Here is a 288,358-nt window from a genome sequence, read left to right on the forward strand (position 1 = left end):
GCGTATCTCTTGCAATCTTCTCTCATCGTGGGCCAGTAATAGCCTGCACGGATAGTCCTTGTCGCCAGCGATCGACCTCCAATGTGGCTCCCGCAAATTCCCTCATGGAGCTCAGCCATAATCCTCGTGCACTTCTCTCCGTGTATACATACAAGAAGGGGGTGTGTGAATCCAAACCTGTACAGCTCGCCGTCAATAAGGGTAAACTTGCTGGAGCTCTTCTTTATTTTTCTGGCCTCAGTTGAGTCCACTAGAAGCACACCATTTGCTAAATAACGTTGGTAAGGCGTTATCCACGTGTCTGGCTCGTGGACAGCGCAAATCTGCATCGATCTTGCCCCTTCTTCTGCTGGGCGCTCTCTGACCCTCGGCGCCCTCAGAGTTTCCTGCGTTAGGGATCTATGACTTCTCGCCGGTCTTTTCGTTGATCTACAAACATGGAGAACTTGGTGGTCTGCCACGAATGCTCGAGGCGCTTTCAAAGTTTCTTGAATGACAGTCCTCTGTATACCCCCTTTGCCCGAACTGGCGAGCTTGGCTAGCAAGTCAGCTCGGGCATTCTGTTCTCTTGGCACGTGCACCACTTCAAATGAAGCGAAAGATCTTCTTAGCTCCTGCACGTACTCCAAGTAGGCTGCCATCTGCGGGTCCTTGGCTTGGAACTCGCCAGTTACTTGTCCCGTGACCAACAGCGAGTCGCTCTTGGCCATCAGCACTCTCGCCCCCATTTCCTTAGCCAGCAGGATTCCAGCGATCAAAGCCTCATACTCTTCTTGGTTGTTGCTTGCTTTGAAAGCGAACCTCAATGACTGCTCTATCAACACTCCGTTGGGCCCTTCCAAGATGACCCCAGCCCCGCTGCCCACCTGGTTGGACGACCCATCAACAGAGAGTACCCAGCAAAAGTCACCCTCGGCGTTTTATGCCACTTCGGAGGATAACTCGACCACGAAATCGGCGAAGACTTGCCCTTTGATCGATCCCCGGGGTTCATACTTGATGTCGAACTCCGATATTGTGTTCAGAAGAAGAGACCTCCGAGATGTGGTGCCCCACGACAACGATCCCGTTGTCATCTCAGTCGTCACAGCTGGAAGGAAGGTCCACAAAGTGCTTGTTGATCAAGGAAGCTCGGCAGACGTCATGTTTCTGTCGACCTTTAATAAGTTACGGTTGTCCCCCGATCTGCTGAGTCCCTATACGGGATGTTTGTATGGGTTCGGGGATAACCAGGTAGAGGTCCGGGGGTACTTGGAGTTGAGGACTACATTCACAGACGGAGAGGCCTCCCGTACAGAGAGCATCCGGTACCTCGTCGTGAACGCCAATTCTGCCTACAATATTTTGCTGGGCAGACCGGCGTTAAACCGTCTGATTGCAGTGTCCTCCACCCGTCACATGAAGATGAAGCTACCGGACCTCAGTGGCCGGGTGATAGTCATCAGGTCAGACCAAGAGGAGGCGAGGAAATGCTATGAAAACAGCCTGAAGACGAAGAGAGGCGTATTTATGGTGTACGAACGTCCGCCAAGAGCGGACACGACGATGGTTGAGGCGACGCCCGTTGGGCTGACGCCTAAAGCGGCCATAGAAGAGAGGGCGAGGCCCGAAGCAGATGTGCCAATGGAGGAAGGCCCTGACGACGCGGCGCCCGTAGAAGAGGCGGCGCCTGTCGAAGAGGCGGCGTCCGTCGAAGATGATAGCAGGGAGCAGCCTGCAGCTAACGCCATAGAAAGGGAGATTGGCGGCAAAGCTTTCAAGTTAGGAAGTTCGCTAAGCCCAGAAGAACAGGAAGGGGTGGTAGAAGTGATTTCGCGCCACCTGGATGCCTTCGCATGGTCCGCTTCGGATATGCCAGGCATCGACCCTGATTTCCTGTGTCACCACCTCAGCATGGACGCCACGGTCCGCCCCGTGCGTCAGAGAAGGAGGAAGTTCAATGAGGAACGACAACAGGTGGTGAGAGACGAAACGCAGAAGCTGCTGAGTGCTGGCCACATTAGGGAGATTCAGTACCCCGAGTGGCTCGCCAATGTCGTCTTGGTGAAAAAGGCGAACGGAAAGTGGAGAATGTGCGTTGACTTCACGGACCTGAACAAGGCGTGCCCAAAGGATTCCTATCCGCTGCCCAGCATCGACGCCTTGGTAGATAGCGCGTCCGGCAGGAAGGTGTTAAGTTTCCTGGACGCCTTCTCAAGGTACAACCAAATCAAGATGCACCCAAGAGACGAGAGCAAGACTGCATTCATGACGGAGACATGCAGTTACTGTTATAAGGTGATGCCCTTCGGGCTGAAAAATGCGGGCGCCACGTACCAGAGGCTAATGGATAAGGTCCTGGCGCTAATGCTTGGGAGGAATGTGTACGCTTATGTCGACGACATGGTGGGGGCGTCGCCGAGTAGGGTGCAGCACATGGCAGACCTCGAGGAGTTGTTCAACACAATATCCAAATACCGCCTCAAGTTGAACCCCGAAAAGTGTGTTTTCGGGGTAGAGGCCGGTAAGTTCTTGGGTTTTTTGCTTACCGAGAGGGGGATAGAGGCGAACCCCGACAAATGTGCGGCTATTATCGCCATGCGGAGTCTGACATCGGTAAAGGAGGTGCAACAGTTGACAGGGCGGATGGCGGCGCTCTCGAGGTTTGTTTCCGCCGGAGGAGAAAAGGGGCACCCGTATTTCCAGTGCCTCAAGAGAAACAGTCGCTTTGCCTGGACTGATGAGTGCGAAGCGGCTTTCATTAAGCTGAAGGAGTACCTGGCGACGCCACCGGTCCTCTGCAAGCCGGTAACGGGCGTGCCCCTTCGTTTGTATTTTACTGTAACGGAGCCAAGGTTTATTTTCGAACCTACACCAGGGAAAAAGACATGTTAGAGATGCCAAGGCAAGTCATGCACGTACAAAAAGCAACAAAGGCTGGAGTTGCCAAGGCAGCGGTTCTTACATATGTACTTCTCAAGAGTCCCAGCATTAGACTCCAAGCTGATCACCGTGGCAGAGTCAAAACCTCCCGCCCCAGCAAGAATCCGGCAAGCTATTTGATCACTTGGAGCTAGATTCTTGAGGGGTTTGGCTTTGAGGACCTTTTCCTCTCTCACCCAGTACAGCGGAAACCCATCCAGAGCGTCGGGAACAAGGTCAGTACGACAGATCTTGAAGAACCGGCCTTTCCACCCGGTGAACGAGCTCTGGAAGGGTGTGAAGAGAACCCTTCCGGGCACATTACTGAGAGTTACCCAGAGGTTGTGTCTCTGTCTCTTCAACTCAAAAAAGTGAAGAAAGAGGTCAACCGAGGGTGCACAACCCAGAGACCCGAAGAGGACATCGAAGGCTTTGACAAAGGCCCAGCTGTTGGGATATAACTGGGCCGGAGCCACGTTGATCTCTGTCAGCAGTTCCTTCTCGAACCAAGAAAAGGGTAAGCGCACTCCGATGGTCTTGAACACCACCTGGTAAAAGTAAAAGAAAGGGACCCCTTCGTTGGCCCGTTCGTCTCCACATACTGGCTCCCCTAGAGTGCAAGGGAGCACAGCGATGTCGTCGTCATGCCTCCTCGCAAAGGCTCGGTGGTCGTAGGAACATGACTCTCCTTTGTGCTCCCGTATTGCCCTGGTAGAGAGTAAGCATGAACACTCGTCAAGAAGTTCATTCGAAGCCCAAGGGTACAAGTCTTTGGGACGAACTCTGGAGGAAGCAGCGTGAGAGGACATTCTTTAACAAGCTCAGGACTGCCAGAAATGCAAGAGTTGAGTGAGGCGAGTGAAGGCTAGAACAACCCTTCGACAGAGAAGAAAGGGTGCCAGAAGGAAGGGTGCAAGAAGGAAGGATGCAAGAAGAAAGAACGCAAGTAGGTTATGAAGAGTGAGTAAATGATGAAGATAGTTCCAGAGCTCGAAGAGTTAAATAAAGCGGTTAGAGCGTCAAACGACGTGAATGGATGCACCGCACGATTGATACACGTGGCAGAAGATGAAAGGATGACGCTGGCACCACTGGTTTAAATCAGAAAACGTCGTATCAGCAGAATATCCAGTGGTACGATACGCCGTCGAAAGTGAGCCAGGGGTACAGTAGGAGTCAGAAAATGGAATGACTAGATACCTCATCAACCATACAAGCAGCGCCACGCGGATCAAGTCGAATGACAGAAGGTCCCATCAGCTATAGAAGGAGCGCCACGTGGATGGCACAGACCAAGCCTTGGGCTCTTCGCTGTTATCAGGCGTTGACCAAGGCAAGAATTAAGGTCAATGTCGAAGTAAAGGTAACGCCCGAGGCGTTGCCAGGAAGGACGTAAAGGGCGACGACAGCGCGAGATGTCGCGGGCGTCGCCAACCCAAATACCGACAGGCGTCACCTCCCCGATACCCGCAGGTAGGAAAGACTGTGGAGGGAGATGAGATCGCCAAACGCCAGCGAATCGCTGGCAGGGCGTTCCCCGATACCCACAGGTAGGAAAGACTGTGGAGGGAGAAGAAATCAAAGAAAGGCAAAGTTAGTCACAGGCGTCACCTCCCCGATACCCACAGGTAGGAAAGACTGTGGAGGGAGATGAGATCGCCAAACGCCAGCGAATCGCTGGCAGGGCGTTCCCCGATACCTATGGGAAGGAAAGACCATGGAGGGAACAGACCCTCTCCAGAGCGCTCAGCGTTTTAGACACCCGGGGACGAAACGGTGCTGCTGTTAGCAGGCCTCTCCTTAGGCGTGGGCGCCGGGCGTTAAGGATCAGAGAAAGGGCCTTTCGGTATCAGAGACGTCCCATGGACGATACGGCGTCACTAAGTGAGCCTCTCCATGGGCGTGAGGGTTGGCGCGCAACCTTTCCCGATCATACCAAACCGCCCAACGAAGTGAAAGAAATGGGCAGAACACAGATAAAATAATTAAAGCGTGTGGAGGGAAAAGAGAATGAGATCGCATAGGCAGAATCGTATGTGACAAAGAAATAAAGGCAACCATACGAACGTCCCAAATCAGTAACAAGAGTGCGGATAGTTCAAAGAATTACAAGTTTTGACAGATAAAATCAAGAAACGAAGGTAAAGAATAAAAGAGTGGAGCTTGAAGAGGAAGGCGGCGGATGAGAGGCAGCGGTTCAGTCATCCAGATCCATGGGCACGACCTTACCGTCAACGACGTGGTGTGTGGGATCGCAGCTCGAAAGGTTGACGCCCGGATTCTCGCAGGACGCCTGGGTCAGGGCCTCTTGGAACCCCTCCTCGAAGGTACCCGCCATCTCCTGGATAAGGGACTTTTTCTCCTTCTCCAGTTCCTCAATGGCGGCATCTCCAGAGGTCACCTGCTTCTCCAGAGCCTCTTTCTCCACGCGAAGCCGGCTAACCTCGACCTGCAGTTTGTCGTAGTCAACTCGGAGAAGGTCCATAGCTTTGGCCTGGGTGGCCATTTCCTCCTCCATCCGCTCCACCTGGGCAGCCTGTTCGCAGCAACGGTCCTTCAGGTCCTTTTGAGTTTCTGCATCCGCTTTGACCACTTCCTGAAGACCCGCTACCTGCACTTGAAGAGCAACTTCCCAAGTGTAGAAGCCTTCCTGGAGCTCCAATGCCTCCGCCAGTCGCCTTTCTGTTTCCGCTTTGGACTCTTGTATTTGTCTCAGGGAAGTTTGATAGGCTTCGTTCTGGCGTCCCAGGGTCCTCATTTCCTCTTCCAGAGTAGATGCTTTTGTTTCCAAGGCTTGGAGGGTATGAGCTTGCAGGACCGCGTTTCTGGCCTGGGAGCGCCATTCAAGGGCCACCGCCAAGAAGGCCCCCAAGTAGAAAGGCATGCCTTCCCTCCTGTCGGTACCTTCTGGCATAGTCCCGCCACTGAAACCCTTCATCAGATGCATGATTGGAGGAGGGATGGCGATGAAGTCGGGGGCAGCAGCGTCGGGAGCCGGGGAAGCAGTGGTTTCTGGCGGCGGCGGAGGCGGGGCAGATTCGGCGCCTTCGCCCCTTTCCTCTTGGAGTATCATAGGAGGGAGTGAGGTTGCGCTTGGAGGGTTGTCCATAAAGGGGTTCCCTCCCTGCGGCGACGTCCCTACCAGAAGAGGAACCCGTGCAGATTTTCTCCTTCTGAAGGGTGCCACCCCTTCCGAATCCTCGTCATCTGACAGAATCTCCAAAACCCTTTTCCCTTTGTCAAGGGGGGTTGGAGCCGGTGACGAGGCCGCAGCTAGGGGAACAGCGGCGATAGGCGGAGGAGAATTGGGAGTTGGAAGCACGGCGGAGCCAGGTGGAGACGTCGGAGATGGGCTAGAAGCAGCTTCAGCAATGACTGGAGGTGGCGGTGACGGAGCCGGTGGGAGAACCGGATTGGCAACAGGGCTGGAGGAGACGCCTGCCTTGGCGGCACGAGCCTCCTTCAGTGCTTTCGCCAACATTATTCTTTTGGAAACGCCCATCACCGATCCTACATCAAGACAGGCCAATCAACAAGGATTAGCACTAGAACAGTTCTGCAAATTCACAATACATGAAGAGGCGTGAAATGCAAGTAACATTGTACAGCGAAAATTGGTAGCATAAGTTTGATTCAGATAAATCAGAAGGAAGATTCTATGGCCAAATACATGCAGATAACCACAACAACTAATGCATCATAAATCACCAAGAGTAGATACCGAAGTAGGTAGAAAGCCCATGGGCATTGAATTCGTTCGCGATGAGTTTGGTGGTATCGAAGACTATTTCCAATCCCGCCAAGGTTTTGCATACATCCCGGTCAGGCGGGGCGAGCTCGTCCAGAGCCAAGGGCTTCATGGTTATGGGTTTGTCTGTCCAGTACAGGGGAAAGCCCTCTAGGATAGTAGGATCGCGCTTGGTCGCACGTACCTTGAAGAATTTCCCCTTCCATCCTTTGAACGAATTCTGGAATAGCGTAAGGATGATGCGCCCGGCGATGCCAGAAAAGCTCATCCAGAGGCTCTTCCCTTGCTTCTTTACCTCGAAGAAGTGAAGAAAAACGTCCACAGAGGAGGGAACGCCTAGATAGCCGCAGAGAATTTGAAACCCCCTCACGAAAGCCCAACTGTTGGGATGGAGTTGGGCGGGAGCAGTGTTTATCTCTGTCAGTAGCTCTTTTTCGAAGGGAGTGAGGGGTAGACGCAGGCCCACCCTCTTGAGCACCATCTGATAGAGGAAGAAGAAAGGGCATCCCCCAGTATCTCGTGATTTTTGTGGAACGCATTGAAGTTATAGAGAGCAGGGTCCCCCCTATGAGGCTCCACGTCCTCAACAGAGTTCAGGAGGGAACATTCGTCTAGAAGTTCGTCGGGGGCCCAGTCGTATTCGCCCTTATAATGAGACTTGGGGAGCGGGGGAGGCGCGGTGGTTTTAGTTTTCGCCATCAATGCCAATGCTGAAGATCAAAAGAGAAAGAAAGGGTTCAGAGAAAAGGGGTTTGGGAGAAGAAAAGGGAAAAATGGAAGAACCCTAGGAGCGCCCTACCCACAAGAGAACGAAGGGAAACGAGAGGAACAAAGAAACATACAAACGATATCCAGAGAAATGCGGTAATATGGACAGTCCCAGGCAGTTCATACAGTAAAGAGAATCATCAAGGAGGGAAAAACTGTACCTTTGGGGGCTGAAGGGTGTGGAGAGCGGAAACACGAACGAACAGGGGTCGCAAGAGAAGATGAACAGTGACTGAGGGCAGAGAAAGCGAATGTAACAGTAGTGGCAATTGCGGGGTTTGGTAACTTAAACGTTACGAGAAGCGCGAAGGGGTAACCGTGTGATGACGCCACGTGTTGCGAGATTAAGCGCTCAAGGGAAGCGCGAGGGTTTCCTGAAGACGACCGCACAATGAACCACGTGGCACGCGATTAAGCGAAACTTCAAAAGACATCATTTTTCCCATTTCAGAGATGTCCAATCAGCCATTAAGAATACCTCTGGTTCAGAAATTGTCACGTCAGTAATTCGAAAAAATTGCTGAGTCAGCAGAGAATGACACGTCATCAGGAAGGCACGTGGACGGCGTGGGCGAGGCTTTAGTCTTTGCGCTGAAGACAAGTCTGCGGCTTAAGACTGGGGGGCTTGTGTACCGTCCCGTATCCGGGCGCTGACTAAGTCAAGGTCAAGGTCAACGACTGGAAGGTCAAAAGTCAACGCAAGGCGTCGCCTAGGTGTAGAGATGCCAAGAGGAAGCGTCGCCAAGGCCAGGCGTCGCCAAGGCAAGGCGTCGCCAGGGGAAGGCGTCGCCAAGGCAAAGCGTAGCCCAGATGGAGGCATCGCCAGATCAAACAGTGCTAAAGTAAGGCAATCACGGTGTGGTTCCCCGATACCCATGGGTAGGAAAGACCATGGAGGGAGCGACGCCGTGAGAAGGCCTCAGGTCCCAATAGCACGGGGCAGCAGTAAAGAGAAAGAAAAGGTGGCTTCAAGGCCATAGTAACAGTACCAGTGAAGGGCAGCCTGACTCGTGACGTGCTCCTGCCGCCCCAGAGACGCCCGTAGGGCAGATACGACTCAAGAGGAAAGTCACGCCCAGGGCAACCGGGTGCAGAGTACAAAAGGAAGGCAGATACGCTCTCAAAGTAAGTGACTAGATACTTGGGGGCATGAGTTGGCACCCAAAAAGTCACCCCTAGCGCAGTAGCACTCTCAGCAGGAGGACTCACACGTACAAACGTCCCCAGGTGGGCAGAAGCGCCCCAGATGGGGTCATGGCGTCGTGAGGCCCTCCACGTGTAAGACAGCCAGGCCAGAATGGAAACACCCTTTAGTCAGGTGCCAGGTAATTAAAAGTCATTCAATACAGTTTCCCTTTCGAGCATTCTGGTACTATAATGACTCCCAAGCGTTTCAACGTCTTAAATGCGCTACGTTTTCTAATTAAACGCTTTAATGAGTGCGTTACGTTTGTAATTAAAAGCGCTTTAAGGCGCTTTAAATGCTTGGGTAGTTTAAATAGCGCAGAGAATGTTGGAAAAAGGGTTGGAACCTTCGGCAAATTTACCAGAGAACTCTCTAGTTGCTTGCTCGTGCTTCAAGGTTGCGTACAAGTGACTGGGGAATATTTTTGCCTGGAGGAGACAACACACACATATACACAGTTAATTCACCACCTTCAGAGTGCCACACGCGATGCTCAGACACGGAGGTGGACAGTTTTTGGTGTTTCTTGCTGGCTGACTTGAGCGTCGGAGTGCACACGGCCGCTAGGGCGCCTCTTTGTCCTCTTCTTTTTTTTTGCAGGAATCCACAGGCAACCAGTGGGAAGGTGTCCCTAGCTGACGGTTGAGGTCGCGCACGAAGACGTCCCGGTCAACCGGACGGAACAGCATCCAAGTGTCTACTTATTACTTCGGCGATCTGGTCTTGCGTCTTGCTATCCAGGGTTCTTCCCAATTTAAACACCTTACCGCTGATCTCCTTCTCGAGCCATTCCTCTACTGGCTGAGGTTTCCTCTCGTTGGCGATCAGCGCCCGCGCGATACCGGTTTCTCTGGCGATCTCCTAGCAGTTTCTCTCCGACCTCGCCTCTACATTCCCCATCGGCGCATCGCCCTCGGCGACCACCTCTAACGCCGCATCCAAAACTCGCCGAGGTTCGCGCTCCGGCTCCACGCCAGGGGGAGGCGTTGTGGTTACGTGGCACACAGGCCTCTTGTTCTTGAGGCTGTTTTCGTAACACTTCTTCGCCTCCTTCTGGTCGGAGCAAATAGTGATGATCATACCCTCCACAGACGGCACCTTCACCTTCATGTGCCTTGTCGAAGGCACAGCTCCTGTTCTGTTGAGCGTTGGCCTCCCCAGCAGTATGTTATACGCTGATGGGGCGTTTACGACAAGGTACCTGACCTTCTCCGTTCGTGAGGCGAAGCCGTCAGTGAAGGTCGTCCTCAGCTCGATATACCCCCTCACCTCCACTTGGCCGCCGGCAAAACCGTACAAGCAGCCCCCATATGGTCTTAGCTGATCAACGGACAGTTGTAACTTCTCAAAGGTCGGCCAAAACATCACATCTGCTGAGCTTCCTTGGTCGACCAGCACCCGGTGGATGGTCCTTCTTGCCATAACAAGCGAGATCATAATAGGGTCGTTGTCGTGAGGCACCATGTCCCTGCGGTCCTCCTTGGTGAACGTGATGTCCACGTCGGGCGAGTGATCCTCAAAGACTTCCACTGACATTATTGACCTCGCACACCTCTTTCGTTGCGACGCTTTGCACTTCCGTCGGAGAATCAGCCAGCTATGGTGTGGATCTCGCCGTGAATAGGCACCTCGTGCTGTTGCCCTCCGTTGCTCGCCGGTTGAGCCCCTGATGCTTGGTCCGCTTGCTTCTCTAGCAAGTAATCCTTCAGGAAACCACATTTGACCAGCTCGGCGAGCTGGTGCCCCAGAGCCAAACATGAATTGATAGAGTGGCCAAAACTCTTGTGGAACTCGCACCATGCGTCTGGCTTTGGCCCCAAAATCTTCTCCGCCGTTTTCTCAGGCACTTTGAGCCTGGCAGCTATGTTTGGGATGGCGATCTAATCAGCCAAACCCATCACAAACTTATACCTCGGGGGGCGATTACTCTCCCTGGGGAGCCCTGGTCCCTTGCTCTTATTTTTCTTAGGGTCGTAAGGATGACGCGTCCTTTGATCCCTCTTTCCCGCCGCCGCCTCCATTACCCTCTGAGGCTGTACCCTTGCTTGGGTGCGCGGTTTAGCTGGGGCCACATTTCCTCTCTTCTCGGTGACTTCGCTCTCGGCGGCGATGTGAGCCACAGCATGTCGCCAGATTTCGGCGAACGTGGCGGGGTGGCTCCTGATGAGTGACTCACTAAAAGGCCCAGGCAACACGCCCTTTTTTAAGGCGTGCACGAATCCGAGCTCCGAATCTGTTCAGGAAATCCTCAAGGACTCCCCTTGGTACTGCCTTATATCAAACAAGTCGTAAGACACCAAAGGTAGTGCCTTGTTCACTATGTACTGCTCAACAAACATCTTGGAAAACTTCAGGGTCTGAGCCCCCTGAGAGCATCATCTGAGTATGAAACGCCGTGAGATGGGCTTCAGGGTCCTCCACCCCAGTGAAAGACGCTTTCACTGCAACAGTGTTAGCCGGGACTACCGAGTCCATGATCTCTTGGGAAAATGGCATAGGAAAGCTGCGTGGTGGGGATGGGGGTGCAGATCTGTCACCTGCCGCACGCTTCTCCCGCTCCTGAAGGGCTTTGCGCAGCTCTTCGTTGAACCTGTTGAGCTCTTCGTTCCTTGCTTGCGAGGCCACCAGCGCCTCGTGCATCCTTTCCTGCTCAGAACGCGATGCAGCCACGTTCTCCTGCAGCGTCCTCATCATGTCCATCACTTGCGTCATGGACACAACATCTTCGTCGGTTGATGGCGCAACTGAACTGGAGCGTGTTGTCCTCATTTTCTCAGCAAAGACTTTGAGAAACTCTAGAAACTTTGGTGTGGATGGGACCTCGATTCAAACGGGCCCCACGGTGGGCGCCAAATGATCCTTCCGACAACTCGAGCGTGGAGGAATTGCCTTGTCGCTTGCTTGACCCGCCTATGGGAACTGTGCTATCTGCAAGAATACTCTTAGAACCTCCTCCTCTGGGAACTCCGAATGCAACCTGCAAGCACACAGACAGTGCCTCTAGCGGCCGTTTGCACTCCGACGCTCAAGTTAGATCACAGAATCACTAGAAAAATAATGTGTGTAAAAAAAGAGTGTGTCTGTATTTCTCTCTGATTCCCTTTTTATCTCCCTCTGTGTCTGTGCCTAACAGAATTCTGCTACGCTGTTCTCTGCGTGTGTCAGAATTCTGTTATGCTTTTGTACGAAAACGTACCACAATCAGGGTCGTGGGTGTCTGGGTTTTCTGTCTGTACCTTTCACGACACGGAGTGCACCTTTATCTGGGCCGCGCCCCTCCCGGACAGTGACACGTGGAGGCGTGCAACTCGCATCTAACCGTTCACGTGCCACCCCCTGAAGGGCTCTAGCGCATCTCTTTGTGCGCCTAAGTTATTCCCTTGCGGAGTAACTTAACGCGTTTCTTCCATCTGGGTGAAATCGCACATTCCCAGGAGAACGCCAGATGTGGCTGGACTAGGCACACTCACAAAGCATTGCTCTCTGCATACACGATTTCCCCTTCACGATGCCATGCACGTAACGGGTTGAGAGAGTAACCAATCACTGACCGGTTTACTGACTCCCTCAGGCCACTGTCGTGCACGACTATACCGACGAGGAGCTCTTCTTCTTCTGAGGTATGATCATGCGAGGTCCATGCGTAACGCTCTCGCTGGGAATCTCAGTCCCAGTTTAACTGCGTGTAACACGAAACCCCAATGACTATATTATTCTGAACTCTTTCTAGTTGTGTTATATCATTAAATCCAATTGCAGCGGTGCTGTTTTAAAATTTAATTGTTTCTTGCTTTTTTTTCTTGACTATTGTTGGTGGATAAATTTCAATTGGTGCTTGTTGAGTGCAAATTGACTTGAGGAGAGTCTAGATCTATTTAGTAGGTACTGTTTTGGAGAATTTAATTGCTTAAATCATAAGAGTTTCAAGGCAAGGGGCTGCAACAAATACAAATACCAAAATACACCATACACTTTGAAGGACAAACAAAGAAGAGCAACAACAAATCAAAGGAGTGCATAGCTTAGAAAGCTGAAATTTAATTTTTTGCAATTTAATTTCTTTGCGTTTCTTAAGTTGTTGTACCGTCCCGTACCCGGGCGTTGACTAAGTCAAGGTCAAAGTCAACACAAGGCGTTGCCTAGGTAAAGAGACGCTAAGTGCCAGCGTCGTCAAGAAGAGGCGTCGCCAAGGCAAGGCGTCGCCCAACCGGGGCGTCGCCAGATCAAACAATACTAAAGCAAGGCAATCACAGTGTGGTTCCCCGATACCCATGGTGCGACTTGAGCGTCGGAGTGCAAACGGCCGCTAGGGCGCCTCTTTGTCCTCTTTTTTGCAGGAATCCATAGGGAACCAGTGGGAACAGTTGTAATTACACTTCACTTTTGATAATTAGTGGATTAATCACGCATTAGACGGTTAGTGTGTCTTCAAAGGCTCAAAAGTGTCTAAGAAGCCTCACCTAGGAAACAACTAGTTTAAGCTTTGTAGATTAACTTAGTTACTTGCTTTAGCTAGATTTCCTTACGTCAATATTTGCTTAGGTTTGCTTAATTTGCTTATCTTTGTTTAAAGCTTTGATAAATTTCTTTAGTTGTTAGATAGCTTTGCATTGTTTTCTTGCATAAAATTTGATTTCTCCATCCTCATTGTGTTCTAAGTGATTTACCTAAAGAAAGAATTGTGTGAAGATTTTGAGGGATAGTTTTAGGCTAAGGCAAGACTTGGTATTTAAGTAGTCCTTAGTGACTCACCTCTCTTACTTGGAAAACTACCTTCATTAACTTTCCTCTTCTTTCGTAAAGTAAAGCATTTCTAAACACAAAGTTTTAGTCATGTTTTCTCACTCCTCTAAATCTCTTGAAAGTGATGCGAAGTCCTTAAAATCTCTTTTAAGAAAACTTTCCAAAGACGTTCAATTAATTTCATATAGACAATTGGAGAATGAGGCCAAAATTATTGAATTGACTAAAGCAAAGGATGAGAATTCTCAAAATTCAAAAAAATCACATAGTCATGCATCTAACTCCAAAGATCATGATTCTCTAGGGGAGGAAAGTCTTAGAATCAATGATTACTATCAACCACCCCCTAGGAGAAGTAGAAGAAGAGAGCAAGAAAGCCCAAGGGATTAGACCTACCTCATTTCTATGGTAAAGAAGATGTAGAAGTATACCTAGATTGGGAGATGAAGGTAGAGCAACTTTTTGCTTGCCATAGAGTGAGTGAAGAAAGGAAAGTGCCCTTAGCCACCCTTAGCTTTCAAGGAAATGCCATGTATTGGTGGACCTCTTTAGAGAGAGATAGACGTCTTCATAGGGAGCCTCCCATAGAATATTGTAGTGACCATAGGGGACCCCTAAGACGTCGCCACATACCCTCCTACTACAGTAGGGAGTTAATGGACAAGATCCAAAGACTCCAACAAAGAAATATGAGTGTAGAAGAGTATAGGCAGAAAATGGAGCTTTACATGATGAGAGCTTCTATTAGAGAGGAAGAGGTCACCACCATAGCAAGGTTCCTAAGTGGGCTCACTCTTGAGATAAGAGATAGAGTTGAACTTCTTCCTTATCAAGACTTGAATGATTTGGTTCAACATTGCATTAAAGTTGAACAACAAAATTTACCAAAAACTTTGAGTCAAAGGGTAGGTTCAAACTCTTCTCTAGAGAATTGATAAATCTTCAAGCATAGTATTGAAAAGAGCTCCAAACGTTGAAAACCATTTTTTGAGGATACTTTTAGAAAAACTTGGAACTAAGTTGTACTCTTAAAATTTTTATCATCCTCAAAAGAATAGTCAAAATGAAATTGAAAACATAGTTCTTTCTACTATGCCTAGAATAATCATAAAAGGCAAACACAACTGTACCGTCCCATCCTCGGGCGTTGACCAAAATCGAAGTCAAAGCCAAAGTCAAACATAAGGTGGGACCCATCCAGGGAGCCCCGGGAAGGAAAGTCAACAGGATGAGCCGTCGCCAGGTTAAGGCGTCCCCAAGTTAAGGCATCGACGGTGTCACCCTCTGATACCCGCGGGTAGGAAAGACCGTGGAGGGAGCGACACCACGAGAGGGCCACCGCGAACCATGTGCGTAGTACGAGAGGAAGGTAGGAATACTCCCAGGGCGAGTGACTAGAGGGCTGGGGCACATGAGTTGGCACCCAGAAAGTCACTTGATCCTGCCGGCAACTCGAACGTGGAGGAATCGCTATGTAGCGCTCTCTGTCCCGTCTACGCGACTGCGCCTCCTGCACAATCACCCTCAGAACCTTCTATTGGATCTCTGAACGTGACCTGCAAAACACACAGACAGCACCTCTAGCGGTCGTTTGCACTCCGACGATCAAGTTAGTCCACAGAACCACCAAAGATGAGAAAACTAGCAGTGTGTGTGAAAAACTCTTGCTCTCTTTTTTCTCGTATCCCCTCATCTCTCCCTGATTCTCTCTTTTATGTCTCTCTCCCTGTTTCTGGGCATAACAGAATTCTGTTATGCTTTTCTGGCATGTGTCAGAACCCTGTTATGCTTTTCAGAGACAGTGTACCTGCTGAATCAGTAGTGAGAGCGTGAGAGTCTGTGCATGTCTGCGCGTCTCTGCGCTTGGCTGCGCCTGTCTGTACCCTTAGTGGTACGGAGTGCACTTTTGTCTGGACCGCACCCCTCTCAGATGATGACACGTGGAGGCCTGCAACTCACATCTAACCACACACGTGTCACTTACTGGAAGGGCTCTAGCGCTTCTCTTTGTGTGCCTAAGTTACGCCCTTGCGGAGTAACTTAGGATATTTCTCTCATCTGGTAAATCGCATACTCTTAGGAGAACGTCAGATGTGGCTGGTCTAGGCACACTCACCAAACGTTGCTCTCTGCGTATACAGCTTACCCTTCACGGTGCCACGCACGTAATGGGTTGAGGGAATCACCAATCACTGACTGGTTTACTAGTTCCCTCATGCCACTCTCGTGCATGATTCCCTGAGATGTGCTCATGCGAGGTCCATGCGTAACGCTCTCGCTGGGAACCTCAGTCCCAGTTTAACTGCGTGTAACACGAGACACCGATGACAATGCACCCGATGACTGATCAGTGCTTATTGGCTTCTCGCGTTCTGCCCCAGGCGTTAGTCTGAGAACTGGTCTGTTGGTGGCCACTTGGCTACTGACCACCGATCACCATTTTGGATGATTTTTCCCCTGACCTCTCTGCCGCCTGATCCGTCGGTGGTCACCTGGTCACTGACCCCGGATCACCGCTCTTGGCGATCGCCTTCTTGATCCCTCTGCCACCTGGTCCACGTGTCAGCCTGCGAGTGGTCCACGTGGTTCTCTGCTGCTGACGTCATCGACTACCGATGACCGATCGGATCACAAGCCCCCCAGTCTCGAGTCGTGAACTCGTTCTCGGCGAAGGGACTAAGTGGTCGTGCCCTCAGTCCACGTGGCAAGTGGGACCGCATCACGTGCCACCTCACGTGCTGCTTCTTTAACGTTTGGACTTCCTTCCTTAATCTCGCGACACGTAGCCCCATCGACGGCCAGCGTGGTGTGTCTCTAGCGCTTCTCTTATTCAAAATGGCGCGCTCCTTCACTGTTCCTTCATCTTCTTCACTTCGACTCTCAGACTTCCTGCGAACTCTTTCTCTGCGCACCCATCTTTCTTCGAGTTTTCTGCTTCCAAACCTCTTGCGATCATCCAAAGGTATGGTTTTTCTTCCTCCTGGGTCTATTTAGGTCATCTTTACCGGTTTCATTTATCTTTCTCGCTATCATGCATTCATCTTCTCTATTTTCCCTCTCTCGACCTGCGCTAGGGTTTTTTCGCGTTTTCGCTCTGACTTCTGCTTCTTCTTCTTCCTCTTTTCACCTGGGCATCTCTTTCTCCTTTCCCCTCTCTGTTTTCACCGAAACATTCATCATTCCCTCTTCTTCCATTCATTCTGACTTTCGTTTTTCCTCCATTTGCAGCTATCTCGCGATGGCTCGCTTGAAACAAACCGCGCGTATTATTGCCCCATCTTCTGGTGCACAGCCTTCCGCGAGTGCGCCAGCTCCACCACCGCCTGTGGCTACCTCCTTCCACGACAACGCCAGGGTCTACGACTGGGCCCCCCTGGCGTTGCTGGCTGAAACATCCACCCTGCTACCACAGGGTCATCTCACCTCTCTCCTGAGCCATGACCCGGATGAACCCTCGTGCGCTATAGACAGGGAAAATGACTTCAATATCCACGTCCGCATCCCTCCTCGAGGGATGCCCATCTGTCCGGACGATAGGGCCACCAATGGGGTGCCCTTCATCTTCGTCTACTCCGCCATTTTCAAAAGGTTGAAGCTGCGCCTCCCCTTCACCTTTCTCAAAAAGGAGCTGCTGATGGAGTTGAACGTCGCGCCCTGCCAACTCCATCCCAATGCCTGGGCCTTCATCCGGGCATTTCAGATCCTCTGCAATTACTTTGGGCACAACGCCTCCGTGGATGTGTTCCTCTACTTCTTCGAGGCGAAGAATCCTGGGGACAGGTCCTGGGTTAGCCTGAACAGGGTTGCTGGACGGGTGCTCCTGGGCCTATACCAGCAATCCTTCAAAGACTGGAAGGGCAGATTCTACATGATATCTGCCACCCAACAAAGTCCAAATCTACTCGAGGGGTACCCCCTCTACTGGGTTCCTGGGGTTGAATTCAGGAAATCCAGGGACCTCGAAACCATGGCCCCCTACGAGCGCGAGCTATGTGGGCTGTTCCTCGGGGCCAAGTACAACTCCGCTCGCCTCATCAAGGATGAATTTGATGTGGTGGCTCTGAAAAAATATATAGGTAGCTCTTCTTGCACCTCTTAGGATATTTGCCTCTTCTCATGCATGCTTTTATGTGTTTTTGACTTACTTGCATAACTTGGCCAATTAACCCTTCCTTTTCTCGTCTATGTAGACTCAATGTCGGGGAAAGACAGGAGGCTAGCCTTGCTGGAGCTTGCCAAGCGTCGGGGAGCCAAGGGAACTGGCTCCTCTTCTTCTACTACAGAGCCCATTACAGCCCCTCCACTCTCGGTCGCGCCAGCTGAAGGCCTCGAGCAAGGAAAGAAAAGGAAAAGACTGGTGAAGGCTTCCACTTCACTTGCTGTTGCTGCCTCAACTGAAGAGGAGAGCTCTGGCTCTCCTCTTATACACCGCCAGAGGAAGAAGCCAGCGGTCGAGGGGGCTTCGTCTCTCCAGCCTGGGGAGATCGAGGTGGTGGAGGTAGAGGAAGGTTCACCCCCTCCTCCTTCTACTCAACCTGCCTCAGAGCCCACACGCCTTCCTTCTCCATGCCAGCAGTTGCCTCCAACTTCTCCACTGCCATCTTCCCCCCAGCAGGCCAATCACCTGGTCCACCTGCTCATCCTGCTGGGGGTGCTTCTGCTCAACCTGGGGGTCCCCCACCACCACTTCCAGTCTCCGCTGCCACTGCTGAATGTGGTGGATCCAGCTCGCGCCCAAGTGCCTCTGGAGCCAGCCACGAGAACTTTAGCAGGGTCATCACCCTGGTCCGACAACTCATTAGCAACCGGGAGCTCGTCGAATGGAATGGTGATGAGGTGGACATGCACCTGGCCAGGCAGATGGTGCTCTCCCTGGAGTTTTCCACCAGCATCGCAAGCAAATAGCCCTGGAGAAGAGGGTGAAAGAGCTTGAGCACGACAAGGAGTCACTGCGAAGTGACTTCGAAGCTGCTCAAGGGTCTGTGGAGATAATGCGAGGCATGGTGGAGAAAGCTAGGAGGGAGTACCTAGCGCAGGTCCAAGAGACCATCAAGATGGAGATCTTGATGGGGCAGACTGTGAGCTTTTTGGACTGCGCGGTGGTGGAGCTACGGGCCGAGACCTCCTCCCTACGCCAACTGAACACTCAGCTAGTGGGGGAGCTCGAGTCCACCAAAGAAGCGGCTGCTGTTGGAGAGAAAAAGCTTGAGGAGGTGGCGGGCAAACTTTCTGAAGCCAAGGGCCAACTAGCAGAAGCTGCCTCCTCCCTTGCTGCCCTCACCAATGAAAGAGATGCTGCGGAGGCCTCAAAGCAAAAACTGGAGGCGGAGAAGGCTGATTTGATGAACGTGGGTGCTGATGCCCTTACTGATGGATTCGAGCTAGCACTCGAGCAAATCAGATGCGTTCTCCCAGACCTGGACCTCTAGCAGTTCAGCATCTATCACGAAGTGGTAGACGGAAAGCTCATCCCTCCTGCCCCTTAATCTCTTCTCTTCTTTGTAAATTTAACTTCTGCACAACTTTTCTTAGTACTTCAAAATTTGTATAAGACTTGGTTGTGAATATAAACTCTCAAATTGTATGAGCTTCTTCTCTTGTATTTTTCTCGAGCTTCACTTTTCTTTATGCGCGCGATTAACTGTTAGCTGGCTTAGGTTCTGCGCGATCTTAAGCTTTGTCTTTCCCTTCGCACACGACTAAGTGTTAACCAGGCGCGATCTGCTTCTCTTGTTCTTTCGCTTCGCACACGACTAAGCGTTAACCAGCTTAGGCCTAGCGCGATCTGCTTCTCTTGTTCTTGGCCTCTACTTGATCACAACTAGCTATTCCCTTAGCTTGGTGTTTGACAGTCCTTGTGCGCTGCTTTGCACCACTAACCAATCACTGACGACTCATCGGTGATCGTTCTTTAGTCTTCACTTAGCTTCTCTGCCGCTTTAGCGCTAAGTGCGTAGAAGACTCTGACATCATTCGCTCGAAGTGATGCCTCGTTTTGGGGAAAGAAAAGTGTTTCTCGCTAACCCCTCTTCCTTTCCTCCAAGGTCATCACCCTTCGGCGGATTGAGTCGTTCCTTCCCTGCCTCACTCCTGGGGTGAAGAGGGTTTCGGACTAAGAGCCTTACTGGGCCAATATTGGTGTATGCCAAGTGGGTAAGGACATTTTCTCAAAATCTTTCCTTTCCCTCCCTTGGTCTTATTAGCACCCCTGGCTTTTCAAACCCTTAACTGCTTGCGCTCACACCAGGGGTGAGGAAGACTTAGATCGGTGCCAGTACTTGCGCCTAGGGCAAGTAGGGCCTAACCAATCACCTGCACTTGCACCTGGGGCAAGGAGGATTTTAACTTATATACCTGAGCACACTTGATATGCTAGAAATTTTTTCTTTACTTGGGTGGCCTCGTTAAAAACCCTCCTTAGGGAAAAGAGTGCCCCCTTGTCTGTTCAACTGTTTCCACCACATACAAAGCATGTATCTTTTAGCGCGAGAACGCAATTACTGTACAATTTTAACTGAAATAAAATTTTAAATGGGTGGCGTTCCACGTTCTGGGGATTGCTCCTCCCTCCAAAGTCTCTAGGCGATAGGCTCCGTTCTCCAGCATCTCAACCACTCTGTACGGTCCTGTCCACTTTGGAGACAATTTGTTCTGCATGTCATTCTGATGCGCCTTTCTCATCACCAGATCACCTTCTTGGAAGCGCCTGGGCCTCACTTTAGAGTTGTGCCTCCGCTCTACTCTTCTCTTTACGGCTTCAGCACTGACTCTGGCTTCTTCTCGCACTTCGTCCAGCAAGTCTAGATTCACCTTACGTTCTTCATTGGACTCTTCAGCAATGAAGTTCAAGAATCTGGGGAGCTCTCCTGTATCTCCACGGGAATCATGGCGTCTGTCCCATAGACAAGGTTGAAGGGCGTCTCATGGGTGCTGGACTGCGGGGTGGTATGATAAGACCATACAATTCTGGGGACCTCCTCTGCCCAGCCTCCTTTGGCCTTGTCTAGTCTTCGCTTCAGCCCCCTGAGCAGTACTCGATTTGCTGACTCCACCTGCCCATTGGTTTGTGGGTGTTCCACTAAAGCGAAAACCTGCTGTATTTTTAACTCCTCAGACATCTTCCTCAGCTGATGACTCGTGAACTGGGTGCCATTGTCGGAGACCAACCTCTTGGGTATTCCGAAACGGCAGACGATGTTCCTCCAGACGAAATGCTCGACTTTCTGTGCGGTGATGTGTGCGACCGGTTCTGCCTCCACCCACTTGGTGAAGTACTCGATGGCCACGATGAGAAACTTCATATGCCTTATCGCTAGGGGAAAAGGTCCTAGGATGTCGATCCCCCATGTGTGGAATGGCCACGGGCTATGGATGGACCTCAACTCCTCAGGGGGTGCCTTGTGCCAGTCTGCGTGCAGTTGACACTGTTTGCATCGCTGAGCAAACCTTATGCAGTCTTCCTTCAGCTTTGGCCAGTAGTACCCAGCGCGGAGTACTCTACTTGCCAAAGCACGACCACCTACGTGGCTTCCGCACACCCCTTCGTGCAGCTCAGACATGAGTCTGGTGCACTGCTCGGCGTGCACACAGATCTGCACAGGGTGAGAAAATCCAAATCTAAAGAGTTTTCCATCTATTAGAGTAAACTTACTTGAACTCCTCTTTATCCTTTTTGCCTCTGCCACGTCGAGCGGGAGTACACCATCTTCTAGGTACAACTGGTATGGCGTTATCCAGGTGTCGGGCTCCTTCTCCGCGTGGACTTCCATCGACTCATCAGTCTTCGATGGTCGCGATCTCACCCTCGGTGTTCTCAGCGTTTCTTGGGTCAACGACCGATGACCGATCGTCAGACGCTCCATTGATTTGCACACATGGAATACCTGGTTGTTCGACACGAATGCTCGCGGTACCTTCAAGGTCTCCTGAATGACGGTCCTCTGCTTCCCCCCTTTGCCTGAGCTGGCCAGCTTGGCAAGCAGGTCTGCTCTGGCATTTTGCTCTCTTGGCACATGTACCAATTCGAATTCGGTGAAGGACGTCGTCAGGAGCAGTACATACTCCAGGTAGGCTGCCATCTGGGGATCCTTTGCTTGGAACTCCCCTGTAACCTGCCCGGTGACCAGCAAAGAGTCGCTTTTGGCCAGCAGATTTCTTGATCCCATTTCTCTTGCCAGCAACATTCCTGCGATCAGGGCTTCGTACTCCGCCTGATTGTTGCTAGCTTTGAAGGCAAAGCGGAGGGACTGCTCGATTAGTACCCCGTTTGGGCCCTCCAGAATGACTCCAGCGCCGCTCCCCTGCTGATTAGAGGAGCCATCCACCGATAATACCCATCGGAAGTCTAATCCTTCTGCAGGCGTCACGATCGACGACAGCTCGACTACAAAGTCCGCGAACACCTGCCCCCTGATCGGTCCTCGGGGCTCATACTGAATGTCAAACTCTGACAATTCCACCGCCCACTTGACCATCCTGCCTGCTACATCAGGTTTCTTCAGCACGTTTTGGATAGGCAGATCAGTCATCACCACCACTGTGAAGCTGTGGAAGTAATGCCTAAGTCTTCTGGCTGAAAACACCACCGCCAGGGCAGCCTTCTCGAGGGCCTGGTACCTTGTTTCAGGGCCTTGCAGCACCTTACTCACGAAGTAAACAGGCCTCTGGGTCTGGTCTTGCTCTTGCACCAGGACTGAGCTGACTGCTCTCTCCGTCACAGCGAAATATAAACGCAGAGGGATGCCTACCTGAGGTTTTCGCAAGACTGGTGGGCTCGCCAGATACTCCTTCAGTTTGATGAAGGCCTCCTCACACTCCTGTGTCCAAAGGAATCTGTTGTTGCGTTTGAGACACTGGAAGTATGGATGACCTTTCTCCCCTCCAGCGGACATAAACCGGGACAAGGCTGCCAAGCGACCGGTGAGCTGCTGCACCTCCTTCACCGTCGTTGGGCTCCTCATTGCCACGATTGCTGCACACTTCTCTGGGTTAGCTTCGATTCCCCGTTCTGTTAAGAGGAAACCCAAAAACTTCCCAGCCTCCACACCAAAAATACACTTCTATGGGTTGAGCTTCAGCCTGTACTTGGCAATGGTGGTGAACAGTTCCTCCAGATCGGCTGCATGATGCTTCTTCTCTCGGGATGTAACCACCATGTCATCTACATACGCATGTACGTTCCTTCCCAGCATGGGCGAGAGTACCCTATCCATGAGCCGCTGGTAGGTGGCCCCCGCGTTCTTTAACCCGAATGGCATGACCTTGTAGCAATAGCAAGACCGTTCCGTCATAAACGCGGTCTTGCACTCATCCATGGGGTGCATCCTGATCTGGTTATACCCCGAGAAAGCGTCCAAGAAGCTGAGCATCTTTCCCCCTGATGCGCTATCAACTAGGGCGTCTATACTGGGTAGGGGGTAAGAATCTTTTGGGCACGCCTTGTTGAGATCAGTGAAATCCACGCACATTCTCCACTTGCCGCTCGCCTTCTGAACCAGCACCACATTCGCTAGCCACTCGGGGTACTGGATTTCTCTGATGTGCCCTGCAGCAAGGAGCTTCTGTGCTTCATCGTGGATCACCTTCCTCTTCTCGTCGTTGAATTTCCTTCGCGAACCACTCCATGGCGATTCCGCTCAATGTGCTCATGAACATTTTGCAGTACACAGCGTCTGAGCCCCCAAACAACATCATCTGGGTGTGGAACGCCGTCAGATGCGCCTCTGGGTCTTCTACCCCTTTGAACGACACCTTTACCCCCACCAGGTTGGGAGGCACCATGGTTCCCATGATTTCAGGGGAGAATGGCATGGGGAACGCTCTTGGTGGTGACGGCTGCCTAGCCATCCTTTCGTCAACCACGTGTTCCCTCTGCGCCTGCAACGTCCTTCTCAACTCTTCGTTGACGCGATTCAGCTCGTCGTTCCTACTTTGCGACGCAGCCAACTCCGTCTGCATCCTTTCTTGTTCAGCTTTTGACGCCGCGGCGTTATCCTGCAGCGTGCGCACCATCTCCAGGACCTGTGCCATTGTCACAGCTCCTTCGTCAGCAGATGGCGCAGGTGATGGTTGTCTGTTCCTTGGCATCTTTCCTTATCAAAGAAGTTGGTAAAACTCTGGTAAGCTTCAAAACTGTGGTGTATATCGGACCACGATTCACTCGGGCCCCACAGTGGGCGCCAAATTATCTTGCCGACAACTCGAACGTGGAGGAATCGCTGTGTAGCGCTCTCTGTCCTGTCTACGCGACTGCGCCTCCTGCACAATCACCCTCAGAACCTTCTATTGGATCTCCGAACGTGACCTGCAAAACACACAGACGGCGCCTCTAGCGGCCGTTTGCACTCCGACGATCAAGTTAGTCCACAGAACCACCAAAGATGAGAAAACTAGCAGTGTGTGTGAAAAACTCTTGCTCTCTTTTTTCTCGTATCCCCTCATCTCTCCCTGATTCTCTCTTTTATGTCTCTCTCCCTGTTTCTGGGCATAACAGAATTCTGTTATGCTTTTCTGGCATGTGTCAGAACCCTGTTATGCTTTTCAGAGACAATGTACCTGCAGAATCAGTAGTGAGAGCGTGAGAGTCTGTGCATGTCTGTGCGTCTCTGCGCTTGGCTGCGCCTGTCTGTACCCTTAGTGGTACGGAGTGCACTTTTGTCTGGACCGCACCCCTCTCAGATGATGACACGTGGAGGCCTGCAACTCACATCTAACCACACACGTGTCACTTACTGGAAGGGCTCTAGCGCTTCTCTTTGTGTGCCTAAGTTACGCCCTTGCGGAGTAACTTAGGATATTTCTCTCATCTGGTAAATCGCATACTCTTAGGAGAACGTCAGATGTGGCTGGTCTAGGCACACTCACCAAACGTTGCTCTCTGCGTATACAGCTTACCCTTCACGGTGCCACGCACGTAATGGGTTGAGGGAATCACCAATCACTGACTGGTTTACTAGTTCCCTCATGCCACTCTCGTGCATGATTCCCTGAGATGTGCTCATGCGAGGTCCATGCGTAACGCTCTCGCTGGGAACCTCAGTCCCAGTTTAACTGCGTGTAACACGAGACACCGATGACAATGCACCCGATGACTGATCAGTGCTTATTGGCTTCTCGCGTTCTGCCCCAGGCGTTAGTCTGAGAACTGGTCTGTTGGTGGCCACTTGGCTACTGACCACCGATCACCGTTTTGGATGATCTGTCCCCTGACCTCTCTGCCGCCTGATCCGTCGGTGGTCACCTGGTCACTGACCCCGGATCACCGCTCTTGGCGATCGCCTTCCTGATCCCTCTGCCACCTGGTCCACGTGTCAGCCTGCAAGTGGTCCACGTGGTTCTCTGCTGCTGACTTCATCGACTACCGATGACCGATCGGATCATCACTCCTTGCGCCAGATGCACTTCGAGGGAGGAGGACTTAAGGGATGGAATATCCCTAAGTTGGGTTACAGCGCTATAAGGCCCTCCACGTAGAATAGCGATCAAGTCAGAAGAACACATGGCAGTGAGTACTGAAACATCAAGGTGTATAAGTTTCCCTGAAAGTTTGCTAAGGTACGTTTTTATTCAGTTTACGTTTTGAGCGCTTTAAAGCACTTTAAACACTTTAAATGCTTTGAACGTTTTAAACGCTTTAAATGCGCTTTAAGACGCTTTAAATACTTTAGACGTTTAAAAAGAGGCTTTAGACGTTTGAAACGGGGAGGCAGACTCAGTGTTCACACACACTCTAGTTGCTTGTTCACGGACCCACTGTCCGCACAGGCAATTAGAAAGAACTTAGTTACTCAGTCATTCGACCACCTTCAAAGCATCCATTCACGGTGCTCCGATACGGAGGTGTGTTCTTTTGATGTTTCCCGCTGGCTGACTTGATCGTCGGAGTGTAAACGGCCGCGAGGGCGCCCCTTTGTTCACTTCTTTTCATGTGCTCACGGCGGGGGAAGGCGGAGATCCTAGTTGACGACGAAGGTACCCTAGCTTGCGAGTAGAAGCCACGCACGAGGACGTTCCCGGTCAACCGGCGGGAACATTTGGCGCCCACTGTATCGTCCTGTCCCCAGGCGTTGACCAAAAGTCAAAGTCAACGTATGGTGGGACCCCTCGAGGGGTCCAAGGAAGAATGTCAACAGATTGACCGCTTGAAACATCGCCAAGTTAAGGCATCGCCAGTAGGAGGCGTCGCCTAAGGAAGGCGTCGCCAGGTTAAGGCATCGCCAAGCTAAAACATCACAAGTAGGCTTCGGGCCTCGACAGTTCAGAACAGTAACAAAGGAAGGAGGAAGGTGGCTTCAAGGCCATAAGTTCTAGAACCAGTACGGAGCACCCTAACTTGTGAAGTACCCACGTCACCTCTGGGAGACCCCTGGGACAGATACGACCCATGAGAGGGCCACGCTCAGGGACAAACCATGTGCGTGGTACGAGAAGAAGGTAGATACACTCCCAGGGTGAGTGACTAGAAGTTGGGGCGCATGAGTTGGCACCCAGAAAGTCACCCCCTCGCGCCAAATGCACTTCGAGAAAGGAGGGTTTGGACGATGCATTAACCCTAAGTTGGGTTATGGCGCTGTAAGGCCCTCCACGAATAGTCGCGATCAAGTGAGAAGAACACGTGGCAATAAGCACTGAAAACATCAAGGCTTTCTTAAAATTTTACTAAGGTACGCGTTAATTCAGTTAAGATTTGAACGTTCCAAGGAATATTTTTATACGATTTCAATGCGCTTTAACGCGTTTTAAATGCGAGAGGTGTATAAAAAGGGACCTTGGGACGTTTGAAAGGGGATCCAAGTTTTGACCTAATTCTCACATTTTACATAGAGCACAAACCGTAGTTGTTTTCGCTGCGCACCCATTGTGTGCACAAGACGATTAGGGCAACACAGTTTTAGTCATTCAGTTATTTTTCTACCACCTTCAGAGCATTCTTTACGGTGTTCTGATACGGAGGTGCGTCACCTTTGATGTTTCTCGCTAGCTGACTTGATCGTCGGAGTGCAAACGGCCGCGAGGGCACACCTTTGTTCACTTCTTTTCAGGTACTCACAGACGGAGCGAAACGATGTTGCCCTAGCTCGCGAGGACAAGCCACGCATAAAGACGACCCTGGTCAACCGGCGGGAACATTTGGTGCCCACCGTGGGGCCGATATAAAACATTAGTCTCATTACACAGTTTTTCAGTTCCAGTTGCAGTCTCCAACCGAGTTTCAGTTCTCAAATCGCACGTTAGTCAAGAAGGCTTCCAGAAGCCACGAACATGAGACCTGCACGCGCTAGGAGTGAAGAGATGACCATGCAACAACTCATGGGCATGATGCAAGGGCTGCAGGAAGCAATGGCAACATCGAAAGCGGAGCAAGAGCGCATGCAGGCAGATCTCACAGCATCGCGAGAAACGATGAGCTCCACCGCGCCAATGAGGAGCTACGCCATGGATGGCGCGACGTAGATGAGCCTGAGACTGCCACCCCACCCAGAGAATTCTCAACACCATTCTCACAGGCGATCCTAGAGACGGCAATCCCCAACACATTCACGGGGCCCAAAGTAACCTTCACAGGGATGGAGGATCCTGAGGCGCACCTCACTGCATTCCACACACAGATGATGCTGGTAGAAGGTTCTGATGCTGTAAGATGCAAGCTCTTTATGAGCACTTTGACTGGGATGGACATGGATTGGTTCATCAGCCTCCCAGAGGGTCACATCACGTCTTTTGCACAGCTTTTGCGGCTATTCAGAGAGCAGTATTTAGCCAACAAGGCCCCAGCCCCAGTCTCATACGACCTATTCGACGTGAAGCAGTATCAAGGGGAGACCTTGAAAGAGTACATAAGCTGCTTCGGGGCACAAGTGGTGAAGGTGGGTACCATAGACGAACCCATGATCGTGTACGCATTCAGGAAGGGGCTGTGTTCTGGGTCTTTCAGCAAGTCGCTCAATCGCAGCCGCCCCAAAACTTTTGCTGAAGTAAGGCGTCGGGCGGTAGAACACATTGCCTCTGAGGGCGAAGCATACGAGAAGTGCACGACTGCTGCGCCCACACAACCGAGAGCGCAGATGCGCGCACAACTTGCTAGAGTCCACGAAGCCACTACAGAAAGAAAGAATCAAGATAGGAGGCACACCTACGAGACAAGGAGAACCCAACCTAGGGGTCGATTAGAAGGAAGGAGAGAAGGAAATAGACCCCTAAGGCACAACTTTGTGGTGGAACATAAAGACCTCATTATTGTGCCCAAAATAGCTGACAAGTTGAGGCCACCGGTGAAGTCTGACAAGATACTAGGACCTCACAAGGAATCATGGTGCGAATTTCACGAAGCATTCGGACGCTGTACCGTCCCGTATCCGGGCGTTGACAAAGTCAAGGTCAAAGTCAACGTCGGGGGTCAAAGTCAACGTAAGGTGTCGCCTAGGTGAAGGGACGCCAAGTGCCAGCGTCGCCAAGGTAAGGCGTCGCCTAGGAGAAGGTGTCGCCTAGGAGAAGGCGTCGCCCAAATAGGGCGTCACCAAGGTCAAATGTCACAGAAGCGAGGCGATCACAGTGTGGCTCCCTGATACCCATGGGTAGGAAAGACCATGGAACATATCGCCTAAGGACTTTTGCTGAAATTCGACGTCGGGCAGTGGAACATATCGCCTCCGAAGGAGAGGTGTTCGAGAAGCGAACCACCGTCGTGCCCTCACGCCCGAGGGCACACACGCGGGTTCAGCCCGTCAGGGTCAACGAGACAACGACGGGAAGAAAGAGGGGAGACGCCCCTATGAAGCCAAAAAACCCCAACCCCGGGGTCCAGCAGGAGGGAATCGCCCAGTCAGAGAGAGGGCGAGGCCGCGCGAGATACAACTTTGTAGTGGAGTTGAAGGACTTGATCGCCGTGCCTAATATAGCTGATGGTTGAGGTCGCGCACGAAGACGTCCCAGGTCAACCGAACGGAACATTTGGCGTCCCTCCGGCTGTACTTCACAGTAACAGAGCGGGCTATCAGCTCTGTGCTTGTCCAGGAGCAGGACCAGAGTCAAAAGCCCATCTATTTCGTGAGCAAGGCGTTCAAGGCGCGGAGGCGAGATACCAGGCGCTGGAGAAGGCAGCGTTGGCGGTAGTGTTTTCAGCCAGGAGGCTCCGTCATTACTTCCACAGCTTTACGGTGGTAGTAATGACAAACCTCCCTATACAGAAGGTGCTGCAGAAGCCAGATGTGGCCGGAAGGATGTTGCGCTGGGCGGTGGAGCTGTCCGAATTCGACATCCAGTATGAGCCTAGAGGATCCATCAAAGGGCAAGTGTATGCAGATTTTGTGGCAGAACTCTCGCCCGGAGGTGAACAAGAGGTGGAGGTGGGCTCACAGTGGTTGCTCTCTATCGATGGCTCTTCCAACCAACAAGGGAGTGGTGCGGGAATAGTCTTGGAGGGACCCAATGACGTACTGATTGAGCAAGCTCTGCGCTTCGCCTTTAAGGCAAGTAATAATCAAGTGGAATACGAAGCTCTGATCGCAGGAATGCTCCTGGCCAAGGAGATGGGCGCGCAGAACCTCTTGGTGAAAAGCGATTCCCAACTGATTACGGGGCAGGTGTCGGGTGAGTTTCAGGCGAAGGACCCACAAATGGCGGCGTATCTGAAATACGTCCAGTTATTGAAGGGAGCATTCAACGCTCTTGAGCTGATACATGTCCCAATGGAGCAGAATGCCAGAGCCGACTTGCTTGCCAAGCTGGCCAACTTCGGCAAGGGGGGTAGACAGAGGACAGTGATCCAAGAGACGCTCAAAGCTCCGCGTAAATTCGTGGAAGATAACAGGGTGGATGTCCTCCAGATTTGTACAACAAGAGGAAGGCCAAGGAGTCATCGCTCTTTGACCCAAGATACGCTAAAGATGCCCCGCATCAGCACATACGCGGACACGCCCGAAGAAGGAAGGCAGATGCAGATATATGCCCTAGCCGAGGGAGACACCTGGATGACGCCATACAGACGGTACCTGGCGGATGGGGCTCTCCCAGTGGAGCCTAAAGAGGGTAAGAAGGTCAAGAGAAATGCCGCAAGATACACTCTGGTGGACGGAGTGTTGTTCAGGCACGGGTTCACTCACCCTATCTTAACGTGTGTAAGTGGCGACGAGTGTACCAGAATAATGGCGGAGCTCCACGAAGGCATTTGCGGGAGCCACGTGGGGGAAGGTAATTAGCTTCTAAGGTGATACGCGCAGGGTTTTTCTGGCCAACGGTAAAAGAGGATTGCGCGCGACTCGCCCAGCGCTGCAAGCAATGTCAAAAGCACGCTGACTGGCACAAGGCGCCGCCAGAAGAGCTGCGATCCATATATAGCCCGTGGCCTTTTCATACCTGGCAGATGAAGTACTTGATCGTCGCCATCGAGTACTTCACCAAGTGGATAGAGGCAGAGCCCGTGGCACAGATCACTGCGCACAAGGTGCAACACTTTGTGTGGAGGAACATTGTGTGTCGCTTTGGCGTACCTAGGCGTCTGATATCCGATAATGGAACCTAGTTTGCCAGTCAGCAGTTGAGAAATCTTTGCGCTAAGGTAGGCATCAAGCAAGTGTTCGCGTCAGTCGAACACCCCCAGACCAACGGACAAGTAGAGTCAGCAAACAGAGTTTTGCTGAGGGGGCTAAAGAGAAGGTTAGAGAAGGCCAAATGGGCGTGGGCGGAAGAAGTACCAAGGATCGTATGGGCATACCACACCACGCCCCAATCCTCTACCATGGAGACGCCTTTCAGTTTGGTGTATGGGTCGGATGCGATGATCCCGGTAGAAATACACGAAAGCTCGCCACATTTTCAAAACTTTGTGGTTGAGGAATCCAACGAAGATAGGCGGGTGAACCTGGATCTACTTGACGAAGCGAGGGAGGAAGCCAGAATAAAAGCCCAAGCGGTAAAGAGAAGATGTACTGTCCCATATCCGGGCGTTGACTAAGTCAAGGTCAAAGTCAACGGCTGGAGAGTCAAAGTCAACGCAAGGCGTCGCCTTGGTGGAGAGACGCCAAGAGGAAGCGTCGCCAAGGCAAGGCGTCGCCTAGGTGAAGGCGTCGCCCAACTAGGGCGTCGCCAGATAAAATAGTGCTAAAGTAAGGCAATCACGGTGTGGTTCCCCGATACCCATGGGTAGGAAAGACCATGGAGGGAGCGACGCCGTGGGAAGGCCTCAGGTCCCAATAGCACGGGGCAGCGGTAAAGAGAAGGAAAAGGTGGCTTCAAGGCCATAGTAATAAGTACCAGTGAAGGGCAGCCTGACTCGTAAAGTGCTCCTGCCGCCCCAGAGACGCCTGTGGGGCAGATACGACTCAAGAGGAAAGTCACGCCCAGGGCAACCGGGTGCAGAGTACAAAAGGAAGGCAAATACGCTCTCAAAGTAAGTGACTAGATACTTGGGTGCATGAGTTGGCACCCAAAAAGTCACCCCTAGCGCAGTAGCACTCCCAAGCAGAGGACTCACACGTAGAGACGTCCCCAGATGGGCAGAAACGCCCCCAGATGGGGTCATGGCGTCGTGAGGCCCTCCACGTGTACGACAGCCATGCCAGAATAGAAACACCCTTCAGTCAGGTGCCAGGTAATTAAAATTCAATATAGTTTCCCTTTCGAGCATTCAGGTACTATAATGGCTCCCGAGCGTTTCAACGTCTTAAATGCGCTACGTTTTCTAATTAAGCGCTTTAATGAGTGCGTTACGTTTGTAATTAAAAGCGCTTTAAATGCTTGGGTAGTTTAAATAACGTGGAGAATGTTGGAAAAAGGGTTGGAACTTTCGGCAAATTTACTAGAGAACTCTCTAGTTGCTTGCTCGTGCTTCAAGGTTACGTACAAGTGACTGGGGAATATTTTTGCCTAAAGGAGACAACACGCACATATACACAGTTCTTTCACCACCTTCAGAGTACCATACGCGGTGCTCAGACACGTAGGTGGACAGTTTTTGGTGTTTCTTGTTGGCTGACTTGAGCGTCGGAGTGCACACGGCCGCTAGGGCGCCTTTTTGTCCTCTTTTTTGCAGGAATCCACAGGCAACCAGTGGGAAGGAGTCCCTAGCTGACGGTTGAGGTCGCGCACGAAGACGTCCCGGTCAACCGGACGGAACAGAAGAGTAGAGCGACAATATAGCTCTAAGGTAAAGCCACGACAGTTTCAATTTGGCAACCTAGTTATGAGGAAAGCCCATCCATACGAGCTGGAGAATAAGCTGTCTCCAAGTGGACCGGACCCTTTAGAATTACTGAGGCTAAGGGAAACGGTTCGTACAACCTAGAGACCTTGGAGGGGGGTCCCATCCCACGCAGTTGGAATGCAGCCAACTTGAAGTTTTATTTTAGTTGATTTATGTAAGCAGCAATGTAACAGTCTTGTTAAAGGGGACGCTCTTTTTCCCTTTCCGGGGTTTTTTAATGAGGTCACCCAAATAAAGAAAAACAAGTTTGAGAAAGAACCTTGCCTTGGTTTTTAATCTTTATCTTTTCCCCGTTTGAAGCGGCGATAGGCGTCACCAAGAAAGAAAGGCGTCGCCAAGAAGAAAGGTGTCGCCGAGAAGAAAGCGTTGCCAAGGTAGAAGGCGTCGCCCAAGCGCAGGCGCCGCTAAGAAACATGACGGAGGAAAAACGCACAGTATATGAGGTGTGTGCAAAAGTAAAGCGGCGTTACGGAACATTAGTAGAGTTAAATTTACAAGCAGTGTTCGATACAAATGGGAGTAATGCGAATAGGGCAAACATTATTACTAGCCATGTGCTCATACAAAAACACAAACTTCAATGGCCGCCGGAATCAGCACGGGAGGAAGACGAAGCCCCGCTCTCAGTCCGCAGAGCCCGGGTAAGTCGTGACCTCCGCTCTTGGTTTATCTTCGAACCTGCACCAAGGGAGATGAACGTGTCAGAGACACCATGAAGCAAAACACACACAGATAGAAAGCAACAAAGGCGGAAGTTTATAGGGCAGTGACTCATACATATATAGTTCTCAAGGGTTCCCGCGTTGAACTCCAAACTGATCAAGATGGCGGAGTCAAAACTTTCCGCCTCAGCAAGAATCCGGCAAACCACCTGGTCATTCGGGGCTAGCTTCTTGAAGGGTTTGGATTTGAGGGCCCTCGTCTCCCTCACCCAGTACAGTGGAAAACCATCTAGGGCGAAGGGAACGAGATCAGAGCAACAAATTTTGAAGAACCTGCCCTTCCACCCAGTGAATGAGTTTTGGAAAGGGGTCAGGAGAACCCTGCTAGGAACGTTACTAAGGGTCACCCAGAGGTTATTTCTTTGCCTCTTCACCTCAAAGAAGTGAAGAAAGATATCAACCGAGGGTGCACAACCTAGAAACCCGAAAAGGATGTCAAAGGCTTTAACGAAAGCCTAGCTATTGGGATATAACTGGGCCGGAGCAGCATTGATCTCCGTCAGCAGTTCCTTCTCAAACCTGGAGAAGGGCAGGCGCACGCCGATGGTCTTGAAAACCACCTGATAGTAATAAAAGAAGAGGTCCCTGTTGTTACCTTCCCCGCGTCAGAGGATGTCCAATCAACCATTAAGGGCACCCCCATGGTTCAGAGAGTATCACGTCAATAATGTCAGCAAGGAATGACACGTCACCAGGGTGACACGTGGACGGCGTGGGCGAGACCTTAGTCTTTGCGCTGAAGACAATTCTTTAGCTTAAGACTGGGGGGCTTGTGTACCGTCCCGTATCCGGGCGTTGACAAAGTCAAGGTCAAAGTCAACGTCGGGGGTCAAAGTCAACGTACGGCATCGCCTAGGTGAAGGGACGCCAAGTGCCAGCGTCGCCAAGGTAAGGCGTCGCCTAGGAGAAGTCGTCGCCCAGTTAAGGCGTCACCCAAATAGGGCGTCCCCAAGGTCAAATGTCACAGAGGCTAGGCGATCACAGTGTGGCTCCCCGATACCCATGGGTAGGAAAGACCGTGGAGGGAGCGACGCCGTGGGAGGGCCTAGTGATAGCACCAGTGTAGGGCAGCCTGACTCGTGAAGTACCCCTGCCGCCCTAGAGACGCCTTTGGGACAGATACGACTCAAGAGGAGGGTCACGCCTAGGGTAGCCAGGTGCAGGGTACGAGAGGAAGGCAAATACGCTCTCAAAGTGAGTGACTAGATGATTGGGGGCATGGGTTGGCACCCAAAAAGTCACCCCTTGCGTAGTAGCACTCCCAAGCAGGAGGACTCACACGAAGAAACGCCCCCAGATGGGGCCAGGCACCAGGTAATTAAAGTTTAATACAGTTTCCGTTTCGAGCGTTTAAGGTACTATAAAGGCTCCCAAGCGTTTTTAACGTCTTAAATGCGCTACGTTTTATAAATAAATGCGCTAATTAAATGCGCTACGTTTTATGATTAAAGGCGCTTTCAAATGCTAGGGTAGTTTAAATAGCGCCTAAAATGTTGGGAACGGGGTTCGAACTTTTGGCAAATTTTCCAGAAACTCTCTAGTTGCTTGCTTGAGCCTTGAGGTTACGTACAAGGGACTAGGTAAAGATCTTTGCCAGAGGGAGAAAATATACACCAGACATAGTTTTCCTTTTTGCCACCTTCAGAGTACCATACGCGGTGCCCCGATACGGAGGTGCTTAGTTTTTGGTGTTTCTTGTTGGCTGACTTGAGCGTCGGAGTGCAAACGGCCGCTAGGGCGCCCTTTTGTCCTTCTTTGCAGGAATCCATAGGTAACCAGTGGGAAGGAGTCCCTAGCTGACGGTTGAGGTCGCGCACGAAGACGTCCCAGGTCAACCGGACGGAACCTTTGGCGACCACCGTGGGACCGATATAAAACATTGGTCCAATCACAAGTTTGAAAAGATCTATCAGGTCACGATAACGATCGAGAAAACAGTGAAAAATGGCCAGCACTAGACGAGCTACCGCACGCGCTACGGGAGAAGAAATGTCCATGCAGCAGGTCCTAAAGATAATGAGGGGGCTGCAGGATGATATGGCAGAGTCAAAGATAGATCAAGAACGCATGCAGGCGGATCTCGACGCGTCCCATGTGAGGAACGAAGAGCTCCGGCGCGTTAATGAGGAGTTGCGCCGGGGTCTGAGGAACAACCAGGGGTAGCACGAGAACGAAGAGATGGAGCATCTCACCCTACCAAGGGAATTTTCCACTCCCTTCTCGCAGGAGATCCTAGACGCGGCGATCCCCAACACCTTCGCAGGGCCCAAGGCGATTTTTACCGGGATGGAGGACCCCGAGGCGCATCTCACGGTGTTCCACACGCAAATGGTGTTGGTAGGCGGCTCTGATGCCGCAAGATGCAAGCTCTTCATGAGCACTTTGACAGGAATGGCCATGGATTGGTTTATCAGCCTTCCTTGCGGCCATATCACCTTTTTTCAGCAGCTGTCCCAATTGTTCAGAGAGCAATACCTGGCGAACAGGGCCCTGCCGCCGGTCTCCTACGATCTGTTTGATGTGAAGCAATACCAAGGGGAGATATTGAAGGAGTATATCAACCGCTTCGGGTCCCAAGTGGTGAAAGTGGGCACGACGGAGGAACCCATGATTGTGTACGCCTTCTGGAAAGGCGTGTGTCCTGGCTGAAGAGAGCCTTCGTTGCGTTTAACCTGGTGCATGTCCCCAGAAAGCAAAATGCCAGAGCTGACCTGCTCGCCAAGTTGGCCAGCTCAGGCAAGGGGGGAAGACAGAGGACTGTAATCCAAGAGACCCTCAAAACGCCGCGAAAGTTTGTTGCAGACAACAGGGTGGATGTTTTCCACGTTAGTACAGCAAGAGGAAAACCAAGGAATCATCGCTCTTTGAGTCAAGATACGGCGAGGGCACCCTGCATCAGTACTTACGCGACCTCGGCAGAAGAAGAAAAGGGTGTACATGTGTGTGCTTTAGAGGAAGGCGACACATGGATGACCCCTTACAGGCGATACCTAGAGGACGGAATCCTCCCAGCGGAGCCGAAAGAAGGCAAGAAGATTAAGAGGAATGCCGCAAGGTACACATTAGTAGATGGGATATTATTAAGACACGGGTTTATGCACCCCATCTTGACGTGCGTGAGTGGCGACGAGTGCACCAGGATAATGCCTGAGCTCCACAAAGGTATTTGTGGGAGCCACGTGGGAGGAAGATCCTTGGAATCCAAGGTAATACGTGCAGGCTTTTTCTGGCCAACAGTAAGAGAGGATTGCGTGCGATACGCCCAGCACTGCAAGCAGTGTCAGATGCACGCTGACTGGCACAAGGCGCCGCCAGAGGAACTGAGATCCATATACAGCCCATGGCCTTTCCATACTTGGGGAATTTATATCTTAGGCTCGTTCCCATTGGCGATAAGGAAGATGAAGTACTTGATCGTTGCCATCGAATACTTCACCAAGTGGATAGAAGCCGAACCAGTGGCACAAATCCCCGCGCACAAGGTACAACACTTTGTTTGGAAGAACATTGTATGTCGTTTGGGGTACCAAGGCGTCTCATTTTAGACAATGGCACCCAGTTCGCAAGCCAACAATTGGGGAAGCTATGTACAGAAGTAGGAATCAAGCAGGTATTTGCCTCAGTCGAACATCCCCAGACAAATGGACAGGTCGAGTCAGCAAACAGAGTTTTGCTGAGGGGTTTGAAACGCAGATTAGAAAAGGCTAAAGGGGCGTGGGCACAAGGATTGTATGGGGTTACCACACCACGCCTCAATCCTCCACCATGGAGACGCCTTTCAACCTGGTGTATGGATCGGACGCCATAATCCCTGTGGAGATCCACGAGAGCTCACCTTGTTTCCTAGGTTTCGTGGCAGAAGAGTCGAACGAAGAAAGGAGGGTGAACCTGAACCTAATAGATGAAGCCAGAGAAGAGGCGAAAATTAAGGCTGAGGCTGTGAAGAGAAGAGTGGAGCGTTAGTACAGCTCTAAGGTGAAGCTACAACAGTTTCAGGTTGGTGATTTGGTCATGAGGAAGGCTCACCCTTACGAGTTGGAAAACAAGTTGTCTCCAATGTGGACTGGACCATTCAGAGTGACCAAAGCCAAAGGGAACGATTCGTATAAGTTAGAGACCCTAGAAGGGGGCCCCATCCCACGTAGTTGGAATGCGGTGAATTTAAACTTTTATTTCAGTTGAAAATTTTGTAAAGGGGACACTCTTTTTCCCTCCCGGGGCTTTTTTAACGAGGTCACCCAAATAAAGAAAAGAAAAGTTTAAGATATTCCTACCTTAGTTTTTCCTTTCATGTGAGATCAAAGATCAAAGAAACAAAGACGAAGATGAGGCGTCGCCAACATGAGGCGTCGCTAAGCAAAGGCGTCGCCAGGATAAGGTGTCACCAACATGAGGCGTCGCCAAGCAAAGGCGTCGCCAAGACGAGACGTCGCCAGAAGCAGGCATCGCTAAGAAAGGAGGCAGAGGCCAGATGCAATGCAAGATAACAGGTATGTCCAGTGAAAGCTAAAATCTAGGTGCCTAGTCCTTGAGAGGGGTTAAGGGATTCCTTCGGGACGCCCCCTCCTCAAGTATGAATAGCTAGCCCCAGTACCAAATGTCAGTATAAGTTAAAATCTGGGAGCTTAGTCCTTGAGCAGGGGTTAAGGGATTCCTTCGAGACACCCCCTCCTCAAGTATGAATAGCTAGCCCCGGTACCAGATGTCATTATAAGTTAAAAATCCGGGCGTCTAGTCCTTGAGCAGGGGTTAGGGGATTCCTTCGGGACGCCCCCTCCTCAGGTTTGTACAGCTATCCCCGATGTCTGGTGTTTTAGACACCTTAAGGACGATACGACACTGACGTAGTAGGCATCTACTCAGGTGTGGGCACCAAACGCAAAGAGATAAGGGCTAAGTTGCCTTGGTGTTTTAGACACTCCATGGACGATACGATGCTAATTGTATAGGCCTCTCCATGGGTGTGGGCACCAGAGCACGACTTTTGTCCCAAGTGTCTAGATACGCTGAGGACACCCAGAGCAGGTCCCTCCTCGAGCATGGGCACCCAGTACAGTTGAGATAAGCTGATGTGATTCCAATAGCCACATAGAACAAGATTCTTGACATTTTTAGGAATCACCTTGAGCTGGAAAATATAGAGGCACTTTTCTTAGAGTTGGATCATTGTTCTAAGACAAGAACTCACCAAAAACTAGTACCAAATCCCAAACTCATTTGGATGAACCAAATATTGTCAAATTGAATCAACAAAGGAATGAAAACTGGAATGACCGAACAGAATTAAACAACAATTCATATGAACCGGACAAAATTAAGAACAAAAACAGAACAAAGTGCTGGAAAATAGAAAAACCAAAACTAAAAAACTCAAGAACACAAAGCAACATGAACAATTGAAGAAGAAGAAAGGAAGGAGAAGAGAATGCTCATGAAGATGGAAGGAGGATGGATGATCTCGCCACTAGAAGTGTGGAATGCTCCTAGATGAGAGTGATGCCGCCACTTGAGGACTCCATTGATCCATCAAGATAAGACTAGAGAAGAAGGCTCCAAAAGCTCTCCAAAGGTCACTCAAAATTTGAGTAGAGTTTTCTTAGATTAATTCCAATCTGAATTTTACAAAGAGAGCACCTCTATTTATAGCCTAAGGTGCTGAAATGTAAGCTACACAAATTCAAAAAAACTCCCTCCCAAAAAGCTTCTAGAATTTGCGCCTAAAACAAGGCATGAGGAAGGTGTGATCCTTTCTCTCACTTTGGCACCTCCTTATTTACTCCTACACCTATCTACTAATACACCCCCCCTAAGACTCTTAACTAAAGACTAAAAGATGCTTTAACAATAGAGGTTTCTAATGTTTCCCTCTAAGCACCTTTCTAAACAATATTTATTTAAAACTTGGCCTTGCCCTTCATGGGATGGTCTTTGGTCTTTTGTGGGCTTTGGCCTTCTTGGGCTTGGGCTTTATGTTTTGCAAAGATTAACAAGAAAAACTTTAAATGTGAAGGCGAATGATCTTGTTCTTCATTATAAAAAGCCACCTTTAGTTGATTCTCATCATAAGCCCTCCTCGCCCTCGAGTGATGTCGAGGCCACAAGAGAACAGCTAAGCCCTCCTCGCCCTTGAGCGATGTCGAGGCCAAAAAGGAAAAGATGAGACACCTTTCACCCTAAGCGATGGTAAAGCCAGCGATGCCTTTGGTAGTAAGGGCTTGGGGGCTCAAGAAAAGTAAGCGAAGAGTAAGGAGGAGATGAAGGAGGGAAGCATGGGTTACCAAAGGTAGGAGAAATATGCGAAGCTAAATCCTCCTTTACCCTTGGGCAACGATGAAAGAGGTGATGCCTTCATGGGGAAGATTCCTCGCAGATACGAAAACCAAATAAGTTTCTTAGTGGAGAGACTAAGGGAAAAGTACACATCACGACTTAGAAAGGGAGAGTAAAAGAGGAAGACACGTAGAGAGTTAAAGACGAAGCAACAAAGAAATGCCACGAAGGCCAATATCAGTTAAGCCTTTGATGAAGAAAGGAAAACAGAAACAGATAAAGCGCGAGCAGAATTGAAAGCAGATAACATTTAGGCAAATTCAAAAGTTATAATTACAAGCAAGGTTCTTGATAATTACAAGTTAAGCAAAAGAGCAACTATCAAATAAATCTGTTAAGATACAAAATATAGGTTATTCGTCGGGGCCCTCCAAAGGCAAGAGCTTGCCATCAACCACTTCGTTCAAGGGGCTGCACACAGTGACGTCGATGCCCGGGTTCACACAGGCAGCTTGAACAAGAGCCTCAGCAAACCCTTCGGCGAAACTAGAGGCAGACTCCTCGACCAGTTTCTCCTCAGCAACCTTGAAGTTGGCAGCTTGAGCGGTCATCTCTTGGTCCTTGGAGGCCAAGGCAGCCATTAACTCTTGAACCTTGGTTTGGAGGGTGGCATTTTCAGTGGCTAACCAGGCGCATTTGTCAGTCTTCGACTCGAGCGCAACCTTAGTTTTCCCCAGTGTCTGCTCCCGATCCACACACTGGTCCTCAAGTTTCTTTTGTTGCGCCTTGGAGGTCTCCGCCGCTGCCTCAAGGTCAGCAATCTTTACTCGAAGGGGCACCACCTGAGTGAGGAGTTCGGCGTTGGCTTGCGACACCTTGTGCAGCCGTTTGTTGGCCTCCTCCTTCCCCGTTTGGGCTACCCTCAGCGAGGTCTTATACGCGTCCTCCTGACGCCCCCAGTGGGTGGCCAGCTTCTCCTTTTCTTCTTTTAAGGAAGCAACTTCCTTCTCCAGTGCTCGGAAGGCGGGAGCTTGGGCAGCCTTAGCCCTGGCCTGCATGTGCCAGGAGTGGGCGCAAGACATGAAGGGGCCCATATAGTAGTATAGACTTTCCCTCTGGGGCCCTTCAGCTTGACTGCCTGGAGACGCCCTACCCAAGAAGCCCCTCAATGAATCTTGCATGGGAAGAGGGAGTTCTGGTGCAGGTGGAGGAACGCCTGTGGGCTCAGTTTCAACTCCTCCCTCCAGATCCATTGGTTGGGGAGGAGAGGTGGCGCTCGGAGGATCCTCCCTCAAAGACTCAGCCCCATGGGAGGAAGAAGTAGCAGAAGTAACTGTCTGAGGGGCATGTTGAGTTCTTTGTCGCTTGAAGACCTGCCCCTCAGCAGAGTCTTCGTCATCAGAAACCACCTTCACTACCCTCTTTCCCTTGTCAAGGGGGGTTGATGAAGGGGCAGCCTCGACCAGCGCGAGAGGCATGGCCGCAATAGGTGGTGGCGAGCGGGGAGGTTGTGCAGGAGAAGGTTGAACTGAGGGAGTTGGTAGAGTCGTGGCTGATTGAGAATGAAGATTGGGGTGTACTGGAGGTTGGTAGGGGGGATGCCGAAGCCCCGTCTTTGAACTTCAGTACCTGAGCCAGTCGCAACCATCGTTGCTTATCCATCTTAGAATCTGCACCAAGAAGACAAACATGGTAGAGGTTAGGCACAAGCTAAAGTTGAAACATGAAAGGAGCAGATAAATCATGCATCAAGCAAGAATCCAACAGAAGTAGGGAATAGAAGGTTATGGGGGGAAGCTCTCATACTTATGTATTGTTTTAGAGCTTCAGCGTTGTACTCTAGACTTATCAGGGTGGCGTTGTGATGACGTGGACAAAAGAAAGGTTGGCGGTCAAGAAGTCAACATAGTCGCCGTATGCAGAACCGGCGTTCTGCAGTATACATAATCGGTTATCGCCGAGATGTGTCACCGCCAGGATGAGTCATCGCCCAAGAGAAGGACATCGCCTAAGCAAGACGTCGCCCAAGCGAGACGTTGCCCAAGTAAGACATCGCCCGAAGAGTCAACCCGCGTGACAGAAGCATTTCGCAGAGAAGAGGGCCCACACGATGGAATAACCCTAAGTTGGGTGGCGGCGCCGTGGGACCCTCCGCACAGAATAAACGATCAAGTCAAAGGGGCACGTGACAATGCCCACGTACTCATTAAAGATCTCCAAGGAAGGCTGCATGCATGACACGTGATTAATTAGGGCACCCACGAAGTATGATGGCGCGAGAGATACGGCGCTCAAGTTAGAACCCAAGCGGCCACAAGGTTATTCATTGCACTCCAGATAAGGGAAGTCCACGTGCCAGATACGCTCAGATCCTAGGAATAGTGGCGCAAGGACCTTCTTCAAGGAACCCTAGATAAGAGTAGCAACGCAAAGGTAAAACCTAGTTTCCACCTATATAAAGGGCACTAAGAGCCCTAGTAAGGGACAGTTTTACAAGCTTTAACCTAGTTCTCATAGTTACACAGAGCACTAAACCCTAGTTGTTCTTGATGGCGCACCCACTGTGAGCACAAGGCAATTGGGGCAACACCATTCTAGTTCACAGTTTTTAGTCACTCAGCACAGTTTCTTCGACCATCTCCCAAGGGTGTGTCACTTCGATGTTTCTCGCTAGCTGACTTGATCGTCGGAGTGCAAACGGCCGTGAGGGCGCCCCTTTGTTCACTTCTTTCAGGTACTCACAGACGGAGCAAGACGAAGGTGCCCTAGCTCGCGAGGACAGGCCACGCGCAAAGACGATCCCGGTTCGCCGGACGGAACACTAGTCAAGATTTGACAAGCCTCTCGATCGCTCGATGTCAATTCGTCCAGCGACTTGGGCTTATCGGTCTTTACCTCCTTCACCCAGTACAGAGGTTTGCCGTCAAGGGCGGAAGGGTCGTAGTCGGAGCAGCAAACCTTGAAGAACTTGCCTTTCCACCCCTTAAAGGATTGCTGAAATAGAGTCAGGAGGACCCTTCCAGGGATATTGCTGAGACTCACCCAGAGGCTCTTCCCCTGTTTCTTCACTTCGAAGAAATGTAGAAAGATGTCGACAGAGGGTGCGCACCCGAAGAACCCGCACAATACGCCAAAGGCCTTGACGAAGGCCCAACCATTGGGGTGCAGTTGGGCTGGGGTGATGTTGATCTCCGTTAGCAATTCCCTCTCGAACCTGGAGAGGGGCAAGCGCATCCCTATACGCTTGTAGACCACTTGATAGAAGTAGAAGAAGGGGACGCTGTTGTTGGCCCGCTCGTCCCCACACACAGGCTCCCCTAGAGTACAAGGGAGCACTGCAATGTCATCATCGTGCCTTTTCGCGAAGGCACAATGATCGTAGGTGCTTGGCTCTCCTACATGATCCCTCCAAGCTTTCGTGGAGACCAGGCTCGAGCACTCGTTGAGCAGCTCGTCCGTAGCCCATATGTAAAGGGCCCTATGGTTGACTCTGGGGGTGGACGGTTGGCCGTCATTTTGGTACGGGCCATTGACGAAGAAGCTGAAGAATGAAAAAGAGAAAAGGGTTCAGGAGGTAATGATGTGATTCCAATAGGTAGATATGAATGATTCTTGACATTCTTAGGAATCATCTTGAGTTGGTTATGAGATAGGAACTTTATCATAGAATTGGATCAAGGTTCTATGAACAAGAACTCACCAAAACTAATGCCAAAACACAAACTCATATGGAAGTTCCACATATTGTCAAATTGAACCGATTGAATGGAAAGAAAAGGCAAATGCACCGATTGAACAACACAAAAACTAGTTTGCACTGAACAAAAGATAAGAAAACTGAAATTGAAGTGTTGGAAATTAAAAGGCACCGAACCAAAAACAAAGAAGAAGAAGAACATCAACTGGAAAAAGAAAACGCCGAACCAAAATACAAGAACAAAAGCTTAAGACATGAATATCAAAAGAGAAGAAAAGAAGGAGAAGAGAAAGCTCATGAAGATGGAAGAATGGTTGAATGATCACGCCACTAGGAGGATGGAGACTCCAAGATAAGTGTGCAAGCCGCCACTTGAGGTAACCATGGAACCATCAAGATAAGACTAGTGAAGAAGGCACAAAGCTCTCCAATGCTCTCTCAAAAATTGAGTATAGTTTCTTTAGTCTAAATTCAAATCTGAAATGTACAAGGGCAGCACCTTTATTTATAGCCTAGAGGTGCTGAAAATCAACCTAAGAGAATTCAAAATTCCCTCCTAAAAACAAATGCAACCGACGCTTAAACAAGTCATGAGGAAGGTGTGATCTCTTCTCTCACTTTGGCACCTCCTTATTTACTCCTACACCTATCTACTAACGCACCCCCCCTCCTAAGACTCCTAACTAAAGACTAAAAGATGCTTTAACAATAGAGGTTTCTAATGTTTCCCTCTAAGCACCTTCAACCAAAGAAATTACAAAAAGAGAAAATAAACATCCCCTAGCTTCTAAAGCTTTGAACATGCTTCTTGTAAGCCTTTGGGGTGGGCTTTGATCTCCATGGGCGTCCTCCATTTGAGCCTCAACCTCTTCTTGCTCTTGATGATTGGCCTCCATGTCCACTTGAGCTTGATCTCCATCATACTCCCCGAGTTGGAGAGAATTCGAGCACGAATTCTGGAGACCTACAAAAAAAGGAGTTAGATCGCTGACATTAAAAGTATGACTACCTAAGAATGTATCAGGCATATCTAACTCATAAGCATTGTCATTAATCCTCTTGAGGATTTGGAAAGGTCCATCCCCTCGAGGCATTTGTTTGGACTTCCTTTGAGTAGGAAAACGGTCCTTCCTCAAGTGAAGCCAAACCCAATCTCCCTCATTAAACAACAATGATTTTCTCCTTTCATTGGCAAGTTCAGCATACTTGCCAACCTTCTTCTCAATTCTCTTCTTGATGTCTTTATGCAAAGTTTTCACAAAAGAAGCTTTTTCATCCCCATCTTTGCACAAGACATCTCCAAGAAGGGGAATAGGAAGAAGATCAAGAAGTGTTAAGGGGTTAAACCCATAGACAACCTCAAAAGGAGAATGTGAGGTGGTAGAATTTACTACACGATTATATGCAAACTCAACATGGGGTAGTAAATTCTCCCACACTCTAGGATTCCCCGAAATAAAGCATCTCAATAGTTGTCCCAAAGTTCTATTCACCACCTCGTTTTAACCATCAGTTTGTGGGTGCCAAGTGGTAGAAAATAAAAGCTTAGTCCCAAGCTTGCCCCACAAGGTCTTCCAAAAGTGACTCCAGAACTTGGGATCTCTATCGGACACTATAGATCTAGGGATCCCATGCAAGCGAACCACTTCTTGGAAGAAGAGGTTTGCAATGTGGCATGCATCATCCACTTTGTGGCAAGGAATAAAGTAAGCCATCTTTGAAAAACGATCCACTACCACAAAAATGGAGTCCTTTCCCTTTGATGTCATGGGTAATCCTAAGATGAAATCCATAGAGATATCAACCCAAGGCATTGAAGGGATAGGAAGAGGAGTATATAAACCATGGAGATGCATCTTAGACTTAGCTTTGCGGCAAGCTATGCATTTATCACACAAACTATGAACATGTTTATGCATATGAGGCCAAAAGAAATGTTCATGCAACACATCCAAAGTTTTAGCAACCCCAAAGTGACCCATTAAACCCCCCTCATGAGCTTCTCTAACAAGATATAATCTAATAGAGCATTGAGGAACACAAAGACGTTTTCCCTTAAAAAGAAAGCCATCTTGTACAAAAAAATCTTTGTGTCCTCCCTTAAGACACTCTTGATAGATGAGAGAAAAATCAAGGTCATCATGATAAATTTCCTTAATGTGATCAAAGCCAAGATATTGAGAGCTTAAAAGATTTAGCAAAGTATATCTTCTAAAAAGTGCATCCGCCACAATGTTTACTTTGCCTTGCTTGTGTTTGATCACATAAGGAAATTGCTCAATGAATTCCACCCACTTATCATGCCTCTTGTTAAGCTTGTTTTGGCTTTTCAAATATTTAATAGATTCATGATCACTATGTATCACAAACTCTTTGGGAAAAAGATAGTGTTGCCAAGTAAACAAAGCCCTAACAAGTGCATATAATTCTTTATCATAAGTAGAATAATTGAGATGACTTCCCTTCAATTTCTCACTAAAATAGGCTATGGGGTGGCCCTCTTGAAGGAGAACAGCCCCTATACCTATGCTTGAAGCATCACACTCAATCTCAAATGTCTTAGTGAATTTAGGAAGGGCCAAGATGGGAGCATTAGTCAATTTTTCTTTCAAAGTTTCAAAAGCTTTTTGTTGTGCTTCTCCCCATTGAAAGACCACATCCTTTTTCACTATGTCATTGAGTGGTGCGGCAATGGTACCAAAGTTTGGGACAAATCTTCTATAGAAAGAAGCAAGTCCATGAAAACTTCGGACCTCATTCAAAGTTTTCGGTGTAGGCCAATTTTGAATGGCCATCACCTTTGTTTTGTCCACATGGACCCCTTTGCAACTCACAACAAACCTTGGGAATTCTATATGATCAAGAGCAAACATACATTTGGCAAGATTAGCATACAAATGTTCCTTCCTAAGGGTTTCTAAAACTTGCCTAACATGCAACCTATGGTCATCCAAAGATAAGCTATAAATGAGAATGTCATCAAAGTAAACAACAACAAACTTACCAATGAATGGTTTAAGAACATGATGCATGAGGCGCATGAAGGTACTTGGTGCATTAGTTAGACCAAAGGGCATAACTAACCACTCATATAAACCAAAGTTGGTCTTAAAAGCCGTCTTCCATTCATCACCCGGTTTGATACGGATTTGATTGTAGCCGCTTTTAAGATCAATCTTTGAAAAGATTTTTGAACCATGTAATTCATCCAACAAATCATCTAGTCTAGGGATGGGATGTCTATATTTAATGGTAATGTTATTGATGGCCCTACAATACGAACACATTCGCCATGTGCCATCCTTTTTTGGCACTAAGATGATAGGCATACCACAAGGACTCATGCTATCTTGAACCCACACTTTCTCAATCAAAGGCTCAACTTGTTGGCGAATTTCCTTGGTTTCACTTGGATTGGTCCTATATGCTGGACGGTTTGGTAAAGAAGAGCCCGGTATCAAATGAATTTGGTGCTCAATCCCTCTCAAAGGTGGAAGTCCATTTGGAGGATCTTGAAACACATCTTGAAACTCTTCTACCAAATTTTCCAAGCAATGAGGACTGTACCGTCCCGTATCCGGGCGTTGACAAAGTCAAGGTCAAAGTCAACACCAAGAGTCAAGGTCAACACAAGGCGTCGCCCAGGTGAAGGGACGCCGCGCATCAGTGTCGCCAAGGCAAGGCGTCGCCTAGGTGAAGGCGTCGCCCAACCAGGGCGTCGCCAAGATCAAATATTACTAAGGCAAGGCAATCACAGTGTGGTTCCTCGATACCCATGGAGGGAGCGACGCCGTGGGACGGCCTCAGGTTCCAATGATTCGGGGGAGTGATAAAGAAAAGAGAAAGGTGAAATCAAGGCCAAAGCAACTATACAAAACCACAAAGCGCCTAGATGCGTGAGATGCAAGTCACATGGCATCATGGAAAACAGGTGGAAGAGGCTGTGGGAACAAACATTCGGTAGCAAGGTGCTCACAACAAAAGAGGATGAGGGAAGAGTCTCCTTACCGAAGTATGTGGTCAGGGCGTGAGCGTTGTATTCGCTCGCAACAAGCTTCAATGTATCAAAAACGATCCCAAGCCTAGCAAAAGCCTTGCTTACCTCCCTGTCAGCAGGAGATAGCTCTTCCAGGGCTTTGGCCCTAAGCAGCTTAGGGCGCTCCGTCCAATAAAGGGGGAAGCCGTCCAAGGCTGTGGGGTCATGCTTGGCGCTGAACACCCTAAAGAATTTTCCTTTCTAGTTTTTGTAAGAGTTTTGGAAGAGGGAGAGGAGGATCCTGCCCGCGATCCCGGAAAAGCTTACCTAGAAGCTTTTCCCCTACCTCTTCACTTCGAAGAAATGCAAGAAAACATCCATGGAGGGAAGGATGCCCAGGTGCCCGCAGAGAATTTGGAAACCCCTCACAGATGCCTAGCTGTTGGGGTGGAGCTGGGCGGGGGCTGTATTAATTTCAATGAGGAGTTCCCTCTCGAAGGGGGTAAATAGGACACGTACCCCTACGCGTTTAAACACTGTCTGATACATAAAGAAGAAAGGGTTCCCCTTTCTAGGTCTGTCCTCCACGCAGACAAGTTCCCCAGGCCTACCGGGACGGACGGATATGTGAGCGTCGTGAGTGCGGCAGAAAGCGTTAAAGTTGTACAGGTGGGGGTCCCCACGATGAGCATCCAGGTCTTGGAAAGTAGTCAGGCTGGTGCACTCGTTCAAGAGCTCGTCGGGGGCCCATGGGTAGTAGGCTTTGTAGTTGGACTTGGGGGTCTGGGGGGAGGAATCAGACTTCGCGTTCGTGCGCGTCATGGTGTGAATAAATAGCTGGAGAAAGAAGAAAGGAAAAAGGTTTTAACAAGTGTAGACAAGACAGGAAAGGGAGTGAACCCCAGGAAACACCACCCACGCGAGAAAACCCAGAAAGAAGGAGAAGGGAACAGAGAAGGAAGGAGAAGAGGAAGAACGCAGTGATGCATAAATGTAAACAGTCCCAGGAAGTTCAATAAATCATGCAATGCGACGAAAGAGAAAAGTCGTGGATATGCAAAAATCATACCTTTGCTGTCAAAGCGAGGGAGGAAGGAGAGCACGGGAGAGAGAGAGCATAAATTGCAGAGAAAAGGTGTGAAGGCGATGAACAGTGCAGAGACGCAGAGGGAATGAATGTAACAATGGGGTGAGCGCGGGGTTTGGGGTAACTTGAACCTTACATTTGCAACCCAAGAGGCGCTAACCAGGAGCCGTGAGATCGTGCCGCTTGTCAGAGGATCAAGTGCCCAGGGGGAACGCAAGGGACTCTAGAGGCTGGCCGCACAATGAGCCACGTGGCGCGCGATTAAGGGTAGCCCCAAAAGGTGTTATTTTCCCCGTTTCAGAGGATGTCCAATCAGTCATTAAGAGCGCTCCTATGGTTCAGAGAGTGTCACGTCAATAATTCGAGAATTGTTGAGTCAGCAGGGAATGACACGTCATTCGGGTGGCACGTGGACGGCGTGGGCGAGGCCTTAGTCTTTGCGCTGAAGACAAGTCTTCGGCTTAAGACTGGGGGCTTGTGTACCGTCCCGTATCCGGGCGTTGACAAAGTCAAGGTCAAAGTCAACACCAAGAGTCAAGGTCAACACAAGGCGTCGCCCAGGTGAAGGGACGCCGCGCATCAGTGTCGCCAAGAGGAAGCGTCGCCAAGGCAAGGCGTCGCCTAGGTGAAGGCGTCGCCCAACCAGGGCGTCGCCAAGATCAAATATTACTAAGGCAAGGCAATCACAGTGTGGTTCCCCGATACCCATGGGTAGGAAAGACCATGGAGGGAGCGACACCGTGGGAAGGCCTCAGGTCCCAATGATTCGGGGGAGTGATAAAGAGAAGAGAAAGGTGGCTTCAAGGCCATAGTAACAACACCAGTGTAGGGAAGCCTGACTGGTGAAGTACCCCTGCCGCCCCAGAGACGCCTTTGGGACAGATACGACTCAAGAGGAAGGTCACGCCCAGGGTAGCCGGGTGCAGGGTACGAGAGGAAGGCAGATACGCTCTCAAAGTGAGTGACTAGATGATTGGGGGCACGAGTTGGCACCCAAAAAGTCACCCCTGGAGTAGTAGCACTCCCAAGCAGGAGGACTCACGCATAGAAACGTCCCCAGATGGGGTCATGGCGCTGTGAGGCCCTCCACGTGTACGACAGCCAGGTCAGAATAGAAACACCATTTAGTCAGGTACCAGGTAATTAAAGTCATTTAATACAGTTTCTGTTTCGAGCGTTTAAGGTACTATAAAGGCTCCCAAGCGTTTCACCATCTTAAATGCGCTACGTTTTCTAATTAAACGCGTTAATTAAGTGCGTTACGTTTTATGATTAAAAGCGCTTTAAGGCGCTTTAAATGCTTGGGCAGTTTAAATAGCACTGGAAATGTTGGAAACAGGGTTCGAACTTTTGGCAAATTTTCCAGAAACTCTCTAGTTGCTTGCTCGAGCCTTGAGGTTATGCACAAGGGACTAGGGAAAGTTCTTTGCCAGAACAAGAAAATATACACTAGACACAGTTCCTTTTTACCACCTTCAGAGTGCCATACGCGGTGCTCCGATATGGAGGTGCATAGTTTTTGGTGTTTCTTGCTGGCTGACTTGAGCGTCAGAGTGCAAACGGCCGCTAGGGCGCCCTTTTGTCCTCTTTTGCAGGAATCCACAGGTAACCGGTGGGAAGGAGTCCCTAGCTGACGGTTGAGGTCGCGCACAAAGACGTCCCAGGTCAACCGGACGGAACAAGGACTATCAACAAGTGATTCTACTCTAAGAGTTCTAGGGATGGCTAAAAAAAGAGGATGATGAGCCACTATTTCCCTTTCAATTTCATGCCTAGACACAAGGAGTGTAGGCTTAAAACTCTTATCTTTTTTATCTTTTTCACTCTCCCTCTTTTTCTTCATTATAACTTGGTCCTCATGGATTTCTCTAGGAGAGAGAGCTTTTAAAGTAACCTTGTGACCATGGAATTCAAAAGAAAGTTTGTTGGTAAAGCCATCATGTAAAAATTTTCTATCAAATTGCCAAGGCCTTCCCAAAAGAACATGAGTGGCTTCCATGGGCACAACATCACATAATACCTCATCTTTGTATTTTCCAATTGAGAAATGGATGAGGACTTGTTTATTTACAACTATTTCTCCTACTTCACTAAGCCATTGTAATTTGTAGGGCTTTGTATGAGAGATAGTAGGCAATCCAAGCTTATCTACTACTCTTGTACTAGTCACATTTGCACAACTACCCCCATCCACTATCAAAGAGCAAATGTTGTTTTGAATAAGACATCTTGTATGGAAAATATTTTCCCTTTGACTTTCACCAAAAGGTTGTGAAACTTGTCCAAGAAGTCTTCTCACAACTAACAAATCCCCTTCAAGTGGACATTCACTCTCTTCCTCACTATATGCACTAGAATGCAATGAATGCTTAGGAGAATCCGAATCATGCTCACTCACTACAATGCCTTCATGCATGTACATACTTCGTTTAGAAGGACAATTAGCAGCTATGTGACCATAACCCATACATTTAAAACATTTAGTATTAGAGGTTCTAGTGGGTGATTTTGGCCTAAAAGTAGATGGCTTAGTTTCCTTGGGTTTGAAAGAAGAATCTTTGGAAGGAAATTTAGAAAAAGACTTTTTGTTCCTCCAAGACTTGTTGTAGTAACCATCATTGGGAGCATTTTTGAAAGAATTTTTCTTAGCAAGTTGGGCTTCCACCTTCATTGCAAGATGAACTAAAGAACCCAATGATGAATACTCTTGTAACTCAACAATGTCTTGAATATCCTTCCTAAGACCACTCACAAACCTAGCAATCATAGCTTCCTCACTTTCTTCTAATTCAATTTTAAGCACAAGCGTCTCTAGCTCCTTATAATATTCATCCACATTTAGCGTGTCTTGTTGAAACCGTTGGAGTCTCAACATGAGGTCTGTCCTAAAATGTGGGGGCACAAATCTAGCGCGCATGTGATCCTTTAAAGAGTTCCAAGAGTCCACGGGAGGACCCTTGTTATAGATAATGTCCTTTACAACACCATGCCACCATTTCATGGCATAATCACTAAACTCTAAGGTGGCTAGCTTAAGCTTATGCTCATCTTGGATCTCATTGATCTCAAATATTTGTTCACACTTAGCCTCCCAATCTTAATATACATTAGGATCACTAGAGCCATTAACACAAGGAAGCTTGATCGAAGGAGGCCTAGACTTTGCATCTTGGTAGAAGCCATTGCCGTAGTGATGTCTTTCCCCTTGGTTATGATGTCTTTGTCCATGAAATTGTGGTGGATTTCTCCTTCTCCTATGCTCTTCTTCACGGCCAAAATCATTTGAAGAGGCTCTTGTTGAAGGTCTATGTGAATGATGCTCATCATCGATAGAAGGAGATGGTCTAGCTTGTTGCACCTCCATCTTTTGCAATTTCTCTTCCAAGCGTCTAATGGTTCGTTGTGCTTCATGTAATTCACCAAGGATTGAAGCTTTGGAAGGAGAATGCTGCTTGTAGGATGCATCACTTGAAAATCCAGCCATGTGTAATTAAAAACGGCAAACACACAAAAACAGTAAACAAGTCAAAAAACAAAATTAGCAAAAAACAGTGAGCTTGGCAATGAAATTGCCGAAGTGAATTTGGGTAGAAAATAGGTCACTCTCAAAGAAATAATGTCCTTGCACCAATCTGAACTTGAGGTCTTGGAATCCTCAAATGAAAGATGTCAAAGCAAGCACACCAATCTCAAAGCCAACCACAACAAAACCAATGAAGCAAGAAAGACAAACAAGAAAAAGTATAAGCAAAGAAAGGCTAGAACAAAAGGAATACTAGATGTTTGACAAACTCAAAGATTAATGAACAAAAGACAAGCAAGAAAATTAAAGAACTCAATGAGAAAGTAGGCACACAAAAGAATACTTAAAGAAAAGCACTAGAGTAGATGAAGAAAACAAAAATTTAGCTACTGGAAAATATTTTTTTATGCAAACTGTGATTGATGTTCACTGATTTAACTGGAATGATATAGAGCGAACTGGATTATGAAATTTAAACCACAGAAACTTCAAGATGTTAACTCAATAATGGCACTAGAATCATTTAAAAACAGTTAGCCAATTAATTGAGATAAATTTTTCAAAATCGCTGCCAGATTACCGTATTTTTTTCGGCAGAATTGTACACTTTTTGTATTTTATTTATCATTTTTTGTGTACTTTGAATTTTTTAGTACTTCTTTTTTCTATGATTTTATAACACATTGAATAACACAAATCCAGAATTTCAGAATTATCCAGTGAGTAAATCAATTGCAATAAGGAAAAACAGTAAACACGTTTTCAGAAAATAGAGGAATCCTAATAGGAATGAAAAACAGAATTATGAACTAGCAAAGACATAATGGAAAATGATGTATAGGAACTTGTATAGGTCTAGAATACAAGCATGAACTCAATCTAAAACAGAAAATGCACAAAGGATCAAAATCAAACTTCAGCAAAATTATATGACACTAAAGCAAGAAACAATAAAAACAACAAAAGTACTACAAGAAGTGATGACAATTATGGAAAAACAAGACTAAGACAAAACTTGTATGGATTCAAAAAGGAAAATACTCAAACATATGATAGGCAAAAGAATTAAAACAGCAAGCAAACTCAAATAAGCCTAAAAACAGAATCATAAATTGCAAGAAATTAAAAGAGCTCTTGAAATAAAGTGCTACACAACTAAAAAATTAAACAAGAACACACCTAAACTCTTGATACCACATGATGTGATTCCAATAGGTAGATATGAATGATTCTTGACATTCTTAGGAATCATCTTGAGTTGGTTATGAGATAGGCACTTTATCATAGAATTGGATCAAGGTTCTATGAACAAGAACTCACCAAAACTAGTGCAAAACACAAACTCATATGGCAGTTCCACATATTGTCAAATTGAACCGATTGAATGGAAAGAAAAGGCAAATGCACCGATTGAACAACACAAAAACTAGTTTGCACCGAACAGAAGATAAGAAAAGTGAAATAGAAGTGCTGGAAATTAAAAGGCACCGAACCAAAAACAAAGAAGAAGAAGAACAACAGCTGGAAAAAAAAATGCCGAACCAAAATACAAGAACACAAGTTTAAGAAATGAATATCAAAAGAGAAGGAAGGAAGGAGAAGAGAAAGCTCATGAAGATGGAAGAATGGTTGAATGATCACGCAACTAGGAGGATGGAGACTCCAAGATAAGTGTGCAAGCCGCCACTTGAGGTAACCATGGAACCATCAAGATAAGACTAGTGAAGAAGGCACAAAGCTCTCCAATGCTCTCTCAAAAATTGAGTATAGTTTCTTTAGTCTAAATTCAAATCTGAAATGTACAAGGGCAACACCTTTATTTATAGCCTAGAGGTGCTGAAAATCAAGCTAAGAGAATTCAAAATTCCCTCCTAAAAACAAATGCAACCGGCGCCTAAACAAGTCATGAGGAAGGTGTGATCTCTTCTCTCACTTTGGCACCTCCTTATTTACTCCTACACCTATCTACTAACGCACCCCCCTCCTAAGACTCCTAACTAAAAACTAAAAGATTCTTTAACAATAGAGGTTTCTAATGTTTCCCTCTAAGCACCTTCAACCAAAGAAATTACAATAAGAGAAAATAAACGTCCCCTAGCTCCTAAAGCTTTGAACATGCTTCTTGTAAGCCTTTGAGGTGGGCTTTGACCTCCATGGGTGTCCTCCATTTGAGCCTCAACCTCTCCTTGCTCTTGATGATTGGCTTCCATGTTCACTTGAGCTTGATCTCCATCAGGTAAGGTCAGGAAAAAAGGGGGGGGGGGGAACCCTAAGAAAACCCCTACCCACGCAAGAAGTTCAGGGAGGAAGGAATAGGGAAATGGAAAACGGAATACAAGAGAAGCAGAAGCATAAACAGGCCCAGGCAGACATAAGAGTAATGCAGTAATACACGGGAATAAACAAGAAATAAAAATCATACCTTTGAGTGTTGAAGTTGGTGAAAGTCGAGAATGCGTAGAGAGAAAGCAGAGAACGCAGAGAGAGCTATTTGGAGAAGAAGATGAATAGTGAAGTAGAATGCGAAGAGAGCAAATGAAACAGTATCATAAGCGCGCGATTTCGAAGAGTTATAACGTTAACTTGGAAGCGCTAACGACACTTGTCCACAGCTGTAGGATCGAGCCACGTGTCGAGAGATTAACGCACAACTTAAGACGTCACATCTTCAGCGTAGAAAACGTTGCGTCAGACTCTCAGAAAGTGTCAAGTCAACTGCTCAAAGGGAATGTCACGTCAGCAAGAATGCCACGTGGATGATGGGGCGAGGCCTTAGTCTTTTTGCTGAAACAAGTGTCAGCTCAAGACTGGGGGGCTTGTGTACCGTGCCGTCCCCGGGCGTTGACCAAAAGTCAAAGTCAACGTATGGTGGGACCCCTCGAGGGGTCCAAGGAAGAAAGTCAACAGATTGACCGCTTGAAACATTGCCAAGTTAAGGCATCGCCAGTAGGAGGCGTCGCCTAAGGAAGGCATCGCCAGGTTAAGGCATCCCCAAGCTAAAACATCACAAAGAGGCTTCGGGCCTCGACAGTTCAGAACAGTAACAAATGAAGGAGGAAGGTGGCTTCAAGGACATAAGTTCTAGTACTAGTAGAGGGTCACATGACTCGTGAAGTACTCACGCCACCTCTTGGAGACCACTGGGATAGATACGACCCATGAGAGGGCCATGCCCAGGGGCGAACCATGTGCGTAGTGCGAGAGGAAGGTAGATACACTCCCAGGGCGACTGACTAGAGGTTGGGGCGCATGAGTTGGCACCCAGAAAGTCACCCCCTGCGCCAGATGTACTTCGAGGAAGGAGGACTTACACGATGGAATGTCCCTAAGTTGGGTTACGGCGCTGTAAGGCCCTCCATATAGAATAGCGGTCAAGTCAGAAGAACGCATGACAGTAAGCAGTGAAACATCAAGGTGTATAAGTTTCCCTGAAAGTTTACTAAGGTACATTTTTATTCATTTTACGTTTTGAACGTTTTAAAGCACTTTAAACGCTTTAAATGCTTTGAACGTTTTTAAACGCTCTAAATGGCCTTTAAGACGCTTTCAATGCTTTGGACGTTTAAAAGGGACTTTAGACGTTTAAGACGGGGATCGAGACTCAATTTTACACACACACAATCTAGTTGCTTGCTTACTGTCCGTACAGGCAATTACAGAGAAATTAGTTACTCAGTCATTCGACCAACTTTAGAGCATCCATTCATTCATGGTGCTCCGATACGGAGGTGTGTTCTTTTGATGTTTCTTGCTTGCTGACTTGATCGTCGGCGTACAAACGGTCGCGAGGGCGCGCTTTGTTCTCTCTGTTTCAGGTACTCACGGCGGCTAAGGGTGGGAATTTGGAGCAAAGATGAAGGGGTCCTTGATACGCGAGTCTTAGCTACGCACGAAGCACAATCTGGTCAGTCGGCGGGAACATCTACCAAGGCACAAAAAGCCAATCCACCCAACTTGGCTAAGCCAAAACCCAACCACGATTAATTCTTTTTGCAACCAAACTTTTCACACCTCATTTTGCATACATTTGTGACGCTTCCCCACCAAGATTGCTCAAAAACCATGACTTCACTTTTTCACCAATGTGATACCAAGGCACAAAAAGTCAATCCACCCAACTTTGCTAAGCCAAAACCCAACCAAGATAAATTCCTTTTGCAACCAAAATTTTCACACCTCATTTTGCATACATTTGTGACACTTCCCCACCAACATTGCTCGAAAACCATGACTTCACTTTTTCACCAATTTTGCTACCAATGCACAAAAACTAGGCCAAGCGACCAAACTTGGCTTAGCCAAAACCCAACAAAGATCAATTCCTTTTGCAGCCAAACTTTTCACACCTCATTTTGGATGCATTTGTGACAATTCCCCACCAAGATTGCTCCAAAACCACTACTTCACTTTTTCACCATTTTGCTTCCAAGGCACAAAAATTAGGCCAAGCCACCAAACTTCGCTTAGCCAAAACCCAATCAAGATCAATTCCTTTTGCAGCCAAACTTTTGACTCCTCATTTGGGATGTATTTGTGACAATTCCCCACCAAGATTGCTGCAAAACCACAACTTCACTTTTTCACCAATTTTGCTATTAAGGCACCAAAATTAGGCCAAGGGACCAAACTTCGCTAAGCCAAAAAGCCAACCAAGATCGATTCCTTTTGCAACCATACTTTTCACACCTCATTTTGGATGCATTTGTGACAATTCATCACCAAGATTGCTCTAAAACCACGGCTTCACTTTTTCACCAATTTTGCTACCAAGGCACAAAAACTAGGCCAAGCGACCAAACATTGCTAAACCAAAACCCAACAAAGATCAATTCCTTTTGCAACCAAACTTTTGACACCTCATTTTGGATGCATTTGTGAGAATTCCCCATCAAGATTGCTCAAAAACCATGACTTCACTATTTCACCAATTTTGCTACCAAGGCACAAAACGACAATCCAAACAACTTGGCTAAGCCAAAACTTTTGCAAGATCAATTCCTTTTGCAACCAAACTTTTGACACCTCAGTTTGGATGTATTTGTGACAATTCCCCACCAAGATTGCTCCAAAACCACGACTTTACTCTTTCACCAATTTTGCTACCAAGGCACAAAAACAAGGCCAAGCGACCAAACTTGGCTAAGCCAAAACCCAACCATGATCAATTCCTTTTGCAACAAAACTTTTGACACCTCATTTTGGTTGCATTTGTGAGAATTCCCCATCAAGATTGCTCCAAAACCACGATTTCACTTTTTCACCAATTTTGCTACGCAAGGAATAAAACTAAGCCAAGCGACCAAACTTGACTAAGCCAAAACCCAACCAAGATCAATTCCTTTTGCAACCAAACTTTTGACACCTCATTTTGGTTACATTTGTGAGAATTCTCCACCAGCATTGCTCAAAAACCATGACTTCACTTTTTCACCAATTTTGCTACCAAGGCACAAAAAGCCAATCCACTCAACTAGGCTAAGCCAAAACCCAACAAAGATCAAATCCTTTTGCAACCAATCTTTTCACACCTCATTTTGCATACATTTATGACACTTCGCCACCAACATTGCTAAAAAACCATGACTTCACTTTTTCACCAATTTTGCTACCAATGCACAAAAACTAGGCCAAGCGACCAAACTTGGCTTAGCCAAAACCCAACCAAGATCAATTCCTTTTGCAGCTAAAATTATGACACCTCATTTTGGATGCATTTGTGACAATTCCCCACCAAGATTGCTCCAAAACCACAACTTCACTTTTTCACCAATTTTCCTTTCAAGGCACAAAAATTCGACCAAGCCACCAAACTTGGCTTAGCCAAAACCCAACCAAGATCAATTCCTTTTGCAGCCAAACTTTTGACTCCTCATTTGGGATGTATTTGTGCCAATTCCCCACCAAGATTACTGCAAAACCACAACTTCACTTTTTCACCAATTTTGATACCAAGCCACAAAAATTAGGCCAAGCGACCAAACTTCGCTAAGCCAAAAGCCAACCAAGACCAATTCCTTTTGCATCCATACTTTTCACACTTCATTTTGGATGCATTTGTGACAATTCACCACCAAGATTGCTCTAAAACCACGACTTCACTTTTTTACCAATTTTGCTACCAAGGCACAAAAAGTCAATCCACCCAACTTTGCTAAGCCAAAACCCAACCAAGATCAATTCCTTTTGCAACCAAACTTTTCACACCTCATTTTTCATACATTTGTGACACTTCCCCACCAACATTGCTCGAAAACCATGACTTCACTTTTTCACCAATTTTGCTACCAATGCACAAAAACTAGGCCAACCGACCAAACTTGGCTTAGCCAAAACCCAACCAACATCAATTCCTTTTGCAGCCAAACTTTTGACTCCTCATTTGGGATGTATTTGTGACAATTCCCCACCAAGATTGCTGCAAAACCACAACTTCACTTTTTCACCAATTTTGCTATTAAGGCACCAAAATTAGGCTAAGCGACCAAACTTCGCTAAGCCAAAAAGCCAACCAAGATTGATTCCTTTTGCAACCATACTTTTCACACCTCATTTTGGATGCATTTGTGACAATTCACCACCAAGATTGCTCTAAAACCACGACTTCACTTTTTCACCAATTTTGCTATCAAGGCACAAAAGCTAGGCCAAGCGACCAAACATTGCTAAACCAAAACCCAACAAAGATCAATTCCTTTTGCAACCAAACTTTTGACACCTCATTTTGGATGCATTTGTGACAATTCACCACCAAGATTTCTCTAAAACCACGACTTCACTTTTTCACCAATTTTGCTAACAAGGCACAAAAACTAGGCCAAACGACCAAACATGGCTAAACCAAAACCCAACAAAGATCAATTCCTTTTGCAATCAAACTTTTGACACCTCATTTTGGATGCATTTGTGAGAATTCCCCATCAAGATTGCTCAAAAACCATGACTTCACTTTTTCACCAATTTTGCTACCAAAGCACAAAACGCCAATCCACCAAACTTGGCTAAGCCAAAAATTTTGCAAGATCAATTCCTTTTGCAACCAAACTTTTGACACCTCAGTTTGGATGTATTTGTGACAATTCCCCACCAAGATTGCTCCAAAACCACGACTTTACTCTTTCACCAATTTTGCTACCAAGGCACAAAAGCAAGGCCAAGCGACCAAACTTGGCTAAGCCAAAACCCAACCAAGATCAATTCCTTTTGCAACGAAACTTTTGACACCTCATTTTGGATGCATTTGTGAGAATTCCCCACCAAGATTGCTCCAAAACCACGATTTCACTTTTTCACCAATTTTGCTACGTAGGGAATAAAACTAAGCCAAGCGACCAAACTTGACTAAGCCAAAACCCAACCAAGATCAATTCCTTTTGCAACCAAACTTTTGACACCTCATTTTGGTTACATTTGTGAGAATTCCCCACCAACATTGCTAAAAAACCATGACTTCACTTTTTCACCAATTTTGCTACCAAGGCACAAAAAGCCAATCCACCCGACTAGGCTAAGCCAAAACCCAACAAAGATCAAATCCTTTTGTGATCCTGTCGTCAACTCAAGCGTGGAGGAATTGCTTTGTCGCTTCCTTACCCCGCCTTTGCAAATGTGCTATCCGCAAGAATGCTCTTAGAACCTTCTTCGGGAACTTCAAACGCAACCTGCAAAACACACAGACGGCGCCTCTAGCGGCCGTTTGCACTCGGACCCTTAAGTTAGGTCACAGAACGACCAACAAAAATGTCACTGAATCTCTCTCTGATTCTCTTTTTTCTCTCTCTGTATGTCTGTGCCTAACAGAATTCTGTTACGCTATCCTCTGCGTGTGTCAGAATTCTGTTACGCTATTGGGCGGAAACGTACCCAAATGAGTCAAAACGTGGGTGTGTACCTTTCACGACGCGGAGTGCACTTTTATCTTGGCCGCACCTCTCTCAGATGGTGACACGTGGAGGCATGCAACTCACATCTAACCGTACACGTGCCACTACCTGAAGGGCTCTAGCGCATCTCTTTGTGCACCTAAGTTATTCCCTTGCGGAGTAACTTAGCGCGTTTCTTCCATCTGGGTGAATCGCACACTCCCAGGAGAACGCCAGGTGTGGCTGGACTAGGCACACTCACCAAGCATTGCTCTCTGCATAAACGATTTCCCCTTCACGATGTCATGCACGTAATGGGTTAAGAGAGTCACCAATCATTGACCGGTTTACTAACTCCCTCAGGCCACTCTCGTGCACGATTCTACCGGCGAGCAGCTCCTCTTTCTCTGAGATATGATCATGCGAGGTCCCAGGTGTTTATCTTGGAACTGATCTGTCGGTGGCCACTCGGTTACTACCCACCGATCACCGTTCTGGGTAATCTCCTCCCTGATTTCTCTGCCACCTGATCCACGTGTCACCCTGCGAGTGGTCCACGTGGTTATATGCTGCTGACGTCATCGACTACCGATGACCGATCGGATCACAAGCCCCCCAGTCTCGAGCTGTGAACTCGTTCTCAGCGAAGAGACTAAGTGGTTGCGCCCTCGGTCCACGTGGCAAGTGGGGCCACATCACGTGCCACCTCACGTGTTGCCTTTTAACGTTATGATTTCCTACCTTAGTCTCGCGACACGTGGACGCATCAACGGCCAGCGTGGAGTGTCGCTAATGCTTCCCTTATTCAAATAGGCGCGCACCTTCACTGTTTCATTATCTTCTTCAATACTCCAACTCTCAGACTTACTTCAAATCTCCTCTCTGCGCGCCCAACTTTCTTCAAGCTTTCTACCTCAAGACCTTCCGCGATCATCTAAAGGTATGACTTTTCTTCTTCCTTGATCCATTTAGGTTCTTCTCACCGATTGCATTCACCCTTTTCACTACCATGCATTCATCTTCTCTGTTTTTCTTCCTCTCAACCCGCGCTAGGGTTTTTTGCATTTCTCACTTCGCTCTCTACTTCTCGCTCTTCCTCTTCTTCGCCTTGACCTTTCTTTCTTCTTCCCTTCCTCTGTTTTTCACCGAACCATTCATCATTCCCTCTTCTTCCGTTCATCTGACTTTTTGCTTCCTCCATTGCAGTTATCTCGCAATGGCTCGCTTGAAGCAAACTGCTCGCATCGTTGCCTCATCCTCTGGTGCACAACCTTCAGCAAGTGCACCAGCGTCACCTCCACCTGATGCAACTTCCTATCAGGACAACGCCAGGGTCCATGACTGGGCTCCCTTGGCATTACTGGCCGAAACTTCCACTCAACTACCGAAAGGCCACCTCAAAACCCTTTTGAGCAACGACCCTGATGAGCCCTCCTGCACCATCGACAGGGAGAATGATTTCAACGTTCGTATACACATTCCTCCTCGAGGGATGCCAATCTGCGCGGACGATAGAGCTTCCAATTGGGTGCCCTTCACCTTCATATACTCCGCCATCTTCAAAAAGGTTGAAGCTGCGCTTGCCCTTCACCTTCTTTGAGAAGGAGCTGATGATGGAGTTGAACGTCGCCCCTTGCCAACTCCATCCGAATGCCTGGGCTCTCATACGGGCATTCGAGATCCTCTGCAACTACTTTGGGCATAACGCCTCTGTAGACGTCTTCCTACATTTCTTCGAGGCGAAGAACCCTGGGGATAGGTCCTGGGTCAGCCTGAATGGAGTTGCTGGACGAGTGATCTTGGGCCTGTACCAACAATCGTTTAAAGATTGGAAGGGTAGGTTCTACATGATATCTGCAACCCAGCAAAGCCCAACGCTGCTCGAGGGGTTTCCCCTTTATTGGGTTCCTGGAGTCGAGTTTAAGAAGCCCCGGGGCCTTGAAACCATGGCTCCTCTATCGTCCCGTATCCGGGCGTTGACAAAGTCAAGGTCAAAGTCAACGCCAGGAGTCAAAGTCAACACAAGGGGTCGCCTAGGTGAAGAGACGCCAAGTACCAGCGCCGCCAAGAGGAAACGTCGCCAAGGTGAGGCGTCGCCTAGGTGGAGGCGTCGCCCAACCAGGGCGTCGCCAAGATCAAATATCATTAAGTCAAGGCAGTCACAGCGCGGTTCCCCGATACCCATGGGTAGGAAAGACCATGGAGGGAGCGATGTCGTGGGAAGGCCTCAGGTCCCGATAATCCGGGGTAGTGATAAAGAGAAGGAAAAGGTGGCTTCAAGGCCATAGTGATAGCACCAGTGTAGGGCAGCCTGACTCGTGAAGTACCCCTGCCGCCCCAGAGACGCCTTTGGGACAGATACGACTCAAGGGGAGGGTCACGCCCAGGGTAGCCAGGTGCAGGGTACGAGAGGAAGGCAGATACACTCTCAAAGTGAGTGACTAGATGATTGGGGGCATGAGTTGCCACCCAAAAAGTCACCCCTTGCGCAGTAGCACTCCCAAGCAGGAGGACTCACACGTAGAAACGTCCCCACATGGGGTCATGGCGCTGTGAGGTCCTCCACGTGTACGGCAGCCAGGTCAGAATAGAAACACCATTTAGTCAGGTACCAGGTAATTAAAGTCATTTAATACAGTTTCTGTTCCGAGCGTTTAATGTACTATAAAGGCTCCCAAGCATTTCAACGTCTTAAATGCGCTACGTTTTCTAATTAGACGCGTTAATTGAGTGCATTACGTTTTATGATTAAAAGCGCTTTAAGGCGCTTTAAATGCTTGGGTAGTTTAAATAGCGCCGGGAATGTTGGAAACAGGGGAGGAACTTTTGGCTAATTTTCCAGAAACACTCTATTTGCTTGCTCGAGCCTTGAGGTTACGCACAAGGGACTAGGGAAGGATTTTGGCCAGAACGATAAAATATACACTAGACACAGTTCCTTTTTACCACCTTCAGAGTGCCATACGCGGTGCTCTGATACGGAGGTGCATAGTTTTTGGTGTTTCTTGCTGGCTGACTTGATCGTCGGAGTGCAAACGGCCGCTAGGGCGCCCTTTTGTCCTTCTTTGCGGGAATCCCCAGGTAACCAGTGGGAAGGAGTCCCTAGCTGACGGTTGAGGTCGCACACGAAGACGTCCCAGGTCAACCGGAAGGAACATTTGGCGCCCACCGTGTGGCCGATATAAAACATCAGTCCCATCACAAGTTTGAGAAGATCTACCAAGTTATAGTAACGTTGGATGAGGTTTGAAGAAACCGTGACAATGACCACCACAAGACGGGGTACTGCACGCGCGGCCCTAGCAGAACTATCCATGCAACAGGTCCTGGAGATAATGCGGGGGCTGCAGGAGGATATGGCGGAGTCAAAACTGGAACAGGAACGCATGCAAGCAGATCTCGAAGCCGCGCATGAGAGGAATGAAGAGCTCCGTCTTGTAAATGAGGAGTTGCGCCGGGGTCTGTGATGAGAATCAAAAAGATGTTATCAATAGAAGAAATGGACAAGGGCCAAAGCATTTAAAGTTCTTCTTATTAGTCTTTGCAAAAGATTAGGCCCAAGCCCAAAGCCCAAGCCCAAGTCCAAACCATGAGGGGCAAGGCCAAGCATTAAATAAAAGAGCATCATTTGAATGACTCTTGTAGGAGGTGTGGATATTAAATAAATAGGTGTGAATGTATTAGAGAGAGTCACTTTGTCCATGTGACTTAGTAGGGGGGTGTAGGTGTAGTTTTTAGGAGGTGTCATAGTAGAAAAAGGTCACACCTCCCATGTGACTTGTTTTTGGTGGGAATTTCAAATGAGTTTTATTTGGAAATTCCCACCTATTTTTCAGCACCTCTAGGCTATAAATAAAGGTGCTTAGCTTGTACAATTCAGATTGGAATTTTATAGTAGAGAGACTATACTCAAATTTGGAGAGAAATTGTGAGTCTTGAGTCTTCTTCTTCCTTTGCCTTATCTTGTGAGCTATGGTGAGCTTCAAGTGGTGGCACTCCATCACTTATCTTGGTTCAAGGTTCCAAGTGGCGTGAATGCCTTCTTCCAATTCTCAAAATCCAGCAAACTCCTTCTATAAGTGTTCTTCCTCCCTTTTCTTCAATTTTCCATTCGGTAGTTTTGATTCCTAGAGTTATACTTCTTTTTCTACCGTTTAATTTTGTGTTTCCAGCATTGTGTTCTTAATTCTGTTTGGTTCAGTAGCTAGTTTTTAAATTCTGTCCAATTTTAATTCTTGTTCTTCTTTCCTTGTGTTTTGATTCAATTTGACAATACATGGACTTCCATATGAGTCTTGGTTGGTGCTAAGTTTTGGTGAGTTCTTGAATTTAGAACATTGATCCAATTTTAAAGTAAAGTGCCTTTCAAATCCAACTCAAGTTAGATGGAGAACCACTCCCCGCCAAGGGAGTTTTCCACTCCCTTCTCGCAGGAGATTCTGGATGCAGTGATCCCGAACCCAAGGTGATCTTTACCGGGACGGAGGACCCTGAGACGCACCTCGCTACATTTCCCACACAGATGGTCCTGGTAGGCGGCTCTGACGCTGCCAAGTGCAAGCTCTTTATGAGCACCTTGACTGGGATGGCTATGGACTGGTTCATCAGCCTCCCGGACGGTCATATCACCTCTTTCTGACAACTGTCACGATTGTTCAGGGAACAATACCTAGCAAACAAGGCCCCGCCGCCGGTCTCCTACGATTTGTTTGATGTGAAACAGTATCAAGGAGAGACCCTAAAGGAATACATCAATCGCTTCGGGGCCCAGGTGGTAAAGGTTGGTACGACAGAGGAACCTATGATTGTGTACGCGTTCGTGAAAGGCGTATGCCCCGACCCTTTTGGGGAATCCATCATTCGCAACCGCCCTAGGACTTTTGCTGAACTACGGCGTCGGGCGATAGAACATATCGCTTCTGAAGGAGAGGTGTGCGTGAAGCGCACCAGCGTCGTACCCTCGCGCCCGAGGGGACCGACGCGATCTCAACCCACCAGGGTCAATGAGACCACGACGGGAAGGAAGAATCCAGATGGGAGACGCCCTTACGAGGCCAGAAAGCCCCCGCCCCGGGGTCCAGCGGGAGGCGATCGCCCAGCCAGAGAAAGAACGAGGCCGGCGAGATACAATTTTGTGGTGGAATTGAAGGACCTGATCACCGTGCCTAATATAGCTGAGAGATTGAGGTGACCGGCGAAGTCCGATAAGGTGTTGGGGCCTCGGAAAGACTCTTGGTGTGAGTTCCACGAGGCTTTCGGTCACCACATTGATAACTGCCTGTCGTTGGGTTACCAGCTGGATGAACTGGTGAGAACCGGGTTTTTGAAGGATTATGTTGCAGAGCCCACAACGACCTCCACCTTGCCGCCGCCAGCGGAAGAACAAACACACGAGACGCCGGTTCTCGGCGAGGTCCATACCATAGCTGGAGGATTTTCCGGCGGAGGACCCACCGCCTCCCAACAAAAGAAATACGCGAGGGGGGTCAACTCGATCAAAGAAAGAATCTCGGGTGAGCCTTGGGAGTCGGACCTCGTAATCACGAGAGGGGATCTCCGAGACGTGGTGCCGCACGACACTGACCCCGTGGTCATTTCAGTTGTCACAGCTGGGAGAAAGGTGCACAGAGTTCTTGTCGACCAGGGAAGTTCAACAGACGTCATGTTCTGGTCGACATTCAATAAGTTGCGGTTATCCCCCGACCTTTTGAGGCCCTACACAGGGTGCCTGTATGGGTTTGCGGACAACCAGGTGGAAGTCCGAGGCTACCTGGAGTTGAGGACTACGTTCACGGACGGAGAGGCCTCACGTACCGAAAGCATCCGGTACTTGGTCGTGAACGCCAGCTCCGCTTACAACATCTTGTTGGGCAGGCCGGCGTTGAACCGGTTGAACGCAGTAGCCTCCACACGCCATATGAAGATGAAGCTGCCGGACCTCAGTGGCAAGTTGATAGTCATCAAATCAGATCAGGAGGTGGCAAGGAAATGCTATGAGAATAGCCTGAAAACGAAGAGAGTCGTGTTCATGGTGTATGAGCGTCTGCCGGCAGACACGACGATGATTGAGGCGACGCCCGCTGCGTCGACGCCTAACGAGGCCGTACCCGCGAGGGCGACGCCAGAAACAGATGCACCCATGGAGGAAGGCCCTGGCGACGCGGCGCCCGTCGAGAAGGATAGCAAGGAACAACCGGCGGCTAATGCCGTGGAGAGGGAGATTGGCGGCAAAACGTTCAAGTTAGGAAGTTTGCTGAGCCCGGAAGAACAGGAAGGGGTGGCAGAAGTGATTTCGCGCCACCTGGACGCTTTCGCATGGTCCGCCTCGGATATGCCCGGTATCGACCCTGATTTCCTGTGTCATCACCTCAGCATGGACGCCACGGTCTGCCCCGTACGCCAAAGAAGGAGAAAGTTTAACGAAGAGAGACAGCAGGTGGTAAAGGATGAAACGCAGAAGCTGTTGAGTGCCGGCCTTATCAGGGAGATTCAATACCCCGAGTGGCTGGCCAACGTCGTCTTGGTGAAAAAGGCGATTGGGAAGTGGAGGATGTGCGTGGACTTCACGGACTTGAATAATGCGTGCCCGAAGGACTCGTACCCACTGCCCAGCATCGACGCGTTGGTGGATAGTGCATCCGGCAGCAAGGTGCTGAGCTTCCTGGACGTATTCTCAGGGTACAACGAGATCAAGATGCACCTGAGAGATGAGAGTAAAACTGCATTCATGACCGAGACCTGCAGTTACTGTTATAAGGTGATGCCTTTTGGGCTGAAAAACGCGGGCGCCACATACCAAAGGTTAATGGACAAGGTCCTGGCACCCATGCTAGGAAGGAATGTGTACCCTTACGTAGATGACATGGTGGTGGCGTCGCAGGATAGGGCACAGCACACGGCAGACCTGGAGGAGTTTTTCGTCACAATATCCAAGTACCACCTCAAGTTAAACCCTGAGAAGTGTGTCTTCGAGGTGGAGGCTGGTAAGTTCTTGGGTTTTATGCTCAGAGAGAGGGGGATAGAAGCGAACCCCGACAAATGCGCAGCGATTATCGCCATGCGAAGCCCGACGTCGATAAAGGAAGTGCAGCAGCTGACAGGGCGGATGGCAGCACTTTCAAGGTTTGTTTCCGCCGGAGGAGAGAAGGGGCACCCATATTTACAGTGCCTCAAGAGAAATAGTCGCTTTGCATGGACTGACGAATGCGTAGCGGCTTTCATTAAGTTAAAGGAGTACCTGGCGACGCCAACGGTCCTCTGCAAACCGGTAACAGGTGTGCCCCTCCGGCTCTATTTTACGGTAACGGAGCGGGCTATCAGCTCTGTGTTAGTCCAGGAACAGGACCAGAGTCAAAAGCCCATCTATTTCGTGAGCAAGGTATTACAAGGCGTTGGAGAAGGCAGCGTTAGCAGTGGTGTTTTCAGCCAGGAGGCTCCGTCATTACTTCCACAGCTTTACGGTGGTAGTGATGACAAACCTCCCTATACAGAAGGTGCTGCAGAAGCCTGACGTGGCGGGAAGAATGGTGCGCTGGGCGGTGGAGCTGTCAGAATTCAACATTCAGTATAAGCGTAGAGGATCCATAAAAGGGCAAGTGTACGCAGATTTTATAGCGGAACTCTCGCCCGGAGGTGAGCAAGAGGTGGAAGTGGGCTCGCAGTGGCTGCTCTCGGTCGATGGCTCCTCCAACCAACAAGGGAGTGGTGCGGGAATAGTCTTGGAGGGACCCAACGGCGTGCTGATTGAGCAAACTTTGCGCTTCTTCTTCAAGGCAAGTAATAATCAGGCGGAATACGAAGTCCTGATAGCAGGAATGCTCCTGGCCAAGGAGATGGGCGCGCAGAACGTCCTTGTGAAAAGCGATTCCCAGCTAATTACGGGGCAGGTGTCGGGTGAGTTCCAGGCGAAGGACCCACAGATGGCGGCCTATCTAAGATACGTCCAACTATTGAAGCGAGCATTTAACGCTCTTGAGCTAATACATATCCCAAAGGAGCAGAATGCCAGAGCCGGCCTGCTTGCCAAGTTGGCCAGCTCAGGCAAGGGGGTAGGCAGAGGACAGTGATCCAAGAGACGCTCAAAGCTCCGCGTAAATTCGTGGAAGATAACAGGGTGGATGTCCTCCAGATCTGTACATCAAGAGAGAGTCCAAGGAATCATCGCTCTCTGACCCAAGATACGCTGAAGACGCCCCGCATCAGCACGTACGCGAATATGCCTGAAGAAGGAAGGCAAATGCAGGTATGTGTCCTAGCCGAGGGAGACACCTGGATGACGCCATACAAACGGTACCTGGCGGATGGGACTCTCCCAGTGGAGTCGGAAGAGGGTAAGAAGGTCAAAAGAAATGCCGCAAGATATACTATGGTGGATGTAGCGTTGTTCAGGCAAGGGTTCACTCACCCTATCCTAACGTGTGTAAGTGGCGACGAGTGTACCAGGATAATGGCGGAGCTCCACGAAGGCATTTGCGGGAGCCACGTAGGGGGAAGGTCCTTAGCCTCCAAGGTGATACGCGCAGGGTTCTTCTGGCCAACAGTAAAAGAGGACTGCGAGCAACACGCCCAGCGCTGCAGGCAATGCCAAAAGCACGCTGACTGGCACAAGGCGCCGCCAGAAGAACTGCGATCCATATATAGCCCGTGGCCTTTTCATACATGGGGAATCGACATCCTGGGCCCGTTCCCACTGGCGATAAGGCAGATGAAGTATTTGATCGTTGCCATCGAGTACTTCACCAAGTGGATAGAGGCAGAGCCCGTGGCACAGATTACTGCGCACAAGGTACAGCACTTTGTGTGGAAGAACATTGTGTGCCGCTTTGGCGTACCTAGGCGCTTGATATCCGATAACGGAACCCAGTTTGCCAGTTAGCAGTTGAGAAATCTGTGCGCTGAGATAGGTATCAAGCAAGTGTTCGCGTCAGTCGAACACCCCCAGACCAACGGGCAAGTGGAGTCAGCAAACAGAGTTTTGCTGAGGGGGTTAAAGAGAAGGTTAGAGAAGGCCAAAGGGGCGTGGGCGGAGGAAGTTCCAAGGATCGTATGGGCATACCACACCACGCCCCAATCTTCTACCATGGATACGCCTTTCAGTTTAGTGTACGGGTCGGACGCGATGATCTCGGTAGAAATACATGAAAGCTCACCACGTTTTCAAAACTTTGTGGTGGAGGAATCCAACGAAGAAAGGCGGGTAAACCTGGATCTACTAGACGAAGCTAGGGAAGAAGCCAGAATAAAAGCTGAAGCGGTGAAGAGAAGAGTAGAGCGGCAATATAGCTCTAAGGTAAAGCCGCGACAGTTTCAGATTGGCGACCTAGTTATGAGGAAAGCCCACCCATACGAGCTGGAGAATAAGCTGTCTCCCAAGTGGACCGGACCCTTCAGAGTTACCGAGGCTAAGGGCAACGGTTCGTACAGCCTAGAGACCTTGGAAGGAGGTCCCATCCCGCACAGTTTTTAGTTGACTTATGTAAAGCAGCTATGTAACAGTCTTGTTAAAGGGGACGCTCTTTTTCCCTTTCCGGGGTTTTTAATGAGGTCACCCAAATAAAAGAAAAAACAAGTTTGAGAAAAAACAGTGCCTTGGTTCTCAGTCTTTATCTTTCTCCATTTGAAGTAGCGTGAGGCGTCGCTAGTAAAAGGGGCGTCGCCAAGAAAAAAGGGGCGTCGCCAAGAAAAAAGGCGCCGCCAAGAAAGAAGGCGTCGCCAAGAAAGAAGGCGTCGCCAAGAAGAAAGGCGTCGCCAAGAAGAAAGGTGTCGCCTGAGTGCAGGCGCCGCTAAGAAACATGACGGAGGAAAAGCGTACAATATATGAGACGTATGCAAAGTAAAGTGGCGTTACAAACACCAAGTATGGTATAGTAAAGTTGATGTTACAAGCAGTGTTCGATACAAATGGGAGTAATGCGAATAGGGCAAACATTACAACTCATACAAAAACACGAAAATAACCACTCTTCAGTGGCCATCGGAGTCTGCACGGGAAGAAGACGAAGCCCCGCTCTCAGTCTGCAGAGATTGGGTAAGTCGCGTCCTCCGCTCTTGGTTTATTTTCGAACCTGCGCCAAGGAAGATGAACATGTCAGAGACATCATGAAGCAAAACACACCCGAATAGAGAACGATAAAGACGGAAGTTTCTAGGGGAGTGACTCATACCTATATACTTCTCGAGAGTTCCAGCGTTGAACTCCAAACTGATCAAGGTGGCGGAGTCAAAACCTCCCGCCTCAGCGAGAATCCGGCAAACCACCTGGTCATTCGGGGCGAGCTTCTTGAAGGGTTTGGATTTGAGGGCCCTCGTCTCCCTCACCCAGTACAGTTGAAAACCATCCAGGGCGGAGGGAACGAGATCAGAGCAGCAGACCTTGAAGAACCGGCCTTTCCACCCAGTAAATGAGTTTTGGAATGGGGTCAGGAGAACTCTGCCAGGAACGTTACTGAGAGTTACCCAAAGGTTGTTCCTTTGCCTCTTCACCTCAAAGAAGTGAAGAAAGATGTCAACCGAGGGTGCACAACCCAGAAACCCGAAAAGGATGTCAAAGGCCTTGACAAAAGCCCAACTGTTGGGATATAACTGGGCCGGAGCGGCATTGATCTCCGTCAGCAGTTCCTTCTCAAACCTAGAGAAGGGCAGGCGCACGCCGATGGTTTTGAAAACCACCTGATAGAAGTAAAAGAAGGGGACCCCGTTGTTGGCCCGTTCGTCTCCACATACCGGCTCCCCTAGAGTGCAAGGGAGCACAGCAATGTCGTCGTCGTGCCTCCTCGCGAAGGCACGATGATTATAGGAGCATGAATCCCCTTTGTGTTCCCTTATGGCCCTGGTGGAGAGTAAGCATGAGCATTCGTCAAGAAGCTCGCTCGAAGCCCAAGTATACAGGTCCTTGGGGTTGACCCTGGGGGAGTAGCACGAGAAGACATTCTTGAACAGAATCAGGGAGGTTTGAAGGCGTGTGGCCCATTGGTAACACAAGGGTAAAAGGCTGGGGGGAACGAACACTGGAAGAACTCTTCGCGAGAAGAGAAAGAGTGCAAGTAGGTTACGAAAAGCGCAGGAATGATGAGGACAGTTTTAAAGTTTTGAAGAATTAAATATTGCGGTTAGAGCGCCAAACGACGCAAATGGAAGTATTGCAGTTATAGCGCTAAACGACGCGAATGGATCCACCGCACGATCGAGCCACGTGGCGGAGGATGGAAGGATGGCCCTAGCACCACTGGTTACACTCAGAAAACGTCGTATCGACAGAATGCCCAAGGGTACGATGCGCCGTCGAGAGTGGGTCAGGGGCACAGTAGGAGTCAGGACCAAGTCGAGTGACTGAACGTCCCATCAGCCATGAGAGAAGCGCCACGTGGATGGCACGGGCGAAACCTTAAGCTCTTCGCTATCCTTAGGCGTCGACCAGGGCCAAGGTCAAAGTCAATGCCAAGGTAAAAATAACGCCCAAGGCGACGCCAGCATGAGACGTTGCCGGCGTCGCCAACCCAAGTATCAGCAGTGCCGCCTCCCCGATACCCACAGGTAGGAAAGACTGTGGAGGGAGACGAAATCGAAGAGGTCAAAGCTAGTTGAATGGCGTCGCCTCCCCGATACCCACAGGTAGGAAAGACTGTGGAGGGACACGAGATCGCCAAACGCCAGCGAATCACTGGCAGGGTTGTTCCCCGATACCCACAGGTAGGAAATACTGTGGAGGTAGACGAGATCGCCAAACGCCAGCGAATCACTGGCAGGGTTGTTCCCCGATACCCACAAGTAGGAAAGACTGTGGAGGGAGACGAGAAGTATCATGTGGTGTCTCTGAAAAAGTACATAGGTAGGCTCTGCTTCTTGCACCTCTTAGAATACTTGCACACTCTCATGCATACTTGCATAACATTTTATCCACTTGCATAATTATGCCATCTAACTCTTCTTTTTACCCTTGATGTAGACATGACTTCAGGGAAAGATAGGAGGAGGGCACTAGTGGAGCTTGCCCGGACCAGGGGTGCCAAGGAGACTAGTTCTTCCTCCTCTACCACCGAGCCCATCGCGGCTCCACCTCTCTCGGTCGCGCCAGCTGAAGGTCCCGAGCCAGAGAAGAAGAGAAGAAGGCTAGCAAAGGCCTTTCCCGCAACTGTTGCGGCCGCTGCTGCTCCTACCCCCTCAACCGAGGAGGAGAGTTCTGGCTCTCCTCTTATACATCGCAAGAGGAAACACCAAGAGGTTGGGGGGGCTTCATCCCTTAGGCCTGGGGAAATCGAAGTGGTGCAGATCGAGGAGGGCTCACCCCCACCTCCTCCTACTCAACCTGCCCCAGCACCAACTTCCTCCCCCTCCCCTCAGCGCCTACCATCTCCAACGCCCCAACTTCCGTCTCCGACATCACTTCCACCCCCACCCAGCGGGCCAAGCTATTGGTCAACCCACTCCACCTGCTGGGAGTGATTCTGCCCACTCGGGGGGTTTCCCAAGACTTCCTGCATCACCACCACCGCCAACCTCTGCTGCTACTACTGAAGGTGGTGAGGCCAGCTCGTAGCCAAGCAGCTTTGGTGCTAGCAATGAAAACTTTAGTCGAGTCATTGCCTTGGTTCGACATTTCATACGCGGCCTGGAACTTCTCGAATGGAGTGGGCAAGAGGTGGACATGCACTTGGCCAAGCAGATAGTGCTTTCCCTAGAGTTTTCCACCCACCACCGCAAGCAACTGGTCCTGGAGAAGAGGGTCAAGGAGCTTGAGCACGACAAGGAGTCACTGCAGAGTGACTTTGAGGCTGCCCAAGGGTCCATAGCCCTGATGTAGAATACGGTGGAAAAATCCAGGAAAGAGTACCTATCGCAGGTCCAGGAGACCATCAAGACTGAGATCTTGATGGGGCAAGTTGTCAATACTCTGGACAGCGAAGTGGTGGAGCTGAGGAGCAGGATAATCAACCTGGAGGCTGAGTCTTCCTCCCTACGCCAACTGAACTCACAACTAGCGGGGGATCTCAAGTCTACCAAGGAGGAGGCCACTAATGGGGGGAAAAAACTTGAGAAGGCACTGAGCGAGCTCTCTGCAGTGAAGGTCGAGCTTGCCGAAGCAAAGGGCAAATTGGAAGAAGTTGCCTCTTCCATTGCTTCCCTCACCACTGAGAAGAACGCCTATGAGACTTCAAAGCAAGAGCTCGAAGCCGAGAACGCCGAACTTATGAACGTGGGTGCTGACGCACTTGCTGATGGGTTCGAGCTGGCATTCGAGCTGATTCGTTGCGTTCTTCCAGATTTGGACCTTACGCAGTTCAGCATCTACCACAAAGTGGTAGATGGCAAGCTCATTCCTCCTTCTTGAGTTTTCTTCTCGTAATTTCATATTTCTGCACAATTCTTGTACTTGAAACTTGTATAGACCTTGGTGTGAATATATACTTGCTTCAGCTATATGTTTCTTCTCTCGTATCTTCTTAAGCTTCATCTTTCTTTTTGCACACAACTAACTGTTAACTAGCTTAGGTTTAGCGCGATCTGTACTCTTTGATCTTGGCCTCTACCTTGATCACGACTAACAACTCCCTTAGCTTTGTCTTTAACAGTTCTTATGCACAGCTTCGTACTAGATGACTGACTAGGCATAGTCTGTCTGCTTCGGCTTGTTGTGTAAGAACTTGTTTGGAAAAGCTTCCTCCAAGGCACTACCCACTAGCATATCCACCAACAACTCATCAGTCATCGTTCTTCGGTCTTCACCTTGCTTCTCTGTCGCTCTAGCGCTAAGTGCATAGAGGACTTTGACATCAATCGTCAGAAGTGATGCCTTGTTTTAGGGGAAGAAGAGTGTTTCTCGATAGCCCCTCTTACCTTCCCCAAGGTCATCAACCTTGGGCGGATCGGGTCATTTTTTCCCTGCCTCACTCCTGGGGTGAGAAGGGTTTAAACTAAGAGCTTTACTAGGCCAACATTGGTATATGCCAAGTGGGTAAGGACGGTTGTCGAAATCCTTCCTTTCCCTCTCTTGGTCTTACTAGCACCCCTGGCTTTTCAAACCCTAGTCGCCTGCACTCACGCCTGGGGTGAGGAGGACTTAGATTAGCGCCCATACTCGCGCCTAGGGCGAATAAGGCCTAACCGATCACCTGCACTCGCACCTGGGGCGAGGAGGATTTTAACTTGAAAACTCTCGCACACTTGATATGCTGATAATCTTTTCATTGGGTGGCCTCGTTAAAAACCCTCCTTAGGGAAAAAAGTGCCCCCTTATCTGTTCAACTGTTTTCAGTATATACACTGAGTGTGTCTTTAGCGCGAGAACGCAACTACTTTACCACTTAACTGAAATAAAATTTCAAGTGGGTGGCGTTCCACGTTCTGGGGATTGCTCCTCCATTTCGAGTTTCCAGCCGATAAGCTCCATTCTCCGATGCCTCAACCACTCTGTATGGACCTGTCCACTTTTGAGACAACTTGTTTTCCATCTCATTCTGATGCGCCTTTCTCATCACCAGATCACCTTCTTGGAAACGCTTGAGCCTCACCTTGGAGTTGTGCCTCTGTTCTACTCTTCTCTTGACGGCTTCAGCACTAACTCTGGCTTCTTCTCACACATCGTCCAGTAGGTCGAGATTCACCTTTCGTTCTTCGTTGGATTCTTCGGCAATGAAATTCCAAAACCTGGGGGAGCTCTCCTGTATCTCCACGGGAATCATGGCATCTGTCCCGTAGACAAGGCTAAAGGGTGTCTCATGGGTGCTGGACTGTGGAGTGGTATGGTAGGACCATACGATTCTGGGGACCTCCTCTGCCCAGTTTCCTTTAGCTTTCTCTAGTCTTCACTTCATCCCCCTGAGCAGTACTCGGTTGGCTGACTCCACCTGCCCATTGGTTTGTGGGTGTTCCACCGAGGCAAAAACCTGTTGTATCTTTAACTCCTCGCACATCTTCCTTAGCTGATGACTTGTGAACTGGGTGCCATTGTCGGAGACCAGCCTCTTGGGTACTCCGAAACGACAGACAATGTTCTTCCAGACAAAGTGCTCGACTTTCTGTGCGGTGATGTGCGCGACTGGTTCTGCCTCCACCCACTTGGTGAAATACTCGATGGCCACGATGAGGAACTTCATCTGCCTTATCGCCAGGGGAAAAGGTCCTAGGATGTCGATTCCCCATGTGTGAAATGGCCACGGGCTATGGATGGACTTCAACTCCTCGGGAGGTGCCTTATGCCAGTCTGCGTGAAGTTGACACTGTTTGCAACGCTGAGCATACCTCACGCAGTCTTCCTTTAGCGTTGGCCAGTAGTACCCCGCGCGGAGGATCCTACTTGCCAAAGCGCGACCACCTACATGACTTCCGCATACCCCCTCGTGTAGCTCTGACATAAGTCTAGTGCATTACTCGTCATACACGCAGATCTGCACAGGATGAGAAAACCCAAATCTAAACAGGTTCCCATCAATTAAAGTAAACGTACTCGAGCTCCTCTTTATTCTTTTTGCCTCTGTCGGGTCAAGTGGGAATACACCATCTTCTAAGTACAACTGGTATAGTGTTATCCACGTGTCGGGATCCCTAACAGCGCAGACTTCCATCGCCTCATCGGTCTTTGCCGGTCGCGCTCTAACCCTCGGCGCTTTCAACGTCTCTTGAGTCAGTGAACGATGACCGATCGTCAGACGCTCCATCGATTTGTACACTTGAAGTACCTGGTTGTCTGACACGAACGCTCGCGGTACCTTCAAGGTCTCTTGAATGACGGTTGTTCCGTCCGGTTGACCGGGACGTCTTCGTGCGCGACCTCAACCGTCAGCTAGGGACTCCTTCCCACTGATTGCCTGTGAATTCCTGCAAAAAAGAGGACAAAGAGGCACCCTAGCGGCCGTTTGCACTCCGACGCTCAAGTCAGCCAGCAAGAAACACCAAAACTAATCAACTCCGTCTCTGAGCACCGCGTATGGCACTCTGAAGGTGGTAAGATATAACTGTGTATATGTGTGTGTGTTGTCTCTTTCAGGCAAATATATTTCCCAGTCACTTGTACGTAACTTTGAATCACGAGCAAGCAACTAGAGAGTTCTCTGGTAAATTTGCCAAAAGTTCCAACCCTTTTTCCAACATTCTCCGCGCTATTTAAACTACCCAAGCATTTAAAGCGCCTTAAAGCGCTTTTAATCACAAACGTAACGCACTCATTAAAGCGCTTAATTAGAAAACGTAGCGCATTTAAGACGTTGAAACGCTCGGGAGCCATTATAGTACCTGAATGCTCGAAAGGGAAACTGTATTGAATAACTTTTAATTACCTGGCACCTGACGAGAGGGTGTTTCTATTCTGGCATGGCTGTCGTACACGTGGAGGGCCTCACGACGCCATGACCCCATCTAGGGGCGCTTCTGCCCACCTGGGGACGTTTCTACGTGTGAGTCCTCCTGCTGGGAGTGCTACTGCGCTAGGGGTGACTTTTTGGGTGCCAACTCATGCCCCCAAGTATCTAGTCACTTACTTTGAGAGCGTATCTGCCTTCCTTTTGTACTCTGCACCCGGTTGCCCTGGGCGTGACTTTCCTCTTGAGTCGTATCTGCCCCACAGGCGTCTCTGGGGCGGCAGGAGCACTTCACGAGTCAGGCTGCCCTTCACTGGTACTATTACTATGGCCTTGAAGCCACCATTTCCTTCTCTTTATCGCTGCCCCGTGCTTTTGGGACCTGAGGCCTTCCCACGGCGTCGCTCCCTCCATGGTCTTTCCTACCCATGGGTATCGGGGAACCACACCGTGATTACCTTACTTTAGTGCTGTTTGGTCGGGCGACGCCCTGGTTGGGCGACGCCTTCACCTAGGCGACGCCTTGCCTTGGCGACGCTTCCTCTTGGCGTCTCTCCAACTAGGCGACGCCTCGCGTTGAATTTGACTCCACCGCCGTTGACTTTGACTTTGACTTAGTCAACGCCCGGATACGGGACGGTACACAAGCGCCCCAGTCTTAAGCTGAAGACTTGTCTTCAGCGTAAAGACTAAAGCCTCGCCCACACCGTCCACGTGCCCTCCTGATGACGTGTCATTCTCTACTGACTCAGCAATTCTTCGAATTATTGACGTGACATTTTCTAAACCACAGGGGTATTCTTAATGACTGATTGGACATCCCCTGAAATGAGGATGATAACACCTTTTGGGCTACCCTTGATCGCGCGCCACGTGGCCCATCGCGCGGCCATCCTCCAGGGACCTTTGCGTTTCCCTTGGGCAATTGATCCTCTGACGCGTGGCACGATCCCACGGCTCTAGGTTAGCGCCTCTTGAGTTGCGAAATGTAACGTTTAAGTTACTCCAAACCCCGCGCTCACCCTACTGTTACATTCATTCACTCTGCAACTCCGCACTGTTCATCGCCTCCAAAACCCCTTTTCTCTGCAATCGCGATTCTCTCCTTGCTGCGCTCGTCTACTGCCTCCATTCCAATAACAAAGGTACGATCTCGAGTATTCACGACTCTTCCCTTTCGTCGCATTATAGGATTCATTGAACTGCCTGGGACTGTTGTTATTCTCGTATTACTGCATTTCTCCGCTTCTTCTTCCTCCTCTGATTTTTCTCGCGTGGGTGACGCTTCCTGGGGCTCTTTCCCCTTCTTGCCATGGCTAAACTTGCTAAACCCTTTTTCCTCTCTTTTTTCTCCAGCTATCTATTTTCACCATGACGCGCGCGAACGCGGAGCCTGATTCTTCTCCCACGACCCCCAAGTCCAACTACAAAGCCTTCTACCCCTGGGCCCCCGACGAGCTCCTGAGTGAATGCACCAGCCTGACTTCCTTCCAGGACCTGGAAGCTCACCGGGGGGATCCCCATTTGTACAACTTTAACGCCTTCTGCCGCACACACGACGCCCACATATCCGTCCGTCCCGGCAGGCCTGGGGAACCTGTTTGTTTGGACGACAGACCTAGAAAGGGGAAACCCTTCTTCTTCATGTACCAGACCGTGTTCAAGCACGTAGGAGTGCGTCTCCCGTTCACTCCCTTCGAACGGGAGCTTCTCACTGAAATGAACACTGCCCCCGCCCAGCTTCATCCCAACAGCTGGGCATTCGTGAGGGGCTTTCAAATTCTTTGTGGATACCTGGGCATTCCTCCTTCTGTAGATATCTTCCTGCATTTCTTTTAGGTGAAGAAACAGGGGAAAAGCTTCTGGGTAAGCTTTTTCGGGATCGCAGGCAGGATCCTCCTTTCCCTCTTCCAGAATTCTTATAAGAACTGGAAAGGGAAATTCTTCAGGGTGTGCAGCGCCAAGCACGATCCCACAGCTTTGGATGGCTTCCCCCTTTACTGGACGGAGCGCCCTAAATTGCTCAGGGCCAAGACCCTGGAAGAGCTATCTCCCGCCGATAGGGAGGTAAGCAAAGCCTTGGCTGGATTGGGGATCGTTTTTGATACCTTGAAGCTGGTCGCTAGCGAGTACAATGCTCACGCCCTGACCACCAACTTTGGTAAGGGGCTCTCCCCTCATCTTTTTGTTGTGAACAGCCTGCTATCGAACGTTGGTTCCCCTGGACTCTTATACTCATTTTATAGTGTGCTATGTTACTTGCATTTCACGCCTCCATGTGTGTTGTAGTTTTGCATAGCTGCTTTGGTCTTAATTCTTGCTGTTTGGTCTGTCTTGATGTAGGATCGGTGATGGGCGCTTCCAAGAGAATGATGCTGGCGAAGGCAATGAAGGAGGCACGTGCCGCCAAGGCGGGCGCCTCCTCCACCCTTGCTGCTGATCCGGTTCCCCCACCGATTCTGTCGCCGCCTCCTCCAATCACTGTCGAGGCTATCTCGAGTTCACCTCCGTCATCTCCTCGCAGCCTTGCAGCACTTCAGACTCCTCGCTCTCCTCTACCCATCGCCGCTGTTCCCCTAGCCGCGGCCTCGTCACCGGCTCCAACCCCCCTTGACAATGGGAAACGGGTTTTGGAGGTTCTAACAGATGATGAGGACTCAGAAGGCGTGGCTCCCTTCAGAAGAAGAAAATCTGCGCGGGTTCCTCTTTCGGTAGAGGCGTCGCCCCAGGGAGGGAACCCCTTCATGGATAACCCCCCGAGTGCGACCTCACTCCCCCCCATGACACTCCACGAGGAAAGGGGCGAAGGCGCCGAATCTGCCTCGCCTCCGCCGCCGGCAGAAACCATTGCTTCCCCTGCTTCCGTCGCTGCCGCCCCTGACTTCATCGCCATCCCTCCTCCGATTATGCATCTAATGAGGGGCTTCAGCGGCGGGTCTCTGCCAGAGGACACCGACAGGAAGGAAGGCATGCCCTTCTACTTGGGGGCCTTCTTGGTGGTGGCCCTTGAATGGCGCGCCCAGGCCAGAAACGCGGTTATGCAAGCTCAAACTCTCCAAGCCTTGGAAAGAAAGGCGACTACTCTGGAGGAGGAAATGAGGACCCTGGGGCGCCAGAACGAAACTTACCAAACCTCTCTGAAGCAAGCGCAAGAGTCCAAAGTAGAAACTGAGAGGCAACTGGCAGAGGCATTGGATCTCCAGGCTGGCTTTTTTACTCGTGAAGTCGCCCTCCAAGTCCAGGTAACGGGCCTTCAGGAATTGCTCAAAGCTGATGCAGAAATTCAAAAGGACCTGAAGGACCGTTGCCGTGAGCAGGCTGAGAAGACGGAGCGGATGGAGGGGGAAATGGCCATGCAGGCCAAAGCTATGAACCTTCTCCGGGCTGACTACGACAAACTACAGGTCGAGGTCAGTCGACTTCGCGTTGAGAAGGAGGCTCTAGAGAAACAGGTGGCCTCTGGGGATGCCGCCGTTGAGGAGCTGGAGAGGGAGAAAAAGTCCCTTATCCAGGAGATGGCGGGTACTTTCGAGGAGGGGTTCCAAGAGGCTCTGACCCAGGCGTCCTGTGAGAACCCTGGCATCAATATATCGAACTGCGACCCCATGCACCACGTTGTCGACGGGAAGGTCGTGCCTATGGACGTGGATGACTGAGCCGCTGCCCCTCAACCGCCAGCTTCACTTTCAAGCTTAACTGCTTTATACTTTACCTTCGTTTTTGATTTTATCTGTTAAAACTTGTAATTCTCTGAACTACTCGCACTCTTGTTACTGATTTGGGGCATTCGCATGATTCCCTTTATGTCTTTGCCATATACGATTCTGCTTGTGCGATCTCATTCTCATCTTTTACCTTCGCGCGCTTCGATTATTTTATCTGTGTTCTGCCCATTTCTTTCACTTCGTTGGGCGGCTTTGTATGACCGAGAAGGGCCGCGTGCTAACCCTCATGCTCGTGGAGAGGCTCACCTAGTGACGCCGTATCGTCCACGAGGTGTTTCTAACACCGAAACGGTTCTCTCCATGATTCTTAGCCCCCGGCGCCCACACCTAAGGAGAGGCCTGCTATAGTAGTGTCGTATCGTCCCCGGGTGTCTAAAACGTCGAGTGCTTTGGGGGGGTTCGTTCCCTCTACGGTCTCTCCTTCCCATAGGTATCGGGGAACGCCCTGCCAGCGATTCGCTGGCGTTTGGCGGTCTTATCTCCCTCCACAGTCTTTCCTACCTGTGGGTATCGGGGAGGCGACGCCAGTTACTAACTTTGCCTTCTTTGATTTCGTCTCCCTCCACAGTCTTTCCTACCTGTGGGTATCGGGGAGGCGACGCCAGTTGGTATTTGGGTTGGCGACGCCCGTGACGTCTCACGCTGGCGTTGCCCTTCACGTCCTTCCGGGCGACGCCTCGGGCGTTACCTTTACTTCGACTTTGACTTTGATTCTTGCCTTGGTCGACGCCTGACGACAGCGAAGAGCTCAAGGTTTTGTCTGTGCCATCCACGTGACGCTTCTTGTATAGCTGATGGGACGTTCCGTCATTCGACTTGATCCACGTGGCGCTGTTTGTATGGTTGATGGGGCATTCAGTCATTCCATTTTCTGACTCCTGCTGTACCCCTCACTCACTTTCGACGGCGCATCGTACCACTGGATATTCTGCTGATACGACGTTTTCTGATTTAAACCAGTGGTGCCAGCGTCATCCTTTCATCTTCTGCCACGTGTATCAATCGTGTGGTGCATCCATTCGCGTCGTTTGGCGCTCTAACCGCTTTATTTAACTCTTCAAACTCTGGAACTATCTTCATCATTTTCTCACTCTTCATAACCTACTTGCGTTCTTTCTTCTTGCACCCTTTCTTCTCTGTCGAAGGGTTGTTCTAGCCTTCGCTCCCCTCGCTCAACTCTTGCATTTCTGGCAGTCCTGATCTTGTTAAAGAATGTCATCTCACGCTGCTTCCTCCAGGGTCTGTCCCAAAGACTTGTACCCTTGGGCTTCGAGTGAACTTCTTGACGACTGTTCATGCTTACTCTCTACCAGGGCCATAAGGGAGCACAAAGGGGATTCGTGTTCCTATGACCACCGGGCCTTCGCGAGGAGGCATGACGACGACGTCGCTGTGCTCCCTTGCACTCTAGGGGAGCCAGTATGTGGAGACCAACGGGCCAACGAAGGGGTCCCTTTCTTTTACTTTTACCAGGTGGTGTTCAAGACCATCGGGGTGCGCTTACCCTTCTCCTGGTTCGAGAAGGAACTGCTGACGGAGATTAACTTGCTCCGGCCCAGTTATACCCCAACAGCTGGGCTTTTGTCAAAGCCTTCGATATTCTCTTCGGGTTTCTGGGTTGTGCACCCTCGGTTGACCTCTTTCTTCACTTCTTTGAGGTGAAGAGGCAGAGACACAACCTCTGGGTAACTCTCAGCAATGTGCCCGGAAGAGTTCTCTTCACACCCTTTCAAAGCTCGTTCACCGGGTGGAAAGGCCGGTTCTTCAAGATCTGCCGTACTGATCTTGTTCCCGACGCTCTGGATGGGTTTCCGCTGTACTGGGTGAGAGAGGAAAAGGTCCTCAAAGCCAAACCCCTCAAGAATCTGGCTCCAAGTGATCAAATAGCTTGCCGGATTCTTGCTGAGGCGGGAGGTTTTGACTCTGCTACGGTGATCAGCCTGGAGTTCAACGCTGGGACTCTTGAGAAGTACATATGTAAGAGCCACTGCCTTAGGAAACTCGGTCTTAGTTACTTTCTAACCGTGCCTGTCTTTCTTCATGGTTTCTCTAACACGTCTTTTCCCCTGGTGCAGGTTCGAAAATAAACCAAGAAAAGAGGACACGACTTACTCGAGCGCTGCGAGCTGGAAAAGGGGCTTCGCCTTCCTCCAGTGATGACTCTGATGAGCGCTGAGAAATGGCTTGTTCGTGTTTTTGCATGATTTGTAGCGTTTGCTCCGTTTGTACTGCTCCCATTGTATTGAACATTGCTTGTAACAACAACTTTTCAATGTCATACTTGATTTTTTTTTTTGTAACGCCACTTCACTTTGCATATGCTTCATGTACTGCGCGCTTTCCTTTCGTCCTGTTCTTCCAACGGTGCATGTCTTCACTTGGGCGACGCCAGCTCAGGGCGACGCCCTTATCTAGGTGGCGCCTTCTTTCTGGGCGACGCCATGACCTAGGCGACGCCATGGCCTAGGCGGCGCATCACATTACTTCAAACAAGGAAAGATAAAGGCTGAAAACCAAGGCACTTCTTTTTCTCAAACTGGTTTTTCCTTTTATTAGGGTGACCTCATTAAAAAACCCCCGAGAGGGAAAAAGAGCGTCCCCTTCAACTAAATTGTTACATACTGCTTACATAAGTCAACTGAAATAAAATTTTAAGTTGGCTGCATTCCAACTGCGCGGGATGGGGCCTCCATCTAAAGTCTCCAGGTTGTACGAATCGTTGCCCTTAGCCTCAGTAACTCTGAAGGGTCCGGTCCACTTGGGAGACAACTTATTCTCCAACTCGTATGGGTGGGCTTTCCTCATCACTAGGTCGCCAACCTGAAACTGTCGTGGCTTTACCTTAGAGTTATATTGCCGCTCTACTCTTCTCTTCGTCGCTTCAGCTTTTATTCTAGCTTCTTCCCTGGCTTCTTCTAGCAGATCCAGGTTTACCCGCCTCTCTTCATTGGACTCCTCCACCACAAAGTTTTGAAAACGTGGTGAGCTTTCATGTATTTCTACTGGAATCATCGCGTCCGACCCGTACACCAAACTGAAGGGCGTTTCCATAGTAGAGGATTGGGGCGTGGTGTGATATGCCCATACAATCCTTGGCACCTCTTCCGCCCACGCCCCTTTGGCTTTCTCTAACCTTCTTTTTAACCCCCTCAGCAGAACTCTGTTTGCCGACTCTACTTGTCCATTGGTCTGGGGGTGTTCGATCGACGCGAACACTTGTTTGATTCCTACTTCAGCACACAGATTTCTCAACTGCTGACTGGCAAACTGGGTCCCGTTGTCAGATATCAGGCGCCTAGGTACGCCAAAGCGGCACACAATGTTTCTCCACACGAAATGCTGTACCTTATGCGCAGTGATCTGTGCCACGGGCTCCGCCTCTATCCACTTAGTGAAGTATTCGATGGCGACGATCAGATACTTCATCTGCCTGATTGCCAGTGGGAAAGGGCCCAGGATGTCAATTCCCCATGTATGGAAAGGCCACGGACTGTATATAGACCGCAACTCTTCTGGCGGCGCCTTGTGCCAGTCGGCGTGCTTTGGCATTGCCTACACCGCTGGGCGTGCCGTGCGCAGTCCTCTTTCACTGTTGGCCAGAAGAAACCTGCGCGTATTACCTTGGAGGCTAAGGATCTTCCCCCTACGTGGCTCTCGCAGATGCCTTCGTGTAGTTCCGCCATTATCCTGGTGCACTCATCGCCACTGACGCATGTTAGGATAGGGTGGGTGAAACCGTGCCTGAAGAGCACCCCATCCACCAAAGTATATCTTGCGGCATTTCTCTTGACTTTTTTACCCTCTTCAGGGTCCACTGGAAGAGCCCCATCCGCCAGGTATCGCTTATAGGGCGTCATCCAAGTGTCTCCCTTGGACAAAACACATACATGCATCTGCTCTTCCTCAGGCACACCCGCGAACATGCTAATGCGGGGCGCCCTCTGCGTATCTTGGGTCAAAGAGGAATGACTCCTCGGCCTTCCCCTTGATGTATAAATCTAGAGGACATCCACCCTGTTGTCTTCCACGAATCGACGCGGAGCTTTGAGAGTCTCCTGGATCACTGTCCTCTGTCTACCCCCCTTGCCTGAGTTGGCCAGCTTTGCGAGCAGGTCAGCTCTGGCATTCTGCTCCCTCGGGACATGTATCAGCTCAAGAGCGTTGAACGCCCCCTTCAACAACTGGACGTATTTCAGATACGCCGCCATCTGTGGGTCCTTCGCCCGGAACTCACCCGACACCTGCCCCGTAATCAACTGAGAGTCGCTCTTCACCAGGAGGTTCTGTGCGCCCATTTCCTTGGCCAAGAGCATTCCTGCTATCAGGGCTTCATATTCTGCCTGATTATTGCTCGCCTTGAAAGCAAAGCGCAGGGCCTGCTCGATCAGTATGTCGTCGGGTCCCTCCAAGACTATTCCCGCACCGCTCCCTTGTTGGTTTGAAGAGCCATCAACCGAGAGCAGCCACTGCGAACTCGCTTCCACCTCTTGCTCACCTCCGGGCGAAAGCTCTGCTACAAAATCCGCGTACACCTGCCCTTTGATGGATCCTCTAGGCTCGTACTGGATGTCGAATTCTGACAGTTCCACCGCCCAGCGTACCATTCTTCCTGCTACATCAGGTTTCTGCAGCACTTTCTGTATGGGGAGGTTGGTCATCACCACCACCGTGAAGCTGTGGAAGTAATGACGGAGCCTCCTAGCAGAGAACACTACCGCTAGCGCCGCCTTCTCTAGCGCTTGGTACCTCGTCTCAGCCCCCTGTAAGGCCTTGCTTACGAAGTAGATGGGCTTCTGACTGTGGTCCTGCTCTTGGACCAACACGGAACTGATGGCCCGCTCCGTGACAGTAAAATATAACCGGAGGGGCACACCCGCTACCGGCTTGCAGAGGACCGGTGGCGTCGCCAGGTACTCCTTCAGCTTAATGAAAGCCGCTTCGCATTCATCAGTCCATGCAAAGCGACTGTTCCTCTTGAGGCACTGGAAGTACGGGTGCCCCTTCTCTCCTCCGGCGGAAACAAACCTCGAGAGCGCCGCCATCCGCCGTGTCAGCTGTTGCACCTCCTTCACCGACGTCGGACTCCGCATGGCGATAATAGCCGAACACTTGTCGGGGTTCGCCTCTATCCCCCTCTCGGTGAGCAGAAAACCCAAGAACTTACCGGCCTCTACCCCGAAAACACACTTCTCGGGATTCAACTTGAGGCGGTACTTGGATATTGTGTGGAACAACTCCTCCAGGTCTGCCATGTGCTGCACCCTATTTTGCGACGCCACCACCATGTCGTCTACATAGGCGTACACATTCCTCCCAAGCATTGGCGCCAGGACCTTGTCCATTAGCCTCTGGTACGTGGCGCTCGCATTTTTCAGCCCGAAGGGCATCACCTTATAGCAGTAACTGCATGTCTCAGTCATGAATGCAGTCTTGCTCTCGTCTCTTGGGTGCATCTTGATTTGGTTGTACCCTGAAAAGGCGTCCAGGAAACTTAGCACCTTGCTGCCGGACGCACTGTCTACCAAGGCGTCGATGCTAGGCAGCGGATACGAGTCCTTTGGGCGTGCCTTGTTCAGGTCCGTGAAGTCAACACACATCCTCCACTTTCCGTTCGCCTTTTTCACCAAGACGACGTTGGCGAGCCACTCAGGGTACTGAATATCCCTGATGTGGCCAGCACTCAGCAGCTTCTGCGTTTCGTCTTTCACCACTTGTTGTCGTTCCTCATTGAACTTTCTCCTTCTCTGACGCACGGGGCGGACCGTGAAGTCCATGCTGAGGTGGTGACACAGGAAATCGGGGTCGATGCCTGGCATATCCGAGGCGGACCATGCGAAGGCGTCCAGGTGGCGTGAAATCACTTCTGCCACCCCCTCCTGCTCTTCTGGGCTTAGCGAACTTCCTAACTTGAAAGTCTTGCCGCCAATCTCCTTTTATACGACGCTAGGCGCAGGCTGCTCCCTGCTATTGTCTTCGACAGGCGCCGCCTCTTCCACGGTGGGCGCCAAATGTTCCGTCCGGTTGACCGGGAAGTCTTCGTGCGCGACCTCAACCGTCAGCTAGGGACTCCTTCCCACTGATTGCCTGTGAATTCCTGCAAAAAAGAGGACAAAGAGGCGCCCTAGCGGCCGTTTGCACTCCGACGCTCAAGTCAGCCAGCAAGAAACACCAAAACTAATCACCTCCGTCTCTGAGCACCGCGTATGGCACTCTGAAGGTGGTAAGATATAACTGTGTATATGTGTGTGTGTTGTCTCTTTCAGGCAAAAATATTTCCCAGTCACTTGTACGTAACTTTGAATCACGAGCAAGCAACTAGAGAGTTCTCTGGTAAATTTGCCAAAAGTTCCAACCCTTTTTCCAACATTCTCCGCGCTATTTAAACTACCCAAGCATTTAAAGCGCTTTTAATCACAAACGTAACGCACTCATTAAAGCGCTTAATTAGAAAACGTAGCGCATTTAAGACGTTGAAACGCTCGGGAGCCATTATAGTACCTGAATGCTCGAAAGGAAAACTGTATTGAATAACTTTTAATTACCTGGCACCTGACTAGAGGGTGTTTCTATTCTGGCATGGCTATCGTACACGTGGAGGGCCTCACGACGCCATGACCCCATCTGGGGGCGCTTCTGCCAACCTGGGGACGTTTCTACGTATGAGTCCTCCTGCTGGGAGTGCTATTGCGCTAGGGGTGACTTTTTGGGTGCCAACTCATGCCCCCAAGTATCTAGTCACTTACTTTGAGAGCGTATCTGCCTTCCTTTTGTACTCTGCACCCGGTTGCCCTGGGCGTGACTTTCCTCTTGAGTCGTATCTGCCCCACAGGCGTCTCTGGGGCGGCAGGAGCACTTCACGAGTCAGGCTGCCCTTCACTGGTACTATTACTATGGCCTTGAAGCCACCTTTTCCTTCTCTTTATCGCTGCCCCGTGCTTTTGGGACCTGAGGCCTTCCCACGGCGTCGCTCCCTCCATGGTCTTTCCTACCCATGGGTATCGGGGAACCACACCGTGATTACCTTACTTTAGCGCTGTTTGATCTGGCGACGCCCTGGTTGGGCGACGCCTTCACCTAGGCGACGCCTTGCCTTGGCGACGCTTCCTCTTGGCGTCTCTCCAACTAGGCGACGCCTCGCGTTGACTTTGACTCCACCGCCGTTGACTTTGACTTAGTCAACGCCCGGATACGGGACGGTACAACGGTCCTCTGTTTTCCCCCCTTGCCTAAGCTGGCCAGCTTGGCAAGCAGGTCTGCTCTGGCATTTTGCTCTCTCGGCACATGAACTAGTTCAAACTCGGTGAAGGACGTCTTCAGGAGCTGTACGTATTCCAGGTAAGCTACCATCTGGGGATCTTTCGCCTGGAACTCCCCTGTAACTTGCCCGGTGACTAGCAAAGAGTCACTCTTAGCAACCAGACTTCTTGCTCCCATTTCTCTTGCTAGCAACATTCCTGCGATCAGGGCTTCATACTCCGCCTGATTGTTGCTAGCCTTGAAGGCAAAGCGGAGGGACTGCTCGATCAGCACTCCGTTCGGGCCTTCCAAAATGACCCCAGCGCCGCTCCCCTGCTGATTGGAGGAGCCATCCACTGATAATACCCATCGGAAGTCTAAACCTTCTGAAGGTGTCGCGACCGACGACAGCTCGACCACAAAGTCGGCGAACACCTGCCCCTTTTTTCGGTCCTCGGGGCTCGTACTGAATGTCGAACTCTGACAATTCCACCGCCCACTTGACCATCCTTCCCGCTACGTCTGGTTTCTTTAGCACCTTTTGGATGGGCAAATCTGTCATTACCACTACTGTGAAGCTGTGGAAATAATGTCTGAGTCTTCTCGCTGAAAATACCACCGCCAGGGAAGCTTTCTCGAGGGCTTGGTACCTTGTTTCAGAGCCTTGCAATACCTTACTCACAAAGTACACAGGCTTCTGAACCTGATCTTGCTCTTGCACCAGGACTGAACTGACTTGTGGTTTACGCAAGACCGGTGGGCTTGCCAGGTACTCCTTCAACTTGATGAAGGCCTCCTCGCACTCCTGTGTCCAAAGGAATCTGCTATTGCGCTTAAGAGACTGGAAGTACGGATGACCTTTCTCCCCTCCAGCGGACATAAACCGGGATAATGCTGCCAACCGACCTGTGAGTTGCTGCACCTCCTTCACCGTCGTTGGACTCCTCATCGCCACGATTGCTGCGCACTTCTCTGGATTAGCTTCGATTCCACGCTCTGTCAGGAGGAAACCCAAGAACTTCCCAGCCTCCACGCCAAAAATACATTTCTCAGGGTTGAGCTTCAACCTGTACTTGGCGATGGTGGTGAATAATTCCTCCAGATCGGCCACATGATGCTCCTTCTCTCGGGATGTGACCATCATGTCATCTACATATGCATGCACGTTCCTTCCAAGCATGGGCGAGAGCACCCTATCCATAAGTCGTTGGTAGGTAGCCCCCGCATTCTTCAGCCCGAACGGCATTACCTTGTACCTGTAGCAAGACCGTTCAGTCATGAATGCGGTCTTGCATTCATCCCTGAGGTGCATTCTGATCTAGTTGTATCCTGAGAATGCATCCAAGAAGCTGAGTAGCTTCCCCCTGATGCGCTATCCACTAGAGCGTCTATACTGGGTAGAGGGTAAGAATCTTTGGGGCATGCCTTGTTGAGGTTAGTGAAGTCCACGCACATCCTCCACTTGCCGTTTGGCTTCTGCACCAGTACCACGTTCGCTAGCCACTCAGGGTACTGGATCTCCCTGATGTGCCCTGCGGCAAGGAGCTTTTGTGCTTCGTCGTGGATCACTTTCCTCCTTTCTTCGTTGAATTTCCTTCACCTCTGACGCACAGGTCGAACTTTAGGATCCATCGACAGGCGATGGCAAAGGAAGTCAGGGTCGATTCCTGGCATGTCAGATGCTTACCATGTGAACGCACCCATGTGCTTCTCGATCACCCCGGCTATCAGCCTTCGCTCTTCTTTGCTGAGCGATCCTCCCAACTTGAACCTTTTCCCCCTTATATCTACTTCTACCCACCCCTCTGCTGGGTGGGGTCTTCTCTCGCTGGCGATGACCGCCCTCGCGATCCCTGACTCGCGAGGAGTGATGATGCCCTCCTCCTCCGCTTCCACCTGAGCTACCTGGGAGCCCCCCAGCGTAGCATCCTCCATCTCCTGATCGCCATGCGTTCCCCTAACCACCGATCGCTCTTCGAGCACACCTGGTGGTGGTGTTGAGGTGACATGGCATGTGCTCCTCTTCTGCCTGAGGCTGTTCTCATAACAACGTCTAGCCTCAGCCTGATCTGACTTGATGGTTATTACAGTCCCCTCCATCGACGGCAGCTTCAGCTTCATGTGCCTCGTCGATGGGACTCCACCCAACCTATTGAGTGTTGGCCTTCCCAGCAAGATGTTGTACGCAGAAGGGGCGTTCACCACCAAGTACTTTATCTTTTCGGTGCGGGCTGTTGTACCATCGGTGAACGTCGTCCTCAGCTCAATGTACCCCCCGCACCTCTACCTGATCCCCTGCAAAGCCGTAAAGACACCCGGTATACGGCCTTAGTTGATCGGGGGACAGCTGCAACTTGTTGAACGTCGGCCAGAACAGGACGTCTGCTGAGCTCCCTTGGTCTACGAGCACTCTGTGCACTCGCCTTCCTGCTGTGATGAGGGAGATGACCACAGGATCGTTGTCGTGCGGTACAACGTCCTGTAGATCACCTTTCTTGAAAGTGATGTCTACCTCGGGGAAATGGCCCTCGTCTACCGAGTCCACGGCCATAACCGATCGAGCATACCTTCTTCTTTGTGATGCGGTGCACCCCCGACCGGAGAAGCCTCCCGCAATCGTTCGCACCTCCCCGTGCACAGGGATTTCATGCTGCTGTTCTCCTGCCTGGGCCCCCGATGCGCGATCACCCTGCACCTCCCGCAGGTAATCTGCCAGGAACCCAGACTTTACCAACTCCGCCAGCTGGTGTCCCAACGCCAAGCAGGAGTGGAGTGCGTGGCCAAAGGCTTTGTGAAACTCACACCACTCGTTCTTCTTCCTCCCAAGTACCTTATCTGTCTTCTCTTGTACTCGGAGTCTTGCAGCTATGGCAGGAAGGGCGATCAAATCCGCCAACTCTACCATGAAATAGTATCTTGGGGGTGCATTATTCTCCCTTGCACTCCCCCTGCCCTGGTCCTTCCTGGGTGCATAAGGACGAGGTTTCCCCTGCACCTTCTTTCCCTTCTTTGCCTCATGCACCATCGCTTGCTGTTGTTGCTTCCCCTGTCCTCCACGCGGCTTCGGTGGTGCAACACTTCCTCTTTTCTTAGAAACCTCTGTCTCTGCCACTGTGTGCGCCACCGCGCGTCGCCGGATCTCCGCACAGGTGCTGGGATGGCTCCTGATGAGCGACTCACTAAAGGGACCAGGCAGCACTCCCTTCTTAAACGCATGCACCAGCATATACTCGTCCTTGCTGGGCAATCGAACCACTTGTGCTCCGAAGCAGTTGAGGTAGTCTTTCAGCGACTCACCTTGATATTGGCGTACATCGAACAGATCGTACGAGACCACTGAAGGTGCTCTGTTAACGATGTACTGCTCAGTGAAAAGCTTCGAAAACTGATGGAAGGACGTGATATAGCCCTCTGGTAGACTCACAAACCATTCCATGGCGATTCCACTCAGTGTACTCATGAACATCTTGCAGTACACGGCATCTGAGCCCCCAGACAGCATCATCTGAGTGTGGAACGCCGTCAGATGCGCTTCTGTATCTTCTACCCCCGTGAACGACGCCTTCACTCCCACCTGGTTGGGAGGCACAACGGTTTTCATGATTTCAGGGGAGAATGGCATAGGGAACGCTCTCGGAGGCGATGGTGGCATCGACATCCTTTCTTCAACTGCGCGTTCCTTCTGCGCCTGTAACGTCCTTCTCAGCTCCTCATTAACGCGATTCAGCTCATCATTCCTAGTCTGCGATGCAGCCAACTCCGCCTGCATCTTCTCTTGTTCAGCTCTCGGCGCTGCGACATTGTCCTGCAGCGCACGCATCATCTCCAGGACCTGCGCCATTGTCACAGCTCCTTCCTCAGCACATGGCGGAGGTGATGTTTGTCTGGTTCTCCTCATTTTCTCAGCAAAAACTCAGCAAAAACTTTGAGAAACTTCAAAAACTTTGGTGTGGATGGGACCACGATTCACAGGGCCCCACGGTGGGCGCCAAATGATCCTGTCGTCAACTCAAGCGTGGAGGAATTGCTTTGTCGCTTCCTTACACCGCCTATGCAACTGTGCTATCCGCAAGAATGCTCTTAGAACCTTCTCCGGGAACTTCAAACGCAACCTGCAAAACACACAGACGGCGCCTCTAGCGGCCGTTTGCACTCTGACGCTCAACTTAGGTCACAGAACCACCAACAAAAATGTCACTGAATCTCTCTCTGATTTTCTTTTTTCTCTCTCTATGTGTCTGTGCCTAACAGAATTCTATTACGCTATCCTCTGCGTGTGTCAGAATTCTGTTACGCTATTGTGCGAAAACGTACCGAAATGAGTAAAAACGTGGGTGTGTACCTTTCACGACGCGGAGTGCACTTTTATCTTGGCCGCGCCTCTCTCAGATGGTGGCACGTGGAGGCATGCAACTCACATCTAACCGTACACGTGCCACTACCTGAAGGGCTCTAGCGCATCTCTTTGTGCACCTAAGTTATTCCCTTGCGGAGTAACTTAGCGCGTTTCTTCCATTTGGGTGAATCGCACACTCCCAGGAGAACGCCAGGTGTGGCTGGACTAGGCACACTCACCAAGCATTGCTCTCTGCATAAACGATTTCCCCTTCACGATGTCATGCACGTAATGGGTTAAGAGAGTCACCAATCACTGACCGGTTTACTAACTCCCTCAGGCCACTCTCGTGCACGATTCTACTAGCGAGCAGCTCCTCTTTCTCTGAGATATGATCATGCAAGGTCCATGCGTAACGCTCTCGCTGGGAATCTTAGTCCCAGTTTAACTGCGTGTAACACGAAACCCTGATGACTATGCACCCGATGACTGATCGGTGCTCTATTGCTTCTCGCGTTCTCCCCCCATGTGTTTATCTTGGAACTGATCTGTCGGTGGCCACTCGGTTACTACCCACCGATCACCGTTCTGGGTGATCTCCTCCCTGATTTCTCTGCCACCTGATCCACGTGTCACCCTGCGAGTGGTCCACGTGGTTATCTGCTGCTGACGTCATCGACTACCGATGATCGCCAATCTTTTCACACCTCATTTTGCATACATTTGTGACACTTCGCCACCAACATTGCTCAAAAACCATGACTTCACTTTTTCACCAATTTTGCTACCAATGCACAAAAACTAGGCCAAGCGACCAAACTTGGCTTAGCCAAAACCCAACCAAGATCAATTCCTTTTGCAGCTAAAATTTTGACACCTCATTTTGGATGCATTTGTGACAATTCCCCACCAAGATTGCTCCAAAACCACAACTTCACTTTTTCACCAATTTTGCTTTCAAGGCACAAAAATTCGGCCAAGCCACCAAACTTGGCTTAGCCAAAACCCAACCAAGATCAATTCCTTTTGCAGCCAAACTTTTGACTCCTCATTTGGGATGTATTTGTGACAATTCCCCACCAAGATTACTGCAAAACCACAACTTCACTTTTTCACCAATTTTGATACCAAGGCACAAATATTGGGCCAAGCGACCAAACTTCGCTAAGCCAAAAGCCAACCATGACCAATTCCTTTTGCAACCATACTTTTCACACTTCATTTTGGATGCATTTGTGACAATTCACCACCAAGATTGCTCTAAAACCACGGCTTCACTTTTTTACCAATTTTGCTACCAAGGCAAAAAACTAGGCCAAGCGACCAAACATGGCTAAACCAAAACCCAACCAAGATCAATTCCTTTTGCAACCAAACTATTGACAACTCATTTTGGATGCATTTGTGAGAATTTCCATCCAAGATTGCCTAAAAACCATGACTTCACTTTTTCACCAATTTTGCTACCAAGGAACAAAAAGTCAATTCACCCAACTTGGCTAAGCCAAAACCCAACCAAGATCAATTCCTTTTGCAACCAAACTTTTCACACCTCATTTTGCATACATTTGTGAAACTTCCCCACCAACATTGCTCGAAAACCATGACTTCACTTTTTCACCAATTTTGCTACCAATGCACAAAAACTAGGCCAAGCGACCAAACTTGGCTTAGCCAAAACCCAACCAAGATCAATTCCTTTTGCAGCCAAACTTTTGACACCTCATTTTGGATGCATTTGTGACAGTTCCCCACCAAGATTGCTCCAAAACCACTACTTCACTTTTTCACCATTTTGCTTCCAAGGCACAAAAATTAGGCCAAGCCACCAAACTTCGCTTAGCCAAAACCCAATCAAGATCAATTCCTTTTGCAGCCAAACTTTTGACTCCTCATTTGGGATGTATTTGTGACAATTCCCCACCAAGATTGCTACAAAACCACAACTTCGCTTTTTCACCAATTTTGCTATTAAGGCACAAAAATTAGGCCAAGCGACCAAACTTCGCTAAGCCAAAAGCCAACCAAGATCGATTCCTTTTTCAACCATACTTTTCACACCTCATTTTGGATGCATTTGTGACAATTCACCACCAAGATTGCTCTAAAACCACGGCTTCACTTTTTCACCAATTTTGCTACCAAGGCACAAAAACTAGGCCAAGCGACCAAACATGGCTAAACCAAAACTCAACCAAGATTAATTCCTTTTGCAACCAAACTTTTGACACCTCATTTTGGATGCATTTGTAAAGAATTCCCCATCAAGATTGCTCAAAAACCATGACTTCACTTTTTCACCAATTTTGCTACCAAGGCACAAAACGCCAATCCACCCAACTTGGATAAGCCAAAACTTTTGCAACCAAACTTTTGACACCTCAGTTTGGATGTATTTGTGACAATTCCTGATGAGATTGAGCTCTTCTCTTTTATGTTTTTGTGGAGGTTTGTGGAAGCTTCAATGGTTTGTAGATGGACAAGGCCCTCCTAAGAGTTGTGGTGGCCTTGGAAGTGCATGAAGAGTAGGAGAGTGAGAGAGGTTCGGCCAGCTCTCATTGGTAGGTGAAAGGGTCGAAGATTAATGACCTAAATCTAGAGAGATTTTAGGCAAGGGAGTAAGAATAGCACTTTGGCAGCATTTCATTACTCAAATCAATCTTGTGAAAACATGAACCAAGCACCTCCTTATATAGGCTTGGAGGGCTGGAATTTGAAGAGCCAAATACACATGAAATGAGAGCCAAATTCAAGGTGTTGGTCACATGAATAGTTGCGCCTATTTTCAGCCCATGTGAGGTAAGTTTCTAGAATGCTTCCATGTGCTCCCATATGCTCATGCATCTAGTAGTTACGCTTATCTAGGGTCAAATTGGGTTGGTCCTAAGTTTAATTAGAAATGGATATTTCTAATTAAACTTAGGTTTAGCTTTTTAAGTACCACTTTCCATGTTTCAACACATTTACAAAACTATTTAAACTATGCTACTTTGACTAGAAAAGTAAGAAAAACTATGACACATTAGAGTCTATGACATGTAAAATTTGTCCTCTTGACCGCTCTTTAACTATGACTCTAGTGGTTGCCTCAATGTAGCATTTTGGTGGCCTCTCAAAGGGTTGGTGCTGGGGCTTCTTCCATCATCCCCTCCCTCTTGAAAAGGATTTGTCCTCAAATCCATTGCTTCTTCTTCTTCATGGCTAGGGGGATGGATGTGGCTGGATGGTGTCCATCATCTCCTCCTGCTTGAGAAAAATCTATCCTATCTACAGATTTGATCTCGAATAGCAGCCTCTTGCTTCTTCAACAATGCTTGGCCTCCCGGATCAAACGTCCATCTATGGGAATCTTCAAACAAAGCAATTGAGTTAGTTGAAGCAATTGTATAAAAATTAATTTTATGAAGTTGCCATTCTTTTTGTTTTCCTATTGTTTTGGGCAACCTTTTAGAATATTTCTCTTTTGATTGTTGTATTTGTTCTTTAATCCTCTTGTGTATTTTAACAAATTCGGTTTTTGTTACTTTTTCCTTAGGCACAAATCTTTGTGGATTAGGAAATGGTAACAAATCAAAAGGGAAAAGGGATTAAGTCCACATACAACTTCAAATGTAGAAATATTAGTAGTGTTGTGGACTACTCTATTATATGCAAGTTCAATATGAAAAAGATACTCATCTCTAGAGTTGTTGTTCCCGCCGGTTGACCAGGAACGTCCTCGTGCGTGGCTTCTACTCGCGAGCTAGGGCACCTTCGTCTTCAACTAGGATCTCCGTCTTCCCCCGCCGTGAGCACCTGAAAAGAAGTGAACAAAGGGGCACCCTCGCGGCCGTTTGCACTCCGACGATCAAGTCAGCCAGCAGGAAACATCAAAAGAACACACCTCCGTTTGCCTGTGCGTACAGTGGGTCCGCGAGCAAGCAACTAGAGTATGTGTGAAAACTGAGTCTGCCTCCCCGTTTTAAACGTCTAAAGCCCCTTTTTAAATGTCTAAAGCATTTAAAGCGTCTTAAAGCGCATATAAAGCATTTAAAAACGTTCAACGCATTTAAAATGTTCAAAGCATTTAAAGCGTTTAAAGTGCTTTAAAGCGCTCAAAACGTAAACTGAATAAAAACGTACCTTAGCAAACTTTCAGGGAAACTTATACACCTTGATGTTTCAGTACTCACTGCCATGTGTTCTTCTGACTTGATCGCTATTCTACGTGGAGGGCCTTAAAGCGCCATAACCCAACTTAGGGATATTCCATCGCGTAAGTCCTCCTCCCTCAAAGTGCATCTGGCGCAAGGGGTGACTTTTTGGGTGCCAACCCATGCGCCCCAACCTCTGGTCACTCGCCCTGAGAATATTCCTACCTTCCTCTCGTACTACGGACATGGTTCGCCCCTGGACGTGGCCCTCTCGTGGTGTTGCCCCCTCCATGGTCTTTCCTACCCACGGGTATCGGGGGGTGACACCGTCGATGCCTTAACTTGACCACGCCTTAACCTGGCGACACCTTGCACGGTCAACCTGTTGACTTTCCTTCCCGGGGCTCCCTGGATGGGTCCCACCATATGTTTGACTTTGGCTTTGACTTCGATTTTGGTCAACGCCCGAGGAAGGGACGATATACAAGCCCCCAGTCTTGAGCTGGCAACTTGTTTTCAGCGAAAAGACTAAGGCCTCGCCCTATTGTCCACGTGGCTTTCTGATGCTGACTAGACATTTCTGCGTGGTGACGTGACAACTTAAGTTGTGCGCTAATCTCTTGACATGTGGCACGATCCTACGGCTGGGGATGAGTGTCGCTAGCGCTTCTCAAGTTAATGTTATAACCTTTCAAAAATGCGCGCTCAAGGAACTATTTCATCACTTCTTATTTCTCTCTGCACTGTTCATCTTTTTTGCAACTTTGCGACTCTCGCGTTCTTCCTCCCTCCGAAAGTTCTCACCTTTCTACGTTCAAACCTCAAAGGTATGGTTTTTCTTTCTTGTTTACTCTTGCCCATTACTGCATTGATTTCATAACTGCCTGGGTTTGTTTACATTTCTGCATTTCCGTGTTTTTCTCATTTCTTCGTTTTTCCTCGTTCTTCTCTTTCTTGCGTGGGTAGGGTTCTCTCCCCCTTTGTTTCTTCGAGCCTCCGTTGCTAAACCTTTACCTTTTCTTCCTTCTTCAGCTTTTCATCCATTCATGGCGCGTACGAAAACAACAGCCAATTCGCCACCCCCAAGGATTAACTATAGGGCTCACTACCCCTAGGCCTCTGATGAACTTTTAGCCGAGTGTTCGACTCTGACCATCGGCAAAGACGTGGAGAACCATCTTGGTGACCCACGTGTATATAACTTCAATGCCTTCTCCAGCAGGCACGACTCCCACATCTTCGTTTGTCCCTGCACTCCTGGGGAGTCGGTCTGCGTGGACGACAGGTCCAGCGGTGGGAAGCCCTTCTTCTTCCTCTACCAGACGGTGTTCATGCGAAACGGTCTGCGCCTACCCTTCTCAGGCTTCGAGAGGGAGTTACTTACTGAAATCAACGTAGCCCCTGCCCAGCTACACCCTAACAGTTGGGCATTCATCAGGGCATTCAAAATCTTGAACGGGTACTGATCCGGTCGGTCATCGGTGGTTGATGACGTCAGCAGAAGACAATCACGTGGACCACTCGTAGGGTGACACGTGGACCGGGTGATAGAGAGATCAGGGAGCAGATCATCCAAAGAGGTGATTGGTTGTCAGTAGTCAAGTGGCCACCGACAGACCAGTTGGTAGAGAAGTCAGGGGACAGATCACCCAGTACGGTGATCGGTGGCCAGTAACCAAGCGGTCATCGACAGATCAGTTCCCAGATGAACACCTGGGGGCAGAACGCGAGAAGCAATAGAGCACCGATCAGTCATCGGATGCATGGTCATCGGGGGCTCGTGTTACACGCAGTTAAGCCGGGGCTGAGGTTCCCAGCAAGAGCATTACGCACGGACCTCGCATGAACATGTCTCAGAGAATCGTGCATGAGAGTGGCCTAAGGGGGGCTAGTAAACCGGTCAGTGATTGGAGACTCCCTCAACCCATTACGTGCATGACATTGCGAAGGGGGAATCGTTCGCACAGAGAGCAATGCCTGGTGAGTGTGCTTAGACCAGCCACACCTGGCGTTCTCCTGAGAGTATGCGATTTACCCAGATGAAGGGAATGCGCTAAGTTACTCCGCCAGGGGATAACTTAGACACGCAGTGAGAAGCGCTAGAGCCTTCAAGTAATGACACGTGTGTGGTTAGTTGCATGCCTCCACGTGTCATCATCTGAGAGGGACGCGGTCCAAACAAAGGTGCACTCCGTGCCGCCGAAGGTACAGACAATCGCAGACACGCGCAGACACTCACGTTCTACTGATTCTGGAGGTACGTTGCCACAGAAAAGCACAACAGGGTTCTGACTCATGCCACAGAGGCATAACAGAATTCTGTTAGGTGCAGGTACAGAGGGAGGCATAAAAGAGAATCATAGTGAGATTCAGTTTTAGTTTTTTACACGCTGTTTTTACACACATTGTTTTTCTAGTGATTCTGTGATCTGACTTGAGCGTCGGAGCGCCACCGGCCGTAGAGGCGCCACTGTGTGTTTTTCAGGTTCTTGGAGAGGCTATCTGTGGAGCGGACTTGGAGGGCACGTGGTGTCAAGTTGGTGAGGAAGATCGTGACGAGGCAACGCTCTTGCGCTAAGTCAACCGGCAGGATCATTTGGCGCCCACCGTGGGGCACGTATAAAACGTGATTCCCAACCATAGTTTGTGTTGGTGGTGCTTCGAGTGTTTTCTTTTCAGCTGCTCGCTATCTCAGTCGACTCCTGGGGTTTTCACCGTTTGTTTGGAGTTCTTTGAGCTGCTGAGTTTGCTGAGGAAGGATGAGGACAACGCGTTCCCGTTCAGTTGCGCCATCAACCGACGAAGATGCTGTGTCCATGACGCAAGTGATGGACATGATGAGGACGCTGCAGGAGAACGTGGCTGCATCGCGTTCTGAGCAGGAAAGGATGCACGAGGCGTTGGTGGCCTCGCAAGCAAGGAATGAAGAGCCCAACAGGATCAACGAAGAGCTGCGCAAAGCCCTTCAGGAGCGGGAGAAGCGTGCGACAGGGGACAGATCCGCACCCCCATCCCCACCACGCAGTTTCCCTATGCCATTTTCCCAAAAGATCATGGATTCAGTAGTCCCGGCTAGCACTGTGGCAGTGAAAGCATCTTTCACTGGGGTGGAGGACCCTGAAGGCCATCTCATGGCGTTTCATACTCAGATGATGCTCTCAGGGGGCTCAGACGCGGTGTATTGTAAGGTGTTCATGAGCACCTTGAGCGGAACGGCGTTGGACTGGTTCGTCAGTATACCCACTGGCCATATTACCACGTTCCAACAATTTTCCAAGATGTTTGTTGAGCAGTACATAGTGAATAAGGCGCCACCTCTGGTGTCTTACGACTTGTTTGATATAAGGCAGTACCAAGGGTAGTCCTTGAAGGATTTCCTGAACAGGTTCGGGGCTCGGATAGTTCGTTTTCCAGGAAAGGATGAGGAAATGTTCGTGCACTCCTTCAAAAAGGGTGTATTGCCAGGGCCCTTTAGTGAGTCGCTCATCAGGAACCACCCCGCCACGTTCGCCGAAATTCGGCGACGTGCTGTGGCTCACATCGCCGCTGAGAGCGAGGTCACAGAGAAGAGAGGAAATGTGGCCCCAGCTAAACCGCACACCCAAACGAGGGTACAACCTCAGAGGGTAATGGAGGCGGCAGCGGGAAAGAGGGATCAAAGGACGCGTCACCCTTACGACCCTAAGAAAAATAAGAGCAAGGGGACAGGGCGCCCCAGGGAGAGTAATCGCCCCAAGGAGGGGAATCGCCCGCCGAGGTATGAGTTTGTGATGGGTTTGGCTTATTTGATCGCCATCCCAAACATAGCTGCCAGGCTCAAAGTGCTTGAGAAAACGACGGAGAAGATTTTGGGGCCAAAGCCAGACGCATGGTGCGAGTTCCACAAGAGCTTTGGCAACTCTATCAATTCGTGTTTGGCCCTGAGGCACCAGCTCGCCGAGCTGGTCAAATGTGGTTTCCTGAAGGATTACTTGCAAGAGAAACAAGCGGACCAGGCATCAGGGTCTCAACCGGCGAGCAGCGGAGGGCAACAGCACGAGGTGCCTATCCACGGCGAGATCCACACCATAGCTGGCGGATTCTCCGGCATGGGGTGCACAGCGTCGCAACGAAAGAGGTATGCGAGGTCAATAATGTCGGTTGAAGCCTTCGAGGATCACTTGCCCGACGTGGACATCACGTTCACCAAGGAGGACCGCATGGGACGTGGTGCCTCATGACAACAACCCTATTGTGATCTCGTTGGTCACGGCAGGAAGGACCGTCCACCGGGTGCTGGTCGACCAAGGAAGCTCAGCAGACGTGATGTTTTGGCCAACCTTTGAGAAGTTACAGCTGTCCCCTGATCAGATAAGACCATATGGGGGCTGCTTGTACGGTTTTGCCGGCGACCAAGTGGAGGTGAGGGGGTATATCGAGCTGAGGACGACCTTCACCGACGGCTTGGCCTCACGAACGGAGAAGGTCAGGTACCTTGTTGTAAACGCCCCATCAGCGTACAACATACTGCTGGGGAGGCCAACGCTCAACAGAACAGGAGCTGTGCCTTCGACAAGGCACGTGGAGGTCAAGCTGCCGTCTATGGACGGTATGATCATCACTATTTGCTTCGACCAGAAGGAGGCAAAGAAGTGTTACGAAAACAGCCTCAAGAACAAGAGGTCTGTGTGCCACGTAACCACCACGCCTCCCCCTGGCGTGGAACCGGAACCCCGACGAGCATCGGATGCGGTGTTAGAAGTGGTCGCTAAGGTGTCAAATGTTTGGTTGCGAAAGGAAATGATCTTTGTTGGTTTTTGGCTTGCCAAGTTGGGTGGATTGTCTTTTTGTACCTTGGTAGAAAAATTGGTGAAAAATTGAAGTCATGGTGTTTGAACAATCTTGGAGGGAAAGTGTCACAATTGTATGCAAAATGAGGTGTGAAACTTTTGGCTGCAAAAGGAATTCATCTTGGTTGGGTTTTCGCTTAGCCAAGTTGGGTGGATTTGCTTTTTGTGCCTTAGTAGCAAAATTGGTGAAAAAGTGAAATCATGTTGTGTGAGCAGTCTTGGTGGAGGATAGTCACAAATGCATCCAAAATGAGGTGTCAAATGTTTGGTTGCAAAAGGAATTGATCTTGGTTGGGTTTTGGCTTATCCAAGTTGGATGGAATAGCTTTTTGTGCCTTGGTAGGAAATTTGGTGAAGAAGTGAAGTCATGGTTTTTAAGCAATCTTGGTCGGGATTTTGTCAAAAATGCAACCAAAATGTGGTGTGAAAATTTTGGTTACAAAAGGAATTGATATAGGTTGGGTTTTGGCTTAGCCAAGTTTGGTGGATTGGCTTTTTGTGCCTTGGTAGCAAAATTGGTGAAAAATTGAAGTCATGTTTTTTGTGCAATCTTGGTGGGAAAGTGTCACAAATGTATGCACAATGAGGTGTGAAATGTTTGGTTACAAAAGGAATTGATCTAGGTTGGGTTTTGGCTTAGCCAAGTTGGATGGATTGGCTTTTTGTGCCTTGGTAGCAAAATTGGTGAAAAAGTGAAGTCATGGTTTTTGAGCAATCTTGGTGGGGAAGTGTTACAAATGTATGCAAAATGAGGTGTGAAACATTTGGTTGCAAAAGGAATTGATCTTGGTTGGGTTTTGGCTTCGCCAAGTTGGGTGGATTTGCTTTTTGTGCCTTGCTAGCAAAATTGGTGAAAAAGTGAAATCATGGTTTGTGAGCAATCTTGGTGGAGAATTGTCACAAATGCATCCAAAATGAGGTGTCAAATGTTTGGTTCCGAAAGGAAATGATCTTGGTTGGGTTTTGGCATAGCCAAGTTGGGTGGATTGGCTTTTTGTGCCTCGGTAGCAAAATTGGTGAAAAATTGAAGTCATGGTGTTTGAGCAATCTTGGAGGGAAAGTGTCACAATTGTATGCAAAATGAGGTGTGAAACGTTTGGTTGCAAAAGGAATTCATCTTGGTTGGGTTTTCGCTTAGCCAAGTTGGGTGGATTTGCTTTTTGTGCCTAGGTTGCAAAATTGGTGAAAAAGTGAAATCATGGTGTGTGAGCAATCTTGGTGGAGAATTGTCACAAATGCATCCAAAATGAGGTGTCAAATGTTTGGTTGCAAAAGGAATTGATCTTGGTTGGGTTTTGGCTTATCCAAGTTGGATAGATTAGCTTTTTAAGCCTTGGTAGCAAAATTGGTGAAAAAGTGAAGTCATGGTTTTTGAGCAATCTTGGTGGGGAAGTGTTACAAATGTATGCAAAATGACGTGTGAAACATTTGGTCGCACAAAGAATTGATCTTGGTTCGGTTTTGGCTTCGCCAAGTTGGGTCGATTTGCTTTTTGTGCCTTGCTAGCAAAATTGCTGAAAAAGTGAAATCATGGTTTGTGAGCAATCTTGGTGGAGAATTGTCACAAATGCATCCAAAATAAGGTGTCAAATGTTTGGTTGCGAAAGGAAATGATCTTTGTTGGTTTTTGGCTTAGCCAAGTTGGGTGGATTGTCTTTTTGTACCTTGGTAGCAAAATTGGTGAAAAATTGAAGTCATGGTGTTTGAACAATCTTGGAGGGAAAGTGTCACAATTGTATGCAAAATGAGGTGTGAAACTTTTGGCTGCAAAAGGAATTCATCTTGGTTGGGTTTTCGCTTAGCCAAGTTGGGTGGATTTGCTTTTTGTGCCTTGATAGCAAAATTGGTGAAAAAGTGAAATCATGGTGTGTGAGCAATCTTGGTGGAGAATTGTCACAAATGCATCCAAAATGAGGTGTCAAATGTTTGGTTGCAAAAGGAATTAATCATGGTTGGGTTTTGGCTTATCCAAGTTGGATGGAATGGCTTTTTGTGCCTTGGTAGGAAAATTGGTGAAGAAGTGAAGTCATGGTTTTTAAGCAATCTTGGTCGGGAATTGTCAAAAATGCATCCAAAACGAGGTGTCAAAATTTTGGTTACAAAAGGAATGGATCTAGGTTTGGTTTTGGCTTATCCAAGTTGGATAGATTGGCTTTTTAAGCCTTGGTAGCAAAATTGGTGAAAAAGTGAAGTCATGCTTTTTGAGCAATCTTGGTCGGAAAGTGTCACAAAAGCATCCAAAATGAGGTGTGAAAAGTTTGGTTACAAAAGGAATTGATCTTGGTTGAGTTTTGGCTTAGCCAAGTTGGGTGGATTGGCTTTTTGTGCCTTGATAGCAAAATTGGTGAAAAATTGAAGTCATGGTGTTTGAGCAATCTTGGTGGGAAAGTGTCACAAATGTATGCACAATGAGGTGTGAAACGTTTGATTGCAAAAGGAATTGATCTTGGTTGGGTTTTGGCTTCGCCAATTGGGTGGATTTGCTTTTTGTGCCTTGCAAGCAAAATTGGTGAAAAAGTGAAATCATGGTTTGTGAGCAGTCTTGGTGGAGAATTGTCACAAATGCATCCAAAATGAGGTGTCAAATGTTTGGTTGCGAAAGGAAATGATCTTGGTCGGGTTTTGGCTTAGCCAAGTTTGATGGAATGGCATTTTGTGCCTTGGTAGGAAAATTGGTGAAAAAGTGAAGTCATAGTTTTTGAGCAATCTTAGTCGGGTATTGTCACAAATGCATCCAAAATGTGGTGTGAAAAGTTTGGTTACAAAAGGAATTGATGTTGGTTGAGTTTTGGCTTAGCCAAGTTGGGTGGATTGGCTTTTTGTGCCTTGGTAGCAAAATTGGTGAAAAATTGAAGTCATGGTGTTTGAGCAATCTTGGTGGGAAAGTGTCACAATTGTATGCAAAATGAGGTGTGAAACGTTTGGTTGCACAAGGATTTCATCTTGGTTTGGTTTTGGCTTAGCCAAGTTTGGTGGATTTGCTTTTCTGCTTGGTAGCAAAATTGGTGAAAAAGTGAAATCATGGTGTTTGAGCAATATTGGTCGGGAATTGTCAAAAATGCATCGAAAATGAGGTGTCAAAAGTTTGGTTACAAAAGGAATTGATCTTGGTTGGGTTTTGCCTTAGCAAGGTTGGGTGGATTGCTTTTTGTGGCTTGGTAGCAAAATTGGTGAAAAAGTGAAATCATGGTGTGTGAGCAATCTTGGTGGAGAATTGTCACAAATGCATCCAAAATGAGGTGTCAAATGTTTGGTTGCAAAAGGAATTGATCTTGGTTGGGTTTTGGCTTATCCAAGTTGGATGGAATGGCTTTTTGTGCCTTGGTAGGAAAATTGGTGAAGAAGTGAAGTCATGGTTTTTAAGCAATCTTGGTGGGGAATTGTCACAAATGTATCCAAAATGAGGTGTAAAAAGTTTGGTTGCAAAAGGAGTTGATCTTGGTTGGGTTTTGGCTTAGCCACGTTGAGTGGATTGGCCTTTTGTGCCTTGGTATCAAAATTGGTGAAAAAGTGAAGTCATTGTTTGTGAGCAATCTTGGTGGGGAATTGTAACAAATGCATAAAAAATGAGGTGTCAAATGTTTGGTTGCAAAAGGAATTGATCTTGGTTGGTTTTTGGCTTAGCCAAGTTGGATGGAATGGCTTTTTGTGCCTGGGTAGCAAAATTGGTGAAAAAGTGAAGTCATGGTTTTTCAGCAATCTAGGTCGGGAATTGTCACAAATGCATCCAAAATGAAGTGTCAAAAGTTCGGTTATAAAAGGAATTGATCTTGGTTGGGTTTTGGCTTAGCGAAGTTAGGTGGATTGGCTTTCTGTGAATTGGTAGCAAAATTGGTGAAAAAGTGAAGTCATGGTTTGTTAGCAATCTTTTTGGGTAATTGTCACAAATATATGCAAAATGAGGTGTTAAAAATTTGGTTGCAAAATGAGTTGATCTTGGTTGGGTTTTGGCTTAGCCACGTTGGGTGGATTGGCTTTTTATGCCTTGGTTACAAAATTGATGAAAAAGTGAAGTCATGGTTTTTGAGCAATATTGGTGGGGAATTGTCACAAATGTATGCAAAATGAGGTGTGAAAAGTTTGGTTGCAAAAGGAGTTGATCTTGGTTGGGTTTTAGCTTAGCCACGTTGGGTTGATTGGCTTTTTGTGCCTTGGTAGCAAAATTGGTGAAAAAGTGAAGTCATGGTTTTTTAGCAATATTGGTCGGGAATTATCACAAATGCATCCAAAATGAGGTGTCAAAAGTTTGGTTGCAAAAGGAATTTATCTTGGTAGGGTTTTGACTTAGCCAAGTTGGGTGGATTGGCTTTTTGCCTTGGTAGCAAAATTGGTGAAAAAGTGAAGTCATGGTTTTTGAGCAATCTTGGTGGGGAAGTGTCACAAATGAATGCAAAATGAGGTGTGAAAAGTTTGGTTGCAAAAGGAATTGATCTTGGTTAGGTTTTGGCTTAGCCAAGTTTGGTCGCTTGGCCTAGTTTTTGTGCCTTGGTATAAATTGGTGAAAAAGTGAAGTCGTGGTTTTGGAACAATCTTGGAGGGGAATTGTCATAAATACATCCAAAATGAGGTGTCAAAAGTTTGGTTGCAAAAGGAATTGATCTTGGTTGAGTTTTTGATGGAAGAGGGTCGAGCACCACTTCAAAGGCAGGTCATACACAAAGACATATAAGGCCAACTTCAAGGGCAATGACCAAAAGGCTTGATGAGGATTGGGACACTACCACTGATGGCAGACAAACCTATCTTTACATGTTCCAAGAAGTCCAAAATCAAGCGTAGCATAGTCTTTAAATTCTTGTGAAATTAATATAGAATTTCCTTTTGAAATTGTTTAAATTGTAATGAGGAACAAAATTGGTTTCTCAAAACCAACCTAAGTTAGCTTACGGTTTCTAGAAGCATAAGTGCGCCAAACGGCCATCTTGGGATCACGTTTCCCATCTGATCTCTTAAGTGCCACATTAACATGTCGTTTGGCTAGCATTTCCTTTTCATTACCCTCTCATTTCCGGTCCTCCAAGGTTATATAAGGAGGAACCTACCTCATGTAAATGACATATTATTTTGAGTATAGACATGCTGCCAAATTTGTGCCATTCATACTCCCTTGCCTAAAATCTCTTTAGATTTAGGTCGTTAATCTTCAATCCTTTCACCTCAAGAAGAATTGGCCATACCTCTCTCATCTTCATACTCTTCTTGCACCTCTAAGGCTTACACAACTCCTAGGAGAGCCTTATTCCACCTCAATCCGTGAATGCTTCCGCCAAAACCACCACAAAAACCGCAAGATCAAGAGCTCAAAGTCATCATTTGGTATCTAGAGCTATGGTCTTCAAGAGATAAGTGTCTCTTTGCATTTTTCTGTTTGAGTTCTTCTTATATTCATGTGTTTCATCTCTTGTTCATGTTGTCTTGCTGTTTTTACATTTTTAATTTGATTTAGATGCTATTCTAAGCATTTCAATCGGTAGAAATTGTTCAATTTGTTCTTGAGCACCTTATTTTCAATTTTTGTGTAGGAATTTATGGTGAATTGTGTTGTTGTTTTGATTTTAGGTTACTTAAGTCTTGCTTGAATTTCTGTTCGGTTCATATGATGTTCTTAAGTCATTTTATTTTCTGGATCTATATGTTTTGTCTTAGTCATGTAATTCCAAGAATGTCAACAAATCTTTGTAGTACTTTTCTTGATTCATTTGTTTCTTGTTTTGATTTGAGTGTTCAATTTGAATTATGAATTGATTTCTTCCTTTGGTGCATTTTTCCTTTCAGTTTGAGTTCATATTTGTATGCTAGATCCATACAAATTCCTATAACATTCATTCAATTATGTTTTAATAGTTTCTCATTGTGTTTTTAATTCCAGAAATAGGAATCCTCTGTTTTTTACAAATTCTGTTATGGCTGTTTTGTGTTATGAAAATTAAATGCGTTGAAGAAAAATTCTGAAACTCTGGATTTCAGTGGTTTGAAGTGTTAGAAAAAGAAGAAAAAAAAGAATTAGTTGAAAAGGAAACAGAAAAAAAAAGATAAATCACACAAAAAAAGTGTGCATTCTGGCACTAAGAACTGGCGGTAATTGGACATTGATTTTGAAAATTTTATCACAATTAATTGGTGCATATTTTTGGTGTGATTCCAGCGCCAAAATTTTGCTAAGAAACTAAATTGATTGTGTTTAAATTTTCATAAGCAAATTAAAAATAACAAGATCAGCATAAGTGTTTTAAGTCACGCTTTCTGAACCTTGATTTTCCAGTAGTGCTGTTTTGGTTTTCAAATCAATTCTAGTGCCTTTCTTTAGGTTCCTTTTGTGTGCCAACCTTTATTGAGTGCCTATTTTTTTATTTGCTTCTCCGATATTATTCTGAACTCTTTCTAGTTGTGTCATATCATTCAATCCAATTGCTGTGGTGCTGTTTAAAAATTTTATTGTTTCTTGCTTTCTTTTCTTGACCTCTATATTGTTGGTGGATGAATTTCAATTGGTGCTTGTTGAGTGGAAATTGACTTGAGGAGAGTCTAGCTCTACTTAGTAGGTACTGTTTTGGATAATTTAATTGCTTAAATCATAAGAGGTTCAAGGCAAGGGGCAGCAGCAAATACAAATACCAAAAACAAACCAAACACTTTGAAGGACACAACAAAGAAGAGCAAGAACAAGCCAAAGGAGTGCATAGTTTAGCAAGCTGAAATTAAATTTGTGCAATTCAGTTTCTTTGCATTTCTTGAGTTGTAATTACATTTTACTTTTGTTAATTAGTGGATTAATCAAGAATTAGCCGGTGAGTGTGTCTTCAAAGGCTCAAAGTGTCAAAGAAGCCTCACCTAGGAAACGACTAGTTTAAAGCTTTGTAGATTAGCCTTTGTTAATTGTGTTAATTAGATTTCTCTACGTTAACTTTTTGCTTAACCTTGCTTCAATTTGCTTACGCTTATCTTTGTTTAAAGCTTTGATAAATTGCTTTAGTTGTTAAATAGCTTTGCATTGTTTTCTTGCATAAAATTTGATTTCTCCATCCTCATTGTGTTCTAAGTGATTTACTTAGAAAAAGAATTGTGTGAAGATTTTGAGGGATAGTTTTTGGCTAAGGGAAGACTTGGTACTTAAGTAGTCCTTAGAGACTCACCTCTCTTACCTGGAAAGCTACCTTCATTAACTTTCCTCTTTTTTCTTGAAGTAAAGCAATTCTAAACACAAAGTTTTAGTCATGTCTTCTCACTCCTCTAAATCTCTTGAAAGTGATGTGAACTCCTTAAAATCTCTTTTAAAGCAACTTTCCAAGGATGTGCAATTAATTTCATATGGACAATTGGAGAATGAGGCCAAAATTAATTCATTGACTAAAGCAAAGGATGAGAATTCTCAAAATTCAAAAAAATTACATTCTCATGCATCTAGCTTTAAAGATCATGATTCTCTTGGGGAGGGACGTCTTAGAATAAATGACTATTATCAACCACCCCCTAGGAGAAATAGAAGAAAAGAGCAAGAAAGCCTAAGAGAAGTTAGGGTAGACCTACCTCATTTCCATGGCAAAGAAGATGTAGAAGTATACCTAGATTGGGAAATGAAGGTAGAGCAACTTTTTGCTTGCCATAGAGTGAGTGAAGAAAATAAAGTGCCCTTAGCTATTCTTAGTTTTCAAGGAAATGCTATGTATTGGTGGACATCTTTAGAAAGAGATAGGCGTCTTCATAGGGAGCCTCCCATAAAGTATTGGAATGACCTTAAGGGAGCCCTAAGACGCCGCCATATACCCTCCTACTACAATAGGGAGTTAATGGACAAGCTCCAAAGACTCCAACAAAGAAATATGAGTGTTGAGGAGTATAGGCAAAAGATGGAGCTTTATATGATGAGAGCCTCTATTAGAGAGGATGATATCACCACCATAGCTAGATTCCTAAGTGGGCTCAATCTTGAGATAAGGGATAGGGTTGAACTTATACCTTATCAAGACTTGAATGATTTGGTTCAACTTTGCATTAAATTTGAACAACAAAATTTAAGAAAAACTTCAAGTCAAAGAGTAGGATCCTATCCTAAGGCTTATCCCAAGAAAGATTACAAAAGGGAGGGTAGTTCATCTAAAGAGAAACCAAAAGAAACTACCAAACCCTTAACAAAGGATACCTCTATCCCACCCATTCGTGCTAGGGACACCAAATGCTTTAAATGCTTTGGTAGAGGACATGTGGAAGCACAATGTCCGAACCAAAGATCTTTGTTCTTAAAAGGTATAGATGAATACAGTAGTGGTGAGGATGAGCCTAGTGAAAAAGAAAAGGAAAGGGGAGATGATGAGAGGTTAAATCCTTTAGAGGGGGACTTATTAATGATTAGGAAAACCCTCAACAATCAACCTAGTGCATCCATTGAAACACAAAGAGAGAACATCTTTCACACAAGATGCAATGTTTTAGAAAATATATGATCTCTCGTTGTGGATAGTGGATCATGCTGCAATTGCTGTAGCACTAGCATGGTTGAGAAACTAAATGTACAAGTAGTTCCTCATCCTAAACCTTACAAATTACACTGGATCATTGAGAATGGGGAACTAAGTGTAGATAAACAAGTGGAAGTCAAGTTCTCTATAGGTAACTACAAAGACAAAGTTTTATGTGATGTAGTACCTATGGAAGCTTGTCATATCTTATTAGATAGACCATGGCAATTTGATAAGAAAACCTTGCACAATGGTCTACCTAACGAGATTACCTTCACCCATAAGCAAAAAAAGTTTGTACTTAATCCTTTACCACATTCTCAAGTGGTAAGAGATCAAATACAAATGAAACATAAGAGGGATGAGATGAAAAAAAAAGATACAAAAAGAGAAAATCCTTAGGGATAGGAAGGGGTGGGAGAAGAGTGTTCCTTCCCACAAGGTTATTCAACAAGATAAACCTTTTGAAAACACTTTTGAAAATATGCTTCTTGTTGAACAACCTAGCCTAATCTTTTGTAAAGGAACACTTGCATGCACTGCCACAAACCTTGAACCCGTGGTTCTACTTCCTCAAGTTAAAAATCTTTTTAGTGAATTTGATGATATATTCTCTAAAGAGGGACCCATAGGACTTCCTCCTTTTAGAGGTATAGAACATCAAATTGACTTGATTTCGGGGCAAGCCTGCCAAATAGGCCCGCGTATAGAACTAACCCCGAGGAAACGAAGGAGATAGAGTCTCAAGTTCAAGACTTGTTGGAGAAGGGTTGGGTTCAAAAGAGCCTAAGCCTTGTGTTGTACCTGTCTTGTTGGTGCCCAAAAAAGATGGAAAATGGAGAATGTGTTGTGATTGTCGAGCAATCAACAACATCACCATCAAGTATAGGCATCCAATCCCAAGGCTTGACGACACGCTTAATGAGTTACATGGGTCAATTATATTTTCCAAAATTGATCTTAAAAATGGATATCACCAAATTCGAATCAAGAAGGGTGATGAGTGGAAAAACGCTTTTAAGACTAAATTTGGACTATATGAGTGGTTGGTGATGACTTTTGGTCTCACTAACGCACCTAGTACATTCATGAGGCTAATGAATCATGCCTTGAGAGATTCCATAGGTAAATATGTAGTAGTATATTTTGATGATATCTTAGTATATAGTAAAAACCCAGAAGATCATCTAAGTCACCTTAGGGAAGTTCTTCTAGTTCTTAGGAATAATAGCTTGTTTGCCAATAGGGACAAATGTACTTTTTGTGTAGATAGTATAGTTTTTCTAGGCTTTATAGTAAACAAAAAGGGGGTACACGTAGACCCCGAGAAAATTAAAGCCATCTAATAGTGGCCAACTCCACAAAATGTAAGTGATGTGAGAAGCTTTCATGGTTTAGCTAGCTTCTATAGACGCTTTGTGCCAAATTTTTCAAGCATAGCTTCACCTCTTGATGAGCTTGTAAAGAAAGATATTACATTTTGTTGGAATGAAAAGCACGAAAAAGCCTTTCAAAGGCTTAAGGCTCAACTTACCAACGCACCCATTTTAGCTCTACCAAATTTTGCTAAAATTTTCGAGTAGAGTGTGATGCATCGGGGGTTGGCATAGGTGCGGTTTTGTTACAAGGTGGGCATGCAATTGCTTATTTTAGTGAAAAACTTCATGGAGCCACCCCTAACTATCCCACCTATGACAAAGAGCTCTATGCACTTGTGAGGCCTTAAAGACTTGGGAACACTATCTTGTTCCAAAACAATTTGTTATTCATAGTGATCATGAGTCTTTAAAATATTTGAAAGGCCAACACAAGCTCAATAAAAGGCATGCAAAATGGATGGAATTTCTTGAACAATTTCCTTATGTTATCAAATACTAGAAAGGAAGCACAAACATAGTGGCAGATGCTCTCTCAAGGAGACATGTGCTCTTTTCAAAACTTGGTGCTCAAATTCTAGGATTTGACAACATAAAAGAACTTTATCAAGAAGATCAAGACTTTGCATATATCTTTGCTAAATGTGAACATAGAGAACAAGAAGGTTACTATGTGACTAAGGGGTATCTTTTTAAAGAAAGCAAACTTTGTATTCCCCAAGGTACACATAGAGAACTTCTTGGAAAAGAATCACATGAAGGGGGTCTCATGGGTCATTTTGGAGTTGATAAAACTCTTGATCTTTTAAAAGGAAAATTTTATTGGCCACACATGAGAAAGGACGTCCAAAAACATTGTGCTAGATGTATTTCATGTTTAAAAGAAAAATCTAGGACAATGCCTCATGGAATATATACCCCTTTACCGATTGCAAATGCTCCTTGGGAAGATATTAGCATGGATTTCATCTTAGGACTTCCTAGGACTGCAAGAGGTCATGACTCCATCTTTGTGGTAGTGGATCGCTTTAGTAAAATGTCACATTTTATTCCTTGGCACAAAGTGGATGATGCTCAAAATATTTCTAGACTTTTTGTACCGTCCCGTATCCGGGCGTTGACAAAGTCAAGGTCAAAGTCAACACCAAGAGTCAAGGTCAACACAAGGCGTCGCCCAGGTGAAGGGACGCCGCGCATCAGTGTCGCCAAGAGGAAGCGTCGCCAAGGCAAGGCGTCGCCTAGGTGAAGGCGTCGCCCAACTAGGGGGACGCCAAGATCAAATATTACTAAGGCAAGGCAATCACAGTGTGGTTCCCCGATACCCATGGGTAGGAAAGACCATGGAGGGAGCGACGCCGTGGGAAGGCCTCAGATCCCGATGATTCGGGGGAGTGATAAAGAGAAGAGAAAGGTGGCTTCAAGGCCATAGTAACAACACCAGTGTAGGGCAGCCTGACTTGCGAAGTACCCCTGCCGCCCTAGAGACGCCTTTGAGACAGATACGACTCAAGAGGAAGGTCACGCCCAGGGTAGCCGGGTGCAGGGTACGAGAGAAAGGCAGATACGCTCTCAAAGTGAGTGACTAGATGATTGGGGGCACGAGTTGGCACCCAAAAAGTCACCCCTGGCGCAGTAGCACTCCCAAGCAGGAGGACTCACGCGTAGAAACGTCCCCAGATGGGGTCATGGCGCTGTGAGGCCCTCCACGTGTACGACAGCCAGGTCAGAATAGAAACACCATTTAGTCAGGTACCAGGTAATTAAAGTCATTTAATACAGTTTCTGTTTCGAGCGTTTAAGGTACTATAAAGGCTCCCAAGCGTTTCACCGTCTTAAATGCGCTACGTTTTCTAATTAAACGCGTTAATTAAGTGCGTTACGTTTTATGATTAAAAGCGCTTTAAGGCGCTTTAAATTCTTGGGCAGTTTAAATAGCGTTGGGAATGTTGGAAACAGGGTTCGAACTTTTGGCAAATTTTCCAGAAACTCTCTAGTTGCTTGCTCGAGCCTTGAGGTTACGCACAAGGGACTAGGGAAAGATCTTTGCCAGAACAAGAAAATATACACTAGACACAGTTCCTTTTTACCACCTTCAGAGTGCCATACGCGGTGCTCCGATACGGAGGTGCATAGTTTTTGGTGTTTCTTGCTGGCTGACTTGAGCGTCGGAGTGCAAACGGCCGCTAGGGCGCCCTTTTGTCCTCTTTTGCAGGAATCCACAGGTAACCAGTGGGAAGGAGTCCCTAGCTGAAGGTTGAGGTCGCGCACAAAGACGTCCCAGGTCAACCGGACGGAACACTTTTCTTTAGAGAGGTGGTAAGACTTCATGGTTTACCAAGAAGTATAGTATCCGATAGAGATCCTAAGTTTATAAGCCATTTTTGAAAAACCCTTTAGGGAAAGCTTGGCACAAGACTACAATTTTCAACATTTTGTCATCCTCAAACGGATGGCCAAACCGATGTGATGCTCAATAATAATGCTCAATACTAAGAGAAAGTCCAAACATAGTCCCCGTGGTGATGCTCAATAATAATGCTGTATAATAATGCTTACAAATTGGATTTACCTATTGAATATGGAGTACATGATACCTTTAATGTAATTGATTTATCTCTATTTGTAGGTACCAATGAAGAAGAGGACGATTTGGATTTAAGGATAAATCCTTTCCAAGGGGGAGGGAAGGATGGAAGAGGGTCAAGCACCACTTCAAAGGAAGGTCATAGACAAAGACATATAGGGCCAACTACAAGGGCAATGACAAAGAGGCTTGATGAGGATTGGGACACTGCCATTGATGGCAGAGAAACCTATCTTTACATGTTCCAAGAAGTCCAAAATAAAGCGTAGCATAGTCTTTAAATTCTTGTCAAATTAGTGTAGAATTTCCTTTTGAAATTGTTTAAATTGTAATCAGGAACAAAATTGGTTTCTTAAAACCAACCTAAGTTAGCTTACGGTGTCTAGAAGCTACTAAGCTAACTTCGGCCGGCCATGTGAAGCATAAGCGCGCCAAACGACCATCTTTGGATCACGTTTCGCATGTGATCACTTAGGTGCCACATTTACAAGTAATTTTGGCTAGCATTTCCTTCTCATTACCCTCTCATTTCCGGTCCTCCAAGGCTATATAAGGAGAATCCTACCTCATGTAAATGCAAGATTATTTTGAGTATAGAAAAATGTTGCCAAATTTGTGCTTTTCATACTCCCTTTCCAAAAATCCCTTTAGATTTAAGTCTTTAATCGTCAATCATTTCACCTCAAGGAGAGCTGGCCAAACCTCTCTGATCTTCATACTCTTCCTGCACCTCTAAGGCTTACACAACTCCTAGGAGAACCTTATTCCACCTCAATACGTGAACGCTTCTGCCAAAACCAGCACAAAAACCGCAAGATCAAGAGCTCAAACTCATCAGTTTTGGCTTAGCCAAGTTTGGTTGCTTGGCCTTGTTTTTGTGCCTTGGTAGCGAAATTGGTGAAAAAGTGAAGTCATTGTTTTTAAGCAATCTTGGTGGGGAAGTGTCACAAATGTATGCAAAATGAGGTGTGAAAAGTTTGGTTGCAAAATGAATTGATCTTGGTTGGGTTTTGGCTTAGCAAGTTGGGTGGACTAGCTTTTTGTGCTTTGGTAGCAAAATTGTTGAAAAAGTGAAGTCATGGTTTTTGAGCAATCTTGGTGGGGAATTGTCACAAATGTATGCAAAATGAGGTGTGAAAAGTTTGGTTGCAAAAAAGAATTGATCTTGGTTGGGTTTTGGCTTAGCCAAGTTGGGTGGATTGGGTTTTTGTGCCTTGGTAGCAAAATTTGTGAAAAAGTGAAGTCATGGTTTTTTAGCAATCTTGGTGGGGAATTCTCACAAATGCATCCAAAATGAGGTGTCAAAAGTTTGGTTGCAAAAGGAATTGATCTTGGTTGGGTTTTGGCTTAGCCAAGTTGGGTGGAATGACTTTTTGTGCCTTGGTAGGAAAATTGGTGAAAAAGTGAAGTCATGGTTTTTTAGCAATCTTGGTGGGGAATTCTCACAAATGCATCCAAAATGAGGTGTCAAAAGTTTGGTTGCAAAAGGAATTGATCTTGGTTGGGTTTTAGCTTAATCAAGTTGGTTGGATTGACTTTTTGTGCCTTGCTAGCAAAATTGGTAAAAAAGTGAAGTTGTGGTTTTGGAGCAATCTTGGTGGAGAATTGTCACAAATGCATCCAAAATGAGGTGTCAAATGTTTGGTTGCAAATGGAATTGATCTTGGTTGGGTTTTGGGTTAGCCAAGTTTGGTCGCTTCGCCTAGTTTTTGTGCCTTGGTAGCAAAATTGGTGAAAAAGTGAAGTCGTGGTTTGGGAGCAATCTTGGTGGGGAATTGTCATAAATGCATCCAAAATGAGGTTTCAAAAGTTTGGTTGCAAAAGGAATTGATCTTGGTTGGGTTTTGGGTTAGCCAAGTTTGGTCGCTTGGCCTAGGTTTTGTGCCTTGGTAGCAAATTGGTGAAAAAGTGAAGTCATGGTTTTTGAGCAATCTTGGTGGGGAAGTGTCACAAATGTGTGCAAAATGAGGTGTGATAAGTTTGGTTGCAAAAGGAATTGATCTTGGTTGGGTTTTGGCTTAGCCAAGTTGGGTGGAATGACTTTTTGTGCCTTGGTAGGAAAATTGGTGAAAAAGTGAAGTTATGGTTTTTGAGCAATCTTGGTGGGGAATGGTCACAAATGCATCCTGATAGCTTGAGCTCTTCAACTTGTGGTTTTTGTGGTGGAATTGGCGGAAGCATCCATGGATTGTGGTGGAATAAGGCTCTCCTAAGAGTTGTGTAAGCCATAGAGGTGCAGGAAGAATGTGAGAGTGAGAGAGATTCGGCCAACTCTCTTTGAGGTGCAGTTTTGAGAAGATTAAAGACCTAAATCCTAAGAGAGTTTGGGCAAAGGAGTAAGAATGGCACATTTTGGCAGCATTTCATTACTCAAATTAATCTTTTGAAAACATGAACCAAGCTGATGGAAGACGCCCCAAGCACCACCTTCCATGAAAGGCAAGCACAAGACCGTCTAGGAGAAGAGCGTCTAGGACAAGATCGTCTAGGACCACAAGAGCGTCTAGGACCACAAGAGCGTCTACGGCCACAAGAGCGTCTAGGACCAACCACAAGGTCCATGACCAAGAGAGTGAATGAAGAATGGGACAAGGCTACGGATGGAAGGAAAACATTTCTATACATGTTCACAGAAGCCCATCCAGCATAGCATAGCTTTATTTGTGGTGCAAATAGCATAGCATTGTGAACCTTGTTTAATTGTCAAATTAGGATTAAATTAGGATTACCTAGATTAGTTTACGGTTTCTAGAACCTACCACACCAATCTAGGCCGGCCATGTGAAGGCTAGGTGTCCCATGTACCCCCATGTGCCATGTGCTTCCATGTCCTCAAATTTACATGTAATTTAGCTTACATTTGCTCTTCATTTGCTTTACCATTTACGGTCCTCCTTGGGCTATTTAAAGAGGAGCCTACCTCATGTAAATCCAAGATTATATTGTTTTGCTGCCAAACTTGAGCCATACTTTACTCCATTGCCTAAGATTTAGGTCTTAATCTTCAATCCTTTCACCTACCAAAGGGGGCTGGCCGAACCTCCCTCAATTTCACTACTCTCATGCACTTCCAAGGCAGCCACACCTCCTAGGAGGGCCTTGATCCATCAACAAACCACTAAGCTTCCGCAAACCACCCAGAAACCACAAAGGAGAAGAGCTCAATGCCATCATTTGGTATCTAGAGCTATGGTCTTCAAGAGATAAGTGTCTCTTTTCATTTTTGTTTTTGAGTTCTTCTTATTTTCATGTTGTTCATCTTTTGTTCAAGTTGTCTTGCTGTTTTACGTTTTTAATTTGATTTGGATGCTATTCTAAGCATTTCAATCAGTAGAAATTGATCAATTTGTGCTTAAGCATCTTATTTTCAATTTTGTGTAGGATTCTATGGTGAATTGTGTTGTTGTTTTTATTTTTAGGATATTTGAGTCTTAATTGAATTTCTGTTCGGTTCATATGATGCTTGAGTCATTTTATTTTCTGGATCTATAAGTTTAGTCTAGTCATGTAATTCCAAAATTGTCAACAAATCTTAGTAGTACTTTTCTTGATTCATTTGTTTCTTGTTTTGATTTGAGTGTTTAATCTGAATTCTGTTTTGATTTGATCCTTTGGTGCATTTTTCCTTTTAGTTTGAGTTCATATTTATATGCTAGATCCATACAAATTCCATCACATTCATTCCATTGTGTTTTTGAAGTATATTATTTTGTTTTTTAATTCCAGATTTAGAATCCTCTATTTTAACAAATTCTGTTCTGGCTGTTTTGTTTTATGAAAATTAAATACGTCAAATGAAAATTATGAGATTTTGGATTTCAGTGGTTTGAAGTGTTAGCAAAAGAAGACAAAAATAATCAGTTGAAAAAGCAAAATAGAAAAAAAAAAGATAAATCACACAAAAAAGTGTGCATTCTGGCGCTACAACTGGCGGTAATTGGACACTGATTTTAGAAATATTATCACAATTAATTGGTGCATGTGCTTGGAGTGCAACCAATGCCAAAAGTTTGCTAAGAAACTGAATTGTTGGTGTGTAAATGTACCGTCCCGTACCCGAGCATTGACAAAGTCAAGTTCAAAGTCAGTGTCGAGGTCCAAGTCAACATAAGGCGCTGCCTAGGTGAGGCAACGCCAAGGGCAAGCGTCGCCAGGGCAAGGCGTCGCCAAGAGGAAGCGTCGCCAAGATAAGACTTCGTCTAGAGCAGGTGTCGCCAAGGTAAAATAGCAAGGCAACCACAGTGTTGCTCCCCGATACCCATGGGTAGGAAAGACCATGGAGGGAGTGACGCCATGGGGAGGCCTCAAACCCCGATAACCCGGGGCAGCAATAAAAGGAAGAGAAAGGTGGCTTCAAGGCCATAGTACTAGCGCCAGTGGAGAGCAATCTGACTCGTGAAGTGCCCATGTCGCCCCGGAGAAGCCCTTGGGATAGTTACGACTCATGAGAAGGGTCACACTCAGGGGTAGCCAGGTGCAGGGTACGAGAGGAAGGTAGATACACTCTCAAAGCGAGTGACTAGAGGTTTGGGGGCGTGAGTTGGCACCCAAAGAGTCACCCCTTGCGCAGATGCACTCCCAGGAAGGAGGGCTCACACGAGGAAATACCCCCCAAGTGGGGTCATGGTGCTGTGAGGCCCTCCACGTGTAACAGCAGCCAAGTCAGAATAGAAACATCAATTTGTCAGGTATAAGGTAATTAAAGCTATTTAATAAAGTTTACGTTTCGAGCGTTTAAGGTACTTTAAATGCTCCAAGCGATTTAAACGTCTTAAAGGCGCTGAACGTTTCATAACCTTAAATGCGCTTTAAGACGCTTTAAATGCTAGAGTAGTTTAAATAGAACCTTGGACGTGGGAAATAGGGTTCGAACTTTTGGCAGACTTTCCCATAATACACTTTAGTTGCTTGCTCGAGTCTTGAGGCTACGCACAAGGGGACTAGAGAGAGGTTGTTTGCCAGGGGGAGAAAATATACACAACACATAGTTCTTTTTACCACCTTCAGAGTGCCATTCACGGTGCTCCGATACGGAGGTGCAGAGTTTTTGGTTCTTGCTAGCTGACTTGAGCGTCGGAGTGCAAACGGCCGCTAGCGCGCCCTTTTGTCCTTCTTTGCAGGAATCCACAGGAAGCCAGAGGGAAGGTGTCCCTAGCTGACGGGCAGGGTTGCGCACAAAGACGTCCCAAGTCAACCGGCCGGAACATTTGGCGCCCACCGTGGGGACGATTTAAAACATCAGTCCCATCGCAAGCTTCAGAAGATCTATCGGAGCTACCATATCGTTAGCAAAGTTTGAGGAAACTGTGAAGAATGAGGGGCACGAGACAAGGTTCCGCACGCGCGGCGAGTGAGGAAATGTCCATGCAGCAGGTCATGGAAATGATGTGGGGGCTGCAGGATGAGATGGCGGAATCGAGGGTGGAACAAGAACGCATGCAGGCAGATCTTGCAGATTCGCGTGCGAGAAACGAAGAGCTCCATCGTATAAATGAAGAGTTGCGCCGGGGTTTGAGCAAAGACCAAGGGCAACGTGAACAAGATGAGACCGAGCGTCTCACCCCACCAAGGGAGTTTTCCACACCCTTCTTGCAGGAGATCCTGGATGCAGTAATCCCCAACACGTTCGCGAGACCCAAGGTGATCTTCACTGGGATGGAGGATCCTGAGGTGTATCTCACTGCATTCCACACACAGATGGTGTTGGTAGGCGGCTCTGATGCCGCGAGATCCAAGCTCTTTGTGAGCACCTTGATGGGGATGGCAATGGATTGGTTCATCAGCCTTCCAAGCGGCCATATCACCTCCTTTCAGCAGTTGTCGCAGTTGTTTAAAGAGTAGTACTTGGCGAACAGGGCTCCGCCGCCAGTTTCCTACGACCTGTTCGATGTAAAACAGTATCAAGGGGAGACCTTGAAGGAATACATCAACCGTTTTGCGGCCCAAGTAGTAAAAGTTGGTACTTCAGAAGAGCCTATGATCGTGTACGCATTTAGAAAAGGCGTATGTCCCGGCCCTTTTTGCGAATCCATTATTCGCAATCGCCCTAGGACCTTCGCTGAAATACGGCGTCGGGCGGTGGAGCATATCGCCTCCGAGGGAGAGGTGTGTGAGAAGCGCACCAGCGTCGTACCCTCACGCCCGAGAGCACAGACGCGTGCTCAACCCGTCAGGGTCAACGAGACCACGATGGGGAGAAAGAAGCCAGAGGGGAGACACCCCTATGAGACCAGAAAACCCCAGCCCAGGGGTCCAGCAGGAGGGGATCGCCCGGCCAGGGAAAGGGCAAGGCCAGCGAGGTACAACTTTGTGGTGGAATTGAAGGATCTGATTGCCGTGCCCAATATAGCTGAAAGGTTGAGGCGACCGGCGAAGACTGACAAGGTGTTAGGGCCTCGTAAGGACTCTTGGTGCGAGTTCCACGAAGCTTTCGGTCATCACATCGACAACTACCTGTCGCTGGGTTACCAACTAGATGAGTTGGTGAGAAGCGGGTTTCTGAAGGATTACGTCGCAGAGCCCGTCGCGACCGCGACCCTGCCAGCACCAGTGGAAGAACAAGCGCACGAGATGCCTGTCCTTGGCGAAGTCCACACCATCGCTGGTGGCTTCTCGGGGGGAGGACCCACTACCTCCCAACGGAAAAAATATGCGACGGGGGTCAATTCCATTGAAGAAAGAATCTCAGGTGACCCGTGGGAGTCAGACCTCGTGTTCAGGAGGGCAGATCTACTGGATGTTGTTCCGCACGACAATGACCCCATGGTCATTTCGGTCGTCACGGCTGGCAGAAAGGTGCACAGGGTTCTAGTCGACCAAGGAAGCTCTGCAGATGTTATTGTTCCGTCCGGTTGACTGGGACGTCTTCGTGCGCGTCCTCGACCGTCAGCTAGGGACTCCTTCCCACTGGTTACCTGTGGATTCCTGCAAAAAGAGGACAAAAGGGCGCCCTAGCGGCCGTTTGCACTCCGACGCTCAAGTCAGCCAGCAAGAAAAACCAAAACTATGCACCTCCGTGTCTGAGCACCGCATATGGCACTCTGAAGGTCTTAAAAATGGAAACTGTGTCTAGTGTGTATTTCTCCTTCTGGCAAAGCTCTTTCCCTAGTCCCTTGTGCGTAACCTCAAGGCTCGAGCAAGCAACTAGAGAGTTTCTGGTCAGTTTGCCAAAAATTCGAACCCTGTTTCCAACATTCTCAACGCTATTTAAACTGCCCAAGCATTTAAAGCGCCTTAAAGCGCTTTTAATCACAAAACGTAACGCACTTAATTAACGCGTCTAATTAGAAAATGTAGCGCATTTAAGACGTTGAAACGCTTGGGAGCCTTTATAGTACCTGAAATGCTCAAAACAGAAATTGTATTGAATGACTTTAATTACCTGGTACCTGACTGAAGGGTGTTTCTATTCTGACCTGGCTGTCGTACACGTGGATGGCCTCACAACGCCATGACCCCATCTGGGGACGTTTCTGCCCATCGGGGGACGTTTCTACGTGTGAGTGCTCCTGCTTGGGAGTGCTACTGCGCAAGGGGTGACTTTTTGGATGCCAACTCATGCCCCAATCATCTAGTCACTCACTTTGAGAGCGTATCTGCCTTCCTCTCGTACCCTGCACCGGGCTACCCTGGGCGTGACCCTCCCCTTGGGTCGTATCTGTCCCAAAGGCGTCTCTAGGGCGGCAGGGGTACTTCACGAGTCGGGCTGCCCTACACTGGTGCTGTCACTATGGCCTTGAAGCCACCTTTTCCTTCTCTTCATCACTATTCCCTGGTTATCAGGGGTCTGAGGCCTTCCCACGGCGTCGCCCCCTCCATGGTCTTTCCTACCCATGGGTGTCGGGAAATGGCGCTGTGGTCACCTTGCTTTTGTGTTATTCCACCTTGGCGACACCATGCTAGGCGACGCCTTATCCTGGCGACGCCCTGCTAGGCGACGCCTTATCTTGGCGATCCTTTCTGTTGGCGACGCCTGCGCTCGGCGTCACCCCACCCGGGCGACGCCTTACGTTGACTTTGACTTTGACCTTGACTTCGTCAACGCCCGGGTACGAGACGGTACAGTTATGTTCTGGTCGACATTCAACAAGTTGCGGTTGTCTCCCGACCTTTTGAGACCCTACACAGGGTGCTTATATGGGTTTGCTGACAACCAGGTGGAAGTACGAGGCTACTTGGAATTGAGGACAACGTTCACAGATGGAACGACCTCGCGTACCGAAAGCATCCGGTACTTGGTCGTAAACGCCAATTCCGCCTACAACATCTTGTTGGGCAGACCGGCGTTGAACAGGCTGAACGCAGTAGCCTCCACGCGCCATATGAAGATGAAGCTGCCGGATCTCAATGGCAAAGTGATTGTCATCAAGTCGGATCAGGAGGAAGCGCGGAAATGTTATGAGAATAGCCTGAAAACAAAGAGAGGCGTGTTCATGGTGTTCGAATGTCCGCCAAGTGCAGACACGACGATGCAGATAGAACCCTCGAATGGGGCGACGCTCACAGGGCCAACCCCTAGCGAGGCCATGCCCGTGAGGGCGATGCCCGAAGCGGACGCACACATGGAGGAGGGGCTCGACGACACATCGCCCGTAGAAGAGTCGACGCCTGGAAAGCACTACCGGGCGACGCCCATTAAGGAAGATAGCATGGATCAGCCGGCGGCTAACGTGGTGGAGAGGCAGATTGGCGGCAAAACGTTTAAGCTGGGGTGTTTGTTGAGCCAAGAAGAGTAGGATGAGGTGGTAGAGGTGATTTCACGCCATTTAGATGCTTTCGCATGGTCCGCCTAAGATATGCCGGGCATCGACCCTGACTTTCTATGCCATCACCTTAGCATGAACGCCACGGTCCGCCCCGTGCGACAAAGAAGGAGAAAGTTTAATGAAGAGAGGCAACTTGTGATAAGGGAAGAGACACAAAAGATGTTGAGTGCTGGTCACATCAAGGAGATCCAATACCCTGAGTAGTTGGCCAACGTCGTCCTGGTGAAAAAGGCGAATGGGAAGTGGAGGATGTGCGTGGACTTCACGGATTTGAACAAAGCGTGCCCGAAAGACTCGTACCCACTACCCAGCATTGATGCACTCGTGGACAGTGCCTCCGGTTGCAAGGTTCTTATCTTTTTGGATGCATTCTCGGGATACAACCAGATCAAAATGCACCCAAGAGACGAGAGTAAAACTGCGTTCATGACAGAGACTTGTCGTTACTGTTACAAGGTAAATGCCCTTTGGGCTAAAAAACGCAGGCGCCACCTACCAAAGGCTGATGGACAAGGTCCTAGCACCCATGTAAGGGAGGAATGTGTACGCCTACGTGGATGATATGGTAGTGGCGTCGAAGGGAAGGACGCAGCACGTGACAGGCCTAGAGGACTTGTTCGTCACCATATCAAAATACCGCCTCAAGCTGAACCTCGAGAAGTGTGTCTTCGAGGTGGAAGCCGGTAAGTTCCTAGGATTCATGCTCACGGAGCGGGGAATAGAGGCGAACCCTGATAAATGTGCAGCAATTATTGCCATGTGGAGTCCGACATCAGTAAAGGAAGTGCAGCAGCTGACGGGGCGAATGGCAGCTTTATCAAGGTTCATTTCTGCGGGAGGAGAAAAGGGGCACCCCTATTTCCAGTGCCTTAAAAGAAATAGTCGCTTTGCATGGACTGACGAATGCGAAGCGGCTTTCATCAAGTTGAAAGAGTATTTGGCGACGCCACCGGTCCTTTGCAAACCAGTAGCAGGCGTGCCCCTCCGGCTATACTTCGCAGTAAAAGAGCGATCTATCAGTTTTGTGCTGGTCCAGGAGCAGAACCAAATTCAAAATCCCATCTATTTCATGAGCAAGGCTTTACAAGGCCCAGAGACGAGATACCAGTCGCTGGAGAAGGCAACGTTGGCCGTGGTATTTTCGGCCAGGAGGCTCCTTACAGTAGTGGTGATGACGAACCTCCTTATACAGAAGCTATTGCAGAAACCTGATGTAGCGGGAAGGATGGTGCGCTGGGCGGTGGAGTTGTCAGAGTTTGACATCCAGTATGAGCCCAGAGGATCCATCAAAGGGCAGCTATATGCTGATTTTGTGGCAGAACTCTCGCCCGGAGGCGAACAAGAGGTGGAGGAGGGTTCGCAGTGGTTGCTTTCGGTCGACGGCTCTTCCAATCAGCAAGGAAGTGGTGCAGGGATAGTGTTGGAGGGACCCAATGGGGTGCTGATTGAGCAAGCTCTGCAAGTAACAATCAGGTTTAGTACGAAGCACTGATTGCAGGAATGCTCCTGGCTAAGGATATGGGCGCGCAGAACCTCTTGGTGAAAAGTGATTCCCAGCTGATTACAGGACAAGTATCGGGTGAGTTCCAATCAAAAGACCCAAAGATGGCGGCGTACTTAAGGTACGTCCAACTGCTGAAGGGAGCATTTAGCGCTATTGAGTTAATACATGTCCCACGAGAAAAAAATGCCAGAGCTGACCTGCTGGCTAAGCTGGCCAGCTCAGGCAAGGGGGGCAAGCAGAGCACAGTAATCCAAGAGACGCTCAAAGCTCCGAGAAAATTCATAGAAGACAACAGGGTGGATGTCCTCCATATTAGCACTGCGAGAGGGAGGCCAAGGAGTCATCGTTCCTTGACTCAAGATACGGTAAAGACGCCCCATATTAGCACATACGCGGACACGCCCGAAGGAGGAAGGCATGCGCAGATATGTGCTTTAGCTGAAGGAGACACCTGGATCACGTCATACAGACGGTATCTGGTGGATGGGGTTCTCCCAGCAGAACCAGAGGAGGACAAGAAGGTTAAGAGGAATGCCGCAAGATACAATCTAGTGGATGGAGTATTGTTTAGACACGGGTTCACCCACCCTATCCTAACATGCGTAAGCGGCGACGAGCGCACCAGAAAAATGGCGGAGCTACACGAAGGCATTTGCGGGAGTCACGTGGGGGGAAGGTCCTTAGCCTCTAAGGTGGTACACGCAGGTTTTTACTGGCCAACAGTAAAAGAGGATTGCGTGCGGCACGCCCAGCGTTGCAAGCCGTGTCAGAAACACGCTGATTGGCATAAGGCGCCGCCAGAGGAGTTGAGATCCATATACAGCCCGTGACCTTTCCATACGTGGGGGATTAACATCCTAGGTCCATTCCCATTGGCGATAAGGCAGATGAAGTATTTGATCGTTGCCATTGAATACTTCACCAAGTGGATAGAGGCGGAGCCCGTGGCCCAGATTACTGCGCACATGGTGAAACACTTTGTTTGGAAGAACATTGTGTGTTGCTTTGGCGTGCCTAGGCGGCTGGTATCTGACAATGGAACCCAGTTCGCCAGCCAACAGTTGAGAAACCTGTGCGCAGAGGTAGGCATCAAGCAAGTGTTCGCATCAGTCGAACACCCCCAGACTAACGGGCAAGTGGAGGCAGCGAATAAAGTTTTGCTGAGAGGACTAAAGAGAAGGCTAGAAAAGGCTAAAGGAGCGTGTGCGGAGGAAGTGCCAAGGATTGTATACACCACGCCCCAATCTTCCACCATGGAGACGCCTTTCAGCTTAGTATATGGGTCGGATGCGATGATCCCGATTGAGATTCACGAAAGCTCGCCACGTTACCAGAATTTCGCGGCTGAAGAATCCAACGAAGAAAGGCGGGTGAACCTGGACCTCCTGGACGAAGCAAGGGAATAAGCAAGAATAAGGGCCGAGGTAGTGAAGAGAAGAGTAGAGCGACAATATAGCTCTTAGGTGAAGCCACGACAGTTTCAGGTTGGCGACTTAGTTATGAGGAAGGCTCACCCATATGAGCTAGAAAATAAATTGTCTGCCAAGTGGACCGGACCCTTCAGAATTACCGAGGCTAAGGGGAATGGTTCGTACAACTTAGAGACTTTGGAGGGGGGTCCCATTCCGTGCAGCTGGAAGGCGGCCAATTTGAAGTTTTATTTTAGTTGAATTATGTAAGTGAACAACTATGTAACAATCTTATCGTAGGGGACACTTTTTTTCCCTCTCGGGGGTTTTTTAACGAGGTCACCCAAATAAAAAGAAAAAGAAGTTCAAGAAAAACCTTGCCTCAGTTTTTATCTTCTTCCCACTCGAAGTGCAAGACCAAGGGGTAAAGAGATAAAAGACAAAGACTCGAAGTGCCGACAGGCGTCGCCGAATGTACGCGTCGCAAGACGCGGGCGTCGCCAAGAAAAATAACGGAGGAAACGCGCACAGTATGTTAGAAGAAGCGAATGCAGACGAGAGTGCGCAAAAATAAAGGAGCGGCGTTACAGAAATCAAAACATGGCACCAGAGAGTTAAGATTACAAATAGAGTTTGAAGATAAAGGTGAATGAGACAAATGAGGCGAACAGGTACATGCCCTATGTTCGTACGAAAAGTGTAAACAGACCACTTTTCAGTGGCCTCCGGAGTCTGGATGGGAGGATGACGAAGCTCCGTTCTCAGCCCTCAGCGCCTGGGTAAGTTGTGACCTCTGTTGCCGGTTTATCTTCGAACCTACACCGAAGAAAACAAGCATGGTGAAGACACCACAAGACAGGACACGTAAAGAGCTAGTAAAGATGAAAAGCGGGAATTTCTAAGATAATCTCTCATACATATATACTTCTCCAAGGCTTCGGCGTTGTACTCCAAGCTAATCAAAGCGGCAGCGTCAAAGCCTCCCGCCTCAGCCAAGATCCGGCATGCCACCTGGTCGTTCAAGGGTAGCCTCTTGAAAGGCTTGGACTTCAAGGCTCTCGTCTCCCCAGTACAGTGGAAAACCATCAAGGGCGGAAGGCACGAGATCGGAACAGCAGACTTTGAAAAATCTACCCTTCCACCCTGTGAAGGAGTTTTGGAAGGGAGTTAGGAGAACCCTGCCGGGAACGTTGCTGAGGGTCACCCAGAGGTTGTTCCTTTGCCTCTTCACCTCAAAGAAGTGAAGAAAGATGTCAACCGAGGGTGGCACCCCAGAAAGCCAAAGAGTATGTCGAAGGCTTTGACGAAAGCCCAGCTATTAGGGTACAACTGGGCTGGAGCAGCGTTAATCTCTGTCAGTAGTTCCCTCTCAAACCTGGAGAAGGGCAGGCGCACGCCGATGCTTTTGAAGACCATCTGGTAGAAGTAGGAGAAGCGGACCCCGTCGTTGGCCCGTTCGTCTCTGCACACCTGCCCCCTAAGGTGCAAGGGAGCACAGTGATATCATCATCCTGCCTCTTCGCGAAGGCACGATGATCGTAAGAGCACGGATCCCCCATGTGTTCCCTTACGGCCCTGATGGAGAGTAAGCTGGAGCATTCGTCGAGGAGCTCGCGCGAGGCCCATGCATAAAGGTCCTTGGGGTTAACCCTAGGGGGAGGAGCATGGAAAGACATGTCGGCGCAAAGTATCAACAAAAGAGCTGGGAGACCGAAGGAGAATAACGCGCTAGGAGTGCGGGAGGAAAAACGCCAACTAGAAAGAACACAGAAGGAACTCTTTGTGTAGCGGTGCAAGGAGGGTGCGAAAACACAGAGATGATGGACGCAAGTACAAGATTTCGAAGATCTAAATATTGCAGTTGGAGCGCCAAGTGACGCAAATGGGAGCACCGTGCGATCAAGCCACGTGTCAGAGGATGGGAGGATGATCCTGGCGTCACTGGTTAACATTCAGAAAACGTCGCGTCAACAGAATGCCCAAGGGTACGATGCGCTGTCGAGAATGGGAGCATCTTGTCAGAAGCTCAGAAAATGTCAGGATCATCTCAGGTGAGGGCACATTCCATCAGCCATACGGGAAATGCCACGTGGATGGCACGGGCGAGACCTTATGCTCTCCGCTACCCCCAGGCGTCGACCAGAGTCGAAGTCAAAGTCAATGCCAAGGTCAAGTCAACAGGTTGATCGCACCAAGCATCTCCAAGACGCTGAAGGCGTCGCCAGTATAAGACGCTGAAGGCGTCGCCAGAATAAGACGCTGAAGGCGTTGCCAGAATAAGACGCTGAAGGTGTTGCCAGAATAAGACGCTGAAGGCGTCGCCCGTATAAGACGCTGGAGGCGTCGCCAGTATAAGGCATCAGCGGCATTCCCTCCCCGATACCCACAGGAAGGAAAGACTGTGGAGGGAGACGAGATCTCCAGAAGTAATGGCGTCGCCTCCCTGATACCCACAGGTAGGAAAGATTGTGGAGGGAGACGAGATCGCCAGAAGCTAAGCGAGCCACCGGCAGGGGTGCTCCCCGATACCCATGGGAGAGAAAGACCATGGAGGGAGCAACCCCACGGGGGGCTTCGATCCTTCCCAGTGCTTGGCGTTTCTAGACACCCTGAGGACGATACGGCACTGCTGTAGTAGGCCTCTCCTTAGGCGTGGGCGCCAAGCACCCAGAATGAAGGGACAGATCGCCTTGGTGTTTGAGACACTCCATGGACGATACGGTGTTTAGGACCTTGTCCCGAGTGTTTAGGACCCAGAGCAGGTCTCAACTTTTGCGTTTGCAGCAAGGGCGGAGTGGCCAGCGTCTTCACGAGGCAGAGGCCTCACAGATACGAAGGCTGAACAGGTTTGAGGTGCACGTTAGAAGTGAGGCGGGATCACCCGACACAGCGAAAGAAACAGGTAAAAGTACAGGTAAAGCAATTGAAGCATACAAAAATAAAGAACGAAGGTGAAAATATCTGCCAAATAGTGCTCAACGCCTCAAAAGTATGCAAGCGTTATACAAGTGCAAATGGTTCAAAAGATTTACAAGTTTATCAAAGGTTGGCAAGAACGAATATAAAGCACAAAAGGTAAAGATGGCGGCTGAAAGTTGGTGTTTCAGTCATCCAATTCGAGGGGCACAACACGGCCGTCGACGACATGGTGGGTCGGATCGCAAATAGAAACATTGATCCCCGAGTTCTCGCAGGCGGCCTGGGCCAAAGCCTCCTTGAATCCCTCCTCGAAGGTGTCGGCCATGTCATCGATGAGTCCCTTCTTGGCCTTCTCCAACTCCTCGATGGTAGAGTCCCCGGAGGCCACCTGCTTCTCCAGAGCCTCCTTCTCCACTCGGAGCCTGTTGACCTCAGTTTGCAGCTTGTCATGGTCAACCTGGAGAAGGCCCAATGCCTTGGCCTGGGTAGCCATTTCCTCTTCATCCACTCCAGTCTTTCCGCCTACCCATAGCACTTATCCTCCAAGTCCTTCTGAAGCTCTTTGGAGGCCTCAGCCATGTCTTGGAGATCCGTTATTTGAACTTGGAGAGACACTTCCCGGACGTAGAAATCAGCCTGAAATTCCATCGCCTCGCCCAGTTGCCTGTCAGCCTCCTCTTTGGCCTCTTGGGCCAACTTCAGAGAAGCTTGATAGACCACATTTTGGCATCCCAAAGCTTCCTTCTCCTCCTTCAGAGCGACCACTTCTTCTTTCAGGGCCTGGAGGGCTTGTGTGTTTGAAGCGGCATTTCAAGCTTGGGCACGCCAATCAAGGGCCACAACCAAGAAGGCTCCCAAATAGAAGGGCATTCCTTCTCTCCTATCGGAGCCTTCTGGCATCAATCCTCCGTTGAAGCCCCTCATCAGATGCATGATTGGAGGAGGAATGGCAATAAGATCGGGGGCAGCAGAAATGGAGGCAGGAACAACAAAAGCCTCTGCTGGTGGTAGAGGTGGAGCAGACTCGGCCCCTTCGCCTTTTTCCTCTTGGACTATTGTGGGTTGGAGAGAGGTAGCGCTAGGGGGATTGTCCCTGAAGGAATCCCCTCCCTGGGTGATGCTGCTGGTAGGATGGGAACCCTAGCAACCTTTCTCCTCTTGAAGACTACCCCACTGTCAAGGGGGGGTGGAGCAAGTGATGAGGCCACAGTCAGTGGGACTGCGGCGATGGGTGGAGGTGAATTGGGTGTTTGAAATGTTTGGGGGTACGTGGGGGTAGTGGAGATGGGCCTAGTGGAGTTTCGGTGGTGGTTGGTGTTGGTGAGGGCGAGGATAATGGGAGGTTTGGGTCAGCAGTGGGGGTGGTGGAGGCGCGAGCAGCCTTCAGTGCTCTCGCCAAGACTGTCCTCTTAGATGAATCCATCACTGATCCTGCATTCAGACAAACCAAAGAACGGGAGTTAAAGCCACACCAGACCAAGCACAAGGCGTCAGTTACACACAAAGCGCAGAATGCCAATCCCACCGCCAACGCAGTTATACGGATCCACAAGGCACGCAGGTAGATGAAACATAAAGAGTACAAATGAACACTTAGCAACGAGGGACACAGGTGGAGAAGGCCAACAATACAAGCATGATGTAATAAGCACTGATAAGAAAGGAAGGACAAAAGGCAACAAGGAATAAGCCTCCCTACCAAAATAGCTGGACAGGGTGTGCGCGTTGTACTCACACGCTATGAGCTTCAGCGTGTCAAAAACAATCCCCAGGCCAGCCAAGGCCTCACATACCCCTCTATCAGCGGAAGACAGTTCATCCAGGGCCTTAGGCTTGAGCAGCTTGGGGTGCTCTGTCCAGTATAGGGGGAAGCCATCCAAGGCTGTGGGGTTCTGTTTGGCGCAGCACACCCTGAAGAATTTTCCTTTCCAGCCTTTGTATGAGTTCTGGAAGAGGGAGAGGATGATCCTGTCGACGATCCCGGAAAAGCTCACCCAGAGGCTTTTCCCTTGCTTCTTCACCTCGAAGAAATGTAGAAAGACGTCCACAGAAGAAAGAATGCCTAGATATCCACAGAGAATTTGAAAGGCCCGAACGAAGGCCCAGCTATTACGATGTAGCTGGGCGGGGGCCGTGTTGATCTCCGTGAGGAGTTCCCTCTCGAAGGGTGTAAATGGAAGGCGCACACCAACGCGTTTGAATACAGTTTGGTACATGAAGAAAAAGGGGGTCCTACCCCTGGGTCTATCATCCACACAAACGGGTTCCCCCGGTGTGCCTGGGCGGACGGAGATGTGGGCATCGTGGGTGCGGCAAAAGGCGTTGAAGTTGTATAAATGAGGGTCACCCCGATGGTTCTCCACATCCTCGAAGGTTGTCAAGGTAGTGCATTCGTTTAAGAGATCGTAAGAGGCCCATTTATAGAAGGCCTTGTAGTTGATCTTGGGGGGAGAACTGGACTTCGGTTTCGAGCGCACCATGATGCGGATAATAGCTGAAGAAAGAAGAAAAGAAAAGGGTTTTAACAAGCGATGCCAAGGCAGAAAGGGGAAGAGAAACCCTCGAAAATGCCACCCACGCGAAGAAACCCAGAAAGGGGGAGAAAAGAGCGTAGAAGCACGAGGAGAGAAAGAAATGTGGAAATACAGAAGCACAGACAGTCCCAGGCAGTTCATACACAGCAATGCAACGCAATGAAGAAGAAGAGCCATGGAGGTAGAAAAATCATACCTTTGAACGGGTGGGTCGGTGGTTGTTGAGGAAGCGCAGAGGGAGCAGCGATCGCTAGAATTCCAGAGAAAGAGAGATGAACAGTAGCGCACAATGCGAAAGAGTGAATAGAACAGTGTTTGGGGCGTAGGATTTCGAAGTCTTAAACGTCACATTAGCAACCCAAGAGGTGCTAATTTGGGACCGTGCGATTGAGCCGCGTGTCAAAGGATTAGGCGCTCGCTGGGAGCGCAAGAGGCTTGTGAGGCTGACCGCGTGATGAACCACGTGGCAAGCGATAAAGTGTGGCCCCAAAAAGTGGTGCTTTCCCCGTCTCAGAGGATGTCCAATCAGCTATTAAGAGCACCCCCATGGTTCAGAGAATGTCACGTCAATGGTTTGAGGAGTGTCACGTCAGCAAGAGTGACACATCACCAGGATGCCACGTGGATGGCGTGGGCGAGGCCTTAGTCTTTTCGCTGAAAACAAGTCATCAGCTTAAGACTGGGGGGCTTGTGTATCGTCCCGTACCCGGGCGTTGACAAAGTCAAGGTCAAAGTCAGCGTCGAGGTCAAAGTCAACATAAGGCACCGCCTAGGTGAGGCGACGCCAAGGGCAAGTGTCGCCAAGGCAAGGCGTCGCCAAGAGGAAGCGTCGCCAAGATAAGACGTCGTCTAGAGCAGGTGTCGCCAACATAGGACGTCGCCAAGGTAAAATGTCACAAAAGCAAGGCAACCACAGTGTTGCTCCCCGATACCCATGGGTAGGAAAGACCATGGAGGCAGTGACGCCATGGGGAGGCCTCAAACCCCGATAACCCGGAGCAGCAATAAAGGGAAAAGAAAGGTGGCTTCAAGGCCATAGTACTAGCGCTAGTGGAGAGCAATCTGACTCGTGAAGTGCCCATGTCGCCCCGGAGAAGCCCTTGGGATAGTTACGACTCATGAGAAGGGTCACGCCCAGGGGTAGCCAGGTGCAGGGTACGAGAGGAAGGTAGATACGCTCTCAAAGCGAGTGACTAGAGGTTTGGGGGCGTGAGTTGGCACCCAAAGAGTCACCCCTTGCGCATATGCACTCCCAGGAAGGAGGGCTCACACGAGGAAATACCCCCCAAGTGGGGTCACGGTGCTGTGAGGCCCTCCACGTGTAACAACAGCCAAGTCAGAATAGAAACATCAATTTGTCAGGTATAAGTAATTAAAGCTATTTATTAAGTTTATGTTCCGTCCGGTTGACCGGGACGTCTTCGTGCGCAACCTCAACCGTCAGCTAGGGACTCCTTCCCACTGGTTACCTGTGGATTCCTACAAAAAAGAGGACAAAGAGGCGCCCTAGCGGCCGTTTGCACTCCGACGCTCAAGTCAGCCAGCAAGAAACACCAAAACTGTTCACCTCCGTCTCTGAGCCCCGCGAATGGCACTCTGAAGGTGGTAAAAAGAACTGTGTATTGTGTGTGTCTCTTTCTCCCTCAGGCAAAGATCTTTTCCCAGTCCCTTGTTCGTAACCTCAAAGCACGAGCAAGCAACTAGAGAGTTCTGGTAAATTTGCCAAAAGTTCGAACCCTGTTTCCAACATTCTCCGCGCTATTTAAACTACCCAAGCATTTAAAGCGCCTTAAAGCACCTTTAATTGCAAATGTAACGCACTCAATCAGCGTATCTAAAAACGTAGCGCATTTAAGACGTTGAAACGCTTGGGAGCCATTATAGTACCTGAATGCTCGAAACGGAAACTGTATTGAATGACTTTAATTACCTGGCCCCTGACTAAAGGGTGTTTCTATTCTGACATGGCTGTCGTACACGTGGAGGGCCTCACGACGCCGTGACCCCATCTTGGGGCGTCTCTGCCCATCTGGGGACGTTTCTACGTGTGAGTCCTCCTGCTTGGGAGTGCTACTGCGCTAGGGGTGACTTTTTGGGTGCCAACTCATGCCCCCAATCATCTAGTCACTTACTTTGAGAGCGTATCTGCCTTCCTCTCGTACCCTGCTCCCGGCTACCCTGGGCGTGACCTTCCTCTTGAGTCGTATCTGTCCCAAAGGCGTCTCTGGGGCGGCAGGGGTACTTCACGAGTCAGGCTGCCCTACACTGGTGTTGTTACTATGGCCTTGAAGCCACCTTTCTCTCCTCTTTATTATTGTTCCCTGGTCATACAGGGTCTGAGGCCTCCCCACGGCGTTGCTCCCTCCATGGTCTTTCCTACCCATGGGTATTGGGGAACCACACTGTGATCACCTTGCTTTAGTATTGTTTGAGCTGGCGACGCCCTGGTTGGGCGACGCTTCCTCTTGGCGATGCTGGCACTTGGCGTCTCTCCACCTAGGCGACGTCTTGCGTTGACTTTGACTCTCCAGTCGTTGACTTTGACCTTGACTTAGTCAACGTCCGGATACGGGACGGTACACAAGCCCCCCAGTCTTAAGCTGAAGACTTGTCTTCAGCGCAAAGACTAAAGCCTCGCCCACGCCGTCCACGTGCCATCCTGATGACGTGTCATTCCCTGCTGACTCAACAATTGTCGAATTGTTGACGTGACGCTCTCTGAACCCTAGGAGCGCTCTTACTGACTGATTGGACCTCCTCTGAAATCGTGATAATAACACCTTTTGGGGCTACCCTTGATCGCGCGCCACGTGGCCCATCGCACGGCCAGCCTCTAGAGACCCTTGCGTTTCCCTGGGGCGATTGATCCTTTGACACGCGGTACGATCTCACGGCCCTTAGTTAGCGCCTCTTGAGTTGCAAAATGTAATGTTTAAGTTACTCCAAACCCCGTGCTCACCCTACTGTTACATTCATCCCTCTGCGTCTCTGCACTGTTCGTCGTCTTCAACCCCTTTTCTCCGCGATTGCTGTTCTCCTATTCCTTTGCTCTTCTTCCATCTTCCCTTCGATAGCAAAGGTATGATTTTCGAACACTCATGACCCTTCGCTTTCGTCGCATTGTATGATTTATTCAACTGCCTGGGACTGTTGTTATTCATGCATTACTGCGTTCTTCCGCTTCTCCTTCCTTCTCTGGGTTTTCTCGCGTGGGTGATGTTTCCTGGGGTTCACTCCCCTTCCTGCCATGGCTACACTTGCTAAACCCTTTTTCCTCTCTTCTTTCTCCAGCTATTTATTTACACCATGACGCGCACGAACGCGGAGCCTGATTCCTCCCGCAAGACACCCAAGTCCAACTACAAAGCCTTCTACCCATGGGCCCCCGACGAGCTCCTGAGCGAATGTACCAGCCTGACTTCCTTCCAGGACCTGGAAGCTCATCGTGGGGATCCCCATTTGTACAACTTTAACGCTTTCTGCCGCACACACGACGCCCACATATCCGTCCGCCCCGGCAGGCCTGGGGAACCTGTTTGTTTGGATGACAGACCTAGAAAGGGGAAACCCTTCTTCTTCATGTACCAGACCGTGTTCAAACGCGTGGGAGTGCGTCTCCCATTCACCCCCTTTGAACGGGAACTCCTCACTGAAATCAATACCGCCCCCGCCCAGCTCCATCCCAACAGCTGGGCATTCGTGAGGGGTTTTCAAATTCTTTGCGGACACCTGGGTATCCTCCCTTCCATAGACGTCTTCCTGCATTTCTTTGAGGTGAAAAAGCAGGGGAAAAGCTTCTGGGTAAGCTTTTCCGGGATCGCGGGCAGGATCCTCCTCTCCCTCTTCCAAAACTCTTACAAGAACTGGAAAGGGAAGTTCTTTACGGTGTGCAGCGCCAAGCACGATCCCACAGCCTTGAATGGCTTCCCCCTTTACTGGACGGAGCGCCCTAAACTGCTCAGGGCCAAAACCTTGGAAGAGTTATCTCCCGTCGACAGGGAGTTAAGCAAAGCCTTGGCTGGGTTGGGGATCGTTTTTGATACCTTGAAGCTTGTTGCTAGCGAGTACAATGCTCACGCCCTGACCACCTACTTTGGTAAGGGGACTCTCCCCTCATCCTTCTTGTTGTGAACACCCCGCTACCGGATGTTGTCCCCCCAGACTATTCTACTCGTTTTATATTGTGCCATGTTACTTGCATCTCACGCCTCTGTGTGTATTGTAAATTTGCATATCTGCTTTGGTCCTAATTTCTGCTGCTTGGTCTGTTTTGATGTAGGATCGGTGATGGACGCTTCTAAAAGGATGATGCTGGCGAGAGCAATGAATGAGGCTCGTGCCGCCAAGGCGAGTGCCTCCTCCGTTCCTGTCGCTGCTCCGATCCCCCCACCAACTCTGTCACCGCCACCTCCGGTCACTGCCGAAGCTCCCTTAGGCTCATCTCCGTCATCTCCACATAGCCCCGAGACGCTTCCAACTCCCAGCTCTCCTCCGCCCATCGCCGCCGTTCCACTAGCCGCAGCCTCGTCACCGGCTCCAACCCCCCTTGACAAAGGGAAACAGGTCTTGGAGATTCTATTAGATGATGAGGATTCGGAAGGCGTGGCACCCTTCAAGAGGAGAAAATCTGCGCGGGTTCCTCTTCTGGTAGAGGCGTCGCCCCAGGGAGGGAACTCCTTCATGGACAACCCCCCAAGTGCGACCTCACTTCCCCCCACGTCACTCTAAGAGGAAGGGGGCGAAGGCGCCGAATCTGCCCCGCCTCCGCCGCCGGCAGAACTCATTGCTTCCCCTACTCCTGTCGCTACCGCCCCCGATTTCATCGCCATCCCTCCTCCAATCATGCATCTGATGAGGGGCTTCAGTGGCGGAACTATGCCAGAGGGTACCGACAGGAAGGAAGGCATGCCTTTCTACTTGGGGGCCTTCTTGGCGGTGGCCCTTGAATGGCGTGCCCAGGCCAGAAACGCGGTCCTGCAAGCTCAAACTCTCTAGGCCTTGGAAACAAAGACGACTACTCTGGAGGAGGAAATGAGGACCCTGGGACGCCAGAACGAAGCTTACCAAACCTCTCTGAAGCAAGCACAAGAGTCCAAAGCAGAAGCTGAGAGGCAACTAGCGGAGGCATTGGAGTTCCAGGCTAACTTTTATACTCGGGAAGTCGCCCTCCAAGTTCAGATAACGGGCCTTCAGGAATTGGTCAAAGCTGATGCAGAAGTTCAAAAGGACCTGAAGGACCGTTGCTGTGAGCAGGCTGACAAGATGGAGCGGATGGAGGGGGAAATGGCCACCCAAGCCAAGGCTATGGGCCTTCTCCAAGCTGACTACGACAAACTACAGGCCGAGGTCAATCGGCTTCGCGTGGAAAAGGAGGCTTTGGAGAAGCAGGTAGCCTCGGGGGACGCCGCCATCGAGGAGCTAGAGAAGGACAAAAAGGCCCTCATCCAGGAGATGGCGGGTACTTTCGAGGAGGGGTTCCAAGAAGCTTTGGCTCAAGCAATCTGCACGAATCCGGGGATTGACATTTCCAGTTGCGATCCCACTCACCACATTGTTGATGGAAAGGTCGTGCCCTTGGAGATAGACGACTGAGCCGCCGCCCCCCGATCATCAGCCCATTTCTTTACACTTGTTTTAAGCTTCTCTGAAAAATTTGTAATTCTTTGAATCATCTGCACTCTTGACACAACTCTGGAACTTTGTTATAATTACTTTCATATCCTCGCTACATAGAATTCTGCCTGTGCGATTTTATTCTCATCCTTTGCCTTCGCACGCTTCGATTATTTTATTTGTGTTTTGCCTGTTTCCTTCACTTCGTTGGGCGGCGTAGTATGCCCAGGAAAGGTCACGTGCCAATGCCCAAGCCGTATCGTCCACGGGGTGTCTCTAACACCGAAACGGTCCTTTCCTTGATCCTTAACGCCCGGCGCCCACGCCTAAGGAGAGGCCTGCTACAGTAGCACCGTATCGTCCCCGGGTGTCTAAAACGCCGAGTGCTCTGGGGGGGTTGTTCCCTCCATGGCCTTTCCTTCCCATAGGTATCAGGGAACACCCAGCCAGCGATTCGCTGGCGTTTGGCGGTCTTATCTCCCTCCACAGTCTTTCCTACCTGTGGGTATCGGGGAGGCGACGCCAGTAACTAACTTTGCCTTCTTTGATTTCGTCTCCCTCCACAGTCTTTCCTACCTGTAGGTATCGGGGAGGCGACCCTGCTGATATTTTGGTTGGCGACGCCCGCGACGTCTCACGCTGGCGTCGCCCTTTGCGTCCTTCCAGGCGACGCCTCGGGCGTCTCATGCTGGCGTCCCCTTGGGCGCCATCTTTACCTTGACATTGACTTCGACCTTGGCCTTGGTCGACGCCTGAGGACAGCGAAGAGCTCAAGGTTTTGCCCGCACCATCCACGTGGCGCTTCTTGTATGGCTGATGGGACATTCAGTCATTCGACTTGATCCACGTGGCGCTTCTTGTATGGCTGATGGGATGTTCAGTCATTCGACTTGATCCTGACTCCTACTGTGCCCCTGACCCACTTTGGACGGCGCATCGTACCACTGGGCATTTTGTTGATACGACGTTCTCTGAGTTTAACCAGCGGTGCCAGGGCCATCCTTTCATCCTCTGCCACGTGGCTCAATCGTGCGGTGCGTCCATTCGCGTCGTTTGGCGCTCTAACCGCTTTATTTAACTCTTCAAACTCTGAAACTATCCTCATCATTTTCTCACTCTTCGTAACCTACTTACGTTCTTTCTTCTTACACCCTTCCTTCTTGCACCCTTCCTTCTTGCACCCTTTCTTTTCTCACGAGGGGTTGTTCCAGCATTCGCTCCCCTCGCTCAACCCTTGCATTTCCGGCGGTCCCTACACCCTTGACAATCCCTGATCTTGTTAAAGAATGTCTTCTCATGCTGCTTCCTCCAGGGTCAATCCTAAGGACTTGTACCCTTGGGCTTCGAGTGAACTTCTTGACGAGTGTTCATGCTTACTCGCTACCAGGGCCATAAGGGAGCACAAAGGGGATTCGTGTTCCTATGACCACCGGGCCTTCGCGAGGAGGCATGACGACGACATCGCTGTGCTCCCTTGCACTCTAGGGGAGCCAGTATGTGGAGACGAACGGGCCAACGAAGGGGTCCCTTTCTTTTACTTTTACCAGGTGGTGTTCAAGACCATCGGAGTGCGCCTACCCTTCACCTGGTTCGAGAAGGAACTGCTGACGGAGATCAACGTTGCTCCGGCCCAGTTATATCCCAACAGCTGGGCCTTTGTCAAAGCCTTCGACATTCTCTTCGGGTTTCTGGGTTGTGCACCCTCGGTTGACCTCTTTCTTCACTTCTTTGAGGTGAAGAGGCAGAGACACAACCTCTGGGTAACTCTCAGTAATGTACCCGGGAGAGTTCTCTTCACACCCTTCCAAAGCTCGTTCACTGGGTGGAAAGGCCGGTTCTTCAAGATCTGCCGTACTGACCTTGTTCCCGACGCTCTGGATGGGTTTCCGCTGTACTGGGTGAGAGAGACGAGGGCCCTCAAAACCAAACCCTTCAAGAAGCTGGCTCCAAGTGATCAAATAGCTTGCCGGATTCTTGCTGAGGCGGGAGGTTTTGACTCTGCCACTTTGATCAGCCTGGAGTTCAACGCTGGGACTCTCGAAAAGTACATATGTAAGAGTCACTGCCCTAAAAACTTTGGCCCTTATCGCTTTCCAAGCGTGCATGTCTTGCTTCATGGTATTTCTGACACATTTATCTCCCTTGGTGCAGGCTCGAAAATAAACCAAGAGAGGAGGACACGACTTACTCGAGCTCTGCGGGCTAGGAATGGGGTTTCGCCTTCCTCCAGTGCTGATTCCGATGGCCACTGAGAAATGGCTTGTCGTGTTTTTGCATGATTTGTAGTGTTTGCTCCATTTGTGCTACTCCCATTGTATCGAACATTGCTTGTAACAACAACTTTTCTATATCATACTTGATTTTTTGCAACGCCACTTTACTTTGCATATGTTTCGCATACCGTGCGCTTTTCTTTCGTCCTGTTTTTCGAACGGTGCACGCCTCCATCCAGGCGACGCCTTCACCTGGGCGACGCCTTCACCAGGGCGACGCCTTTATCAGGGCGACGCCTTTATCTAGGTGACGCCCTCTTTCTTGGCGACGCCATGACCTAGGCGACGCCTTCTTTCTTGGCGACGCATCACATTACTTCAAACGGAGAAAGATAAAGGCTGAAAACCAAGGCACTTCTTTTTCTCAAACTGGTTTTACCTTTTATTTGGGTGACCTCATTAAAAAACCCCCGAGAGGGAAAAAGAGCGTCCCCTTCAACTAAATTGTTACATACTGCTTACACAAGTCAACTGAAATAAAATTTTAAGTTGGCTGCATTCCAACTTCGTGGGATAGGACCTCCATCCAAAGTCTCCAGGTTGTACGAACCGTTGCCCTTGGCCTCAGTAACTCTGAAGGGTCCGGTCCGCTTGGGAGACAGCTTATTCTCCAACTCGTATGGGTGAGCTTTCCTCATCACTAGGTCGCCGACCTGAAACTGTCGCGGCTTTACCTTAGAGCTATATTGCCGCTCTACTCTTTTCTTCATCGCTTCAGCTTTTATTCTCGCTTCTTCCCTGGCCTCATCTAGCAGATCCAGGTTTACCCGCCTCTCTTCATTGGATTCTGATCCTGCCTGTTGACCGGAACGCTGGAAACTGCCTCGTCAAAGGATCGACGTGCGCACCGCTTCTCACCTCCGTTCCTCTTCGGGATCTACCTCAAGAACCTGCAAAGAAACAGCACGGCGCCGCTGCGGCCGATCGCACTCCAACGCTCAAGTCAGTGACGGTATCACCAAAAGCTAAGAGAACTAGAACCGTGTAAATCCTCTCTCACAGTCAGCTCTAACTCGCAAGCGTAAAGTGTATGAACTGAACGTGCGTACCTCAGAAAGTTTGTTAAGAACTCTTATATACCTGGTGGCTTTCTCTCTCCTGGCAGTTACAGACTCGGACACGTGGCTCGCATCCAACTGTACACGTGCCATCATCTGGAGGCTCCCTGACTTGGCGCTGCTTCTACTCTCATTTTGGCTAAGTTACTTATGCATGGTACTGCCCAGTGCATAGCTAACTTAGGAGTGCGATCTCTACTGGAACTGGCGAGTTAGGGGCCTTCATACACCTTCCCTGTGGTCTCGCCTGCCGCCTTCATAATCTGCTTCTCCTTCATCTTCGGCGATGTGCTTGCTCTGGCGATCTCCAATAACTAGGTCGCCTGAATCTACATCGGGCGACTTCATCTTCAACCTGGCGATCGCCTATTCTGGTAAGCTGGAAGTCGGAACACGCCAACTTAACAACTGGCGACTACACGTGCCCCCCGACTTCCTTCCCTTATGCCAACCTGGCGCCTTGTCAACACGCCTACACTGTAGCAGGATGCCACGTCATCACACCCGACCACCAGGGCGGTACACAAGCCCCCTAGTCTTAAGCGAAGACTTGTCTAGCGAAAAGACTGAAAGAGCCTTCGTTAACACCGATCTACGTGGCCCTGACGCGGAATTCCAAGCGGTTGTACCTCCTGCTGCTCTGACGCCCCACCAAACCCCTCACTCATCGCTCGACACGTGGCTTCATCAACGGCTCTCTTCACTTGCCGTTTGCGCTTCCTAAAACCATTTCGAAAACCCTTAAACCCATTTCGCTCCACTGTTCCATCACTTTCTTCGTGCTTGCAAACGCTCCAACTTCCTTCTGCGAAAACTCTCAACGCTCTTCAACGCTCGAGATCACCATCTTCCTCCATCGTCTTCCTGACCATCGAAAGGTAACTACTTTCCTTCATCTGCTGGTTTTCCTTGCATTTTCACCGATTTGCATCATCCTGTAACTGCTTGGTGCATATGCTGTGGGTTGTTTTTCCATTTCTCCTTCTGCGTAACTTAGGGCTTTGTCGATCGTCGCAACGAACCTACATTCGTTCGTTTTTTCACCTTCCTTCTATGATCGAGTCAGCCTCTGTAACCCCCTGATCATTTTTCCTTTCTTCTTCCTTTGCAGTTGCTATCATGACTCGCACAAAGATTACCCCGAACCCCCCTCCATCAGCACGAAACCTTCCTTCACAAGCACACTACTCAACACAAGTTCGTGGCGCTTCCTCTTCGCAGGCTAAGAGGCCTGCGTCTTCCCAATCTGCCCTGGCCCAGGCGACTCCATCTAACGCTGGAGGAGCCCCCGTTCCTCCGCCAGACTTCAAAACTTTATACCCCTGGGCTAACTCAACCCTTCTGAAAGAAACGTCCTCTGTGAACACTGCGGGAGCAGTCTTGCGGCTGACTAAGGGGGACGAGATCTACCAATCGTTCCACAAGGAGCACGACGAAAAGATGATGGTGCTGCCTTGCCCCGCCGACCTGCCCGTGTGTGCTGATGACAAACTAAGCGCCGACGGGCCCTTCTGCTTTGTCTATACGACTCTGTTCAAGAAGGTTAGGCTCAGGTTCCCTTTCACCCGATTCGAGAGGGAACTTCTCACCGAGCTCAACATTGCAGCCGCCCAGCTTCATCCCAACAGCTGGGCGTTTGTTCGAGCCTTCCAAGTAACGTGTGCCCACCTGGGGTTGCCCGCGTCGGTGGACGTGTTTTTGTTCCTTTTCGAAGCCAAGCACCCAGGAGACCGCCTGTGGGTCAGCTTGAACGCGATTGCTGGAAGGTCCATCTTTACCATCTTCCAGCAATCGTACAAAGACTGGAAGGGGAAGTTTGTCCAAGTACGTGCAAACGACAAGGACACCTCCCTTCTCGATGGTTTTCCCTTGTACTGGGTGGACAAGGGGAAGAAGGAATCCAAGAGCTACTTCAGGAGGCCCAGAAGTCCTGATAGCATGGGAGCATTGGACAGAGACCTTTGTCTCTTCTGGAAGAAGGTGGCGGACGCCAATATAACTTTCCTCACCACCTCCCTGATCAGCTTTGAATTCTACGAAGATCAGCTAGAATTTCAAATAGGTTAGGTCATTTGAACTATTGCTTTAATACTGCTTCTGTTTAGCTGTTTCTGGGCGTCTTGTGCATTATGCGCAAGACTTTGGCTTTACTTTTTCTGCACATATCATCTGCTTTGCTGTTTATTACATTATGCACTTATCTGTTTTCCTTGAGTTAACCCATGCATCTCCGTCCCCTGCAGACAACATGTTGCCCAGGAACATGCTCGCCGAACTGAAGTCGCTCGCCCGAAACCACGGGTTGGCAACCGGTTCCCAAACGGTGCCCAACTCGGTGGTGGAGGCCGCCATTGTCCAAGGGCGATCACCACCCAAGGAGCCCGCTCAACGCAAAAAATTGGTCCTTAAGAGACCTAAAAGGAAAGCCCCTCAAGTCGTCCATGAGGAGGAAGAAGAGGACGACGAGGTCACCGAGGATGGCCTCGTTACGAAGAGGAAAAGGGTGGCACCATCTTCACCACCTGCCCCACCACCTCTTCCAAGCTCGACACCACCATCAACGCCTGCTCCTCCTCCACCCTCCCCAACACCACAGGCTCCTTCTTCGCCAGTCCAAGCGGTTCCACTGGCCACTGCGCCACTTGCAGCTGAGGCCCAAGAGCCAAATTTCCTGGAGGACCCCCCGAGCGCCTCTACACCATATGTGTCAGCCGGAGGGGGTCCCCCTTCAAACGCCTTCGCTGCAGGAGATGTTCCAATCGGGGATGAGGTTGCTCATACCTCTCCGATTCTAATTACCGAATCCCCGATCCCGTCGCCACGCTAGGAAGTAAACACTGAAGATCCTGCTAAGGAAGGTGGCGACGAGAACCCACCACAAGCCCACCTGACGCCTCTCCAAGCAGCAAACCTTCCTCTTGAGGTCACAAGGACGTGGGAACCTCTAACCGCCAAACTAAAAACCATAGCAGAGGACATCCCAGCGATTATAACCAGGGCTGTGGAAGGCTCAACCAGGACGCTCCAAGACGACCTCTTCAACCTCAAAACCGAAAACAACACTATGAAGATCGAGGTGGAGAAGTTGTCCTTCAGCCTGACGCTCGCAGAAATCGAACACTCCCGGATGGAGGATGCAATGAATACCGAGCTCAGGCTGGCGCGCAAGGAGGCTACTGACCTTCGCCGCAAAGTTCACGATCTTGCCCAAGAGAAGGTCGAGCTGGAAAGCAAAATCGTGCCTCTTCGCGCCAAGGCGATCGACCTGGAGGCTCTTATGAAAGCTGACGCCGCTAAGGTGCAAAAACTGGAGCAGAGGTCGATCGACCGAGAGAAACTACTTGGGCAAGTAGAAAAGGCGAGGGACGACGCCATGGCTGATCTCGTCGAGGCCAACAAAGAGAAGGGAAAGATGGCTGCTGAGTTGGCCCAAGCACAATCAGAATCCAAGAAGGTTACTGAAGACCTTCTCCAGGCTCAAGAGACCAACGAACAACTTAAAAAACAGGTTGAAGAGCTGGAACAGCAGAACAAAGAGCTGAAAGAGCAAACCGAAGACCTCAAGAAGCGGATTGAGGAACTTTAGGGGCAAATCGAAGCACTCAAGCTAAATTCTGCTCAGATTCTGGCTGCTGGATTCGAAGCTGCGCGGGAACATTTCGCTTGCCTATTTCCCGATCTGGATCTCAGCCTGGTGTCGTTGAACAACGAAGTAGTAGATGGAAAGGTCGTCCCTGCTGAAGACTAATCAACTCCACCTCATCTGCTACTTTTATGATTTCCTTTGTATTATTCTATAAAAACTCCTGTATGTATGCCTTTAACAAATACTTATCTCAATGACAAAGTTTGGGTATTCACTCTCTTGACTTCTTTAAGCGCTTTAACCTTCTTTGCATGTTTAACTTTGTCGGATTTAACTTAACGATTTTGCGAATACGACTTTTGACTTAACTGCTTCGAACCATTTCAAACTCAAGTAATAATCACTTTAACCAACTTGTACTCTTAAGGCAACTAACCTTATCACAAGAATACCCTTCAAGCAACGAACTGTAACTCAATTATTGGCTCAAACAACGTCCCACTCGACCTGCTTTATCAAACAAGTCTTTTAACCTTCTCGCTGTTGTTTGAGCTTTTCCGGATCGCCAAGAACTCTTGGTACCATTAGCTTTTCCTAGCCTCATGCTTTGGCAATCATTTCTTTGCATGGGGCAGAGACGCCTTTAGGGATCTCTCTTTACCCTCCTGGACTTCAGAACAAAGACCGGCTGACTAGGCGTTCTCTTCGAACCTACCTTAGCCACCTTCCATACTTCTTCCACCCTCTGCGCCATACCTGAACTCGTTCGAGACGAGAAAGATTTTATCTTGCCTAAGCTCGCAAGTAAGCGAGGAGGTCTTTTAACTCGCCTGAACTCGCTCAACGGCGAAAAGGACTTTATCTGGCGCCTCAACTTGCCCAGGGTGTACATCTCCTCCCCCCTGGATGCACTGAGGACCTTTTCTTTTTCTCGCCAGCACTCGCTCGACGGCGAGGAGGTCTTTAACTGGCCTTAGCTCGCACAACGGCGAGAAGGACTTTACCTGGTGCCTCAACTTGCCCAGGGTGTACATCTCCTCCCCCCTGGATGCACTGAGGACCTTTCTCTTTCTCGCCTGCACTCGCTCGACGGCGAGGAGGTCTTTTACTTGCCTTAGGACGCGCGAGGGCGTTGAGGTCTTTCATCTGGTGCCTCCGATCGCCGAAGACGATGAGGACTTTAAAACTTAACTGGTGCCTCCAATCGCCGAAAAACGATGAGAACTTAAAACTTAACTGGTGCCTCCAATCGCCGAAAAACGATGAGGACTTAAAACTTAACTGGTGCCTCCAATCGCCGAAAAACGATGAGGACTTAAAACTTTTTAGAAAGCACGCGATATATCTTTTCTTGCCTTAAATCACTTACAAGCGACAAGGTCTTTCTTCAAAAACTCTTGGAAAAAAGCAAACATGCAATCTGAAAACGCCTTATACTTCAAAACTCTTCTCTTATTGGGTGGCCTCATTAAAAACCCTCCTTAGGGAAAAAAGAGTGCCCCCTTGAAACTGTTTCATCAGAGACATTGTAATATAACATTGTGTTTGTCTTTACTTACAAAGCTCTTAACTATAGTACAACTTCAGGTGTGTGGCGTTCCAGGTGCGAGGGATCGCCCCTCCTTCCAGCGTCTCTAAGCGGTAGGCCCCGTTCCCGAGCGCCTCGGTTATTCTGAACGGTCCAGTCCACTTGGGTGACAATTTATTCTCACATCTCGTACTGGTGGGCCTTCCTCATCACCAAGTCGCCCTCTCTAAACTGCCTTGGCATCACCTTCGAGTTGTATCTTCGTTCAACCCTTCTCTTCACGGCCTCAGCCTTCAACCTCGCCTCTTCCCTGACCTCATCCAGCAGATCCAGGTTCAGCCTTCTCTCTTCATTCGAGTCTTCTTCTACGAAGTTTTGGAATCTCGGCGAGCTCTCCTGGATCTCCACTGGAATCATGGCATCACACCCATAGACCAAGCTGAACGGGGTCTCGTGGGTTCCTGACTGCTCGGTGGTGTGGTACGCCCAGACTATACGGGGCACCTCCTCAGCCCAACTCCCCTTGGCTTTCTCAAGCCTTCTCTTCAAACCTCTCAACAACACCCGATTAGCTGACTCCACCTGGCCATTTGTCTGAGGGTGCTCGACGGATGCAAACACTTGTTGAATTCCCACCCCTTCGCAAAGCTTCTTTAACAGGTGGCTTGCAAACTGCGTCCCATTATCTGACACCAGGCGCTTAGGCACTCCAAACCGGCACACGATGTTCTTCCATACAAAACCTTCGATCTCGTGTGCGGTGATCTGGGCCACTGGTTCTGCTTCAATCCACTTGGTGAAATACTCAATCGCCACCACCAAGTACTTCATTTGCCTGATCGCCAGCGGGAAAGGTCTGAGGATGTCGATTCCCCAAGTATGAAACGGCCAAAGGCTATAGATCGACTTCAACTCCTCGGGAGGTGCCTTATGCCAATCGGCGTGCTGCTGGCATTGTTTACAACATTGGGCATATTTCTTGCAATCTTCTCCCATAGATGGCCAGTAGTAGCCTGCACGGAGAGTCCTCGCGGCCAGAGCTCGACCCCCGACGTGGCTTCCGCATATACCTTCGTGGAGCTCCGCCATGATTCTCGTGCACTTCTCGCCGTGTATACATTCCAGGAGCGGGTGAGTGAACCCAAACTTGTAAAGGTCGCCATCGATCAACGTGTACTTGCTGGAATTTTTCTTTACCTTCCTAGCTTTTATCGGATCCAGCGGGAGGAGGCCATCTGCCAGGCACCGTTTGTATTGCGTTATCCAAATGTCTGGCTCATGGGCGGCGCAGACCTGCATCACATCCACCTTCTCTCCTTGACATGCTCTAACTCTCGGCGATCTCAGAGTTTCTTGAGTCAAGGACTTATGGCTTCTCGCTGCTCTCTCCGTCGACTTGCTTATCTGAAGGACCAGGTGATCTGCTACAAATGCCCTTGGCGTCTTCAGAGTTTCTTGAATCACCGTCCTCTGCCTACCCCCCTTGCCTGAGCTGGCGAGCTTAGCAAGCAAGTCAGCTCGGGCATTCTGCTCTCGGGGCACATGTACTACTTCAAAAGAGGCAAAGGAACTCTTCAATTCCTGCACATACGCCAAGTCAGCCGCCATTTGTGGATCTTTAGCCTGGAACTCGCCGGTTACTTGCCCTGTGACTAGCAGCGAGTCACTCTTAGCCATCAGCACCCTAGCTCCGATCTCCTTGGCCAGCATAATCCCGGCGATCAACGCCTCATACTCTGCTTAATTGTTGCTGGCTTTGAAGGCAAACCTCAAAGATTGTTCAATCAGCACGCCGTTGGGTCCTTCCAATATGACTCCAGCACCGCTGCCCTGCTGGTTCGACGATCCATCCACCGAAAGTACCCAACGGAAATCGTCTCCTTCAACCCGCGTCGCCTCTGATGAGAGCTCAACCATGAAATCTGCAAAGATTTGCCCCTTGATCGGGCCTCGGGGCTCGTACTTAATATCAAACTCTGACAACTCTACCGCCCACTTCACCATTCTTCCCGCAACGTCGGGTTTCTTCAAGACCTTCTGGATGGGCAGGTCAGTCATCACCAGTATTGTGAAACTGTGGAAGTAGTGGCGCAACCTCCTCGCCGAAAACACCACAGCCAGCGCAGCCTTCTCCAGGGCCTGATATCTCGTTTCTGGGCCCTGCAACACCTTGCTCACAAAATAAATAGGCTTTTGAGCCTGGTCTTGATCCTGGGCGAGCACCGCACTCACCGCCCTCTCAATCACAGCGAAATACAACCTGAGAGGGATCCCCGCCAGCGGTTTGCACAGAACCGGCGGGCTCGCCAGATACTCCTTCAGTTTGACGAAAGCTTCCTCGCACTCTTTCGTCCAAACAAACTTATTATTGCGCCGCAGACATTGAAAATAGGGATGCCCCTTTTCTCCGCTAGCTGACACGAAGCGAGATAGGGCTGCCATCCGACCCGTCAGCTGCTGGACTTCTTTCACCGTAGCCGGGCTTCTCATCGCCAAGATGGCGACACACTTGTCTGGGTTGGCTTCTATTCCTCTTTCAGTCAAGAGAAAACCCAAAAACTTTCCAGCCTCCACGCCGAAAATGCATTTCTCCGGGTTGAGCTTTAACTTGAACTTGGCGATCGTCGTGAACAATTCTTCCAAGTCTGCAACGTGCTTGCTCTTTTCCTGCGAGGTCACGACCATGTCATCGACGTAGGCTTGCACGTTCCTTCCCAGCATTGGTGCAAGTACTCGATCCATCAGCCTCTGGTATGTGGCCCCCGCGTTCTTCAGCCCAAACGGCATCACCTTATAGCAGTAGCACGATCTCTCCGTCATGAAGGCTGTTTTCTCTTCATCCATGGGATGCATCTTGATCTGATTATAGCCCGAGAAGGCATCCAGGAAACTCAGCAGCTTGCACCCTGCAGCACTATCAACCAGGGCATCAATGCTTGGTAAAGGATACGAATCCTTTGGGCAAGCTTTGTTCAGATCGGTGAAATCGACGCACATGCGCCATTTCCCGTTACTCTTCTTCACCAGTACGACATTTGCCAACCATTCAGGGTACTGGACTTCCCTGATGTGGCCTGCAGCGAGGAGTTTCTGTGTTTCGTCCCTGATCGCCTGCCTCCTCTCCTCGTTGAATTTTCTTCTCCTTTGTCGCACCGGTCTCACCATGTTGTCCATCGCCAGATGATGGCACAAGAAGTCGGGATCAATCCCGGGCATGTCCGAAGCGGACCAAGCAAACGCGTCCAGATGCCGCTCAATCACCTTGGCGATCTGGTCCTGGAGATCGACCTCCAGAGATCTTCCCAGCTTGAAGACCTTTCCTCCGATCTCCTTTTCGAGCCACTGCTCGACAGGTTTAGGCCTGGATTCTCTAGCGATCACCGCCCTGGCGATTCCCTGTTCCCTTGCTTCCTCGGGGAGATTCCGCGCCTCTTCCTCCTCCAGGCCAGCATTCCAATCCCCCAGCTCAGCATCCACCATTTCCACGTCTCTTCCGGCGGCCTCCTCTGTTACCGTCGATCTGGGCTTCACACCGGGAGGTGGGGTGGTTGTTACATAACTCACTGATCTTTTGTTTTTCAGGCTATTCTCATAGCACCTTTTCGCTTCCTTCTGATCAGACTTGATCGTGATCACCATCCCTTCCATGGACGACAACTTCACCTTCATGTGCCGAGTCGACGGAATGGCACCTATCCTGTTAAGAGTGGGCCTTCCCAACAGGATGTTATATGCTGAAGGGGCGTTTACGATGAGGTACTTGATTTTCTCCGTCCTTGACCCAGCCTCATCTGTAAACGTGGTTCTCAGCTCAATGTACCCCCTGACCTCCACCTGGTCACCAGCGAACCCATATAAGCACCCTCCATAGGGCCTTAGCTGGTCAAGGGGCAATTCCAGCTGCGTGAAAGTCGGCCAGAACATCACGTCTGCCGAGCTTCCTTGGTCCACCAGAACTCTGTGGACCTTCCTTCCCGCTGTAACCAATGAAATAACTATGGGATCGTTGTCATGAGGCACAACGTCCCGAAGATCCTGCTTGGTGAACGTAATGTCCACTTCCGGCGAGTGATCTTCAAACATGTCCACTGTCATCACCAATCGCGCATACTTTTTCCTCTGCGATGCGGTGCATCCACCACCCGAGAAACCCCCTGCAATGGTGTGGATCTCCCCGTGGATAGGCATCTCGTGTTGCTGGGCTTCTCCACCTGCTGGCTGGGAACTCGACACTCCCCCCGTCCTCCTATCCAGCAGATAGTCATTTAGGAACCCGCTCTTAACCAGATCGTCGAGCTGATATCCCAAAGACAAACACGAGTCCAAGGTGTGGCCAAAACATTGGTGGAACTCGCACCAGGCGTCCGGCTTTGACCCCAGCACCTTGTCGCCCACCTTCTCAGGCGCCTTCAACCTAGCAGATATGTTAGGGATGGCGATCAGGTCCGCTAGTCCCATGACAAATTTGTGCTTAGGCGGGCGATTGTATTCCCGGCGTGCTGGTTGTTGGCGCGCTTGGCTTCTTCCCTTGTTTCTCCTGTCGTAAGGATGGCGAGTCCTTTGGTCTTTTCTGGCCGCCGCCGCCGTTTCCAGCACCCTTTGCGGCTGGATCCTGGTCTGGGCGCGTGGCCTGGCGGGAGCCACGCTGCCTCTCTTCTCGGCGACTTCACTCTCGTCGGCGATGTGGGCCACCGCGAGTCGCCTGACTTCAGCAAACGTCGCTGGATGAGCCCTGATCAAGGCCTCGCAAAATGGCCCTGGCTGCACGCCCTTCTTGAAGGCATAGACCAGCATTTCTTCATCCTTGGCCGGCGATCTGACCATCTGCGCTCCGAAGCGATTGAGGTAGTCTCTGAGGGACTCCCCATGGTACTGCCTTATATCAAACAGATCATAGGACACCCTGGGCGGTGCCTTATTCACAATGTACTGCTCGACAAAGATTTTCGAGAACTGCTGAAAATTGGTTATGTGGCCGTTAGGCAGGCTCACAAACCACTCCATCGCCGTTCCCTGGAGCGTACTCACAAACATCTTGCAGTAGACGGCGTCTGACCCTCCCGACAGCATCATCTGCGTGTGGAACGTGGTCAGATGAGCCTCTGGATCCTTCACGCCGGTAAAGACAGCCTTAACCGGAACCACGCTCGTGGGAATAGGCGTGTCGGTAATCGCCTGAACAAAAGGCATTGGGAAAACACGAGGTGGCGTCGACGGCGCCACCACTTCAACAGAAGAACGTCCTTGCTGCTCCTGAAGAGCTCGATGCAGCTCCTCAATTACCTTGCTGAGCTCCTCGTTCCTGGCGCGAGAGGTGACCAGGTCCTCATGTATCCTCGCCTGCTCTACGCGCGAGGCTTCCACAGTTGCCTGCAACGAGCGCATCATCTCTGCCATCTGCGCCATGGTCATGGCGGTGTCGCCTTTAGCAGCGACAGGCGCCACTGGACTGGAACGATTGCTTCTCATTTTTCTCATTAACTTCAGCGAATCACAGGAATGCAGCAAACAACACTTCAGCCTCGATCGAATCAGCGATCAATCGGAGAAAACAGTGCGAAACAGTGCAGGAAAACTCAAGAACACCGTAAGCCTTCAAAGAAAACCACAACTTCGCCAGAAACCACCGCTTCCCCGCGAACAACCAAACAAACGAAAGAACTCGAACTTCCACCAGACAGATTACGCGCAAGCAGCAGAAAACCTTACTCCACCGATCGAAAAGCCAAACGAACGGTTCAAAACGCAAATTCACCGAACGAAACTCAAAGAAACCGCGAACGACGGTTGCACCAGCACGTAACCGCGCAGAAAACTTCGGAAACTTCCAAGAACTCACGCTGTGGATGGGAGCAAGTTTTACACGGCCCCACGGTGGGCGCCTGATGATCCTGCCTGTTGACCGGAACGCTGGAAACTGCCTCGTCAAAGGATCGACGTGCGCACCGCTTCTCACCTCCGTTCCTCTTCGGGATCTACCTCAAGAACCTGCAAAGAAACAGCACGGCGCCGCTGCGGCCGATCGCACTCCAACGCTCAAGTCAGTGACGGTATCACCAAAAGCTAAGAGAACTAGAACCGTGTAAATCCTCTCTCACAGTCAGCTCTAACTCGCAAGCGTAAAGTGTATGAACTGAACGTGCGTACCTCAGAAAGTTTGTTAAGAACTCTTAAATACCTGGTGGCTTTCTCTCTCCTGGCAGTTACAGACTCGGACACGTGGCTCGCATCCAACTGTACACGTGCCATCATCTGGAGGCTCCCTGACTTGGCGCTGCTTCTACTCTCATTTTGGCTAAGTTACTTATGCATGGTACTGCCCAGTGCATAGCTAACTTAGGAGTGCGATCTCTACTGGAACTGGCGAGTTAGGGGCCTTCATACACCTTCCCTGTGGTCTCGCCGGCCGCCTTCATAATCTGCTTCTCCTTCATCTTCGGCGATGTGCTTGCTCTGGCGATCTCCAATAACTAGGTCGCCTGAATCTACATCGGGCGACTTCATCTTCAACCTGGCGATCGCCTATTCTGGTAAGCTGGAAGTCGGAACACGCCAACTTAACAACTGGCGACTACACGTGCCCCCCGACTTCCTTCCCTTATGCCAACCTGGCACCTTGTCAACACGCCTACACTGTAGCAGGATGCCACGTCATCACACCCGACCACCAGGGCGGTACAGATTCCTCCACCACAAAGTTTTGAAAACGTGGTGAGCTTTCATGTATTTCTACTGGAATCATCGCGTCCAACCCGTACACCAAACTAAAAGGCGTCTCCATAGTAGAGGATTGGGGCGTGATGTGGTATGCCCATACGATTCTTGGAACCTCTTCCGCCCACGCCCCTTTGGCTTTTTCTAACCTTCTTTTTAACCCCCTCAGCATAACTCTGTTTGCTGACTCCACTTGTCCGTTGGTCTGGGGGTGTTCAACCGTTGCGAACACCTGTTTGGTTCCTACCTCAGCGCACAGATTTCTCAACTGCTGACTGGCAAACTGGGTCCCGTTTTCGGATATCAAGTGCCTAGGTACGCCAAAGCGGCATACAATGTTCTTCCACACAAAATGCTGTACCTTGTGCGCAGTGATCTGTGCTACGGGCTCTGCCTCTATCCTCTTAGTGAAGTATTCGATGGCGACGATCAGATACTTCATCTGCCTGATTGCCGGTGGGAACGGGCCCAGGATGTCGATTCCCCATGTATGGAAAGGCCACGGGCTGTATATGGACCGCAATTCTTCTGGCGGCGACGTATGCCAGTCGGCGTGCTTTTGGCATTGTCTGCACCGCCGGGCGTGTCGCGCGCAGTCTTCTTTCACTGTTGGCCAGAAGAAACCTGCGCGTATTACTTTGGAGGCTAGGGACCTTCCCCCTACGTGGCTCCCGCAGATGCTTTCGTGTAGCTCTGCCATTATCCTGGTGCACTCGTCGCCACTTACACATGTTAGGATAGGGTGAGTGAAACTGTGCCTGAACAACACCCCATCCACCAGGGTGTACCTTGCGGCGTTTCTTTTGACCTTTTTACCCTCTTCAGGCTCTACTGGGAGAGTCCCATCCGCCAGGTACCGCTTGTAGGGCGTCATCCAGGTGTTTCCCTGGGTCAAAACGCATACCTGCATCTGCTCTCCTTCGGGCACCTCTGCGTACATGCTGATGCGGGGCGCCCTCTGCGTATCTTGGGTCAAAGAGCAATGACTCCTCGACTTTCCCCTTGTTGCATAAATCTGGAGGACATCCACTCTGTTGTCTTCCACGAATCTACGCGGAGCTTTGAGGGTCTCTTGGATCACTGTCCTCTGTCTACCCCCCTTGCCTGAATTGGCCAGCTTTGCAAGCAGGTCAGCTCTGGCATTCTGCTCCCTCGGGACATGTATCAGCTCAAGAGCGTTAAATTCTCCCTTTAACAACTGGACGTATTTCAGGTACGCCGCCATCTGTGGGTCCTTCGCCTGGAACTCACCCGACACCTGCCTCGTAATTAGCTGGGAGTCGCTTTTTACCAGGAGGTTCTGCGCGCCCATCTCCTTGGCCAGGAGCATTCCTGCTATCAGGGCTTCATATTCTGCCTGATTGTTACTTGCCTTGAAGGCGAAGCGTAGGGCCTGCTCGATCAGTATGCCGTCGGGTCCCTCCAAGACTATTCCCGCACCGCTCCCTTGTTGGTTGGAAGAGCCATCAACCGAGAGCAGCCACCGCGAGCCCACTTCCACCTCTTGCTCACCTCCGGGCGAAAGTTCCGCTATAAAATCTGCGTACACCTGCCCTTTGATGGATCCTCTGGGCTCATACTGGATGTCGAATTCTGACAGTTCCACCGCCCAGCGCACCATTCTTCCCGCCACATCAGGCTTCTGCAACACCTTCTGTATAGGGAGGTTTGTAATCACCACCACCGTAAAGCTGTGGAAGTAATGACGGAGCCTCCTGGCGGAGAACACTACCGCTAGCGCCGCCTTCTCCAGCGCTTGATACCTCGTCTCAACCCCCTGTAATGCCTTGCTCACAAAATAGATGGGCTTCTGACTCTGGTCCTGCTCCTGGACTAACACAGAACTAATGGCTCGCTCCGTTACAGTAAAATATAACCGGAGGGGCACGCCCGCTACCGGTTTGCAGAGGACCGGTGGCGTCGCCAGGTACTCCTTCAGCTTAATGAAAGCCGCTTCGCACTCATCAGTCCATGCAAAGCGATTGTTTCTCTTGAGGCACTGGAAATATGGATGCCCCTTCTCTCCCCCGGCGGAAACAAACCTTGAGAGCGCCGCCATCCGCCCTGTCAGCTGTTGCACCTCCTTTACCGACGTCGGGCTTCGCATGGCAATAATCGCCGCGCATTTGTCGGGGTTCGCCTCTATCCCCCTTTCTGTGAGCATAAAACCCAAGAACTTACCGGCCTCTACCCCGAAAACACACTTTTCAGGGTTTAACTTGAGGCGGTACTTGGATATTGTGACGAACAACTCCTCCAGATCTGTCATATGCTGCGCCCTATCCTGCGACGCCACCACCATGTCGTCGACATAGGTGTACACGTTCCTCCCGAGCATGGGCGCCAGGACCTTGTCCATTAACCTCTGGTACGTGGCGCCCGCGTTTTTCAGCCCAAAGGGCATCACCTTATAGCAGTAACTGCAAGTCTCAGTCATGAATGCAGTTTTGTTCTCATCTCTGGGGTGCATCTTGATCTGGTTATACCCTGAGAAGGCGTCCAAGAAACTCAGCACCTTGCTGCCGGACGCACTGTCTACCAAGGCGTCGATGCTGGGCAACGGGTACGAGTCCTTCGGGCATGCCTTATTCAGGTCCGTGAAGTCAACACACATCCTCCACTTTCCGTTTGCCTTTTTCACCAAGACGACGTTGGCAAGCCACTCAGGGTATTGAATCTCCCTGATGTGGCCAGCACTCAACAGCTTCTGCGTTTCGTCTTTCACCACCTGCTGTCGTTCCTCATTGAACTTTCTCCTTCTCCGACGCACGGGACAGACCGTGGCGTCCATGCAGAGGTGGTGACACAGGAAATCGGGATCAATGCCTGGCATATCCGAGGCGGACCATGCGAAGGCATCCAGGTGGCGTGAAATCACTTCTGCCACCCCTTCCTGTTCTTCTGGGCTCAGCGAACTTCCTAACTTGAAAGTCTTGCCGCCAATCTCCCTTTCTACGGCGTTAGCCGCGGGGTGTTCCCTGCTATCATCCTCGACGGGCGCCGCCTCTTCCACGGGCGCCGCGTCGTCAGGGCCTTCCTCCATAGGCGCATCTGCTTCGGGCATCGCCCTCTCCGCTATGGCCTCTTTAGGCGTCAACCCGCGGGCGTCGCCTCAATCATCGTCGTGTCCGCGCTCGGCGGACGTTCATACACCATGAACACGCCTCTCCTCGTTTTCAGGCTGTTCTCATAGCATTTCCTTGCCTCCTCCTGGTCTGACCTGATGACTATCACCTGGCCATTGAGGTCCGGCAGCTTCATCTTCATGTGGCGTGTGGAGGACACCGCGTTCAGACGGTTTAACGCCGGTCTGCCCAGCAAAATATTGTAGGCAGAGTTGGCGTTCACGACAAGGTACCGGATGCTTTCAGTACGGGAGGCCTCTCCGTCTGTGAACGTAGTCCTCAACTCCAGGTACCCTCGGACTTCCACCTGGTTATCCCCGAACCCATACAGGCACCCCGTATAGGGACTCAACAGATCGGGGGACAGCCGTAACTTATTAAAGGTCGACAGAAACATGACGTCTGCCGAACTTCCTTGGTCGACAAGCACTCTGTGCACCTTCCTTCCGGCTGTGACGACTGAGATGACAACGGGGTCGTTGTCGTGGGGTACCACATCTCGGAGGTCTCTCCTCGTGAACACGAGATCCGACTCCCATGGCTCCCCCGAGAGCCTCTCTTCGATTGAATTTACCCCCCTCGCGTATTTCTTCCGCTGGGAGGTGGTGGGTCCCCCGCCGGAAAAACCTCCAGCAATGGTGTGGACCTCACCAAGCACAGGCATCTCGTGTGCTGGTTCTTCCGCCGGAGGCGGCGAGGTGGCGGTCGTTGTGGGCTCTGCGACATAGTCCTTCAAAAACCCAGTCCTCACCAGCTCATCTAGCTGGTAGCCCAACGACAGGCAATTATCAATGTGGTGCCCGAAAGCCTCGTGGAATTCGCACCAAGAGTCTTTACGAGGCCCTAACACCTTGTCGGTCTTCGCTGGTTGCCTCAGCCTCTCGGCTATATTAGGCACGGCGATCAGGTCTTTCAGTTCTACCACAAAATTGTACCTCGCCGGTCTCGCTCTTTCCCTGGCCGGGCGATCGCCTCCCGCTGGACCCCGGGGCTTTCTGGCCTCGTAGGGGCGTCTCGCCTCTGACTTCTTTCTCCCCGTCGTGGTCTCATTGACCCTGACGGGTTGAGCTCGCGCCGGTCCCCTCGGGCGTGAGGGTACGACGCTGGTGCGCTTCACACACACCTCCCCTTCAGAAGCAATATGTTCTACTGCCCTACGCCGTAGTTCAGCGAAAGTCCTGGGACGGTTGCGGATGATGGATTCTCCAAAAGGACCGGGGCATACGCCTTTCACAAATGCGTACACGATCATAGGCTCCTCTGTCGTACCAACCTTCACGACCTGGGCCCCGAAGCGATTGATATAATCCTTCAGGGTCTCCCCTTGATACTGCTTCACATCGAACAGGTCGTAAGAGACTGGTGGCGGGGCCTTGTTTGCTAAGTATTGTTCCCTGAACAATCGCGACAATTGGCGGAAAGATGTTATATGACCCTCTGGAAGGCTAATGAACCAGTCCATAGCCATCCCGGTCAGGGTGCTCATAAAGAGCTTGCACTTGGCAGCGTCAGAACCGCCTACCAGGACCATTTGTGTGTGAAATGCAGCAAGGTGCGTCTCTGGGTCCTCCATCCCGGTGAAGATCACCTTGGGCCCCGCGAACGTGTTCGGGATCACTGCATCTAGGATCTCCTGCGAGAAAGGAGTGGAAAACTCCCTTGGTGGGGAATGGTTCTCCATCTCGTCATGTCCAGGCCGCCTCCGATCATTTCTCAGGCCCTAGTGCAACTCCTCATTTACACGGTGGAGCTCTTCATTCCGCTCATGCGAGGCGTCGAGATCTGCCTGCATGCGTTCCTGTTCCATTTTCGACTCCGCCATGTCCTGCTGCAGCCCCCTCATTATCTCCAGGACCTGTTGCATGGATAGTTCCGCTGGGGCTGCGCGTGCTGTGCTTCGTCTGGTGGGGGCCATCGTCACTCCAACCTCCTCCAACGTTACTGCCACGTAGCAGGTCTTCTCGAACTTGCGATGGGACTGATGTTTTATATCGGCCCCACGGTGGGCGCCAAATGTTCCGTCCGGTTGACCGGGACGTCTTCGTGCGCGACCTCAGCTAGGGACTCCTTCCCACTGGTTACCTGTGGATTTTTGCAAAAAAGAGGACAAAGAGGCGCCCTAGCGGCAGTCAGCTAAGGTCTTTTTCTTAATTTCCTTCCAAAGATTATTCTTTCAAACTAAAGGAATCTAAGCCATCTACTTCTAGGCCTAAATCCCCAATTAAATCGTCTAGTAAGAAATGCATTAAGTGTATGGGTTATGGTCACATTGCTGCTAATTGTCCCTCTAAAAGGAATATGTTTTAGCTATGCCATAACCCAACCAAGATAAATTCCTTTTGCAACCAAACTTTTCACCCCTCATTTTGCATACATTTGTGACAATTCCCCACAAAGGTTGCTCAAAAACCATGACTTCACTTTTTCACGAATTTTGCTTCCAAGGCACAAAAATTAGGCCAAGCGACCAAACTTGGCTAAGCCAATCCCCAAACAAGATCAATTCCTTTTGCAACCAAACTTTTGACACCTCATTTTGGATGCATTTGTGACAATTTCCCACCAAGATTGCTTAAAAAGCATGACTTCACTTTTTCACCAATTTTGCTACCAACACACAAAAAGCGAATCTTCCCAACTTGGCTAAGCCAAAACCCAACCAAGATAAATTGCTTTTGCAATCAAACTTTTGACACCTCATTTTGGATGCATTTGTGACCATTCCCCACCAAGATTGCTCAAAAACCATGACTTCACTTTTTCACCAATTTTGCTACCAAGGCACAAAAAGTCAATCCACCCAACTTGGCTAAGCCAAAATCCAACCAAGATCAATTCCTTTTGCAACCAAACTTTTCACACCTAATTTTGCATACAATTGTGACACTTCCCTACCAAGATTGATCAAAAACCATAACTTTACTCTTTCACGAATTTTGCTTCCAAGGCACAAAAACTAGGCCAAGCGACCAAACTTGGCTAAGCCAAAACCCAACCAAGATCAATTCCTTTTGCAACCAAACTTTTGACACATCATTTGGGATGCATTTTTGACAATTCCCCACCAAGAATGCTAAAAAACCACGACTTCACTTTTTCACCAATTTTGCAACCAAGGCACAAAAACTAGGCCAAGAAACCAAACTTAGCTCAGCCTAAACCAAACCAAGATCATTTCTTTTTGCAATAAAACTTTTGACACCTCATTTTGGATGCATTTGTGACACTTCCCTAACAAGATTGCTAAAAAACCATGACTTCACTTTTTCACCAATTTGGCTACCAAGGCACAAAAAGCCAATCCACCCAACTTGGCTAAGCCAAAAGCCAACCAAGATCAATTCCTTTTGCAACCAAACTTTTCACATCTCATTTTGCATGCATTTGTGACAATTCCCCACCAAGATTGCTCAAAAACCATGACTTCACTTTTTCACCAATTTTTCTACCAAGGCATAAAAAGTCAATCCACCCAACTTGGCTAAGCCAAAACCCAACCAATATCAATTCCTTTTGCAACCAAACTTTTCACACCTCATTTTGCATGCATTTGTGACAATTCTGCACCAAGATTGCTCAAAAACCAAGACTTCACTTTTTCACCAATTTTTCTACCAAGGCACAAAATGACAATCCACCCAACTTGGCTAAGCCAAAACCCAACCAAGATCAATTCCTTTTGCAACCAAACTTTTCACACCTCATTTTGCTTGCATATGTCACAATTCCCCTATAAGATTTCTCAAAAACCATGACTTCACTTTTTCACCAATTTTACTACCAAGTCAGAAAAAGCTAATCCACCCAACTTGGCTAAGGCCAAACCAACCAAGATCAATACTTTTTGCAACCAAACTTTTAACACCTGATTTTACATACATTTGTGACATTTCCCCACGAAGATTGCAAAAAAACAATGACTTCACTTTTTCACGAATTTTGCAACCACGGGCACAAAAACTAGGCCAAGCGACCAAACTTAGCTAAGCCAAAACCCAGCCAAGATCAATTCCTTTTGCAACCAAACTTTTCACACCTCATTTTCCATGCACTTGTGACAATTCCCCACCAAGATTGCTCAAAAACCATGACCTCACTTTTTCACCAATTTTGCTACCAAGGCACAAAAAGCCAATCTAACAACATGGCTAAGCCAAAACCCAACCAAGAACAATTCCTTTTGCAACCAAACTTTTCACACCACATTTTGCATGCATCTGTGACAATTCCCCAACAAGATTGCTCAAAAACCATGACTTCACTTTTTCACCAATTTTGCTACCAAGGCAAAAAAAGCTAATCCACCCAACTTGGCTATGCCAAAACCCAACCCAGATCAATTTCCTTTGCAACCAAACTTTTGTCACCTCATTTTGGATGCATTTGTGACAATTCCCCACCAAGATTGCTCAAAAACCAAGACTTCACTTTTTCACCAATTGTGCTACAAAGGCACAAAAAGCCATTCCACCCAACTTGGCTAAGCCAAAACCCAACCAAGATCAATTGTTTTTGCAACCAATCTTTTCACACCTCATTTTGCATGCATTTGTGACCAATCCCCACCAAGATTGCCCAAAAACCATGACTTCACTTTTTCACCAATTTTGCTAAGAAGGCACAAAAAGTCAATCCACCCAACTTGGCTAAGCCAAAACCCAACCAAGATCAATTCCTTTTGCAACCAAACTTTTCACACCTCATTTTGCATGCATTTGTGACAATTCCCCACCAAGATTGGTCAAAAACCATGACTTCACTTTTTCACCAATTTTGCTACCAAGACACAAAAAGCCAATCAACCCAACTTGGCTAAGCCAAAACCCAACCAAGATCAATTCCTTTTGCAACCAAATTTTTCACACCTCATTTTGCATACATTTGTGACAATTCCCCACCAAGATTGCTCAAAAACCATGACTTCACTTTTTGACCAATTTTGCTACCAAACTCTTGACACCTCATTTTGGATGCAGTTGTGACAATTCCCCACCAAGATTGCTAAAAAACCATGACTTCACTTTTTCACCAGTTTTGCTAGCAAGGCACAAAAAGTCAATCCAACCAACTTGGCTAAGCTAAAACCCAACCAAGATCAATTCCTTTTGCAACAAAACTTTTCAAATATATCATAAGTGTTTCAATCAATTAATAGACCTTAGATTGTAAAAGAAGTATTAAACATAGCAAAACACAATTTTAACACATGAAATTGTTTTTCAGAGATAATAAGTGTTTCAATCAATTAATAGACCTTAGATTGTAAAAAATATATAAAAACATATGAAAACACAATTTTAACACATGAAATTATTTCTCAAAGTTATCTTAAGTGTTTCAATCAATTAATAGACCTTAGATTGTAAAAGAAGTATTCAAAATATGAAAACACAATTTTAACACATGAAATTGTTTTTCAAAGATATCTTAAGTGCTTCAATCAATTAATAGACCTTAAATTTTAAAAAATATATTAAACATATGAAAACACAATTTTAATACATGAAATTGTTTTTCAAAGATATCATTACTGTTTCAATCAATTAATAGCGAAAAGAACAAGTTACAAACATTTAGTTAAGTAATACCCCTGTTTTCAATAGTTCAGATACTTTTAAACTATTATTATACACAAAATTCTTTTTCTTATAGTTTCGTAGGTTCTAAAACCTTAGATTGTAAATGAAATCATTATTAAACATATGAAAACACAATTTTAACAAATGAAATTGGTTTTCAAAGATATCATAAGTGCTTCAATCAATTAATAGACCTTAGATTGTGAAATAAGTATTAAACATATCAAAACACAATTTTAACACATGAAATTATTTTTCAAAGATATCATAAGTGTTTCAATCAATTAATTGACGCTACATTGTAAAAAATATATTAAACATATAAAAACACAATGTTAACACAATTGTTTTTCAAAGATATCATAGGTGTTTCAATCAATTAATTAACGTTAGATTGTAAAAAATATATTAAACATATCAAAACAGAATTTTAACACATGAAATTGTTTTTCAAAGATATCATAAGTGTTTCAATCAATAAAGAGACCATATATTGTGAAAGAAGTATTAAACATATCAAAACACAATTTTAACACATGAAATTGTTTTTGAAAGATATCATAAGTGTTTCAATCAATAAATAGACCTTATATTGTGAAAGAAGTACTAAACATATAAAACACAATTTTAACACATGAAATTGTTTTTCAAAGATATCATAAGTGTTTCAATCAATTAATAGACCATAGATTGTAAAAAATATATTAAACATATCAAATATATACAATAAATTCATGCAACTACCACAAAAGAACTAGTTTAAAGTATTTTCATGCTAATTTCTTGAAAACCAATGTCTATCACTACTATAGAGACTCATATATCAAATATATACTATAAATTCAGGCTACTACCACAAAAAAACTAGATTCAAGTCTTTTCATGCTAATTTCTTGAAAACCAACGTTCATCACTACTATAGAGACTCATCTATAAAAAAAAAACAATAAAATCTTGCATCTACCACAAAAAAACTAGTTTCAAGTCTTTCCATGCTAATTTCTTTAAAACCAATGTCTATCACCACTATAGACAGTCATCTATCAAATATATACAATAAATTCATGCAACTACCACAAAAAATATAGTTTCAAGTCTTTTCATGATAGTTTCTTGAAAACCAATGTCTATCATTATTATAGAGACACATCTATCAAATATATACAATAAATTCATGCATCTACCACAAAAAAACTAGTTTCAAGTCTTTCCATGCTAATTTCTTTGAAACCAATGTCTATCACCACTATAGAGAGTCATCTATCAAATATATACAATAAATTCATGCAACTTAAAAAAAAAACTAGTTTCGAGTCTTTTCATGCTAATTTCATGTAAATCAGTGTTTATCACTATTATAAACTATCTAAAGACTCATCTATCAATTATATACAATAAATTCATGCAACTACCACAAAAAAAACTAGTTTCAAGTCTTTTCATGATAATTTCTTGAAAACCAAAGTTTATCCCTAATATAGAGACTCGTGTATCAAATATATACAATAAATTCATGCAACTACCACAAAAAAACTGATTTCAAATCTTTTCATCCTAATTTTTTGAAAACCAATGGTTATCACTACTATAGAGACTCATCTATCATATATACAATAAATTGATGCAACTACCATATAAAAACTAGTTTCCAGTCTTTCCATGATAATTTCTTTTAAATTAATGTCTATCACTATTATAAGCTATCTAAAGACTCATCTGTCAAATATATACAATAAATTCATGCAACTACCACAAAAAAAACTAGATTCAAGTTTTTTCATGCTAATTTCTTGAAAACCAATGTTTATCACTACTATAGAGATTCATATATAAAATATATACAATAAATTCATGCAACTACCAAAAAACAATAGTTTCAAGTCATTTCATGCTTATTTCTTGAAAACCAATGTTTATCACTACTATAAAGACTCATCTATCAAATATATCAATAAATTCATGCAACTACCACAAAAAAACTAGTTTCAAGTCTTTTCATCCTAATTTCTTGAAAACCAATATTTATCACTACTAGTGAGACTCATCTATCAAATTTATACAATAAATTCATCCAACTACAAAAAAAAAACTAGTTCGAGTCTTTTCTTGCTATTATCTTGTACATCAATGTCTATCACTATTATAAACTACCTAAAGACTCATCTATCAAATATATACAATAAATCCATTTAATTATCACAAAAAAACCAGTTTCAAGTCATTTCATGCTTATTTCTTGAAAACCAATGTTTATCACTACTATAAAGACTCATCCATCAAATATATCAATAAATTCATGCAACTACCAGAAAAAAACAAGTTTCAAGTCTTTTCATCCTAATTTCTTGAAAACCAATGTTTATCACTACTTGTGAGAATTGTACCGTCCCGTATCAGGGCGTTGACTAAGTCAGAGTCAACGACTGGAAAGTCAAAGTCAACTCAAGGTGTCGCCCAGGTGTAGAGACGCCAAGAGGAAGCGTCGCCAAGATAGGACAAGGCGTCGCCAAGGCAAGGCGTCGCCTGGGTGGAGGCGTCGCCCAACCAGGGCGTGGCCAGATCAAACAGTGTAAAAGTAAGGCAATCACAGTATGGTTCCCCGATACCCATGGGTAGGAAAGACCATGGAGGGAGCGACGCCGTGGGAAAGCCTCAGGACCCGATATCTCGGGAAAGTGATAAAGAGAAGGAAAAGGTGGCTTCAAGGCCATAGTGATAGTACCAGTTAAGGGCAGCCTAACTCGTGAAGTACCCCTGCCGCCCCAAAGACGCCTTCGGGACAGATACGACCCAAGAGGAAGGTCACGCCCAGGATAACCAGGTGCAGGGTGCGAGAGGAAGGCAGATACGCTCTTAGAGTAAGTGGCTAGATACTTGGGGGCATGAGTTGGCACCCAAAAAGCCACCCCTAGCGCAGTAGCACTCCCAAGCAGGAGGGCTCACACGTAGAGACGTCCCCAGGTGGGCAGAAACGCCCCCAGATGGGGTCATGGCGTCGTGAGGCCCTCCACGTGTACGACAGCCATGCCAGAATAGAAACACCCTCTAGTCAGGTGCCAGGTAATTAAAGATATTCAATACAGTTTCCCTTTCGAGCATTCAGGTACTATTAGGGCTCCCGAGCGTTTCAACGTCTTAAATGCGCTACGTTTCGTAATTAAGCGCTTTAATGAGTGCGTTACGTTTGAGATTAAAAGCGCTTTAAGGCGCTTTAAATGCTGGGGCAGTTTAAATAGCGCTGTGAATGTCGGAAAAAGGGTTGGAACCTTTGGCAAATTTACGAGAAACTCTCTGGTTGCTTGCCCGTGCTTTAAAGTTACGTACGAGTGACTGGAGAATATTTTTGCCTGAAGGAGACAACACACACACATATACACAGTTCTTTTACCACCTTCAAAGTGCCACACGCGGTGCTCAGATACGTGGGTGGACAGTTTTTTGGTGTTTCTTGCTGGCTGACTTGAGCGTCGGAGTGCACACGGCCACTAGGGCGCCTCTTTGTCCCCTTTTTTGCAGGAATCCGCGGGCAACCAGCGGGAAGGAGACCCCAGCTGACGGTTGAGGTCGTGCACGAATCTCGGTTGATGGCTCCTCAAACCAACAAGGGAGTGGTGCGGGAATAGTGCTGGAAGGACCCGACGGCATACTGATCGAGCAGGCCTTGCGTTTTGCCTTCAAGGCAAGTAACAACCAAGCAGAATATGAAGCCCTGATTGCAGGAATGCTCTTGGCCAAGGAGACGGGCGCACAGAACCTCCTAGTGAAGAGCGACTCCCAGTTGATTACGGGGCAGGTGTCGGGTGAGTTCCAGGCGAAGGACCCACAGATGGCGGCGTATCTAAAATACGTCCAGTTGTTGAGAGGGGCGTTCAACGCTCTTGAGTTAATACACGTCCCGAGGGAGCAGAACGCCAGAGCTGACCTGCTCGCAAAGCTGGCCAAGTCAGGCAAGGGGGGTAGACAGAGGACAGTGATCCAGGAGACTCTCAAAGCTCCGCGTCGATTCGTGGAAGACAACAGGGTGGATGTCCTCCAGATTTATGCATCAAGGGGAAGGCCGAGGAGTCATTCCTCATTGACCCAAGATACGCAGAGGGCGCCCCGCATCAGTATATACGCGGGTGTGTCTGAGGAAGAGCAGATGCAGGTCTGTGTCCTGTCCAAGGGAGACACCTGGATGACGCCCTATAAACGATACCTGGCGGATGGGGCCCTTCCAGTGGACCCTGAAGAGGGTAAGAAAATCCAAAGAAACGCCGCAAGATATACTTTGGTGGATGGGGTGCTGTTCAGGCACGGTTTCGCTCACCCTATCCTAACATGCGTCAGTGGCGATGAGTGCACCAGGAAAATGGCGGAGCTACATGAAGGCATCTGCGGAAGCCATGTAGGAGGAAGGTCCTTAGCCTCCAAGGTAATACGCGCAGGTTTCTTCTGGCCAACAGTGAAAGAGGATTGCGCACGGCACGCCCAGCGGTGTAAGCAATGCCAAAAGCACGCCGACTGGCACAAGGCGCCGCCAGAAGAGTTGCGGTCCATATACAGCCCGTGGCCTTTCCACACATGGGGAATTGACATCTTGGGCCCTTTCCCACTGGCAATCAGGCAGATGAAATATCTGATCGTCGCCATAGAATACTTCACTAAGTGGATAGAGGCAGAGCCCGTGGCACAAATCACTGCGCATAAGGTACAGCATTTTGTGTGGAGAAACATCGTGTGTCGCTTTGGCGTACCCAGGCGCCTGATATCTGACAACGGGACCCAGTTCGCCAGTCAGCAGTTGAGAAATCTGTGCGCTGAACTGGGAATCAAGCAAGTGTTCGCGTCGGTCGGACACCCCCAGACCAATGGACAAGTAGAGTCAGCAAACAGAGTTCTGCTGAGGGGGTTAAAAAGAAGGTTAGAGAAGGCCAAAGGGGCGTGGGCGGAAGAGGTGCCAAGGATTGTATGGGCATACCACACCACGCCCCAATCCTCTACTATGGAGACGCCTTTCAGTTTGGTGTACGGGTCGGACGCGATGATTCCAGTAGAAATACACGAAAGCTCACCGCGTTTTCAAAACTTTGTGGTGGAGGAATCTAATGAGGAGAGACGGGTAAACCTGGATCTGCTAGAAGAGGCCAGGGAAGAAGCTAGAATAAAAGCTGAAGCGATGAAGAGAAGAGTGGAGCGGCAATATAGCTCTAAAGTAAAGCTGCGACAGTTTCAGGTGGACGACCTAGTGATGAGGAAAGCTCACCCATACGAGTTGGAGAATAAGCTGTCTCCCAAGTGGACCGGGCCCTTCAGAGTTACCGAGGCTAAGGGCAACGGTTCGTACAACCTGGAGACTTTAGATGGAGGCCCTATCCCGCGCAGTTGGAATGCAGCCAACTTAAAATTTTATTTCAGTTGACTTATGTAAGCAGCATGTAACAATTTAGTTGAAGGGGACACTCTTTTTCCCTTTCGGGGGTTTTTTAATGAGGTCACCCTAATAAATGGAAAAACCAGTTGAGAAAAAGAAGTGCCTTGGTTTTCAGCCTTTATCTTTCCTTGTTAGAAGTAATGTGATGCGCCGCCTAGGCCATGGTGTCGCCAAGGAAGAAGGCGTCGCCTAGCGGTGTAAGCAATGCCAAAAGCACGCCGACTGGCACAAAAGACCGCCAGAAGAGTTGCGGTCCATATACAGCCCGTGGCCTTTCCAGACATGGGGAATTGACATCTTGGGCCCTTTCCCACTGGCAATCAGGCAGATGAAATATCTGATCGTCGCCATAGAATACTTCACTAAGTGGATAGAGGCAGAGCCCGTGGCACAAATCACTGCGCATAAGGTACAGCATTTTGTGTGGAGAAACATCGTGTGTCGCTTTGGCGTACCCAGGCGCCTGATATCTGACAACGGGACCCAGTTCGCCAGTCAGCAGTTGAGAAATCTGTGCGCTGAACTGGGAATCAAGCAAGTGTTCGCGTCGGTCGGACACCCCCAGACCAATGGACAAGTAGAGTCAGCAAACAGAGTTCTGCTGAGGGGGTTAAAAAGAAGGTTAGAGAAGGCCAAAGGGGCGTGGGCGGAAGAGGTGCCAAGGATTGTATGGGCATACCACACCACGCCCCAATCCTCTACTATGGAGACGCCTTTCAGTTTGGTGTACGGGTCGGACGCGATGATTCCAGTAGAAATACACGAAAGCTCACCGCGTTTTCAAAACTTTGTGGTGGAGGAATCTAATGAGGAGAGACGGGTAAACCTGGATCTGCTAGAAGAGGCCAGGGAAGAAGCTAGAATAAAAGCTGAAGCGATGAAGAGAAGAGTGGAGCGGCAATATAGCTCTAAAGTAAAGCTGCGACAGTTTCAGGTGGACGACCTAGTGATGAGGAAAGCTCACCCATACGAGTTGGAGAATAAGCTGTCTCCCAAGTGGACCGGGCCCTTCAGAGTTACCGAGGCTAAGGGCAACGGTTCGTACAACCTGGAGACTTTAGATGGAGGCCCTATCCCGCGCAGTTGGAATGCAGCCAACTTAAAATTTTATTTCAGTTGACTTATGTAAGCAGCATGTAACAATTTAGTTGAAGGGGACACTCTTTTTCCCTTTCGGGGGTTTTTTAATGAGGTCACCCTAATAAATGGAAAAAACAGTTGAGAAAAAGAAGTGCCTTGGTTTTCAGCCTTTATCTTTCCTTGTTAGAAGTAATGTGATGCGCCGCCTAGGCCATGGTGTCGCCAAGGAAGAAGGCGTCGCCTAGGTCTTGGCGTCGCCCAGAAAGAAGGCGTCGCCCAAGTAAAAGCATGCATCGTTGGCAGAACGAGACGAAAGGAAGTCACGCGGTATATGAAGCATATGCAAAGTAAAGTGGCGTTGTAAAGAATTATGATATTGAAAAGTTGTTGTTACAAGCAATGTTCAGTACAAAATGCAAAAACACAAACAAGCCACTTCTCAGCGCTCATCAGAGTCATCACTGGAGGAAGGCGAAGCCCCTTTCCCAGCCCGCAGCGCTCGAGTAAGTCGTGTCCTCTTTTCTTGGCTTATTTTCGAACCTGCACAAAGGGAACAGATGTATTAGCGACACCGTGAAGAAAGACAGACACAGTTAGAAAGTAACGAAGGCCGAAGTTGCCTAAGGCAGTGGTTCTCACATATGTACTTCTCAAGAGCCCTAGCGTTGAACTCCAAGCTGATCACCGTAGCAGAGTCAAAGCCTCCCGCCTCAGCAAGAATCCGGCAAGCTATTTGATCACTTGGAGCCAGATTCTTGAGGGGTTTGGCTTTGAGGGCCTTTTCCTCTCTCACCCAGTACAGTGGAAACCCATCCAGAGCGTCGGGAACAAGGTCAGTACGACAGATCTTGAAGAACCGGCCTTTCCACCCGGTGAACGAGCTCTGGAAGGGTGTGAAGAGAACCCTCCCGGGCACATTACTGAGAGTTACCCAGAGGTTGTGTCTCTGTCTCTTCACCTCAAAGAAGTGAAGAAAGAGGTCAACCGAGGGTGCACAACCCAGAAACCCGAAGAGAACGTCGAAGGCCTTGACAAAGGCCCAGCTGTTGGGATATAACTGGGCCGGAGCAACGTTGATCTCCGTCAGCAGTTCCTTCTCAAACCAGGAGAAGGGTAAGCGCACCCCGATGGTCTTGAACACCACCTGGTAAAAGTAAAAGAAAGGGACCCCGTCGTTGGCCCATTCGTCTCCACACACTGGCTCCCCCAGAGTGCAAGGGAGCACAGCGATGTCGTCATCGTGCCTCCTTGCGAAGGCCCGGTGGTCATAAGAACACAACCCCCCTTTGTGTTCCCGTAACGGCCCTGGTGGAGAGCAAGCATGAACACTCATTAAGAAGTTCACTCGAGGCCCAAGGGTACAAGTCTTGGGGACGGACCCTGGAGGAAGCATCGTGCGAAGACATTCTATAACAAGAGCAGGATGGCCAGAAATGCAAGAGTTGAGCGAGGGGAGCGAAGGTTAGAACAACCCTTCGACAGAGAAGAAAGGGTGCAAGAAGGAAGGGTGCAAGGAGAAAGAACGCGAGTAGGTTATGAAGAGTGAGAAAATGGTGAAGATAGTTCCAGAGTTTGAAGAGTTAAATAAAGCGGTTAGAGCGCCAAACGACGCGAACAGATGCACCGTGCGATTGATACACGTGGCAGAAGATGAAAGGATGGCGCTGGCACCACTGGTTTAAATCAGAAAACGTCGTATCAGCAGAATATCCAGTGGTACGATGCGCCGTCGAAAGTGAGCCAGGGGTACAGCAGGAGTCAGAAAATGGAATGACTAGATACCCCATCAACCATGCAAGCAGCGCCACATGGATCAAGTCGAATGACAGAAGGTCCCATCAGCTATACAAGGAGCGCCACGTGGATGGCACAGGCAAAGCCTTGGGCTCTTCGCTGTTATCAGGCGTTGACGAAGGCAAGAATTAAGGTCAATGTCGAAGTAAAGGTAACGCCCGAGGCGTTGCCAGGAAGGACGTAAAGGGCGACGACAGCGCGAGATGTCGCTGGCGTCGCCAACCCAAATACCGACTGGCGTCACCTCCCCGATACCCACAGGTAGGAAAGACTGAGGAGGGAGAAGAAATCAAAGAAAGGCAAAGTTAATCACAAGCGTTACCTCCCCGATACCCACAGGTAGGAAAGACTGTGGAGGGAGATGAGATCGCCAAACGCCAGCAAATCGCTGGCAGGGTGTTCCCCGATACCTATGGGAAGGAAAGACCATGGAGGGAACAGACCCCCACAGCACTCAGCGTTTTAAGACACCCGGGGACGATACGGTGCTGCTTTAGCAGGCCTCTCCTTAGGCGTGGGCGCCGAGCGTTAAAGATCAAGAAAAGGGCCTTTCGGTATCAGAGACGTCCCGTGGACGATACGACGCCATTTAGTGAGCCTCTCCATGGGCGTGAGGGTTGGCGGGCGACCTTACCCAATCATACCAAACCGCCCAACGAAGTGAAAGAAATGGGCAGAACCCAGATAAAGTAAGTGAAGCGCGTGAAGGGAAAAGATGAGAATGAGATCGCATAGGCAGAATCGTATGTGACAAAGAAATAAAGGCAACCATACGAACGTCCCAAATCAGTAACAAGAGTGCGGATAGTTTAAAGAATTACAAGTTTTGACAGATAAAATCAAAAAACGAAGGTAAAGAATGAAGAGTTAAGCTTGAAGAGGAAGGTGGCGGATGAGGGGCAGCGGTTCAGTCGTTCAAGTCCATGGGCACGACCTTCCCGTCGACTACGTGGTGTGTGGGGTCGCAGTTCGAAAGGTTGACGCCAGGATTCTCGCTGGACGCCTGGGTCAGGGCCTCTTGGAACCCCTCCTCGAAGGTACCCGCCATCTCCTGGATAAGGGACTTTTTCTCCTTCTCCAGTTCCTCAATGGCGGCGTCTCCAGAGGCCACCTGCTTCTCCAGAGCCTCTTTCTCCACGCGAAGCCGGCTAACCTCGACCTGCAGTTTGTCGTAGTCAACTCGGAGAAGGTCCATAGCTTTGGCCTGGGTGGCCATTTCCTCCTCCATCCGCTCCACCTTGGCAGCCTGTTCACAACAACGGTCCTTCAGGTCCTTGTGAGTTTCTGCATCCGCTTTGACCACTTCCTGAAGACCCGCTACCTGCACTTGAAGAGCAACTTCCCGAGTGTAGAAACCTGCCTGGAGCTCCAATGCCTCCGCCAGTCGCCTCTCTGTTTCCGCTTTGGACTCTTGCATTTGTCTCAGGGAAGTTTGATAGGCTTCGTTCTGGCGTCCCAGGGTCCTCATTTCCTCTTCCAGAGTAGATGCTTTCGTTTCCAAGGCTTGGAGGGTATGAGCTTGCAGGACCGCGTTTCTGGCCTGGGAGCGCCATTCAAGAGCCACCGCCAAGAAGGCCCCCAAGTAGAAAGGCATGCCTTCCCTCCTGTCGGTACCTTCTGGCATAGTCCCGCCACTGAAACCCCTCATCAGATGCATGATAGGAGGAGGGATGGCGATGAAGTCGGGGGCAGCAGCGTCGGGAGCCGAGGAAGCAGTGGTTTCTGGCGGCGGCGGAGGCGGGGCAGATTCGGCGCCTTCGCCCTTTTCCTCTTGGAGTATCATAGGAGGGAGTGAGGTTGCGCTTGGTGGGTTGTCCCTAAAGGGGTTCCCTCCCTGCGGCGACGTCTCTACCAGAAGAGGAACCCGCGCGGATTTTCTCCTTCTGAAGGGTGCCACCCCTTCCGAATCCTCGTCATCTGACAAAATCTCCAAAACCCTTTTCCCTTTGTCAAGGGGGGGTGGAGCCGGTGACAAGGCCGCAGCTAGGGGGACAGCGGCGATAGGCGAAGGAGAGTTGGGAGTTGGAAGCAAGTCGGAGCCAAGTGGAGACGTCGGAGATGGGCTAGAAGCAGCTTCAGCAGTGACTGGAGGCGGCGGTGACGGAGCCGATGGGAGAACCGGATTGGCAACAGGGCTGGAGGAGACGCCTGCCTTAGCGGCACGAGCCTCCTTCAGTGCTTTCGCCAACATTATTCTTTTGGAAACGCCCATCACTGATCCTATATCAAGACAGGCCAAACAACGAGGATTAGCACTAGAACAGTTATGCGAATTCACAATACATGAAGAGGCGTGAAAATGCAAGTAACATTGTACAGCGAAAAATGGTAGCATAAGTTTAATTCAGATGAATCAGAAGGAAGATTCTATGGCCAAATACATGCAGATAACCACAACAACTAATGCATCATAAATCACCAAGGGCAGATACCGAAGTAGGTAGAAAGCCCATGGGCATTGAATTCATTCGCGATGAGTTTGGCGGTGTCGAAGACTATTCCCAGTCCCGCCAAGGCTTTGCATACATCCCGGTCAGGCGGGGCGAGCTCGTCCAGAGCCAAGGGCTTCATGGTTATGGGTTTGTCTGTCCAGTACAGGGGAAAGCCCTCTAGGATGGAAGGATCGCGCTTGGTCGCGCGTACCTTGAAGAATTTCCCCTTCCATCCTTTGAACGAATTCTGGAAGAGCGTAAGGATGATGCGCCCGGCGATACCAGAAAAGCTCATCCAGAGACTCTTCCCTTGCTTCTTTACCTCGAAGAAGTGAAGAAAAACGTCCACGGAGGAAGGAACGCCTAGATAGCCGCAGAGAATTTGGAACCCCCTCACGAAAGCCCAACTGTTGGGATGGAGTTGGGCGGGAGCAGTGTTTATCTCTGTCAGTAGCTCTTTTTCGAAGGGAGTGAGGGGTAGACGCAGGCCCACCCTTTTGAGCACCATCTGATAGAGGAAGAAGAAAGGGCATCCCCCAGTATCCCGTGAGTCCGCACAAACGGGCATCCCAGGTCGCACCCGGCTTACCAGGACTTGGGAGTCGTGATTTTTGTGGAACGCATTGAAGTTATAGAGGGCAGGGTCCCCCCTATGAGCCTCCACGTCCTCAACAGAGTTCAGGAGGGAACATTCGTCCAGAAGTTCGTCGGGGGCCCAGTCATATTCGCCCTTATAATGAGACTTGGGGAGCGGGGGAGGCGCGGTGGTCTTGGTTTTCGCCATCAACGCCAATGCTGAAGATCAAAAGAGAAAGAAAGGGTTCAGAGAAAAGGGGTTTGGGGAGAAGAAAAGGGGAAAATGGAAGAACCCTAGGAGCGCCCTACCCACAAGAGAACGAAGGGAAGCGAGAGGAACAACGAAGCATACAAACAATATCCAGAGAAATACGAGAGTAACAACAGTCCCAGGCAGTTTCCTATAATGCGACGGAAGTAAAGAGTTGTGAGTGCTCGAGACCATACCTTTGCTGTTGAAATGGAGGCAGTAGGAGAGCGCAGGAAGGGGAGAATCGCAGTTGCAGAGAAAAAAGGTTTTGGAGGCGATGAACAGTGCGAAGCAGCAGAGTGAATGAATGTAACAGTAGGGTGAGCGCGGGGTTTAGAGTAACTTAAACATTACATTTCGCGACTCAAGAGGTGCTAACTAAGGGCCGTAGGATCGGGCCACGCGTCAGAGGGTCGATTGCCCAGGGGAAACGCAAAGGTCCCTAAAGGAGGACCACACGATGGGCCACGTGGCGCGCGATCAAGTGTAGCCCAAAAGGCGTTATCATCCCCATTTCAGGGAATGTCCAATCGGCCATTAAGAATACCCTGTGGTTCAGAAAGTGTCGCGTTAGTAATTCGAAAAATTGCTGAGTCAGCAGAGAATGACACGTCATCAGGAAGGCACGCGGATGGTGGGGGCAAGGCTTTAGTCTTTGCGCTGAAGACAAGTCTCCGGCTTAAGACTGGGGGGCTTGTGTACCGTCCCGTATCAGGGCGTTGACTAAGTCAAAGTCAACGACTGGAAAGTCAAAGTCAACTCAAGGTGTCGCCCAGGTGTAGAGACGCCAAGAGGAAGCGTCGCCAAGATAGGACAAGGCGTCGCCAAGGCAAGGCGTCGCCTGGGTGGAGGAGTCGCCCAACCAGGGCGTGGCCAGATCAAACAGTGTAAAAGTAAGGCAATCACAGTATGGTTCCCCGATACCCATGGGTAGGAAAGACCATGGAGGGAGCGACGCCGTGGGAAAGCCTCAGGACCCGATATCTCGGGAAAGTGAGAAAGAGAAGGAAAAGGTGGCTTCAAGGCCATAGTGATAGTACCAGTGAAGGGCAGCCTGACTCGTGAAGTACCCCTGCCGCCCCAGAGACGCCTTCGGGACAGATAGAACCCAAGAGGAAGGTCACGCCCAGGATAACCGGGTGCAGGGTGCGAGAGGAAGGCAGATACGCTCTCAGAGTAAGTGGCTAGATACTTGGGGGCATGAGTTGGCACCCAAAAAGCCACCCCTAGCGTAGTAGCACTCCCAAGCAGGAGGGCTCACACGTAGAGACGTCCCCAGGTGGGCATAAACGCCCCAGATGGGGTCATGGCGTCGTGAGGCCCTCCACGTGTACGACAGCCATGCCAGAATAGAAACACCCTCTAGTCAGGTGCCAGGTAATTAAAGATATTCAATACAGTTTCCCTTTCGAGCATTCAGGTACTATTAGGGCTCCCGAGCGTTTCAACGTCTTAAATGCGCTACGTTTCGTAATTAAGCGCTTTAATGAGTGCGTTACGTTTGAGATTAAAAGCGCTTTAAGGCGCTTTAAATGCTGGGGCAGTTTAAATAGCGCTGGGAATGTCGGAAAAAGGGTTGGAACCTTTGGCAAATTTACGAGAAACTCTCTGGTTGCTTGCCCGTGCTTTAAAGTTACGTACGAGTGACTGGATAATATTTTTGCCTGAAGGAGACAACACACACACATATACACAGTTCTTTTACCACCTTCAGAGTGCCACACGCGGTGCTCAGATACGTAGGTGGACAGTTTTTTGGTGTTTCTTGCTGGCTGACTTGAGCGTCGGAGTGCACACGGCCGCTAGGGCGCCTCTTTGTCCCCTTTTTTGCAGGAATCCGCGGGCAACCAGCGGGAAGGAGACCCCAGCTGACGGTTGAGGTCGTGCACGAAGACGTCCCGGTCAACCGGACGGAACAAGACTCATCTATCAAATTTATACAATAAATTCATGCAACTACAAAAAAAACTAGTTTGAGTCTATTTATGCTATTATCTTGTAAACCAATGTTTATCATTACTATTGAGACTCATCTATCAGATATATAGAATAAATTCATGCAACTACCACAAAAAAACTATTTTCAAGTTTGTCCATGCTAATTTCTTCAAAACCAATGTCTATCACTACTATAGAGACTCATCCTTCAAACATATACAATAAATTCATGCAACTACCACAAAAAAACTAGTTTCGAGTCTATTCATGCTAATTTTATTAAAATCAATGTTTATCACTAATAGAGAGGATCATGTATCAAATATATACAATAAATTCATGCAACTACCCAAAAAAATTAGTTTAGAGTCTGTCCATGCTAATTTCTTGTAAATCAATGTCTATCACTTTTATAGACTATCTAAAGACGCATCTATCAAATATATATAATAAATTCATGCAACGAGCACAAAAAAACTAGTTTCAATTATTTTCATGCTAGTTTCTTGAAAACCATTGTCTATCACTATTATAGAGACTCATCTATCAAATATATACAATAAATTCATGCAACTACAATAAAAAAAATTGGTTTGGAATCTTTTCATGCTAATTTCTTGTAAATCAATGTTTATCACTATTATAAACTATCTAAAGACTCATCTATCAAATATATCAAATAAATTCATTCAACTACCACAAAAAAACTAGTGTCATGTCCTTTCATGCTAGTTTCTTGAAAAGCAATGTCTATCACTACTATAGAGACTCATCTATCAAATATATACAATAAATTCATGCAACTACCACAAAAAAACTAGTTTCGAGTCTATTCATGCTAATTTCTTTAAAACCAATGTTTATCACTAATATAGAGACTCATGTATTAAATGTATACAATAAATTCATGCAACTACCCAAAAAAAACTAGTTTCAGGTGTGTCCATGCTAATTTCTTGAAAACCAATGTCTATCACTACTATTGAGACTTATCTATCAAATATATACAATAAATTCATGCAACTACCCCAAAAAACCTAGTTTCATGTCTTTTCATGCTAATTTGTTGAAAACAAATGTCTATCACTACTATAAAGACTCATCTATCAAATATATTCAATAAATTCATGCAATTACCGCAAAAAAACAAGTTTCAAGTCTTTTTATCCTAATTTCTTCCTAACCAATGTTTATCAATACTCTTGAGACTCATCTGTCAAATATGTACATTAAATTCATGCAATTACAATGAAAAACTAGTTTCGAGTCTTTTAATTTTAATTTGTTGTAAATCAATATCTATCACTATTATAACCTATCTAAGGACTCATCTATCAAATATATACAATAAATTCATGCCACTACCAGAAAAAAACTAGTTTCGAGTCTTTTCATCCTAATTTCTTTAAAACCAATGTTTATCACTAATATAGAGACTCATGTATCAAATATATACAATAAATTCATGCAACCACCCAAAAAAACTAGTCTCAAGTGTGTCCATGCTAATTTCTTGAAAACCAATGTCTATCACTACTATTGAGACTCATCTATCAAATATATACAATAAATTCATGCAACTACCACAAAAAACCTTGTTTCATGTCTTTTCATTCTAAATTCTTCAAACCAATGCCTATCACTGATATAGACACTCATCTATCAAATATATACAATAAATTTATTTAACTACCTCAAAAAAACTATTTTCAAGTTTGTCCATCGTAATTTCTTGAAAACCAGTGTCTATCACTATTATAGAGACTCGTCTATCAAATATATACAGTAAATTCATGCAACTACCACAAAAAAACTAGTTTCGAGTCTTTTGAAGCTAATTTATTGTAAATCAATGTTTATCACAATTATAAACTTGTAAACCAGGTCATCTGGTGTGATGACGTGTCTTGCACGTGCTCGGGTGGGGCGTGCTCAGTGGAACACGTAGGCTAGAAAAGATGAATGGTTCAGCAGTGGGCATAGTCGTCGATCGCTGAATTGGCGTTCTCCGATCTCTGGTGTGCGTAACCGGCGGTCACCAGAGTTACGACACAGTCGCCGTATGAGAGTGCTAGGAGATCAGATGATCAAAGATCGCCGGAGAATGCTAGGAGATCGGGTGGTTTACATGCCGCCACAAGGAGCACATCGCCGGATATTCCAGTAAACTTAGTTAAAGCTGTTGAAAGCTCAGAAGGGTAATTTCAAGCGTGTAAGTTAAATAAGACGATTGTTTCACCAGCATGGGGCATGAGGCCGAGGGGGTTGGGGGGAACACCTTGCTCATTAGCGACAGGATTCCCAGAGTGGACATTCGTTGGTGGCAAGGTTTCCCCAGCTGAAACATGCATGGCGTAGCAATAAGGAGGGTGCCACTTGCGACGAGCAATATCACAGAGATGATGCACTTTGTTGCATCTGATACTCGCCTCGTTAGGTGGTGTTTCACAGCGCATGGCGTGCTGGGTTACTCCTTGAGTTGAGGACTTAGTTGTGCGGCTGGTTACTACACAGAAATAACATTCAAGTTGCCCCAATCCAGATGTCGACACGTGTAGGGTTGGCTGTCACCAGTTACTCCAACCTAGATGATGACACGTGTAGGGTTGGGGGCAATAGAGAAATGACGCTCAAGTTGTCCAAGCTCAGATGACGACACGTGTAGGGTTGGGCGCTACCTGCTATCCCAGCCCAGATGACGACACGTGCAGGGCTGGATGCGAGCCACGCGTCCAAAAGCATAATGGCCTGGAGAGAGAATGATGAGAATCAAATAAAGGAGGCTTTTATTAATGGAGGAAGAGGACATCCACCCTCACATTTGAAGTTCTTCCTTCTAGTCTTCTCAAAATTAAAAGAAGACATAAAATAAAGATGAGGCCCAAGCCCAAAGCCCAAGCCCAAGAAGGCCAAAGCCCAAAGAGCCCAAGTCCATCCCATGAGGGGCAAGGCCAAGCTTTGAAATACTCTTGTATAGTTTTAGGAGATGTGGTTATTAAATAAAGGAGTGTGAAAATGTAAAATAAAGTCACATTACCCATGTGACTTAGGAGAGTGGTGTAGGTGTAGTTTTTGGGAGGTGTCATAGTAGAAAAAGGTCACACCTCCCATGTGACTTGTTTTTGGTGGGAATTTCAAATGAGCTTATTTGAAATTTCCCACCTATTTTTCAGCACCTTAGGCTATAAATAGAGGTGCTTCCTTTGTAAAATTCAGATTGGAATTAATCTAAGAAAACTCTACTCAAATTTTGAGTGATCATTGGAGAGCTTTTGAGCCTTCTTCTCTAGTCTTATCTTGATGGATCCATGGAGTCCTCAAGTGGCGGCAACACTTTCATCTAGGAGCATTCCACACTTCTAGTGGCGAGATCATCCATCATTCTTCCATCTTCATGAGCAATTCTTCTCTCCTTCCTTTCTTTTTTGTTAATTACTTGTTCTAGCTTGTTGTCTTGTTGTTTGGTTCGGCTATTCTTGTTTTCCAACACCTATTTTCTGTTCTTTGCCTTTTAATTTCACTTTGTTCGGTTCAAATGTGTTCTTACTCAATTCTATTCGGTGCTTTTTAGATTTGCCTCTTTTTGTTGATTCAATTTGACAATATGTGGAACATCCAAATGAGTTTGGGATTTGGTACTAGTTTTTGGTGAGTTCTTGTCTTAGAACAATGATCCAACTCTAAGAAAAGTGCCTCTATAATGTCCAACTCAAGGTGATTCCTAAAAATGTCAAGAATCATTCTCTATATGGCTAGTGGAATCACATCAGAGAAGAAACCTAGCTACAAAGGTAACCTTAACAGAATTTGCAGAGGTACGTTTTTCATACGGCTCATTCTGCTAGGGTTGTGTGCCTTTAGTACGGTCCTACAGAGCATATTTTCTCTTAGTTTCTTGGGTGTTCTTGTCACTGACTTTAGCGTCGGAGCGCCACCGGCCGCAGAGGCGCCACTGTGTGTTTTTCAGGTTCTCAGAGAGGTTAACTGCTGTGTGGACTTGGAGGGCACGTGGTGACAAGCTGGTGAGGAAGACTGTGACGAGGCAATGCTCTTGCGCTAAGTCAACCGGCAGGATCATCTGGCGCCCACTGTGGGGCCGTGTAAAAGGTGATTCCCAACCACAATTTGTGTTTGTGGTGTTTTTGGTGTTTTCTATTCGACTGCTCGCTATCGCAGTCGCTTCTTGGAGGTTTCACCGTTTGTTTGGAGTCTTTTGAGTTGTTGAGCTTGCTGAGGAAGGATGAGGACAACGCGCTCCAGCTCAGTCGCGCCATCAACAGACGAAGATGCTGTGTCCATGACACAAGTGATGGACATGATGAGGACGCTGCAGGAGAACGTGGCTACATCGCGTTCTGAACAGAAAAGGATGCACGAGGCGCTGGTGGCCTCGCAGGCAAGGAACGAAGAGCTCAACAGGATCAACGAAGAGCTGCGCAAAGCCCTTCAGGAGCGGGAGGAGCGTGCGGCTGGGGACAGATCTGCACCCCCATCCCCACCACACAGCTTTCCTATGCCATTTTCTCAAGAGATCATGGACTCGGTGGTCCCGGCTAACACTGTGGCAGTGAAAGCGTCTTTCACCGGGGTGGAGGACCCTGAAGCCCATCTCACGGCGTTTCATACTTAGATGATGCTCTCAGGGGGCTTAGACGCGGTGTATTGTAAGGTGTTCATGAGCACTTTGAGCGGAACGGTGTTGGACTGGTTCGTCAGTATACCCACTGGCCACATTACCACGTTCCAACAGTTTTCCAAGATGTTTGTTGAGCAGTACATAGTGAACAAGGCGCCACCTTCGGTGTCTTACGACTTGTTTGATATAAGGCAGTACCAAGGGGAGTCCCTGAAGGATTTCCTGAACAGATTTGGAGCTCGGATAGTTCGTTTGCCAGGAAAGGACGAAGAGATGTTCGTGCACGCTTTCAAAAAGGGCGTCTTACCCGGGCCTTTTAGTGAGTCGCTCATCAGGAGCCACCCCGCCACGTTTGCTGAAATCCGGCGACATGCTGTGGCTCACATCGTCGCCGATAGCGAGGTCACCGAGAAGAGGGGAAACGTGGCCCCAACTAAACCGCGTGCCCAAGCAAGGGTACAATCGCAGAGGGTAATGCAGGCGGCGGCGGGAAAGAGGGATCAAAGGACGCGTCATCCTTACGACCCTAAGAAAAATAAGAGCAAGGGACCAGGGCGCCCCGGGGAGAGTAATCGCCCCCCAAGGTATGAGTTTGTGATGGGTTTGGCTGATTTGATCACCATCCCAAACATAGCTGCCAGGCTCAAAGTGCCTGAGAAGATGACGGAGAAGGTTTTGGGGCCAAAGCCAGACGTATGGTGCGAGTTCCACAAGAGTTTTGGCCACTCTATCAACTCGTGTTTGGCTCTGGGACACCAGCTCGCCGAGCTGGTCAAATGTGGTTTCCTGAAGGATTACCTGCTAGAGAAGCAAGCGGACCAAGCGTTAGGGTCTCAACCGGCGAGCAGAGGAGGGTAACAGCACGAGGTGCCTGTTCACGGCGAGATCCACACCATAGCTGGCGGATTCTCCGGCGGGGGGTGCACTGCGTCGCAACGTAAGAGGTATGCGAGGTCGGTAATGTCAGTGGAAATTTTTGAGGATCACTCGCCCGACGTGGACATCACGTTCACCAAGGGGGACCTTATGGACGTGGTGCCTCACGACAACGACCCTATTGTGATCTCACTTGTCATGGCGGGAAGGACTGTCCACCGGGTGTTGGTCGACTGAGGAAGTTCAGCAGATGTGATGTTTTTGCCAACTTTTGAGAAGTTACAACTGTCCCTCGATCAACTGAGACTATATGGGGGCTGCTTGTACGGTTTTGTCGGTGACCAAGTGGAGGTGAGGGGGTATATCGAGCTGAGGACAACCTTCACTGACGGCTTGGCCTCACGAACGGAGAAGATCAGGTATCTTGTTGTAAACGCCCCATTAACATACAACATACTGTTGGGAAGGCCAACGCTCAACAGAACAGGAGTTGTGCCTTCGACAAGGCACATGAAGGTCAAGCTGCCGTCTATGGAGGGCATGATCATCATTATTTGCTCCGACCAGTAGGAGGCGAAGAAGTTACGAAAACAGCCTCAAGAACAAGAGTTCTGTGTGCCACGTAACCACAACGCCTCCCCCTGGCGTAGAGCCGGAGCGCGAACCCCGGCGAGTTTCGGATTCGGCGTTAGAGATGGTCGCCGAGGGCGATGTGCCGATGGGGAGTGTAGAGGCGAGGCCAGAGAGCGGGAAGGGAGAAAGAAACTGCTCGGAGATCGCCAGAGAAACCGGTATCGCGAGAGCACTGATCGCCAGCGAAAGGAAACCTCAGCCAGTAGAGGAATGGCTCGAGAAGGAGATCAGCAACAAGGTGTTTAAGTTGGGAAGGACCCTGGATAGGAAGACGCAAGACCAAATCGCCGAGGTAATAAGTAAACACTTGGATGCGTTTGCGTGGGCTGCTTCAGATATGCCGGGAATCGACCCCGATTTCTTGTGCCATCATTTGGCAATGGACCACCAAGTCAGGCGCATCCGCCAAAGAACAAGAAAGTTCAATGAGGAGAAGAGATAGACGATCAAAGAAGAGACACAGAAACTCCTTGCAGCAGGCCACATCAGGGAAATCCAATATCCAGAATGGCTCGCTAATGTTGTCCTGGTCAAGAAGAGCAGCAGAAAATGGCGGATGTGGTTGACTTTACAGACCTGAAGAAGGCCTGCCCGAAGGACTTTTACCCTTTGCCAAGCATAGACGCCCTAGTAGACAGTGCATCAGGGTGCAAGTTGCTCAGTTTTCTGGTTGCCTTCTCGGGGTACAACCAAATCAAAATGCACCCCATGGACGAAGAGAAGATCACCTTCATGACGGAAAGGTCGTGTTATTGCTACAGGGTAATGCCCTTCGGGTTGAAGAATGCAGGGGCCACATACCAAAGGCTGATGGACAAGGTTCTCGCACCCATGCTCGGAAGGAATGTGCAGGCATACGTCGACGGCATGGTCGTGACATCCCTGGAGAAAGACAAGCACGTCGCAGACTTGGAAGAGTTGTTCATCGCGATAGCCAGGTACAAGCTAAAACTGAATCCTGAAAAGTGCATTTTTGGTGTAGAAACAGGGAAATTTCCGGGGTTTCTTCTGTCAGAGAGGGGAATTGAGGCTAACCTCGAGAAGTGCACCGCCATTTTGGCAATGAGGACCCCCGCCAATGTGAAGGAGGTGCAGCAACTCACGGGGCAGATGGCCGCCCTGTCCCGATTCGTATCGGCAAGCGGAGAGAATGGCCCATACTTCCAATGTTTGAAAAGGAACAACAGGTTTGTTTGGACAAAGGAGTATGAGGAGGCCTTCGTAAAGCTCAAGGAATATTTGGCGAGCCCTCCAGTTCTGTGCAAGCCCCAACTCATAACACCGCTCAGGCTGTACTTTGCCATAACTGAGAGGGCGATCAGCGCAGTGCTAGTGCAAGATCAGGATAAGATCCAAAGGCCTATATATTTCGTTAGCAAGGTGCTGCAAGGCCCGGGGGTAAGGTACCAGGCCCTAGAAAAGGCAGCATTGGCGGTTGTATTCTCGGCGAGGAGATTGCGCCATTACTTCCAGAGCTTCACGGTACTGGAAATGACTGATCTGCCAATCCAGAAGGTTTTGAAGAAGCCCGATGTGGCTGGAAGGATGGTGAAGTGGGCAGTCGAGCTTTCGGAGTTCGACATCAGATATGAACCCCGGGGATCGATCAAAGGGAAAGTTTTCGCCGATTTCGTGGTCGAGTTGTCCTCTGAGGTGGCACAGAACGCCGAGGGTGACTTTCGCTGGGTACTCTCAGTTGATGGGTCGTCCAACCAGCTGGGCAGCGGGGCTAGGGTCATTTTGGAAGGGCCCAACGGAGTGTTGATAGAGCAATCATTGAGGTTTGCTTTCAAAGCAAGCAACAACCAAGCAGAGTATGAGGCTTTGATCGCCGGAATCCTACTGGCTAAGGAAATGGGGGCGAGAGTGCTGATGGCCAAGAGTGATTCGCTGTTGGTCACCGGACAAGTAACTGGCGAGTTCCAAGCCAAGGACCCACAAATGGCAGCCTACTTGGAGTACGTGCAAGAGATAAGAAGATCTTTCACTTCATTTGAAGTGGTGCACGTGCCAAGGGAATAGAATGCCCGAGCTGACTTGCTAGCCAAGCTCGCCAGTTCGGGCAAGGGGGGCAGGCAGAGGACTGTCATTCAAGAAACTTTGAAAGCGCCTCGAGCATTCGTGGTAGACCACCAAGTTCTCCATGTTTGTAGATCAATGGGAAGACCGGCGAGAAGTCACAGATCCCTAATGCAGGAAACTCTGAGGGTGTTGAGGGTTAGAGCGCGCCCAGCGGAAGGGGCAAGATCGATGCAAGTTTGCGCTGTCCACGAACCAGACACGTGGATAACGCCTTACCAACGTTATTTAGCGAATGGTGTGCTTCCAGTTGACTCAACTGAGGTCAGAAAAATAAAGAAGAGCTCCAGCAAGTTTACCCTTATTGACGGCGAGCTGTACAGGTTTGGATTTACACACCCTCTTCTTGTATGTATACACGGAGAGAAGTGCACGAGGATTATGGCTGAGCTCCATGAGGGAATTTGCGGGAGCCACATTGGAGGTCGATCGCTGGCGACAAGGACTATCCGTGCAGGCTATTACTGGCCCACAATGAGAGAAGATTGCAAGAGATACGCCTAGCACTGCAAGCAATGCCAGCAGCACGCCGATTGGCACAAGGCACCCCATAAGAGCTGAAATCAATTTACAGCCCCTGGCCGTTTCATACTTGGGGAATTGACATTCTGGGACCCTTCCCATTGGCGGTCAGGCAGATGAAGTACTTGGTAGTGGCGATTGAATACTTCACCAAGTGGATCAAAGCGGAGCCAGTGGCCCAGATCACCACACACAAGATCGAGAGCTTTGTATGAAAGAACATAGTGTGCCGGTTTGGTGTGCCTAAACGCCTGGTGTCAGACAATGGGACTCAGTTTGCAAGTCACCTGTTGAAAAAGTTGTGCGAAGAGGTGGGAATACAACAGGTGTTTGCATCCGTCGAGCACCCACAGACGAATGGCCAAGTGGAGTCTGCCAATCGGGTGTTGCTGAGAGGTTTAAAGAGAAGACTAGAGAAAGCTAAGGGATCATGGGCTGAAGAGGTACCCCGCATAGTTTGGGCGTACCATACCACTGAGCAGTCAGGAACCCATGAGACCCCGTTTAGTTTGGTTTATGGATGTGATGCGATGATTCTAGTCGAAATCCAGGAAAGCTCGCCGAGATTTCAGAACTTCGTGGCGGAAGACTCGAACGAAGAAAGAAGAATGAATCTGGATTTGCTGGAGAGAGAAGAAACCTGGCTATAAAGGTAACCTTAACAGAATTTGCAGAGGTACGTTCATACAGCTCATTCTGCTAGGGTTGTGTGCCTTTACTACGGTCCTACAGAGCATATTTTCTCTTAGTTTCTTGGGTGTTCTTGTCACTGACTTGAGCGTCGGAGCGCCACCGGCCGCAGAGGCGCCACTGTGTGTTTTTCAGGTTCTCAGAGAGGCTATCTGCTGTGTGGACTAGGAGGGCACGTGGTGACAAGCTGGTGAGGAAGACTGTGACGAGGCAACGCTCTTGCGCTAAGTCAACCGGAAGGATCATAAACTATCTAAAGACTCATCTATCAAATATATACAATAAATTCATGCGACTACCTCAAAAAAAACTAGTTTCGAGTCTTTTCATTCTAATTTCTATAAAACCAATGTTTATCACTAATATAGAGACTCATGTATCAAATATATACAATAAATTTATTCAACTACCACAAAAAAACTATTTTCAAGTTTGTCCATTCTAATTTCTTGAAAACCAATATCACTATTATAGAGACTCGTCTATCAAATATATACAGTAAATTCATGCAACTACCACAAAACAACTAGTTTCAAATCTTTTCAAACTAATTTCTTGTAAATCAATGTTTATCACAATTATAAACTATCTAAAGACTCATCTATCAAATATATCCAATAAAATCATGCAACTACCATAAAAAAACTTTGTTTCGAGTCTTTTCATGCTATTTCTTGAAAACCAATGTCTATCACTACTATAGAGACTCATGTATCAAATATATATCATAAATTCATGCAACTACCCAAAAAAACTAGTTTCAATTTGTCCATGCTAATTTCTTGAAAAACCAATGTCTAACACTACTATAGAGACTCATCTATCAAATATATAGAATAAATTCATGGAACTACCACAAAGAAACTAGTTTCGAGTCTTTTCATCCTAATTTCTTTAAAACCAATGTTTATCACTAATATAGAGACTCATGTATCAAATATATACAATAAATTCATGCAACCACCCAAAAAAACTAGTTTCAAGTCTGTCCATGCTAATTTCTTGAAAACCAATGTCTATCACTACTATTGAGACTCATCTATCAAATATATACAATAAATTCATGCAACTACAAAGAAAAATGAGTTTCGAGTCTTTTAATTCTAATTTCTTGTAATAAACTATCTAAAGACTCATCTATCAAATATATACAATAAATTCATGCGACTACCTAAAAAAAAACTAGTTTCGAGTCTTTTCATTCTAATTTCTATAAAACCAATGTTTATCACTAATATAGAGACTCATATATCAAATATATACAATAAATTTATTCAACTACCACAAAAAAACTATTTTCAAGTTTGTCCATCCTAATTTCTTGAAAACCAATGTCTATCACTATTATAGAGACTCGTCTATCAAATATATACAGTAAATTCATGCAACTACCACAAAAAAACTGGTTTTAGTCTTTTCATGCTATTTCTTGAAAACCAGTGTCTATCACTACTATAGAGACTCAAGTATCAAATATATATAATAAAATTCATGCAACTACCCAAAAAACTAGTTTCAATTTGTCCATGCTAATTTCTTGAAAAACCAATGTCTAACACTACTATAGAGACTCATCTATCAAATATATAGAATAAATTCATGGAACTACCAAAAAGAAACTAGTTTCGAGTCTTTTCATCCTAATTTCTTTAAAACCAATGTTTATCACTAATATAGAGACTCATGTATCAAATATATACAATAAATTCATGGAACCACCCAAAAAAACTAGTTTCAAGTCTGTCCATGCTAATTTCTTGAAAACCAATGTCTATCACTACTATTGAGACTCATCTATCAAATATATACAATAAATTCATGCAACTACAAAGAAAAATGAGTTTCGAGTCTTTTAATTCTAATTTCTTGTAATAAACTATCTAAAAACTCATCTATCAAATATATACAATAAATTCATGCGACTACCTAAAAAAAAACTAGTTTCGAGTCTTTTCATTCTAATTTCTATAAAACCAATGTTTATCACTAATATAGAGACTCATATATCAAATATGTACAATAAATTTATTCAACTACCACAAAAAAACTATTTTCAAGTTTGTCCATCCTAATTTCTTGAAAACCAATGTCTATCACTATTATAGAGACTCGTCTATCAAATATATACAGTAAATTCATGCAACTACCACAAAAAAACTGGTTTTGAGTCTTTTCATGCTATTTCTTGAAAACCAGTGTCTATCACTACTATAGAGACTCATGTATCAAATATATATAATAAAATTCATGCAACTACCCAAAAAAACTAGTTTCAAGTTTTTCCATGCTAATTTCTTGAAAACCAATGTCTAACACTACTATAGAGACTTATCTATCAAATATATACAATAAATTCATGGAACTACCACAAAGAAACTAGTGTCGAGTCTTTTCGTCCTAATTTCTTTAAAACCAATTGATCCTGCCGGTAACTCGAACGTGGAGGAATCGCTCTGTAGCACTCTCTGTCCTGTCTACGCGACTGCGCTCTTTGCAGGGTCACCCTCAGAACCTTCTCTTGAATCTCCAAACGTGACCTGCAAAATACACAGACGGCGCCTCTAGCGGCCGTTTGCACTCCGACGATCAAGTTAGTCCACAGAACCACCAAATGAGAAAACTAGCAGTGGGTGTGAAAAACTCTTGCTCTCTGTTTCTCGTATCCCCCCATCTCTCCCTGATTCCCTTTTTTATGTCTCTCTCTCTGTTTCAAGGCATAACAGAATTCTGTTATGCTTTTCTGGCATGTGTCAGAACCCTGTTATGCTTTTCAGAGACAGTGTACCTGCAGAATCAGTAGTGAGAGCGTGAGAGTCTGTGCATGTCTGCGCGTCTCTGCGCTTGGCTGCGCCTGTCTGTACCCTTAGTGGTACGGAGTGCACTTTTGTCTGGACCGCACCCCTCTCAGATGATGACACGTGGAGGCCTGCAACTCACATCTAACCACACACGTGTCACTTACTAGAAGGGCTCTAGCGCTTCTCTTTTTGTGCCTAAGTTACGCCCTTGCGGAGTAACTTAGGATATTTCTCTCATCTGGTAAATCGCATACTCTTAGGAGAACGTCAGGTGTGGCTGGTCTAGGCACACTCACCAAACGCTGCTCTCTGCATATACAACTTACCCTTCACGGTGCCACGCACGTAATGGGTTGAGGGAATCACCAATCACTGACTGGTTTACTAGTTCCCTCAGGCCACTCTCGTGCATGATTCCCTGAGATGTGCTCATGCGAGGTCCATGCGTAACGCTCTCGCTGGGAACCTCGGTCCCAGTTTAACTGCGTGTAACACGAGACCCCGATGACAATGCACCCGATGACTGATCAGTGCTTATTTGCTTCTCGCATTCTGCCCCCAGGCGTTAGTCTGAGAACTGGTCTGCTGGTGGCCACTTGGCTACTGACCACCGATCACCGTTCTGGATGATCTGTCCCCTGACCTCTCTGCCGCCTGATCTGTCGGTGGTCACTTGGTTACTGACCCCCGATCACCGCTCTTGGCGATCGCCTTCCTGATCCCTCTGTCACCTAGTCCACGTGTCACCCTGCGAGTGGTCCACGTCGTTCTCTGCTGCTGACGTCATCGACTACCGATGACCGATCGGATCACCAATGTTTATCACTAATATAGAGACTCATATATCAAATATATACAATAAATTTATTCAACTACCACAAAAAAACTATTTTCAAGTTTGTCCATCCTAATTTCTTGAAAACCAATGTCTATCACTATTATAGAGACTCGTCTATCAAATATATACAGTAAATTCATGCAACTACCACAAAAAAACTAGTTTTGAGTCTTTTCATGCTATTTCTTGAAAACCAGTGTCTATCACTACTATAGAGACTCATGTATCAAATATATATAATAAAATTCATGCAACTACCCAAAAAAACTAGTTTCAAGTTTTTCCATGCTAATTTCTTGAAAACCAATGTCTAACACTACTACAGAGACTCATCTATCAAATATATACAATAAATTCATGGAACTACCACAAAGAAACTAGTTTCGAGTCTTTTCATCCTAATTTCTTTAAAACCAATGTTTATCACTAATATAGAGACTCATGTATCAAATATATACAATTGTTCCGTCCGGTTGACCGGGACGTCTTCGTGCGCGACCTCAACCGTCAGCTAGGGATACCTTCCCACTGGTTGCCTGTGGATTCCTGCAAAAAAGGAAAAGAGGACAAAGAGGCGCCCTAGCGGCCATGTGCACTCCGACGCTCAAGTCAGCCAGCAAGAAACACCAAAAACTGTCCACCTCCGTGTCTGAGCACCGCGTGTGGCACTCTGAAGGTGGTGAATTAACTGTGTGTATGTGTGTGTTGTCTCCTTCAGGCAAAAATATTCCCCAGTCACTTGTACGCAACCTTGAAGCACGAGCAAGCAACTAGAGAGTTCTCTGGTAAATTTGCCGAAGGTTCCAACCCTTTTTCCAACATTCCCTGCGCTATTTAAACTACCCAAGCATTTAAAGCGCCTTAAAGCGCTTTTACTCACAAACGTAACGCACTCATTAAAGCGCTTAATTAGAAAACGTAGCGCATTTAAGACGTTTGAAACGCTCGGGAGCCATTATAGTACCTGAATGCTCGAAAGGGAAACTGTATTGAATAACTTTTAATTACCTGGCACCTGACTAAAGGGTGTTTCTATTATGGCATGGCTGTCGTACACGTGGAGGGCCTCACGACGCCATGACCCCATCTGGGGGCGCTTTGGCCCACCTGGGGACGTTTCTACGTGTGAGTCCTCCTGCTGGGAGTGCTACTGCGCTAGGATTGACTTTTTGGGGTGCCAACTCATGCCCCCAAGTATCTAGTCACTTACTTTGAGAGCGTATCTGCCTTCCTTTTGTACTCTGCACCCGGTTGCCCTGGGCGTGACTTTCCTCTTGAGTCGTATCTGCCCTACGGGCGTCTCTGGGGCGGCAGGAGCACGTCACGAGTCAGGCTGCCCTTCACTGGTACTGTTACTATGGCCTTGAAGCCACCTTTTCTTTCTCTTTACTGCTGCCCCGTGCTATTGGGACCTGAGGCCTTCTCACGGCGTCGCTCCCTCCATGGTCTTTCCTACCCATGGGTATCGGGGAATCACACCGTGATTGCCTTATTTTAGCACTGTTTGATCTGGCGACGCCCTAGCGAGGCGATGCCTCCATCTGGGCTACGCTTTGCCTTGGCGACGCCTTCCCCTGGCGACGCCTTGCCTTGGCGACGCCTGGCCTTGGCGACGCTTCCTCTTGGCATCTCTACACCTAGGCGACGCCTTGCGTTGACTTTGACCTTCCAGTCGTTGACTTTGACCTTGACTTAGTCAGCGCCCGGATACGGGACGGTACACAAGCCCCCCAGTCTTAAGCCGAAGACTTGTCTTCAGCGCAAAGACTAAAGCCTCGCCCACGCCGTCCACGTGCCTTCCTGATGACGTGTCATTCTCTGCTGACTGAGCAATTTTTTCGAATTACTGACGTGACAATTTCTGAACCAGAGGTATTCTTAATGGCTGATTGGACATCTCTGAAATGGGAAAAATGATGTCTTTTGAAGTTGCGCTTAATCGCGTGCCACGTGGTTCATCGTGCGGTCGTCTTCAAGAACCCTTGGCGCTTCCCTTGAGCACTTAATCTTGCAACACGTGGCGTCATCACACGGTTACCCCTTCGCGCTTCTCGTAACGTTTAAGTTACCAAACCCCGCGATTGCCACTACTGTTACATTCACTTTCTCTGCCCTCAGTCACTGCTCATCTTCTCTAAATCCCTTCTCTTGCGACCCCTGTTTGTTCGTGTTTCCGCTCTCCACACCCTTCAGCCCCCAAAGGTACGGTTTTTCCCTCCTTGATGATTATCTTTACTGTATGAACCGTCTGGGACTGTCCATATTACCGCATTTCTCTGGATATCGTTTGTATGTTTCTTTGTTCCTCTCGTTTCCCTTCGTTCTCTTGTGGGCAGGGCGCTCCTAGGGTTCTTCCATTTTTCCCTTTTCTTCTCCCAAACCCCTTTTCTCTGAACCCTTTCTTTCTCTTTTGATCTTCAGCATTGGCATTGATGGCGAAAACTAAAACCACCGCGCCTCCCCCGCTCCCCAAGTCTCATTATAAGGGCGAATACGACTGGGCCCCCGACGAACTTCTGGACGAATGTTCCCTCCTGAACTCTGTTGAGGACGTGGAGGCTCATAGGGGGGACCCTGCTCTCTATAACTTCAATGCGTTCCACAAAAATCACGACTCCCAAGTCCTGGTAAGCCGGGTGCGACCTGGGATGCCCGTTTGTGCGGACTCACGGGATACTGGGGGATGCCCTTTCTTCTTCCTCTATCAGATGGTGCTCAAGAGGGTGGGCCTGCGTCTACCCCTCACTCCCTTCGAAAAAGAGCTACTGACAGAGATAAACACTGCACCCGCCCAACTCCATCCCAACAGTTGGGCTTTCGTGAGGGGGTTTCAAATTCTCTGCGGCTATCTAGGCGTTCCCTCCTCTGTGGACGTTTTTCTTCACTTCTTCGAGGTAAAGAAGCAAGGGAAGAGTCTTTGGATGAGCTTTTCTGGCATCGCCGGGCGCATCATCCTTACGCTCTTCCAGAATTCGTTCAAAGGATGGAAGGGGAAATTCTTCAAGGTACGCGCGACCAAGTGCGATCCTACTATCCTAGAGGGCTTTCCCCTGTACTGGACAGACAAACCCATAACCATGAAGCCCTTGGCTCTGGACGAGCTCGCCCCGCCTGACCGGGATGTATGCAAAGCCTTGGCGGGATTGAAAATAGTCTTCGATACCGCCAAACTCATCGCGAACGAATTCAATGCCCATGGGCTTTCTACCTACTTCGGTATCTGCTCTTGGTGATTTATGATGCATTAGTTGTTGTGGTTATCTGCATGTATTTGGCCATAGAATCTTCCTTCTGATTCATCTGAATCAAACTTATGCTACCAATTTTCGCTGTACAATGTTACTTGCATTTCACGCCTCTTCATGTATTGTGAATTCGCAGAACTGTTCTAGTGTTAATCCTTGTTGATTGGCCTGTCTTGATGTAGGATCGGTGATGGGCGTTTCCAAAAGAATAATGTTGGCGAAAGCACTGAAGGAGGCTCGTGCCGCCAAGGCAGGCGTCTCCTCCAGCCCTGTTGCCAATCCGGTTCTCCTACCGGCTCCGTCACCGCCACCTCCAGTCATTGGTGAAGTTGCTTCTAGCCCATCTCCGACGTCTCCACCTGGCTCCGCCGTGCTTCCAACTCCCAATTCTCCTCCGCCTATCGCCGCCGTTCCCCTAGCTGCGGCCTCGTCACCGGCTCCAACCCCCCTTGACAAAGGGAAAAGGGTTTTGGAGATTCTGTCAGATGATAAGGATTCGGAAGGGGTGGCACCCTTCAGAAGGAGAAAATCCGCGCGGGTTCCTTTTCTGGTAGAGACGTCGCCGCAGGGAGGGAACCCCTTTATGGACAACCCTCCAAGTGCAACCTCACTCCCTCCTATGATACTCCAAGAGGAAAGGGGCGAAGGCGCCGAATCTGCCCCGCCTCCGCCGCCGCCAGAAACCACTGCTTCCCCGACTCCCGACGCTGCTGCCCCCGACTTCATCGCCATCCCTCCTCCAATCATGCATCTGATGAGGGGTTTCAGTGGCGGGACTATGCCAGAAGGTTCCGACAGGAGGGAAGGCATGCCTTTCTACTTGGGGGACTTCTTGGCGGTGGCCCTTGAATGGCGCTCCCAGGCCAGAAACGCGGTCCTGCAAGCTCATACCCTCCAAGCCTTGGAAACAAAAGCATCTACTCTGGAAGAGGATATGAGGACCCTGGGACGCCAGAACGAAGCCTATCAAACTTCTCTGAGACAAATGCAAGAGTCCAAAGCGGAAACAGACAGGCGACTGGCGGAGGCATTGGAGCTCCAGGCAGGCTTCTACACTCGGGAAGTTGCTCTTCAAGTGCAGGTAGCGGGTCTTCAGGAAGTGGTCAAAGCGGATGCAGAAACTCAAAAGGACCTGAAGGACCGTTGCTGCGAACAGGCTGTCAAGGTGGAGCGGATGGGGGAGGAAATGGCCACCCAGGCCAAAGCTATGGACGTTCTCCGAGTTGACTACGACAAACTGCAGGTCGAGGTTAGCCGGCTTCGCGTGGAGAAAGAGGCTCTGGAGAAGCAGGTGACCTCTGGAGACGCCGCCATTGAGGAACTGGAGAAGGAGAAAAAGTCCCTTATCCAGGAGATGGCGGGTACCTTCGAGGAGGGGTTCCAAGAGGCCCTGACCCAGGCGTCCTGCGAGAATCCGGGCGTCAACCTTTCGAGCTGCGATCCCACACACCACGTCGTTGACGGGAAGGTCGTGCCCATGGATCTGGATGACTGAACCGCTGCCTCTCATCCGCCGCCTTCCTCTTCAAGCTCCACTCTTTTATTCTTTACCTTCGTTTCTTGATTTTATCTGTCAAAACTTGTAATTCTTTGAACTATCCGCACTCTTGTTACTGATTTGGGACGTTCGTATGGTTGCCTTTATTTCTTTGTCACATACGATTCTGCCTATGCGATCTCATTCTCTTTTCCCTCCACACGCTTTAATTATTTTATCTGTGTTCTGCCCATTTCTTTCACTTCGTTGGGCGGTTTGGTATGATCGGGAAAGGTTGCGCGCCAACCCTCACGCCCACGGAGAGGCTCACTTAGTGACGCCGTATCGTCCACGGGACGTCTCTGATACCGAAAGGCCCTTTCTCTGATCCTTAACGCCCGGCGCCCACGCCTAAGGAGAGGCCTGCTAACAGCAGCACCGTTTCGTCCCCGGGTGTCTAAAACGCTGAGCGCTCTGGAGAGGGTCTGTTCCCTCCATGGTCTTTCCTTCCCATAGGTATCGGGGAACGCCCTGCCAGCGATTTGCTGGCGTTTGGCGATCTCATCTCCCTCCACAGTCTTTCCTACCTGTGGGTATCGGGGAGGTGACGCCAGTCGGTATTTGGGTTGGCGACGCCCGCGACATCTCGCGCTGTCGTCGCCCTTTACGTCCTTCCTGGCAACGCCTCGGGCGTTACCTTTACTTCGACATTGACCTTAATTCTTGCCTTTGTCAACGCCTGAGGACAGCGAAGAGCCCAAGGCTTTGTCTGTGCCATCCACGTGGCGCTCCTTGTATAGCTGATGGGACCATTTGTCATTCGACTTGATCCACGTGGCGCTGCTTGTATGGTTGATGGGGTATCTAGTCATTCCATTTTCTGACTCCTGCTGTACCCCTGGCTCACTTTCGACGGCGCGTCGTACCACTGGATATTCTGCTGATACGACGTTTTCTGATTTAAACCAGTGGTGCCAGCGTCATCCTTTCATCTTCTGCCACGTGTATCAATCGTGCGGTGCATCCATTCACGTCGTTTGGCGCTCTAACCGCTTTATTTAACTCTTCAAGCTCTGGAACTGTCTTCATCATTTACTCACTCTTCATAACCTACTTGCGTTCTTTCTTCTTGCATCCTTCCTTCTTGCACCCTTTCTTCTCTGTCGAAGGGTTGTTCTAGCCTTCGCTCGCCTCACTCAACTCTTGCTTTCTGGCAGTCCTGAGCTTGTTAAAGAATGTCCTCTCATGCTGCTTCCTCCAGAGTTCATCCCAAAGACTTGTACCCTTGGGCTTCGAATGAACTTCTTGACGAGTGTTCATGCTTACTCTCTACCAGGGCCATACGGGAGCACAAAGGAGAGTCATGTTCCTACGACCACCGGGCCTTTGCGAGGAGGCATGACGACGACATCGCTGTGCTCCCTTGCACTCTAGGGGAGCCAGTATGTGGAGACGAACGGGCCAACGAAGGGGTCCCTTTCTTTTACTTTTACCAGGTGGTATTCAAGACCATCGGAGTGCGCTTACCCTTTTCTTGGTTCGAGAAGGAACTGCTGACAGAGATCAACGTGGCTCCGGCCCAGTTGTATCCCAACAGCTGGGCCTTTGTCAAGGCCTTCGATGCCTCTTCGGGTCTCTGGGTTGTGCACCCTCGGTTGACCTCTTTCTTCACTTTTTTGAGGTGAAGAGACAGAGACACGACCTCTGGGTAACTCTCAGTAATGTGCCCGGGAGGGTTCTCTTCACACCCTTCCAGAGCTCGTTCACCGGGTGGAAAGGCCGGTTCTTCAAGATCTGTCGTACTGACCTTGTCCCCGACGCTCTGGATGGGTTTCCGCTGTACTGGGTGAGAGAGGAAAAGGTCCTCAAAGCCAAACCCCTCAAGAATCTAGCTCCAAGTGATCAAATAGCTTGCCGGATTCTTGCCGAGGTGGGAGGTTTTGACTCTGCCACGGTGATCAGCCTGGAGTCTAATGCTGGGACTCTTGAGAAGTACATATGTAAGAACCCCTGCCTTGGCAACTCCGGCCTTTGTTGCTTTTTGTACGTGCATGACTTGCCTTGGTATCTCTAACACGTCTCTTTCCCGGATGCAGGTTCGAAAATAAACCAAGAAAAGAGGGCACGACTTATCCGAGCTCTGCGGGCCGGAAAAGAGGCTTCGTCTTCCTCTAGCGATGACTCTGATGACCACTGAGGAATGGCTTGTTAGCCTTTTTGTATGATTTGTAGCGTTTGCTTCGTTTGTACCACTCCCATTGTATTGAACATTGCTTGTAACAACAACTTTCAATATCATACTTGATTTTTTGCAACGCCACTTTACTTTGCATGTGCCTCATATACCACGCGCTTTCCTTTCGTCTTGTTCCGCCCACGATGCATGCCTTCACTTCGGGCGACGCCCTCTTTCGGGGCGACGCCACGACCTAGGCGACGCCTTCTTCCTTGGAGACACCATGGCCTAGGCGGCGCATCACATTACTTCTAACAAGGGAAGATAAAGGCTGAAAACCAAGGCACTTCTTTTTCTCAACTGGTTTTTCCGTTTATTAGGGTGACCTCATTAAAAAACCCCCGAAAGGGAAAAAGAGCGTCCCCTTCGACTAAATTGTTACATACTGCTTACATAAGTCAACTGAAATAAAATTTTAAGTTGGCTGCATTCCAACTGCGCGGGATAGGGCCTCCATCTAAAGTCTCCAGGTTGTACGAACCATTGCCCTTAGCCTCAGTAACTCTGAAGGGCCCGGTCCACTTGGGAGACAGTTTATTCTCCAACTCGTATGGGTGGGCTTTCCTCATCACCAGGTCACCCACCTGAAACTGTCGCGGCTTTACCTTAGAGCTATATTGCCGCTCTACTCTTCTCTTCATCGCTTCAGCTCTTATTCTAGCTTCTTCCCTGGCCTCTTCTAGCAGATCCAGGTTCACCCGCCTCTCTTCATTAGATTCTTCCACCACAAAGTTTTGAAAACGCGGTGAGCTTTCGTGTATTTCTACTGGAATCATCGCGTCTGACCCGTATACCAAACTGAAAGGCGTCTCCATAGTAGAGGATTGGGGCGTGGTGTGATATGCCCATATAATCCTTGGCACCTCTTCTACCCACGCCCTTTTGGCCTTCTCTAACCTTCTTTTTAACCCCCTCAAAAGGACTCTGTTTGCTGACTCTACTTGTCCATTGGTCTGGGGGTGTTCCACCGATGCGAACACTTGTTTGATTCCCACTTCAGCGCACAGATTTCTCAGCTGCTGACCGGCAAACTGGGTCCCGTTGTCAGATATCAGGCGTCTGGGTACGCCAAAGCGACACACGATGTTTCTCCACACAAAATGTTGTACCTTATGCGCAGTGATTTGTGCCACAGGCTCCGCCTCTATCCACTTAGTGAAGTATTCTATGGCGACGATCAGATACTTCATCTGCCTGATAGCCAGTGGGAAAGGGCCCAGGATGTCAATTCCCCATGTGTGGAAAGGCCACGGGCTGTATATAGACCTTAACTCTTATGGCGGCGCCTTGTGCCAGTCGGCGTGCTTTTGGCATTGCATACACCGCTGGGCGTGCCGTGCGCAGTCCTCTTTCACTGTTGGCCAGAAAAAACCTGCGCGTATTACCTTGGAGGCTAAGGATCTTCCCCCTACATGGCTTCCGCAGATGCCTTCGTGTAGCTCCGCCATTATCCTGGTGCACTCATCGCCACTGACGCATGTTAGGATAGGGTGAGTGAAGCCGTGCCTGAACAGCACCCCATCCACCAAAGTATATCTGGCGGCATTTCTTTTGACTTTTTTGCCCTCTTCAGGGTCCACTGGAAGAGCCCCATCCGCCAGGTACCGTTTATAGGGTGTCATCCAGGTGTCTCCCCTGGACAAAACACAGACCTGCCTCTGCTCTTCCTCAGGCCCACCCGCGTATATGCTGATGCGGGGCGCCTTCTGCGTATCTTGGGTTAAAGAGGAATGGCTCCTCGGCCTTCCCCTTGATGTATAAACCTGGAGGACATCCACCCTATTGTCTTCCACGAATCGACGCGGAGCTTTGAGAGTCTCCTGGATCACTGTCCTCTGTCTACCCCCCTTGCCTGAGCTGGCCAGCTTTGCAAGCAGGTCAGCTCTGGCATTCTGCTCCCTCGAGACATGTATCAGCTCAAGAGCATTGAACGCCCCCTTCAATAACTGGACGTATCTAAGATACGCCGCCATCTGTGGGTCCTTCACCTGAAATTCACCCGACACCTGCCCCGTAATCAACTGAGAGTCGCTCTTCACCAGGAGGTGCTGGGCGCCCATCTCCTTCGCCAAGAGCATTCCTGCTATCAGGGCTTCATACTCTGCCTGATTGTTACTTGCCTTGAAGGCAAAACGCAAGGCCTGCTCGATGAGTATGCCGTCGGGTCCCTCCAACACTATTCCCGCACCGCTCCCTTGTTGGTTTGAAGAGCCATCAACCGAGAGTAGCCACTGCGAACTAAGTTCCACCTCTTGCTCACCTCCGGGCGAAAGTTCTGCTACAAAATCCGCGTACACCTGCCCTTTGATGGACCCTCTAGGCTCGTACTGGATGTCGAATTCTGACAGCTCCACTGCCCAGCGCACCATTCTTCCTGCCACATCGGGTTTCTGCAGCACTTTCTGTATGGGGAGATTGGTCATCACTACCACCGTAAAACTGTGGAAGTAATGACGGAGCCTCCTAGCAGAAAACACTACTGCCAGCGCCGCCTTTTCTAGTGCTTGGTACCTCGTCTCAGCCCCCTGTAAGGCCTTGCTCACGAAGTAGATGGGCTTCTGACTCTAGTCCTGCTCTTGGACCAACACAGAACTGATGGCCCGCTCCGTTACAGTAAAATACAAACGGAGGGGCACGTCCGTTACCGGCTTGCAGAGGACCGGTGGCGTCGCCAGGTACTCCTTCAGCTTAATGAAAGCCGCTTCGCACTCATCAGTCCAGGCAAAGCGACTGTTTCTCTTGAGGCACTGGAAGTACGGGTGCCCCTTTTCTCCTCCGGCGGAAACAAACCTCGAGAGCGCCGCCATCCGCCCTGTCAACTGTTGCACCTCCTTTACCGATGTCGGACTCCGCATGGCGATAATAGCCGCACATTTATCGGGGTTCGCCTCTATCCCCCTCTCCGTGAGCAAAAAACCCAAGAACTTACCGGCCTCTACCCCGAAAACACACTTTTTCGGGGTTCAACTTGAGGCAGTATTTGGATATTGTGTTGAACAACTCCTCGAGGTCTGCCATGTGCTGCACCCTACTCTGCGACGCCACCACCATGTCGTCAACATAAGCGTACACATTCCTCCCAAGCATTGGCGCCAGGACCTTATCCATTAGCCTCTGGTACGTGGCGCCCGCATTTTTCAGGGCATCACCTTATAACAGTAACTGCATGTCTCCGTCATGAATGCAATTTTGCTCTCGTCTCTTGGGTGCATCTTGATTTGGTTGTACCCTGAGAACGCGTCCAGGAAACTCAACACCTTGCTGCCGGACGCGCTGTCTACCAAGGCGTCGATGCTGGGCAGCGGATAGGAATCCTTTAGGCACGCCTTGTTCAGGTCCGTGAAGTCAACGCACATTCTCCACTTTCCGTTTGCCTTTTTCACCAAGACGACATTGGCGAGCCACTCAGGGTACTGAATCTCCCTAATGTGGCCAGCACTCAGCAGCTTCTGCGTTTCGTCTCTCACCACCTGTTGTCGTTCCTCATTGAACTTCCTCCTTCTCTGACGCACGGGGCGGACCGTGGCGTCCATGCTGAGGTGGTGACACAGGAAATCAGGGTCGATGCCTGGCATATCCGAGGCGGACCATGCGAAGGCATCCAGGTGGCGCGAAATCACTTCTACCACCCCTTCCTGTTCTTCTGGGCTTAGCGAACTTCCTAACTTGAAAGCTTTGCCGCCAATCTCCCTTTCTACGGCGTTAGCTGCAGGCTGCTCCCTGCTATCATCTTCGACGGACGCTGCCGCATCGTCAGGGCCTTCCTCCATTGGCACATCTGCTTCGGGCCTCGCCCTCTCTGCTATGGCCGCTTCAGGCGTCAGCCCAACGGGCGTCGCCTCAACCATCGTCGTGTCCGCTCTTGGCAGACGTTCATACACCATAAATACGCCTCTCTTCGTCTTCAGGCTGTTTTCATAGCATTTCCTCACCTCCTCCTGGTCTGACCTGATGACTATCACCCGGCCACTGAGGTCCGGTAGCTTCATCTTCATGTGACGGGTGGAGGACACTGCACTCAGACGGTTTAACGCCGGTCTGCCCAGCAGAATATTGTAGGCAGAATTGGCATTCACGACGAGGTACCGGATGCTCTCTGTGCGGGAGGCCTCTCCGTCTGTGAACGTAGTCCTCAACTCTAGGTACCCCCTGACCTCTACCTGGTTATCCCCGAACCCAGACAAACATCCCGTATAGGGACTCAGCAGATCGGGGGACAACCGTAACTTATTAAAGGTCGACAGAAACATGACGTCTGCCGAGCTTCCTTGATCAACAAGCACTCTGTGGACCTTCCTTCTAGCTGTGACGACTGAGATGACAACGGGATCGTTGTCGTGGGGCACCACATCTCGGAGGTCTCTTCTTGTGAACACAATATCTGACTCCCAGGGCTCCCCCGAGAGCCTCTCTTCGATTGAATTCACCCCCCTCGCGTATTTCTTCCGCTGGGAGGCGGTGGGTCCTCCGGCGGAAAAACCCCCAGCAATGGTGTGGACCTCGCCAAGCACAGGCATCTCGTGTGCTGGCTCATCTGCCGGCAGCGGCAAGGTGGCGGTCGTGGTGGAATCTGCGACATAATCTTTCAAAAACCCAGTCCTCACCAGCTCATCTAGCTGGTAGCCCAACGACAGGCAATTATCAATTTGGTGCCCGAAAGCCTCGTGAAATTCGCACCAAGAGTCTTTGCGGGGCCCTAACACCTTGTCGGTCTTCGCCGATCGCCTCAGCCTCTCGGCTATGTTGGGTACGGCGATCAAATCCTTCAACTCAACTACGAAGTTGTACCTCGCCGGTCTTGCTCTTTCTCTGGCGGGGCGTTCGCCTCCTACTGGCCCCCGGGACTGGGGCTTTCTGGCCTCGTAGGGGCGTCTCGCCTCTGGCTTCTTTCTCCCCGTCGTGGTCTCATTGACTCTGACGGGTTGAACTCACGCCGGTCCCCTCGGGCGTGAGGGCATGGCGTTGGTGCGCTTCACACATACCTCCCCTTCTGAAGCAATATGCTTTACTGCCCTGCGCCGTAATTCAGCGAAAGTCCTAGGGCGATTACAGATAATGGATTCTCCGAAGGGGCTGGGGCATACGCCTTTCACAAATGCGTACACGATCATAGGCTCTTTTGTTGTGCCAACCTTCACGACCTGGGCCTTGAAGCGATTGATATACTCCTTCAGGGTCTCCCCTTGATATTGCTTCACGTCGAACAGGTCGTAGGAGACCGGCGGCGGGGCCTTGTTGGCTAAGTACTGTTCTCGGAATAACCGCGACAATTGGCGGAAGGATGTGATATGACCTTCTGGGAGGCTAATGAACCAGTCCATAGCCATCCCGGTCAGGGTGCTCATGAAGAGCTTGCACTTGGCAGCATCAGAACCGCCTATCAGGACCATCTGCGTGTGAAATGCCGCCAGGTGCGTCTTTGGGTCCTCCATCCCGGTGAAGATCACCTTGGGTCCCGCGAACGTGTTCGGGATCGCTGCGTCTAGAATCTCCTGTGAGAAAGGAGTGGAAAATTCCCTCGATGGGGAATGGTTCTCTGTCTCGTCATGCCCAGGCCGCCTCCTATCGTTTCTCAGGCCCTGGCGCAACTCCTCTTTCACACGGTGGAGCTCTTCGTTCCGCTCATGCGAGGCGTCAAGGTCTGCCTGCATGCGTTCCTGCTCCATTTTCGAATCCGCCATGTCCTGCTGCAGCCCCCTCATTATTTCCAGGACCTACTGCATGGATAGGTCTGCTGGGGCTGCGCGCGCTGCTCTTCGTCTGGTGGGGGCCATTGTCGGTCCAAACTCCTTCAACGTTACTGTAACTTGATAAACCTTCTCGAACTTGTGATGGGACTGATGTTTTATATCGGCCCCACGGTGGGCGCCAAATGTTCCGTCCGGTTGACAAGGACGTCTTCGTGCGCGACCTCAACCGTCAGCTAGGGACACCTTCCCACTGGTTGCCTGTGGATTCCTGCAAAAAAGGAAAAGAGGACAAAGAGGCGCCCTAGCGGCCGTGTGCACTCCGACGCTCAAGTCAGCCAGCAAGAAACACCAAAAACTGTCCACCTCCGTGTCTGAGCACCGCGTGTGGCACTCTGAAGGTGGTGAATTAACTGTGTGTATGTGTGTGTTGTCTCCTTCAGGCAAAAATATTCCCCAGTCATTTGTACGCAACCTTGAAGCACGAGCAAGCAACTAGAGAGTTCTCTGGTAAATTTGCCGAAGGTTCCAACCCTTTTTCCAACATTCCCTGCGCTATTTAAACTACCCAAGCATTTAAAGCGCCTTAAAGCGCTTTTACTCACAAACGTAACGCACTCATTAAAGCGCTTAATTAGAAAACGTAGCGCATTTAAGACGTTTGAAACGCTCGGGAGCCATTATAGTACCTGAATGCTCGAAAGGGAAACTGTATTGAATAACTTTTAATTACCTGGCACCTGACTAAAGGGTGTTTCTATTCTGGCATGGCTGTCATACACGTGGAGGGCCTCACGACGCCATGACCCCATCTGGGGGCGCTTTGGCCCACCTGGGGACGTTTCTACGTGTGAGTCCTCCTGCTGGGAGTGCTACTGCGCTAGGGGTGACTTTTTGGGGTGCCAACTCATGCCCCCAAGTATCTAGTCACTTACTTTGAGAGCGTATCTGCCTTCCTTTTGTACTCTGCACCCGGTTGCCCTGGGCGTGACTTTCCTCTTGAGTCGTATCTGCCCTACGAGCGTCTCTGGGGTGGCAGGAGCACGTCACGAGTCAGGCTGCCCTTCACTGGTACTGTTACTATGGCCTTGAAGCCACCTTTTCTTTCTCTTTACTGCTGCCCCGTGCTATTGGGACCTGAGGCCTTCTCACGGCGTCGCTCCCTCCATGGTCTTTCCTACCCATGGGTATCGGGGAACCACACCGTGATTGCCTTATTTTAGCACTGTTTGATCTGGCGACGCACTAGCGAGGCGATGCCTCCATCTGGGCTACGCTTTGCCTTGGCGACGCCTTCCCCTGGCGACGCCTTGCCTTGGCGACGCCTTGCCTTGGCGACGCCTGGCCTTGGCGACGCTTCCTCTTGGCATCTCTACACCTAGCCGACGCCTTGCGTTGACTTTGACCTTTCAGTCGTTGACTTTGACCATGACTTAGTCAGCGCCCGGATACGGAACGGTACAACAATAAATTCATGCAACCACCCAAAAAAACTAGTTTCAAGTCTGTCCATGCTAATTTCTTAAAAACCAATGTCTATCATTACTATTGAGACTCATCTATCAAATATATACAATAAATTCATGCAACTACCACAAAAAACCTTGTTTCATGTCTTTGCATGCTAAATTTTTGAAAACCAATGCCTCTCACTACTATAGACACTCATCTAACAAATATATACAATAAATTCATGCAACTACCACCAAAAAACAAGTTTCATGTCTTTTCATCCTAATTTCTTGAAAACCAATGTTTATCACTACTATTGAGACTCATCTATCAAATATATACAATAAATTCATGCAACTACAAAGAAAAACGAGTTTCGAGTCTTTAAATTCTAATTTCTTGTAAATTAATGTGTATCGCTATTATAAACTATCTAAAGAGTCATCTATCAAATATATACAATAAATTCATACGACTACCTCAAAAAAACCTAGTTTCGAGTCTTTTCATTCTAATTTCAATAAAACCAATGTTTATCACTAATATAGAGACTCATGTATCAAATATATACAATAAATTTATTCAACTACCACAAAAAAACTATTTTCAAGTTTGTCAATGCTAATTTTTTGAAAACCAATGTCTATCAAATATATACAATAAATTCATGCAACTAGCATAAAAAAACTAGGTTCGAGTATTTTCAAGCTAATTTCTTGTAAATCAATGTCTATCACTATTATAAACTATCTAAAGACTCATCTATCAAATATATACTGTTCCGGCCGGTTGACCAGGGTCGTCTTTGCGTGTGGCTTGTCCTCGCGAGTTAGGGCACCTTTGTTTTGCTCCGTCTGTGAGTACCTGAAAAAAAGTGAACAAAGGGGCGCCCTCGCGGCCGTTTGCACTCCGACGATCAAGTTAGCTAGCGAGAAACATCAAAGGGAGACACACCCCGTATCGTAACACTTGTCTGAATGCTCTGAGGGTGGTCGAAACTATACTGAAGAGCTAGAACTGTGTTGCCCTAACTGCTTTGTGTTCACAGCTGGGTGCGCCGTCAAGAATAATTAGGGTTTATGCTCTGTGTAACTGTGTGAATTAGGTTAAGACCCCCTTTCAAACGCCCCAAGGTCCCCTTTTTATACGCCTCTCGTGCTTCAAATGCGTTAAAGCGTATCAAAGTATTCCCTGGAACATACGAATCTTAAGTTACTTAATGCGTACCTTGGCAAACCTTCCCTGAAACCTCTAATGAGCACATGGGCATTGCCACGAGCCCCTTTGACTTGATTGTTATTCTGTGCAGGGAGCCCCACAGCGCCGCCATCCAACTTAGGGTTTTTCCATCGTGTGGGCCCTCTTCTATGTGAAGTGCTTCTGTCGCGTTGGTTGACTTTTTGGGCGTCAACCCATGCGCCCCAATCACTAGTCACTTGCCCTGGGGGTGCATCTACCTTCCTCTCGTATCATGCACGTGGTTCTCCCCTGGTCATGGCCCTCTCATGGGTCGTATATGTCCCAGGGTCTCCCAGCGGTGGCGTGGATACTTCACGAGTCAGGTTTACCCCCTACTTGATGGAGATCAAGTTCAAGACCAAATGGAGGCCAATACTCAAGGACAAGAAGAGGAAAAGGCTCAAGTGCTACACGCTCAAGGAGTTGGTAGCCCACCTCAAAGGCTTACAAGAAGTCAATTCAAAGCATTAGGAAATAATGGAAGGTTGTTTTCTCTTTTTGTAATATCTTTGTTTGAAGGTGCTTAGAGGGAAACATAAGAAACCTCTTTTGTAAAGCATCTTTAGGTCTTTAGTTTAGGAAAATAGTAGGAAACTTGGGGGTTGTGCGCTTAGTAGAGAGGTGTAGACGTAATAGGGAGGTGCCAAACTAAGAGAGGAAGTCACACCTTCCTCATGCTCTAGGAGTGGCGCCACTTTTATGTCATTTGGGGGGAATTTTGAATTTAATTAGCTTTTCATTTCAGCACCTCTTAGGCTATAAATAAAGGTGTTTACCTTGTAAAATTCAGATTGGAAATTAGTAATAGAGAAACTCTACTCAATTTGAGAGAGAATTTGTGAGAGCTTGCTTCTCCTTCACCTTGTCTTATCTTGAGTGCATTTGGTTCTCTCAAGTGGCGACACCAGCTCACTCATCTTGGAGCCTTCATCCTCTAAGTGGCGTGATCATCAAACCAAAGCATCCATCTCCATAAGTTCTTCTTTCTTTCATCTCCACTATAATACAAAGCATAAACATGTCTTAACTTCTTTGTTCGGTTCATCTTCCTTTTCTTGCACTTATGTTCGGCTGTTTACTTTTGTTTCTGTTTTGATTCGGTTCTGTAGTTCCAATTCATATTCTGTTCGGTTCTTATGCTTTCTTAAGAGTTTGAATCGGCGCAATTGCATTTTTACACAATTTGTTCGGTTTAATTGATAATAGATGGCTCCTCCATATGAGTTTGGTGTTTGGTGCAAGTCTTGGTGAGTTCTTGAAACATAGAACCTTGATCCAATTCTATTATAAGTGCCTAAGCTATCTCCACCTCAAGTTGAGTCCATAGAATGTCAAAGAATCATCTCTTCTTTGCTATTGGATTCATGTCATGTGGTATCTAGAGTTTAGGTGTGTTCTTGTTTAATTTTGAGTTGTGTTGCACTTTTAATTCAAGAGCTCTATAATTCTTGCTGTTTACCTTTCTCCTTTTAGGCTTTGTACCGACCAGGTCATCGGGTGCGATGACGTGTCTTGCACGTGCTCGGGTGGGGCGTGCTCAGTGGAACACGTAGGCTAGAAAAGATGAATGGTTCAGAAGTGGGCATAGTCGCCGATCGCTGAGTTGGCGTTCTCCGATCTCTGGTGTGGGTAACCGGCGGTCTCCAGAGTTACGTCACAGTCGCCGTATGAGAGTGCTAGGAGATCAGATGATCAGAGATCCCCGGAGAATGCTAGGAGATCGGGTGGTTTACACGCCGCCACAAGGAGCACATCGCCGGATCTCCCAGTAAACTTAGTTAAAGCTGTTGAAAGCTCAAAAGGATAATTTAAAGCATGTAAGTTCAGTAAGACGATTGTTGCACCAGCATGGGGCATGAGGCCGAGGAGGTTGGGGGGAACACCTTGCTCATTAACGACAGGATTCCCAAAGTGGACATTTGTTGGTGGCAAGGTTTCCCCAGCTGGAACATGCATGCCGTAGCAATAAGGAGGGTGTCACTTGCGACGAGCGATATCACAAAGATGATGCACTTTGTTGCATCCGATACTCGCCTCGTCAGGTGGTGTTTCACAGCGCATGGCGTGTTGGGTTACTCCTTGAGTTGAGGACTTAGCTGTGCGGCTGGTTACTACAAAAAAATAACGTTCAAGTTGCCCCAATCCAGATGACGACACGTGTAGGGTTGGATGTCACCAGTTACTCCAACCTAGATGATGACGCATGTAGGGTTGGGAGCAATAGAGAAATGACGCTCAAGTTGTCCTAACTCAGATGTCGACACGTGCAGGGCTGGATGCGAGCCACGCGTCCAAAAGCATAACGGCCTGGAGAGAGAAGAAACCTAGCTATAAAGGTAACCTTAACAGAATTTGCAGAGGTACGTTTTCATACGGCTCATTCTGCTAGGGTTGTGTGCCTTTAGTACGGTCCTACAGAGCATATTTTCTCTGAGTTTCTTGGGTGTTCTTGCCACTGACTTGAGCGTCGGAGCGCCACCGGCCGCAGAGGCGCCACTGTGTGTTTTTTAGGTTCTCAGAGGGGCTATCTGCTGTGTGGACTTGGAGGGGACGTGGTGACAAGCTGGTGAGGAAGGCTGTGACGAGGCAACGCTCTTGCGCTAAGTCAACCGGCAGGATCAGGCTTAATTTGAGTTTTATTGCTGTTTTCTTAATTGTGCCTATCATATGTTTGTGTATTTTCCTTTTTGAATCCTGATCCTGTCGTCAACTCAAGCGTGGAGGAATTGCTTTGTCGCTTCCTTACCCCGCCTATGCAACTGTGCTATCCGCAAGAATGCTCTTAGAACCTTCTCAGGGAACTTCAAACGCAACCTGTAAAACACACAGATGGCGCCTCTAGCGGCCGTTTGCACTCCGACGCTCAAGTTAGGTCACAGAACCTCCAACAAAAAATGTCACTGAATCTCTCTCTGATTCTCTTTTTTCTCTCTTTCTCTGTGTCTGTGCCTAACAGAATTCTGTTACGCTATCCTCTGCGTGTGTCAGAATTCTGTTACGCTATTGTGCGAAAATGTACCCAAATGAGTAAAAATGTGGGTGTGTACCTTTCACGACGCGGAGTGCACTTTTATCTTGGTCGCGCCTCTCTCAGATGGTGACACGTGGAGGCATGCAACTCACATCTAACCGTACACGTGCCACTACTTGAAGGGCTCTAGCACATCTCTTTGTGCGCCTAAGTTATTCCCTTGCGGAGTAACTTAGCGCGTTTCTTCCATCTGGCTGAATCGCACACTTCCAGGAGAACGCCAGGTGTGGCTGGACTAGGAACACTCACCAAGCATTGCTCTCTGCATAAAGGATTTCCCTTTCATGATGTCATGCACGTAATGGGTTAAGAGAGTCACCAATCACTGACCGGTTTACTAACTCCCTCAGGCCACTCTCATGCACGATTCTACCGGCGAGCAGCTTCTCTTTCTCTGAGATATGATCATGCGAGGTCCATGCGTAACGCTCTCGCTGGGAATCTCAGTCCCAATTTAACTACGTGTAACACGAAACCCCGATGACCATGCACCCGATGAATGATCGGTGCTCTATTGCTTCTCGTGTTCTCCCCCAGGTGTTTATCTTGGAACAGAGGGTCATATCACGTCCTTCCATCAATTTTCGAAGCTTTTCATTGAGCAGTACATCGTTAACATGCACCTTCAGTGGTGTCGTACGATCTGTTCGATGTACGCCAATATCAAGGTGAGTCGCTGAAAGACTACCTCAACCGCTTCGGAGTACAAGTGGTTAGATTGCTTAGCAAGGACGAGGATATGCTGGTGCATGCGTTTAAGAAGGGAGTTATGCCTGGTCCCTTCAGTGAGTCGCTCATCAGGAGCCATCCCAGCACCTTTGCGGAGATCCGGCGATGCGCGGTGGCGCACATAGTGGCAGAGACAGAGGTTTCTAAGAAAAGAGGAAGTGTTGCACCATTGAAGCCGCGTGGAGGACAGGGGAAGCAACAACAGCAAGCGAGGGTGCATGAGGCAAAGGAAGGAAAGAAGGTGCAGGGGAAACCTCGTCCTTATCCACCCAGGAAGGACCAGGGCAGGGAGCGTGCAAGGGAGAATAATGCACCCCCAAGATACGATTTCATGGTAGAGTTGGCGGATCTGATCGCCCTTCCTGCCATAGCTGCAAGACTCCGGGTACCAGAGAAGATAGATAAGGTACTTGGGAGGAAGAAGAACGAGTGGTGTGAGTTTCACCAAGCCTTTGGCCACACACTCCACTCCTGCTTGTCGTTGGGACACCAGCTGGCGGAGTTGGTAAAGTCTGGGTTCCTGGCAGATTACCTGTGGGAGGCGCAGGGTGATCGCGCATCGGGGGCCCAGGCAGGAGAACAGCAGCATGAAATCCCTGTGCACGGAGAGGTGCAAACGATTGCGGGAGGCTTCTCCAGTGGGTGGTGCACCGCATCACAAAGAAGAAGGTATGCTCGATCGGTTATGGCCGTGGACTCGGTAGACGAGGGCCATTTCCCTTAGGTAGACATCACTTTCAAGAAAGCTGATCTACAGGACGTTGTACCGCACGACAACGATCCTGTGGTCATCTCCCTCATCACAGCAGGAAGGAGAGTGCACAGAGCGCTCGTAGACCAAGGGAGCTCGGCAGACGTCATGTTCTGGCCGACGTTCAACAAGTTGCAGCTGTCCCCCGATCAACTAAGGCCGTATACCGGGTGTCTTTACGGCTTTGCAGGGGATCAGGTAGAGGTGCAGGGGTACATTGAGCTGAGGACGACGTTCACCGATGGAACAACAGCCCGCACCGAAAAGATAAAGTACTTGGTGGTGAACGCCCCTTCTGCGTACAACATCTTGCTGGGAAGGCCAACACTCAATAGGTTGGGTGCAGTGCCATCGACGAGGCACATGAAGCTGAAGCTGCCGTCGATGGAGAGGACCGTAATAACCATCAAGTCAGATCAGGCTAAGGCTAGACGCTGTTATGAGAACATCCTCAGGCAGAAGAGGAGCATATGCCATGTCACCTCAACACCACCACCAGGTGTGCTTGAAGAGCGATCGGTGGTTAGGGGAACGCATGGCGATCAGGAGATGGAGGATGCTACGCTGGGGGGCTCCTAGGTAGCTCAGGTGGAAGCGGAGGAGGAGGGCATGATCATTCCTTGCAAGTCAGGGATCGCGAGGGCGGTCATCGCCAGCGAGAGAAGACCCCCCCCAGCTGAGGGGTGGGTAGAAGTAGATATAAGGGGGAAAAGGTTCAAGTTGGGAGGATCGCTCGGCGAAGAAGAACGAAGGCTGATCGCCGGGGTGATCGAGAAGCACATGGGCGCGTTCGCATGGTCAGCATCTGACATGCCAGGAATCGACCCTGACTTCCTTTGCCATCGCCTGTCGATGGATCCTAAAGTTCGACCTGTGCGTCAGAGGCGAAGGAAATTCAATGAAGAAAGGAGGAAAGTGATCCACGACGAAGCGCAAAAGCTCCTTGCCGCAGGGCACATTAGGGAGATCCAGTACCCTGAGTGGCTAGCGAACGTGGTACTGGTGCAGAAGCCAAACGGCAAGTGGAGGATGTGCGTGGACTTCACTGACCTCAACAAGGCATGCCCCAAAGATTCTTACCCTCTACCCAGTATAGACGCTCTAGTGGATAGCGCATTAGGGGGGAAGCTACTTGTTCCGTCCGGTTGACCGGGACATCTTCGTGCGCGACCTCAACCGTCAGCTAGGGACTCCTTCCCACTGATTGCCTGTGGATTCCTGCAAAAAAGAGGACAAAGAGGCGCCCTAGCGGCCGTTTGCACTCCGACGCTCAAGTCAGCCAGCAAGAAACACCAAAACTGTTCACCTCCGTCTCTGAGCACCGCGTATGGCACTCTGAAGGTGGTAAAGGATAACTGTGTACTCTCTTTCAGGCAAAAATATTCCCCAGTCCCTTGGTCGTAACTAATGAAGCACGAGCAAGCAAATAGAGAGCTCTGGTAAATTTGCAAAAAGTTCCAACCCTCTTTCCAACATTCTCTGCACTATTTAAACTACCCCAGCATTTAAAGCGCCTTAAAGCGCTTTTAATCACAAACGTAACGCACTCATTAAAGCGCTTAATTAGAAAACGTAGCGCATTTAAGAAGTTGAAACGCTCAGGAGCCATTATAGTACCTGAATGCTCGAAAGGGAAACTGTATTGAATGACTTTTAATTACCTGGCACCTGACTAAAGGGTGTTTCTATTCTGGTATGGTTGTCGTACACGTGGAGGGCCTCACGACGCCATGACCCCATCTGGGGGCGTTTCTGCCCATCTGGGGACGTCTCTACGTGTGAGTCCTCCTGCTTGGGAGTGCTACTGCGCTAGGGGTGACTTTTTGGGTGCCAACTCATGCACCCAAGTATCTAGTCACTTACTTTGAGAGCGTCTCTGCCTTCCTCTTGTACCCTGCACCCGGCTCCCCTGGGCGTGACCTTCCTCTTGAGTCGTATCTGCCCCACAGGCGTCTCTGGGGCGGCAGGAGCACTTCACGAGTCAGGCTGCCCTTCACTGGTACTATTACTATGGCCTTGAAGCCACCTTTTCCTTCTCTTTATCGCTGCCCCGTGCTATTGGGACCTGAGGCCTTCCCACGGCGTCGCTCCCTCCATGGTCTTTCCTACACATGGGTATCGGGGAAGCGCACCGTGATTGCCTTGCTTCAGCACTGTTTGATCTGGCGACGCCCTGGTTGGGCGACGCCTTTACCTAGGCGACGCCTTGCCTTGGCGACGCTTCCTCTTGGCGTCTCTCCACCTAGGCGACGCCTTGGGTTGACTTTGACTCTCCAGCCGTTGACTTTGACTTTGACTTAGTCAACGCCCCGGATACGGGACGGTACACAAGCCCCCCAATCTTAAGCTGAAGACTTGTCTTCAGCGTAAAGACTAAAGCCTCGCCCACGCCGTCCACGTGCCATCCTGATGACGTGTCATTCCCTGCTGACTCAACAATTCTCGAATTGTTGACGTGACGCTTTCTGTACCCTAGGAGCGCTCTTACTGATTGATTTGACCTCCTCTGAAACGAGGATGATAACACCTTTTGGGCTACCCTTGATCGCGCGCCACGTGGCCCATCGCGCGGCCATCCTTCAGAGACCTTTGCGTTTCCCTTGGGCAATTGATCCTCTGACGCGTGGCACGATCCCACGACCCTCAGTTAGCGCCTCTTGAGTTGCGAAATGTAACGTTTAAGTTACTCCAAACCCCGCGCTCACCCTACTGTTACATTCATTTGCTCTGCACTCCGCACTGTTCATCGTCTTCAAAACCCTTTTTCTCTGCAATCGCGATTCTCTCCTTCCTGCGCTCTTCTACTGCCTCCATTCCAATAGCAAAGGTACGATTTCGAGTGCTCATGACTCTTCCCTTTCGTCGCATTAGATGATTCATTGAACTGCCTGGGACTGTTGTTATTCGTGCATTACTGCGTTTCTCAACTTCTTCTTCCTCCTCTGGGTTTTCTCGCGTGGGTGATGTTTCCTGGGGCTCTTTCCCCTTCTTGCCATGGCTACACTTGCTAAACCCTTTTTCCTCTCTTCTTTCTCCAGCTATCTATTTTCACCATGACGCGCGCGAACGCGGAGCCTGATTCTTCCCCCACGACCCCCAAGTCCAACTACAAAGCCTTCTACCCCTGGGCCCCCGACGAGCTTCTGAGTGAATGCACCAGCCTGACTTCCTTCCAGGACCTGGAGGCTCACCGGGGGGATCCCCATTTGTACAACTTTAACGCCTTCTGCCGCACACACGACGCCCACATATTCGTCCGTCCCGGCAGGCCTGGGGAACCTGTTTGTTTGGACGACAGACCTAGAAAGGGGAAACCCTTCTTCTTCATGTACCAGACCGTGTTCAAGCGCGTAGGAGTGCGTCTCCCGTTCACTCCCTTCGAACGGGAGCTTCTCACTGAAATCAACACTGCCCCCGCCCAGCTTCATCCCAACAGCTGGGCATTCGTGAGGGGTTTTCAAATTCTTTGTGGACACCTGGGTATCCCCCCTTCTGTAGATGTCTTCCTGCATTTCTTTGAGGTGAAGAAGCAGAGGAAGAGCTTCTGGGTAAGCTTTTCCGGGATCGCGGGAAGGATCCTCCTCTCCCTCTTCCAGAATTCTTACAAGAACTGGAAAGGGAAGTTCTTCAGGGTGTGCAGCGCCAAGCACGATCCCACAGCTCTGGATGGCTTTCCTCTTTACTGGACGGAACGTCCTAAATTGCTCAGGGCCAAAACCCTGGAAGAGCTATCTCCCGCCGATAGGGAGGTAAGCAAAGCCTTGGCCGGGTTGGGGATCGTTTTTGATACCTTGAAGCTGGTCGCTAGCGAGTACAATGCTCACGCCCTGACCACCTACTTTGGTAAGGTGCCCTCCCCTCATCTTTTTTGTTGTGAACAGCCTGCTATCGAACGTTTGGTTCCCCAGACTCTTATACTCATTTTATATTGTGCTATGTTACTTGCATTTCACGCCTCCATGTGTCTTGTAGTTTTGCATAGCTGCTTTGGTCTTAATTCTTGCTGTTTGGTCTGTCTTGATGTAGGATCGGTGATGGGCGCTTCCAAGAGAATGATGCTGGCGAAGGCAATGAAGGAGGCACGTGCCGCCAAGGCGGGCGCCTCCTCCACCCTTGCTGCTGATCCGATTCCCCCACCGACTCTGTCGCCGCCTCCTACAATCACCGCCGAGGCTACCTTGAGTTCACCTCTGTCGTCTCCTCACGGCCTTGCAGCACTTCAGACTCCTCGCTCTCCTCTACCCATCGCCGCTGTTCCCCTAGCCGCGGCCTCGTCACCGGCTCCAACCCCCCTTGACAAAGGGAAACGGGTTTTGGAGATTCTATCAGATGATGAGGACTCAGAAGGCGTGGCCCCCTTCAGAAGAAGCAAATCTGCGCGGTTCCTCTTTCGGTAGAGGCGTCGCCCCAGGGAGGGAACCCCTTCATGGATAACCCCCCGAGCGCGACCTCACTTCCCCCCATGACACTCCAAGAGGAAAGGGGCGAAGGCGCCGAATCTGCCCCTTCTCCGCCGCCGGCAGAAACTATTGCTTCCCCTGCTTCCGTCGCTGCCGCCCCTGACTTCATCGCCATCCCTCCTCCGATTATGCATCTAATGAGGGGCTTCAGCGGCGGGACTCTGCAAGAGGGCACCGACAGGAAGGAAGGCATGCCCTTCTACTTGGGGGCCTTCTTGGCGGTGGCCCTTGAATGGCGCGCCCAGGCCAGAAACGCGGTTATGCAAGCTCAAACTCTCCAGGCCTTGGAAACAAAGGCGACTACTATGGAGGAGGAAATGAGGACCCTGGGGCGCCAGAACGAAACTTACCAAACCTCTCTGAAGCAAGCGCAAGAGTCCAAAGCAGAAACTGAGAGGCAACTGGCAGAGGCATTGGAGCTCCAGGCTGGCTTTTTTACTCGTGAAGTCGCCCTCCAAGTCCAGGTAACGGGCCTTCAGGAATTGCTCAAAGCTGATGCAGAAATTCAAAAGGACCTGAAGGACCGTTGCCGTGAGCAGGCTGACAAGATGGAGCGGATGGAGGGGGAAATGGCCACACAGGCCAAAGCTATGGACCTTTTCCGGGCTGACTACGACAAGCTACAGGTCGAGGTCAGTCGACTTCGCGTTGAGAAAGAGGCTCTGGAGAAGCAAGTGACCTCTGGGGATGCTGCCGTTGAGGAGCTGGAGAAGGAGAAAAAGTCCCTTATCCAGGAGATGGCGGGTACTTTCGAGGAGGGGTTCCAGGAGGCTCTGACCCAGGCGTCCTGTGAGAACCCTGGCATCAATATATCGAACTGCGACCCCATGCACCATGTCGACGGGAAGGTCGTGCCCATGGTCGTGGATGACTGAACCGCTGCCTCTCAACCGCCATCTTCACTTTCAAGCTTAATTCCTTTATTCTTTACGCTTGCCTTTGACTTTCTCTGTTCAAACTCGTAATTCTTTGCACTATCCGTACTCTTGCTGCAAATTTGGGTGTTCGTATGATTGCTTTTGTGTCTTTGCCATATACGATTCTGCTTGTGCGATCTTATTCTCATCTTTTGCCTTCTTACGCTTCGGTTGTTCTATTTGTATCATATTCGCTTCTTTGCTTCGTCGGGCGGCTTTGTATGACCGAGAAAGGTCGCGTGCCAACCCTCACGCCCGTGGAGAGGCTCACCTAGTGACGCCGTATCGTCCACGAGGTGTTTCTAACACCGAAACGGTTCTCTCCCTGGTTCTTAGCCCCCGACGCCCACGCCTAAGGAGAGGCCTGTTACAGCAGTGCCGTATCGTCCCTGGGTGTCTAAAACGTCGAGTGCTTTTTTTGGGGGGGGGGGGGTTCGTTCCCTCTATGGTCTTTCCTTCCCATAGGTATCGGGGAACACCCTGCCAGCGATTCGCTGGTGTTTGGCGATCTTATCTCCCTCCACAGTCTTTCCTACCCGTGGGTATCGGGGAGATAACGCCAGCAACTAACTCTGCCTCCTTCACTTTCGTCTCCCTCCACAATCTTTCCTACCTGTGGGTATCGGGGAGGCGACCCTGCTGATATTTGGGTTGGCGACGCCCGCGACGTCTCGTGCCGGCGTCGTCCTTTATGTCATTCCAGGCGACGTCTCGGGCGTCTCACGCTAGTGTCGCCTCGGGCGTCGTCCCTAACTTGACATTGACTTTGACCTTGGGCTTGGTCGATGCCTGGGGGCGGCGAAGAGCTCAAGGTCCTTCCCGTATCTTCCACGAGGAACTCCTTGTATAGCTGATGAGACGTCCAGTCACTCAACTTGATCCACGTAGCGCTTTCTGTATGGCTGATGGGACATTCAGTCATTTCACTGAGTTCTGACTTCTGTTGTGCCCCTGACCCACTTTCGACGGCGCGTAGTACCACTGGATACTCTATTGACATGACGCTTTCAGATCTTCACCAGTGGTGCCAGGATCATCTTTTCATCTTGTGCCACGTGGATCAATCGTGCGATGCATCCATACGCGTCGTTTGGCGCTCTAACCGCTTTATTTAACTCTTCAAACTCTGAAACTATCCTCATCATTTTCCCACTCTTCATAACCTACTTACGTTCTCTCTTCTTGCACCCTTCCTTCTTGCACCCTTTCTTTCTCACGAAGGGTTGTTCCAGCAATCTCTCCCCTCGCTCGACTCTTGCATTTCCGGCAGTCCCCACACCCTTGAAACCCCTGATCTTGTTAAAGAATGTCTTCTCATGCTGCTTCGTCCAGGGTCCATCCCAAGGATTTGTACCCCTGGGCTTCGAGTGAACTTCTTGATGAGTGTTCATGCTTACTCTCTACCAGGGCCATACGGGAGCACAAAGGGGAGTCGTGTTCTTATGACCACCGGGCCTTCGCAAGGAGGCACGATGACGATATCGCTGTGCTCCCTTGCACTCTAGGGGAGCCAGTATGTGGAGACGAACGGGCCAACGACGGGGTCCCTTTCTTTTACTTTTACCAGGTGGTGTTCAAGACCATCGGAGTGCCCCTACCCTTCTCCTGGTTTGAGAAGGAACTGCTGTCGGAAATCAATGTTGCTCCGGCCCAGTTATACCCCAACAGCTGGGCCTTTATCAAAGCCTTCGACATTCTCTTCGGGTTCCTGGGTTGTGCACCCTCAGTTGACCTCTTTCTTCACTTCTTTGAGGTGAAGAGGCAGAGACACAACCTCTGGGTAACTCTCAGTAACGTCCCCGGGAGAGTTCTCTTCACACCCTTCCAAAGATCGTTCTCCGGGTGGAAAGGCCGGTTCTTTAAGATCTGCCGTACTGACCTGGTTCCCGACGCCCTGGATGGGTTTCCGCTGTACTGCGTGAGAGAGACGAGGGCCCTCAAAACCAAACCCTTCAAGAAGCTGGCTCCAAGTGATCAAATAGCTTGCCAGATTCTTGCTGAGGCGGGAGGTTTTGACTCTGCCACTTTGATCAGCCTGGAGTCCAACGCTGGGACTCTCGAAAGGTACATAGGTAAGAGTCGCTGCCCTAGAAACTCCGGCCCTTGTTGTTTTCTGTACGTGCATGTCTTGCCTCATGGCATCTCTGACACCTTTATCTCTCTTAGTGCAGGTTCGAAAATAAACCGAGAAAGGAGGACACGACTTACCCGAGCTCTGTGGGCTGGGAAAGGGGCTTCGCCTTCCTCCAGTGCTGATTCTGATGACCACTGAAAAGTGGCTCTTTTGTGATTTGCACGAGTTGTAATATTCGCCCCATTTGGGCTACTTCAATTGTATTGATCATTGCTTGTAACACCAACTTTTTCTATATCAATTGGTTTTTACAACGTCACTTTACTCTGCATACATTTTGCATATTGCGCGCTTTCCTTCGCCCTGCTTATCAACGGTGCCCGCCTCCATCCAGGCGACGCCCTCTTTCTTGACGACGCCTTGACCTAGGCGGCACCTTCTTTCTTGGCGACGCCTTCTTTCTTGGCGACGCCTTTCCTTACTTCAAACGGAGAAAAATACAGGCTAAAAACCAAGGCACTTCTTTTTCTCAAATTGGTTTTACCTTTATTAGGGTGACCTCATTAAAAAACCCCCGAGAGGGAAAAAGAGCGTCCCCTTCAACTAAATTGTTACATAACTGGTTACATAAGTCAACTGAAATAAAATTTTAAGTTGGCTGCATTCCAACTGCGCGGAATAGGACCTCCATCTAAAGTCTCCAGGTTGTACGAACCGTTGCCCTTAGCCTCAGTAACTCTGAAGGGTCCGGTCCACTTGGGAGACAGCTTATTCTCCAACTCGTATGGGTGAGCTTTCCTCATCACTAGGTCGCCGACCTGAAACTGTCGCGGCTTCACCTTAGAACTATATTGCCGCTCTACTCTTCTCTTCGTTGCTTCCGCCTTTATTCTAGCTTCTTCCCTGGCCTCGTCTAGCAGATCCAGGTTTACCCGTCTCTCTTCATTGGATTGCTCCGCCACAAAGTTTTGAAAACGTGGCGTGCTCGACTGATGCAAACACTTGTTTAATACCTACCTCAGCACATAGGTTTCTCAACTGTTGACTGGCGAATTGAGTTCCGTTGTCGGATATCAACCGCCTAGGTACACCAAAACGGCACACAATGTTCTTCCACACAAAATGTTGTACTTTGTGCGCTGTGATTTGTGCCACGGGCTCTGCCTCTATCCATTTGGTGAAGTATTCGATGGCAACGATCAAATACTTCATCTGCCTGATCGCCAATGGGAAGGGGCCCAGGATGTCGATTCCCCATGTATGGAAAGGCCACGGGCTGTATATGGACCGCAACTCTTCTGGCGGCGCCTTATGCCAGTCGGCGTGCTTTTGGCATTGCTTACACCGCTGGGCGTGCCGTGCGCAGTCCTCTTTCACTGTTGGCCAGAAGAAACCTGCGCGTATTACCTTGGAGGCTAAGGATCTTCCCCCTACGTGGCTCCTGCAGATGCCTTCGTGTAGCTCCGCCATTATCCTGGTGCACTCATCGCCACTGACGCATGTTAGGATAGGGTGAGTGAAACCGTGTCTGAAGAGCAACCCATCCACCAAAGTATACCTTGCGGCATTTCTTTTGACTTTTTTACCTTCTTCAGGCTCCACTGGGAGAGCGCCATCCGCCAGGTATCGCTTGTAGGGCGTCATCCAGGTGTCTCCCCTGGTCAGAACGCATACCTGCATCTGCCCTTCTTCGGGCGCGTCCGCGTATGTGCTGATGTGGGGCGCCCTTTGTGTATCTTGGGTCAAAGAGCAATGACTCCTTGGTTTTCCCCTGGATGTATAAATCTGGAGGACGTCCACCCTGTTGTCTTCCACGAATCTACGCGGAGCTTTGAGAGTCTCCTGGATCACTGTCCTCTGTCTACCCCCCTTGCCTGAGCTGGCCAGCTTTGCAAGCAGGTCAGCTCTGGCATTCTGCTCTCTCGGGACATGTATCAGCTCAAGAGCGTTAAATGCTCCTTTCAGCAACTGGACGTATCTCAGGTACGCCGCCATCTGTGGGTCCTTCGCCTGGAACTCACCCGACACCTGCCCCGTAATCAGTTGGGAGTCACTCTTCACCAAGAGGTTCTGTGCGCCCATCTCCTTGGCCAGGAGCATTCCTGCTATCAGGGCTTCATATTCTGCCTGATTGTTGCTTGCCTTGAAAGCAAAGCGCAGGGCTTGCTCGATCAGGATGCCGTCTGGTCCCTCCAAGACTATTCCCGCACCGCTCCCTTGTTGGTTGGAAGAGCCATCAACCGAGAGCAGCCACTGCGAACTCACCTCCACCTCCTGCTCACCTCCGGGCGACAGTTCCGCTATAAAATCTGCGTACACCTGCCCCTTGATGGATCCTCTAGGCTCGTATTGGATGTCGAACTCTGACAGCTCCACCGCCCAGCGCACCATTCTTCCTGCCACATCGGGTTTCTGCAGCACTTTCTGTATAGGGAGTTTGGTCATCACCACCAACGTAAAGCTGTGGAAGTAATGACGGAGCCTCCTAGCAGAGAACACTACCGCCAGCGCCGCCTTCTCTAGCGCTTGGTACCTTGTCTCAGCTCCCTGTAAGGCCTTGCTTACGAAATAGATGGGCTTCTGACTCTGGTCCTGCTCTTGGACCAACACGGAACTGATGGCTCGCTCCGTTACAGTAAAATATAACCGGAGGGGCACGCCTGCTACCGGCTTACAGAGGATCGGTGGCGTCGCCAGGTACTCCTTCAGCTTAATGAAAGCCGCTTCGCATTCATCAGTCCATGCAAAGCGACTGTTTCTCTCGAGGCACTGGAAGTACGGGTGCCTCTTCTCTCCTCCGGCGGAAACAAACCTCGAGAGCGCTGCCATCCGCCCTGTCAGCTGTTGCACCTCCTTCACTGACGTCGGACTCCGCATGGCGATAATAGCCGCACATTTGTCGGGGTTCGCCTCTATCCCCCTCTCGGTGAGCAGAAAACCCAAGAACTTACCGGCCTCTACCCCGAAAACACACTTCTCGGGGTTCAACTTGAGGCGGTACTTGGATATTGTGTTGAACAACTCCTCCAGGTCTGTCATATGCTGCACCCTATTCTGCGACGCCACCACCATGTCGTCTACATAGGCGTACACATTCCTCCCAAGCATTGGCGCCAGGACCTTGTCCATTAGCCTGTGGTACGTGGCGCCCGCATTTTTCAGCCCGAAGGGCATCACCTTATAGCAGTAACTGCATGTCTCAGTCATGAATGCAGTCTTGCTCTCGTCTCTTGGGTGCATCTTAATTTGGTTGTACCCTGAAAAGGCGTCCAGGAAACTTAGCACCTTGCTGCCGGACGCACTGTCTACCAAGGCGTCGATGCTGGGCAGCGGGTACGAGTCCTTTGGGCATGCCTTGTTCAGGTCCGTGAAGTCAACACACATCCTCCACTTTCCGTTCACCTTTTTCACCAAGACGACGTTGGCGAGCCACTCAGGGTACTGAATCTCCCTGATGTGGCCAGCACTCAGCAGCTTCTGCGTTTCGTCTTTCACCACCTGTTGTCGTTCCTCATTGAACTCCTTCTCTGACGCACAGGGCAGACCGTGGCGTCCATGCTGAGGTGGTGACACAGGAAATCGGGGTCGATGCCTGGCATATCCGAGGCGGACCATGCGAAGGCATCCAGGTGGCGTGAAATCACTTCTGCCACCCCTTCCTGTTCTTCTGGGCTTAGCGAACTTCCTAACTTGAAAGTCTTGCCGCCAATCTCCATTTCTACGGCGTTAGCCGCAGGCTGCTCCCTGCTATCATCTTCAACGGGCGCTGCCTCTTCCACGGGCGCCGCCTCTTCCACGGGCGTCGCCTCTTCCACGGGCGCCGCGTCGTCAGGGCCTTCCTCCATTGGCACATCTGCTTCGGGCATCGCGCTCTCCACGATGGCCTCTTCAGGCGTCAGCCCAGCGGGCGTCGCCTCAATCATCGTCGCGTCCGCGCTCGGCGCACATTCATACACCATGAATACGCCTCTCTTCGTTTTCAGGCTGTTTTCATAGCATTTCCTCGCCTCCTCCTGGTCTGACCTGATGACTATCACCCGGCCACTTAGGTCCGGCAGCTTCATCTTCATGTGACGGGTGGAGGACGGTTTAACGCCGGTCTGCGCAGCAAAATATTGTAGGCGAAATTAGCGTTCACGACGAGGTACCGGACGCTCTCGGTGCGGGAGGCCTCTCCGTCTGTGAACGTAGTCCTCAACTCCAGGTACCCCCGAACTTCTACCTGGTTATCCCCGAACCCATACAGGCACCCCGTATAGGGACTCAACAGATCGGGGGACAGCCGTAACTTGTTAAAGGTCGATAGAAACATGACGTCTGCCGAACTCCCTTGGTCGACAAGCACTCTGTGCACCTTCCTTCCGGCTGTGACGACTGAGATGACAACGGGGTCGTTGTCGTGGGGTACCACATCTCAGAGGTCTCTTCTCGTGAACACGATATCCGACTCCCACGGCTCCCCTGAGAGCCTCTCCTCAATCGAATTCACCCCCTCGCGTATTTCTTCCGCTGGGAGGCGGTGGGTCCCCCGCCGGAAAAACCTCCAGCAATGGGGTGGACCTCGCCAAGCACAGGCATCTCGTGTGCTGGTTCTTCCGCCGGCGGCGGCAAGGTGGCGGTCGTTGTGGGATCTGCGACATAGTCTTTCAAAAACCCAGTCCTCAACAGCTCATCTAGCTGGTAGCCCAACGACAGGCAATTATCAATTTGGTGCCCGAAAGCCTCGTGGAATTCGCACCAAGAGTCTTTACGAGGCCCTAACACCTTGTCGGTCTTCGCCGGTCGCCTCAGCCTCTTAGCTATGTTAGGCACGGTGATTAAATCCTTCAACTCAACCACGAAGTTGTACCTCGCTGGTCTTGCTCTTTCTTTGGCGGGGCGTTCGCCTCTTGCTGGACCCCGGGGCTGGGGCTTTCTGGCCTCGTAGGGGCGTCTCGCCTCTGGCTTCTTTCTCCCTGTCGTGGTCTCATTGACTCTGACGGGTTGAACTCGCGCCGGTCCCCACGGGCGTGAGGGCACGGCGCTGGTGCGCTTCACACATACCTCCCCTTCAAAAGCAATATGCTCTACCGCCCTACGCCGTAGTTCAACGAAAGTCCTAGGGCGATTGTGGATAATAGATTCTCCAAAGGGGCCGGGGCATATGCCTTTCACAAATGCGTACACGATCATAGGCTCCTCTGTTGTACCAACCTTCACGACCTGGGCCCCGAAGCGATTGATATACTCCTTCAGAGTCTCCCCCTGATACTGCTTCACATCAAACAGATCGTAGGAGACCGGCGGCGGGGCCTTGTTGGCTAAGTACTATTCTCTGAACAATCGCGACAATTGGCGGAAAGATGTGATATGACCCTCTGGGAGGCTAATGAACCAATCCATAGCCATCCCGGTAAGGGTGCTCATGAAGAGCTTGCACTTGGCAGCATCAGAACCGCCTATCAGGACCATCTGCGTGTGAAATGCAGCAAGGTGCGTCTCTGGGTCCTCCATCCCGGTGAAGATCACCTTGGATCCCGCGAACGTGTTCGGGATCGCTGCGTCTAGGATCTCCTGTGAGAAAGGAGTGGAAAACTCCCTTGGTGGGGAATGGTTCTCCATCTCGTCATGCCCAGGCCGCCTCCGATCGTTTCTCAGGCCCTGGCGCAACTCCTCATTCACACGGTGGAGCTCTTCGTTCCGCTCATGCGAGGCATCAAGGTCTGCCTGCATGCGTTCCTGTTCCATTTTCGAATCCGCCATGTCCTGCTACAACCCCCACATTATCTCCAGGACCTGCTGCATGGATAATTCTACTGGGGCTGCGCGTGCTGTGCGACGTCTGGTGGGGGCCATTGTCACTCCAACCTCCTTCAACGTTACTGTCACTTAGTAGATTTCCTCGAACTTGTGATGGGACTGATGTTTTATATCGGCCCCACGGTGGGCGCCAAATGTTCCGTCCGGTTGACCGGGACGTCTTCGTGCGCGACCTCAACCGTCAGCTAGGGACTCCTTCCCACTGATTGCCTGTGGATTCCTGCAAAAAAGAGGACAAAGAGGCGCCCTGGCGGCCGTTTGCACTCCGATGCTCAAGTCAGCCAGCAAGAAACACCAAAACTGTTCACCTCCGTCTCTGAGCACCGCGTATGGCACTCTGAAGGTGGTAAAGGATAACTGTGTACTCTCTTTCAGGCAAAAATATTCCCCAGTCCCTTGTTCGTAACTAATGAAGCACGAGCAAGTAACTAGAGAGCTCTGGTAAATTGGCAGAAAGTTCCAACCCTCTTTCCAACATTCTCTGCGCTATTTAAACTACCCCAGCATTTAAAGCGCCTTAAAGCGCTTTTAATCACAAACGTAACGCACTCATTAAAGCGCTTAATTAGAAAATGTAGCGCATTTAAGACGTTGAAACGCTCGAGAGCCATTATAGTACCTGAATGCTCGAAAGGGAAACTGTATTGAATGACTTTTAATTACCTGGCACCTGACTAAAGGGTGTTTCTATTCTGGTATGGCTGTCGTACACGTGGAGGGCCTCACGACGCCATGACCCCATCTGGGGGCGTTTCTGCCCATCTGGGGACGTCTCTACGTGTGAGTCCTCCTGCTTGGGAGTGCTACTGCGCTAGGGGTGACTTTTTGGGTGCCAACTCATGCACCCAAGTATCTAGTCACTTACTTTGAGAGCGTCTCTGCCTTCCTCTTGTACCCTGCACCCGGCTCCCCTGGGCGTGACCTTCCTCTTGAGTCGTATCTGCCCCACAGGCGTCTCTGGGGCGGCAGGAGCACTTCACGAGTCAGGCTGCCCTTCACTGGTACTATTACTATGGCCTTGAAGCCACCTTTTCCTTCTCTTTATCGCTGCCCCGTGCTATTGGGACCTGAGGCCTTCCCACGGCGTCGCTCCCTCCATGGTCTTTCCTACCCATGGGTATCGGGGAAGCGCACCGTGATTGCCTTGCTTCAGCACTGTTTGATCTGGCGACGCCCTGGTTGGGCGACGCCTTTACCTAGGCGACGCCTTGCCTTGGCGACGCTTCCTCTTGGCGTCTCTCCACCTAGGCGACGCCTTGGGTTGACTTTGACTCTCCAGCCGTTGACTTTGACTTTGACTTAGTCAACGCACCGGATACGGGACGGTACACTACTCAACTTCTTGGATGCATTCTCAGGATACAACCAGATCAGAATGCACCCCAGGGATGAATGCAAGACCGCATTCATGACTGAACGGTCTTGCTACTGCTACAAGGTAATGCCGTTCGAGCTGAAGAATGCGGGGGCTACTGATGTGAATGTAACTACAAGAACACATGATTCTTGACATTCTTAGGAACAACTTGAGCTGGATTTAAAAGGCACTCTACTTTAGAATTGGATCAATGTTCTAAATTCAAGAACTCACCAAAACTAAGCACCAACCAAGACTCATATTGAAGTCCATGTATTGTCAAATTGAATCAAAACAAAAGGAAAGAAGAACAAGAATTAAAACTGGACAGAATTTAAATGATAGCTACTGAACCAAAACAGAATTAAGAACACAATGCTGGAAACACAAAATAAACGGTAGAAAAAGAAGTAAACTCTAGGAATCAAAACTACCGAATGGAAAATTGAAGAAAAGGGAAGAAGAACACTTATAGAATAAGATGCTTGCTGGATTTTGAGAATTGGAAGAAGCCATTCACGCCACTTGGAACCTTGAACCAAGATAAGTGATGGAGTGCCACCACTTGAAGCTCACCATAGCTCACAAGATAAGGCAAAGAAGAGGAAGACTCAAAACTCACAAATTCTCTCCCAAATTGAGTATAGTCTCTCTACTATAAAATTCCAATCTGAATTGTACAAGCTAAGCACCTTTATTTATAGCCTAGAGGTGCTGAAAATGCAAGCTAAATGGCACACAAATGCAATGAAATTCGGTTTGGCACCCCCTAGGCTCCTATCTACACTCCCCACTAGACTCCCTTACTACTTACACCTTTTTATTACATTCACACCCCTATTCTATAAAAGAAATAAGAAGAGCCATTTTATTATACTCTTGTCCCAAAGCTCTTGCCATGCTCCTAGTAATTCGTTGGGCTTGGGCCCCTTGTTGGGCTTGGACCCCTTGATGGGCTTGGGCCCCTTGTTGGGCTTGGTCTTCATGGCCTAGAGCATCCTCTACTTGGTTTCCATCATGCTCCCCGGGTTGGAGAGAATTCGTCCACGAATTTGGGAAACCTGCAGCAAAAGGAGTGAGATCAGTAACATTGAAAGAATTACTACCAAGATAAGTAGAGGGCATATCTAACTCATAGGCATTATCATTAATCCTCTTGATGACTTGGAAAGGGCCATCACCACGAGGCATAAGTTTGGACTTCCTTAGAGAAGGAAATCTATCCTTTCTCAAATGAAGCCAAACCCAATCACCGAGCTCAAAGATTAATGCCTTTCTCCTTTGGTTGGCAGTGTCAGCTACCTACCAGCGACTTATGGATAGGGTGCTCTCGCCCATGCTTGGAAGGAACGTGCATGCATATGTAGATGACATGGTGGTCACATCCCGAGAGAAGGAGCATCATGTGGCAGATTTGGAGGAATTATTCACCACCATCGCCAAGTACAGGTTGAAGCTCAACCCTGAGAAATGTATTTTTGGTGTGGAGGCTGGGAAGTTCTTGGGTTTCCTCTTGATAGAGCGCGAAATCGAAGCTAATCCAGAGAAGTGCGCAGCAATCGCGGAGATGAGGAGTCCAACGATGGTGAAGGAGGTGCAGCAACTCACCGGTCGGTTGGCAGCATTATCCCGGTTTATGTTCGCTGGAGCGGAGAAAGGTCATCCGTACTTCCAGTGTCTTAAGCACAACAGCAGATTCCTTTGGACACAGGAGTGCGAGGAGGCCTTCATCAAGTTGAAGGAGTACCTGGCAAGCCCACCGGTATTGCGTAAACCACAAGTGGGCACCCCTCTTCGTCTATACTTTTCTGTGACGGAGAGAGCAGTCAGTTCAGTCCTGGTGCAAGAGCAAGATCAGGTTCAGAAGCCTGTGTACTTTGTGAGTAAGGTACTGCAAGGCTCTGAAACAAGGTACCAAGCCCTCGAGAAGGCTGCCCTGGCGGTGGTATTTTCAGCGAGAAGACTCAGACATTATTTCCACAGCTTCACAGTAGTGGTAATGACAGATTTGCCCATCCAAAAGGTGCTAAAGAAACCAGACGTAGCGGGAAGGATGGTCAAGTGGGCGGTGGAATTGTCAGAGTTCGACATTCAGTACGAGCCTCGAGGACCGATAAAGGGGCAAGTGTTCGCCGACTTTGTGGTCGAGCTGTCGTCGGTCGCGGCACCTTCAGAAGGTTTAGACTTCCGATGGGTATTATTAGTGGATGGCTCCTCTAATCAGCAGGGGAGCGGCGTTGGGGTCATTTTGGAAGGCCCGAACGGAGTGCTGATCGAGCAGTCCCTCCGCTTTGCCTTCAAGGCTAGCAACAATCAGGTGGAGTATGAAGCCCTGATCGCAGGAATGTTGCTAGTAAGAGAAATGGGAGCAAGAAGTCTGGTTGCTAAGAGTGACTCTTTGCTAGTCACCGGGCAAGTTACAGGGGAGTTCCAGGCGAAAGATCCCCAGATGGCAGCTTACCTGGGATACGTACTGCTCCTGAAGACGTCCTTCACCGAGTTTGAACTAGTTCATGTGCCGAGAGAGCAAAATGCCAGAGCAGACCTGCTTGCCAAGCTGGCCAGCTCAGGCAAGGGGGGAAAACAGAGGACCGTCATTCAGGAGACCTTGAAGGTACCGCGAGTGTTGGTGTCAGACAATCAGGTACTTCAAGTGTACAAATCGATGGAGCGTCTGACGATCGGTCATCGTTCACTGACTCAGGAGACGTTGAAAGCGCCGAGGGTTAGATAGCGACCGACAAAGACCGATGAGGCGATGGAAGTCTGCGCTGTTAGGGAGCCCGACACGTGGATAACACCCTACCAGTTGTACTTAGAAGATGGTGTACTCCCACTTGACCCGACAGAGGCAAAAAGAATAAATAGGAGCTCGAGTAAATTTACTTTGATTGATGGGAACCTGTTTAGATTTGGGTTTTCTCATCCTGTGCAGATCTGCGTGTATGGCGAGCAATGCACTAGACTTATGTCAGAGCTACACGAGGGGGTATGCGGAAGTCATGTAGGTGGCCGCGCTTTGGCAAGTAGGATCCTCCGCGCGGGGTACTACTGGCCAACGCTGAAGGAAGACTGCGTGAGGTATGCTCAGCGTTGCAAACAATGTCAACTTCACGCAGACTGGCATAAGGCACCTCCCGAGGACTTGAAGTCCATCCATAGCCTGTGGTATGCTGTTCCAGCTTGGTGCCTTTTTCCCTGGACGACTTTCCTTTGTACTGGACAAAGGACGCCAGAGCCTTGAAATCTAAACCCCTTAAGAAACTGTCTTCAAGGGATCAGGAAGCTTGCAAGATCCTGGCGGGTGTAAGAGGATTTGATGCGGCTGCTTTAATAAGCTTGGAGTATAATGCCGAGCTTCTGGAAAGATATATATGTGCGTGAGGCTTTTCTCATGACCTTCCCACTTCTTGTTGGATCTCTTGTATGATTTCGCTTAGAAATACTTTGTTTCACGTATGTCTCTTACTATACTTTACTCCTTTCTTTCACGTAGGTTCAAAGATCAACGATCATCAGAGGACGCTTCTGACTCGGGCTTTGCGGTTCGGAGACGGGGCCTTTTCGTAGTATTGCTCGAAGCCTGGGGCCACTGATGAGTGATGTGTTCTTGCTTTTTGTGCAGATATTAGGATGTGTATAGGACTACAATTCCATTTCGCAAATGTTACAAACTTCGTCTGTAACCCTAACATTGGTTCTACACTTTTCTTTATGTCGAATGTTGTTCAAATTATCTTGCATGCTTGTGTTTTTTGCCATGCCGCGCACGTCACTCCGATATTGCCTTTACGCTCGGCGTGAATTTCTTAGATAGCATTTGTTTGTTTCCCATTCCTTAAACATCCTGTTTCTGGTTGCCTTGTTTATGGCTCTGCTCGGCCTTCGCTTTTGTGAGGGATGCCTTTCCGTTTGAGCTTTCCTATTTGAACCTTCAGCATTATCGCGCCCGAGCTCATTGGGATGGTTGGCGACATACTGCTTGTAGCGATGTCAGACCACCTAGTCTTTCATTTGACGACGACCCCGTCGGCGGTCATGTACATTTTGCAGACCGCCCCTTTGCACTACCTGATCACGTCATCGCCCTTGGTGACTCGGGGAGGATAAGTTTAAACTTCGGCGATCTACGTGGCTTCGCGCGCTAATGCGCACGCCAGTTACTGATTTGACACTTCACCAACCCCCTCCCATCAAATGACACGTGGATTCATCGATGGTTGTTATTTCGTGTCATTTGCGCTTCCCGTAACCTTCGAAACTCTAAACTTCTCGCGCCACTCCACTGTTACATTATCTTCTTGCTTTACTTTCAAACTTTCAATACGCTCTGGTGAACGCTTCGTTTCCCTAATAATCATTTCCTCGCACGCTCCCTCGATCATAAAAAAGGTAAGCCTTTTATCACTTTGTTGGTGCTCACTGCATTTTGATCGACTTGCATCATCCCTTAACTGCTTGACGCATACGTTGTGGGCTGTTTGTTCTCTGTTTTGCTTTTTTCCTGCGTTTTAGGTTTTTCTTTCCCTTCCTACGACCCTCATTGTTCATGCTGATTTCCCTTCCTATTTTTCGAATCGAATCATTCTTTTTAGCGACCCTCCGCTTTCCTTTTCTTACTTTCCTTTCGTCTTTCTTGCAGTTCTCGATGGCTCGTACAGGTGCCACCCCTGCCCCCTCTCGAAACCCTCCTTCAAAACCTCGCAAACAACCTTCGTCAGGAAACCCCTCCACGTCTCGTAACCCACCTAGAGATCCTGGCATCCTTTCAAACCGGGCTCAGAGGCCTGCGCCCTCTTGTCCCAACCAATCGCAATCAACTCCCCCACAAACTAGCGCCACCGCCCGCCCCATTCCTGATTACAAACTGTTGTACTCATGGGCTCCTCCAGCTCTGCTGAACGAGACATCCCTGATTAATTCTGAGGCCGATATTCTTCGCTTGAGAGATAAGACCCAGCTCACATTCCATAAGGAGCATGACGACAAGGTTGTTATTCGTCCTTGTCCTCCCGGGGAACCTGTTTGTACTGATAACAATGGCAACGATGGCCACCCTTTCTGCTTTGTTTATGCAACCGTGTTTATGAAGGTTAAGCTCAGGTTCCCCTTTACTCGCTTTGAGAGGGAGCTCCTGACCGACAATCTTATAAACAATCTTATATCTTCCAACAATCTTATAAAGATTGGAAGGGTAAGTTCGTTCGTGTTTGCTGTAATGATCAGAGTCCCACACTTCTCGATGGGTTCCCCTTGTACTGGGTTGACAAGCGAAAAAAGGATTCCCAGGATCATTTTCGGAAAGCTAGGAGTCCAGAGAAGATGGGGGAGCTCGATAGAGACTTGTGCAACTTCTGGAAGGAAGTTGCCTCCACCAATACTACCTTACCCACCTCCTCAATCATCAAGTTCGAATTCTGTGAGGATCAACTAGACTTTTACATAGGTCTCTACCTCCACTCCACCTGGATTTTTCTTCCTGTGCTAAGTCTGTTTTACTTCTTTATCAAATTTGTTCGCATTACACTGTCCTGCGCTTACCCTTGCACTGCTAGTTACCTGTATCTGTAATTGGATTGATTTGTGAATATTGATCACTTCGTGCAGACACAATGCTGGGAAAAGATCATATGGCTAGACTGCGTTCTATAGTTAAACGCCACAAACTCGCTACGGGTTCTCAAACCGTCCCGAATTTTGTAGCGGAAGCCGCTGTTGCCCGGGGCGAGCTTCCTCCCGTGGGCTCATCTTCCCTTATCGCCCCTCCCGTCCCTGCGAGAAAGAAGCTGCCGCCAAAGAGGGCCAAGAGGAAGAACCCCACAATGGTGTCGAATGAGGAGGATGACGAGAGCACTGAAGATGGACTTATCTGTAAAAGGAACAGGGCAACCGTCACCGAGCTACCTGCAAACGAGAGTACGGGCCCAGATTATGCAGAGAATCCCCCCAGCGTCTCTACACCCTTTGAGAGCGCTGGGGATGCTCTACCATCAAACACCTCAGCTGCTGGAGGCGTTCTGGAGCAGACTGCGGATATTCAGTGGTCTCCCCAGCCTGTAGTGGAGCCAGACGTGTCGCCGCCATGTCCTGATGTTCCCCTGACCACCGAGTGCATAGAGAAACGCCTTTACCAGATGATGGGCAAGGCTTTAAAGGACTCCTTAAGCCAGTATGAATCTGAAGCCAGTGTTGCGAAGGACCAAGTCCAACAACTTAAGCGTGATCTTACGATGCGGGGATTGGAGTTTTCGCGGTTAGAGAATGCTTTGAAGGAAGAGTTGCGGAGCGAACGTAAAAACAGCGCTGAACTAAACCAAAAGCTCAACGCCAAACTCTTAGAGGTCACCGAACTCGAGGGCAGACTCGTGCATCGGCAGGAGAAGATAGCGGACCTGGAGGAGACTCTCAAGGCCAAAGGGGCCTACGCGGATGAGCTCGAGGCCAAGTCAATTGAGAGGGAGGATCTGCTGGGTAAAATCAAAGCTGACATGGATCAAAAGGCCAAGGAACTGAGCGAGAAAGATAAGGAGCTGAACGAATCTGCAGCAAAGCTTGCCCAGGTGCTTGAGGAGAACGAAAAGCTGAAGAAACAAAGTGAAGAACTCGACCTCGGCGCCGCAAACGTTCTGACTTCCGGGTTCGGCGCGGCTTTGGAGCAGTTCGCTTGTGCTTACCCCGACTTGGACCTCTCCCAGTTCTCAATTTGCCATGAAGTGATAGACGGCAAAATCGTTCCCTCAGATTAACGTTTTCATTTGACGTTTTGTTTAGAAACATTCTGAAAGACTTACATATTCGACCTCTGTCTATGTGCAACGAATCTGTTTGTAATGACTTCTTTTATTCGGACCGTGTTAACATATGCACATGGTTTATCTTTTATCTGTTGTGTGATCGCTTGATTATTTGGTGGGCTCTCACTTAACCCAATTAACTTAGCGCAAACTGATGCTTAATTTTATGGCAATCAACTTATTTTAAACAAACGGTTAGTCTATAGCAATAACATTTGACACGAAATTACTTACTGAGCAGTAGGCGATAGTCATTTTTAGTATCTGAAATCTCGCTTGCCTGATCTGCCAAGTGACATGTGTATTTCCAGGTCATCGCCTAAATTGGGCTGGCCTGATTCTGTACTGAGGACTTTCGAACTTGCCTCAATTTGCTTAAGCAAAGAGGTCTTGTATTCTGTTCTTGCCTGAACTCACTCTGAGGTGAGAAGGACTTTATCTGGTGCCTCAACTTGCCCAGGGGCTACCCTTTCCCTAGATGCACTGAGGACTTTTAATCTCATCTTGCCTGAACTCACTCGAGGGTGAGGAGGACTTTCTCTGGTACCGGGGCTAGCTATTCATACTTGAGGAGGGGGCGTCCCGCAGGAATCCCTTAACCCCTGCTCAAAGACTAGGCGCCCGGATTTGAACTCATCTGGTACCGGGGCTAGCTATTCATACTTGAGGAGGGGGCGTCCCGAAGGAATCCTTTAACCCTTGCTCAAGGACTAGGCGCTCGGATTTGAACTCATCTGGTACCGGGGCTAGCTATTCATACTCGAGGAGGGGGCGTACCGAAGGAATCCTTTAACCCCTGCTCAAGGACTAGGCGCCCGGATTTGAACTCATCTGGTACCCGGGGCTACCTATTCATACTTGAGGAGGGGGCGTCCCGAAGGAATCCTTTAACCCCTGCTCAAGGACTAGGCGCCCGGGTTTTAACTGTTATCTGGTACCGGGGCTAGCTATTCATACTTGAGGAGGGGGCGTCCCGAAGGAATCCCTTAACCCCTGCTCAAGGACTAGGCGCCCGGATTTTAACTCATACTGTACATATCTGTCATCTTGCTCTGAACTCTCGCCTATACTCGTTCTTGGCGAGTATGACTTCTTAATCCGTTCTCGCCTATACTCGCTCTAGGCGAGTAGGACTTAAAACTTAACATTCACCTCCGATTGTCAGGCGGCGATAGGAACTTAAAAACTTTATACTTGTGCCTCCGATCGCTAGGTGGCGATGAGGACTTAAAAACTTAATTTGTGCCTCCAATCGCCGAGTGGCGATGAGGACTTAAAACTTGACTCGTGCCTCCAATCGCCAAGCGACGATGAGGACTTAAAACTTGACTTGTGCCTCCAATCGCCAAGCGGCGATGAGGACTTAAAACCTGACTTGTGCCTCCAATCGCCAAGCGGCGATGAGGACTTAAAACTTGACCTTTACCTCCGATTGCCAACTGGCGATGAGGGCTTAAAACTTTATACTAGCGCCTCCGATCGCCAAGCAGTGATGAGGAGTTTAAAAACTTTATGCATGCGATTTGAATCTGCCCTAAATTACACAAGGACGACTAAGTCTTTTTGTACCGCCCTGGTGGTCGGGTGTGATGACGTGGCACCCTGCTACAGTGTAGGCGTGTTGGCAAGGCGCCAGTTTGGCAGTTAGGAAGGAAGTCGGGAGGCACGTGTAGTCGCCGATTGTTGAGTTAGCGTGTTCCGATCTCCAGCTTACCAGAATAGGCGATCGCCAGATTGAGGATGAAGTCGCCAGATGCAGACTCAGGCGACCAAGCAGTCGGAGATCGCCAGAACAAACACATCGCCGAAGATAAAGGAGAAGCAGATTATTTGATTCTCATCAACAGGGAAGGTGTATGAAGACCCTAACTCGCCAGTTTCAGTAGGGATCGCACTCCTAAGTTGGCTATGCACTGGGCAGTACCATGCATAGGTAACTTAGCCAAAATGAGAGTAGAAGCAGCGCCAAGTCAGGGAGCCTCCAGATGATGGCACGTGTACAGTTGGATACGAGCCACGTGTCCAAGTCTGTAACTGCCAGGAGAGAGAAAATCACCAGGTATATAAGAGCTCTTAACGAACTTTCTGAGGTACGCACGTTCAGTTCATACACTTTACGCTTGCGAGTGACAGAGCTGTTTTGTGAGAGAGTTTTTGCACGGTTCTCGTTCTTAGTATTTGGTGATACCGTCACTGACTTGAGCGTCGGAGTGCGATCGGCCGCAGCGGCGCCGTATTGTTTCTTTGCAGGTTCTTGAGATAGATCCAGAGGAGGAACGGAGGTGAGAGGCGGCGCGCACGTCGATCCTTTGACGAGGCATTCTCCAGCGCTCCGGTCAACAGGCAGGATCATCAGGCGCCCACCGTGGGGCCGTGTAAAGCTTGCTCCCATCCACAGCGTGAGTTCGTGGAAGTTTTCGAGGTTTTCGGAGTGGTTGTGTGCTGGTGCAACCGTCGTTCTTGGTTTCTTTGAGTTTCGTTCGGTGAAGTTTGCGTTTTAAACCATTTGTTTGGCTTTTCGATCGGTGGATTCGAGTTCTTTCGTTTGGTTGTTTGGTTCGCGCGGAAACGGTGGTTTTTGGTGAAGCTGCGATCTTCTTCGAAGTGTTATTTGCTGTATTTCTGTGGTTCGCTGAAGTTAATGAGAAAGATGAGAAGCAATCGCTCAAGTCCCGTGGCTCCTGTCGCTGCTGAAGGCGACACCGCCATGACCATGGCGCAGATGGCAGAGATGATGTGCTCGTTGCAGGCCACTGTAGAAGCCTCGCGCGTCGAGCAGGCAAGGATACATGAGGACCTGGTCGCCTCTCGCGCCAGGAATGAGGAGCTCAGCAAGGTGGCTGAGGAGCTGCGTCGAGCTCTTCAGGAGCAGCAGGGTCGTTCTTCAGCTGAAGAGGTGGCACCGTCGACGCCGCCTCGTGTTTTCCCAATGCCCTTCATTCAGGCGATCACCGACACGCCAATTCCCACGAGCGTGGTTCCGGTTAAAGCTGTTTTTACCGGCGTGGAGGATCCAGAGGCTCATCTGACCACGTTCCACACACAGATGATGTTGTCGGGAGGGTCAGACGCCGTCTACTGCAAGATGTTCGTGAGCACGCTCCAGGGAACGGCGATGGAGTGGTTTGTGAGCCTGCCTAATGGCCACATAACTAATTTTCAACAATTCTCGAAAATCTTTGTCGAGCAGTATATCGTGAATAAGGCACCGCCGAGGGTGTCCTATGATCTGTTTGATATAAGGCAGTACCATGGGGAGTCCCTCAGAGACTACCTCAATCGCTTCGGCGCGCAAATGGTCAGGTCGCCAGCCAAGGATGAAGAAATGCTGGTCTATGCCTTCAAGAAGGGCGTGCAGCCAGGGCCATTCTGCGAGGCCTTGATCAGGGCTCATCCAGCGACGTTTGCTGAAGTCAGGCGACTTGCGGTGGCCAACATCGCCGACGAGAGCGAAGTCGCCGAGAAGAGAGGCAGCGTGGCTCCCGCCAGACCACGCGCCCAGACCAGGATCCAGCCGCAGAGGGTGCTGGAGACGGCGGCGGCAGCGAGGAAAGACCAAAGGACTCGCTATCCTTACGATAGGAGAAATAAGGGAAGAAGTCAAACACGCCAACCACCAGCACGCCAACAGCCAGCACGCCGAGAGTACAATCGCCCGCCTAAGCACCAATTCGTCATGGGACTAGCGGACCTGATCGCTATCCCTAACATATCTGCCAGATTGAAGGCGCCCGAGAAGGTGGGCGACAAGGTGCTGGGATCAAAGCCGGACGTTTGGTGCGAGTTCCACCAGTGCTTTGGCCACAACCTGGACTCGTGTTTGTCTTTAGGATACCAGCTCGACGATCTGGTTAAGAGCGGGTTCCTAAACGACTATCTGCTGGACAGAAGGACCGGAGGGGCGTCGAGTTCCCAGCCGGCAGGTGGAGAAGCCCAACAACACGAGATGCCCATCCATGGGGAAATCCACACCATTGCTGGGGGTTTCTCAGGTGGTGGATGCACCGCATCGCAGAGGAAAAAGTATGCGCGATCGGTGATGTCGGTGGACATGTTTGAAGATCACTCGCCGGAAGTGGACATTACGTTCACCAAGCAGGATCTTCAAGACGTTGTGCCTCATGACAACGATCCCATCGTCATTTCGTTGATCACGGCGGGAAGGAAGGTCCACAGAGTTCTGGTGGACCAAGGAAGCTCGGCAGACGTGATGTTCTGGCCGACTTTCACGCAGCTGGAATTGCCCCTTGACCAGCTAAGGCCCTATGGAGGGTGCTTGTATGGGTTCGCTGGCGACCGGGTGGAGGTCAGGGGGTACATTGAGCTAAGAACTACGTTTACCGATGAGGCTGGGTCGAGGACGGAGAAAATCAAGTACCTCATCGTAAACGCCCCTTCAGCATATAACATCCTGTTGGGAAGGCCCACTCTTAACAGGATAGGCGCGATTCCATCAACTCGGCATATGAAGGTGAAGCTGCCGTCCATGGAAGGGGTGGTGATCACGATCAAGTCGGACCAGAAGGAAGCAAAAAGGTGCTATGAGAATAGCCTGAAAAACAAAAGGTCCGTGAGCTATGTAACGACCACCCCGCCTCCCGGTGTGAAGCCCAGACCACCGGTAACAGAGGAGGCCGCCGGAAGGGATGTCGAGATGGTAGATGCTGAGCTGGGGGAGAGGAATGCTGGCCTGGAGGAAGAAGAGGCGCGGAATCGCCCTGAGGAAGCAAGGGAACAGGGAATCGCCAGGGCGGTGATCGCCAGAGAATCCAGGCCCAAACCTGTCGAGCAGTGGCTCGAAAAGGAGATCGGAGGGAAAATCTTCAAACTGGGAAGATCTCTGGAAGTCGGTCTCCAGGACCAGATCGCCAAGGTGATTGAGCGGCATCTGGACGCGTTTGCATGGTCCGCCTCGGACATGCCCGGGATTGATCCCGACTTCCTGTGCCATCATCTGGCGATGGACAACATGGTGACTTGTGCCTCCAATCGCCAAGCGGCGATGAGGACTTAAAACCTGACTTGTGCCTCCAATCGCCAAGCGGCGATGAGGACTTAAAACTTGACCTTTACCTCCGATTGCCAAATGGCGATGAGGGCTTAAAACTTTATACTAGCGCCTCCGATCGCCAAGCAGTGATGAGGAGTTTAAAAACTTTATGCATGCGATTTGAATCTGCCCTAAATTACACAAGGACGACTAAGTCTTTTGTTTTTAAAATTTAAAATGATAACCATGCAAACTCAATAACTGGGAAAACTTGATAAACTCGAACTTTTCTTTATTGGGTGGCCTCATTAAAAAACCCTTCTTAGGGAAAAAGAGCGCCACCTTGAAAAACTGTTTTCACTTAACTGTTCGAGTTAACTACTACTTACAATGCTTCAACTGTAATAAAACTTGAGATGAGTAGCATTCCAAGTGCGAGGAATCGCCCCTCCCTCCAATGTTTCCAAACGGTAGGCGCCGTTCCCGAGTGCTTCAGTTATTCTAAACGGTCCTGTCCATTTGGGTGACAATTTATTCTGCATCTCGTACGGGTGGGCCTTCCTCATTACCAGGTCGCCATCTCTGAACTGTCTTGGCCTTGCCCTAGAATTGTACTTGCGCTCGACTCTTCTCTTTATTGCTTCAGCCTTTACCCTTGCCTCCTCCCTGACCTCATCCAACAAATCTAAGTTCATCCTCCTTTCTGCATTCGAGTCTTCTGCCACGAAGTTCTGGAATCTCGGCGAGCTTTCCTGGATTTCAATTGGGATCATCACATCGCACCCGTACACCAAGCTAAACGGGGTTTCGTGGGTTCCTGACTGTTCAGTGGTATGATATGCCCATATTATACGGGGAACTTCCTCAGCCCAAGATCCTTTGGCCTTCTCCAATCTCCTCTTCAAACCTCTTAAGAAAACTCGATTAGCCGACTCCACCTGCCCATTCGTTTGTGGGTGTTCCACATAAGCGAAAACCTGTTGAGTTCCAACATCCTCGCACAGCTTTTTCAGCAGGTGACTTGCGAACTGAGTCCCGTGAAGTATTCGACTGCCACAACCAAATACTTCATCTGCCTAATCGCCAATGGGAAGGGTCCCAGGATATCGATTCCCCACGTGTGGAAAGGCCAGGGACTGTAGATTGATTTTAACTCTTCCGGAGGCGCCTTGTGCCAATCGGCGTGCTCCTGGCACTGCTTGCAACGTTGGGCATGTCTCTTGCAGTCTTCCCTCATAGTCGGCCAATAATAACCTGCACGGATGGTTCTTGTCGCCAAGGCTTGACCTCCGACGTGACTCCCGCAAATCCCCTCATGGAGCTCGGCCATAATTCTCGTGCACCTCTCTCCATGTACACATACTAAAAGGGGGTGTGTGAACCCAAACTTGTACAACTCGCCATCGATGAGGGTGAACTTGTTGGAGTTCTTTTTTACCTTCCTAGCTTCCGTCGGGTCCATTGGGAGTACGCCATTTGTCATGTAGCGCTGGTATGGCGTTATCCATGTGTCCGGCTCGTGGACGGCGCAAACTTGTGTCATCTTTATCTCTCCCACCGGATGCGCTCTAACCCTTGGCATCCTCAAGGTCTCCTGAGATAGAGACTTATGACCCCTTGCCATCCTTTCCCTTGACTTGCAGACTTGAAGAACTTGGTGGTCCGCCACGAACGCCCGAGGTGTCTTCAGGGTTTCTTGTATGACGGTCCTCTGCCTGCCCCCCTTGCCCGAACTGGCGAGCTTTGCTAGCAAGTCAGCTCGGGCGTTCTGCTCTCTTTGCACATGCACTACTTCGAACGAAACAAAAGACTTCCTCAACTCCTGCACATACTCCAGATAAGCTGCCATCTGCGGATCTTTAGCCTGGAACTCGCCAGTTACTTGGCCTGTGATTAACAATGAATCGCTCTTGGCCAACAGCACCCTTGCTCCCATCTCCTTTGCCAACAAGACACCAGCGATCAAAGCCTCATATTCCGCTTGGTTATTGCTGGCTTTAAAGGCAAACTTCAGGGACTGTTCTATTAACACACCGTTGGGTCCTTCCAGAATTATCCCGGCCCCACTGCCCAACTGGTTAGAGGACCCATCCACTGAGAGCACCCAACGAAAACCATCTCCGGCGCTTTGCATTGTTTCAGAAGATAGTTCGACCACGAAGTCAGCGAAGATTTGTCCCTTGATCGGTCCCTGGGGCTAATACTTGATGTCGAACTCCGACAACTCTACCGCCCATTTTACCATTCTTCCAGCCACATCTGGTTTCTTTAGAACCTCCTCGCCGAAAACACTACTGCCAGTGCTGCTTTCTCCAAAGCTTGATATCTCACTTCTAGGCCCTGCAACACCTTGCTGACAAAATAAACGGGTTTCTGAATTTGATCTTGGTCCTGGACGAGCACCGCACTTAGCGCCTTCTCGGTTACGGCGAAGTATAACCTGAGGGGCGCTCCCATTTGAGGTTTGCACAGAATCGGCGGGCTCGCCAAGTACTCTTTGAGTTTTACGAAAGCCTCTTCACACTCCTTCGTCCAGACAAACCTATTGTTCCTTTTCAAGCACTGGAAATATGGGTGACCCTTCTCTCCACTGGCAGACATAAATAGCGACAGGGCGGCCATCCGACCAGTGAGCTGCTGCACCTCCTTAACCGTAGCAGGGCTCCTCATCGCCAAAATGGTCGCACACTTGTCAGGGTTTGCTTCGATCCCTCTTTCGGTCAAGAGAAAACCTAAGAACTTTCCCGCTTCCACGCTGAAAATGCATTTCTCAGGGTTCAGCTTCAGTTTGTATTTCGCTATCGTAACGAACAGCTCCTCCAAGTCGGCTATATGCTGGTTTTTTTCCAGGGATGTTACGACCATATCGTCAACGTAAGCTTGCACGTTCCTTCCAAGCATAGGTGCAAGCACTTTATCCATCAGTCTCTGGTACGTGGCTCCCGCGTTCTTCAGCCCAAAAGGCATCACCTTGTAGCAATAGCACGACTTCTCTGTCATGAAGGCAGTTTTTTCCTCGTCCATGGGGTGCATCTTAATTTGGTTGTACCCCGAGAACGCGTCTAAGAAACTCAACAACTTACACCCTGCTGCGCTGTCCACTAGGGCGTCTATACTCGGCAAAGGATAGGAATCCTTTGGACAGGCTTTATTTAGATCTGTGAAGTCGACACACATTCGCCATTTCCCATTGCTCTTCTTTACCAACACAACATTGGCGAGCCATTCCGGATACTGTATTTCCTTTATGTGGCCCACCTCGAGGAGTTTTTGCGTTTCATCTCTGATCGCCTGTCTCCTTTCTTCATTGAATTTTCTTCTTCTTTGTCGGACTGGTCTGACTTGAGGGTCCATTGCTAGACGATGACATAAAAAATCGGGGTAGATTCCTGGCATATCCGAGGCAGACCACGCGAACGCGTCCAGATGCCTGCCTATCACCTTGGCGATCTGTTCCTGTGTCTCGCCGTCTAAAGTTTTCCCCATCTTAAAAGTTTTGCCGCCGATCTCCCTCTCGAGCCAATCTCCAACTTGGCGAGGCCTCCTCTCACTAGCGAGCAATGCTCTCACAATGCTTGACTCCCTTGCGGCTTTCGGGCAGCTTTCCTCTTCCTCTACTCCAGCGTTGCTCTCAGGCTTCGGCTCGACATCTTCCATGGTTACGTCGCCCTTGGTGGCTGCTTCCAATGCCACATCCATACCCACGTCGCCTTCGGCGGTCCCCTCTGACGCTGCATCCATAGCCCGTCGGCTTTCCTGCACATTCCCCGCACCAAGAGATGGCGTTGTGATCACATGGCCCACTGATCGCCTGTTCTTGAGGCTGTTTTCGTAGCATCTCTTTGCCTCCTCTTGGTCAGATCGGATGGTGACGATCACCCCTTCCATTAAAGGTAATTTGACCTTCATGTGCCTCGTGGAGGGTACAGCTCCTATCCTATTGAGTGTTGGCCTTCCCAATAGGATATTATATGCTAAGGGGGCGTTCACGACAAGGTATTTGATTTTCTCTGTGCGCGAGGCGGCCCCATCTGTGAACGTTGTTCTTAACTCAATGTATCCCCTGACTTCGACTTGATCACCCGCAAAACCGTATAAGCAGCCCCCATATGGCCTCAACTGGTCTATAGATAGTTGTAGCCTTTCGAAGGTCGGCCAGAACATCACGTCTGCCGAGCTCCCTTGATCGACCAAGACCCGATGAACCGTTCTTCCTGTCGTGACGAGCGAGATCACAATGGGATCGTTGTCATGCGGCACAACATCCCTGAGGTCTTCCTTAGGGAACGTGATGTCCACATCGGGCGAATGGTCCTCAAAAACTTCCACCGACATTACGGACCTCGCATACCTCTTACGCTGCGACGCCGTACACCCGCCACCCGAGAACCCACCAGCTATGGTGTGGATTTCACCGAGGACGGGCGCCTCGTGCTGCTGCCCCTCACTGCCCCCTGGTTGCAAGCCTGACGGTCATCCCGCCTGTTTCTCCATCAAGTAATCCTTCAGGAAACCATTCTTCACGAGCTCATCCAACTGATAGCCAAGCGCCAGGCAGTTGTTAATATGGTGCCCGAATGCTTCGTGGAATTTGCACCATGACTCCTTGCGAGGCCCCAGCACCTTGTCAGCTTTAATCGGCGGCCTCAACCTGTCGGCTATGCTGGGTATCGCAATCAGATCTTTGAGCTCCATCACGAAGTTGTGCCTCGGCGGCTTGCTTGCTTCTCTCCCTTCCTCTACTCGATTCTTAGGTTGGGTCCTTCGTGGCTCGTAAGCGCGTTTCCTGTCAAAGTGTTTCCTTTCTGTGACGGCTTGGTGAACCCGAACAGGTTGCGTGCGTATCTGTGCCTTGGGGCGTGCTGGCACAGTGGTTGTGCATTTCTCGTACGTTTTACCTTCCGAGGCAATATGTTCTACCGCTTGTCGCCTTATCTCGGCGAAGGTTTTGGGGCGACTACGGTTAAGCATTTTCCTGAAAGATCCGGGACGCACCCCCTTCTTGAATGCGTATACAATCATGGGTTCCTCCTTGGTGCCTACTTTCACTACCTGTGCCCCAAAGCGGCTTATGTACTCCTTTAGGGTTTCGCCTTGGAACTGCTTGACGTCGAAAAGATCGTATGAGACTGGGGCGGGAGTTCTGTTGGCTAGGTACTGTTCTCTAAATAGTTGTGAAAGTTGGGCGAAGGACGTGACGTGGCCCTCTGGGAGGCTGATGAACCAGTCCATGGCCATCCCTGTTAGGGTGCTCATGAAAAGCTTGCACCTAACGGCCGGTTGACCTGGGTCGTCTTTATGCGTGGCTTGTTCTAACGAGCTAGGGCACCTTCGTTCTGCCTCGTCTGTGTGTACCTGAAAAAGAAGAACAAAGGGGCGCCCTCGCGGCCGTTTGCACTCCGACGATCAAGTCAGCTAGCAAGAAACACCAAAGTAACTAGAAACTGTATAATACTCTCAATGACTGAAACTGTATAATACTCTCAATGACTGAAACTGTATGGCTAAAACTGTGTTGCCCTAATTGTCTTGTGTTCTCAGCGGATGCGCCGTCAAGAGCAATTAGGGTTTTTCCTCTGTATGTCTATCTGAGAACTAGGTTAAAACTCATGCAACTATGAAAAACGTACCTCTCTAGGGCTTATTCGTGCCTTATATATAGGTGAAAAACTAGGGTTTACCTCTGCGTTGCTTGCTATTATCTAGGGTTCCTTGGAGAAGGTCCTTGCGCCGCTCTCTTTAGGATCTTAGCGTATCTGGCTCATGCACTTCCCTTATCTGGAGTGCAATGTATAACCTTATGGCCACTTGGGCTCTAACTTGAGCGCTGTATTGATCGCGCCATCATACTTTTCGAGTACCCTAATTTAAACACGTGTCATGCATGCAGCCTTCCCTGGATACCTTTAGTGAGCACGTGGGCATTGCCACATGCCCTTTTGACTTGATCATTTATTTTGTGCATAGGGACCCACAGTGCCACCACCCAACTTAGGGTTATCCCATCGTGTGGGCCCCCTCTCTGTGAAATGCTTACGTCACGCGGGTTGACTCTTCGGGCGATGCCTTACTCAGGCGATGTCTTACTTAGGCGACGTCTTACTTCTGTGCGATGCTTCTCTTGGGCGATGGGCGATGATCCATCTTGGTGGTGACACATCTCGGCGATAACCGATTATTTATACTGCAGAACGCCGCTTTTACATACGGCAACTACGTCGACTTCTTGACTACCTACCTTTCTTTTGTCCACGTCATCACACCCGATGACCTGGTCGGTACAACTCTCTTAACCCATTACGTGCATGACATCGTGAAGGGGAAATCGTTTATGCAGAGAGCAATGCTTGGTGAGTGTGCCTAGTCCAACCACACCTGGCGTTCTCCTGGGAGTGTGCGATTCACCCAGATGGAAGAAACGCGCTAAGTTACTCCGCAAGGGAATAACTTAGGCGCACAAAGAGATGCGCTAGAGCCCTTCAGGTAGTGGCACGTGTACGGTTAGATGTGAGTTACATGCCTCCACGTGTCACCATCTGAGAGAGGCGCGACCAAGATAAAAGTGCACTCCGCATCGTGAAAGACACACACACAGACCCACGTTTTTACTCATTATGGTACGTTTTCGAACAATAGCGTAACAAAATTCTGACACACGCAGAGGATAGCGTAACAGAATTCTGTTAGGCACAGACACAGAGAGAGAGAGAAAAAAGAGAATCAGAGAGAGATTCAGTGACATTTTTTGTTGGTGGTTCTGTGACCTAACTTGAGTGTCGAAGTGCAAACGGCCGCTAGAGGCGCCGTCTGTGTGTTTTGCAGGTTGCGTTTGAAGTTCCCGGACAAGGTTCTAAGAGCATCCTTGCGGATAGCACAGTTGCATAGGCGGGGTAAGGAAACGACAAAGCAATTCCTCCACGCTTGAGTTGGCGACAGGATCATAACTGATCTGTCGGTGGCCACTCGGTTACTGACCACCGATCACCGTTCTGGGTGATCTCCTCCCTGATTTCTCTGCCACCTCATCCACGTGTCACCCTGCGAGTGGTCCACGTGGTTATCTGCTACTGACGTCATCGACTACCGATGACCGACCATATCACAAGCCCCCAGTCTCGAGCTGTGAACTCGTTCTCAGCGAAGACACTAAGTGGTCGCGCCCTCGGTCCACGTGGCAAGTGGGGCCACATCATGTGCCACCTCACGTGTTGCCTTTTAACGTTATGATTTTTGTTCCGTTCGGTTGACCGGGACGTCTTCGTGCGCGACCTCAACCGTCAGCTAGGGTCTCCTTCCCCCTGGTTATCTGTGAAAACCTGCAAAAAAGAGGACGAAGAGGCGCCCTAGCGGCCGTTTGCACTCCGACGCTCAAGTCAGCCAGCAAAAACACCAAAACTGTTCACCTCCGTCTCTGAGCACCACGTGTGGCACTCTGAAGGTGGTAAGAAATAACTGTGTATTGTTTCTGTGTTCTCTCTCTCAGGCAAAAATATTCCCCAATCCCTTGTTCGTAACCTTGAAGCACGAGCAAGCAACTAGAAAGTTCTGGTAAATTTGCCAAAAGTTCGAACCCCCTTTCCAACATTCTCCGCGCTATTTAAACTACCCAAGCATTAAAGCGCCTTAAAGCGCCTTTAGTTACAAATGTAACGCACTCAATCAGCGTACTTAATTAGAAAACGTAGCGCATTTAAGACGTTGAAACGCTTGGGAGCCATTGTAGTACCTGAATGCTCGAAAGGGAAACTGCATTGAATGACTTTAATTACCTGGCACCTGACTAAAGGGTGTTTCCATTCTGACATGGCTGTTGTACACGTGGAGGGCCTCACGACGCCGTGACCCCATCTGGGGGCGTTTCTGCCCGTCTGGGGACGTTTCTACGTGTGAGTCCTCCTGCTTGGGAGTGCTACTGCGCTAGGGGTGACTTTTTGGGTGCCAACTCATGCACCCAAGTATCTAGTCACTTACTTTGAGAGCGTATCTGCCTTCCTCTTGCACCCTGCACCCGGCTGCCCTGGGCGTGACCTTCCTCTCGGGTCGTATCTGTCCCAAAGGCGTCTCTGGGGCGACAGGGGTACTTCACGAGTCAGGCTGCCCTACACTGATGCTATCACTATGGCCTTGAAGCCACCTTTTCCTTCTCCTTATCACTGCCCCCGAGTTATCGGGACCTGAGGCCTTCCCACGGCGTCGCTCCCTCCATGGTCTTTCCTACCCATGGGTATCGGGGAACCACACGGTGATTGCCTTGCTTTAGTACTGTTTGATCTGGCGACGCCCTGGTTGGGCGACGCCATCACCTAGGCGACGCCTTGTCTTGGCGACGCTTCCTCTTGGCGATGCTGGCACTTGGCGTCTCTCCACCTAGGCGACGCCTTGCGTTGACTTTAACTCTCCAGTCGTTGACTTTGACCTTGACTTAGTCAACGCCCGGATACGGGACGGTACAATTTCCTCCCTTAATCTCACGACACGTGGACGCATCAACGGCCAGCGTGGAGTGTCGCTAATGCTTCCCTCATTCAAATAGGCGTGCGCCTTCACTGTTTCATTATCTTCTTCAATAATCCAACTCTCAGACTTACTTCAAATCTCCTCTCTGCGCGCCCAACTTTCTTCAAGCTTTCTACCTCAAGACCTTCCGCGATCATCTAAAGGTATGACTTTTCTTCTTCCTTGATCCATTTAGGTTTTTTTTTTCACCGATTGCATTCACCCTTTTCACTACCATGCATTCATCTTCTCTGTTTTTCTTCTTCTCAACCCGCGCTAGGGTTTTTTGCGTTTCTCACTTCGCTCTACTTCTCCCTCTTCCTCTTCTTCGCCTGGACCTTTCTTTCTTCTTCCCTTCCTCTGTTTTTCACCGAACCATTCATCATTCCCTCTTCTTCCGTTCATCTGACTTTTTGCTTTCCTCCATTGCAGTTATCTCGCAATGGCTCGCTTGAAGCAAACTGCTCGCATCGTCGCCTCATCCTCTGGTGCACAGCCTTCAGCAAGTGCACCAGCGTCACCTCCACCTGATGCAACTTCCTATCAGGACAACGCCAGGGTCCATGACTGGGCTCCCCTAGCATTGCTGGCCGAAACTTCCACTCAACTACCGAAAGGCCACCTCAAAACCCTTCTGAGCAACGACCCTGATGAGCCCTCCTGCGCCATCGACAGGGAGAATGATTTCAACGTTCGTATACGCATTCCTCCTCAAGGGATGCCAATCTCCACGGACGATAGGGCTACCAATGGGGTGCCCTTCACCTTCATATACTCCACCATCTTCAAAAGGTTGAAGCTGTGCTTGCCCTTCACCTTCTTTGAAAAGGAGCTGATGATGGAGTTGAACGTCGCCCCTTGCCAACTCCATCCCAATGCCTGGGCTTTCATACGGGCATTCGAGATCCTCTGCAACAACTTTGGGCATAACGCCTTTGTAGACGTCTTCCTACATTTCTTCGAGGTGAAGAACCCTGGGGATAGGTCCTGGGTCAGCCTGAATGGAGTTGCTGGACGAGTGATCTTGGGCTTGTACCAGCAATCGTTTAAAGATTGGAAGGGCAGGTTCTACATGATATCTGCTACCCAGCAAAGCCCAACGCTGCTCGAGGGGTTTCCCCTTTATTGGGTTCCTGGAGTTGAGTTTAAGAAGCCCCGGGGCCTTGAAGCCATGGCTCCCTACGAGCGCGAGCTGTGTAGGTTGCTCCTAGGGGCAAAATATAACTCGGCCCTTCTCATCAAACACGAGTTTGATGTGGTGTCTCTGAAAAAGTACATCGGTAGGCTCTTCTTCTTGCACCTCTTAGAATACTTGCACACTCTCATGCATACTTCCATAACATTTTATCCACTTGCATAATTATGCCATCTAACTCTTCTTTTTACCCTTGATGTAGACATGACTTCAGGGAAAGATAGGAGGAGGGCACTAGTGGAGCTTGCCCGGACCAGGGGTGCCAAGGAGACTGGTTCTTCCTCCTCTACCACCGAGCCCATCGCAGCTCCACCTCTCTCAGCCGCGCCAGCAGAAGGCCCCGAGCCAGAGAAGAAGAGAAGAAGGCTAGCAAAGGCCTTTCCCGCAACTGTTGCGGCCGCTGCTGCTCCTACCCCCTCAACTGAGGAGGAGAGTTCTGGCTCTCCTCTTATACATCGCAATAGGAAACACCAAGAGGTTGGGGGGGCTTCATCCCTTAGGCCTGGGGAAATCGAAGTGGTGCAGATCGAGGAGGGTTCATGATGTGAATGTAACTACAAGAACACATGATTCTTGACATTCTTAGGAGCAACTTGAGCTGGATTTGAAAGGCACTTTACTTTAGAATTGGATCAATGTTCTAATTCAAGAACTCACCAAAACTTAGCACCAACCAAGACTCATATGGAAGTCCATGTATTGTCAAATGGAATCAAAACACAAGGAATGAAGAACAAGAATTAAAAACTGGACAGAATTCAAAAGCTAGCTACTGAACCGAAAAGAAACAAAGAACAAAGCTAGAAAAGTAAATGTAAACGGTAGAAAATGAAGGAAAACACTAGGAATTAAAACTACCGAATGGAAAAATTGAAGAAAAGGAAGAAGAACACTTATAGGAAGATGCTTGCTGGATTTTGAGAATTTGAAGAAGCCATTCACGCCACTTGGAACCTTGAACCAAGATAAGTGATGGAGTGCCACCACTTGAAGCTCACCATAGCTCACAAGATAAGGCAAAGAAGAAGAAGACTCAAAACTCACAATTTCTCTCCAAATTTGAGTATAGTCTCTCTACTATAAAATTCCAATCTGAATTGTGAAGGACCTAAGCCCTCCTTTTATAGGAGTAAGGGCTGGTCATTTACATAGCTTATTCCCTAAGCTACCCAAAAAACTCCTAAGATCACACCCCCCTTACTAAGCTCACTCCCCAAGCTTCTAGAATTTGCTAAACTAAAGCCTAAAGATGATTTTACAAAAGAGGTGTCTCATGTTTCCCTCTAAGCACCTTTCGAAACATTATTCTATATTATTTACAATTTAAAAGAAACTATAAAGAGAGATATTTAATATGAAGCCTATTATTTGAGAGTTTGTAGACTTCTTTATCTTTAGGCTTGATCTTCTCTTTGACTTCTTTTAATTTGTGAGAAAACTAGAAGGAAGAACTTCAAATGTGTAGGTGAAAATCCTCTTCCTTCATTAATAAAATCCTCTCCTAGTGGATATCCATCAGTTCACCCCCACCTCTTCCTACTTAACCTGCCCCAGCACCAACTTCCTCCCGCTCCCCTCAGCGCCTACCATCTCCAACGCCCCAACTTCCGTCTTCAGCATCACTTCCCCCCCCACCCCCAGCGGGCCAAGCTATTGGTCAACCCACTCCACCTGCTGGGAGTGATTCTGCCCACTGGGGGGTTTCCCAAGACTTCCTGCATCACCACCACCGCCAACCTCTGCTGCTACTGCTGAAGGTGGTGAGGCCAGCTTGCAGCCAAGCAGCTCTGGTGCTAGCAATGAAAACTTCAGTCGAGTCATTGCCTTGGTTCGACATTTCATACGCAGTCGGGAGCTTCTTGAATGGAGTGGGCAAGAGGTGGACATGCACTTGGCCAAGCAGACAGTGCTTTCCCTAGAGTTTTCCACCCAACACCGCTAGCAACTGGTCCTGGAGAAGAGGGTCAAGGAGCTTGGGCACGACAAGGAGTCACTGCAGAGTGACTTTGAGGCTGCCCTGATGAGGGATACGGTGGAAAAATCCAGCAAATAGTACCTATCGCAGGTCCAGGAGACCATCAAGACTGAGATCTTGATGGGGCAAGCTGTCAATACTCTGGACAGTGAAGTGGTGGAGCTAAGGAGCAAGATAATCAACCTGGAGGCTGAGTCTTCCTCCCTACGCCAACTGAACTCACAACTAGCGGGGGATCTCAAGTCTACCAAGGAGGAGGCCACTGATGGGGAGAAGAAACTTGAGAAGGCAGTGAGCGAGCTTTCTACAGTGAAGGTCGAGCTTGCCGAAGCAAAGGGCAAATTGGAAGAAGCTGCCTCTTCCATTGCTTCCCTCACCACTGAGAAGAACGCCTTGGAAACTTCAAAGCAAGAGCTCGAAGCTGAGAACGCCGAACTTATGAACGTGGGTGCTGACGCCCTTGCTGATGGGTTCGAGCTGGCATTCGAGCAGATTTGTTGCGTAGTTCCAGATTTGGACCTGTTCCGTCCGGTTGGCTTGGGACGTCTTCTAGGGACTCCTTCCCACTGGTTACCTGTGGATTCCTGCAAAGAAGGACAAAAAGGGCGCCCTAGCGGCCGTTTGCACTCCGACGCTCAAGTCAGCCAGCAAGAAACACCAAAACACTATGCACCTCCGTATCTAAGCACCGCGTATGGCACTCTGAAGGTGGTAAAAAAGGAAACTGTGTCTAGTGTGTATTTCTCGTCTTGGCAATGCTCTTTCCCTAGTCCCTTGTGCGTAACCTCAAGGCTCGAGCAAGCAACTAAAGAGTTTCTGGTCAGTTTTCCAAAAGTCCCAACCCCGTTCCCAACATTCCCAGCTCTCTCTAAGCTCTTCCCATCTTCAAAGCGCCTTAAAGCGCATTTAATTATAAAACGCTCAGCGCATTTAAGACGTTCGAAACGTTCAGGAGCATTTATAGTACCTTAAACGCTCGAAACGAAAAAATGTACTAAATAGCCTTAATTACCTTGCACCTGACAACGTGGCGTTTCCATCCTGACTTGGCTGCTGTACACGTGGAGGGCCTCACAGCACCGTTACCCTATCTGAGGGTGTTTCCTCGCGTGAGTCCTCCTACCTGGGAGTGCAACTGTGCAAGGGGTGACTTTTTTGGTGCCAACTCATGCCCCCAAGCCTCTAGTCACTCACTATGAGAGCGTATCTACCTTCCTCTCGTGCCCTGTGCCTGGCTGCCCCCGAGCATGACCCCTCTCCTGGGTCGTATCTATCCCAAGGGCGTTTCTGGACGGCAGGGGCACTTCACGAGGCAGGTTGCTCTATACTGGCGCTATTTCTATGGCCTTGAAGCCACCTTTCTCTTCTCTTTATCATTGTTCCCTGGTTATCCGGGGTTTGGAGCCTTCCCACGGCGTCGCCCCCTCCATGGTTTTTCCTACACATGGGTATCGAGGAGCAGCGCTGGGGTCCCCTTGCTCTTGTGTCATTCCACCTTGGCGACACCCTGCCAGGCGACGCCCTGCTAGGCGATGCCTTCCCTTGGCGACGCTTTCTCTTGGCTACGCTTCCTCTTGGCGATGCCTGCACTTGGCGTCACCCCCACCTAGGCGACGCCTTACGTTGACTTGGACCTCGACGTTGACTTTGACCTTTGACTTGGTCAACGCCCGGGTACGGGACGGTACACAAGCCCCCCAGTCTTAAGCTGATGACTTGTCTTCAGCGAAAAGACTAAGGCTTCGCCCACGCCATCCACGTGGCACCCGGTGATGTGTCATTCTTGCTGATGTGGCAACCTCGAAACCATTGACGTGACACTCTCCGAACCCTTGGGGTGCTCTTAATGGCTGATTGGACATCCTCTGAAACGGGGAAAGCAACGCTTTTTGGGGCCACGCTTAATCGCGTGCCACGTGGTTCATCACGCGGTCATCCTTAAGAGCCTCTTGCGCTCCCCTTGAGCGCCCAATCCTTTGACACGCGGCACCATCGCACGGTCCCCAATTAACGCTCCTTGAGTTGCAAGTGTAACGTTTAAGTTACCCAAACCCCGCGCTTGGAACCACTGTTACATCCACTTTCTCTGCCTTTCCTTACTGTTCATCTTCTTCGAATTCCTTCTCTCGCGACCCCTGCCCTTTCGTGCTTCTGCTCTCCACGCCCTTCGACCCCCAAAGGTACGGTTTTTCCTCTCCTTGACGATTCCCTTTCCTGCATGAACTGCCTGGGACTGTTTATGTTATTGCATATCTTTGGATGTCGTTCTTGTGCTTCTTCGTTCTTCTCGTTCCTCTTTTCTCTCGTGTGGGTAGGGTTCGCCTAGGATTCCTCCATTTTTTTCCCCTTTTCTCCTCCAAACCCTTTTTCTCTGAACCCTTTCTTTTCTCTTTTGCTCTTCAGCTCTTGCATCAATGGCGAAAATTAAGACCACCGCGCCTCCTCCGCTCCCTAGGTCTTACTATAAAGGTGAGTATGACAGGGCCCCCGACGATCTCCTCAACGAATGCTTCACCCTAAACTCTGTTGATGACGTGGAGGCCCACAGGGGGGACCCCGCGCTTTACAACTTCAACGCCTTCCATAAAACTCACGACTCCCACGTCTTGGTATGCCGGGTGAAACCCGGGGTACCCGTTTGTGTGGACTCAAGGGACACTGGGAGAAGCCCCTTCTTCTTCCTTTACCAAATGGTACTCAAAAGAGTGGGCCTGCGTCTACCTCTCACTTCCTTCGAGAGGGAGCTGCTCACCGAGATCAACACCGCCCCCGCCCAGCTCCACCCTAACAGCTGGGCCTTCGTAAGGGGTTTTCAAATTCTCTGCGGATATTTGGGCGTTCCCTCCTCCGTGGACGTCTTTCTTCTTTTTTCGAAGTGAAGAAACAAGGGAAAAGCCTATGGATGAGCTTCTCTGGTGTCGCCGGGCGCATCATTCTCACGCTCTTCCAAAATTCATTCAAAGGGTGGAAAGGGAAATTTTTCAAAGTGCGTGCGACCAAGTACGACCCTATTGCCCTAGAAGGCTTCCCCCTATACTGGACGAACAAGCCCATAACCATGAAGGCCCTGGCTTTGGATCAGCTTGCCCCCGCTGATTGGGACGTGTGCAAAGCCTTGGTGGGGCTTGGGGTAGTCTTTGATACTGCCAAGCTCATCGCCAATGAGTTTAACGCCCACGGACTCTCCACTTACTTCGGTATTTGCCCCTGCTTGTTTATACTGCATGAGTTGTCGTGGTTATACGAACTCGCTTGCTTCGCTTGAGCCCCTATGGTTATCTGCATGTGTTTAGCTATGAATACTTCCATTCTGCTTTATCTGAATTGGTCTTTGCTCTGTTATTCTCGCTGCTGCAGGTTCAGTGATGACTTCGTCGAGGCGACTCGCCCTTGCCAAATTCCTGAAGAAGGCAAGATCAGCCAAAGAGGGTGGAGACGCGGTCGCCCCTGCCGTGTCAACCGTCGCTTCCCTGCCGACTCCTCCTCCGTCCCTCTCTCCTTCTCCCATTGCCGCGGTACCATTGGCCATGGCGTCGACTCCTGCCCCAGCACGCCCCAACAAAGGGAAGAGGGTGTTGGTGGTAGATTCTGACAGTGAAGATTCGGGCGTCGCCTTGGTTTCCAGTAAGAGAAGGGCGACGGGCGTCCCTGTCTTGACAGTCGCGTCTCCCGGTGGTGGGAGTTCTCTCAGGGACGATCCTCCAAGTGCCACATCACCTCCACCTCCACCAACCCACGAGGAACGAGAGGAGAGGATTGATTCAGTTCCCCCGTCCCCGCCGTTACCGCTTCGTGACGCAGCTGAGGCCTCTGGCTCTGCCCCTCCTGCATCAGTTTCAGCTTCGACTTCTCGAAAGCCCCAAATTCCTCGCCCCATCCATAGGGAGTTGACGCAGGGTTTCACTGAAGGAATGTCGCCAACTGATCCTCACAAGGGGGGAGGCATGCCTTATTATATGGGGGCATTCCTGGCGGTGGCACTCAAGTGGCGTACCCAGGCTCGAAGCGCTATCAAGGGGAGGGAGGCTCTCCGCAAACTGAGACAAGAGGTGGGAGCGTTGAAGGAGGAGAAACAAAACTGGGGGCTCAAGGAGGAAGCTTCCCAATCCTTGCTAAAACTGGCCCACGAGGGCAGGGAGGGGGCCGAGGTGTACGCGCGCGAACTTGAACAGGCACATGTCGATCAGCTGGCCCAGCTCACTTCCTACCAAATCCAAAGCATTGGCCTCTAAGAGGCGGCTCTTGCCTCCGAAGTACAACGGAAAAAACTTGAAGAATTGGACGCTGCTTGGAGGCAGAAGTTAGGTGAGAGAGAGGACGCCTTGCCCGCGAAGGTCGAAGCCTTGAGCCTTCTCCAAGCCGAGGCTAACAAGCTCCGCGTGGAGAAAGAATTCCTGGAGAAACAGTTGATATCCAAGGACTCTAGGGTTGCGAAACTAGAAGGGGAGGTCCAAGAACTGATTGGGGAGATGGCGGGCGCGTTTGAAGAGGGCTTCCCAGAGGCTCTGACTCAGGCATCCTGCGAGAACCCTGGCGTCAATATTTCAAACTGCGACCCCACACACCATGTCGTCGACGGGAAGGTCGTGCCCCTCGACTTGGATGACTGAATCGCTGTCCCTCACCCGCCACCTTTACCTTTCGAGCTTTATAGTTGGTTTTGCCATTCTGTGATAAACTTGTAACTCCCTTGCACTTTCTATCAGAACTTTGGATTTCGCATGACAAATTTACACTCGTCTTTCATTTTCACATGCTTCGATTACTTTGCCCCTATCGTGTTTATTCGTAACTCGTTCCGCCTTCGTATCTATAAGGCCTTTGCCTCGTGAAGGCGTGAGTGGCTTTGCCATTACTGCAACGCAAAAGTTGAGACCTACTCCAGGCCTCAAACGCTCGGGATAAGGCCACGCATCAATGCCTACGCCCACGGAGAGGCTTACCTAACGGCGCCGTATCGTCCGTGGGGTGTCTCAAACACCTAGGCGCTGGGAAAGCTCAACGCCCTCCAGGGGTCGCTCCCTCCACGATCTTTCCTCCCCGTGGGTATCGGGGAACGACCCTGCCAGCAATTCACTCAGCATTTGGCGATCTCGTCTCCCTCCACAGTCGTTCCTACCTGCGGGTATCGGGGAGGCGACGCCGCTAGTGATTAGCTTTAACTCCTTCTATTTCATCTCCCTCCATAGTCTTTCCTACCTGTTGGTATCGGGGAGGTGAAGCTGCTGATACTTGTATTGACGACGCCTTTAATCGTTTCACAATGGTAATACCTTCTACTTTGGCTACGCTTTCTCTCGGCGATGCCCTCTTGTATTGGCGACGCCTTTAAACGTTTCACAATGGTAATACCTTCTACTTTGGCTACGCTTTCTTTCGGCGACGCCCTCTTGTATTGGCTCAGGTCGTCGCCCGGGGTGGCGAGGGACTCCAGGTCCCGTCGTGCCATCCACGTGGCGCTTTTCGTATGGCTGATGGGACGTTCCCTCACCTGACTGGGTCCTGACACCTCCCGAGGCTCTGACCCATTCTCGACGGCGTGTCGTACCCCTGAGCATTCTGTTGATACGACGTTTTCTGAGTGTTAACCAGTGGTGCCAGGACCATCCTCTCATTCTCTGCCACGTGGCTTAGTTGCATGGTTTACCCATTCGCGTCGTTTGGCGCTCTAACCGTAATACTTAATTCTTCAAAATCTTGAAACTGCCTTCACCGTCTCTGGGCTTTCGTAACATACTTACACCATCTTCCTCCTCTCAAAGAGTCACTCTGCTGTCTTCTCTAACCAACGTATTACCCCGCCTTTCCAGCGAACCATCCTCTTTCGACCCTCCAACTCTCTTTCCGACACTGTTCCGTCATGTCTTCTCGTATTCCTTCCCCAGGGTTAACCATAAAGATCTGTATCCCTGGGCTTCAAGCGAGCTTCTGCACGAGTGCCCGTGCCTTCTTTACACCCTGGCCATCAGGAAACACAAAGGAGAGTCGTGCTCTTATAATCACCGTGCCTTCGCGAGGAGGCATGACGATGACATCACCGTGCTCCGCCATGGGCTGTATATCGATCGCAGCTCCTCTGGCGGCGCCTTGTGCCAGTCTGCGTGTTTTTGGCATTGCTTACAACGCTGGGCGTGTCGCACGCAATCTTCCTTTACTGTTGGCCAATAAAAACCTGCGCGCACCATATTAGAAGCTAAGGACCTTCCGCCAACATGGCTCCCACAAATGCCTTCGTGGAGCTCTGTCATTATTCTGGTACACTGGTCGCCGCTTACGCATGTTAAGACAGGGTGAGTGAAACCGTGTCTGAACAACACTCCGTCTATCAGGGTGTACCTTGCCGCATTTCTCTTAACCTTCTTACCTTCTTCAGGCTCCACTGGGAGAACCCCATCCGCTAGGTACCGCCTGTATGGCGTCATCCAGGTGTCTCCTTCGGCTAAAACATGTATCTGCGCTCGCCTCCCTCCTTCCGGCGTGTCCGTGTATACGCTAATGTGAGGCGCCTTCAACGTATCCCGAGTCAAGGAACGATGACTCCTTGGCCTTCCTCTCGCGGTGCTTATATGGAGGACATCCACCCTGTTATCCTCTATGAATTTCCTCGGAGCCTTAAGCGTCTCTTGGATTACAGTCCTCTGCTTGCCCCCCTTGCCTGAGCTGGCCAGCTTGGCGAGCAGGTCAGCTCTGGCATTCTGCTCCCTTGGGATATGCACCAGCTCAAGAGCACTAAAGGCTCCCTTTAGCGATTCGACGTACCTTAGATATGCCACCATCTGCGGGTTCTTCGCCTGGAACTCACCCAACACTTGCCCCGTAACCAGTTGGGAGTCACTCTTCACTAATAGGTTCCGCGCACCCATTTCTTTGGCTAAAAGCATTCCTGCAATCAGGGCTTCATACTCAGCCTGATTATTACTGGCTTTGAAAGCGAAGCGTAGGGCCTGCTCGATCAGTACACAGTCTGGTCCTTCCAAGACTATTCCCGCACCACTTCGTTGCTGGTTGGAAGAGCCATCCACTGAGAGTGACCACTGTGAGCCTGCCTCCACCTCCTGTTCGCCTCCGGGCGAGAGTTCTGCCACGAAATCTGCGTATACCTGCTCTTTGATGGACCCTCTGGGCTCGTACTGGATGTCGAATTCTGAAAGCTCCACCGTCCAGCGCACCATCCTTCCAGCTACATCGGGCTTCTGCAGTACCTTCTGTATAGGGAGGTTCGTCATCACTACCACCGTGAAGCTGTGGAAGTAATGACGAAGCCTCCTGGCGGAAAACACCACCGCTAGTGCTGCCTTCTCCAACGCCTGGTACCTCGTCTCCGCGCCTTGTAGGGCCTTGCTTACGAAGTAAATGGGCTTTTGACTCTGGTCCTGCTCCTGGACTAACACAGAGCTGATAGCTCGCTCCGTTACCGTAAAATATAGCCGGAGGGGCACTCCTGCTACCGATTTGCAGAGGACCGGTGGCGTCGCCAGGTACTCCTTTAACTTAATGAAAGCCGCTTCGCATTCGTCAGTCCATGCAAAGCGACTGTTTCTCTTGAGGCACTGGAAATATGGTTGCCCCTTCTCTCCCCTGGCGGAAACGAACCTTGAGAGTGCCGCCATCCGCCCTGTCAACTATTGCACTTCCTTTACCGACGTCGGGCTTCGCATGGCGATAATCGCTGCGCATTTGTCGGGGTTCGCCTCTATCCCCCTCTCTGTGAGCATAAAACCCAAGAACTTACCGGCCTCTAACCCGAAGACACACTTTTCAGGGTTTAGCTTGAGGCGGTACTTGGATATTGTGACGAACAACTCCTCTAGGTCTGCCATGTGCTGTGCCCTATCCTGCGACGCCAACACCATGTCATCCACGTAGGCGTACACATTCCTCCCTAGCATGGGCGCCAACACCTTGTCCATTAGCCTTTGGTATGTGGCGCCTGCATTCTTCAAACCGAAAGGCATCACCTTGTAACAGTAACTGCTAGTTTCCGTCATGAATGCGGTTTTGCTTTCATCTCTCGGGTGCATTTTAATCTGGTTGTACCCCGAGAACGCATCCAGGAAACTTAGCACTTTGCAGCCGGAGGCGCTATCTACCAACGCGTCAATGCTGGGCAGCGGGTATGAGTCCTTCGGGCACGCCTTGTTTAGGTCAGTGAAGTCCACGCACATCCTCCACTTCCCATTCGCCTTCTTTACCAGGACGACGTTGGCTAGCCACTCGGGGTATTGGATTTCCCTGATGTGGCCAGCCCTCAGCAGCTTCTGCGTTTCTTCGCGTACCACCAACTGCCTTTCTTCATTGAATTTTCTCCTCCTTTGGCGCACGGGGCGAACCGTGGCGTCCATGCTGAGGTGATGACATAAGAAATCAGGGTCGATGCCGGGCATGTCCGAGGCAGACCACGCGAAAGCGTCCAAATGGCGTGAGATCACCTCTGCCACCGCCTCCTGCTCTTCTTGGCTCAGCAGACGCCCTAGTTTAAACGTCTTGCCGCCAACGTTCCTATCCACCACGTTAGTCGCTTGTTGGTCCCTACCGTTATCTTGAATGGGCGTCGCCTCTTCCGCTGGCGCCGTATGGTCGGGACCCTCCTCCATGGGTGTGTCTGCTTCGGGCGTCACCCCCACGGAGGGCGTCGCCTCTATCATTGTCACGTCAACACTTGGCGGACGCTCAAACACCATGAACACACTTTTTCTCGATTTTAGGCTGTTTTCATAACACTTTCGCGCTTCCTCCTGATCCGACTTGATAACTATTACCTTGCCGTTGAGATCCGGCAGCTTCATCTTCATATGACGCGTGGAGGATACCGCGTTGAGCCTATTCAGCACCGGTCTCCCCAACAAGATGTTGTAGGCGGAATTGGCGTTTACGACCAAGTATCGTATGCTTTCGATGCGCAAGGCTTCTCCATCTGTGAATGTCGTCCTCAGCTCCAAGTAGCCTCGGACTTCCACTTGGTTGTCTGCGAACCCATATAGGCAGCCTGTGTAGGACCTCAGAAGGTCAGGGGACAATCGTAGCTTGTTGAATGTCGACAAAAACATGACGTCTGCTGAACTTCCCTGATCGACCAGAACCCTATGCACCTTTCTTCCGGCTGTGACAACGGAGATTACCACGGGGTCGTTGTCATGCGGCACCACATCTCGCAGATCCCCTCTCGTGAACACGAGGTCAGATTCCCACGGCTCACCCGAGATTCTCTCCTCAATCGTGTTGACCCCCCTCGCGTATTTCTTTCGCTGGGAGGCGATGGGTCCCCCGCCGGAAAAACCTCCAGCAATGGTGTGGACCTCGCCGAGAACTGGCATCTCGTGCGCTTGCTCCTCTGTTGGCGCCGGCAGGGCGGCGGTCGCGGCGGGTTCTGCGACGTAATCCTTCAGAAACCCGCTCCTCACCAGCTCATCAAGCTGATAACCCAACGAGAGGCAGTTGTCAATGTGATGACCGAAAGCCTCGTGGAACTTGCACCAAGAGTCTTTCCGTGGCCCTAACACCTTGTCAGTTTTCGCCGGTCGCCTCAACCTCTCAGCTATATTAGGCACGGCGATCAGGTCCTTCAGCTCCGCCACAAAGTTGTACCTCGCCGGTTTTGCCCTTTCTCTGACTGGACGATCCCCTCCTGCTGGACCCCTGGGCTGGGGTTTCCTGGTCTCATAGGGGCGTCTCCCCTCTGGCTTTTTTCTCCCCGTCGTGGTCTCGTTGAACCTGACGGGTTGAGCCCGCGTCTGCGCTCTCGGGCGCGAAGGTACATTGCTGGTGCGCTTCTCACACACCTCTCCTTCAGAGGGGATATGTTCCACCGCCCGACGCCGTATTTCAGCAAAAGTCCTTGGACGATTGCGAATAATGGATTCGTAGAAAGGGCCGGGACACACGCCTTTCCTGAAGGCATACACAATCATGGGCTCCTTCGACGTGCCCACTTTAACCACTTGGGACCCGAAGCGGTTGATGTACTCCTTCAAACTCTCCCCTTGGTATTGCTTCACGTCGAACAGATCGTAAGATACTGGCGGGGGAGCCCTGTTCGCCAAGTATTGCTCTCTGAACAACTGGGACAGCTGTTGGAAAGAGGTGATATGGCCACTAGGAAGGCTGATAAACCAATCCATGGCCATTCCTGTCAAAGTGCTCATGAAGAGCTTGCACCTTGCAGCGTCAGAACCGCCCACTAACACCATCTGTGTGTGGAACGCCGTGAGATGCGCCTCAGGGTCTTCCATCCCAGTGAAAATCGCCTTCGGCCCTGCCAAGGTGTTGGGGATCGCCGCATCTAGGATCTCCTGCGAGAAGGGAGTGGAAAACTCCCTCGGTGGGGTGAGATGCTCCACCTCTTCATTCTCGCGTTGCACCTGGTTGTTCCTCAGACTTCGACGCAACTCCTCATTAATGCGACGGAGCTCGTCGTTTCTCACATGCGAGGCGTCGAGAACTGCCTGCATGCGCTCTTGCTCTATCTTCGAGTCCGCCATATCATCCTGCAGCCCCCGCATTATCTCCAGGACCTGCTGCATGGACATTTCTTCTCCCGCAGCGCGTGCGGTACCTCGTCTAGTGGTGGCCATTCTTCACTGTTTTCTCAAACGTGATCGTGACTTGATAGATCTTTTCAAACATGCGATGGGACCAATGTTTTATATCAGTCCCACGGTGGGCGCCAAATGTTCCGTCCGGTTGGCTTGGGACGTCTTCGTGCGCGACCTCAACCGTCAGCTAGGGACTCCTTCCCACTGGTTACCTATGGATTCCTGCAAAGAAGGACAAAAAGGGCGCCCTAGCGGCCGTTTGCACTCCGACGCTCATGTCAGCTAGCAAGAAACACCAAAAAACTATGCACCTCCGTATCGGAGCACCGCGTATGGCACTCTGAAGGTGGTAAAAAAGGAAACTGTGTCTAGTGTGTATTTCTCGTCTTGGCAAAGCTCTTTCCCTAGTCCCTTGTGCGTAACCTCAAGGCTCGAGCAAGCAACTAGAGAGTTTCTGGTTAGTTTTCCAAAAGTCCCAACCCCGTTCCCAACATTCCCAACGCTCTCTCTAAGCTCTTCCCGTCTTCAAAGCGCCTTAAAGCGCATTTAATTATAAAACGCTCAGCGCATTTAAGACGTTCGAAACGTTCGGGAGCATTTATAGTACCTTAAACGCTCGAAACGGAAAATGTACTAAATAACTTTAATTACCTTGCACCTGACAACGTGGCGTTTCCATCCTGACTTGGCTGCTGTACACGTGGAGGGCCTCACAGCACCGTTACCCTATCTGAGGGTGTTTCCTCGCATGAGTCCTACCTGGGAGTGCAACTGCGCAAGGGGTGACTTTTTGGGTGCCAACTCATGCCCCCAAGCCTCTAGTCACTCACTCTGAGAGCGTATCTACCTTCCTCTCGTGTCCTGTCCCTGGCTGCCCCCGGGCATGACCCCTCTCCTGGGTCGTATCTATCCCAAGGGCGTTTCTGGACAGCAGGGGCACTTCACGAGGCAGGTTGCTCTATACTGGCGCTATTTCTTCCCACGGCGTCGCCCGCTCCATGGTTTTTCCTACCCATGGGTATCGGGGAGCAGCGCTGGGGTCCCCTTGCTCTTGTGTCATTCCACCTTGGTGACACCCTGCTTGGCGACACCTTATCTTGGCGACGCCCTGCTAGGCGACGCCTTACCTTGGCGACGCTTTCTCTTGGCGACACTTCCTCTTGGCGATGCCTGCACTTGGCGTCACCCCCACCTAGGTGACGCCTTACGTTGACTTGGACCTCGACGTTGACTTTGACCTTTGACTTTGTCAACGCCCGGGTACGGGACGGTACAGGACCTTACGCAGTTCAGCATCTACCACAAAGTGGTAGATGGCAAGCTCATTCCTCCTTCTTGAGTTTTCTTCTTGTAATTTCATATTTCTGTACAATTCTTGTACTTGAAACTTGTATGCACCTTGGTGTGAATATATACTTGCTTCAGCTATATGTTTCTTCTCTCGTATCTTCTTAAGCTTCATCTTTCTTTTTGCACACAACTAACTGTTAACTAGCTTAGGTTTAGCGTGATCTGTACTCTTTGATCTTGGCCTCTACCTTGATCACGACTAACAACTCCCTTAGCTTTGTCTTTAACATTTCTGATGCACAGTTTCGTACTAGATGACTGACTAGGCATAGTCTGTCTGCTTCGGCTTGTTGTGTAAGAACTTGTTTGGAAAAGCTTCCTCCAACAAGGCACTACCCACTAGCATATCCACCAACAACTCATCAGTCATCGTTCTTCGGTCTTCACCTTGCTTCTCTGTCGCTCTAGCGCTAAGTGCATAGAGGACTTTGACATCAATCGTCAGAGGTGATGCCTTGTTTTGGGTGAAGAAGAGTGTTTCTCGATAGCCCCTCTTATCTTCCCCAAGGTCATCAACCTTGGGCGGATCGGGTCGTTCTTTCCCTGCCTCACTCCTCGGGTGAGAAGGGTTTAAACTAAGAGCTTTACTGGGCCAATATTGGTATATGCCAAGTGGGTAAGGACGTGTGTCGAAATCCTTCCTTTCCCTCTCTTGGTCTTACTAGCACCCCTGGCTTTTCAAACCCTAGTCGCCTGCACTCACGCCTGGGGTGAGGAGGACTTAGATTAGCGTCCATACTCACACCTAGGGCGAATAAGGCCTAACCGATCACCTGCACTGGCACCTGGGGCGAGGAGGATTTTAACTTGAAAACTCTCGCACACTTGATATGCTGATAATCTTTTCATTGGGTGGTCTCGTTAAAAACCCTCCTTAGGGAAAAGAGTGCCCCCTCGTGTAGCTCTGACATAAGTCTAGTGCATTGCTCGCCATACACGCAGATCTGCACAGGATGAGAAAACCCAAATCTAAACAGGTTCCCATCAATCAAAGTAAACTTACTCGAGCTCCTCTTTATTCTTTTTGCCTCTGTCGGGTCAAGTGGGAGTACACCATCTTCTAAGTACAACTGGTACGGTGTTATCCACATGTCGGGCTCCCTAACAGTGCAGACTTCCATCGCCTCATCGGTCTTTGCCGGTCGCGCTCTAACTCTCGGCGCTTTCAACGTCTCTTGAGTCAGTGAACGATGACCGATTGTCAGACGCTCCATCGATTTGTACACTTGAAGTACCTGGTTGTCTGACACGAACGCTTGCGGTACCTTCAAGGTCTCCTGAATGACGGTCCTCTGTTTTCCCCCCTTGCCTGAGCTGGCCAGCTTGGCAAGCAGGTTTGCTCTGGCATTTTGCTCTCTCGGCACATGAACTAGTTCAAACTTGGTGAAGGACGTCTTCAAGAGCTGTATGTATTCTAGGTAAGCTGCCATCTGGGGATCTTTCGCCTGGAACTCCCTGTAACTTGCCCGGTGACTAGCAAAGAGTCACTCTTAGCAACCAGACTTTTTGCTCCCATTTCTCTTGCTAGCAACATTCCTGCGATCAGGGCTTCATACTTCGCCTGATTGTTACTAGCCGTGAAGGAAAAGCGGAGGGACTGCTCGATCAGCACTCCCTTCGGGCCTTCCAAAATGACCCCAGCAACGTTCCCCTACTGATTGGAGGAGCCATCCACTGATAATACCCATCAGAAGTCTAAACCTTCTGAAGGTGTCGCGACCGACGACAGCTCGACCACAAAGTCGGCAAACACCTGCCTCTTTATCGGTCCTCGGGGCTCGTACTGAATTTCGAACTCTGACAATTCCACCGCCCACTTGACCATCCTTCCCGCTACGTCTGGTTTCTTTAGCACCTTTTGGATGGGCAAATTTGTCATTACCACTACTGTGAAGCTGTGGAAATAATGTCTGAGTCTTCTCGCTGAAAATACCACCGCCAGGGCAGCCTTCTCGAGGGCTTGGTACCTTGTTTCAGGGCCTTGCAGTACCTTACTCACAAGGTACACAGGCTTCTGAACCTAATCTTGCTCTTGCACCTGGACTGAACTGACTGCTCTCTCCGTCACAGCAAAGTATAGACGAAGAGGGGTGCCCACTTGTGGTTTACGCAAGACCGGTGGGCTTGCCAGGTACTCCTTCAACTCGATGAAGGCCTCCTCGCACTCCTGTGTCCAAAGGAATCTGCTGTTGCGCTTAAGACACTGGAAGTACGGATGACCTTTCTCCCCTCCAGCGGACATAAACCGGGATAATGCTGCCAACCGACCGGTGAGTTGCTGCACCTCCTTCACCGTCGTTGGACTCCTCATCGCCACGATTGCTGCGCACTTCTCTGGATTAGCTTCGATTCCACGCTCTGTCAGGAGGAAACCCAAGAACTTCCCAGCCTCCATGCTAAAAATACATTTCTCAGGGTTGAGCTTCAACCTGTACTTGGCGATGGTGGTGAATAATTCCTCCAGATCGGCCACATGATGCTCCTTCTCTCGGGATGTGACCACCATGTCATCTACATATGCATGCACGTTCCTTCCAAGCATGGGCGAGAGCACCCTATCCATAAGTCGCTGGTAGGTAGCCCCCGCATTCTTCAGCCCGAACGGCATTACCTTGTAGCAGTAGCAAGACCGTTCAGTCATGAATGCGGTCTTGCATTCATCCCTGGGGTGCATTCTGAACTGGTTGGATCCTGAGAATGCATCCAAGAAGCTAAGTAGCTTCCCCCCTGATGCGCTATCCACTAGAGCGTCTATACTGGGTAGAGGGTAAGAATCTTTGGGGCATGCCTTGTTGAGGTCAGTGAAGTCCACGCACATCCTCCACTTGCCGTTTGGCTTCTGCACCAGTACCACGTTCGCTAGCCACTCAGGGTACTGGATCTCCCTGATGTCCCCTGCGGCAAGGAGCTTTTGCGCTTTGTCGTGGATCACTTTCCTCCTTTCTTCGTTGAATTTCCTTCGCCTCTGACGCACAGGTCGAACTTTAGGAACCATCGACAGGCGATGGCAAAGGAAGTCAGGGTCGATTCCTAGCATGTCAGATGCTGACCATGCGAACGCGCCCATGTGCTTCTCGATCACCCCGGCGATCAGCCTTCGTTCTTCTTCGCCGAGCGATCCTCCCAACGTAGCATCCTGAGCTACCTGGGAGCCCCCCAGCGTAGCATCCTCCATCTCCTAATCGCCATGCGTTCCCCTAACCACCGATCGCTCTTCGAGCACACCTAGTGGTGGTGTTGAGGTGACATGGCATATGCTCCTCTTCTGCCTGAGGCTGTTCTCATAACAGCGTCTAGCCTCAGCCTGATCTGACTTGATGGTTATTACGGTCCCCTCCATCGACGGCAGCTTCAGCTTCATGTGCCTCGTCGATGGCACTGCACCCTACCTATTGAGTGTTGGCCTTCCCAGCAAAATGTTGTATGCAGAAGGGGCGTTCACCACCAAGTACTTTATCTTTTCGGTGCGGGCTGTTGTTCCATCGGTGAACGTCGTCCTCAGCTCAATGTACCCCCGCACCTCTACCTAATCCCCTGCAAAGCCGTAAAGACACCCGGTATACGGCCTTAGTTGATCGGGGGACAGCTGCAACTTGTTGAACGTCGGCCAGAACATGACGTCTTCCCAGCTCCCTTGGTCTACGAGCACTCTGTGCACTCGCCTTCCTGCTGTGATGAGGGAGATGACCACAGGATTGTTGTCGTGCGGTACAACGTCCTGCAGATCAGCTTTCTTGAAAGTGATGTCTACCTCGGGGAAATGGCCCTTGTCTACCGAGTCCACGGCCATAACCGATCGAGTATACCTTCTTCTTTGTGATGCGGTGCATCCCCCACCGGAGAAGCCTCCCGCAATCGTTCACACCTCCCCGTGCACAGGGATTTCATGCTGTTGTTCTCCTGCCTAGGCCCCCGATGCGCGCTCACCCTGCGCCTCCCACAGGTAATCTGCCAGGAACCCAGACTTTACGAACTCCGCCAGCTGGTGTCTCAACGCCAAGCAGGAGTGGAATGTGTGGCCAAAGGCTTGGTGAAACTCACACCACTCGTTCTTCTTCCTCCCAAGTACCTTATCTGTCTTCTCTGGTACTCGGAGTCTTGCAGCTATGGCAGGAAGGGCGATCAGATCCGCCAACTCTACCATGAAATTGTATCTTGGGGGTGCATTACTCTCCCTTGCACGCCCCCTGCCCTGGTCCTTCCTGGGTGCATAAGGACGAGGTTTCCCCTGCACCTTCTTTCCCTCCTTTGCCTCGTGCACCCTCGCTTGCTGTTGTTGCTTCCCCTGTCCTCCACGCGGCTTCGGTGGTACAACACTTCCTCTTTTCTCAGAAACCTCTGTCTCTGCCACTATGTGCGCCACCGCGCGCCGCCGGATCTCCGCAAAGGTGCTGCAATGGCTCCTGATGAGCGACTCACTGAAGGGACCAGGCAACACTCCCTTCTTAAACGCATGCACCAGCATATACTCGTTCTTGCTGGGCAATCTAACCAGTTGTGCTCCGAAGCGGTTGAGGTAGTCTTTCAGCGACTCACCTTGATATAGGTGTACATCGAACAGATCGTACGACACCACTGAAGGTGATCTGTTAACGATGAACTGCTCAGTGAAAAGCTTCGAAAACTGATGGAAAGACGTGATATGACCCTCTGGCAGACTCATGAACCATTCCATGGCGATTCCACTCAGTGTACTCATGAACATCTTGCAGTACACGGCATCTGAGCCCCTAGACAACATCATCTGAGTGTGGAACGCCGTCAGATGCGCTTCTGGATTTTCTACCCCTGTGAACGACGCCTTCACTCCAACCTGGTTGGGAGGCACCACGATTTTCATGATTTCAGGGGAGAATGGCATAGGGAACGCTCTCGGAGGCGATGGTGGCATCGACATTCTTTCTTCAACTGCGCGTTCCTTCTGCGCCTGTAACGTCCTTCTCAGCTCCTCATTAACGCGATTCAGCTCATCATTCCTGCTCTGCGATGCAGCCAACTCCTCCTGCATCTTCTCTTGTTCAGCTCTCGACGCTGCGACATTGTCCTGCACCGCACGCATCATCTCCAGGACCTGCGCCGTTGTCACAGCTCCTTCCTCAGCAGATGGCGCAGGTGATGTTTGTCTGGTTCTCCTCCTTTTCTCAGCAAAAAACTCAGCAAAAACTTTGAGAAACTTCAGAAACTTTGGTCTGGATGGGACCACGATTCACAGGGCCCCACGGTGGGCGCCAAATGATCCTGTTGTCAACTCAAGCGTGGAGAAATTGCTTTGTCGCTTCCTTACCCCGCCTATGCAACTGTGCTATCCGCAAGAATGCTATTAGAACATTCTCCGGGAACTTCAAACGCAACCTGCAAAACACACAGACGGCGCCTCTAGCGGCAGTTTGCACTCCGACGCTCAAGTTAGGTCACAGAACCACCAACAAAAAATGTCACTGAATCTCTCTCTGATTCTTTTTTTTCTCTCTCTCAGTGTCTGTGCCTAACAGAATTCTGTTACGCTATCCTGTGCGTGTGTCAGAATTCTGTTATGCTATTGTGCGAAAACGTACCCAAATGAGTAAAAACGTGGGTGTGTACCTTTCACGACGCGGAGTGCACTTTTATCTTGGCCGCGCCTCTCTCAGATGGTGACACGTGGAGGCATGCAACTCACATCTAACCGTACACGTGCCACTACCTGAAGGGCTCTAGCGCATCTCTTTGTGCGCCTAAGTTATTCCCTTGCGGAGTAACTTAGCGCTTTTCTTCCATCTGGGTGAATCGCACACTCCCAGGAGAACGCCAGGTGTGGCTGGACTAGGCACACTCACCAAGCATTGCTCTCTGCATAAACGATTTACCATTCACGATGTCATGCACGTAATGGGTTAAGAGAGTCACCAATCATTGACCGGTTTACTAACTCCCTCAGGCCACTCTCGTGCACGATTCTACCGGCGAGCAGCTCCTCTTTCTCTGAGATATGATCATGCGAGGTCCATGCGTAACGCTTTCACTGGGAATCTCAGTCCCAGTTTAACTGCATGTAACACGAAACCCCGATGACCATGCACCCGATGACTGATTGGTGCTCTATTGCTTCTCGCGTTCTCCCCACAGGTGTTTATCTTGGAACTGATCTGTCGGTGGCCCCTCGGTTACTGACCACCGATCACCGTTCTGGGTGATCTCCTCCCTGATTTCTCTGCCACCTGATCCACGTGTCACCCTGCGAGTGGTCCACGTGGTTATCTGTTGCTGAAGTCATCGACTACCGATGATCGACCGGATCAAATCCATACAAGTTTTGTCATAGTCGTGTTTTTCCAAGAATGTCATCACTTCTTATAGTACTTTTATTGAATTTTTTGTTTCTTGCTTTGGTGTAATACAGTTTTCTGATTTTGATACTTGATCCTTTGTGCATTTTCTGTTTTAGTTTTGAGTTCATACTTGCATTTTAGACCTATAAAAGTTCCTATACATCATTTCCATTATGTCTTTGCTAGTTCTACATTCTGTTTTTCATTCCTGTTAGGATTTCCTTGTTTTTCTGAAAACGTGCTTACTGTTTCGATTTATTGCAATTGATTTACTCACTGGAAATTTCTGAAATTTTGGATTTGTGTTCTTCAAAGTGTTATAAAACAATAGAAAAAAGAAGTACTCAAAAATTCCAAGTACAAAAAAATGATAAATCAAAAACAAAAAGTGTGCAATTCTGCCGAAAAAAATACGGTAATCCGGCAACAATTTTGAAAACTTTATCTCAATTAATTGGCTTACTGTTTTTGAGTAATTCCAGTGCCACTGTTGAGCTAAGATATTGAAATTTCTGTGGTTAAAATTTCATAATCCAGTTCGCTTTATATTGTTCTAGTTAAATCAGTGAACATCAAGCACAGTTTGCATAAAAAAAAATTCCAATAGCTCTGTTTTTCTGTTTTCTTCATCTACTCTAGTACTTTTCTTTAGGTATCTTTTGTGTGCTTTCTTTTTTATTAAGTACCTTATTTTTCTTGCTTGTCTTTTGTTCATTAATCTTTGAGTTTGTCATACATCTAGTATTCCTTTTGTTATAGCCTTTTATTGCTTATACCTTTTCTTGCTTGTCTTTCTTTATTCCTTAGGTTTTGTGGTGAAGTGCTTTGAAGATTGTGTGCTCTTGCTTTGGCATCTTTCATTTGGAGATTACTAAGGCCTCAAGATAACCTTGGTGCAGAGAGTATTCTTTCTTTGAGAGTGATTTTTCAGTGCCACTTCACTTCGGCAATTGGTTCCAAATTATTTTAGCTAACTTTGTTTACTGTTTAGTTGTTTGCTGTTTTCTTTTCCAAATGGCTGCTTATTCCAGTGATGAGTATTACAACAAGCATTCTCCTAGCAAAGCTTCTGTCCTTGGTGAATTAAAAGAGGCCAAGCGAACCATTACACAAAAAGATGAAGCTATTACACAACAAGTTGAAGCTATTAAGTGCAGCAAGCTAGACCGTCTCATTCTCACCATGGTTCACGGCATTCTCATAGACCTTCATCAAGAGGCTCTTCCAATGATCATGGACGTGAAGAAGAACATAGAAGGAGACCTCAACCCAACTTTCATGGCTATAGACCACCTTATGCTCATGAAGATAAACGTGAAGATGGCTATTACCGTGATGCAAAGGCCAAGCTACCTTCGGTGAAAATTCCTAGTTTTAATGGTGATAGTGATCCTAATGTGTATCTAGATTGGGAGGCTAAATGTGAACAGATTTTTGACCTCCATGAGATCTTAAATGAGCACAAATATAAGCTAGCCACCTTAGAATTTAGTGATTATGCCATGAAATGGTGGCATGGTGTTGTAAAGGACATTATCTATCACAAGGGTCCTCCCGTGGACTCTTGGGACTCTTTAAAGGATCAAATGTGTCGTAGGTTTGTGCCACCACACTTTAGGAAAGACCTCATGTTAAGACTCCAACGGTTTCAACAAGGCACACTAAGTGTGGATGCTTATTATAAGGAATTAGAAATGCTTTTGCTTAAAGTTGATTTGAAAGAAAGTGATGAAGCCATGATTGCTAGGTTTGTGAGTGGTCTAAGGAAGGATATTCAAGATGTTGTTGAGTTACAAGAGTATTCATCATTGGGTTCTTTAGTTCATCTTGCAATGAAGGTGGAAGCCCAACTTGCTAAGAAAAATTCTTTGAAAAATGCTCCCAATGATGGTTATTACAACAATTCTTGGAAGAACAAAAACTCTTTTTCTAAATTTCCTTCCAAAGATTCTTCTTTCAAACCAAAGGAATCTAAGCCTTCTACTTCTAGGCCTAAATCCCCAACTAAATCGTCTAGTAAGAAATGCTTTAAGTGTATGGGTTATGGTCACATTGCGGCTAATTGTCCTTCTAAAAGGAATATGTTTGTGCATAATGGCATTGTCATGAGTGAGCATGATTCGGATTCACTTAGGCATTCTTCACCTTCTAGGGCGTCTAGTGAGAATGAGAGTGAGAGTCCACTTGAAGAAGATTTGTTAGTTGTGAGAAGACTTCTTGGACAAGTTTCACAACCTTTTGATGAAAGTCAAAGGGAAAATATTTTTCATACAAGATGTCTTATTCAAAAGAACATTTGTTCTTTAATAGTGGATGGGGGTAGTTGTGCTAATGTGGCTAGTACAAGAGTAGTAGATAAACTTGGATTGCGTACTATCTCTCATACAAAGCCCTACAAATTGCAATGGCTTAGTGAAGTAGGAGAAATAGTTGTGAATAAACAAGTCCTCATCCATTTCTCCATTGGAAAATACAAAGATGAGGTATTATGTGATGTTGTGCCCATGGAAGCAACCCATGTTCTTTTCGGAAGGCCTTGGCAATATGATAGAAAAGTTTTTCATGATGGCTTTACCAACAAACTTTCTTTTGATTTCCATGGTCACAAGGTTACTTTAAAATCTCTCTCTCCAAGAGAAGTCCATGAGGACCAAATCATTATGAAGAAAAAGAGGGAGGGTGAAAAAGATAAAAAAAAGTCCTAAGCCTACACTTCTTGTGTCTAGGCATGAGGTTGAAAGGGAAATAGTGGCTCACAATCCTATCTTCTTAGTTATCCCTAGACCTCTTAAGTTAGAACCAGTTGTTGATAGTTCTCATGACTTGGATAATTTGGTAAAGGAGTTTCAAGATGTGTTTCAAGATCCTCCAAAAGGCCTTCCACCTTTGAGAGGGATTGAGCACCAAATTGATTTGATTCCGGGATCTTCCTTACCAAATCGTCCGGCCTATAGAACCTGTACCGCCCTGGTAGTCGGGAGTGATGACGTGGCATCCTGCTACAGTATAGGCGTGTTGGCAAGGCGCCAGGCTGGCAGAAGGGAAGCAAGTCGGGGGGTTCGTGAAGCCGCCAGCTATTAAGTTGGTGTGTTCCTATCTCCAGCATATCAGAATAGGCGATCACCGGGTTAAAGATGAAGTCGCCAGATGTAAACCCAGGCGACCAAGCAGTTGGAGATCGCCGGAGAAAGCACATCGCCGAAGATGAAAGAGAAGCAAATTATGAAGGCGGCAGGCGAGACCACAGGGAAGGTGTATGAGGACACCCTAACTCGCCAACTCCAGTAGAGATCGCACTCCCAAGTTAGCTATGCACTGGGCAGTACCGTGCATAAGTAACTTAGCCAAAATGAGAGTAGAAGCAGCGCCAAGTCAAGGAGGCTCCAGATGATGGCACGTGTACGATTGGATGCGAGCCACGTGTCCAGGTCTGTAACTGCCAGGAGAGAGAAAACAGCCAGGTATATAAGAGTTCTCAACAAACTTTCTGAGGTACGCACGTTCAGTTTATACTTTTTACGCTTGCGAGTTGTAGAGCTGACTGTGAGAAAGGATTTGCACGGTTCTTGTTCTCTTAGTATTTGGTGATACCGTCACTGACTTGAGCGTTGGAGTGCGATCGGCCGCAGCGGCGCCGCTCTGTTTCTTTGCAGGTTCTTGAGGTAGACCCCGAAGAGGAACGGAGGTGAGAAGCGGTGCGCACGTCGATCCTTTGACGAGGCAGTTTCCAGCGTTCCGGTCAACAGGCAGGATCATCAGGCGCCCACCGTGGGATCGTGTAAAACTTGCTCCCATCCACAGCGTGAGTTCTTGGAAGTTTTCGAAGTTTTCTGCGTGGTTGTGTGCTGGTGCAACCATCATTCGCTGTTTGCTTGAGTTTCGTTCGGTGAATTCACGTTTTACACCGTTCGTTTGGTTTTTCGATTGGTGGAGTGAGGTTTCCTGCTGTTTACACGTAATCTGTTTGGTGGAAGTTCGAGTTCTTTCGCTCGTTTGGTTGTCCACGGGGAAGCGTTGGTTTCTGGTGAAGTTGTGGTTTTCTTCGAAGGTTTACGGTGTTCTTGAGTTTTCTTGCGCAGTTTCGCGTTGTTTTCTCCGATTGATCACTGATTCGATCGTGGTTGAAGTGTTGTTCGCTGCATCCTGTGATTCGCTGAAGTTCATGAGAAAAATGAGAAGCAATCGTTCAAGTCCCGTGGCGCCTGTCGCTGCTGAAGGCGACGCCGCCATGACCATGGCGCAGATGGCAGAGATGATGCGCTCGTTGCAGGCGACTGTGGAAGCCTCACGCGTAGAGCAGGCGAGAATACATGAGGACCTGGTCGCCTCTCGCGCCAGGAACGAGGAGCTTAGCAAGGTGGCTGAGGAGCTGCGTCAAGCTCTTCGGGAGCAGCAAGGACGTTCTTCTGCTGAAGAGGTGGCGCCGTCGACGCCACCTCGTGTTTTCCCTATGCCTTTTGTTCAGGCGATTACTGACACGCCTATTCCCATGAGCGTGGTTCCGGTTAAGGCTGTCTTTACCGGCGTGGAGGATCCAGAGGCTCATCTGACCACGTTCCATACGCAGATGATGCTGTCGGGAGGATCAGACGCCGTCTACTGCAAGATGTTCGTGAGTACGCTCCAGGGAACGGCGATGGAGTGGTTTGTTAGCCTGCCTAACGGCCACATAACCAATTTTCAACAGTTCTCGAAGATTTTTGTCGAGCAGTACATCGTGAATAAGGCACCGCCCAGGGTGTCTTATGATCTGTTTGATATAAGGCAGTACCATGGGGAGTCCCTCAGAGATTACCTGAATCGCTTTGGAGCGCAGATGGTCAGATCGCCGGCCAAGGATGAAGAAATGCTGGTCTATGCCTTCAAGAAGGGCGTGCAGCCAGGACCATTCTGCGAGGCCTTGATCAGGGCTCACCCAGCGACGTTTGCTGAAGTCAGGCGACTTGCGGAGGCTCACATCGCCGACGAGAGTGAAGTCGCCGAGAAGAGAGGCAGCGTGGCTCCCGCCAGGCCACGCGCCCAGACCAGGATCCAGCCGCAGAGGGTGCTGGAAACAGCGGCGGCGGCCAGAAAGGACCAGAGGACTCGCCATCCTTACGACAGGAGGAACAAGGGAAAGAGCCAGGGGCGCCAGCAACCAGCACGCCGGGAATACAATCGCCCGCCTAAGCACAAGTTTGTCATGGGATTAGCGGATCTAATCGCCATTCCTAATATATCTGCTAGGTTGAAAGCGCCTGAGAAGGTGGGCGACAAGGTGCTGGGGTCAAAGCCGGATGCCTGGTGTGAGTTCCACCAATGTTTTGGCCACACTTTGGACTCGTGTTTGTCCTTGGGATATCAGCTCGACGATTTGGTTAAGAGTGGGTTCCTAAATGACTATCTGCTGGACAGGAGGGCGGGGGGAGCGTCGAGTTCCCAGCCAGCAGGTGGAGAAGCCCAGCAACACGAGATGCCTATCCACGGGGAGATCCACACCATTGCAGGGGGCTTCTCAGGTGGTGGATGCACCGCATCGCAGAGGAAGAAGTACGCGCGATCGGTGATGACAGTGGATATGTTTGAAGATCACTCGCCGGAAGTGGACATTACGTTCACCAAACAGGATCTTCGGGACGTTGTGCCCCATGACAACGATCCCATAGTTATTTCGTTGGTTACAGCGGGAAGGAAGGTCCACAGAGTTCTGGTGGACCAAGGAAGCTTGGCAGACGTGATGTTCTGGCCGACTTTCACGCAGCTGGAGTTGCCCCTTGACCAGCTAAGGCCCTATGGAGGGTGCCTATATGGGTTCGCCGGTGACCAGGTGGAGGTCAGGGGGTACATTGAGCTGAGAACCACGTTTACAGCTGAGGCTGGGTCGAGGACGGAGAAAATCAAGTACCTCATCGTAAACGCCCCTTCAGCATATAACATCCTGTTGGGAAGGCCCACGCTTAACAGGATAGGCGCCATTCCGTCGACGCGGCACATGAAGGTAAAGTTGCCGTCCATGGAAGGGGTGGTGATCACGATCAAGTCTGATCAGAAAGAAGCGAAAAGGTGCTATGAGAATAGCCTGAAAAACAAAAGATCAGTGAGTTATGTAACAACCACCCCACCTCCCGGTGTGAAGCCCAGATCGACGGTAACAGAGGAGGCCGCCGGAAGAGATGTGGAGATGGTGGACGTTGAGCTAGGGGAGAAGAATGCTGGCCTGGAGGAGGAAGAGGCGCGGAATCGCCCTGAGGAGGCAAGGGAGCAGGGAATCGCCAGGGCGGTGATCGCCAGAGAATCCAGGCCTAAACCTGTTGAGCAGTGGCTCGAAAAGGAGATCGGAGGAAAAATCTTCAAGCTGGGAAGATCTCTGGAGGTCGAGCTCCAGGACCAGATCGCCAAGGTGATTGAGCGGCATTTGGACGCGTTTGCATGGTCCGCTTCGGACATGCCCGGGATTGATCCCAACTTTTTGTGCCATCATCTGGCGATGGACAATTTGGTGAGACTGGTGCGACAAAGGAGAAGAAAGTTCAACGAGGAGAGGAGGCAGGCGATCAGGGACGAAACACATAAACTCCTCGCTGCAGGCCACATCAGGGAAGTCCAGTACCCTGAATGGTTGGCAAATGTCGTGCTGGTGAAGAAGAGTAACGGAAAATGGCGCATGTGCGTCGATTTCACCGACCTGAACAAAGCTTGCCCAAAGGATTCGTATCCTTTACCAAGCATTGATGCCCTGGTCGATAGTGCTGCAGGGTGCAAGTTGCTGAGTTTCCTGGATGCCTTCTCGGGATACAATCAGATCAAGATGCATCCCATGGATGAAGAGAAAACAGCCTTCATGACGGAGAGATCGTGCTACTGCTATAAGGTGATGCCGTTTGGGCTGAAGAACGCGGGGGCCACGTACCAGAGGCTGATGGATCGAGTACTTGCACCAATGCTGGGAAGGAACGTGCAAGCTTACGTCGATGACATGGTCGTGACCTCGCAGGAAAAAAGCAAGCACGTTGCAGACTTGGAAGAATTATTCACGACGATCGCCAAGTTCAAGTTAAAGCTCAATCCGGAGAAATGCATTTTCGACGTGGAGGCTGGAAAGTTTTTGGGTTTCCTCTTGACTGAAAGAGGAATAGAAGCCAACCCAGACAAGTGTGCCGCCATCTTGGCGATGAGGAGCCCAGCTACGGTGAAAGAAGTCCAGCAGCTAACAGGTCGGATGGCAGCCCTATCTCGCTTCGTGTCAGCTAGCGGAGAAAAGGGGCATCCCTATTTTCAATGTCTGCGGCGCAATAATAAGTTTGTTTGGACGAAAGAATGCGAGGAAGCTTTCGTCAAACTGAAGGAGTATCTGGCGAGCCCGCTGGTTCTGTGCAAACCGCTGGTGGGAATCCCTCTCAGGTTGTATTTTGCTGTAACTGAGAGGGCGGTAAGTGCGGTGCTCGCCCAGGATCAAGATCAGGCTCAGAAGCCTATCTATTTTGTGAGCAAGGTGTTGCAGGGCCCCGAAACGAGATATCAGGCCCTAGAGAAGGCTGCGCTGGCTGTGGTGTTTTCGGCGAGGAGGTTGCGCCACTACTTCCATAGTTTCACAATACTGGTGATGACTGACCTGCCCATCCAGAAGGTCTTGAAGAAACCCGACGTTGCGGGAAGGATGGTGAAGTGGGCGGTAGAGTTGTCAGAGTTTGATATTAAATATGAGCCCCGAGGCCCGATCAAGGGGCAAATCTTTGCAGATTTCGTGGTTGAGCTCTCATCAGAGGCAACGCGGGTTGAAGGAGACGATTTCCGTTGGATACTTTCGGTGGATGGATCGTCGAACCAGCAGGGCAGCGGTGCTGGAGTCATTTTGGAAGGACCCAACGGTGTGCTGATCGAACAATCTCTGAGGTTCGCCTTCAAAGCCAGCAACAATCAAGCAGAGTATGAGGCGCTGATCGCCGGGATTCTGCTGGCCAAGGAGATGGGAGCTAGGGTGCTGATGGCTAAGAGTGACTCGCTGCTAGTCACGGGGCAAGTAACAACGAGTTCCAGGCTAAAGATCCACAAATGGCGGCTTACTTGGCGTACGTACAGGAATTGAAGAGTTCCTTTGCCTCTTTTGAAGTAGTACATGTACCCAGAGAGCAGAATGCCCGAGCCGACTTGCTTGCTAAGGTCGCCAGCTCAGGCAAGGGGGGTAGGCAGAGGACGGTGATTCAAGAAACTCTGAAGACGCCAAGGGCATTTGTAGCAGATCACCTGGTCCTTCAGATAAGCAAGTCGACGGAGAACGCCGCGAGAAGCCATAAGTCCCTGACGCAAGAAACTCTGAGATCGCCGAGAATTAGAGCATGCCGAGGAGAGCAGGTGAATGTGATGCAGGTCTGCGCTACCCATGAGCCAGACACTTGGATAACGCAGTACAAGCGGTGCCTGGCAGATGGCCTTCTCCCGCTGGATCCGACAGAAGCTAGGAAGGTAAAGAAAAATTCCAGCAAGTACACATTGATTGATGGCGATCTGTACAGGTTTGGGTTCACTCACCCACTCCTGGAATGCGTACACGGCGAGAAGTGCACGAGGATCATGGCATAGCTCCACGAGGGTATATGCGGAAGCCACGTTGGGGGCCGAGCTCTGGCCGCGAGGACTCTCCGGGCAGGATACTACTGGCCATCCATGAGAGACGATTGCAAGAAATATGCCCAGTGTTGCAAACAATGCCAACAGCACGCCGATTGGCACAAGGCACCTCCCGAGGAGTTGAAGTCGATCTATAGCCCTTGGCCGTTTCATACTTGGGGAATCGACATCCTGGGACCTTTCCCGCTGGCGATCAGGCAGATGAAGTACTTGGTGGTGGCGATTGAGTATTTCACCAAGTGGATCGAAGCAGAACCAGTGGCCCAGATCACTGCACACAAGATCGAAGGTTTCGTGTGGAAGAACATCGTGTGCCGGTTTGGAGTGCCTAAACGCCTGGTGTCGGATAATGGGACGCAGTTTGCAAGCCACCTGTTGAAGAAGCTTTGCGAAGGGGTGGGAATTCAACAAGTGTTTGCATCCGTCGAGCACCCTCAGACCAATGGCCAGGTGGAGTCAGCTAATCGGGTGTTGTTGAGAGGTTTGAAGAGAAGGCTTGAGAAAGCCAAGGGAAGTTGGGCTGAGGAGGTGCCCCGTATAGTCTGGGCGTACCACACCACCGAGCAGTCAGGAACCCATGAGACCCCATTCAGCTTGGTCTATGGGTGTGATGCCATGATTCCGGTGGAGATCCAGGAGAGCTCGCCGAGATTCCAGAACTTCGTAGAGGAAGACTCGAATGAAGAGAGAAGGCTGAACCTGGATCTACTGGATGAGGTCAGGGAAGAGGCGAGGTTGAAGGCTGAAGCCGTGAAGAGAAGGGTTGAACGAAGATACAACTCGAAGGTGATGCCAAGGCAGTTTAGAGAAGGCGATCTGGTGATGAGGAAGGCCCACCAGTACGAGATGGAGAATAAACTGTCACCCAAGTGGACTGGACCGTTCAGAATAACCGAGGCGCTCGGGAACGGAGCCTACCGCTTAGAGACGCTGGAAGGAGGGGCGATTCCTCGCACCTGGAACGCCGCACACCTGAAGTTGTACTATAGTTAAGAGCTTTGTAAGTAAAGACAAACACAAAGTCATATTACAATGTCTCTAATGAAACAGTTTGAAAGGGGGCACTCTTTTTTCCCTAAGGAGGGTTTTTAATGAGGCCACCCAATAAAAGAAGAGTTTTCGAAGTATAAGGCGTTTTCAAATTGCATGTTTGCTTTTTTCCAAGAGTTTTGAAGAAAGACCTTGTCGCTTGTACGTGATTTAAGGCAAGAAAAGATATATCGCATGCTTTCTAAAAAGTTTTTAAGTCCTCATCGTTTTTCGGCGATTGGAGGCACCAGTTAAAGTTTTTAAGTCCTCATCGTTTTTCGGCGATTGGAGGCACCAGTTAACGTTTTTAAGTCCTCATCGTCTTTCGGCGATCGGAGGCACCAGATGAAAGACCTCAACGCCCTCGCGCGTTCTGAGGCAAGATAAAGACCTCGTCGCCGTCGAGCGAGTGCAGGCGAGGAAGAGTAAAAGTCCTCCGTGTTTCTGGGGGCGAGAAGATGTAACCCCTGGGGCAATGTAGAGGCACCAGTGAAAAGTCCTCCGTGTTTCTGGGGGCGAGAAGATGTAACCCCTGGGGCAATGTAGAGGCACCAGTGAAAAGTCCTCCGTGTTTCTGGGGGCGAGAAGATGTAACCCCTGGGGCAATGTAGAGGCACCAGAGTAAAAGTCCTCCGTGTTTCTGGGGGCGAGAAGATGTAACCCCTGGGGCAATGTAGAGGCACCAGAGTAAAAGTCCTTCGTGTTTCTGGGGGCGAGAAGATGTAACCCCTGGGGCAATGTAGAGGCGCCAGTAAAAAGTCCTCCGTGTTTCTGGGGGCGAGAAGATGTAACCCCTGGGGCAATGTAGAGGCAAGTTAAAGACCTTCTCGCCGAGGAGCGAGTTCAGGCGAGTTAAAGACCTTCTCGGCGATGAGCGAGTTCAGGCGAGTTAAAGACCTTCTCGCCGATGAGCGAGTTCAGGCGAGTTAAATACCTTCTCGCCTACATGCGAGCTTAGGCAAGATAAAATCCTTCTCGTCTCGAACGAGTTCAGGTACGGTGCAGAGGGTGGAAGAAGTTTGGAAGGTGACTAAGGTAGGTTCGAAGAGAACGCCTAGTCAACCGGTCTTTGTTCTGAAGTTCAGGGAGGTAAAGAAAGATCCCAAAAGGCGTCTCTGCCCCCATGCAAAGAAACAATGGCCAAAGGTTGAGGCTAGAAAGAAGCTGATATCACCAACAGTCTTTGGCGATCAGGAAGAGCTCGAACAGCGGCGGGAAGGTTAAAAGACCTGTTTGGTGAAGCATGTCGAGTGGAGCGTATTTAAGCCAGCAACTGAGTTACAGTTCGTTGCTTGGAGGATATTTTTACGATAAGGTTAATTGCCTTAAGGTTACGAATTGTTAAGTGTTTATTGCTTAGGGCTGAAGTGATCCGAAGCGATTAAGTCAAAGGTTGTACCTACCGTTTTCCTAAGTCATTTCTTTGAAATTAAACAAGCAAGGAAAGTTGAAGCGAGTGAAGAAGTTATAAAAGGAAAAACGTGAACCTTTGTCATTAACAGATAGCAATGAATAACAGTTTAGAGCATATATACGAGGGGACATAAAAGTTTATTACAAGTTATAATACAAGGGAAAGCACAAGAGGTGGCAGATGAAGAAGAATATATTAGTCTTCAGCAGGAACGACTTTTCCATCCACCACTTCATTGTTCAGCGACACCATGCTGAGATCCAGGTCGGGGAATAGGCAAGCAAATTGTTCCCGCGCAGCTTCGAATCCAGCAGCCAGAATTTGAGCAGAGTTTAGCTTGAGTTCTTCAATTTGCCTCTGAAGTTCCTCAATCCGCTTCTTGAGGTCTTCAATTTGCTCTTTCAGCTCTTTATTCTGTTGCTCCAGCTCTTCAACCTGTTTTTTGAGTTGTTCGTTGGTCTCTTGAGCCTGGAGAATGTCTTCAGTAACCTTCTTGGATTCTGCTTGCGCTCGGGCCAATTCAGCAGCCACCTCTCCCTTCTCTTTGTTGGCCTCGGCAAGATCAGCTATGGCGTCATCCCTCGCCTTTTCTACTTGCCCAAGTAATTTCTCTCGGTCGATCGACCTCTGCTCCAATTTTTGCACCTTAGCGGCGTCAGCTTTCAGGAGAGCCTCCAGGTCAACCGCCCTGGCGCGAAGAGGCACAATCTTGCTCTCCAGTTCGACCTTCTCTTGAGCAAGTTGATGCACTTTGTGGCGAAGGTCAGTGGCCTCTTTGCGCGCCAGCCTGAGCTCGGTGTTCATTGCATCCTCCACTCGGGAGTGTTCGATTTCTGCGAGCGTTAGGCTGAAAGACAACTTCTCCACCTCGACCCTCATGGTGCTGTTTTCGGTTTTGAGGTTGAAGAGGTCGTCTTGGAGCCTCCTGGTTGAGCTCTCCACAGCTCTGGTTATGATCGCCGGGATATCCTCTGCTATGGTTTTCAGCTTGGCAGTTAGAGGCTCCCACATCCTTGTGACCTCCAAAGGGAGGTTTGCTGCTTGGAGAGGCACCAGGTGGGCCTGTTGTGGGTTCTCGTCGCCACCTTCCTTAGCAGGTTCTTCAGTAGTTGCTTCCTGGCGTGGCGACGGGATCGGGGATTCGGTGATCAGAATCGGAGAGGTATGAGCAACCTCATCCCCGATTGGAGCATCTTCTGCAGCTGAAGCGTTTGAAGGGGGACCCCCTCCAGCTGACACATATGGTGTAAAGGCGCTTGGGGGGTCCTCCAGGAAGTTTGGCTCTTGGGCCTCAGCTGCAGGTGGCGCAGTGGCCAGTGGGACCGCTTGGACTGGTGAGGCAGGAGCCTGTAGGGGTGGCGATGATGGAGGAGGAGCAGGCGTCGATGGAGGTGTGGATGTTGGAAGAGGAGGGGGAGCAGGCGGTGAAGAAGGTGCCACCCTCTTCCTCTTTGAGACCAAACCATCTTCGGTGGCTTCGTCATCTTCTTCCTCCTCCTCGTGGATCACCTGAGGGGCTTTCCTTTTAGGTCTCTTGAGGACCAATTTCCTGCGTTGGGTAGGTTCTTTGGGTGGTGATCGCCCTTGGACGATGGCTGTCTCCACCACCGAGTTGGGCACCGTTTGCGAACCCGTCGCCAACCCATGGTTTCGGGCGAGCGCCTTCAGTTCAGCGAGCATGCCTTTGCCCAACATGTTGTCTGCATGGAACGAAAATGCATGGGTCAACTCAAAGAAAAAATAAGTGCATAAGGTAGTACACAAGCAGATGATATGTGCAGGAAAGATAAGACCAAAGTCTTGCGCATAACGCGCAAGACGCCCAGAAACAGTTAAACAGAAGCAATATTCAAACAATAGTTTTAATAGTTCTAACCTATTCGAATTTCTAGTTGGTCTTCGTAGAACTCGAAGCAGATCAAGGTGGTGGTAAGGAAAGTAATGTTGGCGTCCGCCACCCTTTTCCAGAAGAGACAGAGATCTCTGTCCAATGCTCCCATGCTGTCAGGACTTCTGGGTCTCCTGAAACAGCTCTTGGACTCTTTCTTCCCCTTGTCCACCCAGTACAAGGGGAAGCCGTCGAGAAGGGAGGCGTCCTTGTCATTAGCGCGTACTTGGACGAACTTCCCCTTCCAGTCCTTGTAGGATTGCTGGAAGATAGCGAAGATGGACCTCCCAGCAATTGCGTTCAAGCTAACCCACAGGCGGTCTCCTGGGTGCTTGGCTTCGAAGAGGAATAGGAACACGTCCACCGATGCGGGCAACCCCAGGTGGTCGCACATCACTTGAAAAGCTCGAACAAACGCCCAGCTGTTGGGGTGAAGCTGGGCGGCAGCAATGTTGAGCTCGGTAAGAAGTTCCCTCTCGAATCGGGTGAAAGGGAACTTGAGCTTGACCTTCTTGAATAAAGTCGTATAGACAAAGCAGAAGGGCCCGTCGGCGCTTACTTTGTCATCAGCACAAACAGGCAGATCGGGGGGGCAAGGCAGCACCATCATCTTCTCGTCGTGCTCCTTGTGAAATGATTGATGAATCTCGTCCTCTTTAGTCAGCCGCAAAACTACTCCCGCAGTGTTCACAGAGGATGTCTCCCTCAGAAGGGTCGAGTTGGCCCAGGGATACAAGGTTTTGAAGTCTGGCAGGGGAACGGGGGCTCCTCCAGCGTTAGGTGGAGTCGCCTAGGCCAGGACAGGACGGGAAGACGCAGGCCTCTCAGCCTGCGAAGATGAAGCGCAACGAACTCGTGGTGGGTCGTGTGCTTGTGAAGGGAGGTTTCGTGATGAAGGAGGAGGATTCGGGGTGATCTTTGTGCGAGTCATGGTAGCAGCTGCAAAGGAAGAAGAAAGGAAAAATGATCAGGGGTTACAGAGGCTGACTCGATCATAGAAGGAAGGTGAAAAACGAACGAATGTAGGTTCGTTGCAACGATTGACGAAACCCTAAGTTTCGCAGAAGGAGAAATGGAAAAACAACCCACAGCGTATGCACCAGGCAGTTACAGGATGATGCGAATCGGTTAAAATGCAAGGAAAACCAGCAGAAGAAGGAAAGTAGGTACCTTTTGATGATCAGGAAGACGATGAAGGTTGATGGTGATTCAGAATGCTGGAGAGCGCTGAGAGTTTTTCGCAGAAGGAAGTTAGAGCGTTCGTAAATGCGAGGGAAAGTGATGGAACAGTGTTGAGTGAAAATGGGTTTAAGGGTTTTTTCGAAATGGGTTTAGGAAGCGCAAATGGCAACTGAAGAGAGCCGTTGATGAAGCCACGCGTCGAACGATGAGTGAGGGGTTTGGTGGAGCGTCAGAGCAGCAGAAGGTACAACTGCTTGGAATTCTGCGTCAGTGCCACGTAGACCGGTGTTGACGTGACTTTTTCAGTCTTTTCGCTAGACAAGTCTTCGCTTAAGACTGGGGGGCTTGTGTACCGCCCTGGTAGTCGGGAGTGATGACGTGGCATCCTGCTACAGTATAGGCGTGTTGGCAAGGCGCCAAGCTGGCAGAAGGGAAGGAAGTCGGGGGGTTCGTGAAGCCGCTAGCTATTAAGTTGGTGTGTTCCGATCTCCAGCATATCAGAATAGGCGATCACCGGGTTAAAGATGAAGTTGCCAGATGTAAACCCAGGCGACCAAGCAGTTGGAGATCGCCGGAGAAAGCACATCGCCGAAGATGAAAGAGAAGCAAATTATGAAGGCGGCCGGCGAGACCACAGGGAAGGTGTATGAGGACACCCTAACTCGCCAACTCCAGTAGAGATCGCACTCCCAAGTTAGCTATGCACTGGGTAGTACCATGCATAAGTAACTTAGCCAAAATGAGAGTAGAAGCAGCGCCAAGTCAAGGAGGCTCCAGATGATGGCACGTGTACGATTGGATGCGAGCCACGTGTCCAGGTCTGTAACTGCCAGGAGAGAGAAAACAGCCAGGTATATAAGAGTTCTCAACAAACTTTCTGAGGTACGCACGTTCAGTTTATACTCTTTACGCTTACGAGTTGTAGAGCTGACTGTGAGAAAGGATTTGCACGGTTCTTGTTCTCTTAGTATTTGGTGATACCGTCACTGACTTGAGCGTTGGAGTGCGATCGGCCGCAGCGGCGCCGCTCTGTTTCTTTGCAGGTTCTTGAGGTAGACCCCGAAGAGGAACGGAGGTGAGAAGCGGTGCGCACGTCGATCCTTTGACGAGGCAGTTTCCAGCGTTCCGGTCAACAGGCAGGATCAAAACCAATCCAAGTGAAGCCAAGGAAATTCGCCAACAAATAGAGGCTTTGATTGAAAAAGGTTGGGTCCAAGATAGCATGAGCCCTTGTGCTATGCCTATTATCCTTGTCCCTAAGAAAGATGGCACATGGAGAATGTGTTCGGATTGTAGGGCTATCAATAACATTACAATTAAATATAGGCATCCCATACCTAGGCTTGATGATTTGTTGGATGAATTGCATGGTTTAAAAATATTTACAAAGATTGATCTTAAAAGCGGCTAGAATCAAATCTGTATCAAACCGGGTGATGAATGGAAGACGGATTTTAAGACCAACTTTGGCTTATATGAGTGGTTAGTTATGCCCTTTGGCTTAACTAATGCTCCAAGTACTTTCATGCGCCTCATGCATCCTGTTTTGAGACCATTCATTGGTAAGTTAGTTGTTGTTTATTTTGATGATATACTCATTTATAGCTTATCTTTAAAAGACCATAGGTTGCATGTTAGGCAAGTTTTAGAAACCCTTAGGAAAGAACATTTGTATGCTAACCTTGCTAAATGTATGTTTGCACTTGATCATATAGAATTCCTAGGGTTTGTTGTGAGTAGCAAAGGGGTCCATGTGGATCAAGCTAAGGTGATGGCCATTCAAAATTGGCCTACACCTAAATCCATGAATGAAGTCCAAAGTTTCCATGGACTTGCTTCTTTTTATAGAAGATTTGTACCTAACTTTGGTACAATAGCCGCACTACTCAATGATATAGTAAAAAAGGATGTGGTTTTTCAATGGTGAGAAGCACAACAAAAAGCTTTTGATATTTTGAAAGAAAAATTGACTAATGCTCCCATCTTAGCCCTTCCTAATTTTTCTAAAACCTTTGAGATTGAGTATGATGCTTCAAGCATAGGCATTGGGGTTGTTCTCCTTCAAGAGGGCCACCCCATAGCTTATTTTAGTGAGAAAATGAAGGGAAGTCATCTCAACTATTCCACTTATGATAAAGAGTTATATTTACTTGTTAGGGCTTTGTTTACTTGGCAACATTATCTTTTTCCTAAAGAGTTTGTGATTCATAGTGATCATGAATATCTTAAATATTTGAAAAGCCAAAACAAGCTTAACAAGAGGCATGCTAAGTGGGTGGAATTCCTTGAGCAATTTCCTTATGTGATCAAACACAAGCAAGGCAAAATAAACATTGTGGCCGATGCACTTTCTAGAAGATATGCCTTGATTACCCTTTTGAGTTCTCAATATCTTGGCTTTGATCACATTCAGGATCTTTATCATGATGACCTTGATTTTTCTCCTATCTATCAAGAGGGTCTTAAAGGAGGACACAAAGACTTTTTTATACAAGATGGCTTTCTTTTCAAAGGAAAACGTCTTTGTGTTCCCCAATGCTCAATTAGATTATCTCTTGTTAGAGAAGCACATAAGGGAGGGTTAATGGGTCACTTTGGGGTTGCTAAAACTTTGGATTTGTTGCATGAACATTTCTATTGGCCTCATATGCATAAACATGTTCATAGTTTGTGTGATAAATGCATAGCTTGCCGCAAGGCTAAATCTAGGATGCATCCCCATGGTCTATATACTCCTCTCCCTATCCCTTCAATGCCTTGGGTTGACATATCTATGGATTTCATCTTAGGATTAACCAAGACATCAAAGGGAAAGGATTCCATTTTTGTGGTAGTGGATTGATCCTGCCTGTTGACCGGAACGCTGGAAACTGCCTCGTCAAAGGATCGACGTGCGCACCTCCGTTCCTCTTCGGGATCTACCTCAAGAACCTACAAAGAAACAGTACGGCGCCGCTGCGGCCGATCGCACTCCAACGCTCAAGTCAGTGACGGTATCACCAAATACTAAGAGAACAAGAACCGTGCAAATCCTCTCTCACAGTTAGCTCTATCACTCGCAAGCGTAAAGTGTATAAACTGAACGTGCGTACCTCAGAAAGTTTGTTAAGAACTCTTATATACCTGGTAGCTTTCTCTCTCCTGGCAGTTACAGACTTGGACACGTGGCTCGCATCCAACTGTACACGTGCCATCATCTGGAGGCTCCCTGACTTGGCGCTGCTTCTACTCTCATTTTGGCTAAGTTACGTATGCATGGTACTGCCCAGTGCATAGCTTAACTTGGGAGTGCGATCTCTACTGGAACTGGCGAGTTAGGGGTCTTCATACACCTTCCCTGTGGTCTCGCCGGCCGCCTTCATAATCTACTTCTCCTTCATCTTTGGCGATGTGCTCACTCTGGCGATCTCCTTCATCTTTAACCTGGCGATCGCCGATCCTGGTAAGCTGGAACTCGGAACACGCCAATATAACAACTGGCGACTACACGAGCCCCCCGACTTCCTTCCCTCTTGCCAACCTGGCGCCTTGCAAACACGCCTATACTGTAGCAGGGTGCCACGTCATCACACCCGACCACCAGGGCGGTACACAAGCCCCCCAGTCTTAAGCGAAGACTTGTCTAGCGAAAAGACTGAAAGAGCCTACGTCAACACCGATCTACGTGGCACTGACGCAGAATTCCAAGCGGTTGTACCTTCTGCTGCTCTGACGCTCCACCAAACCCCTCACTCATCGTTTGACGCGTGGCTTCATCAACGGCTCTCTTCAATTGCCGTTTGCGCTTCCGAAACCCATTTCGAAAAACCCTTAAACCCATTTCGCTCCACTGTTTCATCACTTTCTTCGTGCCTGCAAACGCTCTAACTTCTTTCTGTGAAAACTCTCAACGCTCTCCAATGCTCCAGATCACCATCTTCCTCCATCGTCTTCCTGATCGTCAAAAGGTACCTACTTTCCTTCATCTGCTGGTTTTCGTTGCATTTTCACCGATTCGCATCATCCTGTAACTGCCTGGTGCATACGCTGTGGGTTGTTTTTCCATTTATTCTTCTGCGTAACTTAGGGCTTCGTCAATCGTCGCAACGAACCTACATTCGTTCGTCTTTCACCTTCCTTCTATGATCGAGTCAGCCTTCGTAACCCCCTGATTATTTTTCCTTTCTTCTTCCTTTGCAGCTGCTACCATGACTTGCACCAAGATTACCCCGAACCCTCCACCTTCAGCACTAAACCTCCCTTCACGAGCACACGACCCACCACAAGTTCGTGGCGCTTCATCTTCGCAGGCTGAGAGGCCTGCGTCTTCCCAACCTGTCCTGGCCCAGGCGACTCCACCTAACGCTGGAGGAGCCCCCGTTCCCCCGCCAGACTTCAAAACTTTGTATCCCTGGGCTAACTCAACCCTTCTGAAAGAAACATCCTCCGTGAACACTGCGGGAGCAGTCTTGCGGCTGACTAAGGGGGACGAGATCTATCAATCGTTTCACAAGGAGCACGACGAGAAGATGATGGTGCTGCCTTGCCCCGCCGATCTGCCCGTGTGTGCTGATGACAAAGTAAGCGCCGACGGGCCCTTCTGCTTTGTCTACACGACTTTGTTCAAGAAGGTCAGGCTCAGGTTCCCTTTCACCCGATTCGAGAGGGAACTTCTTACCGAGCTCAACATCGTTGCCGCCCAGCTCCACCCCAACAGCTGGGCGTTTGTTCGAGCTTTCCAAGTAATGTGCGCCCACCTGGGGTTGCCCGCGTCGGTGGACGTGTTCTTATTCCTTTTCGAAGCCAAGCACCCAGGAGACCGCCTGTGGATCAGCTTGAACGCGATTGCTGGGAGGTCCATCTTTACCATCTTCCAGCAATCGTACAAAGACTGGAAGGGGAAATTCGTCCAAGTACGTGCAAACGACAAGGACACCTCCCTTCTCGATGGCTTCCCCTTGTACTGGGGGACAAGGGGAAGAAAGAGTCCAAGAGCTGCTTCAGGAGGCCCAGAAGTCCTGATAGCATGGGAGCATTGGACAGAGACCTCTGTCTCTTCTGGAAGAAGGTGGCGGACGCCAATATATCATTCCTGACCACCACCTTGATATGCTTCGAATTCTACGAAGATCAGCTAGAAATTCGAATAGGTTAGGACATTAAACTCTTGTCTTGATACTGCTTCTGTTTAGCTGCTTCTGGGCGTCTTGTGCGTTATGCGCAAGACTTTGGTTTTACCTTTCCTGCATATATCATCTGCTTTGCTGTTTTATTACCTTACGCACTTATTTGTTTTTCTTGAGTTAACCCATGCATCTTCGTTTCATGCAGACGACATGTTGCCCAGAAACATGCTCGCTGAACTGAAGGCGCTCGCCCGAAACCACGGGTTGGCGACCGGTTCCCAAACGGTGCCCAACTCGGTGGTGGAGGCCGCCATTGTCCAAGGGCGATCACCACCGAAGGAACCCGTCCAACGCAAAAAATTGGTCCTTAAGAGACCTAAAAGGAAAGCCCCTCAAGTCATCCACGAGGAGGAAGAAGAGGATGACGAGGTCACTAAGGATGGCCTCGTTACGAAGAGGAAGAGGGTGGCACCTTCTTCACCACCTGCTCCACCCCCTCTTCCATCCTCAACACCACCATCGACGCCTGCTCCTCCTCCACCATCGCCAACACCACAGGCTCCTTCCTCACCAGTCCAAACGGTTCCACTGGCCACTGCGCCACCTGCAGCTGAGGCCCAAGAGCCAAATTTCCTGGAGGACCCCCCAAGCGCCTCTACGCCCTATGTGTCAGCTGGAGGGGGCCCCTCTTCAAACGCTTCAGCTGCAGAAAATGCTCCAATCGGGGATGAGGTTGCTCATACCTCTCCGATTCTGATTACCGAATCCCTGATTGCGTCGCCACGCCAGGAAGCAACTACTGAAGAACCTGCTAAGGAAGGTGGCGACGAGAACCCACAACAAGCCCACCTGGCGCCTCTCCAAGCAGCAAACCTTCCCCTTGAGGTCACAAGGATGTGGGAACCTCTAACTGCCAAACTGAAAACCATAGCAGAGGATATCCCAGCGATCATAACCAGGGCTGTGGAAGGCTCAACCAAGAGGCTCCAGGACGACCTCTTCAACCTCAAAACCGAAAACAGCACCATGAGGATCGAGGTGGAGAAGTTGTCCTTCAGCCTGACGCTCGCAGAAATCGAACACTCCCGGGTGGAGGATGCAATGAATACCGAGCTCAGGCTGGCGCGCAAGGAGGCTACTGACCTTCGCCGCAAAGTTCACGAACTTGCCCAAGAGAAGGTCGAGCTGGAAAGCAAAATTGTGCCTCTTCGCGCCAAGGCGATCGTCCTGGAGGCTCTCATGAAAGCTGACGCCGCTAAGGTGCAAAAACTGGAGCAGAGGTCGATCGACCGAGAGAAACTACTTGGGCAAGTAGAAAAGGCGAGGGACGACGCCATGGCTGATCTCGTCGAGGCCAACAAAGAGAAGGGAAAGGTGGCTGCTGAGTTGGCCCAAGCACAATCGGAATCCAAGAAGGTTACTGAAGACCTTCTCCAGGCTCAAGAGACCAACGAACAACTTAAAAAACAGGTTGAAGAGTTGGAACAACAGAATAAAGAGCTGAAAGAGCAAACTGAAGGCCTCAAGAAGCGGATTGAGGAACTTCAGGAGCGAACTGAAGAACTCAAGCTAAACTCTGCTCAGATTCTGGCTGCTGGATTTGAGGCTGCACGGGAACAATTCGCTTGCCTATTCCCCGATCTGGATCTCAGCCTGGTGTCACTGAACAATGAAGTAGTAGATGGAAAAGTCGTTCCTGCTGAAGACTAATCAACTCCTCTTCATCTGCTACTTTATGATTTCCCTTGTATATACCTTGTAATAAACTCGTGCATATGTGCTTTTAACAGATACTTATCTTAATGACAACGCTTAGATATTCCCTCTCCCGACTTCTTTAAGCGCTTTAACCTTCTTTGCATGTTTAACTTTGTCGGGTTTGACTTAACGATTTTGCAAACACGACTTTTGACTTAACTGCTTCAAACCACTTCAAACTCAAGTAATAATCACTTTAACCAACTTGTACTCTTAAGGCAACTAACCTTATCGCAAGAATACCCTTCAAGCAACGAACTGTAACTCAGTTATTGGCTCAAACACCGTCCCACTCGACCTGCTCCATCAAACAAGTCTTTTAACCTTCTCGCCGCTGTTTGAACTTTTCCCGATCGCCAAGAAGTCTTGGTAATATCAGCTTTTCCTAGCCTCATGCTTTGGCAATTGTTTCTTTGCATGGGAGCAGAGACGCCTTTTGGGATCTCTCTTTACCCTCCTGGACTTCAGAACAAAGACCGGCTGACTAGGCGTTCTCTTCGAACCTACCTTAGCCACCTTCCAAACTTCTTCCACCCTCTGCGCCATACCTAAACTCGTTTGAGACGAGAAGGATTTTATCTTGCCTAAGCTCGCATGTAAGCGAGAAGGTCTTTAACTTGCCTGAACTCGCTCATCGGCGAGAAGGTCTTTGACTTGCCTCTACATTGCCCCAGGGGTTACATCTTCTCGCCCCCAGAAACACGGAGGACTTTTTACTCTTCCTCGCCTGCACTCGCTCGACGGCGAGGAGGTCTTTAACTGGCCTTAACTCGCTCGACGGCGAGAAGGACTTTATCTGGTGCCTCAACTTGCCCAGGGTGTACATCTCCTCCCCCCTGGATGCACTGAGGACCTTTTCTCTTTCTCGCCTGCACTCGCTCGACGGCGAGGAGGTCTTTAACTGGCCTTAACTCGCTCGACGGCGAGAAGGACTTTATCTGGTGCCTCAACTTGCCCAGGGTGTACATCTCCTCCCCCCTGGATGCACTGAGGACCTTTTCTCTTTCTCGCCTGCACTCGCTCGACGGCGAGGAGGTCTTTATCTGGCCTCAAGACGCGCGAGGGCGTCGAGGTCTTTTAACTGGTGCCTCCGACCGCCGAAAGACGATGAGGACTTTAAAACTTTCAACTGGTGCCTCCAATCGCCGAAAGACGATGAGGACTTAAAAACTTTCAACTGGTGCCTCCAATCGCCGAAAAACGATGAGGACTTAAAAACTTTCAACTGGAAGCATGCGATATATCTTTTCTTGCCTTAAATCACTTACAGGTGACAAGGTCTTTCTTCAAAACTTTTGAAAAACAGCAAACATGCAACCAGAAAACGCCTTATACTTCGAAAACTCTTCTTTTATTGGGTGGCCTCATTAAAAACCCTCCTTAGGGAAAAAAGAGTGCCCCTTGGAACTGTTTCATCAGAGACATTGTGATATAACATTTGTGTTTGTCTTTACTTACAAAGCTCTTAACTATAGTACAACTTTAGGTGTGTGGCGTTCCAGGTGCGAGGAATCGCCCCTCCTTCCAGCGTCTCTAAGCGGTAGGCTCCGTTCCCGAGCGCCTCGGTTATTCTGAACGGTCCAGTCCACTTGGGTGACAGTTTATTCTCCATCTCGTACTGGTGGGCCTTCCTCATCACCAAGTCGCCCTCTCTAAACTGCCTTGGCATCACCTTCGAGTTGTATCTTCGTTCAACCCTTCTCTTCACAGCTTCAGCCTTCAACCTTGCCTCTTCCCTGACCTCATCCAGTAGATCCAGGTTCAGCCTTCTTTCTTCATTCGAGTCTTCCTCTACGAAGTTCTGGAATCTCGGCGAGCTCTCCTGGATCTCCACCGGAATCATGGCATCACACCCATAGACCAAGCTAAACGGGGTCTCATGGGTTCCTGACTGCTCGGTGGTGTGGTACGCCCAGACTATACGGGGCACCTCCTCAGCCCAACTTCCCTTGGCTTTCTCAAGCCTTCTCTTCAAACCTCTCAACAACACCCGATTAGCTGACTCCACCTGGCCATTTGTCTGAGGGTGCTCGACGGATGCAAACACTTGTTGAATTCCCACCCCTTCGCAAAGCTTCTTCAACAGGTGGCTTGCAAACTGCGTCCCATTATCTGACACCAGGCGCTTAGGCACTCCAAACCGGCACACTATGTTCTTCCATACAAAACCTTCGATCTTGTGTGCGGTGATCTGGGCCACTGGTTCTGCTTCAATCCACTTGGTGAAATACTCAATCGCCACCACCAAGTACTTCATCTGCCTGATCGCCAGCGGGAAAGGTCCCAGGATGTCGATTCCCCAAGTATGAAACGGCCAAGGGCTATAGATCGACTTCAACTCCTCGGGAGGTGCCTTATGCCAATCGGCGTGCTGCTGGCATTGTTTACAACATTGGGCATATTTCTTGCAATCTTCTCTCATGGATGGCCAGTAGTAGCCTGCACGGAGAGTCCTCGCGGCCAGAGCTCGACCCCCGGCGTGGCTTCCGCATATACCTTCGTGGAGCTCCGCCATGATTCTCGTGCACTTCTCGCCGTGTATACATTCCAGGAGCGGGTGAGTGAACCCAAACCTGTACAGATCGCCATCAATCAACGTGTACTTGCTGGAATTTTTCTTTACCTTCCTAGCTTCTGTCGGATCCAGCGGGAGGAGACCATCTGCCAGGCACCGTTTGTACTGTGTTATCCAAGTATCTGGCTCATGGGTGGTGTAGACCTGCATCACATCCACCTTCTCTCCTTGACATGCTCTAACTCTCGGCGATCTCAGAGTTTCTTGCGTCAAGGACTTATGGCTTCTCGCTGCTCTCTCCGTCGACTTGCTTATCTGAAGGACCAAGTGATCTGCTACAAATGCCCTTGGCGTTTTCAGAGTTTCTTGAATCACCGTCCTCTGCCTACCCCCCTTGCCTGAGCTGGCGAGCTTAGCAAGCAAGTCAGCTCGGGCATTCTGCTCTCTGGGCACATGCACTACTTCAAAGGAGGCAAAGGAACTCTTCAATTCCTGCACATACGCCAAGTAAGCCGCCATTTGTGGATCTTTAGCCTGGAACTCGCCTGTTACTTGCCCTGTGACTAGCAGCGAGTCACTCTTAGCCATCAGCACCCTAGCTCCCATCTCCTTGGCCAGCAAAATCCCGGCGATCAGCGCCTCATACTCTGCTTGATTGTTGCTGGCTTTGAAGGCAAACCTCAAAGATTGTTCAATCAGCACGCCGTTGGGTCCTTCCAATATGACCCCAGCACTGCTGCCCTGCTGGTTCGACGATCCATCCACCGAAAGTACCCAACGGAAATCGTCCCCTTCGACCCGCGTCGCCTCTGACGAGAGCTCAACCACGAAATCCGCAAAGATTTGCCCCTTGATCGGGCCTCGGGGCTCGTACTTAATATCAAACTCTGACAACTCTACCGCCCACTTCACCATCCTTCCCGCAACGTCGGGTTTCTTCAAGACCTTCTGGATGGGCAGGTCAGTCATCACCAGTATTGTGAAACTGTGGAAGTAGTGGCGCAACCTCCTCGCCGAAAACACCACAGCCAGCGCAGCCTTCTCCAGGGCCTGATATCTCGTTTCTGGGCCCTGCAACACCTTGCTCACGAAATAAATAGGCTTCTGAGCCTGATCTTGATCCTGGGCGAGCACCGCACTCACCGCCCTCTCAGTCACAGCAAAATACAACCTGAGAGGGATTCCCGCCAGCGGCTTGCACAGAATCGGCGGGCTCGCCAGATACTCCTTCAGTTTGACGAAAGCTTCCTCGCACTCTTTCGTCCAAACAAACTTATTATTGCGCCGCAGACATTGAAAATAGGGATGCCCCTTTTCTCCGCTAGCTGACACGAAGCGAGATAGGGCTGCCATCCGACCTGTTAACTGCTGGACTTCTTTCACCGTAGCTGGGCTCCTCATCGCCAAGATGGCGGCACACTTGTCTGGGTTGGCTTCTATTCCTCTTTCACTCAAGAGGAAACCCAAAAACTTTCCAGCCTCCACGCCGAAAATGCATTTCTCCGGATTGAGCTTTAACTTGAACTTGGCGATCGTCGTGAACAATTCTTCCAAGTCTGCCACGTGCTTGCTTTTTTCCTGCGAGGTCACGACCATGTCATCGACGTAAGCTTGCACGTTCCTTCCCAGCATTGGTGCAAGTACTCGATCCATCAGCCTCTGGTACGTGGCCCCCGCGTTCTTCAGCCCAAACGGCATCACCTTATAGCAGTAGCACGATCTCTCCGTCATGAAGGCTGTTTTCTCTTCATCCATGGGATGCATCTTGATCTGATTATATCCCGAGAAGGCATCCAGGAAACTTAGCAACTTGCACTTTGCAGCACTATCAACCAGGGCATCAATGCTTGGTAAAGGATACGAATCCTTTGGGCAAGCTTTGTTCAGATCAGTGAAATCGACGCACATACGCCATTTCCCGTTACTCTTCTTCACCAGCACGACATTTGCCAACCATTCAGGGTACTGGACTTCCCTGATGTGGCCTGCAGCGAGGAGTTTCTGTGTTTCGTCCCTGATCGCCTGCCTCCTTTCCTCGTTGAATTTTCTTCTCCTTTGTCGCACCGGTCTCACCAAATTGTCCATCGCCAGATGATGGCACAAGAAGTCGGGATCAATCCCGGGCATGTCCGAAGCGGACCAAGCAAACGCGTCCAGATGCCGCTCAATCACCTTGGCGATCTGGTCCTGGAGATCGACCTCCAGAGATCTTCCCAGCTTGAAGACTTTTCCTCCGATCTCCTTTTCGAGCCACTGCTCGACAGGTTTAGGCCTGGATTCTCTGGCGATCACCGCCCTGGCGATTCCTTGTTCCCTTGCTTCCTCGGGGCGATTCCGCGCCTCTTCCTCCTCCAGGCCAGCATCCCTCTCCCCCAGCTCAGCGTCTATCATCTCCACATCTCTTCCGGCGGCCTCCTCCGTTACCGTCGATCTGGGCTTCACACCGGGAGGTGGGGTGGTTGTTACATAACTCACTGATCTTTTGTTTTTCAGGCTATTCTCATAGCACCTTTTCGCTTCTTTCTGATTAGACTTGATCGTGATCACCACCCCTTCCATAGACGGCAACTTCACCTTCATGTGCCGAGTCGACGGAATGGCGCCTATCCTGTTAAGCGTGGGCCTTCCCAACAGGATGTTATACACTGAGGGGGTGTTTACGATGAGGTACTTGATTTTCTCCGTCCTCGACCCAGCCTCATCTGTAAACGTGGTTCTCAGCTCAATGTACCCCCTGACCTCCACCTGGTCACCAGCGAACCCATATAAGCACCCTCCATAGGGCCTTAGCTGATCAAGGGGCAACTCCAGCTGCGTGAAAGTCGGCCAGAACATCACGTCTGCCGAGCTTCCTTGGTCCACCAGAACTCTGTGGACCTTCCTTCCCACTGTAACCAACGAAATAACTATGGGATCGTTGTCATGAGGCACAACGTCCCGAAGATCCTGCTTGGTGAACGTAATGTCCACTTCCGGCGAGTGATCTTTAAACATGTCCACTGTCATCACCGATCGCGCGTACTTTTTCCTCTGCGATGCGGTGCATCCACCACCTGAGAAACCCCCTGCAATGGTGTGGATCTCCCCGTGGATAGGCATCTCGTGTTGCTGGGCTTCTCCACCTGCTGGCTGGGAAATCGACGCTCCCCCCGTCCTCCTGTCCAGCAGATAGTCATTTAGGAACCCGCTCTTAACCAGATCGTCGAGCTGATATCCCAAAGACAAACACGAGTCCAAGGTGTGGCCAAAACATTGGTGGAACTCGCACCAGGCGTCCGGCTTTGACCCCAGCACCTTGTCGCCCACCTTCTCAGGCGCCTTCAACCTAGCAGATATGTTAGGGATGGCGATCAGGTCCGCTAGTCCCATGACAATTTTGTGCTTAGGCAGGCGATTGTATTCCCGGCGTGCTGGTTGCTGGCGCGCTTGGCTTCTTCCCTTGTTTCTCCTGTCGTAAGGATGGCGAGTCCTTTGGTCCTTTCTGGCCGCCGCCGCCGTTTCCAGCACCCTCTGCGGCTGGATCCTGGTCTGGGCGCGTGGCCTGGCGGGAGCCACGCTGCCTCTCTTCTCGGCGACTTCACTCTCGTCGGCGATGTGAGCCACCGCAAGTCGCCTGACTTCAGCAAACGTCGCTGGATGAGCCCTGATCAAGGCCTCGCAGAATGGTCCCGGCTGCACGCCCTTCTTGAAGGCATAGACCAGCATTTCTTCATCCTTAGCCGGCGATCTGACCATTTGCGCTCCAAAGCGATTTAGGTAGTCTCTGAGGGACTCCCCGTGGTACTGCCTTATATCAAACAGATCATAAGACACCCTGGGCGGTGCCTTATTCACGATGTACTGCTCGACAAAGATCTTCGAGAACTGTTGAAAACTGGTTATGTGGCCGTTAGGCAGGCTCACAAACCACTCCATCGCCGTTCCCTGGAGCGTACTCACGAACATCTTGCAGTAGACG

The sequence above is a fragment of the Phaseolus vulgaris genome, chromosome 3 (assembly GCF_051622355.1).
Source record: "Phaseolus vulgaris cultivar YP4 chromosome 3, ASM5162235v1, whole genome shotgun sequence".
Classification (NCBI taxonomy): Eukaryota; Viridiplantae; Streptophyta; class Magnoliopsida; order Fabales; family Fabaceae; genus Phaseolus; species Phaseolus vulgaris.